We start from the raw sequence: 245,516 nt of genomic DNA, 5'->3' as shown, positions 1-245,516 counted from the left end.
TTTGTACAGAAGGAGAGCTGTGGATTTTGTTCCCCATCACTTACATTGAATGAACATTATGAAGGGATCACTTAATGGCCAATATGAACAGGAGGAATGATTACAGCAAGAAAAACATGTGGCAATGTTCATTTGGTCACCTGACTATTTTTTTTAGGACAGAATTGAAAAACTGTGAACCTATCATTTAACAACATCCTATCAAGGTCTTGGTTGACAGTGAGCTAACCTTTTAAAGGATGCTATATTTAGTTTTAGACTCAAACTATAAACTAAACATTTATACAGAAAGAAATACATACAGAAGATGCAGAGAATACACACTTTAATGGTACAAAATCAGCAGCTGCAAGATGCATTTTGTAGATGCACCAGCTCCTGCTTCTGTAATTGACCGTTCACTAACCCCTCTCCCAAACGGCAAATCTAATCACCAATCATAGCCTAGCAACTGTAACTAAGCACAGCGGGTCTGACACGCTTTGGATTTCTCTACGTTAAAGCATTGTGTATGGGGCCGTAGTCAGAGCGAAACTTGATATTCAGCTGTATGTAAAGCCAACTATTTCAATATCTGATTAACTAACTTAATAAGTACAGTAAATAATCATTTCGGACACAGTATGTGTTGAAATCACATATGTGGGTGGACTCTTCCTTCAATTGTGATTATACAAGGGAGAGTGTGTTTTGTGAATTACATATTTGTATAATTGCTGTCAGTGTGATTGTGCTGTAATTATGGTAAGGTACTGATCCACAATACATTCTGACTACCAACTCAATCATTTATTGCACATTGTCACAAAAACTGTCAACTAACAAAAGCTGGCATGAAATACTTTTTACATCATTTTTTATAAAGGTATTGAAACCTTTTGAACAACACCTAGCTTTAGGTGTGAGCTTTGCAGGGCTCTAAGATAGACTGTGGTATCCACAGTCATTCAAATATCCTTTAAAAATAATCTCTCAGGTTTTTAAGACTAATGTAATGTAACATTTATGTAATGTTATTTAATCTTCCGCTTAAAGGACCAATGTGTAGGATTTAGTGGCGTCAAGTGGTGAGGTTGCAGATTGTCCCTCCCATTCCAAACATGTAGGAGAACCCATGGTTATTTTGCAAAAAACACGAAAGGCCCTCTCTAGAGCCAGTGTTTGGTTTCTGAGCTACTGTAGAAACATGGCGGTGCAACATGGCAGGCTCCATGAAGATGACCTGCTCCCTCTGATATAAAGGGCTCATTCTAAGGTAACAAAACACAATGATTCTTATTTTCAGGTGATTATACACCAATGAAGACATACTTATGAATATTACATATTACATTTCTGCCAATATTTCTGCCAATTGAGCCCCCTAAATCTTATATACTGGTCCTTTAAGATGCAAGTCTGCATGATTTTACAATTTTCTTTAATTTAAAGATTTTTTCAATGGAAAGAGTGTAGCCTGTATATTTTTGTTTTAAAGGGGACATGTTCTTTTTGTGATTTTCTGTTATTTATATACTATTGTAATATCAAATGTCTATTTTAAATATAGTCAAAGGTCCCAAACTTGAGATGTTACAAGTTGTCCACCTGCATATTTTGGATCAGATTTGGGCTTGAACATGTATGAATGTATATTAGAGGTTTATATTTCTGGTAAAGAATGAGAAAAAGAAGTGAAATCAAACTACTACTGTTTGTTTATGTAGCCTCCCAAGCTGGCGGAAGTCAGCTGAAGGGCAGCTCCTAGAAACTAACCAATCAGAACAGAGTGGGCTCATCTGCAAGGAGACAGGAGCTAAAATACAACAATTTACCAGTAGAGCACCAGAATATAAACATAGACCTGGAAATGTGATTGATACATCTCCTTTAAATATGTTCAGAAAGAGATTCATGTTTTTGTGCCTTACTGTATATCAATGCTCCTCACCACTGTTAGGCTGTATTCAGACCGAAAACTGCCCTACATTAAAATAGTGCAAGGGGCTTCAGTAGTGGGGGTGTGTTGTATGAGGTACTGGTGAGACAATGAAACACCATTCAGGAAATCGAGTTGGAGTTAGATTAGTTGCATTTACAGACATATCAGAAGCTAGAACATGGCAAAGCGGTTTATAATACTTACAGATAGGATGGGTGGGCTGTGTTTTTTCATGTACTGCCATTTTTGGTCTAAACATGGACTTAGAATTGCAGGATGATGTTTTTGATGACTGCAAGCATGTATACTGTCACTGTCAGATTTATAAAACAGCAGTCATAATCAGGTGTCAGTGATGATATCTTTTTACAAAGTACATTAGGTTTAATGTATACAGAAATGTCCAAATATATTTTATTTTCGTACTGCTAAGAAGAGGTTATATATTGTATTATTTTATAATTAAAGAATTTTGAGATGAAATTGTGTACTGTATATATATTACAAAATGCATTTAATATAAGCAAATAAACATTACATCTTAAGACCTTTCTCAGGGCACAACCAATGGGAAATGTATTGGAGATTGTTTATTTAAACATAGAGTTTAGCTGTTTTTCTTAGTCACTGTGATTCTGCTCATTCATTGAGTAATTCATGTCTATTTAGATAGATATATCTGAGTAGATACTGTATGTATTTACACCTATAAGCAATAGTCCCATGCACAGCCATACACATTCCAACACCAATAAGTCAGTTTTTGCAACTGACCTCAAATGAAAGAAAATTAATGGGCAGCACAAATTAAGGACACCTGGGCCCCTTTGCCATAATACTGCTAGCATGTATGAAATTCCTACTGTCTGTTTGACAGCAAAACTGTTCACTTATCAGCCAGGGAACATGAAAAGAGACTACAGACTTCCTTTTTCTCTGAAAAGTGTAGTCATGCAAAACCACTGGTCTATCAATAACCAAGGGAGCTGCTTAATCTTAATCTTAATCTTCAAGTTAAACAAAGTGTTTCTTCCTCCGAACTCAGTTACTGTGCAAAAGCATCCACCATGATGTTAAAATCCTGTGCTTTGACAAGGCCATTAGATGTATTTAGCTTATTGTGTACGGTGTATTTATACAGCTCAATATCACAAATCACAAACTTGCCTTAAGGAGGCTTTACTAGGGGTGTGCCCAAATACAAATACGTTATTCGGCAAAGCACAAATAGTGGATTTTTTTTAATGAATATTTGTTTCATAAAAATATTTTTTAAATGATTTGTTTTCAGGAAGAAAAAAAACCCATGTCAAATACCAGCGTGCAGGTCGGTTACATCGCTATCCTCCTCTGCTCCACTGTTACATCTATCAGCAGGTCTCACTGAGGTTCCATAACCTGTTGTTCTCCTTCTCCTTTCCGCAAAGTTAGGTTGTAAATAATAGGCAATAAATTAATAAATAAATAAAGTGCAAAGCAATAATCGCCTTTGAAGTTCTTCCCTAAACATTACATGCTGTGCCGTCTCTGATTTATGGGTGTCTAAATAGGTAGAGGTTTGTCTGCAATGAGGCGATATGTAAAGTTTTATCACAGTAGTCAGCGCAGTCGTCTTTGATCTGGGAGACTCCAGTTCGAGACCCGGTGTGGGGACCTCCTTCATAAGGTAGTTTATTCATGAATACTTATCGTAACACTCAAATTTTCTATAATTAAAAGCGTAATAAAAACAAAAACAAGATTTTTAAGCCTCTTTCCACTTTTATTCAAATACAATTAATTAATTAATTAATTAATTTTCTGCCTCAACAAATACAGATACAAATACAAATACTGGGCCCTCTGCACATCCCTAGGCTTTACAATCTGTACAACATACAGACATACAGATGTTGTACACAACATTTGACTATCTGTAAGGGACCGAGCTGGCAGACAAAGGAGACTCAGGTGGTTTCAAAAAAGAAGGTTTTTATTTTACCCAAAAAATGCAAAAGAAAAAAAAAAGGACAAAATGACAAAATAACAAATGACAAAATATGTAAATAAAGTTCAGGTTCTGGCTCCCTCTCTTCAGCTCTCTGTAACAAGTTGGACAAAGTTGGATCATTATGCTGCATTTCGATTATGTTAGTGGGTACCTGAAACCCTAGGGGCATGTCTTGAGTGGCCTCAGCTGATGGTTGTATAGCAGTGTGTTGGAATTTCTCTTGCCTTCTCCGGCTACGGGGCTTCCGAGACTTCCCGGGTTTTGTCTCTAGCTCGACACCATAGAATGGCAAGGCACTGAGGGCTGGGGAATCCACATCAACATGCTTAGCTTGTGCTCTGGTGAGGGCAACATTACAACTTTGGGTTGGGTTTAACAGATCAAAAAGTACTGGCAGATCACCCAAAATCACTGGGAAAGGCAAGTTGTCCACAACACCAACATTTAATAGATAGGCCTGTCCTTGCACTTCCATGTAAACGTCAGCAGTGGGGTAAGGCTTCTCATCACCATGCACACAGCAGATAGGGATGGCCTCAAGAGTGCAGAACGTAGAACGTAGAAGTTCATGGGCCTAGAGGGATAGCTCAGGGCTTCTGCCCTTTTCTATCCATAGTAGGTGGATCTTGTATCCTTTTGGTCTTGGTCGGCGGAGGAGAGGCAGAAGGATGTGGGGGGACTCATGAGGTTTCAGGACACATGTGGGCCAAGGCACAAACAAAGCAAAACAAAACAAAACAAAACAAAGAAAAAAAAAAAACCAAAAAAAAAAAACCCTTGTGTTTGGTGTGTTTTATCTACATTTATGTATGTGTGTGCATGTGGGTGATATTAAGCAGCAGAGGTGGAATAATATTCTGTGTATCCAGGTTTGGTTAGTCGGTCATGGGGGGTTGGTGGCTGGAGGGTCTTTGGTTAGCTGTAGAATGAATGAGAGGGGGGTGTTAACTGTTAATTTTGCTTCCTTTATGGTTCTTTGGAGTGAAGGGTTGTTTGTCGCTGTCCTCAGGTATTTCAGTGCTATTGTTTGGTGTCTCTGTCTTAAGCTTTGAATTCCTGTTATGGTGTGTATATAGTGATTGCTGAAGTAGGATGGGAGTCTGTGTGCTAATTTGAGTGCTTTGTTTTGGATTGTTTGTAGGCGTTGTAACTGGTTGTCAGAGATGGTGATCCAGGCGGGGACGGAGTATTCGAAGAGTGGTCGGATGTATGATAGGTAGACTTTGATGACTGTAGAGGGTGATGCGCCATGTTTTCCACAGAGGGCTTTGAGATGGTTGAGTCTATTGTTTGCTTTTTGTTCCAGGTTATTGACGTGCTTTGTCCAGGTCATGTTGTTTTGGAATGTGACTCCGAGGAATGTTGCTTCTTTACTGATATTGATTTTCTGGTTGTATAGTGTTAGATTGGCACTGTTGTTGGGCTGCAGGTGTGGGTTTTTTGTGAAGAGGACGCACTGTGTTTTGGCAGGGTTTAGTTTGATTCTCCACATGTTAGACCAGTTTTCTATTTCAGTTATGCATGTGTGGAGTTTTTTGGCTGCTAGGTTTGGGCATTTGGAACTGGACCAGTAGCAGAGGTCGTCTGCAAACTGTGAGACTCTGGCTATGGTGGCTGGGGGGTAGTATATATCAGATATGTATAGTAGAAAGAGAAGTGGACTCAGAACTGCACCCTGTGGAACTCCTGCTTGGGGGGTGAAAGGTGTTGATATGGCAGAGGCAACTTTGACTTTGATTTGGCGGTTGTTAAGAAAGCTGAAGATGATGGATTGGGTGGGTTTTGGGAGTTTGAGATTTGTATCCAGTAGTCTGTATTTGAGTCCGTTGTGCCATACCTTGTCGAAGGCTTTTTCTATATCAAAGAATATTGCCATGGTTATTTCTTTTTTGTTGAAGTTTCTGTGGATGTCTTCTGATAATCGGATGATGTTGTCTGTGGTGGCTCTCCCTTTTCTGAAGCCGGCTTGATGAATTCCTAGGAGGCCCATAGAGTTTATGTGGTTTGTGAGGCGTGACGTGAGTATTCTTTCAAACAGTTTTCCAATGTGGCTGAGAAGGCTTATGGGGCGGTAACTAGTGGCATTGTGCGGGTCTTTTCCTAGTTTGTGGATCATAGTGACAACAGCAACCTTCCAAGGTGAGGAGAAATGACCGGTTATGAGGCAGGTGGAGAAGAGCTGTCCAAGGTGCTGGAGATAAGCGGTCGGTGCTTGTTTTATCAGTATGGTGTCAACATTGTCCTCCCCCGGTGCTTTATTTTTCATCTTTTTCAAGTTCAGTTGTATTTCTTGGATGGTGACTGGCTTTGTGAGGGGATGATGTTCTGTGATGGGATTGGCTGTATTTGTCTCTTTTGTGTTGTGTTTTGTCATTTCTTTGTCAACCAGGTCTTTCCATGTATTGTCAAAGTGTGGGTCATTTGGGCATGAGTGGATGTTTTCAAGATGATTACGGAAGAGTGTGGCTTTTTCTTTGTTGTCACTGATGATTGTGCCTGAGGATTTGATTGGTGGTGTGTTATTGTTTTCTGAATCTCCATTTAGGCTCTTTAGTTTTTGCCAGAAGGTCCGGGGATTTGTGTCCTGATTGAGTTTTCTGTAGAATGTCTTCCAGGTTTTCTGCTTGTGAAGGGTAAGTTGTATTTTGATAGTGTTTTGGAGTCTGTTTATTTCTGTTTTGGTTTGGGGTGATCTGGACCTTATGAATTCTCTTCTCAGCTTTCTCTTGTGTCTTATGAGTTGGAGCAGGTGAAGGGGTAATGTCTGTGTCAGTGTTTTAGCAGGGTTTTGGGGTATCAAGAGTGCAGATAATGTTAGCAGGTACATATCGTCTGTGCACAAGGGTCTGAGTACTGCCAGTATCAGTCAGGGTTCTGAGGTTTTTCCCATTAATCTTGACATTTGTAATTTTCCAGGACTGGTTACACCTAGGTGTAATGTCGATATTTTGGCGTGGAACATAACACATTTGAGTGAGCTTAGATGGATTCTTTGGACACATCGGTTTGGTATGGCCTTCCTGTCCACACAGGTAACATGTGGGTATTTTATTTGGAGATCTTAATGGTACATGCTGATTCTCCCTTGCAGGAGGCTTACCCACACCTGGCGTTGACCTCTAGTGGTATTGAGGGGGTGTAGGCCTGCGGGTGTCCTTCGGGGCCTGCCAGGCACTATTAGTCCATGGCTGGCTCTTTTTCCGGGCAGCGACAAACACATCAGCCAGAGTGGCAGCCTCAGCAGCTGATTTTGGACCACGCTCCTTTACCCAAACCTGAAGCTCAGGAGACAACATTCTCAAGTATTTACCTTGTCATATTCAAGAGAATCATCAACATCCATATGAACATAGGCTCCCCTGGCTTTACCAGTCAGCAATGGAATGAGCCGAAAAACCCAGGCAGATTTTGGCCACTGGCATGCTGCTGCAATTCTCTCAAATGTAATGAGAAAATGTTCAACATTGTCATTTTCTGTTAGTTTCTCTAGTCTTGGCTCATGGGAGACTCGGGACTGGCCTGATGAGATAATGGCAGGATGTATCTGTGCTGATGGAGTTATGGCTCGGGCCTGAGAGTGATTATCATCTGGCTCAGGAGTCTCCAGAGGATCTGGAATTGTTGTCACTGTTCACCTGGTCTTCTGATCCCACACATGTCTCTCCAATCCCTGACCGATTTCCCCTTCTGGACTTTGCTCCACACTGCATGCCTCACAAGATAGAGATAGGAAAAGAAAAAAGAGGAAAAAAACACACCTGTCTCCTAAACTGGCTGATCCCACCACTGCCACCATATGTAAGGGACCGAGCTGGCAGACAAAGGAGACTCAGGTGGTTTCAAAAAAGAGGGTTTTTATTTTACCCAAAAAAATGCAAAAAAAGGTACAAATGACAAAATATGTAAATAAAGTTCAGGGCCCATAAAAGAGGTCAAATAAACAGAACTCAACTAAAGTGAACTTAATCCTACTAACAGACCTTTCAAAATGAACACAAAGGGGAACATATATACTGGCTGATCAGACCATAACACAAGAGGGGTAACTGACAAATGACAAACACTACCAACTAAGCAATAAACAACAGAATTCCCCCCCAAAACAGGTTAACTCAACTAAATCAACTAAATCAAAAATACCCAACTAAACATTCAATAAAGAGAAACAAACAATATGACTAAACTTGAAATGAACAGTTCCTCCCTATGAGGTGGCAGGACTTGGTATGACCCAATTGGCCACTTCCTGTATTTAACCATTCCATGCCTGGCCAGATGTCCTCCAGGAGCAGCACCCCAACACTGGTGACTCAAAAATGAAAATTAGAACAACTTATGACTGTACAAAAGTTAACCAAATGTGCGTGCGACAAATAGAAACTAATGTACTGCCAAACTGTAAAATAAAATGAGTATGATGTATGAAATAAAATCCAGTGTGTTGTTATTTATTTGTATGTAATGTGAAATGTAATTAAAATTAGCTAAATGAGGAAAAAATTAACTACAAATGTAAAAGAAACCGAAGTGTGAGTGCCAGCTGGGATACAAACTTCAATGCAGCTGTGTAGCTGCAAGTCACACTATCCTTAGAGTCAAATTGGATAAACTGATAAAATGGATGTTTTGACGTTCATGCAGTTCACACTCAGTATCTCCTTCTCTTGTTACCCCCCCCCCCCCCCCCCCCCCCCGCCTCATGTCTGCATGTCTGCTCCTGCACCAGAGACCTGAAACCATACAGGCTAGAGTGAAGCTTGATGTGTGTACAATGTGCATCTGGGCTTGAAATAAACATCCACCAACCCCCAAATGCAAGTGAAGAATATTGTAACAGGTATCGTCATCAAGTTATTCAAGGTGAGTGCTTGAGTGCGTGATTAAAAAGATGTGTATATTTTCAAGAAGAGCAAATCCAAACCACCTCTAATATCATTGTATTTTGTATCTCCTCTGAGAGATCTACCTTCTTTTAATTGTCTGACAATGTCATATTCAGCCATCGGGATGTTTCCTCCATGCAGGAATGAATACATTTGCTCACTGGAGATGAGCAAATGATGATTTCTGCATCATAGCTTTATGTGTCTTTATAGTATTTTATTTGATTTGTTAGTTATCTGTATATGTTAAATTTTAAATGAGGGGCTTTTTTCAGTTTGGTGAATGTGTGAGACTTTCTTTTCACAAGTATATGGGGCAATGTAACTGTCAGATATGATTTCTTCTTTTAAAAATTGAACATAGGTCCTATTGGAAGTGGCAACATGAAACATGTTATTCCTTGTTTCCTGGTATTGTTTTCTTGTAGTTTGGTGAAAGCAATAACCTCCTACTATTGTTTATTCTGTTATATTTAATAGAGATGATATATAGAATTAATGATACGCACACTTTGACGTGTCTTTTCATTGCAGCAGGCTTTTTAAATGCACTTATTTGTATGCACAATAACAAAAACACATTTTTTATAGTTTTGTAAAAATGTAATTTGATTTCTACACAAGGACATTCACGGCCCATCTGAAGTTTTTCCATGACATATTTTGGTGAGCCAGCCAGGAGAGGTTGAGGGTCCTGGGATCTGGGCAGGGCATCTGTTGACCAGAAGCACCGGTGGCCACCAATACAGGTAAGCAGAACCCCTTCTGCTAAATCTGCTAAAATTGTTCCTTCTGGCTTCAGACTGTGACTAACACCTCTACTCTAAAGAATCTAACATTATAAATCTGTGTTTTCACATAAATAGTAAAGTTGTTGACAGGGCCAAATCTAGACAAGAGTGTATGTGTTGTCAGTGTCTTGAGGTGTTAGCTAGTGAAGTGCACTGTTGTATTGTATTGTAAATAAAATGTTGAGCTCATTATAAATAATGGTTGTTGTTGCAATTGTGTGCAGGATAAAGGTGATTAAATGCCTATTCATTTATTTGGAGATGTTGATCATATGTATTATCAATGGCTCAGTGAAGGTATTCCAGGTCAAGGTGCCTATACCATAACTGAGGTGATTGAACGCACTGCACAGTTAGTGTGGCAAGGTTGTACTAATTTTCTACATTGCAGGAGAGAGAAGTAGGGAAACAAGACAGGAGAAGTCTAGAGGGTAGAGATTGGTTGCTCTGTAAATGTGTAAGTAGATGCTGTGGCTGTGAAATAAATGTAAATTGGTCATATAATGTAGTAGCAGTGGAGAGTTACACAGAAAGAGGAAGTTAGATATTTTTAACCTGCTGCAGCCTCTGTGAAGTTATGTAGGCGGGTGACTGTAGAAACACAGAGTACTAGAACACATTTTTAGCAAGAAAGAACATATATAGATGATAGAGGAGTGGAGTGTCATCAAGGTGCCCAGTTAATCAATTTAAAGTTATGGCAACTTACTAAGTGAACCAATTCGAGACAGGTTCAGACTGCTTTCCCTAACATTTTATGGGAACAGTTTCTGCAAAGATTGTGGACAGCTGAAACGCTTGAGCCAATATTAGGGCTACTCTGCTGGGACCCAGAAGGAATAGCAACCCCACTACTTAATCCATTTTTTGGGGTGCCAGATAATTTTGCAATAGAAGGTGAGAATAGACTGTTGGTAAATCCCAGATTTATAATTTCCATAGTTACCAGGAAAGTTAGATGGGAGCTAGATAAGTGGGGAGATATTATTAGATATCAGGGTTTTGAAGGAGGCTCGGAGTGATTGCAACTAGAGTTTGATTCTCCAAGAAAATATAAAGCTGCTGTAACTGTTGGCAAAATAACTGTTCTGATTAGGACAACAGCATCAGACGAGGAGCCAGAAGTGAGCAGATCAGAGCCAAGTAGTGCAAGGCACGGATACATGGGAGTGAATTTGGGAAAAAGTTCTGAAGAAGGGCCAACCATACCAGCTAAGTTGATAATTAAAAGACATCAAGAGCAGAAGAAGCTAATATTAAGATACATGAGAAAATGGAATAAAGGTAATAGAGGGTACATTTGACATTGGCTTGCTTTGTTCAAGAGGGAAACACATATAGGCAGTCAATAAAAGAATTAAGGAAGATAGTGAAGGCCGAGACAGTGGAGAAAGCAAAGGAGGGTGAGATGATGGGAGGAGGTGGAGAAGGTGGTGTACCAATAATTGATTACCTGCCATATCCAGGTGACATATACCTTCTCAGGCCAGACCACGCAGGTCAGTATGTTGTAGGAGAAGCAGGAGACAGTGTAGAGGGAGTATTAGATATTCCAGGGGAGATGACAGGGCAGATACAAATAAAAATGACCGACAAAGAAGAACCTTTGTCAAGTGAACAGCAAATGTCGCCAACATTATCACTGTATGAACCAGTAGTCTGCAGGCAACAAGCACCACAAACGATGTATGCAAATTCTGAGGCTGTGCCAGGAGAGCCACAGCGCCCTGCAGCATCCTATGTAGCATTGTTGGAAAAAGCCAAAAGAGTGGAAAGAATGACAGCTGAAGAAAGATGGTGTGAATTAAAGGAGCAAGAAGAGAGAGAGCTGAGAGAGCAATCAGTAAATGGCCAACACACACATCTGACCCTACTCACATCTACACCCAGACTAAAAGGGATGAAAGGAAAAAATAAAAATAAAAAAGGATCTCATGGAGTTTGACAATAGTGGAAGAAGTGAGGACAGTGAAACAAGTAGCAGTAATGAAACTGATGATACAGAAGAAACAAGCACAGAATTTGATGAAAGACTGGTAACAGGTGTGATGAAAATAGAGACCAAGAAAAGAGCCAGAAAGAGACGACAAGAAAACAGAGAAAGAAACAGAAGAAGATTGGCAGAAACACAAAGGATGTTGTTCATCAGTCTAAAAAAAGCAAAGACAATGGCAAGAGCTTGGTCTGCAAGTGAAACAGAAGCCCTGCTTGCTGTTTGGAGCAAGAAGACCGTGTAGGATTACTGGCTGGTGCAGCAAGAAACGAGAACGTTTTCCAAGACATTTCAAGGGAGCTGAAGGAAATGGGCATCCGGCGTACATCTGTGCAGTGCCGAGAGAAAATTAAAAAACTCCAACAGTACAAAAAAGTTGTTAACCACAATAACACCAGCGGGGCAGACAGAAAAACATTCCACTGGTTCGACACAATGGACACGGTACTGGGAGAGAGGCCTGCAACAAGCAGAGGCACCGACACAGACTGGTAAGTTTCAGGATTAATATCAATGAAATGCTGTGTTTCGATAAATGGTTTGATGAAGCTCCAAAAATGATGTTGAATAACAAAGACCTAGCAAAGACCTAGCTGTCCTGGTTTTTTCATGTGGGAGTTAGTTTTTATTTCTTAGATTGTGGTGAAGTGTTTTTGGAGTTCAGGATTGTATTGTTTAGTTTTTATGTTGAATGTTTTGTGCTTCTCCGTGTTTCTTTGTATTTTAACATCTTGGGACCATGTTGTAAATAAATGTTTTCACTTTGATAACATGTTAAATTTTTGCTTTTTGCTTTTTTTCCTGTCTGATAATTAATCAATCAATCAATCAATCAATCAATCAATCAATACATGATTCCTGGTAACTTTACATGACCTAGCTAACTAATGTTAGTTAGGTAATGTACATTAAACTGGTCTAAAGTTCTCTCACTTTTCACACATGCCTTGGCAGAAATGTTGGGTGATTGTTTCGTTTGGAAGTTAATACTGTAAGTTATGTATAGGCAGCATTTACTTGCATTGTTCACTCTCTGCCTCATAAATCAACGCTACAACGTTATATATTGACAATACAGTTTGGCGCACACGACTGATATAACTAGGTAGCAACATATGGTGCTGTGTATTCAGAGCCTGAACCTAATCTATATTTATTGTGTTTTCAGTTGCTGAGTCAAAAGAGGAGCCAGCCTGCAGCAGCAAGAGAGGCACAATAATTATGTCAGCTGAGTGGGAGGTCACCTGTATGGGCTGTCCTGTAGAGTGCTGGGGCGAAGGATATCCTGTTTCCTGTTACTATTGACATCAGTGTGACTGATAAGTGGTGAGTTTCCCACTTGTTTGTGTGTGTGTGTGTGTCTTTCACACATGCACTGCAACCCTGAAGTTATCCAGACATTACCCGGAGGAGTTGTATGTGAGAACACAAATGTCCAAATCAGTTGGAAAGGACTTTACTCTGCCAGCTCCCTAGTACAAAGTCTGTGTAATGTCCGATTGAGCAGGTCATTCTCTGGAGAATTCATGGCGAGCGAGTGGGCATGTTGATAATGTTTCTATCATGTGACTGGCGCGCAGAGAGTGTAGCTGCTTTGTACTCTTTTCTGCTTGCCTGTATATGGCTTTCCACTCTTTCGTTGATATTGCGGATACATCCAAATACATGTAATATTGATTTCAAAGCAAAAATAGTCATCATGATAGATGAGTATTTCCAGTAGCTGAGAATGGGTCTGACACAGACAATCTCCTGTTGTGTGCTACATGTGTGAAAGGGCAACTCCAGACAATGTCTGGACCTGATTCACTGGACATTATTCGGAATTCATAATAGAAAACATCTTATGAGTAGCCTGTCCTCTTTCCAGGTATCCATGGTGATGGAGGTTGTGTGGCTCAGTTCCTATTCGTTTTTACTGGCATCTGGAGGTTGCTTGACATCCTTCTGATCAGATTCTTTAAACATGTTGTCAATCCCTGTTTAAATGTATCATCCTATTTGTACATGCTGTATTTCTGTAATTTTGCTTTCCTGGTCTATTCTGTTCATCCTGAAGGGGGATCCATCCTCTGTTGCTCTTCCTGAGGTTTCTTCCATTTTTTTCCCTTGCTAAAGGGTTTTTAGGGAGTTTTTCCTTATTTGAATCAAGGGTCTAAAGATGGAGGATTTTTTATTGCTGTACAGATTGTAAAGTCCCCTGATGCATATTTGTGATTTGTGGTATTGGGTTAAAAATTGACTTGACTTGAATTTCTGATGCTAGAGAGTTGCTGATAATCTGACAAACTGAACAGGTCAATACCTAAATGTTTTCCATGAATTACTGCATAGTTGCTGTAGCAACCAGTGTTATAATATTTAGTTGATTTGTAAGGGACCAAGTACAATATTAACTACAAATGTTACCATTTGATTTATTGTACCAGAGCCAGAGTAATCATTTGACAATTTAGCAATGTATTCATTTAACAAACAGGAGCCTCCGTAGCGTGTGGAAGAACCATACACAGCCACAACAGCCTGGCACCTCCTCCTCATGCTGGTCACCAGCCTGGCTCCTGTTTGTTAAATGAATAAATTGTTAAATTGCCAATATGTCTTGTTTCTTCAAACTTAAATCATCCAATCCACCAAACACCAAGCACCAAACAAGAGTCAGAATAAGCTGTTTGGCATTGGCAGAGATTTGGCATATTTTTCATGGGCGCAACCCACATACTCAGCTCTGCTGCTCATCCCACAAATGCATGTTCCTTACAAATGTGGCACCATTTAAAAGGGAAATAAACAGGCTTTCCAACGGTATAAGATTTATTGCCAAGAAGCATTGTTACAACAAAAAAATAATCTACCAAACACAAATTTCCTTACTTTTTGTACTAAGTTTATATGTGTTAGATATATATTCGACAGCCACTGCTTTGACTCAAATGGTTGATGACTGGTTTAAGGAAATAGGAGAGAGGAAAATTATAGGAGTAGTTTTGCTTGATTTTTCTGTGGCTTTTGACATCATTGATCATAAATTAATGTTGAAAAAATTAAAACGTTATGGTTTTTCTCAGGCTTCATTATTAGGGATAAATAGTTATTTGAGCAATAGAAAGGAAATGGTGTACTTTAATGGAAGTTATTCAGAGGTTAAACATGTGAAACATGGAGTGCCTCAAGGGAGTTGTCTTGGGCCACTCCTGTACACAATTTTCACCAATGATATTCCTCTAGTATCAAAAAAAGGCATGTGTCTTTATGTATGCTACAGAAGCCCTGAGAGGCAAGTGAGAAAAAAAAAATTCTGGAGAGCCAATTTATAAGACTGATCTAAATTGTTTTCTCTCCTGTATTTATGACTTAAGAACAGGTGAAAGAAAAGTTTTGCCAGGATTGTTTTTGGGTTTTTTTCTTTCTTTCATCTGTGAAAACAGATGGGAAAAAAAGTTTTGGCAGGTGAAGAAATTCTATTTTGTCAGGATCATTTGTCTGTTTGTTGTTGTAATACTCATTTTGGCCACAAGAGGTGACAAGCGCACCACTATCCCATGTTCTTAAGCATTCATATTTTCTTCCAGGTGAGTTTTAATATCACCATGCACTCTAAACACAGGCCACATATATTGTGTGTTGGCAAGCTATGTAACATTACTGTTGTGTCCTTCTTTTGGCTAGAAATGTATTTTAATCAGCGCTAATCTGCCGTTAGTGTTACCGTTAGTGTTGCTGTTTATTGAATATTGCAATTATAGTGCAATGCCTATTCTTAATCAGTCCTTCAGTTGACAGCTGAACCATTGGTACTTAGACAATTAGTTCACAAACCTTTTCATGTCAAGGACCCCCAAATTGATTTGTAACAAGCTGTGGACCCCCATTTGCTAAGATTTTTGTCCCAGGGACCCCTATCTGAGAAGATAAAAGAAAAAAGTTGATTTAATAGGGAATTCCATAACTGTTAGTCACCTCTTTTTTGTGTGTTTCATATTCCAGAGGGAAGTCCAACATTTGACTTGTGGATCTAACAATTCAAACAACAACAATCCAAAAGGTGTAAGCCACTTTGGTGAAGGAGGAGGCCATGTAAGGTTTATAAGCTTTATTTATTTAATGAATAAAATACTTAACAACAACTATGACTCTGAATGATACTGTTTTGTTTCAGAGGGCAGAATGAGACCTACACACTGTTGAGAAGAAATTCAAACCTGATCAACTATGCATAGGTAAGATGTTATAAAATATGACCCAAGCTATCCAAGCATATTGGAGCAGCGAACTAAACTTGTGGTTACCATGCATGCTCATAGTTGATTTTAGAAAAGATTAAGATATCCCAAATACATTATCTATTTACTGCTCCAGAATTAATTGCACCCATGGCAAGTAAAATATCAAGCAAGTATACTTTATAATACCACTCTACCAATCAGTTGAACATAAACTGTCATGGAAATTTTGTCATGGTTGCTCAAGAACCACACAGAGATGTGAAGAAAGCATCAAACATTGTTATTTGTTGAAGCATTTGTAGATATTGTAGATATCCATTACACAATCAGTAACAATTATAAAAGTGTCCAAATTCAAAAACACAAAACAAAAATACAATAATCTTGTATTTTTGGAGAGAAAGCATGTTGTTCAGTCAGCCCTTTCCCTAAAGCCAGCCCTTTCTCTAAAGATTGTGAATACAAACCAGACAACTTTATACCTCTCCAGAAGCAAAGTTAAAAACAGCTAGGTCCCTAAATGGACACTTCCACAAACTTGTACCCTTTCTTACAAACAAGTATGGTCATGACAAACAAGGATGATCTCACAGCGACTTAATGGTCAATCAATAACTTCAAACAAGGGCAGCCTTCAAATTTAGCTTATCTAGGTACCTCATTATGCACACAGTTTCTAAGACAATAGGCTTAAGGCAAAGATATCTCTAGCTAACCCCAGGGGTCAGCAAACAAACCTCAGATAGAAACAAATTCAAGAGTTCAACTAGCCTAGGAGTAGGATTTCTTATACCACAGTGTCACAGTGACATTACATTACATCACACTGAATTGAGAACAAACATTGACCCTTTAGTTTGAAAACATTTGTAACATATATAATATATACAAGAAACACATCAAATGATAACCACTATTTATTTCAATCTCTCACAAAACCATAGTCCATTACTTGATCCATCTTTCAGGCCTTTTCACTTCATCCTCAGCAAGAGTTCGTATGATTTTGAAAACACTGTAGGTGGTCGGTGCTTCACAATCCTAACACCCCATGACTTAACACAGGGATGTTTTCAGTATACAAGAGTTCATTTTATCTGAAATGTCTGTTGTTCAGCGTAATTCTCAAATATTTTGTCATATGAAGATATTTGTCATGAGGGTTTAGCTTCTTTTTTTCATTTGCAGCACATACATCACTTTTTTTTTTTTTGGCTGTTCCCCATGTTGCAGTGTTCCCACTTCCCCTAAATGTCTCTAGTTTCATTTCTGTTTTATTAAAATTAAATGTTGCTGAATTTTATAATTTTTTATAAAATGTATAAAAAGTTTTATAAAATTTTGCTGAATGTTATACTGAAAAGCTTGTGTAATATGATCAATTAATAAACATGTATAATAATACATATTTTGTCTGTTGTTTTTATTAGACTACACATGATTATATATGTTTAGAATCTAATCATTAGATGTTGAAGTGCAAGTGCTTATAATTAGCAGTATTGTATTTATGTTTTTTGTTAACCTGAATGTAGGTTAGATACTGGCAAGTGTGCCAGAGAAATGTAAGACAAACTGGCAGCAAACAATAGAAACCACGAGTGCAACACTCTTTACCACATGTTGCTACAGCTGTTTGTCAGAATGCTACCAGAACTGTGACACAGTGTTTGCTGCAACAATACCAGAGGCTTGCCACAACTGTTTGCCTTTACTTTTGTAAATGAGGCTCTCTGACAACTGATTCAGAAGAAGGTTGTCTTATGTTACCAATAAAGATGCTATTCGATGCTTTCAGACCGAGACACTGAAAATGTGTTTTTTTAGACTGTATCATTGTAAATAATATTCAAATGTACAGTCCTTAGTTAGTATAGTACTTAGTATAATGATGTTAATTCAGTCAGAAAGAGCTTACCAACTCTCAGTATGGTGAGGGGTTGTAGCCTTCTGTTTATTGAAAGAGATGTCAAGTCAGTATCATAGTACATGAAGCTTTCAAATGTAAATACATTCATGGGACCATTGTGATTGGTTGCTGAGAGAGATTAGCACTGGCTAATCTATGCTAGCAGGTGATGAATAAATTGTCACAGTTACTGTGGATGTTTTTGAACCACTAAAATTTACTAAACTGTAGCAAACTACTTTCATCACTTTTTTGTGGACTAGCTGATATCCTTTACAACTTTAGCGGTGCACTTGTGGCCTCTTGTGGCTGAATTGAGCATTACAACAACCAACACTTGAAAAATGATCCTGACAAAAAAAAAAATCATTTGCCAAAACTTTTTTTTTTCACTTGTTTTGAGCCACAAAAAAAATCACCTGCCAAAACTTCTTTCACCTGTTTTCATAGATGGGAAAAAATTAAGTAACTTAGAAAGATTATCCTGGCAAAACCTTTTTTCACCTGTTCTTAAGTCATAAACACAGGAGAGAAAACAATTTAGATCAGACTTAGATATTGGATCTGCAGAAATATTTTTTTCTCACTTGCCTCTCAGGGCTTCCGTACAATGCTGATGCTTCCACAGTATATTTAACAGAAGCAAAAATTAGTGATATAAATACAAATCTAGATTGGGAGTTGAAGTTGGTTGTAGACTGGATCAACAGTAGTAAACTTATTTTGAATGTGTCTAAAACAACCAGTGTTGTAATAGGAACAAGCTATTCTTTATGTTCAAAACCAAAGCTTGATTTCAGTATAAATAACATCTTAATAAAGAAGGTAGAAGACGCCAAACTTTTGGCTGGAGTTTTCATAGAATATAATTTATAATGGGAAAAACACATACAGAGAGTGGTAACTAAAATGGGAAATATTTTGTCTGTTATTAAGTGATGTGTGAAATACCTGACACAACAAACTATCAAGCAAATAGTTCAAGCTTTGGTTTTGTCTCACTTGGATTATTGCTCAACAGTTTGGTCCAATACTTCATTAGATAATATAAGAAAATTGTAATTGGTCCAGAATACAGCGGCACATGGAGCTGTTTCATGTGGGTTGAGAACAAATGTTACTAAAATGCATGGATGTCGCTCTTGGTTTGAAGTGAAAAATAGATTACTGCTTTCATTGATGGTTTTCATTAGGAATGTCATAACAACAAAGACGGGTTTTTTTTGTTTTGTTTTTACAAAAAACTATCATTTAGTACATATACACACAAATATTCAACAAGGAAAGCTGCTGGAGGTTGTTTTACTTTACTCAAATCCAAAACCACATCAGTTCAATGCACAGTAATATAAAGAGCAAAGCAAGAAGGGAATTCACTCCCAAATCATATTAAACCACAAAATAATATATATGTTTTTTTAAAAAGCACTAAAAGAGGAGAAGAAACTTTAGTGATTAATAAGTATTCTTTGGTGTGTAAGGGTTCCCTGGGCATTCTATGTTAAATGATGATATTTATCTGTTAGATCATGATAGATTCAGTCTGTGCCTGTCTATTATCTTTGTGTTCATTATATAAACTGTGTAAATTGTTTTTGTTTTATTCACAGTAGATGTGCATTGTGATGAGTAGCGTAAATTATGTATTTTTGTATTGTCACCATGTAAACAAACAAACAAACATCAACGGGAGGAGACATCTATGAAGGAATGTCTGTAAAACTTCTCTAACCATCCCCAAAGGGTTAGGTGTCTCAGGATCTGCACTTCCTTTCTTTCCTTTGCCTACTACCTAAAGGGTCACACCTACCAGGTGACATGTTAAGGATCGGTGTCTGAACCAAGCAGTCAGAGGTTCCACAAGGTTGAGTCCTCGGCTTCATCCTCATGTCCCTCTACGGAGGGATCCTTGGGGCTGTTATACACTTGGATGGTTTCTTCTACCACTGCTATGCTGATGACACACAGCTATTGTGATTCGCATCACTGCTTGCCTATGTGCTTGGCAGGCATCTCGGACTAGAGTGAATATCAGGGCATCACCTTAAGCTCAAACTGCACAAGACTGAACTTGTGTTTCTTCAGCATAAAAGATGTGCTGAGACCTGTCCATCACCATTGACAATACTGTGGTTACACCAACTCGGACAGCAAGGTTTTCCATTCAGCCTCTCCATTTACTTACTTACTTCATTTACACCTCACATACCTCTCCTGGAACCTACTTCTTTTTCTCTGGGTTCATCTCAGGCTACTGTTTACAGCGCTAGCCCCCCCTATTGTCCTCCTCTGGCATCGACAGCTTCTTGTGCTCCTTGGCTCGGGCTCTGCTCTTGCCAGCAGCAGAGGCCAACCTGCTATCTTGACTGCACACAACATTTTAGAGAAATTCCAATCTGGTTTCCGTCAGAAGCATTCTACTGAAACAGCTCTTCTCAGAGTCTCCAATGACATAATGATGTCTTCTGATGTGGATGAATGCACTGTTTTCATGCTGCTGGATCTTAGCACAGCTTTTGTCTCCTTTATACCAGATGAGACTGATTAAACTATTATTAAACTATCTATTTTGCAGTTTTGTTCAACTGCAATAAAGGACAACTTTTTACAACTACACGCAGATAAGACTGGGGTCCTTATTGCTTCAGATAGCATAGCTTCCAAGGTTGCTCAGTGTATTGGGTCACTTTCTACAGCTGTACAGTAATTTTAGAAATCTCTGTGTTATATTTGATAAGGCAATGCACTTCATCGCTAACCCAATCATGTTTCTCACACACACACACTCAGGTCTGCTGTATCATAACCTGAGCTAGAGATGATTATTCACGCTTCTATATCATCCCGGCTGGATTACTGTAATCCCCTTTTCACCTGCCTCAGCAAGTCGTCCCTGGACCGTCCACAAATGATCCGAAACGCTCCTGTAAGGCTGCTGACCAGGTCCAGCAGAACGATTCACATCACACCCATCATCTTTACGTTGGTTTCCCATCAAGTTTAGGATTTATATTAAGGTTCTTGTTTTCACATACAGATCCCTACATGGTCAGGCATCTGTGTGCATCTCTGACCTGCTCCATCCTTATATTACCAATAGGTCACTTATATCTTCTGACCACGGCTTACTGGTTGTCCCTCGTGCTTGACTAAAAACAAAAGGTGATCGTGCTTTTGAAGTGGTGGCTCCTACACTGTGGAACGCTCTTCCAATAGACATACGATCTGCAGTCTCTGTTGATGCCTTTAAAAAAACAGCTGGACATTTGTTCAAATTTGCCTTTGTCTCACCTCATACTGTCTAGTGTTTGAATTTTGTGTGTTTTTAAGTTATGTGGTTATGTTTTATTGTTTGTTTCTTTTTTGTATCTTATATAGTGCTATTTTTATGGGGGTTTTCTTAAACAATTTTACTCTTGTGAAGCACTTTGCGACCTGCTCTGTGAAAGGTGCTATATTAAATAAACTTTACTTATTTACTTACTTACTTACTTACTATAACCTGGTAGCCCTTGTAATAATCCAATGCCAGGTCAGTATCAATGCAGGAAATATTGTGCCCTTTATATAGAAAAGTGAACAACGGTGTGGAGATTCAGATGGTGGATGGGAGTGTGACACATTGACCTTTTGTGCAGAAGAATGGTGTTAACATCCCATCACAATTCTGCAATTAATGTTGCCTTTTTTAACTGTAACCATGGCCTTTCCCTAACCATAACATAGTGTTTTAGTTGACCAACCATACCAAGTTTATTTGGCATAACCCTAAGTCATTTTAAATACATTGGCATTTAATGTAATCCAGGGTTTTGCAGAATCGTCTGAAATCAACGTTCATTTCTGGTGAGAATTTATTCACTACATTGGCTCCTTGTTGCATCTTACATCCGGTTCAAGATTGGTCCACAAGGCAGTGAAGGGACCTGTTCCATGCAACCTTAAAACCATAGTCAAACCCTACACTCTGGCATGGCAATTGCTTTCCTCTGCCTCTGGGCAATTGGCTGCCCTCGCAGTCCGAGGACGCATGTGGGTCAAGGTTTTGACCCATAATGGTGAAATGTAAGGACAGCAGATCACTGTTCATCTTTCTTCACAGATTGAAAACCCTACTTGTCAATTTACACCCCAGCAGCCCATGCTAGCACTTTCTTATGTCTCTTTTCTAAAAAGGAGAAAACAATCTAAGCATTTGCACTGTAGCACTGAACACCTATTTAGTTGTTTAGGGAAGCTTTTCCTGTTTTTGATGACACATAGCTCTTAATCTCAGGCAGTTTGAATAGACTTACTTGAAGTAGTTTGGACAAGCATCTGCCAAATAAATGTAATGTGATCTAGAAAAAATGCTCTTGGGTTGTGGCCTCTTTATGGAGTTTAGTTTTGGAGGGCTTACTGAACAGAATGATAAATGAATATGAATATCCTTCAAAAAACTCTGGTGACCTTGTAATCATTTCTCAGTGATTTGTTTGGACGTTTTTCAGATGCTTTTAATGAAAATAAAGTAACCAATTAGATAAATCCAGTGTCATGCTGCTAATACTAGTAACAATGATTCAACAATGCCAAATTTATGCACAACAACGTTTGTGGATATTGACCACTTCAGTGTGGTCACCGGTGTCGGTGCAACCACACATACCCAGAAAACTGATTTGTTGTACCACCACACAGACGATATTTTTGTATTATCATTAGTTATCAGTCAATTTTTATTTTATTTATTCATCATTAAAAATGTTTCATGTTTCTTGTTACACCTAAATTATTTTCTTTCTCTAGTTTTACATATTTCTCTTCTCCATATAAAGAGAGGTGTAATTTTAAAAAAAAGAGATACCACAGTGGCTTCTAACAACACTCTCTGATACAGAGACATTGGGAAATTATGTTGTTTGCACAGTCTGTTGCATGGGAAAAATATGAGCTAGGTGAATCATTAAATGGGTAGGACCTAGACAACCGAAATTAACAGCGAGGATGAGAAGTTTCAGAGTAAAATACGTTTGTTTTTTTGAATTACTGACAAGAGACAAAAAGAAATCTTTTTTAATGCATTTAAGTCCAGTTTTTAATTACTTTCTGGAAATAAATTTGATCATAAACCTATATATTGATATCAATATATTTACTATTGGAAAAAAAATCTGCCTACCAGCACCTCTAAAGCTCATAAATTAATTATATCTCATTTGTTTAATCCATCCAAAAAATAAGTGTAAAAAGACAAGTTGTGCTTTTAAGGGGCAAGGAACTTCTTGGGTTCTCTGCTTGTTGTCTGGCAACATCTCAGTGATGAAAGACTCTATTTCAGTTTTAGTAGGCAGGTTTAACAAGCAAGATATAATGCATTAATTAGAGAGCTCTGGATGTGCTGGGCTAGCTTTTTCCCTTGCTTTCAGTCTTTATCCTAAGCTAACTGTCCTCTGGCTCCAGTCTTATATTTACAAATATGAGAACGGTATCAATCTTCCCATTTAACTTCCCATTTAAAGAAATTGAATAGGCATTTTGCCTAAAATGTCTAACTATTCCTTTTATTAATTATTTTAAAAGGGTATATTTATTGTCAGGCACTGTTTAACCCAATAAAGTTAAGCAAACAGACAAGCAGCAGCTCTAATGTACAGCTGAAATGTAGCATAAGATATAGCAGTACGAAGGTGTGTCTATTTAGAGTGTAGCAGGGTTACAGAAGGTCCAAGGTTCAAGGTATAAAATTATATGGACAGTGATGTCAGACTAGGTTTCACAGCATTTCACCAGCTAAATGTCTTAATTTGTTGTTGTTTTGTCTCAATTGTCTGAATGCACAGATGTTCATGACATACAGTCAAATATCAAATTGAAACCACTTCTTATTCAAATTAAATCATAAACCCCCATGGCCAAATAATCCAAAAAAGATTAGCCTAGATGCCTTTTGATGGAGTGGCTGTGAATCTTAAGTCTCTTAAATTTTCTCATGGACATGCATGTCCTCATATAGGGAGTTGAAACAGTGAATCCGTCTAAATTAATTTATTTACTCCAAGAAAGTTGGTGGCTTATTGTACTGAATCTAGTAAATCTGATTGTAGCTTTGCTTGACTTGCTCTGTACACGTCTGTCTGGTGATGTGATCATTAATGGTAAATAAGGCAAATTCTGTTGATTTTCACAGTGATTTTTTTGTAACAGTTTACACGAGGATACATGGATATTTTAGATTTTTTTTTTCATCAGAATACACAGTATTTGTTTATTTAACACTTCATTTACCTCACAGCAAACACTGCGAACACCACCCAACAAGCTATACAACATACTTCCCCTCTAGTTAGTGATAAACTTATAGGAGAGGCAGGAGACGATAGCAACGGCCACATTTTTTACAGTTAGCAGTAGGCATACACTTTGGCCGTGTTCATTTTTTTGAATTTCCATTAATCAACATGTTTCCTGGAAAATACTAGACTGGATTAATTTCTGATTAAAATTACCAGTGGATCCTTCAGATTACACTAGATCTCAGCATAAGGTTTGTACAACTTAATGTTTTTTTAAAAATGCTTAATATAAAAATCTATTCACAGCACAATAAAAATAAATAAAAGTTATAAACAAAATGTTAGTTTATTGCTGCTGATGAATAGAATGGAGTACGTGTAAGGTCAGATGTGTAATGGTTTTAAAGTTTCATAGTTTTTAGTTTAACAGTTATAAAAACTGTTAAACAAACTAAATAAATACAAATGAATAATGACAATGCATTTGCTTTCCTTTGTTTTCCTAGATTTTGATTAATCTTCAAGTAAAATACATAAAAAATACAATACTTACATAATACAGAAGTTATGATTAGTTATTGTTTTTTAGAATTTAGCACTTGATTCAGAGTTAATTGTTAAAGCTTATTTAAAAATAGTTAGTATTTAGATTCAGATCTGGGAACTCATTTGGTACTGATTCACTGAAGCCAGCAATCTGTTCTCAGGAAACTTATCAGTATCTATTCATTAACTGAGATTCATTTAGCCATTCAGTAACAGGCAAGACAAGTTTATAATATTTATAGTATTATATAGTATATAGTATTGTCTAGCACAACAACAAGGCAATTCAAAGTGCTTAACATAAAAGGCATCAAGACTGAATATAAAAGCAACATGAGACGATATAAAAAGACTTTTAAATTTTAATTGAAAAGTATTGATTGGAAATAAAAAATAAGCTAAAATAGAGTAAGACAGATAAAACAGGAGAATAAAAGTTACAGTGCAGTGTAAGATATTAACCCTCAAATTTGAGAGTTACAGCAGACCTGCAGTTTTCTGGGAGTTTGTTCCAGATATGTGGAGCATAAAAACTGAACGCTGCTTCTCCATGTTTAGTTTTGACTCTGGAAACAGAAAGCAGACCTGTCCCAGACGACCCGAGAGGTCTGGATGGTTCATAACGTAGCAGCAGATCAGAGATGAATTTTGGCCTTTAACCATTCAGTGCTTTATAAACCAACTGCAGTAATTTAAAATCAATTCTTTGACAGACAGGAAGCCAGTGTAAAGATCTGAGAACTGGAGTAATATGCTCTACTTTCTTGGTCTTACTGAGGACTCAAGCAGCAGCGTTCTGAATCAGCTGCAGTGCAGACCTGTAAAGACACTGTTACAGTACTTGAGACTACCAAAGATAAATGTATGGAGAAGTTTTTCCAAATCCTGCTGAGACATAAGTCCCGTAATTCTTGATATACTGTTAAGGTGATAGTAGGCTGACTTTGTAATTGTCTTAATGTGGCTGTTGAAATTCAGGTCTGAGTCAGTCCACCAAGATATCTGGCTTGGCTTGTAGTTTTTTTTTTTTGTAGTTTTTAATGTTTTGTAGTTTTTAACGTTACCGATTGAAGCTGACTTTTAATTGTTCTTCCTTGGCTCCAGAAACAATTACTCCAGTTCTATCTTTGTGTAATTGAAGAAATAAAATCAGTTAGTATCTGATTTGTTCCTCACTTGTTTCTTACTTAGAATTGTATTTACCTTGTTGTTAAATGTTACGTATATTCTAAAAGTAATTACCTTTATTGCTTAAATGTCTTCATTTACTCATTATTTTTCTGACTGAGACTTGTTGATATAAAAACTGTTTTTGTTTTGCATTGTCAAGGATGAGAAAGGACAAGACAAAAACTCTCCTGATGTTTGGAGCTCTCGGCCTGTTGGCTTTACATTTGTGGAAAAGTGTATTTACTCACCCTGCAACCAAACACTTGCAATTATATGTGAGTGAGGATGCCAGTCAAAAGAAGCTAAGCACCAAAAACAACTCTTATGTGTCAAGGTGTCAACAAAATATGTCTGCTGTCAACATCTCAGGCTTCAGCTCTCTTCCTGGTAGTATAAAAGACTTTCTCTACTATCGTCACTGTCGCCATTTCCCCATGCTACTGGACATCCCTGACAAATGTGGAGGAGCTGATGAATCTGCAGAAGTCTTCCTTCTGCTGGTCATTAAAAGTTCCCCTGTGAACTACGAGCGCCGAGAGGTGCTGCGCAAAACCTGGGCTAAAGAGAGGTTACACAATGGTGTGTGGATCAGAAGGATCTTCATCTCAGGAACAATGGATACAGGTTTTGAGAAGGAGAGACTGAACACAATCCTTGAACTGGAGCAATGCGAGTACAATGACATCCTTCAATGGGACTTCAATGAATCATTCTTCAACCTCACCTTGAAGCAGATTCTCTTCCTTGAATGGATGGAAAGAAACTGTCCAAATGCTCGCTTTCTGCTAAATGGTGATGATGACGTCTTTGCCAACACAGACAACATGGTTGAGTATCTCCAAAGCCTCAAGGACAATGATGGAAGCAAGCACCTTTTTACTGGCCATCTGATCCAGAATGTGGGGCCCATTAGGGATTCACAGAGCAAGTATTTTATCCCAGTTCAGGTGCAGGAGTCAGACTCATACCCCCCCTACTGTGGTGGTGGGGGCTTCCTCTTATCTGGCTACACAGCTTTGGTCATATACAAAATGTCTCACTCCATTACCATTCTTCCCATTGATGATGTTTACATGGGAATGTGTTTGGCTAAAGCAGGACTTCGTCCTGTTTCCCATGCGGGTGTGAAGACAGCAGGACTGCACATTCCCTCTAAGAAAATAGATCTGTATGACCCTTGCTATTATAGAGACCTTTTATTGATACACAGATTCTTACCAGCTAAGATATATTTTATGTGGCATAGAATATTTGACCCTAATCTGAAATGTAATATTAATTGATGCTGCTCAGTAAAATCGGGTTTAAAGTTTACTTGACTTAATTTTGATGACATGTTGCTTATTTGTGATCACAAAAGTCAGTAGATGTCATCCTCAATCAGAATGTCTAATGTAATATCAGTCCATCTGATTTAAATATTACAGTGACATTTTCAGAGCCACTAGAGGCGCAAATAAAAAGATTGATAATCATCACATATGAACAGCTTTACATTGTTATTTATAGGTTTTATGTGTACTTGTTCATTACTGATATTATTATCCTAACATTATTGAACTCACCTACACACCAACATTCATCTCTTAAAAACACCTAAGTCCAGTTGCCTTGGATTTAAATATTCTAGGTTTCACACTTATTTATAGAGCACTTTGTAAACTCCTTGTGATAATGCCAGTAAATATTTTTTTTTTTAAAACCTGCTGCCACAAACATTGCTTTATTTCAAACATGATGTAAATGCAAATAAAAAAATACAAAAGCATATTCTGTATATTCTTCACTACAGCACAACACTACCACAGTAAAAATGCAGGATATGAAAATATATTTTTTCTTCAATACATTTTTAGTTTAAAAAAAACTTCAGGTTCTGTAATTTATTTTTACCCCTTTAGACACAGCTAGTCATACATTTAATCAAATTTATGCTTTGCAGTGCTGAGTGCAGTGTGTTTTGCATTTCTTAAGTTAACCAGTATTTTATTTGGTCTGGCTGGAGAGAGGAGTAATAGTTAAATATCCTAAACCTGCGGCTGATATGTTGCCCTAAACAATGTACCATATGTACAGTAGAAATGTTAGTCTTGAGCATTAATGCAGTTTTCCCACTTAGCCTGTATTATGAATATTCTTCTATATATGACTGTAAGAATACATGATGAAATGTACCACACTGAGATCTCAGACAGTTAGGAGCTTATCCTTGTTTAATATTACCTCCAGAGTGGGAAACTTTATGGTAGGATAAGGTTCAAAGGAAGTCTTAAAATGTGGTTCGGGAGAGTTCTTGCTTTTATTGCTCTATTGCTGTGAACGGTAAATGCAATAAATATTTAATATGTGCCACATATCCTAATGGGTTACACACGTACTCATAAAACTGGAGTTACATCCAGGTAACTTCTGTTTTTCATCTGCCTTTGGTATATTTTCCTGTCCTCTTTTATGGCCATCCAGGGCTAAAGAGTAGTGGGACTGGGAAAGGGGTTTACAGTGTGTTCATTGAGTAGCATATTATCAGTCGATAAGTCAGTGTGTGACTGCTAAGATATATTGTCTGTACCTGTGTAAACTGAATTTCCATTGTGATAGTGAATGAAATTGTATCATTTTACACTGTTCTTCTGAGGCATGAGTTCCACTGTGACATAACACAGGCTCTTTATCAGCCTTTAAGGTTCTCTCTCTCGTCTTGCATGATAGTTTCAATTTGGTCTCCCAGGGTGGGGAAACATGGCCGCTCCTCAAAGTTGTACGCCCAGCACTGCTTCATCAAACTGTACACCTGGTGTCCCAATGAGAAAAATATTGAGAGTTATTTTCATGGTAGAGATAGAGCACTACAGTGTTGTTATTTGTATGGTACAGTATGACAACTGTAGTGAGCAGTTGAAGACTTGAAGGTCAAAATAAGATGTTAACAATTTTTATATAGCTGAGAAGACTGTCAGGCTATCTGCCTCTGTGATGTATTTTACACTTTGGGCAACCATTTGGCACCAAATTTGCCACATGAAAGCTAGTGTATTTCGATTACTGAACAATACAGAATGAACATACCTTGAGTGGGCAGTTTGGAGGCGAAGGCAACCTCCAGTTATTCTTTAGAATATTTGCCAGATGCATTGAAATGGATGGACCCTGCACATTGTGTCCAATCTCCTGCATGCATAGCTAAAATGGTGAAATAAATGAAACCACAATGGTACTGCAATTCGATTAGAAGATAAAAAGTCTCTTTCACAATTCATAATAATAAAATAATGAAATATTGCCCATACATGTACTGTATGTATAGATAATAAACCATTACTCTTTTTGGGTTGATGTTCATATCGCAGTAGGAGAAGAGCTCGTGAAGAACGACTCCAAAACTCCAGACGTCTGATTTGTGGGAGAATCTGGACTCATTTATGGACTCTGGAGCGTACCTGCAAAAAATGAGCAGGGTAGCCATTAGACCTCCAGGACCTCACATTCTGATCTTCACTTAAATAATGAGAACTTATGAGAGCAAAAATAAACAATAGTCTTCTCAATTTTTTGAGTTATGAGAAACAGCAGGCCTAATATAGCTTCTAAGTTTCAGTAACTTATTTTGCATGAAAGAGAAAAACATGGGCTTAGCTTACGCCACCATGTTCTACAATATACTGACTTTAATGAGAATAAAATTCTGTATCAAAACATACAACATCACTGTACTTTCAGACTTACATTAACAACAACCAGAACACAGTGGATGCAGAAAGAACCATGACACAGAGTTAAAGCCCCGTTGGTGTAGGTTTTTGTTTTTTTTTTTCATTTGGGCAACTCCTAGTGGTACAATTAATATACAGTTGCTCCCTGAAAGTCAAAAGCCAGGGCTTCAGCCTGCTCTGAATGCTCCGTTTGCAAAGATAACGCTACTTCCTCATTTAACTGATGTCAGATTGTTTGTGCATGCCCACAAACGGCTGCCGGTTCTGTAGCCTTTGTTACTAAAATTGTTCCACGGGCTGTTTATGTTGTCCACCCACATATTTCAGATCAAATTTGTGCTCGGACATGTAAGGATGTATTTGAGAAGTTGATATTTTAAGTAGAAGGAGAAAAAGGAGTGAAATACGACTACGCTTGTTTGTTTACGAAGCTGCTGGAAGTCTGTTAAGGGGCAATTTGTGGAAGCTAACCAATCAGAACAGAGTGGGCTCATCGAGAGGGGGGCTTTAAAGAGACAGGAGCTAAAATGGCCTGTTTCAGACAGAGGCTGAACTGAGGGGCTGCATAAAGGGCCAGTATAAGATAAATAAGGAGTTTGAATTGTAAATCATGCAAAGGTATTCCAGCAGAGCCCCAGAATATGAATTTAGACCTGGAGATGTGCTTGATATGTCCCATTTAAAGGTGATTTGAATTTTCAAACATGAGGAGATCTACCAGAAGATTGGGCTCTCTCCAGGCTGTGTGACTCGGTAGTACTCCTTGTCAGAAGGAATAATCTTGGTCAGCCCAAAATCAGCAATTTTCACCAGTGATTCACTGGCCACAAGAATGTTTCTTGCTGCAAGGTCTCGATGCACATAACGTAGGGTCTGCAGGTACGCCATCCCCTAGAAAAATTAAAAACAGCAAAACCGAAGAAAAGAAAATAAGTCTCATCCCTTTATATTTAGCAGTACAAAGGATCTTTGATAGTATCTCAGATAAAAATTAAATTTATTTATGGAGCCACAAGGTAAGACATATAGGCTCATGAGCCTGCTGAACCTTGTACAAGCACATTATACAACAATAAATCACATGATGCTTTTTATAGCTTTAATTGTTTCAGCACTATGATTTTGTCCGATGAACTCCTTACTATTGGTTTGTTTATAATGTTAGTAAAGCAAGAGAGGTGGTTCTGCAGGTTTAATCCAAGAGTATCATGATTGTCACAGCAAATTTAGGTTCTGACGGGATTCCTCCCAAATACAAATATTCAGTCCTGCAGAATTATATTCCTGCAAAAATTCCTGTCACAATTTCTGCTGGACTTTTTTGAGGGACAAATGTGAATTTATTTCGGGAATGTTACAAAGCTACTTGTTGTTGGTTATCAATCTTAATCTCCAAAAGTGACAAGATTTTGTCATCCAATGATTAATTTACAGTACATTCAAACTTCATTTACTGTATCTGATTATTACCTTACAGATCTGTGAAGCAAAAAGTAGCATGCGCCTGGTGTTGATGTGTCGGTTATTCTCCAAGTAGCCAATAAGGCTGCCATAGGGTAGGTACTCCATCACCAAACTCATACTGAGGCGACCTGTGAGCAGGCAAACAGTGTTGAAAGTCAATCCAAAACCCAGCAGACACTTCCTATCTTCTCTGATTCCTTAAGTCAGTCATAAATCACTGTCGATTAACATCTAAAATTCAAAATGTAAACCAGGATCATGCACTGGATACATATACTGTAAAGGTTGGACCGTGCCACATCAACACAAAAATCTAAAAAAAATATCAAAAAGAAAACTGAGTTATGGGTTTTTTGGATTATGGAGTTATTTTACTGAAGTTACTTTGTGACATCATCTGCTGTGTTTGCAGAGAGTTTTTATTACCCATGCTGTAGCACACTCCTCTGTATTTGACAATGTAGTCACAGTGCAAAACACTGAGGGTGTTGACCTCCTTCTGGAAATCCTCCAGAGTCGACTGCTTATTAGGCTGCAATTTCTTCACAGCGACCAGCTCACCAGTGTTATCACCCAACGGGTCATAACGACAAAGTTCAACACTGCCGAAGTTTCCCTGGAAAAATGTTGATTCAGATAAAGTCATCCAGTTATCAGTCATACTCAAGAAAATCACACCCTGCCATATAACTGCAGAGAACACTGTAGAAAAAAATTAAGTCTGCATGCAAAGAGACATATCTTATTACAAACTATCACCACTAATCAAGTGTTGATTTCCTTTGACTACAAGGATGTGTGCCACTGCTACATTTTTTTTGCATGTTTCAAATAGAAAATAAACACTAACTTTAATTGGCTGTAAATCCAATAATAATAATCAAGCACAATAAAAAGCTCATCCAATTTCCACAAAACCTAAGATGATGATTTTTAAAAGTGGACTGATTTGCACAAAGGTTGCTCTGCTATACTTCAGGCTTACTTTTCCCAGTGGGGAGATGTAACGTAGGTGTCTCTCCTCAAATAATGTCTGGTCGTGCTGAGCGGGGCTGAGGGCTCTCCACACTGGGCTCTGTGTGACAGGCTCAGTAGCGAGAATCACATAGTCTGCCATGAAACAAGAAATGTTTGATTGCAATAATGACTGGTTTGTTTGTGTAATTGAATATCTCGATTTACATTTACATGAAGCGTATTATATTCACATTTACATTCAATTCAATTTTCAATTCAATTTTATTTATATAGCGCCAAATCACAACAAAAGTCATCTCAGGGCACTTTTCACATGGGGCAGGTCTAGACCATACTCTTTAATTTACAATAAGCTTATTATAGTTATATTTCAATCAGCTTTCTCAAATCCCAAACAGGTTCTGCAAAATCCTCTGTAGACCTATTTGCAGGTTGTAAATTTAAACACTATCTACTGCAGCTTTGACAGGGAGTAGTATCTCTTGTCTATATTTGTTTTATATTCTACGTTATATTCTAGACATGTTTTATTTTCAGCTGAGTAGTAATACACATCATTACCTGAAGTGATCAGACTGTTGAGTTGACGGATAATACTTCGACAAGAAGGTCTGAAGGCTGCCTGGTAGTCCATACACTGACTGATCAGATCGGCTAGCTCTGTCCACTGGGAAGGAGGCAGCTGCTGGAAGCTCTCATAAAACTGCTGCTTCTACAGAAAAACAGTATCACACCATTAACTGTAAAAGAGCTTTATTCTATTTTAATAAAGCTTTATTTTATTTTCCTGTATTCATCTTTTATGTATTGTGTGGTTTTGATCCAGTTCACAGAAATCTCAGTTTCATTTTTGTTTTTTGTTAAGATTTTTTTAGTCATTGCTCGACTTGAAAAATGTGCCACTTAGTGAAGTGTGACCATGAAGGAGGGTCATTAGGAAGACATGCAGGCCAGGCTGAACTTAAGACGGTTTAGTCTCACTTAATCCAAAACTAATAGTGTTTTCAAAGAGCCCTCATCAACCTCATAAAGTTAAATATTTCTGAGTTTATCAGCAGGAAGTTGCCCTCAAGCAGCTGATAAAGTGTTAAACTGATATAAGTTCATGTGGAGATTAGTTTCCACATTAGTGAAATAGAAGGTGTCACTTCTTTGAGATTTTGAAATGAGACAGACTTCATGAGCAGACTTAAGAGATGTATCTTTGTGGATTATTGAACTGCAATCACATGTTCTATGGACTCTTCCGAACTTAGAGTCACTAGTTAGTTTGATATGAAAGTTATGTTACAATCTGTGCTGATGGATTTATGACAGACTGGCACCAAATATTTTTTCTGTGCGTCATGCCTTTTATGGCTTTATTTGATATTTGTGATTGTATTGTTATAATGTATTTGCTATGTCTCTCTTGAAGAAGTGCGATATATTAGCAGGTAGGTTTCCAGTCAAACATTGACAAACATGTGCTGTAAGGTACATTTAAATTGTGAGAAAAAGATGGTATACTTTCTTCTGTCACCTCAGATGTTCTAAATGTGTGGGAGACAATTTTTTTCAGTGTGTATTTGGCTCCAACAAAGGAAAAGAAGAGGGAGTACCTTGTCCAGGTCCCAGCCTCGCAGTGGAGCGTTCCCACCGTTGAAGATTTCCCACACAGTGGCACCAAAGCTCCACTTATCAGACTCCAGGGTCAGGTTATCTGGAGCCTCGAGCACCTCAGGGGCCACCCAGGGAATTCTGTCCAGGATAACTAAGAGAGCACACACAGAAATCCACATACATGTATTAATAATTACACAAAATTACTGAATCTCACTGTATAAATGTGTTCTTATTTATGTTGTAAAGTCTGTAAATTATATACAGTATATATGGTTAACTAATACAGTAAATATTGTGAATTTATTTCACGACACTGTTCTTCTATTTGTTTCAATGTGGAACAATGTGGACATTTAAATGTGTCACACTGACTTTAGTTTGGAAACACATTTACCTCACCGGTCTATTTACTTTTACTAAGAGCATTACTAAATGGATCCACAGCCACACTACATCATCTATCACATATATATCTACTTTTTCCTCTCCTAACAGTCATATACAGTATATGTATTGTAAATGGACCTGTATGATGGTTTCAGACATGGTTACAGGGAGATTTGCTTTACCATCTTTGCCCAGCATTGCTACATTGATGCCTGGATCACTCAGCTTGATGAAAGGAGAGCTGCCCTGTGATAGGTCACCTTCTCTGGCCAGCAGCAGATTTTTGGTACAGATATTTCCATGAACGATGCCCTTTTCTTCCTGCAAGACAAGTTACATGTCAAGACATTTGATTAGTTATTTGACATTTAATTTATTGTACTGCTGCATTGGTCAACTTTGAAGCATTTTCTAACAAAGTAGGGCCCATGCTTTCATCCTTTGTGAAAGGATTACAGACTTTTTTTTTATTATCATGTACACATGCACATGAGACAGTAAATTTGCTAATTGAATAAAGTTTAACCAGGCAACCCTGCTCTATATTGTGTTTTTGTTGCATCAGCAGAGTTTATCTTACCAGAAAGTTGAGGGCAGACGCAAGCTGTTTGGCTACGTCAAGTTTCCAGCTCACCGACACAGATCTCCCTCTCTTCAAGTAAAGGTCGAGGGCCCCGTACTTGACAAACTCTTGCACCATTATGTCTGTAAGGCACAGCGAGATTTGTTTCTACAGCTGACTCCAAACATGAAGTCAGAAATGCTCACTCCACAGGAAAGGGACTGAGCTGAGGTCAAATGAGGTGAAGACGTGAGGAGAGTTATTTCGCTCAATATGAAGAGAATGATTTTAATGTCTCCATTCATTCCTTAGTACAATTTTTGGGTTTGCAGTTTACAGTTTGCAGATGTAAGGAATTTTACAGGAATATAGCACATAAATACAACTGCGCCAACTTTAACCAAATATAATCTGGTTTTAATCTTCTCTAAACAGCAAAACGCTGCTCATATTCACCACAAATATTTATATTTACACAATTCATTCACAGCACGTTGTCACATCTAGAAAGCATACAGCACATTAGCTTCATCAAGCTGATAAGCACACGATCAATCAGCGAAGTGTAGCAAATAAAGGGATAGTCAAGTAGAAACCTGCAGCTTGGTTTGAACTTACTTTTTGCTCCATAAACACTAACACCATAAACATGGAGGAGGTGTTTATGTGAAATCTGACTCATTAAGCTGGCAGCTTCAAAGAATGACTGAGAAATAGAAAAGACAAACACCATAAATGTTAAAATGAACATGTTAGATCTATGAGTAATTCGCAAAAATATTAATATTTTGATCTAAAGAAACCTACCTCCCAGCAGTTCTTGTGACCCACATCGAGCTCTTTCAGTAGAACTTCGGTTGTGTGTTTCTCCCCATCACGCGTGTCTGTTTTGTAGCCTTTGAAAATTCGAGTGAAGGATCCTTGTCCGAGGCTTTCATCCTTACAGAAAAAATACATACAAAAAATACATTTAAGTTTCCTCCAACATAAATAACAGCCTATATTGAAGTCTTCAAATCAGTTTGACTACATTTTAGTAGGATTACTAGCGGTAATAGTTGCTGTTTTTATAGTAGCCATACTAGTAACTATAGCTGTAGGATAAGGAGTAATAGTGGTAATTACATAAATGCAGTAGTGGTCGTGACTGGAAAAAGTAGTTAAAATAATATTCATAGCAATAATTGGAGGAAAAGTAGTTTTAGTGGTACTAGTCGTATCAGGACTACATACTCACCCATTTTAGGTCATCATATCTGATCATGTGGAACTGGATGTGACTGAATTTGTTCCTTTCAGGTGTTGGTGACCCTTGAGTTTCTACAGAGCTGCTGTTGCGTATGATGATGAGATTTGTAAGCTCTGCAGGAATACCAGAAAATATGTTTATTGTTAAACAATCTACACAGCTTGAAAATACACATACTGCATCTCTGTTCAAGCAAGAAATTCAGATGACGAGTTGATGCGTGATTTCATGGAGTGTCGACAGTGAGTGCATTCACATGTATCCAACTGTATCCTACGCTATTCACTTCAACATGTAGATTATACATGACCTGAATTAAAGATGCACAAACTGATCAGAAACCTGGATCAAGCGCTTATAAGCCAAGAGAGCATGGTATCAATAGTGAATATTGCAACAGTACCCTGATTTCTTTTGGAAAAACACAGCTAGCATATACTTGGGTTTCTCAAAACACAGATAAGGGCTTATCCAGATTGCTATAACCAGCTATTATGTACGTGCAAAAAAAACCCTGAATGGATACTCAAAAAACGATCTTATCTGCGATACTAGTGTGCATGTAAACATACTTTAATCTTTCTTAACATGGGCAGATTTGGATTTTGTGTTAGTTCTGTACATAAGACTTTGAATTACGTCACTCTGCTTGTTTAAATGCATGAAATACCCAACAGTGTGTGTTATTTTGTGATAATGGCTACAAAAGAGACGCAGTAATACAAGTATGTACACTACTGCATATAATACAGTATTGAACATCATCAGGGTTTGAAGACAGCTGACTTTTGTTTTGTACATGCATGAGAAGAAGAAATCATGGTGAAACAAACACCAACATCAATTAACAAAGTTACAGATTCACTACTATATATGTTTAGTAGTGTATATTCACTGATCTCAATATAGCCATGGACATGGAAAAATACCTTTGGGTCGGGGCGGACAGCAATGGGCCAACTTCACAGGTACTTCTGCCAGCAGCAGCTTGTTGTGTTGATAATAGCTGGTGAGCTCTGGCAAGCTGTTAAATGATTTCAGGACACCAGGAAGGCTGTAGTGCTCATTCTTAATAATGAGACAGTCTTTATAGTCAAGTCCGAGTGGAGTCTGTTGAAATATAATATATAATACATCAAATTTTCACAATACTGAATTAGTTGTTGTAACAACATTCTTGAGTAGACTTGAGAGAAAAGATTCCACACACTTAAACCTGGATAATGTTGTAGGTGCAAAACCATGAGCGAATGACTTTTGCACACACTTAAGTATACATATGCTTTCCTCACAAGCGGACTGTTTTTTTTTTTGGCTCCAACACCTCAACTTGTGGGTAAGGTGTTTTTTTTTGTCAGGAAACAGTATTTATAAAAAACAAGTGCATCATCTGCATAAAGCTAAATTTACAGACAGAGGCCTGTAATTTACTCACTACACTTGTGGTTGTGCTTCTAATAACAAGTTCTTTAAATGCATAATAATATATATACATTGTATAGATAATATATAATTTAAGGGCATTCAGAATATCTTTTTCATCACCAGGTTGATGAAGTACATAAAGCGTGCACAGGCACAGCTAGTAAATTGCTTTTTGGAGTAAAATCTCAAACAGGCTTCTTTGATGCCTGTCATGTGGCCTCAGTAGGAAGCTTTACCTGAACACAAACAGTGAGGAAGAAGTTGTCATAGATCTGGGGACTCTGCCGGAGAAGGAAGGTGCCACCTTTAAATCCCGACTTTTTCAGTTTGTTGACTGCAAACTCTGATCTGATCAAACAAGATATGAAAACAATATGTAAGACAGGTGCATGTAAATGGTGCTATTGGATTCAGTATTTATCAAAATGACTCACGTGATTGGGCCATGACAGTGGTATTTGATGCCCTCCAGAATACTTGGCGGGGCAATGTCTTGACAGAAGTAGTGGCTTGAGTCTGTGGTCAGTCTGAAGTAGCCATCAACAAGTGACACAAATGAAAATGCTTCTTTAAGACTCTGGAACTTGGCCTCCTGTGGTGCAAATCAAGGATACATAAATATGTTTGTTTCTTTTGCATTTATGTAATACAGTAAAGTCGCATTTCTTTACATGTTGTTAACAGAAGATACTGGTTGGGGACCATTACATGTAAAATATGTCCTTTACCAAGTATCTGTCATCTTTGCGAGTTATTGTCACCATCCTGCTGTCTTGGGAAACCTGTTCATGGCACCCCCTCATTATACTGATGTCAGTGATTTCTTGGAAATCACAGAAGGTATGCCACTCCTAAAAAAGAAGAATATTAACGGTATTTATAGAGGCTGATTAGTCAATAACATTCCCTAACTCAGGGGCAGCTACAGAGTAACACCACTCCTTATACAGTTACATTTTGCATACGGACACTGTGGAGGGCAAAAGTCCAGTCATCATAAATGCAAGACTTAGAATACTTTAAGATGAACTAATCACAATAAAAACGTAGAACAAAATGATGCAATGCAGTTTACATGGAAAATCAACACAAAGAAACAAAACACAAGAAGTAAGATATCATATACTGTAGTATGACCTAGCAGACCTTCGTCATTAGTCAAGCTGAGACTACCAGGCCTTCAGTGATTGCAAGGAAACACCTCCAAGAAAACCTTATTTTGATGAAAATGGAGGAAACCTTGGGATGCCCAGTTTATAGAAGGTTTTCCCTGGATGGCTGAGATTGCGATGGGTGCCATGGAAAAATACATAATGGACAGTAATTTCAATTTAATGAGCTGCACAAAAGACAAAAAGAAGCATGGCCAGACAGATTTCGTTGAGCTGGAGCTAGAACACAGATCATCTGATAGAACAAGGGTAAAAAGATCTAACCACTTCTCAAGCTTAATTTGATCTTGTTCTTACCAGTGCACCATCAGGCTCACAACTTCCACTGATTTGAATTCCAGTTTCCCCAGTGACCCGCACAAGAGTGACAGATGACTTTGAATGGGAAGAAGAAGCTTTCACTTGGAAGGTTTCGCATCCCACAGAAGGTTCAATGACAGCCAGCTCGATCAGGTACTTGATTTTCAAGCTGCACTCATCCACCGAGCAGTTCCCAAGCTTCTTTAAAAAACACTTGAGGGTGTTTCGGATTCGATAACGATCCAGGCGGTTGCGTTTCTGGATCGCATGTCGATGTGACTTAGGAAGGCATGATTTGTAGCTGAAGAGAGAGAGTAAATGGTAAATGGACTGCACTTATATAGCGCCTTTCTAGCCTTCTGACGACTCAAAGCACTTTTACATTACAAGCCACATTCACCCATTCACACACACATTCATAAGCTGATGGCAGGGGCTGCCATATAAGGTGCCAACCTGCGCATGAGTAGGGACTAATCATTCACACACAAATGGCACAGCGATCAGGAGCAATTTGGGGTTAAGTATCTTGCCCAAGAACACTTTGACATGCAGACTGGAGGAGCTGGGAATCAATCAGCCGATCTTCCAATTAGTGGATGACCCGCTCTATCTCCTGAGCCACAGCCGCCCCTAAAGTATGCCCCAAGTTCTCAGTTGTTTAAACTTTTACTGGTGAGGTGTGGTTTGGAAAAATAGCTACTGTACACAGAAATGTTAAATATAGCATCTCAAATATTGAAATCATGTGTAGGTTTTCAGGCTCAGACACCCAAATTTACTTTGACAGGCAAAAATTAAACATTATCTAATGTAATTACCTGACATTCTTGCAGACCTCTCTTACACTCTGATGGCGCTCTTTAGCCATTCTCCACAAGTCCAGCACTGCAAGGCCGAGGCATTCCTCCTGGGTGCTCAAAGGTGGAGACACCCCTGCCTCACTTGCGATAAAGTCATTTCGCAACTATGTGCCAAAAGAAATCAGTCAGTCTTGAATAGTAGACAATGCATGCAACAGTTTCTGGCATTTTACTGTTTGACACTGTACCATATGCAAAACAAGTGACACATTGAAGCACCACATACATTTTAAGATATCGGGATTAGAACTGGAAAATAATGAGGATATTTACTGTAGAGGGTAAGAACATTAATGGTATGAATCAAGCTACGTTTACACTAAAGGAACTTCAGACCTCTTTTGTCTTTTTGCCCTTAAAGGGATTGTCCTTTGTGTTGTAACGCAGTTCAGTAGATGTTTTGTACACCACACCAGTGTCTCAAATGTAAAGGACAGGTTCACAATTTTCTGTACTAAAACAATATTCGGGTGCCCAAATGAACACTGACATGTGGTTTTTTTGTTTGTTTTTGGGTTTTTTTTGCTGTAATCTTTCCATCTGTTCATACTGGCCATTAGAAGAACCCTTCATAAGCTAATAAAAGGCTTCAGCTGTTCAAATTAGTCAGTTCAAGTCAATATTGTTCAAAGTTACTGTCTTTTTACTGCCAAATTCTCTCTTTTATTGCTATTCTTCCACTAACTCAGACAACTGAAACCTCATATTATCTTCAGATAAATCATTTTTTACAGACGGAGGACTGTGGATTTTGTTCCCTATCATTTACATTGAAAATGTATTATGAAGGGATCACTTAATGGCCAGTATGAATAGAAGGAAAGATTACAGCGAGCAAAACCTGTTTCAATGACTCATGAGCACCTTACTGTTGTTTTAAGATAGACATGGAAAATTATAAACCTATCCTTTAATGTGATAAAAATTTATCAAACCACCCTGTGGATAAATGTAATTTTGTTGATGGATTGAATTTTAGATGTGTGTATATGGATGGCTCTGCTGGAAGTCAGAGATGTTACTTATGCCATACTTTGCCCAATATTTATTAGTTTAAGGCTATCAATCAACCAAAAAAAAGTTTGTCTGTTGTGTTAAATTAAAATGAAATAAACCCAAAAAAATATATATCTCACTGAGTAAATAAATGACATGTTTTGAAATATTTCATGCTTTACCTGAGCAAAGAGATAATCAATGACACAGTAGTCAAGCACTGGACTGATTGTGTCTCTGGTCATACTGTAGCGATACGATGTTCTTGGTCCTTGTGCAAACCAGTTTCCAAAGAAAAACCTGCATACCAAAGAGAAATCCATCATTTATCATAGCATGGCATTATTACAAACCAGTAATACTACCTCTAAGTATATGGGAATTCACTTTTTGAAGCATATTGTGTGACTACCTCTGCACACTGATTTGAACATGATACTTTAGTAAGAAAATTCATATTTAAAGGTCTACAAAAATTCTCATAAATATCCTCCAGCTGTTGATAGCTGTTCTGAACTAAACTTGATGTTGTTGCAGTATTGTAACTGCAAGTAGGAAATGCAATAAGTATTCAGTAGTGACTTAATGTACTGCATATGCCATTGTTTTGTAAGACAACAGGAAGATTAATACACTCATTTATGTCTGTAATGAACAACATTTACTAAGTACATTCTACAAGAATCATAATGTCCTGTTATTAAATTCACTTTTTTAAAAAAAAAAAATTCTAGCAATTATTCTTTCTAATAGGTCAAAATCAGAGTTACCTCTTCCAAAAAATATCGTGATAGTGTAAAGTAGGCTTGTTTCTGGAATAAATGAGTTAAAATTCTTCAATGATTTAATCACCTACCTGACTCTGAAGTGGACTTGTAAGTTTTCTTCTGTGTTGAACATGTGCGACGGAGGGTACCAAAATGAGAGATCCCCAGATGCCAAACCAAAAAGACTTTGGTACACAGGTAAGATTCCTGCAGAAAGAAATCACTAAAATCATCATAGCATGGCTGACCACGCACACTAACACCTAAAAAAAGAAAAAAAACCTTTCCTAGCAACTAGCCTTTGCACACTTATAAGAAAAAATTTAGAAACTTACAAGAAAAACACTGAATATTTGAGTCTAAAACATATAACATGGTACAGTTTATTATGCACTCAGACTTTAGTATAAGCCATGAAAAGCCTTAGACCCTGACAGTGAGATCTTACCACATTTTTTGGCGGCTTGGATGCAGACATTTTCAGCAGAGACTTGGCCAGATGATATGTGTATCGTTATTGCATCCTTTGTGGCAGGGAAGAAGTAGAGGTGTACTTGTAAACTCTGACCAGCGCTAGAACTGGACCTCTGGCTGCCTCCCCGGTCTCTGATCATCAGAGGTGCTGACTCCTCCTCACTGAGATCCATGGATACTTCTGGGGATGAAATCAACAGACTCAACGGCTGTAACAGGAAACTGTAGGGTGACATGAGTTAAGTAGTTCAACATGTGAACAAAAGTAAATTAAGGTAATCATTTGCAATTGCTAAACATCCATGAACTCCATGAACCAAATATTTGGCAAGAGCTGTCAAAGTTGTATTCAAAACTCAACTTCTAGTGGTAATTTAATGGTTGTAAAGTTATGTCACTGGAAAAAATTGAAAGATCTACACATGTGAGATGTAATTGTTTCATTTTGTAGGCTATAGCTTATGAAGAGTTTTGATCTCCAACTTTATAAAACTCAGCTACTGGCTTCACACCGAGTGATTATGTTTTAAAAATATAGTTTGACATTTTGGGAAATATGCTAGTTCACTTTCTTGTTGAGTTAAATGAGAAGATTGGTATAACTGTAATGTCTGTGTAATAAACAAGTTGCATGTTTTTTTTTTAAAGAAAGTAAAATGTATAAATTATTTTTATTTCTTGGGTGTCGCAACTGCTGTGAGTTTGCCAGGCAACTAGCAGACACTCCAGGAGGTCGTCATTTTTAGTCATTTTTATATCCTGGTTTTGGTGTGCATTAAACAAGTGAAGTATGACGTGTTAAAAGAGAGCATTAGAAGTGCTGGCAGGTGGATTTTTTTTTTAACTTTGGAGCTGTTTCCACCTATTTCCCAAGCTTACTGGCTGCAGCTTCCTAGTTGTTAACTGATCTAACTAATCAATCTTCTCATCAAACTTTTGGCAAGAAATCAAATAAGCCGTGGAAGGTTTGATGATACTGATGTGGTTTTTGTTGTACTGTGTTCAACTCAGCTGCACTTACTGAGTTAAAGGGGACGTATCATGCACATTTTCAGGTCTATATTTATATTCTTGGGCTTTACTGAAATATCTTTGCATGATTTACAGTTCAAAAAAGCTCCTTATATATCTTATACTGTCTCTTTATGCAGCTCCTCAGTTAAGCCTCTGTCTGAAACAGGTGGTCTTAGCTCCTGTCTCTTTAAAGGCCCCCTCCCAATAAGCCCATTCTGTTCTGATTGGTTAGCTCCCAGAGGCTGCATCTCGGCAGACATCCAGTGGCTCGGGAGGCTACGTAAACAAACAATAGTTGTAGAATTTCACTTCTTTTTCTTGTTCTTTACTCGAAATGAAAACTTCTCAAATACATCTGCATGTGGTCAAGCCTGAATCCAATCCAAACTATGTGAGTGGACATGCAAACAACATATGGCGTACTAGCATGCCATATGTTTGTGGGCATGCACAAACAATCTGATGTCATCATGAAAAGGAAGCAGAGGTAAAACTGCAAACAAAGTGTTCAGAATCAAAAAAATCACAAAAATTGTATGCATATTCATGATAAGTCCCCTTTAAAGGATCAGTGTGTAGGATTTAGTGGCACCTAGCAATGAGGTTGCAGATTGCAACCAACTGAATACCCCTCCCCTTCCAAGAGTGTAGGAAAACCTACGGGGGCTGCAAAACTCTTGAAAAACGTGAAAGGCCCTCTCTAGAGCCAGTGTTTGGTTTGTCTGTTCTGGGCTACTGTAGAAACATGGTAGTGCAACATGGCGGGCTCCATGGAAGAGGACCCACTCCTTCTGTAGATATAAATTGCTCATTCTAAGGAAACACAGCAATTCTTATTTTCAGGTGACTAGTGCGGTGCCCTGTTCGGAACAGGTACATTTCTCAATACCTAGAGAGCACAGTGCCCGTCCCCTAAACGCCTCTCACGCAGACTATTGGTAGATGCTGAAATTTACTGATGCTCCCTAAATGCCTCAAATGCCGACTATAGGTAGATGCTACAATTTACTGATGTTCCCTAAACGCCTCACAAGCAGGCTATCAGTAGACCCTATAATTTACCCATGTTCCCTAAACACCTCACATGCAGAATATCTGGAGACTATCCCATCCCTAATCCCATCTCTGACCACAGTGTGGGTTGCAATGGCAGAGTGGAGCTGTCCGTATTTCCCCTCATTGAATCCATGTGCAGAAGAAGAAGCAGAAGCAATGTTGTTTATGAGGTATTTTTTATATACTTCTTGAGAACCACTCATCCAAACAACCTCACACATTAACATTGCACTTCCTTGATTACCCAGCAATCCACCTACCAGGTATGACGTAGGTTGGATGAATGGTTCTCGAGATATGCCAAGGACAAACATACAGACAGACAGAGATTCCTTGCTTCACATAGAGAGATTAAACACTAATGAAAACATACTTATGAATATCAAATTTCATTTCTGCTAGTATTTCTGCCATTAGATCCCCCTAAATCTCACACACTGGTCCTTTAAGGGAAAGTGATTCAGATTCATGTTCCCTACCAAAACTTTATGATCAACCCTAGAAAATCCCATTTAGATGGCTGAAACTCACACTGTCACTGTTATACCTATAGTGTACCATATTAAAGTGTGGGTAGTTATCACATGTGAGGAGAACTTCCACCATGACTCTGAATGATGTTTTGAAATGTCAAATGTAGATTTGTGGGGATTCCCATTTTATCACATGAAACTGCTCACCATGTTCTGCTGTGGCTGAATTAAGAACACAGTACGTATGATACATGGTAATAATACATAATATTGTTTCACATTTCCATAATAAGTTTTCAAATAGTTTACTTAGACAACAATATAGATCTAATTACTTTTACTGAAATCATTATTAACATAGACAAAATTGAAATAAGAATTATTTGTATAATCTGTTACAAGTCTTACAAGTCTTTATGAAATAGTTGATGAACACAATTTGAAAACATCAAGTCTTTGTCACAGCCACCAGCAGATGAACAGAAACTGAAACATAGTTATAAACACAGCTAAAACACAAAGCAAGCACTCCACAGCGTATTGTGGGCCTTGTCATTATAAAATGAAACTTTGACATTTCTTAACACTTAATATGTAAAAAACAGCTCTATACTAGGGCTAAAAATCAATATAATGTGTTACCAAAAACATTGTTAAGCCGTTACCTTTACATTTGTACAGCAGAAGTCCTCATCTCGATTATTTGTTCTGGTAAACCGGGGCTTTTTTCTCAACTTCTGTCTTTACTCTGTGTATGTTGGCAGGAAGTGTTTGATAGGATTTCCTGTTTTAGACAAGCAAATGCGACACTATCAACAGTTCCTTTTCATCTCATGTCATCCCACGGACTGAATTGACTCAGTTACAAAGACATTGATGACTTGAATTTTCATTTTACAAAGTACTTAATTTTTCAGAAGAAGTAACTTCTAACTGTCAGGATATATATTGTGCTATACATATACACCTGTACCATAAGGGAAGTTATTAAATGAAGATGTTAATTACAAAACCTATTAAACAATGAACTTGAAATGTGACATAAAAGATGCTACACACCTGTTGACAAACTGCCACAGATTGTCTTATTCATTCCTTCAAACTGATATGAAGCTTGACTCTGCATGATTTTTGTAATTCCTGATCTCCTCCTTGGGTCAATATTTTCCCCTGACTCTGGTCTTTGACAGTCTGTCAAATACTAAAAAAACAGATTTCCATCAACTATTCTGATTTTCAGAGGTAGAATCTTAATATTTTTGTTAATTTAATTGATCCAAATCTTCCACTTGTGCACAAGAGAATCAAACTAGGTAAATTACCATGAAATTTCCTGAGCACATTTGTACTCCCTAGAGGATGAACCCTTTTCATGTTGGGTTCTGTGTTATTCTCCAGTTCCACCCACAGGTCAAAATAATAAACATACACACAGATATTGTATTTCATGATGTAATTTGCAGATCACCTTAACATTTGCATGGCATGTTAATTCTCTGATGTGGATAAACCTTTACTTTAATGACCCCAAGACCTTCCACCCTGGGTAAAACCTTTTAATTTTATCTGCACTACTAGAAAGACGTCCAGTATTTTGTTTGTCCATTCAACACTCCAGGTTTCCCTCAGGTTTCAGTAAGTTGCATACTGGACCATGATTGGCTCCAAACTAGTTGTGTTGTCACAAATCATGCTCATAGGTACGCCTATGTATGTAGGGGGGGTGTTTAAAACAAAGTCTTTATTGGCTTCTAAATGGGGAACTGGGAGAAAGCCATGTATCCCAACCCTTTGTAAGAGGCAGAAGAAAAAACAAGTGAAAGTAGGAGAGGCAGAAGCTGTAAGATGAACTGAACACAGATGAGTCACAAATAGCACAAGCAACAAATGAATTTATTAATCACAATTAATCAGCTGCATGATCTAAATTGTGATACTACAAATCCATTTAAACAGCAATCCCTCAAAAAATCCTAGAGCTCAATCTCCCTAAAACCCCAGTCTTTGAATCATCAACAGTCAGTAAAACTGTCACCAGTGATGTAATGTTACATCAGTGGTAAGATAGTGTTTTTTATAATATGATCATCCGCATAAAAGAAAAATCTGAATGTGGTCATACATGGTTCATATTACATGGAAGTCTTATTCTAGTGAAAACAAATTAATTTCTGTGCAGAAATTGACTCATCTGACATTACAGGAAACGAGAACCAGCTGACAACTGTGGTTTCACTGTTCAGCAGTGAGGTTCTTATCAGTTTCCTGTTATAGCTGTAAGAAAACCACCTGCTCTAAACTGCATTTCAATGGTTGGATTTACATCTTCCTGTCATATTGATACTCTTTTCTCATCCATTTTGCACTACATTTTAGTTTTACTCTTTATTTCTTTTCTTAATTTTTCTTTGAAACTGTTCCTGATATTTTTGAAACATATTTAAGTGACTAGCTGCCCTTGTTTTTTTCACACTTCAAGAGAAGCAACTGCGGTTAGCTTGAATTCATTCTGGTTACAATAGATACAAAAAAAGAAAAAAAGAAAGAAATGTCTGTGTGACCTACTCAGACCTTTTTGTAGAGTAAGACAAGCTCAGTATGATTCAAACTAGGGTGACCAGATGAGAATGGGTGAAATTCGGGACAGATGAGTGGGGGATGGGGCATGGCCACCAATACATTACATTCAGTGTTAATGAACAGTAAAACATGTGAAAGTCAGAACTCAACACTAAAATATATTGTTTTTGTTCATGAAGTCAATAGCAAAAAGAAACACAATGACTGTGCTGTTTGTAATAATGTGTAAATCATTATCCATTATTTCATCAGGATTAGTTTAATTAACATCATAGCTAAAAAAAAACTACAATAACCATAATTCATGTAGGCTATGGACATAAACATGCCCCACTTTGGGCAACACCAAAAGAACGCTCAATATTTAATGTTTTATTAGGCTATAATTAGTCAAAACTTCGATTTAGTCTAATTTTCGGGACAAATAGGACAGGATTGGGATAACTGCTCATAATTGTCTGGTCACCCTAATTCAAACAGTCATTGTTTAGCTAAAATTTGTAAATGACTCAGCTTCTGGCAGTTTTTTAGATCTTAGTTGATCATTTATTTACTACTAATTTGTATTGCCAAATACGTTCTATCAGACAACACAATGGCTGCTTGGATTATGTTCCATAGTGATGTTTTTCACAGTGAGGGAAGTATAATGTTTATGGAGTATAAAGCGCAAATTTAGTAAAAAAAACAAACAAATATTAAACGTACCGATCACACAGGTATTAAAAAGAGGGGCAGGGGAATTATTCAGGGCCGAGGCTTACCAGTGCAGGGGAGGTAGGAGAGGTGTCCAGAAGAGAGTCACCCCGAATCACACTGGTGAAGGGTCAAACCCAGGGATGCTCAGTTAAACACAGCACACAGGAAAAAGGAGGAACCATCACCTACAGTCACCAACCCCACCACCATGGGCACTCAGCTCCTGAAAAATAAAAAGGGATACAAAATGCATAAAGTGCTCAACCAACAAACAAAACCAGAAAAAAAGAAGAGAATAAACTAACAAACAAAACTAAACTAAACTAACTAGAAAAAGATAAACAAGTAAACAAAATAAACTAGAAAAACAAGATTAATAATATGAAACCATTACATAAACCATAAAGTTGGGACAAATGAATGAACCAAACTAAGCAAAACTGAGGATAAGCAAACAACAAAATAAACTATGAAAACAATATTAGTGATATGAAATCCTTATGTGAGTTATAAAGTGAAGACAAATTAATGAACTAAACTAAGCAGAACTGAGAATAAGCAACCGATGACCACGAAAAAGAAAACCCCCTGCTCACTACGCACACACACACTCACACCCACACCATTAAAACGACTCAGCTAAAAAGAGCACTAGTCGCGGTACTGCCGGCCTTCAATGCAGCAGCAGCAGACCCGACCAAACAAATCGAAACAAAGACTATGATTATTAATGCTATTATAGGCAAAGCAGCAGCGTTCTTGCAGTGTGGGCAAGAATGGCCGCAGCAGCTCCCGGGTAGGCTGCTATGCGGCTGGCCAGGGCCCACAGTCCAATCAAGCAGCGTCTGTAAGTTTCACAATTGGATCCCAATGTAACTGACTGAATTCAAGCTGTCATTTATACTGAAAAAAAAAGCAGGGGAAGTCAAAAGTCAAGATTATCTTTAAATAAACACACATCATTTCACATCTCTGGAGCTGTTTATTTGTGGTGGGAACGTGATCTGACCTCAATCTGTTCTCCCATAACTGGGTTCCCTTCGCATACTGGGGTGCAGAAAAGGGAAATCAACAGTTTCCAGAAGCTACTAGCAATGAAGTGCATTGCCTTGTTTATATTTATGCAGACCAATGAGCGGAGTGAATATTCTCACCTGGCTTTTAGTGATGCATTTTGGTTCACTTGATTTTTTTTGGTGTAAAAACAAACCAAACCAAGGCGCAAACGCAAACTAATGATGAGTTTGAAATCAGGGAATATGACTGATTGAGAGGACGCAGCTTTTTTTTTGGAGGATTTAGAAATGTAGGGCACTTTCACACTTAACCTGTTTGGTTAAAAAGAACTGTGGTATGTTTGGTCAATTGAACTTTGATGCAGACTAACAACCGGACCAAGACCACCTGAAATGGTGGGTCTGCTTCCAGGCAGACTCTGGTGTGGTTTGTTTATAGTCTGAAGCGGTTGTTAGCGTGATGATTTGTGAATCTTAAAGTTGTGATTTCACGATTTCAACCATTAAATCCATCTGCAGATTGTGAACTGTTCAAGTTTTAACAGATAAACCCTCTTTATCCCCTTTTCTCCCAAATTATATAACAGACCTGTGTATAGCCTTAGATCCCATGACAGTACTCTTGTAGCTGTTTCATGGTCCATAAAGAAGGCCAAAGGTAAGATTTTACAGTCAAAGACTCTGAGCTTTGAATTGTTCTCCAGTGTTCAGAAACACAAAAACACTCAGTTTAACCTCTTAAATCTCTTCTTTAAAACCACAGAGAGCAAGTCTTTCAAAGACAGTCTAAAGTCTGTTTTCTTTTATTTAATTAGCCAACAAACTAAACAGCCTGAAAATTTATTGTATGATCTTTCAGCTTTAGTTCCAAATATACAGGCCTACTTTTATAAGCTTGTTTTATGGATTTCATTTTATTTCAGTTTTATGATTTACTTTGTTTGACATCTTACTACAACTGCTAACTTCATGTCATGATGGGTGTGGAAAGTGACACGGCAGTTTCTGAACTTGTTTCCAACCGTTTCTCACTTTAACCTCTTCTTCATCTCTCTGTCTGTTGTGTAACTCCTGATCCTGTTTGTCCCACAGATATTAAGTGGTGTTTTTTTTCATATGTGTAACTGTTATCCCATCTCAACCACTGCTCTTTAAGTTTTAACCTCTAGAGTAGGCCAGATTTATTCCAATGATTTCATGTGTCCCTCATCTGGATTATATTTAGATATGATTTAACATTGATGCAGTTTTGGTAGCTGTGTAGAAATCTAATTACATTTTGGGTTGTGGGGAGTGGGGATTTGAAGGTAAGAGGGCATAGCGGAGCTTTCATTCTGCTACTACAGATGGAGACAATGATGGGAGAAGCATAACTATGACATATTGTATGTAACTTGTTGACACATTCATTTCCACTTGATCAGCTTAAGGCCCAAATGCATCTCAAATTACTTTTCACCTTGGAAAGTTGCTTCTGCATCCTGACACACTTGATTCTTTGCTTTTGTTTCATTCAGCAAAGTAAATAATACAGTTCCTTGTGTAACAGTGACTGAACAGACTGTTTAACAGTCTGGGAAATACAGTTATTTGCTTCCTTGCTGAGGGTTACACCTGGGACACACAGTATACCTCTACCTGAGCAGTGCATGCACATCGCTGAACTGCTGCAGCTCGCATCAATAATGCCAATGGCCATCAATAATACAATGTTTTATATCATTTCACTATAAATTTCATTATAAAGTTAATTTATATTTAGTTTAGACGGAAAATGGTTGAGAAGCATGTGCTTAATTGTGATAAGTAAATAATATCTGAGGTGAAAGCGGCTCTCTTTCTGTCTGGTCTGGTTGGGGCTACTTCTGTGTCAGCCACATACACTCCTCACACAGGAGACAATTATATTAATTATTGCGCCAGTTAAACCCCCGCTATCACTGCTCCAAGTGAAGAAAATCCCCCCCAGACAACACCAAGTTCCACCAAACGAGCCAAACACACTCCGACAAACAAACCTCCAAACTAACTATCAGGAGGGAAACTGACAACAAATAAAGAAAATAACAACACCAAATCTCTATCTGGAAGCAGGTAAAACAGCAGGCAGGGGTCCCAGTTTGAACGAATATCACAGAAAGCGAGAAGGAGTCGAGAAAAGAAGCTCCGTGTGTCACCGACTCTCACTGCTGGAGTTCCCTGCCAGAGAGTCTCCCTGCCCCAACATGCAACATGCATGCTGACCTGCAGTGGAGACACTGTATATTTTTTTCATGTCTGTGACATATTCTACAGATATGGACACTGAAACTATAGTGAAAGGTGTAATGTTATTGGTATTATTTAAATATGACTACACAGATCATTTTCACTGTCTATTTTTGCTTTGAACCACACATGTCACATGGAAAAAATAGGCGAGATGCCGAATCTCTAGAAGATGTACCTCATGAGACATGTGGCTGCTCTAACCTGTTAACATGGACGCTGAAATGAAAAGCAAGAAGTTCCACGACACACACACGCTGCTCATGCAGGTAGTGTGTCCCAGTCTCATACCTGTCAGCACAGTATGAACTTACAGCCGTTTAGCTTAGCTTAGTATAAAGATGGGAAGCAGGGGGAATCAGCTAGATTGGTTCTGTCCAAATGTAAAATATTCTATGAACCCAGAAGCTAGAAAACATTTTTGACTCATGCACCAGGTGAATAGTTTTCAACCGAGTGATCGGGCTCCATCTTTGGATCCAGTATCCAGTTCCAATAATGCATCCACTGGTAGGATCTTCTTCAGGACCTTCTTCCTGTGTTTATGTTTTCGCTCCAGCCCTGGACACATCTGACCAATGAGCGGAGTGAATGTTTTCACATGGCTTGCAGCGATGCATTTTGGTTCGCTTGGATTTTTCTCTGTGTGTAAAGAAACCAAACCAAGCACCAAGTTTACCAACTCATCCACTGATTCGGACCACAGCAAATGAACTATAGGTTTGTAATTGCTTTGTAAAGTGCAAAAGGCCACTTTAGTGTGTTTATTTTATTTTTCAAATTGTACAGTATGTACTTCTGGTGTATTGAATGTATTGATTCCTTAATACTGTCCAGAGTCATTTTAGGAGTGACTCAGATGTTTGATAAATGAGGACACAGATCTTTTTTTGAGAAAATGTAATAAATATTTTCGACATAAATAAAACTTGTGACCACTTAAAATGGGCAATGTCTCATTTGCGACCCCTCCTCACAGGTTATGGGCTGCTCAAAACATCAGTTGTGAGCAGTGCAACCAAAGAGTGTTTTTCCTTTGGAGGATTTATATTGACCTACAGAGGTGAGGATACAAAGGATTTCCCAAGAGAAAAAATCTGCAAAAAAAGATGTGTATATATTTTACATTTCCTGCCCTCTTATCTCTTATTATAATCATCTTGTGAACCCGTAGATTTATCTTGAGACCCCTTGGGAGGCTCTGAACCCCACGTTGGAAACCGCGAAAACTTTTTCTACTCTTTCACATCTTAAAGTGACTGACAAAATCCTAAAAAGAAAAAGGACTGAGAATGTTTTAGAACTTTAAGCACTGAGATGTTTGTACTACTTTTTTGAAGTATGACGACTTCAGACTCATATTCAAGTCTGACTTCTGAGTCATATCTTCTGGTAGTCGAACACGCAGACAGACACAAAGTAATCAGACACGTTATTTCTGAATAATTTATCGCCCCGATTTGCCACTCTCTCTCTCTCTCTCTCTCTCTCTCTCTCTCCTCTCTTCTCTATCACTGTCTTTCATAAACACACACACAAAAGCAAGCATGTTATTATGAGGAGGGAAAAATACGTATCTCTCCAGCAGCTTCCTGCGCTCCTCAACATTCCTTTTGGTCACACACTGTATAAACCTCCGACTGCGCATCCTCCCTGAATCTCTCACTATAAACACCTGCGTCGCTTTAATAGGGGGGGAAACCTGTGAGGGAATTTGCACGGCGCACGCGTCTACGCCCGCTCTCGCGCATGTTATAGAAGGTGTATGGAGCCGCAGCAGCTGCTGAGGAATATAACAGAGTGTCAGTTCATTCCCCCGTCACTGTGACTGGGAGCAACTGGAATGATTGGAGAACCAGTGGTGAGTCTTCGCATTTTTTATTCATCTTTCTGAAAATATATGCAGTTATTGACGGAAGCACTTGGCTAAAGTCCAGAGTTGACACTTTGTTAAACCACACAATAATGTTTTAACGGTCTTGCTTGTTGTAAAAGCAATATATACATATTATCAATCCCTAAACCTAATGACCCAGTTAGTATGTAACACCTAAAACTCACTTTACTTAAGTGAATAATACTGTGGCATTAATTAAAACGTTTTTCAAATGATTTGCACTTGGAAAGATGTACTGAAGGTCCGACTTTTTTAAGTTTGTGGTGGGTTTTTTTTTGTTTTGTTTTGGGTTTTTTTGTTTATTTTGTTTTGTTTTGTTTTTTGCAATTAAAAGAAAAACAAAAGAAATCGCCAAAGGCAAGGCAATTTTATTTAGGCCTATATAGCACAATTCATACCCAAAAACTACCCAAAGTGCTTTACAGGCAAAAGGCACAAAAGCACAAAAAACCAATTGATAAAAGCAAGAAGGCAAAACCTCATAGAATAAAAACAATAAAACAAACAAGCAAATAAATTTGATAATAATAATAAAAAAGTGCAAGTTGGTTTGTAATCAGTTGCATGTACTGTGTATAAAATTGTAGATCAGAACACATAAAATACAGAGCTTTACAAAATTTAATTAAAAGTGATGGCAAACATGTAGGTCTTTAGCCTGGATTTGAAAGCAGTCAGCACTGTCTCAAGTCCTAGCTCTTCTGGCAAATTGTTTCACAGTTGAGCAGCACAGAAGCCAAAGGCAGCTTCACCATATTTACTTTTGACTCTGGGAACAACCAGTAATCCAGAACCAGCCAACCTGAGAGGTCTGCAGGGTTCACACCGGGTCAGGAGATCTGATATGTATCTTGGACCTAAACCGTTCAGTGATTCATGGATAAGCAATAGTATTTTGAAGTTGATTCTCTGAGAAGCTGGTAGCCAATGTATTGATTTGAGAACTGGAGTTATATGCTGAGCTTTTCTGGTCCTTGTTACAGCTCTGGTAGCAGCATTCTGGATCAGCTGAATCTGTCTGATCACTGTCTTAGACATAAGTAAGAGGCATCACACTGTACAAGTACTGTAAGTGGAGAAGTTCAAGAAAAAATACATATAGTCATAATTTACTCAATGATTTCCCATGAAACTGCTCTGATTCATATAATGTACCATACATTAGATGGGAAAAGTCCTTATTAAACATACTTTTTGTACTTTTGTACTTTTTTTGGCCTTGGCAGATAAATAGACATTAAGGTAAGGTTAGGACTAGATAACAAAAAATTTGTTTAGGGAAACATAATAGTTATTTTTCATGTTGGGGATAGACAAGCTAACAGAAACTATTGATTGTATTGTTTTATTTGATGTTAGGATAATTACCTGATGTTTGTGAAATATATCAGGTTTATTTTTTGGAAAAAATCTTTTATTTGTTTACTTCTTTTGTTGCATCTATCACACACTCATCAACAGGACATTTTGGGGTCTTTCTTACAAGCAGCTTTTCTGTGATGGAAAGTTAAAGATACCCTATAGAGTTTTTGACCATTAGTATCACTAATAAGCAATGTGTTTATGAACAAGGCCACTTTTTGTATGTATGCACACAAGTACAGCTGATAAACATTCCTTCCAACAGTTTTATGATATTCCACTGCAAAGGCAGAGAAGACACTATTGTTTAGAGCTGTAGTAAATATCCTACTGATACAGATATCCTGCAGGTATAACCTTGAATAGATTAGATAAGCTTGTGTGTTGTGTCTCCACCAGTCATTGTGTGGTCACTAAATGAGACTGGCTTTCACTCTCACAGATCCACCAAACTACAAGACAGACAACATAACAGTGAAATAATGGAAGAACAGTCTACCAGTCAGCCATCCAGATCAGGCTTTGTCCTGGCTGACTACGCAGTCTTTGTTGTCATGCTGTTGGTGTCTATGGCCATCGGACTCTTTCAGGCCCTGAAGAAGAAGCCAAAGGATGTCACTGCCGATGACTTCTTCACTGGTGGTCGGAGTATGCCGGCAGTGCCTGTTGGACTGTCGCTCTGTGCCAGTTTTATGTCAGCAGTCCAGGTTTTGGGGGTTCCTGCCGAGGCTTCCCGCTATGGCTATAAATTCCTCTACATGTGCCTTGGACAAAGCATCAACTCTCTGCTGACAGCTTACCTGTTCATGCCAGTTTTCTTTCAACTTGGCATCACCAGCACCAATCAGGTCGTAATGAGTTTTCATACCCAAGTACCATTATCATGAATTTAACAGAAATATAATGAAAACCATGTCTACTGGCCTGAACAAATATGACTGCAGATATTTCTAATGATCATGACTGAAATTATTCAATTTATCCAAATAGATACGATTCTCATGTAATTTTGAGTTGACAAAATAATGACTTTGTAATCATGACATTTTTGCTCCTGTCTAATTTGAGTGTGTGAAACCCTTTAAGATTGATATTATGATCATTGGCTACACAAATAACTTTGGCATAGACATGTCAAGATCTCAAAATAATATACAAACTGATCACAATACAAATCGTCATGAAGAAAACAATAATGTTGAGATCATGAAATAAATCAAGGTGAGCAACAGTAGACAGAACCACTGCAAAATAAACTCATGGAAACAAATCCCTGCGATGCTACTGAGTTATCAATTTATGGCTAATGTGTCAGCAAACAATTGCCTACTTACACATCCAGCAGACAGAGCAACATGATGCCAGCAGCCTATTGATGTTTCTACTCCAAGTCCAGTACTCACTTCCCTTTTGGCTCTGGTTGGGTCCACCAATTCCTGAGAAAAATATCATTGCCTTCATCTTGGTAGAGCTGCAGAGTTGGATGACAATTCCCAATGGGTTTGGCTCTATGAGTGACCATTTCACACTCTGTGTAAGAACAGGAAATATGGCTTAATGTAAGGTTAAAAAATAACATTTATTCATCCTTTCTGGATTCTGTAAAATGTTTTATTTGATTTGTATGTTCTACAGCTGGGTAAGAAACTCTGAGGGCCCTATATTACGCCCAGCGCCAAGCATGACACAAGTGTCTTTGTTAGTTTAAGACCGACGCAGTTGTCATTTTCCCGTCCAGTGTTTCACTGTTATTTTAAGGGCGCATTATCAAAACAGTAATATGCAGCTACATAGGCGAGTGGACACACTCTAAATGCACTTGTGCCATGTGCTTCAGACCATGTGCTTTAGATCATTAAAATAGGGCCCTGAGTCTGAGACAACCAAAAAATCAGTCTTTGATTTGACTGAATGTTGTTGCTGTTTCTGTTTATTCACAGTTCTTTTTATGACTGATTTCACCAGGCTGCAAACCAAATTTCCCCTTGGGGACAGTAAAGATTAACTGAGGTTAGCAGTAGCAACAACATTGCCCAGAGGACCATTTTTTGCATTGTTTAAAAATATGTATTCTTGAACAGTTATCAAAGGAACAGGGACATTTAATTGGTTTTTGCTGGTAGTGATTGTGCATTTTGGACAACACTATAAAAATCAGACCAGAATAATACAAGAGAAAAGGGTTTAAACAAAATAAACACCAAGGTATTAAAGGATAAAGCTGGCAATTTTCAATATATTTCATATTTTCAACAAATCTCATGTGCAGAGCCAAACCAACAATGAGCTGATCCTACTTACAAGTGTTGTGTGTGTATCCAAAGCCTGAGATATCTTATTCCTCTGTGCTGTAGACCTCTGTTGTTGTCCAACAACTATTAAATACATGTAAATGAGCCACACCATTGTACTGGGTGATATGTTCCTTCACTACAAAGATTATGGTCACATTTGTTTTGTTTGTTTTGAAATGGCTCCTAAAACTTATACCAGTTTTCAATCTCCGGAGAGTGGTTCTTTGTAAGGCAGACGGCACTATGCATGCATAGGAATGTGGTTCTGTTTACAAAGCTTCGCTAGCTTGATGTGCTACATATCACAACCTCTTGACTTTGTAGTACAAACCGAAAACTAAAAATAGGTCCCCAAAGTACAAAGTCAAGAGGTCAAGAGGCCTCTGCCTTGCATGGATCCACTCTCCAGAGACAGAAAAACGTGATCACTGTTATTAGTCTTTGGAGCCATTTCTAAAAAACTAACGTGACTGTAATCTTCGGGGTGAAGGAACATGTCGCCCAGTACAGCGGTGTGGCTCACTGATGTGTTCTTAGTAGGTTTTGGACAACAATGGAGGTCCACAGCACAGGGGAGTAAGATATATCAGGCTTTGGAAACAGACACAATACTTGTAATTAGATCGATTAATTGTTGGTTTGGTTCTCTCACATATTTGTTGACAATATGAAAAATATAGAACAATTCCAGCCATTTATTTTAGGCATTAAAATACCCACAGGGGCCGTAAGAGTTTCTAGCCAATCATAGTGTAGAAACAGGGCCAGGATTTCTCTGACAAAATGTTGAAATGCACCTGTGGGTCATCAAACATGGTGAATATAACAGGTGAGGAAGGATGAGTGATGTGTGCAAAGATACTCTGCTGTGTTATAACTCTAGCCGTCTGACTGTCACAGTATCTGAAGATGAGATTTGGCAGAGGAATGCAGCTGTTGGGGAGTGTCCAGTTTCTTGTGGCAACGGTAAAACAGACACAGACATTTTTGTGTTCTTTGAAGTCAAAGTTGTGTTTAGTGCTCTTATAGATAATGTCACATTTTCACAACTTTTCTTACACATATATTAGCTATAGTGAATTTAAATCCAGACAGAATGTTCTTTAAACATCACCTCTGAAATTACCAGAGTTGAACTTTTGTAACCTAGTCACTGTGTTTTTATGCGTGTTGGCTGATCTCCATGTGTTCCTTTCTCTCAGCTGCTTTACACAGGGATTGTCATCTATGCGCCAGCCTTGATCCTTAACCAAGGTGGGAGAGATTACTTGATGGCTCTCTGTATGTTTAGATTCATTAGATATTTTCATTCATTTGGCATTTTGGTTATGATTGTTTCTTTGATATTTGGTTCATCACTACAACCTAGCAGTCTGTGTCAATCAGAATTACCACAGATTAATAAGTACGTTGTAGCTTGTGATTGGCAGTAAACTTGAAAGGATGTGGCTGGTGATTTTCTATATTTCTCTTATTGTCATCTATATATCACAACCTCTTGACTTTGTGGTACAAGGTAAATTTGTCAACGAACTTTAGAACAAAGTCAAGAGGTTGTGATATGTAGTACAACAACCTAGCAAAGCACTGTAAACTGAACCACATTCCCGCACATGCTCAGTGGCGTTCTAAACAAACCAATGTGCCCATACTCTTTGTGGTGAAGGAACATGTCACCCAGTTCTCATTGACATGTTTTTTTTTAATATATAGCTTTTTGACAACAGCAGAAGTCAATGACACAGAGGAGTAAGATATATCAGGCTTTGGATAAACACACAGTACTTGTAAGCAGATCAGTTCATTGTTGGTTTAGCTCTGCAAATGAGATGTGTTGACAATAAGAAAAATATAGAAAATCACCAGCCAAATTCTTTAAGGTATTGTATAACACAACAAATTTAGATTTCATTGTCATAAAAAAAGTCCTCAAGATTTGTATTATGTCAAACCTCATTTTGTGTTTTTCTTAACAATAGTCATTCAATTTATTTGCATTCTGTAATTGCTTCTCTCTTAAAGTGCAATCTATAAATTGGTGGGCCTCATATTTAAGTTGGTAACAGTAACACCAAGCAGTCTACCAGAGAGCACTGACATGTTTATTATATTTTAACTGTAAAATGTCTCTCTAAGTACATATCTTGGTCACTATTCTTAAACAACCAAATTCAAGGGACCCTTATAAAAAATGAATATTGCCCAATGTATCAAAGAGTTTAAAAATACATATTTAAACTCTTAAATATTGATGTTGGCCTCAGATATCCAGTATCAGTCAGGCCATGCACACTACACAACTACATTTGTTTACAAAAGTGTTGTATACATTAAGTTTATTATTTTTATTGTACTGTATATTAGTATTTATTATTACTGGCGTCCACCCTTCCTACAAAGTATTCATTTGGCATGCATTTGTTTTTTGTCTCCTAGAGTGCAGTAGGGATATAGAGAGTTTTTTCTCCTGCATACTAGGGATTTACAGACAAGCGATGCATGCACTTACTGGATGTGATGCAAAAAAGCCCCTACATGAGTGCATTTCATGTAGTATGGATGACAATGTCATCTGTCTTCCCTTGTCTTCTTTATTAAAACATGGTTCAATGATGCATCAAGGATGCACCAGATGTTCTGAAGATGCTACTCAGCAAAATCCAAATTATTAAATTCTTTAACATATTTATTACTAATTATCCATCAAACCATACAAGATTTGCAGACTAGACTTCTATTAGCTTGCAGGTGTTACTTGATGTTCATACCTAATATTCCAGATGATCTGCTTAGCAAAAAAAAACACACCAATGCAAAGTTTACTTTCACTTAACTTTGACTAGTTTATGAATTTTTGATTATAATGAAAATGTTTAAATAGCACTTTTTAAGAAACAGGACCCCTACTATAGTGCTATATACATTATGTGCAGGTGTTTCATGGTGTTTTTAATTTCAGCTACTGGACTCAATATGTGGGTGTCTCTGTTTTCTACTGGAATCATCTGCACCCTGTACACAACACTGGTAAAGACGTCTTTTTCCATCTCATCAAACCAGCATGCCTCAGGCAGGTGCTCATGAACACACAGGACTGGTGTCTGTCTAGATTTAGATGTGTGTTCAGAATACATGCATTGGAGTCTGGCATTAGTCCCATTTCTTTTTTTACAATAAGATGGATATTTTGAAGTAGACACCTAGCCAATGGAAATGTATCTGTGTAGTTTTGTTTGGTGGTTGATGTTTGATCATCTCAGCTCTACCCAGCCTTCTTTCCCCTTGAACAATATGAATTTTGTTGCGGCCAAGATGTCCAAGAGCAGAAAACCTGAATCCAACCTTTAAAACATCCTCTCAGAAACCTAAACCTACAAACTTGTTTTACCTAAATCTGTGGTTTTGGGATTCTTTCCTAGAATTGTTTTGGATTAGCTTTCTTCTCCTAACCAGGGTCAGATAGGTAACATTATAATACTTTCAACTACTCAGATTACATTTTTGTTTTCAATTTAATATATGAACATATTGAATATAAAATTAGAATGTTAATACTTTCATATTGTGCTAAAAAAAAAAAAAAAACATATGGGAACACATGCTGACAACAAACCGATGAACTTTTTACATTTATAAACTATAATAAAATGAAAATCTACCTAATATAGGGGAATATATGGGCAAATATCCCGAAGCATTCCTTTAATTACAGTAATTCAATGACATTACAAACATAACTCCAGGTGACCTGTACTGTGTTTATATTGGAAGAAACACTTTTCACTTGGCATTCGTCTCCCTGGCCAAATGCACCAAATAAATAACACTCCAAAGAAAAAAAAAAAGACAATATTGTGGTGTGTTTCCCTGACTGTCTGTCTGCCTTTCTCTTCCATCATCTGTCTGTAACAGGGTGGCATGAAAGCTGTGATCTGGACTGATGTGTTCCAGATCATTGTCATGCTGTTGGGCTTTGTGGCCATTTTCATCCAAGGCACAGTCCTGGTTGGTGGTCCTGCACTGGTACTGGAGATCGCCTACAATGGATCACGCATTAATTTTAACGAGTAAAAGCTTTTTTTCCCTTCATTTTAACACAGAAATCTCTGGATAAGAACATTAATTGTGCAAGTGCAGCCATATGATCACACCATACAATCTTATGACGGTACACAGAATTATCACGTACTTATGATGCTTTAGCATCAGGTTGATGCTATATAATGCTATCAATATGCTATCAATAACTATACTTCTACTCCTAGAATTGGTCTCCAAATTCTACATTTAAACTCCAGGTATCAAGACCATTGTAAAGAGCGGAGTGTCACTAATTTGTTCAATGATGTTCTTCAACAGTTTTGACGTGGACCCACGGCAACGCTATACCTTCTGGAGCCTGTCTGTCGGGGGTGCATTGGTTTGGTTGTCCATGTACGGTGTAAACCAAGCTCAAGTCCAGCGATACATCTCCTGCAGATCAGAGAGAGAGGCCCAGTGGTGAGTAAAGACCTGCTCACAGTATATAAAGTACTGCCTTTTATCTACTGTTTCATGTGTTTAGAACAGACGACAATGAAAGAACAGAAGATACTGTTATTTATTTTATTTTACATTTGCATTAACATGAGATACAAGTTTATATACCAACAGAAAAACCAGAGCTCTGCTGAAATCAGCACGGGCCAGTGTTAGTTTCCTGTGGTTGTCTGGCAGGTTTACTCGCACCAGACAATAAATGCTAACACGAACACATCCATACGACACCAGTATTCACCAGTATTCCTTATAATAACAATAAGAGACACATTCTTCTCCTTGACACAGTGTTTGGATAGTAGGTGGAATATTTGAAGTCAATGCTATGGAACCTTGAAGGTATTTACACAGTTATCCAAATTATCAGCATGTTGTTTGTTTTAGGTTGATATTATCGTTTCATGTTTCCTGAAGGTGAGAAGACTTGCCAGGTTACTGCATGAGTAAACTGTCTGCTTTAGATTTGGAGGCATTTCAGACAGAGAGACATGTAATAGTTTTTTTCCTTGTTCCGCTTTTTAGGTGTTATGGGGGTATTTCAGGCAAGGATTATACTCAATAGACCTTGATATTCTTGCTCTGCAGTGACATTTGATACCTTCATTTCTTTACTGCCATTTTCATGAAGGTATTTCCCAGTAAGCATTTTTATGTACTGTAGACTTCTGAGGAAAGACATGGTTGGAGTAAATGTAAATATTTTGAAAGGGTTTAAGTCATCACTCCCTCCATTTTGACTTTGTGGCCACTGAAAATCTCCCTGTTGAAGCTGAAAAGTTTCAGTCGTCAGTCAAGTTTTTAATTTACATTCAAGGAATTTAATTTCTCACAAATGACATTAAAAAGATGCATCAGCCTTTCACCAAATTGCCTGAAAAAGTTGTATTTTTACCATACCAGCTAACTAAATAAATACTGAAAAAGTTGGACGCATTATAAAGATGTTTGCTTTTGTTTGCAGGGCACTGTTTGTGAACCAAGTCGGTTTATGCCTGATTGTGAGCAGTGCAGGAACCTGCGGCATCATCATGTTTGCTTATTACATCAACTGTGATCCACTGAAGTCTGGGAAAATTTCTGCCCCTGATCTGGTACCCGAGATCCGCATGATACTGTGTACTGGGAGTTTGAAAGCTGTTGCTATTACTGATATCATGTATTGACCCTAGAGATAAATTATGTTCTTACTAAACTTCACTCTGTCTTTAAATTTGACATTTTCATGCAAAAAGAATAAAAGTATTTCTCTCATAGGAGGCAAATTTAGTTTTTATCTCATGGTTTTTTCCACTTAGGCAAATTTGTGATTTGTGATATTGGGCTGTATAAATAAAGATTCCAAGAAAAACATCTACATCTTTGATATATGTGTATTTTTTTTGCTAAACACTTCATCCATCAATTTAAGTTATGATGTTGACTGGGCCACATAATGTAGAACTTTAGAACTAATGTTTATTTTAGCTGTTTACCATACCGGTGCTTTGTCGTGTCTATGTTCAAACTACACTGATGAGTATTTTGGAGATTTAAACAGAATAAAAAGTCATATTTTATTGGTTGTTGACTCAAGAGAAACAATTAAACAAATTTATTTTTCCAACCCTTTTCCCTCCTCTCTCGTCTGATGAAGTATATGCCGTACTTTGTGTTGGACATATTCAAACATCACCCTGGCTTTCCGGGTCTTTTCCTTGCTTGTGCGTACAGCGGGACTCTCAGGTATTTGAATCTTGGTTTATTTTCCCCATAACATTTCTTTGCCCATTAAAGCCACTGTTTGTTGGAATTTTCAAATTCAACACTTAGTGGCTCCAAAGGTAGTACCAAAAAAGATACTGTGACAAACAGCCATGCATGCTGCTGTCCTATTGGCTCATGGTGTATGATCTTGGTTAAATACAGCCACTAAAAATAATGTTCTTTTAACTAATACTTTTAGATTAAAGATTGTTTAAAAAGTCAAAGACACACATTTGAGCATTCTGCCTTTCTGAGTGGCTGTTACAGTCACATAATAAATTCAAAAAATGAAAGAAAATATATTGTGTCACCACATGTCTCTTTCACAGCACGGCCTCCACAAGTATCAATGCCATGGCTGCAGTAACGATGGAGGATCTGCTGCGACCTCGTCTGCTCCACATGTCACAGAAGAAGCTGATCCTCATTTCCAAAGGACTGTGTAGGTTGATGCTCACTGAAACTATATATTTGAATAAAGTTTTACTGTCGTATGTATTCATAAAACCACTTTTGTTTTAAAACTACGAAGACAGGCTTACATTGGCACCAATGGTCACTTTTCCGGGTACAAATCATGTTTCATCATCATTTCATCACATGTTGCATATTTTTTGGATCCCAGTTAAATGCTCAAGCTAATATTTTATTGACTGCACAGCTCGTTATACAGTATTTTCTCTTTTTCTTCAAGCCTTCCTGTATGGAGTTGGTTGTATCACTGTGGCTGCTCTCTCCTCCTTCCTGGACTGGGGAGTTCTTCAGGTATAATATCTACATATTACCACACACATGTATGACATTTCATCTATCATGCAACCCCCAGGGCATTGTAAACATGCAACATTACATAAACTTCAAAAGGAAAACAATATGCAGCCTCACAGCTGCAAAGTGGCTTATAAGTAGCTTTAAACAACTGTTTGTCAGTGATAAATTAGGCAAGCATACAAGCCTTGTGTGAATACTATCTTTAGTGTTTTTACTTACAATTTATCTTTATGACTTATCAAAAACTGTACTAGTATGAATCAAAGGTATGTCAATATAATAGCAAATACCACCTCAGTTGTTCTTATAATGCCATTTTAAAAGAGTTTGCAGAGCACGAAATAATGGAGGTTGAAATAGTAGCCACTTTGTCTAATCTTCTCGTCTCTGTGCTAGTGACCAGCGGTTCAGACTGAATTACAGTGTGAGATTTACTTTATAGTCTGTTTTAAATTCTGTTTGGTTGCTTTTCTTGGGTCTCCCTTGTCCTCTCTCCTCAGGGATCGTTCACAGTCATGGGCGTGGTGAGCGGTCCATTACTGGGTGTATTCATTTTGGGGATGTTTGTCCCAGCAACAAACAGGCTGGTGAGTTGCTTGATTTGTGCTGTGTTGTACATTTGAGGTAGTTTGCTGCTGCTCTCAAATTCTTAGACAAAGCCATTTGTCAGGGGAGCGGTCTGTTTGAACAAAAAGCAGGATTTCTAAAAGCTTTTAATTGAATTGCATGAAACTATGTGGAAAGTTTGGTTGTGTTTTTCTCAGACATAGCATCTCGCATGAAATATCACAAAAGGTTTTTTTTATAGGGATGTTGTTCTGGTTATTTCTTTCTCATCTTTTACTAAAAATTAAATCAGACCCCTGCCAGGTCCACTGGTTATTATACTTATGTAGGTATAATATGGTACCACCATTGATTACATTGCCCCTAGAAAAGTCATGAATGTTAGAAACAAAACTTGGACCCAAAAAATCAGGAAAAAGCACCACTGATCAAAGGGCAAATGGAAGGAAGCTGAAGCAGATAAGTCTCTATGTTAGTCACGAAATCCTTTGTTGAATTTTTATTTACTGTTATTATCGACTCCTGGTTCAATGATGTCACTGTCTAAAATCATAAAAATCATTAACTTAACTCCTCCTTGAGACAACTTTCACAGCTGTTACTGTAAATGTTGAGAAAATCAGCAGGAAGGTCACACTAAATACACATGACCCCCCCACATATTTCATACCACTCCTTTAACCATCATCATATTTTTTGGGATATCTTTCCTCAACAGTCTGTATTATCAGCATCAAGACACATTTTATGACTTCCTTTCATTGACATTGTCAGGATTATGTTGGGTGTTGTTCTATGTTTTATAACTTTAACATGATTATATCATAGATATTATCTTTATCCCATATTTTATCTTTATCCGTCTTTCAGGGGGCGTACTCAGGCATATTAGTGGGCTTCTGCGTCTCTCTGTGGCTGGCTGTTGGTTCGACTCTTTATCCGCCCAGCGAGAAGACCATGGGTATCCTGCCCAGCTACACAGGCAAGTGTGAACCCAGCAACATCACCCTGAACAGCAGCCTTGACCAGGAACAACACTCCATCTCCATCCTGCTTCACCCCAATAACCAAGGGTCAGTGAGCTTGCCTGTGCTGACACACAGCTGCCCTTTCTTTCTTCCAGGGATTTAACGCTGGTTTATGGAGGGAGATCAGTACCTATAATCATGATTTGTACTAAAATTAGTGGGAATAAAAATGGGAAAAGATTAATGAATTCCTCAATAAATCTGATTTAGTTTAACATGGTGTTGTGCAGTGGTATGCGGAGGAGCGTGTAATTCAACCTAGTTTTTTGTAATTCCTGGATTAAGAATATTACAAGCTATAACTTGACAGACTGAATGTCAGATCTCCAAGATACCCAACTAAATAGATGTAAAAGCAAAGAAATCTAACCCCCCCCCCCCCCCCAAAAAAAAAAAAAAAAACCTAAAAACCTTTTAATTTACCTGATCTTTTCCAAAACCAGGGGCCTGCTTAACTTCTACTCTATGTCATACCTCTACTTTGGTGCCATGGCAACTAGTTCGGTCATCCTTGTTGGGCTGATAGTGAGCTATGCCACAGGTAAGAAGATAAAGAGACTAAAAACACACTAATCAGCTGACTCACAATGGCACATTGTTCAGGACTTTTGCTTAGATTTAAGTCAATGTTCTACACTGAATTGCCAGTTTTGAGATATTCTACAAAGCAATTAAATGCAATTCTGTGTAATAAATCTTCCCTGTGTGAAGCTTGTAATGTTTTGTTTTTGAGGATACTGCACCACAGAGGTTTGATTCATCTCTATTGTCATTTTGGAGTTAGTGGTGAATTGCATTACATGATACTGAAAGCTGAACAAATTCTGTCATTTCTCTCTACACACAGGACCAACAAAGAGGAATCATATTAAAGAGGGTTTGTTATGGTGGGACCTGAATAAAAAGCAAGTGGAGATTCCATCAGAGCGCAGAGTAAGTCACAAGCTCAGAAGAGTGTCAAATAATTAACCAACATATGTGATCTTACATACTTGTCCCTGCTGTTGTATTTATGGTGACACACTTAATTGATTTTGACATTTTAATTATCTGCTTATTACCTTGTGCTGGATGGCACACCTTATGAAATGAGTTCAAATTTCTCATTAAGTGTGCATGTTCTTGCCATAAATATTCCCCGGAGTCTTCCTGGTGCTCTCTCAGGTGGACTCAAGATTGGGTTTTGTCCCAAAATGTTATACATCCATTTCAAAAACTGTGCAAGAAAATGCCTCCTAACTAAGATCCTAACCCATGATGCAGTTCATCTTCATTTTTAATTGTTAATAGACCATTTTGGAGCACAACTGCTACATGCCTGCATGTATAAACGTGAATGTGTTGTCTGTTTTTGTTCAAAGACTGGAACAGTGTCCAGGATGTTTCCCTGCCTTCTGCATAATGCGTGCAGGGATCAGCTGCAGCCCCCTATGAGCCTGAACAGGAATAACCGGGTAAATAAACTGAATGAATGAATAAATTATTATTACTTCCCTTACTTACTTACTTACTTACTTACTTATTTATTTACTTACTTACTTATACACTAATGCAATTCACAATGCCAAGTCAGAGATATTGGAGCCCTATTCTTGTAATCATCTCTTTGAGCTTGACATGTGCATTTTCTTCAGCTGGCAACTTATTTATGGCATGAATGTAATGTAATGTATCGTAGAAATGACGTGAATGCAGCATTGCATCTACAACAACATTAGAAGGCTTGTGCTGCTCAAACTGAACACTTACACTGACGTTTACACACCGTATAGCATTGCAATCAAGTCTGTCTGTCAGCTCCATAGTGTAAAAGCTTCAATAGGAAAACATCCATTCAAGTACAGTCTATATCTGATACTATGAAATAAGGAATGTTTTGAATATTAATATCCAGGTTTTGAAATTAAATTCATATTCAGTTGTGAAAAGAGTGTTCAGTGTTCAGGGAGTTTTCACCTGAGTATTATGTTATGTTATGTTATGTTATGTTATGTTATGTTATGTTATGTTATGTTATGTTATGTTATGTTATGTTATGTTATGTTATGTTATGTTATGTTATGTTATGTGTGTGTCTGAGTACCTTGGTTCCTCATTTTCAGTTTGTTATTATTGTAAAATCAGAATTGTGGTCTGTTTTCAGGGAGACAAGGTGACAGATAAACCACAGCTCATGCCGTTGCGGGACCTGCACAAAGAGGAAGAAAATAACAAAGAAGAACTAACAAATGTTGGGAATATTAAATCTCCGCTCAAAGTGTAGATGTTGGACAATTAAGGGGCTTTTATTCCAAATAGTAGCAGTAATCATCAATGGTATTTATAGCTCTTTTGTCCCCTCTTCAATTCGACTCTTTATCCTCTTAGTTTTTGTTACTACACCTTTTCTCGGTTAAATCTGCCCCACATTTAGAGTTACATGTAGTTGAAACAAGACTGTTTACAAAACTCTACAAATGCCTTAAAATGTGATTGAATAATGAAGGTCTTTAATTTTGTGCCATGGAAGGTGTAGTACTCAAATACCTTCCTGTGCTATTTTATTTCCTTAAATGTTGAAAGGTTCTTTCATCAAGAAGTTCATTTTGGTATGTTCCACATCTGTAGTAATGCACACCAGTTCTTCAACTAGTGTTGATGGCGGCAGCTTAGGATGAACTGTCTCTTGTTTCCTTGTTCTCTACTCTGTGGGCATGTCTTTTTAATTCCTTTTGTTACTGAAATGAACCTAAAACTTCCTCTTAAAGGGACACTTTTTTTTAAACTTTTTTTTGACATAAAGTTTTATGACTCTTGTAGAAATATTTGCTGATATGACGCCTATCCATCTCCTCAACAGTATGGCTTGCCAGATTAATATGAACTGCAGAAAACATGGCAAAGCTATCAGAAGTATTTCACGCCACAATAAATCTTCCAACAAGATAACTAGCTCATCCAGTCCACCCATATAAGTAGAGACCTGTCACACAAACATAAGCAGCAGATAGCACCATTAATTAACTGTCAACAGTATAACCCAATGCAACATAAATAGCAGAATTGAACGTGAATAAATGCCAGTACATCCTGGAGTGGATGGAGAGGAAGTAGCCCAAAAAGTATCTTCTGTTGTGGATGGTTTATTAATGGTGCTTTGTGGATAAAAATGCTACTGTTCATATTTGTCTTGCAAGCCACCAACTGACTCCAGTTTTAATAGAGGACTTGTAACATTAAAGTGAGACTAGGCTATATGTAACATTTCAAAGCACAAATAACCAAAGCATCGTCTTAAAAATGAAAAGTTGAGTTCATAAGCAATCAAATACCCTTGCTCAATTCAATACACCCAGGAGTTTTGCTGCTACACCCTTACTTGGTAGGGGTCTGGTCTGTTACTTGATCTGGTGTGGCTAATAGATTTGGTAGCTAATGTTAGCTTCTGACTTAATGACTCCTCTATACTGTTCACTACATTTGAACATGTATATTTATATTTGCCATTTGTTGCCACAGTTGCTGCTGTTCAGCAAAAGTTATATCACTTCGCTTAAAGTCCCCCTCCACTCTTGTTCCTTCAGTTGGAGGTTTAAGCTTCACTGTGCAGAATGATGTATATGCAGAGTTTGACACTAAAAGGCTGCTCCAATTGTGGTCCAGTATTCATTGATTCTCGAATTTTAATGAGGGGGAAGGAGCAGATGTCATTTTAAGGATTTTAACGAGTTAATTGAACTTCTTTGTTGAGAAACCATATCAGACACAAATTATTATTCACAGTAGAGTCTTATATACAGTATATACATCTAAAAACATGTCTGGAGGGGAACTTTAAACTACTGTACACGCTTCAGTAATTGTTTTAGCAGTCTTCAACATGAAATACTGTATGAAAAACCTTCTATAAAGGTAACACACTTTACAACACTTCTCTGTATTTTTTAAGTAAGGTGTAAAGTACATGTTTAATGCACAACTTCTATGACAATAATAATTAAAATATATTCCACATTACAAGTTTTTCTGTGACTACATTCATGCTTAAAATCTACTGGAAGATGGCTGCTAATGTCAGTAATGTACTGACCCATAAATCACTTCCTATGGGTGTGTCATGAAACTTAAGTGTCTGCCTCTTCAAAGACTTGTAGGGGCTTCAGGGAAGCTGTTTCAAGGTAGACAGCTCATCAGGATAACTGAAAAGTGTTAGGTCCATACCGTATCAGTAGGGGCGTTTTTCAGTGCTGTGAATTTATAGTAGAGTCCGATTTCTGTTTCGGTGAAAAGTTGCAAATTGCAGCTTCAAGAGTTTGATAAGATCCAATAAATTATTTAAATATGAACTTCCTACACAAAGATGGGAATGTCAATATGGACATACTTATATTTAAGTCTAAATTGGACTCTTAATTAACTATTTGACATACTTTAAGGATTGATTCTGGATAAATTACATTTCAGTGACTTTAATGTTTTTATGGTTCTGTAACACTTTGAATTTCTTTAGCTTCTTTCCTTGTTAAGCAGGTTATAGATTTTAATTATGGAATATTTTGCTAAATGATAAAACCAAAAATGCCATATAGACTAGGAATTATGTTGCAACCCACAATGAACAGTAACTATAAGTCTTCTTATTAAATACTATGTATAGCATTTTTGTCTTCATATTTTATATTATCAATTAGTGTTTAATTTCCTCCTTCACTAAAATGTATTTCTTAATTGAAATGTTGTGCTTTATTTTTGGAAAAGGCATAAAATTGTATATGAGTAGCCCTGCAGTCATTATGATACAATCACTAGAATATCTCAATTAGAGCTGCAACAATTAGTTGATTAATTGATTAGTTGCCAACTGTTAAATTAATCAGCAATTATTTTGATAATTGATTAATTGTTTTGAGTCACTTTTTAAGGAGTCCGAATTCTCTTATTCCAAATGTGAATATTTTCTTGTTTCTTTAGTCCTTTATGATAGTAAACTGAATGTCTTTGGGTTATGGATTATTGTGGAGAAAACAAGACATTTGAGGACATCACATTGGGCTTTGGGAAACAGTGATCAACATTTTTCATTGTTTTGTAATCGATTAATCAAGAAAACAATCAACAGATTAATTGATAGTGAAAATAATAGTTAGTTTCAGCCCTAATTTCATTTGTTTTTTGTCCCTCCTCTCAAATTCTGTGACATATATATCTTACATCAAAAAGTTGGTCACCTATATAGAGAGCATCACTGACTGAGAGATTGCCAGAGAGCTTCTGGTGATCTACATTGCAGTAATAGATCATTATGTATATCAACTATTATCAGTGATACTTCTCATTCTTATTTTTATCATTTATTTCATTTTTCTCAATTTATATTTCTATTAGAACTGCAACTGTTAGTCAATTAATTGATTAGTTGCCAACTATTAAATTAACCACCTACTACTTTGACAATCAATTGATCATTTTGAGTAATTTTTTAAGAAAAAACAAGTAAAAATTCTCTTATTCCAGCTTCTCAAATGTGAATATTTTCTGGTTTGTTTAGTCATCTATGATAGTAAAGTGAAACTGGAGTAAACTGGAGAAGACATTTGAAGACATCATCAACAACTACATGATTGAGAAAATAACCAACAGATTAATCGATAATGAAAATATTCGTTAGTTGCAGCCATAATTCCTACAAAAGTGAAATGTGTGAAAGATGTATTTTATAATTTCCCACTATAACATTTTCATATTCCTTGTTTTATCCAAACAGCCACCAAAATATAGCATTTATAATAAAGAGCAGCATTAAAACATCAGTATAAAAGCTGAACACCACATTTTTGCTTGTTTGCTTGAAAAATAACTAAAACAATTAACTGATTACCAAAGTTGATTTATTTCCTGTCTAATCAATTAAGTAATCAATTAATTGTTTCACCCTTTCATCTATAATACAAGTATTCTGAATCAGGTTATGATGGTGTATGAGGATCTTTGTAAATAGTGACACCTGCTGAAGGTGCATACACATTGACTACCACACATCCATTATGGCTGCCAGACACATGCAACCAATAAGTACAAAAGCAGTTCGTATCTTATGATGTTTTTTAATTGTATGTCTTAATCTTTCACCCATTCTCACTATACAAAAGTAAGCACATCATTTCCAGACACTCCATCTTTCAGAACAAATTGGTAGGTCTAATTGCGAGTCTGTCTTTGACGTTGTGGGACTGTGCTTCCGTGCACATTGGTCCTCAATCCCTCCAACCACCTCCATGTTGCAGCAGCCGCTTTCCTCAGCCCGGTGATTCACCACTCATCTGCGGCCCTGTTTGAGTCCTCGTCGGCTACAGCACAGTCCAGGCGCTGAACACCGGGAAGCGCCAGGTCCCTTTCGTTTAGCTTCTCCAGAAACGAGGAGAGCAGTCGTTTGTTTAAATGGTCCGTCAGGGTCCTCTCCTCTTCGACCAGCTCCTTGGCGACATTTCTATCTGACTCCGCTTCCTCCGCCTCGGTGTCCGCGCTGAGAGGCGCAGGGGCCGACTGGTGGTTCAAGGACAAGCCGTTCAACTGCTCGCTCTCCCCGGACTGCTGCTCCGTCCAGCTCCCGGCGTCCGCCCCGGATTCCGTCTCCATCCGTGATATTAAAGTGGTCTGCAAGGCGGCATTTTCCAGCTCTTTCAGGCGTTTGCTGTGGAGGCCGCAGGCAGGAGGCTCATTTCCAGCCGGGTTGATGTTGTTATGAGGCGGCTCACCACTTTGCTCCATCATGCTCTGCGTCAGGAGTGCAGAGAAATAAAATACTGCTCTGGCGCAGACTGAGAGGTGTCGCCTCCCTGTGGCCGCCGAGAGTACTGCAACTGCGCCATTACAGAAACACTGTGGATCCTTTATTATGTTGTAATAATAATAACACAATAACACTTCCCATTCTCAAACTTGGTGGTGCCTCAGTTGAAGCACAAATTTTTGCACTTAATATGTCTTAAGCAACCTTTTTTCCTAAACGTAAACATATGAATATACATCATGCCGGGACAAAAACACACAACCTAAAAATTCTTTCATATAGAATATTTAGAAAAACTTTATGCATGGTCCAATTTAAACACAGATAGGCTCCATGCGAGTACACCTTTCAGAACTGCAAAGGAAAGCTGCATTTCTGAAAAGACATTTTTGTAATGCTTAGTTAAACTGAGAAAATAAATGATAACAATGGTAATAATCAAAGTTGTTCACCTGCTTCAAACTGATATACATTCATAAATCCCAAACTTTCAACCATTTCTACAATTTTGAAAAAAAAACTACTTTCTTGTGTTTTATTGCTTTGGGAAGTTGCTTTAAGGGGGTACTTCAGCACTACACTTCTTTAGTTATAAGGTTATCAAACATAAGGTTATCAAAAGAGACAGATTAGGTCAAAAGTCAAAACTGATGCAACAGGAGAGAGGCTGAGAAACCTTAACCTTTAGTCTTTACTATAGATCATGCTGCCCAGTACATTTTCATATCTTTCAAACTCCAGACATCCTGTTTGTAACATGCTTTTGTATAATTTTGAGGTACCTGTACTTTACTTGAGTATTTCCATTTACTTTATACTCCCACTCCACCACATTTCAGAGGGAAATATCGTACTTTCTACTCCAGATGAAGATTTGACACAATGCATAATATAACAAGCAACACATTGTTAAAGATTAAACCACTGTGCTCCAACCTTTCAACCTTTCAACCATGACCTTGATGACTAACAATCTTCACAGACATGTTCAAATGATTCTATATTTCACCAAAAATCAAAGATTAGAGAAAAATTCCAAAAACTGAAGGTAAATTTGTGTATCAGAACTTTGTTTTTTCTTCTTTCCTTTCCCATTAATCATCTCACGACCCCTCAGATTTATCTGGTAGCCCAACCCCTAGGTTTGGAACCACTGGACTTAAGTGGCTACCTGTATATAAAGTAGTTCAAACTAGCTCCACCTCCAGCAGTTAAAACAGTAACATGCTGCTTACACACTGATGCTTCAGTTTTAATAATCTAATGATGTCATATATAATAATATATCAGTCAGAAAGATGAAATTAGGTCTTTTACTTTAAAGTCCCCCTCCACTCAAAAACATGTTTTGACATATACACAAAATTGAAGCTTTATTTGTGTGGGAAAACAATATCAGACACAAATTATTATTCAAAGTACAGTATATTGTATACATCTTAATAGCTGTCTAGAGGGGATCTCTTTAAGTGCATTTTGCTGATAACACTTGTGTACTTTTACCCAAGTAGGATTTTTAATGCAAGATTTTTACTTGTAATGGAGTATTTTTAAATTGCTGTATTGGTATTTTTTACTTCAGTAAAGGATCTGAATAATTCTTCCACCACTGTTATTCTCTCAGACTTGTAAGTTTCTCCAAAACCAGAGGATATACAACTATTTGCACAGCCTCACTAGTACTCCTCATGACGAATAAACTGACCTCTACGTGTAAAATTGGTGGAGTGCCCCTTTAAACCTCACAGCAACTTCCAATACCCGCATTTGTATGTCTTTATTTACATACAAAGATGTACAACGGTCATACAAAAAACACTGCAAGCTTTGTACATGCCAGAGGAGTGAATTAAATCAATTTATTGGCATATTATTACACAAGTAAATGGCTAAACTTCTATTCTTTTGACTGCATTGAGCTTCCATAGAACAAGAATTGACCCTAGAGTTTTTCCCAACTGTCACTTGGCCAGCAACCCCTGTGTGGCTGCTAAACGCTCTTGAAGTAGATACAGAATTGCTGCAAATTAAGACAAGAAATAAAAATGCAGATTTGGTGAGTGAGTTCTATTGGCACACACACAAAATGGAAATATTTAAACACACTTCTGATTTATTAGCCACGTATACATTTGAGTTGTACACCATTTTTATGGCTCTAGAATGGATTGAACAATACAGACCAAACAAAGTCCTTGTTTACAGAGGTATCAGAGGAATAGTTATAGGTATAGGTATCAGAAATGAAAAAGTTGACAAACTAGCTAAACAAGCACTAAGGAAAGGAAACATCTGTATCAAACTATCCAAACCAGAGGGAAAGGGCAATGTATGGAGAAAAAAAATATATCAACAGAGAATGGCAACAGCATTGGGATCAGGAGACAGGTGATAGACATTTGCATTCAATTCAATACAAGGCAGTGAAAGATACAGGGAAGGAAACAGGAGAGAAGAGGTCATAATATCAAGACTAAGAATAGTACACAGCAACCTATGCAGCACACTTCATATGATAGGGAGGCATCCATTTGGTCTCTGTGAGCATTGTCAGGCACAAATATTGCAGAACATGTCATTGCCAACTGCAGTAGATATACTTCAGGAAGCGAGGACATGATGGAGAAAATGAAAGGATTAGGGATGAGAGGAGGAGAATTAAAGAACACAGTGGAGTGGAAGTACAAGTAAACAAGGCAGAGGATGCTTAATCAACTTCCTGCGGGAAATAGGACTGATGGAAAACGTTTAATAGTCGGGACACTGTAGGAGCTGACTGACTCCGGAAGATGGCGCTAATGCACCTACATGGATGCCAGCTGCCGTTAAACATCACCGAAGAAGAAGTTGAACGAGAGTTGGTTTCCATAGTGACCGTTAATGGTAGGTTGCGAACGGACAGCTAGCTCGGCAGGTAACCGCTATCACTCCCCGTAAACACGAAATAAACAGAAAATGCTACGTTTGTTAACCAGATAGTTCGGAACGACAATCTTTTTACAGGTTGCGGAGCGTTTTTATCCTTAAACTGTTAACCATAAGCAGCTCTGAGCGTTAAGTTAGCTTTTTGTTAGCCTTCTCAAAGCTAGGCTATGTGTAATGCAATTTAAACTGGCGATACTGTAACGCACTTGTTTCTTTCTGGTCAAATATGCGATAATGTTATCCAGTTAACCCCACCATACGTCGATCTAGTTTTCACGAACTAAACTGATGATGAACCCCATTCCTGTTTTTTACACCATGATGATAGATAGACAGTGTTTGGCTATTATACAACTTACTGTGATTTGCTTTATTTACTCGCACATTATTCTCAGTTGTTTCATATAATACATCTTGTACTTTTGCTGGCAGGGGAGGAATCAGCGCTCAGTGCTCACTAGTCACAATGTCCTTCAGAGACTTACGAAGTAAGTGAATATCACAATTTTCTGTATTGAAGTAGCAGTTTTGTGTCTATACACATGCTGATTCTTGAAGTTACATGTCATTTGGCAGATTTCACAGAAATGATGAGGGCTTTGGGCTATGTTCGCTTGATATCTATGGAGAACTTCAGAACACCAAACTTCACTCTCGTGGCAGAAATCCTCATATGGCTTGTAAAGAGGTATGCTGTTTTAACAAAGGCTGTAACTACCACCCATTGTCACTATCACTTTTATCAATTATTGATTTGACTAATGGCTAGATTGTTATGATCAGCAAATGTTTGGTATTTTTAGCTAATAACTGTCCTAAACATTACACCAGCTGTCAAATTATAATCATTAGGTTTTATCACAGTATATTAACCAATTAATCAACTGTCTCAGCACTAGTTTTCTCCATGATAGTCAAAACTATCGATAGTTATAGAGGGCAAAATCTAAGGCTCCAGCATGTTTCAAGTATGTAATGTAGATTAGTGCATTTCCAAAAGGAAAGGGGTGTTTTGATGAGTGATTGTTCAGAAAAAATCAAAAGTTTAGAAATTCTTTGTGCAACCTTTTTTTTGCATCATACATGATAATAAACTGAACATTTTGGATTTTGGACTGTTGATTGGACAAAGCATTCAAAGACATCACCTTGGGGTCCAATAAATAATAATAATAATGTTTCACTATTTTCTGACATTTTTTAGATAAAAGGATTAATCCATTAATTGAGAAAATAATCATCAGATGTGACTGGTTGGAATTTTTAAATCACCAACTGATCCACCACGAGCTAACCACTAAATGGTCTTTGTTTTTCATAAAGCACACCTTTTGCACACTTTTTTAGCATTACATTGCAATATGTTGAATTTCTCATCAAGGTGAAACAGTCATTTTTTTATTTGAGCTTGATAAATGTATTAATCTGGGGCGCAGTTCATAGCGTGTCATCTACTTCTGTTCTTTGTTTTCTGCCTGGCTCCTTCATTAGATGGGATATCTGTGTTTTTACTTTGATTAGCCAAAAGTATGTATAAATATCAAATCTTTTTCTCCCTGTCCCTCTCTTTCTCCATTATAGATATGAACCTCAGATGGATATTCCCACTGATGTGGATACAGAGTCAGACAGAATATTCTTCATCAAGGCCGTGGCTCAGTTCATGGTGACATCTTGTCTTACGTTTATACAGAATGTATAGTTTATTTTCAGCTACTGGGGGCCTGCTGGTCATCAGTCTGTCTGTCATTGTCTCTCCTGGTTGCAGGCGACTAAAGCTCACATCAAAGTGAACACCAAGCGTCTCTACCAGGCTGATGGCTATGCAGTGAAAGAGATGCTAAAGATCACCTCAGTGTTATACAACGCTATGAAGACCAAGCAGATGGCCCTGGAGGACCGAGTCGAGGAGGACAACAACAAATTCAAGTTTGACCTCGGCTCACGGGTGAGATGGGATTTTTGTGTTTTTATTGTATAGTGACAGTGGAGATGCAGACAAGAAATAAATTGGGACAGAGAGAGGGGTATGGCCTGCAAGAAAGGTCACTAGCAAAGTCAGTGTAATACATCAGGTTTTTCACTATTAAGTTTCAAAGCTCTTATTAGATTTCTGCTTTATATTCCCTTCCTGTTCCCCTCATTTCTGAAAATGTATCTTATATCAAATTTTAGGTGGAATAAGAAGCTCTTTTTTCTTTTGAGACAGCATTACAACAGTGCAGACATTTCTGTCCTTACATATAATGTATGCATCTTTCATGTGGATGAAATCAGGAACTGTGTCAGAAGTGTGTGTGTGTGTTGTGAATTAAGTCTCACTCTGTCTTCACTTAAGATTTCAGATCTTAAAGTAGCTCGGCAGCTGGCATCTGAGGTCACGTCAAAAGGAGCATCTCTATATGATTTACTGGGAAAGGAGGTGGACCTAAGGGTGAGTTAACATCTGAGAAATAACACCATAAGTCAACACTAATGAAGTTATTCTCTCATCTGTATTTTCATACCTCTTTTCTCAAGACAAATTAGGGCATACAAGTAATGTTAGCAGTCAAGGAACTTTCTTTAGCTTTTCTCCCATAAGTGCCGGTGAGGCTGGTAGCAAAAGGTGGCTTTGCTTTTCTGCAGTGAACCATGATAACAGTAACAGCCATACAATTATAATGCAATCTCTTTGAAGACATCAATGATAGTGGTGCAGGTGATGCAGGAGATTACTCTGCTGTCTTGTCGTCCATAGGAAATGAGAACTGCTGCCATTGCTAGACCTTTGGAAATCAATGAGACTGAAAAGGCCCTGAGAGCTGCCATCAAGGAGGTTTTGGTATGTCTTGAGATACATACTATAAATATAAAAATACTATAAACAAGTTCCTTTCTATCCATGAAATGTCATTGACTCTGCCACCATGCCTTTGTGTACCTCATCAAGGAAAGTGTGGAGAAGACCAAGGACATGCTGAGTAACGTCGTTTCTGATGAGACCAGTCTGGATGCCAAGATAGAAAAGAAGAAGCAGGAACTGGAGAGGAATCGGAAGAGGCTCCAGACACTGCAGAGTGTGAGGTCAGTTTACAACCTTACAGGGAGAAGACAATGACATGAGGAAAAATTATTCCCATATGCCTCAGCAAAAAAAAACAAAACAAAGCATAATAGGAGAGCTATACAGTGCAGTTTGAATTATACACATTCTTTGCCTGAAATTTTATCATTCAAGCAGAGAGATGGCTTATCTTTTAGCCATTTCAAAATGTTCTTTATTTGACTCACAGCAAGTCATTCAGTGCACACCATCTTGTTCCTCTCTCATTCTCTCAGGCCAGCATTCATGGATGAATATGAGAAGATTGAGGAAGATCTGCAGAAGCAATATGACACCTATGTGGAGAAGTTCAAGAACCTTTGCTTCCTGGAGTCTCAGCTGGAAGAATACCATAGACTGGAGCAAGAGAGGTTTGAGGTGGGTGAATGTGATAAGTAGAATAGCAGATCTCTTTTTTTTAAATTACTTCCTATGGGACTGCATGTATATAACTAATATTGTTATTTACTTTTACTTACGCTTTTGTAGTTTCCACTCTACAAAGTCAATATATGGAAAGTAGCCAGTTTTGCTGTGAATGGAAGAATGGACTTCATTCACTATTCCTCGAGTATCACTTGCTGACCTACTGAGAGAAAAGTTTATCCTTCTCTCATGTTTGGAAGTTAACTAAACCATAGTTATACCACTACATTAACTTATCTTTTAAAAAACTAGAGCTGCACACGGTGGCATTAAGACTGAAAGTACTTGGATTTTGCCTTTTAACAGATGTATGAAAGCACATGCAAGTGTATGCTTGTCTTCCCTGAATGGGCCTCTGCATGTTCTCTAAATGTGTTAGTCCTTTTGTTTCCACTGCAGGAGGCTGAAAACACACTGAGGATGATGCAGCACAAACTGAGGGAAGAGGAGAGGGATCTGATGAGGAGTTCCTGTGAGACAACCCCTAACACTGAAAGCAAAGCAATAATCACATCATCTCAACCCTTTTTTATGGTTTAACATGTTGTAAAATATATTTGCTGCAGTGAAAGATGAGGACTCTGATATGGACGTTCCTGAGGACGAAGGTTCAGACAGTGACATGGAGGAGTGTCGGCCTTCTAAGCCACGGCCCACCCGAAATGGCATCATGGCAGGTACATGGACAACTGATTTATTAAGTCCTTCATGTTATGATCTATTATTAGTTACTTGAAAAGGGGTTCAGTTCATAGTTCATATAATTTTACACTTTCTATGGATGTAAATGGTTCCATATCTTCAGTCCATATGTTGGCAGTCAGTGAGAGATTGTCCCCAAGTGGCTTTTGTCACACAAATTTCTTCGCCTGTAGAAACAGATGGATGCTTTTCAAAATCATTGTTCTTGTGATGAAGCCTTCTTACTGTACACTGAACAAGTCTGGCCTGGCCGTAAAGTTTTCCCATCTTGGTTTTGACTTCAATAACATAATTAAAGCTGAAAGCTTGTGGTCAGAGTGTGGACAATAATATTAAATGATTATGTGAAGCTCTGTGGCCGGTCTTTGGCATGAGTCTTACACAGAACTTGTATATGGATTTAGTAATACATACGAGCCAAATCCCTGCCAATGAATATTTGAATAATGTCCAAACCAAATACAACAGAAATTTCACAGGAAAAGCTGCTGTGTTGAAACACAGTTTTGCTTGATACACAACATCAGATGAAGGTATTTCCCAACTGAAAAAAAGTTAATGTCAGGAGTAAAAAAAAGAATAAAAATACACATACTAAATGCATAAAATAACATCATCTAACTACTATATCTCCTTTTCCTTTGTTTCACCTCAGGAAGAGGAGCAAGATTCATCGGGAACATGCAGGGTGGTGACAGTGATGAGGTTAGTACTGTCATAGCAACATCAATACAAGACTCCTTCCTTTTTCCTCTTAAATTAAGCCAGATGTAGCAAGTTACTCCTGAGTGGTGCTCTCTGTGCCATCTCTCTACAGAATCTTCATGTGTAATTTTCAGCCATGTGTCCTGTGAACCATCTCTGATCAGTTTCTCACCCTTTCGGGTTTCCAACTTGTACACTCTTTTGTATCTTACTCGTCTCTTTCACTTACTTGTATTTTAAAAGCCCTCCTTAGATGTTTCCAGAAGGCCAGTTCCTCATGCCAAAAAACGACAGGAAGGACAGGTTTGTGCAGGACCAGGATCCACTGTAGTTCACTCCTTGTTCCTCTGTGTGTTAAAAGGAAAAATCCATCCTTACTCTCTTTGACACTGTAGGGTTTGTCCACACAGCCCGTAACGCCTGTGTCCACTCAAGTTAAATCGAGTTCACAGATCTCATGGTTGAACAGACCATCCCCACAGAGCTTGCAGATCAATTGTTTGTCATGTTTTCTATTTTTTTTTGTAAGCTATGCTTTTATATCACAAAAATATGCAAACAACACACAAAGTAAATGGCATCATAGGATCACAGAAGCTCATAAACTGTATACACCTACCAGTTTCTTTTGTGTTGCAAAGAGTTAGTGAAAAAGCATCTTTTGCTGGAGTACAATCTATCTAAAACCTACTTTCATACTGTATTCAATGCATTCCGCCATCAGGAAGCTGCTGATCAGCACATAGATATACACATGTGGTCCCAACACTAATAGCTTAGTGACACATGTTGACATTAATTTTTGAAACCATTTACCCTCAACATGCCTTATCTTCTTGTTCTCCAGGTAATTATTTCAATACATTTCCCAGAATGTCTTTGTAGACTCCATATCAGGGACTGGGAACGTAATGCTTTCAATTAAAGGTGGGCTGATGGGTCAATGAATAGCTTTAGAGTGTGATCATTTAGTTGACGGTTATCTGTCATGACAGCAAGGCCCCTTTCTCAGAATGCAACTACTCTGGTGGCTGCTTGGCATTCTGCTCTACTTCTTTTCTTCTACTGTTTGCACATATTTCCCACAGTGTTGAAGGGTTTAGAAAGGATTTTTCCTTTAAATTAGGTACATGGTTTAAGTGGTCCCTGTAGTTGTGTGATTCCAGATGGATATGTTCTACTAGCTCAGGAATCCACTGTTAACTCTGGACTGGAGTCGACGAGGGGGTTCTGTGATTGAAGTTATCTTGATGAAGTGTTAAGCTGAAATGGAAATGTGTCTGTCGTTGCTGTAGCTCTTCACAGTGTGTTTAATTATTACCTAGAAAAGTACATTTTATGATTGATCGTTTGATGGGACTCTGAATCTAACTATGAGCTTTTTGTAATTGTTGTTATTATGTGTCCCCTGCTTGTCTGCTGTTTCAGACGGAAGACAGTGAGATTGATGTGGATGAAGATGATGATGATGAAGAAGATGAGGAAGGCGATGAGGAGGAGAGCAAGGATTTGGAGGACGACAGTCTGGAGGGCCCGGTGTCCAGGGGTACTCGCCCCACCAGGGGAGGCATTAGACCCCCTCTGCTGGAGGAGAGCGACAATGACTTCTGAATAAAGAACACACACACTCAGTCGTGTGCGCTTCTCCAATCTAACTCAGATTAGACCATCTCAATCCTCATTACAAATATGTATTATATGTATTATAATATGTAACTATTACATCATGTTGTTATTGCAACACACAATATCAATATAGTCCTTATTTTTGAATATTTATGTAAAAATGTCTATTCTAATAAAATATTAAAAATGTATTAGCTCCTCTGTGTCCCTTGACTCAAGTATAACAGCAGCATAAAATTTGATTGCCGTGTCTATGAGTGGGATCCACCCAATTATACACCAGTATGAGTGAAAATGCCTTTTATAGGAAATGAATCATTTAAAATTAGGATGGGTTACAATAAAGCAGGTGAATTGTAAAAGGCTTACCATTGGCCTTAATAATTCCTAAATATGTTACATGTTCCTTGAAGTCTCCCTACATTAAAAAATGTGATTGGGTTATTATTACTTCAGTTGGACGTTTGAGCTTCAGTGTGCAGTGAGTTTGACACTTTATACGTTAATCTGCTGAAGGGGGAAAGTTTCTCTGTGCTTAGCGAAAATCTCAGTTTAAGATGTGTGTCCCCAAGCGTGATTAGGGGCATCACAACTAGTTTAGAAGCCAATCATGGACCAGTGTGCAATACACAGAATGGACTTTTTTTTAGTGGAGTAGGAGACATCTTGTGTCCGGCAAAATACTGACATATTCATATAATCTAGATGTTATTATGAGACTTTTCTTTTTTGTGGAAAATCCATACCAGAAACAATATTCAAAGCAGAGTATTTTTATGTCTTAAAACATGTCTGGAGGGAATCTTTAAGAATATAAAACATTTATTGACATTTAGACTCAAATGTAACATCTTTACACCAAGTAGTAATTACCTAACGGCTGTAGTAGATTTGAGGGTACAGTATGTTCTTCTAAAATACAGACCAGAAGAACAGAGGTGCTAAAATAGTCGGAATTCATGAGCCATGCGACCATAATGAGACCTTACGTCATCAGAGCGCGCGCTGGTTTCAGAGAGGAGGTGTCAGATGCCTCTTCGAAACAACAGTAAATTGTCGTCTAGTTACGACCTGTTTTTCCTCTCATACTGGTATGAAACCGTGTTTATACTTGAACATTCGTCCGTTTTGGTTATTACTCTCTTAACTACGTGTCGGCGAAGTTAAAGAGAGCACGACCAGCTTGTTTATAAGAAGCTAGCCTTGTTTATGCGGAGCTAGCTGTAACGTCAGCTAACTAACGTTAGCCACACTGACGAGCAAAACTGCAGCCGTCTGTATAATTGTAGAGAAATAACTCTGAACGTACTTAAATTATTCTTCTCTTAGTAAACATGCCTGTTTTGTTCACCTGTGTTTGTTTACTAAGCCACAATTTTAATTGACGCTTAATTATATGTACAGTGTTTAACAAGATGCATTGGCTTGCGTCACTGTATTCACACATGTTAATGCTACGAAATTTTGGCTCTAAAAAATTAATAATTTAATTGATTTTTAGGCGTACAAGGGTTGTTGTTAGTTATATATAAACAATACATGCTGTACACTATTTTTGTCTTTAATATACTCTCACCGGCCACTTCATTAGGTAAACCTGTGCAATCTAATGCAATCCAATACAACAGCTCTGCCATAAATTCTACATTTACAAAGTTTATACATTTTCAGCTTTTGTTGACGTTGTCAGAAAGATGATAATTCTACTTTATGCTTATCATTGAGGTCGTTGTGGGTGGTGGTGGTGTACTGGTGTGCATTAATAATATTTTGTCCACTCCATTAACATACATTAGGGGGGTAAAATAATAGAAACATGTTGCAATATAATGCAGTCCAGTACCTAATGAAGTCACTGAACTGAGCAGAATGTTAAACGTAAACATGAACAAATATGGAGATGTCATCATTCTATCTAAAGTAATATTTAGGGTAAGACTAATAATAATAATCATACGGTTTTGACTCAGTCAAATCAAATGATATTCAAATGAGGTTTTATTAGTTTTAGCATCAGCTTTGACAAACTTCTTGTCAGTCTTTGTAATCTGATTGGTCTCTTGTCTGCACTGGTCTCTCTCTCAGCTGAGGAGCAGCTGCTGGGATGCCAAAGAAGTTCCAGGGCGAGAACTCCAAGGCGGCCACAGCCAGAGCACGCAAGGCTGAGGCCAAAGCAGTGGCAGACGCCCGCAGGAAGAAGGAGGAGGACGATGCTCTGTGGCAGGAAACTGACAAACATGTCCTCAAAAAAGAGCAGAGAAAGGTGAGCTCTCTCTCCAGTTTGGTGCCATCTTCAAGTCTATCTTAAAACAATATTCAGGTGCCCAAATGAACAATTATTTTTGGGGCTTTTTGCTGTAATCATTCCTCCTGTTCACACTGACCATCAGAAGATCCCTTCATAATGCACTTACGATGATGTGGCTAAAATCCACAGTCCTCCTCTGTGCCAAAATATTTTTAAAAGTTTATCTGATGCTAATATGAAGCTTTCAAATCAGTCAAATCAAGTAGATATATTTCAACATTACAGTCTTTCTTAGAAAGTTCCTCTTTTTGTTACTGTGCTTCCACCGCAGTTCAACTTGGAAACAGAAAGAAGGAATTTGATGTTAAAATACTGTAAATTTGGCAGATATCCACTTGATATGACTAACTCAAACTGCCGAAGCCTCATATGAGCTTCAGATCAACTTTCAAATGCATCATTGCACAAAATGACTGTGTGGACATACTGTGGATTTTGTCCATCACTTACATTGAAAGCACATTTGAAGGTGATCTTTTAACAGCCAGGATGAACAGGAGGAATGATTACAGCGAGGAAAACCTCTTTCACCGTTCATATGGACACTTGACTGTTGTTTTAAGACAGACTTGGAAAATTTGTGAACCTACCCTTTAAGGTTCAAGAGTTTGCTGTTTTGATTATGTGTGTACAGACTATTTACTTATCTTAAATAACAAACAAGAAGATACTGACAGAAGTGTCACATTTGAGAAGGAAAAAAAAAACAGGATTACAACACTCAGTATTCGACTTGAACAGGAACCCTGTCTGCCTCTTTTTTTGTCTCTCACACACATATCCACAGATTTAAAGTCTAATAGATGGGATTCAGTTTTAATTAGCCCCAGCCAAACTTTGGGCCATTGTATTAGCAAGCAGTTACAAAACAGAATAGTAAAAAAGGAGCAAATGAGCTGTGCTGAATTTAATCTGCATTCACACAATAACAAGATCAGAATGTTTGAAGTAAACTTAAATATAACTGTTTATATAGTGTGCAAAATAACACCTGTGTGAACCAGCTGTCATGGTCTTAGACATTGTCTGAGTTTGGGCTTGACCTAACTCCACATCTTATCAATTACATGCAGAAGTTTAATAACCACAGTGGGCAGTCTTATTGGGACTCAACAGGAGATTTGCTTAAGTATCTCTTTTTTTACCTTGTAGTATTAGGTACAGAATACTTGCACATGTTTTGTTGCATGATTTTTAGTCCTCAGTGATGTCAGGTGAGAATCAGTGAAATTTGTTGAATAGTGAAGCGATTGTAGGCGTCATTATGCATGTAGTGGCCAAACTACTTTAACAACTACTCTTTTTTTTTTAGGTACAAAAGATCTGCAAGTTTGATTAAACTATTTTCTGCTTTTGCAGGATGACAAGGAGAAGAGGAGGTTAGACCTTCTGGAGAGGAAAAAGGAAAACCAGCGACTTCTAGATGAGGAGAACGCCAGGCTGAAAGGCAAATCCCAGAAGGAGGCTCAATCAGGAGGAAAAGTTACTCGTGCCCAAATTGAGGAGACACTCCAGCAGGAGCAGCAGCAGCAGCAGCAGCAGCAGCAGCAGCTCAAGCCGAAAGGTAAAGTGTGCTGGTTAAAATAAATATGAAACTGTTTTGTGGATCAAACTAGTAAATATCTTTTAACTATAATACCACCTTTGTCATGTTTGGAATTATCTTCCCACAGAAAAGAGTCATCTGGATACTCCACTGGAAGAAAATGTGAACAGAATTATCCCTGAAGAAGGAACTGAGGAAGCCAGAACAATAGAAGATGCCATTGCTGTGCTCAGGTACCGATAGTTCATTGTGTGCGACATCTTTCCATCTATGTATTTCTATGGCTCCATTTGTTTTTACATCTCAGAATAATGTATATCTCCACAGAAAAAAATGTCTTAAACTCGATGTCGCAGGCCTGTAAAACAGCAAAGATGACTTGTGAACGTTAACATTTCATTATTGCATATTCCATCTTCCTTTCTCCCAGCACGGGGCCTGAGGAACTGGATCGCCACCCGGAGCGGAGGATGAAAGCAGCGTTTGCTTCCTATGAGGAGGCCAACATGCCTCGCCTAAAAAAGGAGAACCCCAACATGAGATTGTCTCAGCTGAAGCAACAGCTGAAGAAGGAGTGGATGAAAGCACCAGAGAATCCCCTGAACCAACGCTTTGCCACCTTCAACTCAAAGTGACACTTTGAGTGCACTTCCCACCCATAACTCCATTTGAAAACTGTCTGCCTATACACATTGGAGACTTACATTGGAAAATTCAATTATTTCATCTAAAATTGAGTGTTGCTGATGAAAGCTTCACCACAGCTCGCACAGAAACAATATCTCGTGCCAGAGGACTCAGCTTCATTGTTCTATTCACTAGCAAGGAGAAAATCATTTTCCCCTATCAAGGTCACAACTGATCATCATGTCTGTGCACATGGCCTTTGATGAGGCATTTCAGCATCTAATAAATTTAATTACATCTTTTTTCTAGCACTTCTGGGGAGGTGGGAAACCAGATGTTTTGAGAGTAACTTATTAAAGTTCACCGCTCGATCATCAACATGTCTTGTCGCTTTTAAATGCAAAAGTGTTCTTCACTGTAGTTAAGAGAAACATAAAGTCACACGCTGAAAAAGTTTTGCCAACTGCTGCTGTTTACCTAAAATTCAAGGAGGTAGTTGACTCTAGTTTTGTATCCAGAAATGCTCAAAAGCCACCAGCAAAATGATGGTCAATTTAAAATAGCTGTGGCTGGTAATGTGTTGTGCGAAAGTGTTTTTGGCAAGACTGACTAACCAGTGTCTTTGAAAGTTTCTTGGTTGTTTGCTTAAAGGGCAAAATACAGTGGCCTTGAGCATTAAAGCCACTGTCGCCAGTGGATGAAGAGTCTTGGCCTGTATGAACGGTTTGTTTTCTATCAAGACATCCTCACTGTGCTTTAGGCATAGAAAAACTATGTTTACTAGTTATAATAAACAGTTTCTCATATAATCAAAAGGATTACAGGAGGGCCAGTTAGGTACAGGGATATATTATTGTGTCTGTGAGCCGGACAACAAGGACCCACAATGCTCTGGAGTAGAGTCTGTTAAATGCAGAAAATGATAAGTGATTGCAATGTATGGTAACTCCTGCAGGAAAAAGAACTAATTAATCTGCGTTTACAAGCTGACAGGTGCACTCAAATATTTAATTGGTACAGAAAAAATTTCAGCATGAAGCCACCAGGTTTACATAACAAACATCAGTCTGTAGAGTCTTTCCTACTTCAACAAAATGATCAGGATGTTTTTGTTCTTTTTTAAACAACCCAAGGCCTCACACAGTGACTGAATTTGGCCTCCCTTATCTTCACCAGACCCTGCAGCCTTTAGTCAGCTGACTTCAACGTCCTTTTCACAAATTTAGAGCGCTGGTGAAATGAAAGTACATGGTGACTTCTGAAAACAGAGCACTTTGGGTCTGAGCCTAACACTCAGATTGTGGGCTCATGCTGCAGTATATGAATGTTTTAGTCACTAATCTGTTTATAAAATAAGTTATAGTAAGTGCAGAAGTGGGTCATGGAGAAATATGGTCATTTAACATCTCAGTTGGAAGACAAACAACTTCAAGGACACCAATTGATAGCATCAACTGAATCAACTTTTAGGGAAATGCTTTGTTCTTTGCATCCAAACATTTCCAGATTTTTTTTTTATATATAGTTTTTGAAAACACAACCATGGCGGTAGTTGTTACTTCTCAGTGAGTTTGGTATCATTAATATAGCCAGCGACAGTTGTCCTGTGCTGCTGTTGTTCACAAAGGTTTTCTCCAGCGCAGCAACATTCATATAGTGAGCTGCTGAGGCAGCAGAGCTGCAGGCTTTGTAGGTTCGCCTGATGCCAGGTGGAGAGATGGCGAGCAAAGATAAAACTGAGCTAAAGCAGAATAAGTATAACATAGAGATAAAGTACTTAAAGGACTAAAATATAGTTTAGTTTATGTAGTTAGCTAATCAAAAGGTATTTGAAAAATACAATTTAGCCATGCAACATACCTGAAAATTCTAGCCAAGCAGAATTGGCCAGAATTTATAATAATAATCCATAAAAGCAATTCAGTTTCTGGAAATAGTTTGTATTCTTTAAATGATATGTATGTATAAGTGCTGTACTTCACACTGAAAGAAATAAGTTCTGTTTCATGTTTTTGTTTTTTACAGCAACAAAACACTACATTGTAGAAGGTACTTAGTTGAGAAAAGGAAATGACTTCCACTGACTGTTCTAGAGTTTGAACATCCAAAGTAATGGACTTCTCATTTTTCTTCGTGAACAGTTATATTTCTCAATATATCTCTTAATGCAACTATTGCAAAATTGCTCCTGCGGTCACATTTGTTAGATCTAGGACACATCACGGCCTTGTTTACCCTGGTTGATGCATTCAGAACCAGATTTAAAAATGGACACCTTTGTCCAACCAGGCTCTTGTGGGGGAGCAGATAAGAGACTCTGCAAAGGCCTTTGAACCGTGGAGCTTCAATGACAAGTTCAACTGACCTTTTATTTTCCACTTTGCATTGAAAGCGACCAGTTCCTTTTCTTTTCCTTAGCAACCAATCAGTCTACTCCCAATTTATAGGGACTTCTTTGAGCTTGTACGTGTGATGTTCCCCTTTACAGTCGGGTCTGATGTTACAGGGTTTTGTATCCTAACCTGTCGCTGTACCCTCCCACTCCCCGTCCATTTGCATGGCAACCCTTTAGCAGGCCAGCTGCTGCTGCCCTTTTCTTTCTTCGTTTTGAATTCTAATCATTACTTTCAAAGGATAGGGTCTCCAAAGCTCCTTTATCAAGTGTATGTACTGGGAGGAGGCAATCGGCTGTCCAGCACCCACTCACTCTGCTCTTCTTAACACTTCTGTTCTTCAAACCGAGAGCACTTCCTATTAGTCACCTGCTTCGTCACATTTGGAGAAAAATAACGTTTGGAAGAAGAAGGTAAGGATCACCTGCGGTAGTTGCTCAATTTGTTCATATTTTTTAAATTATTTATTAAAGCAAATATAATAATTGAGGTGTTAAATTGCAGTGGAGGGATTAATTCCAAAGTAGAACAACCACTTTTTGAGAGAGCTAGATACACACTCTCAAAAAATTACTGGCACCAATGGAAGATGGTTCCCAAATTGTAAAGCACATTGAGATCAACTATTTAAGCTGCCATTCACTCGTCTGTTAATATTTACGTTAACTTTTATTTATGGTTGGCTTAAAATTTACAATATGCAATATAGTAAGCAGTATCAGTCACATTTAAGGCTCTGCAGGATTATGTATGTTATTAAAATCAGCACTTTTCTGAAAGTTTTATGATTTGTTTCAGTGGTTAAGTGACGATCACTGACGATGTCGTTATTCCTTTTTGTCCCCAGGATCATGCAGTTATTATCTGGGGATATATGTACAATTTTGGAATATTTAATTTGATTAATTTAGTGAGTATATCAAAACATACAGGGTCAAATCTAAAACTATTATTTTACGAATTAATTTGAACATCATTCAATACATTTTTAAAAGCTACCAGCCTTCAGTGTAGGTTTTTTTTTAAATGAGAAAGTGTTAGACTGGACAAAGTTACATCCACTTTTTAAAATCTAGTAGATTGTAATGTAAAACTTTAATTTTGGCTTATAAATATCTGCTCATGATTTTTTTTCCACCACAATAGTTTGATAATGAGTGAGACTGATCTGTATAGTTTTCTCAGCCTTTCTGATTTCCATGTCCGCTAGACAAATATGAGGGGGGGGGGGTCACATCTGCTTTTGACAGAATGTTTCACATTCACAACCTGCTGAGCACACAACCTGGAATAAACAAATTGTTGCTTTTATTTAAGTAATATTTTGCAGTGGATAAATACTCGTAGGCTCAGGACTGTAGATTATTAGACAATGTTAATGTTAACAGTTTAAGGCATAGTGTTTAATTAACCCATTTTTCACAACTTTTTACAATTAGCAAAGGACATAAATGCATTTTCTGTTGTGTTTTACATTTGTCTACTCTGCCAGAGTCATTTAGGGACCCCTCTATAGCGCAGGCTTTGTACCACATGCTCATTTTTGATCTACGTTTGTGGCAAAGCATGGAAAAACAACATGAATTGATGGCTAATGTGTACACATTATTCAACCATGATATCTTGGATCCAAATATATTTCAGGACATTTGTTATATGTCATCATCCTCTTCTTTCTCATCTTTCCTCTTGCCTGCATGTTATCTTATTTCAGCTCCGCAGTGATGCCATGAGGTTGATTTTGGTTAAACCCACCAACGCAACACGACGTCTTGACTCAACAGGTGAAGTCTTCCGTGACGGGGACCATGAGCATTGCACCTCAGGAGGTCCATCACCCCCCACAAAAACCCCTGAGGGGATGTGCGATCGATACTCGGGGACCTCCTTGGAAGTGTCTTCGTCCCCACAGGAGACAAGTCTGTGCTGTCTTTCGTCTGCCCCCCATGAAAGATCCAATGGAATCAGTCCTCCCAGAGTTTCAGCCCAGATGTCACCTCTGAAAACTCGAAATTTAACCTTATCACAGCTAAGTGATCAGGACTGGCTGCTGCTTTGTGGCCAGGTTAGCAGGGTAGGGGATGATTCACTATCAGCAGAGAGACCAGGCACCAGTGTGGGACATCCAAACCACAGTGACAGATGTGGTTGTTCCTGTCCTGATGCACATTCAGAGGGTTCTAGTATTCAACCACAATCAAAACACAGTGCAGTCCAAGACGGCCTCTCCAGAGTTTCAAACAAGAGAGGCCTTTCATCTTCACCACACTCCAAGATTTTCTCTCAAAGCACCCACTTTTCGACCTCTTGCCAGGTTTTACCACACCAAACAAACCAAAGGGATCTTTTGAAACCTGCAACAAAACATCCACAGGATAATTTCATGCCTCACTGCAGTGACCAAGAAGGTCAAAAAGAGCAACAGCTTTGCAATCATTTTAAACTCAAAGACAGCAGCCAAGCAACCTGCCCAAATCTGTTCAATATTCCTCTGAACTCCATCGAGTGCACTGAGACAAATCAGAAACTTCCCCAACAGCCACAGCTTGCTGCCAGCACAGACCACAACTGGAGAGAGCTTTTTGGTAAAGAACCAGTGTTAGTTCAGCAATGTCAAAAGCAAGACTCTCACTGCTCTGTAAGTGGTGAGGAAACCCGGAAGTCATCTGGAGATCCCGCCATCATCCTAAAGTGCCGTCATCTCCCTTACAACCCTCTGACCAGTGCTCCACGGGTGAAGAGGTCATCTACACCAGCCAGCAACAAAAGCGTCCAGTCCTTCTCCGCCAGTCAGTACAGTTCACTTGACAACCAGGAGTTAGTGGAAGCGAGAGCAAGACAGCGACAAAGTCAGGTACATGGTTTTTTTTTTACATGCTGTAGCCTCTTGATCCCTTGTTGAGGTCATGTCTCAAAACTCCACGCAATTCGCTTTTATGGTTACTCAGGCAAACTTTGTCTGCATCATGAACTTTAGTATCCAGAAAAATCCCCATAGACATCTTACCTGTTTGAAAGACGGCCAAGGAACAAGAAACCAGAAGATCTGAGACAGACAGAATGCTTTTCGTAGAGAATTTTTGCATTGTTGTTAGGTTTTGAAAAGGATTTCCTACCAAAATCTCACATCAGAAGTTAATTTCAGCAACTAAGTTGAATACACTGCTTGAAAGTTTGGGTGCTCCTCTGTCTTACCTCATGCAAACTCATTACACATTATTTTATTATACTATATATCACTTTCAAAAATTACGTCTAGTTCTTTCAGCATGCAGCATGTTCTCTGATAAATTACCTTACTTTCATTTGCAGACAAACACTCAACACCTCAGCGGATCGAAACTCTCTCTCCCTAAACACCTTCCACCTTCCGACACCACACAAAGTGGTGACATAGTCAATGGGGATATTGTGCGACCGCTGACCAGCCATGACACTGTGAGATCCAGTCTTGCAGATCTTCACTCAGGCCAGCAGCCCCTTCAGCTTCTTCACAGTGCCATCCTCGAGGATGCCTTCTCCAAAGTCATCAGAGAAGATTCCAGTAAGGCCAACAGTGAGAACCTGACCAGGGAGGAAGGTAGCGTACCACAGAAGAAGACCAAGGACATCAGCTACAGACTGGGTCAGCGAAGAGCTCTCTTTGGGAAGCGCAAACAGCTGAGCGACTATGCCTTGGTCTGCGGGATGTTTGGCATTATTGTCATGGTGATTGAGACAGAGCTGTCAAGGGGATTTTACAGCAAGGTAGTCCTCTTTAGACTTACTTTATTCATGAAATACACTTATACCCATAGTTTTCTGTATGTTTTGATCACTCAATGTGTCCTTGCAACAAGCTGCACTCACCATATTCATGTTTTTGTCTCCATTTATTTACAGGACTCTATATATTCATATGTACTGAAAGGCCTGATAAGCCTTTCTACTGCTATTCTTCTTGGACTCATTGTGATGTACCATGCGAGGGAAATCCAGGTATGTGGATGAATTAACAGCACTCCATACCTATGGTCCTTTTTCCCTTAATGTTGTGCAAGGCAACTCAGTACCAGGTAAAAGTCACCAAATTTTCTAAAATATTGTTTCAAACATTTTACACTGGCAAGGACAACAATAAGCAGTCTGTTGGATCAGTTGGATAAGATTCATGAAATAAGAGGAAAAGCAAACATCTATGCTAAACTCATTTGACCAGTATTTGTTGAGTTAAAGACATTTTACTGCCATCCAAAAAATCTGAAACTTCCCCCAAACAAATACATTTAACATTCACATTCTTCTTTTTCTCTTCTCTTCTCCAGCTCTTCATGGTGGACAACGGAGCAGATGATTGGAGGATAGCCATGACCTTTGAGCGCATTCTCTTTGTTGTGTTTGAGCTCCTCGTCTGCGCCATCCATCCGATCCCAGGCCAGTATGTGTTCAGCTGGACTGCTCGATTAGCCTTCAGCTACACAGCGTCAGTAGCGGATGCTGATGTCGATATCATCCTCTCTGTGCCGATGTTCCTGCGCCTCTACCTGATTGGCCGGGTCATGCTTCTCCACAGTAAGCTCTTCACAGATGCGTCCTCCCGCAGCATTGGGGCGCTCAACAAGATCAACTTTGACACCCGCTTTGTCATGAAGACTCTGATGACCATCTGTCCTGGCACTGTCCTGCTGGTCTTCAGCGTGTCCTGTTGGATCATCGCAGCGTGGACTGTGCGTGTATGTGAGAGGTATCAGCAAAAAACGTCTGACCTTGTTACTCTTGCTTTTCTTTAGTAACCAAGTACTTGCATTTGTTCTGTGTCAGCAGTGGGTATGTGTAGTTTCCAGTTTAAATAGTTTTGAAATGATCAAAATAAATGAATCAAATCAGTGGTAGTTCACTTGTAAAACCTCCTCCTTGGTATGACTGAGCACACAGTTTCTCTCCAGCTTTTGAAGTGCTCTTACAGCCAGGCGTCATGTCTCAACAGGTATTACGATGCCCAGGAGGTGACTAGTACCTTCCTTGGAGCAATGTGGCTGATCTCTATCACTTTCCTGTCCATCGGCTATGGCGACATGGTCCCTCACACCTACTGTGGAAAAGGAGTTTGCCTGTTAACTGGAATCATGGTGAGATTGGTACAGATACAGTAGAATCAGGCATCTAGTGGAAGGTAAACCCACTAGAAGCTAAGCAGCCTATACCAACCATTTATCTATCTAATTACCAAAACCTACAGTATAGCAACATTTTTGGTGCTTAAATTTATAGTATACCTTGGAATAATTTCATATTTGTAAATCTTAGTTCAATTAGTAACTTACACAAACTAAGATTAAATTGAAAACTAATACAAACATAACACTTATGTGAAACTAATAATGTTCATGTTGTTAGTTTCATTTATATTGTGGTTGGTATATTTTTTACAGTTGGATGTGCTGATTCTGCATTCATGTAACCTAATTAACCAAAGAAAGCCTGCTTTAAGATTTCTGACCATATAGATGTGATGCTTTTTACCACAGTGTGCTATAGTCACATTAATCAGTGCTCTTCTCTTCAGGGAGCGGGCTGCACAGCCTTAGTGGTTGCTGTTGTTGCAAGGAAGTCAGAACTCACCAGAGCTGAGAAGCACGTCCATAACTTCATGATGGATACTCAGCTCTACAAAAAGGTCTCTTTATACTCCAACATGCACATTTATTTTTTACCTTATTGTAAATTTAATTTAAAAATATGAAGTATTTGCCTTTTTGACCATATTGGGTCAGTATGGTTTGTCTCAGGACACAAACATTACTAGACTACTGATTCACATGAAACTCCTCAGATAAAAAACACAGCAGCCAATGTGTTGAGGGAGACGTGGCTTATCTACAAAAACACCAAGCTGGTCAAGAAGATTGATCATGCCAGAGTTCGCCACCATCAGCGTAAATTCCTGCAAGCCATCCACCAGTAGGTATAAATATGTCATCATCAAGGGGGGCAAGGTTAAGACCAACAGAAAAATTCACTCACCATCACAGTTTTAGTAACATATTGACACATTTTGCTGACACTGCAGGTCTTGCACTTTACTTCCTTTTGCTAAATGTTCAGTGTTGTTACAGTAAAATGTGTGACAGGGTGTTTATTTATGTACTTGTACAAGTTATGACTTCAGCTGTTAAAAGGATAAAGGGCACTATAAATTTATACTACTTGGCATGAAAGTGACTCTGGTTCTGATTTTTGACTTTAGACTGCGAAGAGTCAAAATGGAGCAAAGGAAACTAACTGACCAGGCCAACACAGTTGCTGATCTTGCAAAGGTTTGTATATGCAGTGCCTTTCCAAGTTTAATAAAAATGTAAAGCTGCTCTACTTAATATTTAGATATAAACAACGGTTCAAATGACTACACAATGTGATGAATCCACAAAGAATAATCAGCAACTCTACTGGCTTTTGAACATAGTGAAGCATATAGCAGCTAAAGAGCCAGATATTTCCATCAGGAGTTGGTTGAAACCAAATCACAGCTAAAGAGAAAGTGAATATTGCACTCAGATTTGTCAGGTTGGCAAAATTAAAGGTGCAGTGAGTAGAATTTAGTGGCACACACTTGGCAGAAATGGAATTGTGTTTCCATTAACTTATATCTACAAAGGGAACAGGTCCTCTGCCACGGAGCCCGCCATGTTTCTACAATAGCCCAGAACGGACAAACCAAACACTGGCTCTAGAGAGGGCCTTTCACATTTTTCACAAGTTTCGCTGACACCGTAGGTTCTCCTACATGCATAGAAGGGGAGGGTGAGGGGTATTCAGCTGGTTGCAATCTACAACCTCACCACTAGATGCCACTAAATCCTGCACACTGGTCCTTTAAATATCCAAATAAATTCTCATAGTGCTCCAATAAGCAACTGTTACCTAACCATCCATTATCACTTATTAATCTCTATTCAAATTAATGAAGGAAGAGTCTTTTTTTTGTATTTTTTAGATTAAATCCCCAATTTATTTTTACTTCCTGGAAAACAGTATATTTGCAGTTCATTAAACAAATCACTACCTCAGCTAACAAGCTCCTTGGAGGTCTATATAAGGTATCTATAGGCTGAAAAGAGGACCCAGTTTAGGCTGCCCAAACGAGACCCATATCCACTGTGAAATAGTGGACATGTGTAGCACAAGATGTTAATAAATCATTTAATTTCCCACACCTTTACTACAAGTCCAATAATAGCTAAGTTCAAATACACCAATTTACACCGCTCAAGTTTGTATGTTTTCTTTCTTTCTTTTTTGTACAAGTCTTTCCTTTGGTTTAGATTGTAAAAAGTGAATTATAAACCTTTTTTGCCTTGGATGAATTTTGTAATCTGTATCTCAAAATATGTAATAATATACAAGGAGAGGTTCCCCACGCCACTCAGTGTGACGTCTATTCAAACTGACCACAGGGTGGTATAAAGTCAGATGTGTGAACTGTGCTCCCTGTTGCTCTGCAGACTCAGAACATGATGTATGATCTGGTGTCGGAGCTGCAGCATCGAAGCGAGGAGCTGGACAGGAGGATCGTGGCTCTGGAGGAGAAACTGGACTCCATCCTCCTTAGTGTGCAGTCACTGCCCGTTGCGCTTTCTCAAGCAATAACAAAGCTACAAAAAGATTTCCTGGATGACTTAGCCTGTCGTGTCCACTTCCTGTCATCCTCCCTCAGCTCTGAGTGCTGTTCAGTCCCTGCAAGGCAGATCTGTCCAGGCTCCACCACATCAGAGACACCATACAGCTGAAAGGCCTCACTCAGGGCTTTCCGTCTTCCTCTGCAAGTTTTGTTCATGTTGGGAAAGACTTTCTCAACATGCACTCTTTTTTTGTAATGCTTAACTATACGTTCATACAGTTACACACAATCACCCCTGGGAGTTACAGCTACAGTCTCATAATGAGCAGCTCCAATGGAGGGGGAAGTGCCACGGTCAGGAGAGTGTAGAGGAAGGGGAGACCATTATTCCTTCATTTCCTCTTCTCAAAGTTTCCCAGTTAGTGCAGGAACCAGGTTTTTCACCTCTAAATAGATAAACATTAGTCAGTTGAGCCTCTATTCGTCTTGCCCCACAAAACTCCATGTGGGATGATGATTGTAAAGCTTTAGGTTCATATAAAATTTTAACTGTCAATTGTTAAAGTCATTCTTATACATTGTATCAAGTTCATTCCTTCGCAGTTCAATAAATGATTATTATTATTCCACATTTTTCTTGGGACGCTCTGGTGCTCCCTCAGTGACCATCACATGTTTTGGCGTACCAATAAACTGTTTTGCAGTTTTCTTTTCTGAATATCTAGAGTTGCAAGACTGTGTTTTGAAATTATGGACAGAGGCTTTGATGGAAGTCTCAGGTTTAGAGAATTGGGCTTTGGGTTCATATGTTGAACTGGCTCCCAGGAGTGAATTTGTGAAACGGTAGATATGAAAAGCAGAACAGCATTATAAAGCAGCAAAACAGCTTTAAAAGGAAAAGTTGAAACAGCTGTAATTCACTTACATTTGTGAGACAAAATATCTGTGGTTTGTGAAAGATGCTGCAGAAAAAAAGATTCCTCTCATTTTCAGTCTTTACCAGTTTTCACCTAAAATAACCTTTTTTTTTTTTTTTAAAAAAAGAGGGAGATCAGTTTAAATGTTTTTTTCTGTTCACATTCATCACAGTTGTTTTTTCATGTTCCAATAGGACAATAAATTAGGTCCGCACTAACAGCTCAGAAAAGGCTTCCAATAGAGAAAAGTGATAAGGCATAGAGAGGAGGTTTTCTAATGTTTATGATTGCTTTCAAAGCAGTAATGATCTGGTGAGCGCTAAGACTTAAGAACTGTTAATTGCTTGTGAGACTATAGTCTCAGATGGTATGACAAATCTGCAAATCTGAATTTGGCTTTAGGATTGGTCCAAATGTCAGATTAAAACCCAGAGGGGGAGAAACATAACAGTCAGGGCACCTAGACTTAGTAATAGTCTGAAGATATAACAATTAGTTAACACTGCAACTTGTTTTCTTGTTCATTTCTAACATCTTTTTTTGTTTGTATTCTGCCTATAAGAGATATGATTTCTGTATGGTGTTTTGTTGCTTCTTTTAACTTTTCCTGCATAGGCTTGTCTACATATGTGCACAAATATTTTTAAAATTTTCCATAAGTTCAATAGAAATAAAGTTTACTTATAATTAATAACTTAGGTACATTATTTATAGTTCTGAAACCTTTCTTTGTGTCTCACCGGCCTCAGCCTCCACAACATTAATATTTTAGTCGATGTGTATGAAGCAGTTGGGTTTTAGACATAGTGACATGTTTCCACAGGTGACGTAAATATTGCAATATTTAAAAACTTTAGATTTTTGTAGCAGCGTCACAGTATTTTATTTTAGAATTATTTTGATACAGATAATAGCTTATTTATTACATGACTTGTAATAAATACTTTTTTCACTCAACGAAAAATACATGTACATCTCTGTCCTAGGTTTCCTCATGTTTCTTTTGCCTTTTGGAGTAAATTGATGCCATGCTCTTGGAAAATGGCATTATACAAAATAAAGGCAAATTGTATCACAGAGGTTTTAGGTTTTAGCAAAATAATTATAAATGTTTGTCGGGTAAAAAAAATCTGTGACCACCTAGTGATGGACAGCTGGACTTCTATAATCCATATGACTGCAAATTCATGTTTTTGACATATTATTGTGGTCATTCAATTGATAGTTGTCATTAGAGAATGACAGGAAACATTTGAAAACCAGACTTGACCTGGGGATACTGTGGTCACACGGATTAGTCAGTAGGCCACAAAGACACCCCAACCACAAGTTTAATATACTGTATAGTCATTGAACAAATGGAAGCTGATATGGCAGAAGCAGGTGACAGATGTAGCGTGTTGCACTGTGCATATATCGCAGTTTTGCAGATAGATCATCCTCTTATTCTCCGTGCTCTAGTTTGATCATGGTTGGCCTCATTCCCCGTCAGCTCCCGCCACAGAGGGGGAAGTAATTGCACATCATTAATTAAACAGCATTACTGAGGAAATTCGGGGTGTTCACACCAAAGTTGAACATATATATATTATTTGAGGAGGGAAACGCGCTATGAAACGCAAATATCAAGGCCGTTAGACTTCAACCACGACAACCAGCACAACCCACCTCTCAGGGTTGTTTACCAGAACACCCATCTGTCTAGGTTAGCGGTTTAGGGTACCACGTATTCTCGCGATAACTGCTGGGTAGCGAGCTGCACCCACGAGAATGTCGTTTCGCGCGCTGAGGCTAAGCTCCAGTCCCCCTAAAGATTGACAGCTCTGCTATCAAATGAGGTCGAAGTACTGAGAGGAAAGCAGCCAATAGTGAAGCAGAACTTTGAGAGCAGGCGGAATATCAAAGTCTTGAAGAATAACTCATTGATCAATATCCAACAAGGCATAGAGTTGGTCGTGCGAGCCCTGTGGAGAAGTTATTAGGGGAAAACGTGCGCGCTATTCTTTAAACGTCAATTTCTTGTTTTCACTCGGACGAATTAACAGGTAAAGCACTTTTTTCCTCACGTTCCTATAACTTTTAAACTTGTGCTCATTGATATTTATATGCATTAGCTAGCTTACTAAGGTTAGCTAACTTGACAAAGTCGTACCTCGTTTCTGATGGGCTCACTACACCGAGTTACCTAGCCAGCCAAACGTGAGATTCCTTAAAAAATGTCAGTCTCCTGGGCAGTATTCGTGCTATTGATGGGACTCTGATTCCTGGTTGCCAGTTGGAAGCTCTGTAACAATGAGTTGTAACACGATTTTGATGTTAAAGCGTTCAAATGTGTGGGTGATGAACTTGACTTGATACCTCGAGCTGTTGTCTTGTGTTGTTTATCTGTCGTGTTGCTACACAATTTCACAATACACGGTCACATTTAAACCAGCGTTGCCACTTCACCGCTTCTCATGAAGAAAAACAAACACGCTAACATGAACAGAATGCTTGTTTTCCTGCTTTTTTTCGTATTTGCTTGCAATAGCTGATGGTTTTGTCTACATTTCGAAAAAAATATGAATGAAGTCGGTGAAATAACGCATCGTAGGTGGAAGGAAGTAGTGCGTTTGTAATGTTATTACTTATATTTCGTTCATTGGTTTGATGTATTTCGATACAGCAGAGTGAACAAGACCTCAGCTGAGAGCGCAAAAGTAAAAGCAAAGCAGCCGCCGAAGGTCTCCGCTTTCTACTGCATATGAACAAAGCATCGTCTATATAGACCATGGAGCGCTTTAGTATCAAAATAATCAATTATAAACCGCATATAAGGTAGTATTTCGGTGTGTTTTATTGTCAAGAGAGCGATGGCACATTGTTTGCTAGCGCTCCCTCGCGTCCGGATGTGCCTGCTTTTAAAAGAACTGGGAGTGGCCTGCAGCTCAGTTTCCCGCACTGTATTTAAATCAGCTTGTTCCCTCCCTTTCTGATACTCTGTAGAAGTGACAGCACCACAATACACTGTCCAGGAGTGACAGGCATATTTCTGCTGCTCAGAAACCGTCAATTCATTCTTTTTAATAACGCCAATTTGCTTTTAACCAAAGGGGAAAAGGCATCAGCTGTTAATAATGTATTTGGCAGGAACTTTTCATTTCGCCGTGTCCACGAAGCTCTTTCAAAAGCACTAATTCAGGGTGTTCAAATGCGGGCGCGATGTGGAAAATTGCATCTATAAGTGCACACCTATTAATACATGCAACTATCAGAGAAAATCAAAAGCTACATTTGGCTGCAGAACAAACTTTCAGCCAAGAAGAAATCTACACTACTGTGCTGCTACTACTGGAAAGCACTGAAATGAAAAAAATGAAGGCTGACTACAGACCAAATTTTATTATGCAACACCAAAAAGGTGCACCCTACAATACTATTTCTCAGGCCTGATGGATATACTGTACTTATTTTATGTATGACACAAATGTTATTTTCCCAGTGGACGTGGATTCAAATACATACAAATGAATAGCAGACGCATCTTGTTGATTATTCAGGTTGTTGATACTGTAAATAAAACTATTTTGCATCTGATTATTTTGGTTTTTAGACTATAGTCACTGAGTGTTACAGAAGTCATAATGGAGATGTGCATTTTAGCAGTCTAAGTTAATGTCAATCACTTTGACATAAATTTAGTTCCTTAGTAAACTAGGCTAAACCATTAGTCATATTTTTAGTTTTGCAGTCATAAAAGGAAAATGTTTATGGCCAAATGATCCATTAAACAAGATTAATTACCTTTTCATTTTCTTATCCAGTAAATCAGTTACATGATTATTGCAGCTGTAATGTTTGGACTGTTGACACAGGGCAGCTGCAATGTGGATTCAAGTGCGCACAATGGATGGGAAGGAAACCCACCGGGTGGATTCCCTGTCCAAACTCACCAAGGTGGATGAGCTACGTCTCAAAATTATGGCGATCTTCAACGTGGAGCCTGAGAGGCAGAGGCTGTTTTACCGTGGCAAGCAGGTGAGATGGCATGATTACAGTTTTGTCCTGAGTTGATGCTCCTCACAGTGGAATCTTTGAGAAGCTTTCAGACTTAAACACAAAGAAATTATATTTTAAAAAGGCAACCTTTTAACGTAGTTACTAAGGGCCATTTTGTTTTGTTCTGGAGTTGTGTTTTAATCGTTAGTAATTTCAGTCTCAGGTAACATTAAATCTTCAGAGTGGGAAGGAAATGGGTGATGGTTGTAGCTCATTCATGATTGCTGCTAACATTTACTCATAAACAAATAATAAAATGCATAAGATACAAAACATGAATTAAATTAAAAGCATGCACTGAACAGGAATTTAAACTTCTATTCTGAAAAAAAAAAAAATCTATATGACTGAAGAGACAAAATATGAAAGTGGTGCTTTACTCCTTTGTGACCATGTTATATATTTCTTTATTTTATATCAGATGGAGGACGGACATACCATATTCGACTATAACGTGGGCCTAAACGACATAGTGCAGCTGCTTGTTAGGCAGAAGTTGCCTGCTGGTGATGTTGCCAAAAGCAAGGACAAAGAAGCTGAACTCTCCGATTCTGATTCTGGCTGTGGCTCAACCCAGAGTGAGTCTGACAAGAGCTCAACTCATGGCGAGGTCGAGGGTCAGACTGCCGGCACCTCTGCCCAAATAAACACCCAAGAGCTCATTGACCCAGGGTTTGGATTTTTTAAGGTATGTTTTAAAGCTGGTAATTGGGATTTAATTATTTGTTTAGTGGTTACAGTTTGTTGGGAAGGAGGACATCAAACATTTCCGTTAGAGATGGGTGGTGGACAGTTGTAATGTACGATCTGTATCTAGAGTACTTTCTTTACTATTCCTCATACACGCTACATGGTTCCTCATAATCCGATACTGTCAGCATTTTAAAACATTTCTTGTTCTCTTGGAAATGTTTTGATTCTCACACAGATATATTGTATACAAGTTAAAGTGCGTCTTTGGCCACACATCTTTCCAAACGTGACCCGAGCCCAACCAGAACCGGATAGGCATTCTGTTTTTATGTTTTGTCCTGAGCCCGACCCTAAGTTAATGTAAGCTGAAGCACTGAGTTTGTTACCCTGTCACGCAATTGTTGTTACCATGGTTATAGCCTATGTTTTGTGTTTGTGCGTTGTCATGTAAATAAACAGGAAGTAGCCCGACACAGACAGTAGATCCATCCTTTTTATTTATTTTTACACTATATGTATACTAAGTCAAGTACACTAGCCCAGCTGACGTGACTGAACCCGAATATCATTTCTAAATTTTTGTCTGAACCCTGCCTGATCCGTCAGGCTCAAGTCAGGTATCCACCGTCTAATAGAAGTTACGCATGCATACATTTCAGTTAAACCATACGTGCAAGTTATATTTCTGTATGAGCACAATAATATTTGGGAGACAGAACTTGGAGTCTGGTAGCTAAGCTAGCTAGTAGTTGTGCAGACCTGGTCTCAAAGGATTTTATTGTCCACTTTCACTCCCTACCAACAGGTTTGCAATGGTGATTCATAAGATGTGAATGTATAAACATAGGCAGTGTGGATAAAGTAGGGGTGTAGTGGCTTGAAGCATTGTAGTGCTCAGTTTCTTTACCCACCTTTCAAAATGTGAAGATGTGCAATTTTACCCTGTGTATATAATGATGGATGCCTGACAAGACTTGAAGTATTTAGATCAGACATTTTGCAATAAGTGCAAATTCATTTTTGGAATATTAAATGAATATTTATGGAATTTTGGCTGTATATATGTAGGAGTAGTTGTGGTTTCTCACATCCAGTGACTAATTAGGCTGACAAAATGTCAAGGGTTTTTTTTTAATTTTTTTTTATGTCTGACGATCTTGCTAATGTTTTCTCTTCTGTATGTATGAAGATCAATGAGTTGGTGGATGCAAGAGACTTGAACATGGGGGCGTGGTTTGAAGGCCAGATCGTGAATGTTACCAAGACGACAAAGACTCCTAAAGAGGAGGCAGCTGAGGCAGAACCAGCAGAGGAGGAGATACTGTACCACGTGAAATATGAAGAGTAAGACTCCTTTTTATTTTATTTTTTGCTCAAACGGAGACTTTTAATATTCATCATTCAACATTATTTTTTATCATTAAACATCATTTAACATGAACACTGGGCTTCCATAGGAATGCTCATCCAACATTTTGCACATTTTACTAAATACTGATAACCAATCGATGGCCTGCAATTTACGGCTTTGATTTGGTTGTTGGAAGTTGTGGAAACGAATTGGTTTAAACAGAGAAAAGTTTGAAGACTGGAAGCACACAACTGATAAAATTACTTGTACAAATCATATATGATTAATATAATACATTGTTAGGTTGAGAAAGGCTCCTGTTATCTTCACGCTCAAAGCTGCTGGAGCCTCTAGAAGTGCTGATGTAACAGTTTCCAGGAAGTAGACTTGTGTTTTTTAAAGTGAGGATATAAATGCCTGACTAACCTGCTCCGGAGGTTATTCCGGTTACGATGATGACTGAACAGTCGGGGTCAAGCCCAAAGATTGTTCTTGCATGGAAAGGTCAGGACATTGTAAAATGATTCAGTTTTCTCTCACACAAATATTATGTAAGATATGTCTGGAGAGGAGCATAGCAGATTAGTAGTCCTTGCACTAGTCTAGACCACAAGTCCCTATCACAGGTCAGGCAACTTAACTCGGAGCTGTTGTGAAGTAAGCTGCTGTTAACCTACAACTAATGCAAACCATCTCTTCCTGCAGCAGCTTCACATGAACGGCCTGATGGAAGGATCTTCATGGCATGGCACAATTAAAAATTTAAGAGACTTGAACGGCTTTTAGAAAAAGAAACGAGGCATTGGCTTGTCTGTAAAATTTTCACCATGGGATGGTGAAAAGTGACATTCAACTAAACTTTGCATGGGTTTGTAGCGCTAACATCTGAAGTATTTCTGTGACATCTCTGGCTTTGCCCTCCCTGGAAGGCACTCTTGTATTAGTGAGTCTGTTAGAGGAACATTAATCTGAGTGCTGGTGTTCAAACCTGTTGCACCAGCAGCTGGTCCTCAACATTCAAACATACTTGGCTTCACTCTCCTGGGCAGCATCGTTGGTGTGTGGATCGTCTCTGAACTGCATACTGATATGGTGTAACATTTACTATCACAGCTACCCAGAGAATGGAGTGATTCAGCTGCTGGTCAAGGATGTTCGTCCAAGGGCCCGTACTGTGTACCAGTGGCACCAGCTGGAGCCTGGTATGGTTGTCATGGTCAACTACAACCCAGATGACACCAAGGAGCGTGGCTACTGGTACGATGCTGAGATCCAGAGGAAAAGGGAGAGTCGCACCGCGCGTGAGATTTATGCCAAGATTATCCTTGGGTAAGGCGATTTGTTGTATGTAAAGTTTACATAACACGTACCCCAGTCAAATATCTGAGAAAATGTCTGCACAACCAGCTGTGGTGACATATAAGCTTCACCTTAAGGTCCTATTTTTGTCTATATCTCAAAGTTTGTCGGGTTTTTGGATACCACATTGACAGGTGGGGAAAAGTTAATTTCCTGTTGTGGTATCCAAGCACACGGCAGAATATGTACTGCACTGGTAACATTTTATATGTGGGTTTGGATTTCATTTACACCTAGAGGAAAAAGGTACAACTATCTTTTTTTGATGATGGGAATAAAGCGTATATAGTCTTAATATTTCTGCATGTCATTTTGCAGTTTTCTATTATCTCTGCTAACATCATGTTTATTAATTATCAATTAATATAAGAGACTGTGTGATTATGTTGCTACTGTGCAGGACACTTTTCACAGTTTGTTTCTTTGTTTGTAGTGATGCTGGTGACTCCCTTAATGACTGCCGGATCATGTTCCTGACTGAAATCTACAAAATCGAGGAGCCTGGTTCTCTAAGTGACGCCCCAGCTGGAACTGAGAGTCCACTAAAAAGTAAGATTGTTAAGAAAAAATATATTTTTCATTAATGAAGTTGTTTTATTTGTCAAAAGATTCAGACCAAGTGGTGGACAATCATCAAACTGCATTCTGGCGTGGCATGTATTTTAATTCTGAATCTTGTCGATTTGTATGCTTGATCTTAATCATTAAATCTGAAGCCTGATATACCCTACCCAGCTGAAAAATGCCGTATGGCAAAATTGAATATTTAACAGAATATAATGAAATGTCTGTATTCTCCAGGATCAAATGGACCTGAGTGCAAGCACTGCAAGGACAATCCCGATAAAAACTGTCGCTGGTGTAACTGCCACATCTGCGGCATCAAGCAGGATCCTGACAAACAGCTGCTGTGCGACGAATGTGACATGGCCTATCACACATACTGCCTGAACCCCCCACTCACCTCCATCCCTGAGGATGAAGACTGGTCAGTAAAATCAGATGCAGAATCCAGTCATTCAATGCAGTCTGATGTCCTGGGATTTGTTTGAATATGAAGTTAATGAATTATTACCAGCTAAGTGTTAAATGATTAAAGAGTAATCTTGTGATGTTGTATTGTTCAGTTAGAGAGGTTGAAGCAGGTTATGTCAGAACTGTTTGGCTGAATAAAAACACTGAACATGACTTTTTAAATTCAGAAGTCAACACTCAACCACCCAAATTCACACTTTTTGTGACATGGGCTTACCTTTTTGAAAGATCCTTGCCGTTCACTCTACATATCTTGCTGCTACAGGTATTGCCCAGGTTGCCGTAACGACGCCAGTGAGGTTGTGCTGGCTGGACAGAAGCTGAAAGACAGCAAGAAGAAAGCTAAGATGGCTTCTGCCAGCTCATCCAGCCAGAGGGACTGGGGCAAGGTGAGTGCTGACAGCGCTGCTAGACAGGAATCTTAAACAGGTGTGCAAAGGTTTTTTTTGTGGTATTTAAAATGCACAAATGGGACATTAAGCCGTATCATTGTATATCACAATTTTGAAAATACTTCATTATATTTTTGCTTTTATATCATTAGTATTGTTGAAATCACTTATTCATATTTTGTACAGATCATTTTGTGGAAGATAATTACACTTTTTTCACATTTACACTAGTTACGTCATATGCGATTTGAGGAGTAAACCTACAGCTTACATTTTCATTTGTTCAGTAGACCACTAGATACAATATTATACCTGATGTTAACTCCACAAAAGTCTTCAGACACAAACAATTTGTGACTCCTACCTCTCCAGGGAATGGCCTGTGTTGGTCGAACCAAGCAGTGCACCATCGTCCCGTCCAACCACTACGGCCCCATCCCCGGCATCCCTGTTGGCTCCCTGTGGAAGTTCAGAGTGCAGGTCAGTCCATGTAACTGTATTTTATTTTTTTTTTAATGCACAATTTTGTAGATATTTCTTCAAGAAAATTAGTTCAACTCTCCAAAGTTCTTGCCTTCAGTTTAAGGTTCACTTGGATCTTAGTGTTTTTAGAGTGCGTTAAATCACTGGGTGACTGACAAACCGTAAAACATATGCAACTATGACTTTGGAAAGGCGCTTTTTATAGATTTCTGAGAAGTCTGACTTTGAGAGATTTTGTTACATCCCCAACAAAGTTGTTTTTTGTTCTTTTTTTCCAGCGTCTTGCCAGAATGTTTCAATTCTTTGTGTTTTTTGTTCTTTTTTTTTTTTTTTTTTTTAGGTCAGTGAGTCTGGCGTTCACAGGCCACATGTAGCTGGGATTCATGGCAGGAGCAATGATGGTGCATACTCTCTGGTCTTGGCAGGAGGCTATGAAGATGATGTGGTACTTTTTTTTTTTTTTTTTCCTTTACAAAAGTAGTTTTATAAAAGCTGAAAAGGATCATTTTTAATGAGGTAAAAGTCACTGTTTACTTCCATTTTTCAGGGGAAACTGAACCTCTGAACCAGTAATGATGTAAACATTTTTCTGAGTAAAGGAGCTCAAAGTATTTTAGGTATCACATTTGTCAAAAGGTGGTGTTTTGGTTTGAAACCCAATTGTTTCTGTTTGTGTAACCAAACCTTTGTAGTTTTAATGTGATACTCTTTGCGTGTTAATGCATTTTCCATTGTAGGATGATGGAAATGAGTTTACTTACACTGGCTCTGGAGGGCGAGATCTGTCTGGAAACAAGAGGACTGCTGAACAATCATGTGACCAGACACTTACCCACATGAACCGGTATGACACTTGGGGATTAAACCTATTATAACTGCCTTCAATCAACGTCATCTCTAGCAGTTTTTGTTTCATTTATTTTGCATATCTGAATAGTTTGCTCTGGTTCCTAACAGGGCGCTGGCTCTCAACTGCAATGTCCCTGTCAATGACAAAAATGGAGCAGAGTCCAAGAACTGGAAGGAAGGCAAACCAGTTAGGGTTGTGCGCAACTGTAAGGGTCGCAAGCACAGTAAATACTCCCCTGAAGAAGGAAACAGATATGATGGGATATATAAGGTAAGAGGGACATGGGGCAAGATTAATGATCTTTTAACTTGGAGCATAATTTTAGGACATTTTCAAACCATGTGGTATTTAGTCTGTTTGAATCCAGACTCTGGTTCGTTTCCCCCCTTGTTACGATTTGTTTGGGCAGATCTGAACACAGCAATTGTACTCTGGTCTGGACCAAAATAACTGAACAGTGATCCTTTGAGGTCGTGGTCTCAGTCCAGTAACAGATGAATTCAGTTGGTTTATGATCCGACCTCTATTTGATCCAACTATAAGATTTATTCTGCAATTTGAGCTAAACTGCTTCTGTAGCCAGAGGAGCTTTGCCTACTTGGACATGGATGAGAGAAATCAAGCGTTGCTAGCAACTAGCGGGAGAATAAATTGTCTGACTTGGACTAGTGCAATGAAGGATGTTGCATTCTTGAAATTTGGGTAGATAGGACCTTCTTCCTGTGTTTGTTTTCATCGCCGCTCCGGACACATCTGACCAATGAGAAGAGAGAGCGGTCTCACGTGGCTTTTAGTGATACATTTTGGTTTGCTTGAATTTATTTCTGTATAAAAAGAAACCAAACCAAGGGGAAAATAACAAGTTTACCAACTGATTCAGACCAGAGTCAATAAACGATAGGTTTGAAAACTTACTTTATGTATCCTTGACTTCCTTCCAGGTGGTGAAGTACTGGCCAGCCAAAGGTAAATCTGGCTTCTTGGTTTGGCGGTATCTGCTGAAGCGGGATGATGATGAGCCAGCACCATGGACCAGAGATGGCAAGGAACGCATCAAGAAGCTTGGTCTTGTTATGCAGGTAGAGACGACCATTCAGACTATATAAAGCACATTATACCAAAAGGAGTGCAATATACCAGTACATTGGCCTTTGGGGTTGTTAGGATGTGATCAGCTCACAATTTGATGAGTTTCACAGTTGAATACTCACAATACTTGTGATATAATTTTGACTAAAAATGAGAACTCTCGCTCCTACTGCTGCTATATTTGGCAAGCGAGACAGTGCGCGGGAGTTTTCACTTTGATTCAAGTTGTGCTTTCCTCTGACGCATATGTCACACATTCTGGTGTGCAGACTCTTTTTCCATTTGAACACAATTTTGACTATGAAAGAAAATAAACTGAGCATAGAATTCCCTTTTTATTCCGTAGCCAAAAATGTGCAAAAACAACTAGTTTTACCGTTTACTTATTCATAATTTCCTCTAGATTTTGGTGTAAAATGCAAAGACTGTCAATGAACAAAACTATGCCTTCTATAAGCAGATCTGGAACGTCACATATTACATTGAAGAATTAAAATACTTAGATAAGAATGATAACAAGAATTAACAAATAACCAACAACTAACTTGGTTGGACCGACATTCTGAGATTGTTGGCATGCTCTGTCAAAATTACACCAAACTGTAATTAAATGGACTCAATCTTGTTGTTGTTGTTGTTGTTGTAGTATCCTGCAGGCTATCAGAAAGAGAAAGAGAACAAAAATGAAGTGGAAGAGGAGGCAGCAACGCCCAGCAAAGCAAAGAGGAAGAGAAAATCTCAGGGCAGCGGTAAGTTCACTTTGTGTATGTGGGTGTGGTTTATTTTTGTTTTGTTTTGTTTTACATTTTCCTAGTATTTTGTATGGGTTGAAAGACTGCTGCAAATACATGTGTTAGGCTTGTTGTGGGGACAGTATCACTGCCGGCATACAGAAAATGATATTCTATGATACTGATGATGATTTCAGGGGGCAGATGACAGTCAGCGAGCAAATCTGCAGCAGTGGGTGTCAAGCCACTGACGTATTATTGTTGCTAAAAACAGCTGTATGGAAACGTCTTCCTGGTCAACTGAAATAAGACAGTTTTTAGGAAGTGTTATGTATCAGGGAAAATCACATAACAGAGGTTGATCTACGGAACTGTTATGTTATTTCAAAATCATTAGTTGCTTTCAGCTGCTCAATACAGGAAGTGCACCTCCCATGTTTTCAGTACATCTGTGAGATTTGTAAGCAGGTGTAGTTGGGCTAACAGAAAGTTATGTTTTTGAGGACTCTCAGAAAGCCAGACATCAAACTGTCTTCATGCAGCTGTGGTAACCTGCCTTCAAAACAGAATGTATGAAAAACAGAACACAATTGTGTGCCTAATTCAGATTCACCAAAAACTCATAATTGCAGAGATTATGTGAATTGTTGGACATAAAAACGGGGTCATAGTTTCAGAAACCCAGTTTTATAATATTAGAAATATCATAAACTAGGCTTAGGTGGTATCTTTTTTTCTTTTTTCTTTTCATACTTCCTGATATTTCACGGGTGTAAACCGTATATGACAGTATTTGTGTGTTTTTAAAAGAAAAACGACAAAACAAATCGTAAAAGCTGAGCTGCTGGTGATAGAAGTCATTGTAGCATATATGACATTGTCTGGCCTACAAGGCTGTGTGTCTGATATGCAATTAGCCTACTTAGACAAGTCTCGCTGGGTTTAAATATTTATGGCCCATAGAATAATGAATAGATAGGAAATAAGCATCTTTCTTCCGTTCATTCTTGCTGGAGGACCTGATGGCTCTTGTTGCCATGGCAGATAAGATACATCAGTGGGTTGAACAGAGATGATGTGCAGGTGGTGGTGGCAGACTGGCAGTTGAATAAAATGATGTGGCTAATAAACTGCTTTTGTAGTTGGAAGATGTCATCTCGAGATAAGGTTATGTGGTAATATTTTCACAATTCCATACCACTTGCGGTCGCCATCTTTGTCAGCTCAGCCGCCTGTTCCAACAGTAGAGACTGACCTCTGGTGGCACGTGCTGTGCGCTACAATACATCAACTCAATACAGCATCTCTGTATCAGTTTAATAGAAAGAGGAGGATTTCCCGTAAAACCTTGATACCGCCCAAGCCTTTTGTAAACTTCTTGCGTGGTACCATCAGCAGCCAAAGAAAATCACAATGTAATGATAGCATGCCAATCTTGAAATGTTAAAAAAATCAAACGTTTGCTGGTTACAGCAAACAAAGAACTAACTGATCATCAGAATTAGGCCTGGGCAATAAAAAGATAGCGATATGTGCCAGCAATAGACACTTGATCATCAATAGCAATAAGAAAATTGTTCAATAGTTTCACTGGTTTGCATTAAATGCAAACCACCATGAAAGCACATAACGAATATGCAAAGTTTGGTCACATGAACAAACCCCAAGCATGCTCCCTTTCTTGCTCATAGACAGCCTGTCATATTGATAATGGAGCGCTACGTGTGATATGCAAACAGCTAATCATTTAACAGTTGACATGTGACACAACAATAGAAACGGCGTGGAGTGAGAAAATGAGTGCGGACAATGAGAAAATGATTGATTTTTAAAACAAAAAACAGTGGATAAATTCAACCTTTTTCTCCTGGCTTTTATTTAAAAATAGGTCATTAAATTATCAATAATTATCTGTTGTCTGAAATGAAGCATTTTATTGTAATACATTTTTCAGCTCTATCACCCAGCCCTAATCAGAATTCCTAGTCAATACATTGTCAGTCAACCAATCAATGAATCAAGTCCTTGTATCTTTTATCTTCAACAGTGCTGTAACTAATGATTCATTTTATTGCCAATTTTAATCTGCTGATTGTTTTCTTGATCACTCATTTGGGCTATAAAATGTCAGAAGATGGTGGAAAAATACCCATCACAAGTGTATTAACAAGCCCAATGTCTTGTCATCAAATCGCTCTTTTTTTTTTTCCTGACAAACGTTCAGAAACCTAAAGACATTCAATTTAGAGTTTCAGATCCAGTTTATAATATATATATATATATATGTAGTCCCACCTCATGTTGATGTGTCGTAGGCTTTTTTGTGTGTGTGTAGACATCATAACATAATCCACTAAGCTTGTACGACATTAGTAGTGAATTTAAAACTTGTTTCCTTTCTGTCAGAATCCACCAAGACCTCACCAGCCAAGACTCCTAAGAAAGTCAAGGTAGAGGTGTACAAGCTCACCCAGGAGCAGAAAGCACTCATCAAGGGTGATAAGCCAAACAAGAAGCTGTGGGACGAAGCCATGGAGTCACTGTCACTTGGACCGGTGAGAATGATTGTTTGATCAAGTCAGCAGTGTTTCCTTAAGCTTAGTCTTATGTTTGAGGAAACTGTTGACGTGTTTCTTGTATGCGGGTGGAAGCGATGAAGCTTGACATTTCTAATCCTTTTCAACACATCAAAAGACAAGTTGGAGGGTTTGAGGCAATAATTTGTGAAGTAACTAAATTATCAATAGATTGGTATGCTGGGTTTTTTTTATTGAGGATTTACTAAAAGAAAATATGCATCAAATTGGTGTGATTTCAAATGAAAAAGCCAAATATGTCAAGCCCATTGTACCACGGAAATGAAGAAATAACACACATTGTCTGCATGGTATTGTCTAAGCAGTAACTTGAAACAAAACAATGTTCTACTGACAAGTCTGCTTAATGGATGTGTGAGTTTATTAAAGGTAATTAATATTATTGAAAGATTGGGTGGTTTGAAACTAAAGACTGAGTGGAGCGTTGTCAGTGATGGATGTAGCTGCTATTTGAAGCGACAGTCTTAACCAGTTGTCTCCAGATTAAGTATTTTGAGGAATAACAGATGAGCTTGTAGGTGTACATTTTTGTAAACGCATCATAAATAAAGGGCTTATAAAAGTGTCTGTCAGTACAAAAACAAAACGGCCATGGAGCATTGCTTATAAAGCTCTTGCTGACAATCAAGTGATAAAACATTGTACTGCCCTTTCACTCATTTCATGTTTTTTGTTTTTGCAGAAATTCTTGAACAAAGTTGAAGAAGTTTTCCTCTGCATTTGCTGCCAAGAAGTGGTCTTTCAGCCCATCACCACAGAGTGCCAACACAATGTCTGCAGGGTAAGAAACTATTACTCTAAATTTAGGACACCATGGAAAGTTGAGTGTGTACAAAAGGAAAGCGGTATGATAAAATGATAAATTCAATGCATACACTGCACTTAAACAGATGTGCTTTCAGTCTGTAAATACATTTATATCTTGAAAATGCAGAGAACTCAAAGCTGCTGTTTGTTTTTTTGATCCAGGAATGCCTTCAGCGATCCTTCAAAGCAGAGGTGTACTCCTGCCCGGCCTGCAGACACGACCTGGGCAAAAACTACTCCATGGCTGTCAACAAATCCCTGCAGGACATTCTAAATCAGTTTTTCCCAGGGTACAGCAATGGGCGATGATCATTGGTTCTGCCTACTCTGGAGGAAACATGATGTAAACTGTAAGGGGAATTTTCAATAGAGGCAATAAAGAATCAGTTTCTCTTAATATATTTTTTATGATTATAAAACTACAATTTTTGTGAACTTCAGTGCTACCATTTTTCACCTTGGATCTGCCATGATGTGTAGTTAATGATAAATTGAAAATTCCTTCCTAACTGCCTGTACCATTACTCCGTTAATACCTTCAAACGTGATTTTTACTCCCAGCGTTTCATTTTGTTCCATTAACTAATGCTAATATTATCCATGACATAAAATTTGTTGTTACCTAACTAAATCCCTCCATGTTAAAAGCTAGCACTCCTTAAGAGAACGTTCAGTCAAAAGTGGTTAAGCTGTTTGCCCAATTTGTTTGAAGAGGCAATTATACTGTACAAAACTATTAGAATCTGGATCTTATCTGGTCTACTGTTAGTTTGGCTGTGGTTGATCATCATCTTGGTGCAGTTTTTTTTAAATCTGATCATACAGTTACTCTTTTAAATAGAGTTGGCATTCACAGCTGACCTGTACTCTCCGTTAGCATCTCCTGTAGCTGTTACCAGTCTATACTCAGTATTTTTTACTTACCTACATTTTTAATCTACCACTTGATCTGTTTGTCTCAATGTTTTAAAAACACAGTGCAGCTTGATTTGCTGTTCAGAAATCAATTGACAAACCAGACAAAAATAGACAAGCTATCAAGATATAAGGTGCCTTGTTTGACACTTTCTGTTTGTTTGTCCTGGTATGATCAGATGATTGAAATTGCACCAATGTGACAAAGTGAACAAAGCCCTTTTTTTAAAGAAACGAGGCTTTGAATCTAAAGTTGCTCCGTAAAATGTAGATGTGACCAAACATACAAACACAACTGAACCAGTTCCATAAGGTTTTGTTTTTTCTCCACTTCCGCTGTCTTGAGATGAAGTGTCTAGTCGGAGAACGGTGTCATCAAACTCGAGGTGGATTTTCTAACATATATTGGTTCTTAAGACTTTTTTTTTTTTTTTTTTTTTTTTTTTTTTTTTTTAATATTTGTGTATGACGTTTCATGAAAGTTTCAAAGTTCCCATGAATTTGATAGTCTTGAAAGCCAAACATACTAGATTTTTAAGATCTATTTTATTCTGTGGCGTAAATTTGGATTTCCCCTGTTTTTGAAAACGTTAACTTCGATAGTCCAAAGAAACAAAAGTGCTTAACCAAGAGTGTAATGTAGAACTCCCCTCTATCTAGCTCTTTAGAAGATGTCCCTGACACGCAAACCTATTTGAGTCTAGAAACTTTATTTGTATTTTTTTTTTTTTGCTAAAATTTAAAAATTGTACTTTTTCATCTTTTTATAATCTATTACTGCCATCTGGGGGGGTTGTCCAGTCAGATTTTTGTCTCATGTGGTCACCTGTAATACCTGACCTCATTTGAAAAACCAGCGATTGCTTGCATTAAGGAAGTGTTGCAATGTTTAGGAAATATCACACACTGCTCTTGAAATTGGATATTGAATCAACTAAATTATCTGAATTTGTTAATTACTACTTTTGTTGTCGCCTTTTTGAAATTTTCTGTAGAATTTCAACAGCAGTGTGTGACAGTGTCCTTCACATGACAACACTTGAATTTGATCAAGAGGCAAAGATTTGCATAGACTGGGAAATGTATATTTTCTGAAATTGTATAATTTTTAGTCCATTTTAGTTTTGATACGTAGTTTTAGAATTGCTTGCACATGTTTAGTGCAAAAATGTGTTAATACATTTTCAGTGTTATTCAATAAAAGAGTGAAAAATTGGTTTTCTGTTTTATTTGGTTTATTTTGTAACATTAACTGGCAGCGATGCATATTTATTTTACTCTAATGTCTTAACCACTAGTGTTGCATAGAAGAACTGATTGCTTTTAGTGCTGTCAAGAATTTAGATGTCAGAGTTTTAAAGGACAGGTTCGCAGTTTTTCAAGTCCGTCTTAAAACAACAGTCAGGTGCCCCAATGAACACTGAAAGGTTTTTCTTGCTGTAATAATTTATTCTGTTTATACTGGCTATTAAAAGATCCCCTTCATATGAGCTTTCGATGTAATAGATGGGGGGCCACAGTGTGTTCTCACAGTCATTATGTGCAAACGTGCATTTAAAAGTTTATCTGAAGCTTATATGATGCTTCAGGAATCTGAGTTAGTCACATCAAGTGGACATCTGCCACATTTACAGTCTTTTTAGCATCAAATTCCCTCTTTGTGTTTCCTCGCTTCATATTAGCTCCAGATAAACTATTAAATACATTTTTGCACAGGAGGACTGTGGATTTTGGCCCCCTTCACTTACACTATAAATGCATTATGAAGGGATTTTGTAATGGCCACTGTGAACAGGAGGAATGATTATAGCAAGAAAAACGTGTCAGTGTTCATTTGGGCACCTGACTGTCTTAAGACAGACTTGAAAAATTCTGGACTCGTCCTTTAAGTAATCAACTGATTGCTTTTAGTTCTGTCTAAAATATAGATGTCAAGAGTGCAGAGCTGATTTCTTTCAAAGGCAGAAAGAGAAAGTGGATTAGGGGACTTTTAGTGCTGTAACATGTTCAGGCTTTTGATTAAATTCTTGAACTCGTGCGATGAAGATACAGGAAAAAATACGTTTATTTGCACTGAGGGCAGTTTATTTTTCTCACGGTCAACAGAGCGCAACAGCCTTTAGCAAACCCAGCGGCGATATTTTTTTCCTAGGATGGCAAAGTCATGAACCGCCCTACTCTGCCTCTGATCAACCCTGATATTCTTACCCTAACCACTCTCACCTCTCATGCCTATACCTAACCAACCCAACCAACGAAGGCAACGACTACTAGCCAGTCAGAGGCAGAGTAGGTCATGACTTCGCCATCCTAGGAAAAATATTGGCAACCCGGCGATGTCTACGTGCGTGGCGTGCACATCTTTAAGTGGGAGTGTCAAAGACCTCTGTAGTAGTGAGCGTCTGTTTTTATTGGCTGAATTATCTGTCAATAACCTACTAAACCAACGATGTCGTCGGCTTTGTGACAAGAGAATTTATCAATTACGTCATCAACCAATCTCTAAGCGTAGCTACACATGTGGGCGGGACCTTTAATAGCCTCAGCTAGCTAATGCTAGAAGAAAATCGATCCAGGGAATTTTTACAAAACGAAACCAGATCGATTGATTTAAACAGGGAGAGGACGATTAAACTGCTGCAGGAGGTAATATTTCCCAAACGGGATTCTCTTTTTATTCAATTGCAAAGACCGTATTCTCGTTTAATCGTGATGTGTGATGTCTGTCGTCGCGGTGTTTTGTTTTTTCTAAATGCAGATATGGAAGTAGCTAGCCAGAAGCTAGCCAGTATTAGCTCATAATACATTAACGCTAGGACACGGCGAAGTGTTGCTCGGTTTTAATAGAATAGTTGGTTTTGCATGTGTGGACAGTTACAGCTTATGTAGACTGCACGGAATGTGTTCGTGAATTCCACATTTGAATCATTTTGAAGCGCTTCAGCTACAGCTTCTTGCTCGCTGTCATCTTGGATTTAAAGCTAGCAGTTCATGTTAGTTGTGCAGAGGCATCGTCGCCTTTAGCAACAGCAGCCTGTAGAAACGGCTCCTTGTTTTGACTCTCACCAAGCCAGATATATGAATCAACTACCAGGAGGGACAAATGCAGTTAGTTAAAGAGTCTTAGCATCTTTACCACTAGCTACAGTATTGAAACTAGGCCCAGATGGAGTTAAAGGGTCGGTGTAGGCCCCTTTTTGTTGTGGTTAGACAGCTGGGGGTCATGTGGCCTTCTGTCTACTGGATAGGTCAGCCCCCGAACAGAGAGGGTCCCTGCTTATTAGTTATATGTTAAGATGAGAACCACGTTTGTCAAAAAAGTGACTATTGCAAAAAGTGAAAGTAAATTTTAAGTTGTTCTCATTCACTGACTAGGAAACAGCATTGGGTTTGAGATGAATGTTGTGCATGTATATTAAATTCATCAAAACTTTAATTCCTCTGTTTAAATTCATATGCATGAAACCTGGCTATGTAATTATACACTCAGGGCATGTTTCCTGCACTACAGGTTATTTGCACTTGATGCAAATAACTTGTTGGATTGGTACCTGCATTTACTTTGCCTTGAAGTAGGAGGAACCTTGAGTGCAAATAAGAAACCTCAATATCAACAGCTAGTTCTGTTTTTGATATGCATTGCAGATGTGTGAAGTTGTGCATAGAAAGCTGCATGCAGGGACATTTTGAGATGTGGTGATGTGTTTCTTTTTGATGTCTAATTCATTTTAATCTTAACTGAATTTAATTTGTCACAGTGAAAATGCAGATGGAAAATGGTTTCATCCTCTCTGTCATGTCCTAAAGTTGATATTTGTTTTAATCACTATTCATTATTATATCCATCTGTATACTGGAGTGTGATAAAACAAAAGTGGCTTATTTATTGCAGTTAGGGACAATGTCCATACTCTGCCATTGAGACAATGTTGATTGACTATGTTTGGGTGTTTGACAGTGGCAGTATAATCTAAGTTCAAATTTTAAATAACTTCAAGCCACCTTTTTGTTTCAGGATGGGAAAAAAAAGAGAAAGTAATTCAGTTTTCAATGCACCATGATTTTCTCTTGAATGATTCAGCATCAACACTAGACCCCTACTGATACTGAATTTTTGGGGTCGATACTGATAATATCGAGTAAAAAAAAAAAATCATATATGTGTGTGTGTGTGTATATGTATGTGTATATGTGTATATATATATATATATATATATATATATATATATATACACATACACGAGTGTGTGTATAATTAAACTTAAATTAAGAAAAAGGATCAAACATACATAAAATGCTGCCTATATAACTTTAAAAATATCAGCGCATATCAGACAACATGTACACCAATACGAATATGTATCGATATATCTGGAATAGGCCAATACCGGTCAATCGATATATTGTTGGGCTCTAATCAACATGCAAAACTCAATCCAAATCAGAAGACTGCCCAAGCAGTTGCTGCGCAGCGAAACAGCAGACTACTCACCTTTGTCTGGCCAGCTGCTTTATACTGTTGTGAAGTTGTAATTTGTGGGAGCAGATTGAGGCAAGGCTAGAGGTAAAAAGCTTGACTTAATGTGATGAACATGACGTTAATCAGCGTGACCTGGTTTTAAATAACTAATCCTGCATGCTCTGCCCAAAATACACAAGTCAATTCTCCCTGCTGACAAAAAACTTTGCTCCTTGCACCTTGAAGAAAGTTAAAACTGAGTATATGCTCTGATTCTGCTAATCATATAAGGAGTTTGGATAGATTAAGGCATAATGCATTATTTTATGTAGAGCCGGGTGATGTGGTTGAAATCATTAACCAGATATTAATGAGGATACTTTCTTACATCGGTTTATATTACAATGTGAAACATTAATGCAAAAGCACACATAACATTATCTAATTGATGTTCAAATATACAAGAGCATACAACAAATTATACAAGATGTGATGTGTACAGCCGAGTGCAACGCTATTAATGCACTGCATTTCAAATCACATCAAACATTTCCACCCAGAATTGATTTTGAAGCCAAAGAGAGAATATTTGAGTTGAATATTGAGTTTTTTTCTGACAGATCCCTTATTTTTTCTTAGTATTTTAAAGTACAACTCTTTGCCATTTTCATCTATAGTTACTTTTTCAAGAACATTTGAACTTTACTCAACTTAACCTGCATTCTCACTGGTCTAAATTCAGTTCCATATTTCTTTATCTACAAAAAGTCAGTGCTCTTGTGGTAGTACTTGCTGGTTGCCTTGCAACTATCAAGTGGAGTATGCTGTACTTAGTGTCACGTATTGGTTAAACACCCAGGGCTGCTACAACTTGTGTACAGATTTCATACACGCAGTAAGCCAAAACTGGTTGCCAGTAGTATCAATATTAGGACTAGGGGTGGAAAGGTCTCTTAAACAAAGGTAAGAAGTAGCATTCCTGACTAATCTAAAAAGAGTGAGATAAAAGAGAAAGAGTCGGTGAATAACTGAGAAAGTGGCAATTCTGGTGAGTGAGAGATACAAAAAGTAGTTAATTTTTCAAGTGCGGTAAAGTACTAATGCAAAAATAAATAACATAAAATAGTTGAAAAATTGTTGCTACTTTGTAGACATTTCAGTCCCCCTTTCTACCTCTGGGTATCTCCTTTGCAGCATCCATTAAAACAACACTACATACACACATGTTGTTGCGTTGTGTGTTAAAATTGTGTCACAAACAATGTAATTTTTTAAGAAAAGTGGCTGATGGTATGCAGCGGATCACAAAACTCACGGTTTGGATTGTATCATGATTTTCAGTCACGGGGAAAAAAAACTAAAAACTTTTCTTTCCATTTATTCTGTAACACACTTAAAGCAAGGAACTTTTGCCCATGGTCTTAAATGAAAACATTCAAGGTGTCCAATGTTTAAATAAAATCTTAAAATATATAAAATATTCATTACTCAGTTGTTAAAGTGCAGTATGAGGCATGATACCTTCTTCCTTTAAACATGGTAGAGAATGAAACAACAGCCTATGTCTACATCATCAAAAGTTGATGATAACTTACAAACATGAACACACATCTTGTCCTGTAGCTTAGCTTTTTGAACAAGCCACTAAACAAACATTCACAGGGGAAAAGTGCACCGCTAACGTAAGTTAGCAGTAGCTAATTAGCTGCTCAACTGCAGCACATTAAATAGTGTATACCTGCAGATGTCACCTAGGACTCGTTAGATGCTGGTTTGGACGTTGCTCTTCAAAATCCCTGTTAGCGAAATGCTGTCTGTCCTTGACTTGTACTTTCAGCAGTTTGTTTACTTTGTCTCCAATAGACATTAAATTTTGCAGTTAATCCGCGGTTCACATGTGTGCTGAACCGTTGGGACGCAATCTGTTCAGATCACAGATCAACTACATTCCATTACAACACTATATGCCATCCTTGTTCTAGCGGCCTATGCTGATTCTGAGTGGTATGTCAAACTCTGTTTTCAGCACCACTGTCCACAGGCAGGTACTGTGTAAAACTGGTAGCGAATGCCATGACATTATACAGGAAGATAACCACTGTCACTGAGGTGAGGAACACTATTTTCTGGTGGTTAAGCTAGCAGAGCTAACTTTATGGCTAGTGCAGGACCCCTGACCGACTCTTTTGACCAGCATTCCGGACTTGTCCTGAAATGAATGTAAACTGTCCCATAATCAAACCGACCCACTTCCAAATGGGTTGCAGTGATGTCTCACTGATCACGGAAAACGTGTGACAACCCCTCTTCTCCCAGCTTCTCCCCCTCAAACAAGCGTGTGTTGCACAGCGAGACTCAACTCATGTCTGTGCTGGGGACCAAAGAGAAAGATGTTTTTAAAAGCCTCTGTGTGTTTAGCTCTCAGTACTTTTGTAGCCTCTAACTGAATCTCTGTGGTTTGAGGTTTAGTTTCTCTCCTGTTTTTCTGTTTGTACTTTTAGATATCTGCATCATTTTACCGTTTCCTGATCGCGTTCATCCACATCTGAGTCGCATTAAGTTACTGCTGATGAAAACACATTTCCTGCTGATGCTGCTGCTTCATATCAAAAGCTATCCACTGACAACGTAACAGAAGGCTTTTATTGTGAAGAACTTTATAGGAAGTGAAATGTGGTTATCCACCGTTTTACAGCCACGACTTTGACCGCTAGTCACAGCCGTCATGTATACAGCCCGCTGCTTTTCGACTCAAGACAAGCATGTCATCAGTTAAAGACACAACTTCAAGCAGGTAGCCCTGTTGTAATGGAGATGCAAATCTCTGCCGTGCTGGGCTAACATGCCGAGTCAAACCGAGTCAAGCCAAGCCAGCACATGTGTATGGACAAGGCCTAATAGTCCTGTGCAGGAGGTCCATGAACAGAGATTTGCAGGAGGCAGTTGAGCATCTCGTTGGACAAGCAAGACCTCCAGTCTGACCTGATCCTCTTCATGCTGGAGAAGTCACGCTCACAGCAAGAGGAACTCATGGGGAGGATGAGGCTGATCTCTGCTACCACCTGCATGTGCTGGAGCTGGCCGTTGCTTTCAGTGGCACCCTGAATCAGTTGCTGCCACAGCACCTGGGAATTGAAGTTCCTGTAGTGATGGGCAACAAGTATTTTGAGGTCAAGCCATTCTTGCCTAGCTGTCTCCATGGATTCAAAGTCCTCACATAGAGACAAAAGAGATCCCCATCGCCTTACTGATCTCCTGAAGCTCCCATGAGACCTTTGCAGAACAGGTGTAATGTTTGTGGATGGCACATAACGTTTGCTTGATGTCTTGCAGCTGAGGAACCTGTTTGACACAGCCTAGAGAAGCTAGCTCTAGACGATGAGTCACCAGATTGGGACGTGGGATTTCCACATACGCTGGAGTCTAGCGGTCACTCCGTTGTTCACACCCAGCATAATGGGAGCGCCATCACACCCAGAGCCAACCAGATGCTTTTTCAGGTCCTCCTCTCCCACCCCAACCTTCACCAGTTCAGCCAAAATGGCATCCAAAATGCCCTGGCTATTGGCAATTTGGGCAACAATCTGGGTGAGCTGGTTCACTGGTTTGCCATGCTGGAGGTAGGGACAGTAGATTAGCTCCTAGTCCTTCACTGATCGGTTGGCTGAAGAGTCAGACGCAATAGAAAGAACCTGGCTGATTGCGACTTTTCCTGAAGGTCCTCAGTGAGGCACGAATCAATGGCTGTGATGAATTGAACATGCGACATGCCTGGTCATTGCTATATGTTGTGCCGAGGTCCAGGCTGTCTGTGTGATGGGAAGCCACCAGCTTGGGGAACGTGGTGAAGATGGCCACGTCTTTGTCAATGAAGTTGGCTAGCCATCACCATCCTTTCTTTTATTGCCACATCCATTCTGTCAAACACTTACACTAGTGCTCCTCTTTTTGAGTGAGCCCCTGCTTGTAGGGCATCCTCAGCTAATTTGTGTGCAGTCGTGGCTGCATGCTCTTTGATGCTCCTCACTCTTACTTTCTCTCCAGTTACCCCGTGGAACAGGCTGTTCCCCATGGCCTGGACAGCTCTTGCATGTTTTGCAGTACGTTAGTTGTGCAGTTTGATCATATTCAATGAATGAATAGTGCTTTTTACATTCAGGAAGGAATTTTCTTCTGCTCTTTACTTCATAGCCAGAGCTTCCTTGTTTCTGTAGAGAAGTATACAGTAAATTGATTTGATTTGGTCAAAAGGCTCCCAGGTGGAAAGATTTTACAAGAATCATGACATATTATTATTGCTAATCCTATAAGAAAAAGGTCACACTAAAAGCATTAAACACATGAAAAAAGTAACTGGTTACATTGCAGATTCAGATTTTTCTCACAAAATATAACAAATAAAATATGATGCACTATTGTTCATTAAACTATCCAGCATTATACAGTGAGCAACTGTTTATATGGATCAAAAAGCTTGGGACAGAATGTATAGTAGTGAGAATGAGTAGTCCTCTTACAGTGTTCATTTTTTGGCCTTTTCATACATGAAAACATATGGAAAAAACATTTTAAACTACTGTAATTCTGTTTTCTTTTTACCTTACTCCCGAAATACACATATAATGTGTATTTAGCGGCTGCGGCCCCATGAACAGGCGTTGCAGCGCACCTCCGCAGGGTTGTGCAGAGGTGTGGGGTGTGGTTGTGGACATATTTATTTGTAACTGCTGTGAAACAATCAGAAAATAACGTTTTATTCCTCCCATTCACTGGCTTTCTCACTACCACTGCTCGCTCTCCTACACTTTCTAGCTCGCTCACCACTGCTTCTCTCTCCAGCTGCCAGCTGGTGACTTGAGGCTGGTGCTGTGTGCACGTTGAAATCATGATGGGGAAAAAGAAAAGGAAAAAGTAATTTTCTCTCAATCAAAAACGTAGCCTCCTTGAAACTTATGACAAACTGCCAAAAACGAGCCAACGAGATGCAGCAGCGAAACATGCATTTGAAACAGCTGTTAAATAAAATTCAGTAAATAGCATACTGTATAAAATTGTTAGAATTAAAAGCTCCACCTTGAACACAAGATTAGTAAATTTGTGTACACTGTGCCGATAATACCTCTCTTTCACTCTTTACTTTTTAGTAAAACTTTGAATGCAGGACTTTCACAGTATTTTTACTGTGTGATATTAATAGTTTTACTAAAGAAAGAAGATTTGAAACATTCCCAGTTTGAAAGGGTGAAAATAAAGCAAGACAGAGTTTGCCTGAGGCCCCCAAATCACAAAATCCATGCCTGTTGATGTATGAGTGTTTTCTTTAAGAATTTACTTTAAATATTAGAGATGCTGCTTTCAGTAATTGTAAATGTTTCTATGGTGAATTGTGCCTTTGCGATATAGTTTTAGGTTTATGTACTATCTATGCTGCCTGCCGCGGCCCCGTTTCTGCCCCTTATAACCCATTTAGTGTGGAAAGATTGTAGCATGCTGAGTGCACCAATTTCTCCAGCAATCTCTCTTTTATAGTTGTAAAAATAATTATTAGTGTGTCTGCTGCTGAGCAGCAGTGGGCTGCAGCTCTGCGCTACTATGTTCACATTTTAGAGAATGTAATTAATATTTTCCTCATTAATGATGTATTATTTCACCACCCACGACCCATCCGCCATTAATCAGAATGTTATTTTTTATTACCTGACCCAACCGATCTGCAGATTAACCATGGTGCCTGCAGATATAACTGCAATCCATGCATTGCTTTTGTCCACATACAAGCTATGTTTAAGTGTTTAAGGCTTGGATTACAACAAAAAAGACCACAGTAATATATTGAAATTGTCTAATTGTATGCTTTAGGTAATATACTAATATAATCAGATACATATATACTTATAAGCATGGGGCTTGACAAAGAAAGTGGTGGGGGGGCAGTGAGAAATATAACTTTTCTTTCCATTTATTCTGTAAAACACTTCAGGCAAGGAACTTTTGCCCATTGTCGTAAATGAAAACAACATCCAGGTTGTCCAGTGTTTAAATAAAATCTTTAATTTAACAATTTAGTACTGAATATTTTGGGCCACCAGGCCAACGAGAGGCCCCACCGGGCCAAAAAAATATTTTCTTTAATGCCAAAAATAACGCCAAATATTCATTTGTTGGGAAAACAATAATCATTTGCGTTTGTATGCGGCACTGTTCTGAAACGTGAGTCAACCTCTGTCGTTGTCTGGGAAACTCTTGATGAGATGTGAGCGCCTTGTCTCTTAAAAGTTTTTTCGGTGTGTACCACCGGGCCTGAAAAAAAATTCTAATAGAAACACTGCACCTTCTTCCTTTAAACATGGTAGTGAATGAAAAAATAGCCTGAGGCCAGGGCATCAAGACTTGATGATAACTTACAAACATGAACACATGTCCTGTCCTGTAGCTTAGCTTGTTGAACGAGCCACCAAACAAACATTCACTGGGGAAAAGTGCACCGCTAACATCAGTTAGCAGCTAGATAGCTGATTAGCTGCTCATCTGCATGTGTCACTTTGGACTCGTTAGATGCTGGTTTGGTCATTGCTCTTCAAAATCCCTGTTAGTGACATGCTGTCTGTCCATGACTTGTACTTACAGCAGTTTTTTTACTGTCTTCAAAGAGACATTAAATTTTTCAATTAATCCACGGTTCACATGCACGTTGAACGGTGGCGATCTGTACGGATCAAAGATCAACTACGTTCCGTTACACCACTAATACAGATCCCTGCAAAAATCACACCATAATCATTTTAATTTTTTTTTTAATGAAATTAAGAATAATGATGTAAAAATGATCATTCCCTCTAATATTGCAAATCTTATTGCAATTCCAATGTCAGTCAAAATAATAGCAATTAGATATTATTTCAAAATTGTTCAGCCCTAGCATAGACTTGGACAAAGTTTGACCATTAACTTAAGCTATATGCTTGAGTTATTGGGAAGTTTTATTTAGCAAAGGAAAAGGAGTGACTTAGGCTGCATTCAGACTGACTTGAACGTTGTGTGAAAAAACACAGCCTGCCCATTCTTTTGAATGGGGGGGGGGGTGTGTGTTGATGTGATCGTTGAAAATAATTACTGCTATGATGATTTTACAGAGAATCCTGACTCATAGTGTTAAAAATTGTTGGGCAGTATTTTGGCACCTGATAAGACATATTTCATGTCTCGCTGGTACTTGAAGCAACACACTGCCACCCACAAAGCTCCCTGTGTTGTTTTAATGCTGTTTGGTTTGAATCACCACTAACAACTACTAATGATTTTTCTGTACCAGTACTTAGTCTGTGTTAATTCAAGCTTGTTAGCTTGGTCAGCATTTAAAAAGCCACCTATGTTTTGTGGTCATGTTAGAAAAAAGTCGGATTATTTCATTTTAATAAAGCTCTCTGCTCTCAAAAACATTCTAGATGCGTCACCTTTTCTGAGCACATATGTTGTCCGCCCAGAAAATGGTAAAAAAATTGTTGTTCTCCCTTCCAGGTTTACCTGCAAACCTTAAAGACTCCCCAATGGCTACCGACATGCCCATGGACACGGTGCCGGCTCCTCACTCTGCCCCAGCCTCACCTCCAGACCCCACCCCAGCCTCGAATCCTGTTTTGAGCTCGAGTGCAGCCCAAGACCAGATTCCGACCCAGGAGCCAGCGATAGCTGAGACCCCTGACACAGCAGTGACCCTGGAGCAGGATGCCGTTCCAGATCTCACCCAGGCTCAGCCTACAGACCCAGATGTGTCACAAGGCCTTATTCCAGGTTCTGAGCTGCCCCCGGCTTCCCTGCTGCCTCCACTGCCGCCAGCCAGCGCTAAGAACCCCAGCTGCAAGATAATGACCTTCCGGCCCACCATGGAGGAGTTCAAAGACTTTGCCAAATATATTGTCTACATGGAAAGTCAAGGAGCTCACCGTGCTGGCCTGGCTAAGGTGAGGACAACACATACATATATACACACTATCACCTACTTGGTTCAGTCCTTTCCACCTCTGTAAATTTAAGGTCTCATGGTTACATGTTCATTCCCATTAGCAGCTATGTCTATTCCTACCTAACCTTGCATAGCCAAGCCTCTCTAAAATGATTATTAATGTCTAAAACTATCACAAATATTGACATTTGCCCATTCTAAGTTTCTAAAGCACAAAGTGGGGTCTTAAAATTCCGTATTTGATTTCATTAACAGTCAGAAAACCCACAATATTATAAGTATTCTATTTATAATGATGATAATTAAAATCAAGATAATACGGACATTTCAATTGATTGATTAATCAATAGTATCTGATTATCTGAGTGTCAAACTGCATATAGTTGAATTAAATAGAATTTGAATGTTCTGCCAGATTTGTACCAGTTGTATCAGCCCTAAATAAAATACAGGACTTGTATGAGCTTTTAATACTATATCCTTGCAGAGTGTAAAGTATTTAGTTGCATGTGGCTGCAGGTTATTGTAAAATTCTCATTTCTGCTTAATTGACGTAAATGTTAACAATTTGTCTCTTCACTAGGTGATTCCCCCAGAAGGCTGGAAACCCCGTAAGTCCTATGACACCATTGAGGACATGGTGATTCCAGCGCCCATCATGCAGGTGGTGACCGGTCAGTCGGGTCTGTTCACCCAGTACAACATCCAGAAGAAGTCCATGACTGTGAGCGAATACCGCAAGCTTGCCAACAGCAAAAAGTAAGTTTATGTTCGCAGACATTGTCAGTCATGTGTTAACTCATTGTGAAATTGAAAATAATATAACTCTTTTTCCCTGCATAAATGTGATTTGCATTTTTATCACGTATCCACACACTTCAGAGAGTGGTTTAAGCCTACATCTATAACAGTTTCATTTGTGTTTATGATTTGCATGAAACTCCTCCCACAAGAACAAAACAGGAATTGAAACAGAGTTATGTCTACATTTGGAAATCCTATTTTACACAACGGGAACTTATGTTGATATAAATAATTCTTCATTTGAAGATGATGAGATTCCTTCTGATTTATGTCAGTTACAATCACAATATGTGAACTTGTATTTTCATTCTTTTTTATTGATCAGTGTTAAGTCTTAATTTACTGATTTGAAGTTAGAAAACAATGAAACATGAAAAAGGGGGACTGAATACTTTCTGTAAGGACCCTGTGTCTTTTCTGCTCTCTAGTGGTTAGAAAAGTGAAGTTCAATGAGGACAATGATAAAACCATCTATATTTATTTTTGCAGGGTTTTGTTTAGGAATGGGTATGTAAAATACTACCAATAATAAAATAACTGCTCCCTTATTAAAAATTTCTTTTAGTGTTAAAATGTTGGTATGTACTGTAACACAACAGCATAGAGCACCTATTGTAAACATTTATTTATCTCTTATGCACATCTCATGGGTCCTGTTTTCTGTTTGTACACCTAGCTATCAAGCTACATGCTAATTGAAAACTAGACATACAGTTGAACTGCTCATAAAGCTGGATGCTTGCCAACATAAAGGTTTGAATAAAGTCTTCTTGTTCCAGGGCTGTCTCCCTGCTCACTGCTTACAATATAACTGGTTCTGTTGTGTTTTTAGGTACTGCACACCCCGCCACAAAGACTTTGATGACCTAGAGAGGAAGTACTGGAAGAACTTGACATTTGTGTCACCCATTTATGGTGCTGATGTCAGTGGATCTATTTATGATGAGGTGAGGGGTTAACTGTACATTTCCAAGAAGTGTGTGTATTAGAGCTTAGTGGTTAAAGCTGAATTGCCAGTCCTGCTTATTTTGTCAGATATTTTTTTCTGGGCTATTAATCACAATGTTTACTCAGTAATTTCTGGACAGAAAAATGCACAGTACTTTTGGCATTGTATTTCAGCATTTTCAATAACAACAGACATGTACATCCACTAAACTCATGGCTGGATAATTGTTAATTGTAACATTTTACAATAGGAGATTGTGCTCTTACTATAAAAAAAGCTACTTTAAAGATTCTTATTGTGTTTTTTTTGTCTTAATACTAGTATCAAAAATAGGTTTCTGCACCAATACATGTAATATCAATACCCTGATCATTGAATAAGTGATGATGGTGACTGGGTAAATTATCAGAGCGCTGTCAGATATATCTTTTTGACTACAGCACCATCTGGTGGTGTAGAATTTTAAGACCACTTTGAAATCTGCAGTTTCTATATTTAATAATCATAAAATTACATGTTATCCCTGATCAGGATATTCAAGAGTGGAACATTGGCCATCTCAACACGCTGCTGGATATGGTGGAGCAGGAGTGTGGCATCGTCATAGAAGGTGTCAACACTCCCTACCTGTACTTTGGCATGTGGAAGACCACATTTGCCTGGCACACTGAAGACATGGACCTCTACAGCATCAACTACCTGCACTTTGGACAGCCCAAATCTTGGTCAGTCACAGTTTTGTTTTTTTTTGTTTTTTTTTATTTGAACCCTTTAATTGGTTTTAAAACTTGTGCTTGGTGCACAGTTGAAGTGCGTAGCTGTTGTATGTGTGTGTGTGTGTGTTAAGTATATGCTCCTAGTGAAATAACAAGGATGGAAGCTATAGGTGGCAGCAGTAGACTTCTTCTTTCAGATAATGCTGCACAAGTTTCATATATACGAAGCCACTTCTATGCTGTGCATTGTGTATGTGCTCTTATCAGGCTTGTTAGGACTGTTTCTGATCACTGATTGGATTGGATTACTGATTATGATTAACTGATATAATAATGATTAACAAGTGGTTCCTGTTTTTAAACCTTTTGACAGAAATCCCTTGTATAAGAGGCCCTTACCTTATATCCAAGTGATAAAGTTAAGAAGATGAATTCCATCATACTACTAGTTAATCACTTCAAATGTGACTTCATGCCCCTTGTACCATTACAATCAGCAGCTGCATACTTCTTACTTTCTACATTTTTGATGGGTGATCCTACACTGCATGCCTCTTTGAGTAATCACAAAGCCGTGTGAAAGAAACAGGAGACAAGATTGCAGTTGCCCTTGATGTTAATTCATATGTGTGTAAAGACAGTCCAACCAGTTTTGTGAGTTTTGCAATCAGACAACTGGATCAGGAGCTGTGTGGCAAGCCCACCTGATTTCATCTGAAGTCCTACAGTGCTTAACAGCACCATCTGAAGTCCACATGGAGCTTGACAGGAACATAATCTGCCTGTATGGTGGAGATAGGGCAACCATGATGAGTCGGGCAAAGAAAACAGTTTGAGTAAGGGTTATTTATTTGAAATTTTACCAAAATGTAATTTAGAGAATCACAGGCAGGGTAATTTTATAACAAATACCAGCACATTTGTTACAGTGTTGGGCATGTTTTAAATGATCTTCCTTCATAAATGCTACCTTGGTTGGATGTTTTTGTAGAGATACATGTATGAAGAAACAGACATGCTGTTTCTCTCACTAAAACTTGCACACGGGGGACAGCGGCACTAGTCCAAATGGAAACTTCTGTCCCTGTAGTGAATGTTCTTCCTGTGTCATTTTTCCAGCTGTTTCAGCTGCTCTGCAGCATACATCAGGGGTCTCTGTGAACTAGTATAGGACTCCAATGTACTCATTTCAGACCAGGGCTAGAGGGTATCCATCACAACCTAATGCCAACTATATCGTTCATGGTTCTTCAGTCCCTTTTAGGCCTGCTTTTGATTGACCTGTAGACTGTAACTCTGTTTATTTGTGAAGGCTACTTTGAGTGCAACTTGTTATGCTCGTAAAACCGGGGCTTCTTGTTGTGTTTTGACCTTATAGATATTAGGACTAACACTTCATGAATAATGCTAGAATTCAGTTTTGGTCATCTTCTCTTCTTCAACCATTTCCTGCTGTTTTGTTTTTGAGAATTGTTTGGAAATGTTTTCCTCTTTTGTTCTCTTCTCGAATCACTATAATTTGTCTGCAAATAACCCAAGACGTGCAATTTCTGCAGGATATTTCTGAAGAATGTTGAAAAGAAAAACAGTAGATCATGACCTGAATTTAACAGGTGTTGTGGAAAACACAGAAAGTTTGCTGAAACCATTTGTAGCAGGTGTAATGTACAGTAAATATTGATAGTGATTTGAGTTATTTTGCCTGCTTGCTTTCTGTTCAGCGTGCATCATTGTTACATTTCCTTCTGTCTTTCTGCCTCTCGCCCCTATAGATACCTGGTACCTGAGGGGAAAAATACTTTTACTTTTCTGCCCCTTGATTTTCTCTTGTTCGTGTGTGTGTGTGTTTTCCCTTTTTCCCTTGCACGTTGTTTTCCATCCGTGGCACTGCAGGTGGTGAGCAGAGCCAACCCAGCCATGAAGCACTCAGAAATACCGTATTACCTGTGTGTGTGTGTGTGTGTGTCGAAATTTTTCTTCTCCATTTGCTCTCTCACCTGTTTTTCTTTTTGTCACAGTATGTTTTCCCTCCACCTTTCCCCTTCTCCTGTCTGCCTCCTGGAGTGGTGTACTGTGTGTGTATGTGTATGTGTGTGTGTGTGTGTGTTACCAGTCCCCCCTCTCTGTGATGTGATCTCATTAAAATCAGCTATCTGTCTCGTTTCCACACCTCTCACTGAGAGCGGGTATGTATCATTACAACTCACTGTCAGTGTGTGTGTGTGTGTGTGTGTGTGTGTGTGTGTGTGTGTGTGTGTGTGTGTGTGGATGAAAATGACATTCATCAAGCTGTGATTTTCAGTCTGGCATTCAGTGGGCTGAGCCCAGTGTTTGCGGTGCCATGCTTATAAATCACAGTACAGGTTTATGCCTGCAGTATTGTTAGTGTGGATGCCCAAAGTCTGAATCAGACCCCAGTCCTGGCAAATGTTAAACTGATGCAGTTTTATAGAGGTTGGACATCAGTTTTGCTCAAGGACACTTAGACAGAACATAGTTTTTGCAACAGCAAGGTGCTGGAAGCAAGCGTTGAGAGTATAATTAAGAAAAATCAAGGATTCAAGATTCTTCACTCTTTGTCAGTTTATTTTGTGGGGGGTTTCTTGACAAAGAGCTGAGTAAATTAAATGTGAGAAATTGTACCTTTTGTCTTCTTAGCAGGACATCCTGTAGAGCGAATTTAATATTAATCTGCATCAGTTGTCACATGGAAAATGACATGCTATTGATATTTGATGTGAATTTGATATGATTGAGCTTTGAGGCATGTTTATAGGAAATATGACTGTGGTAGTCCACAATGAGCAGCTTTTAAAAGACGCCTCCGTCTGTATGAGTGTACACAGAAAACAATACTGTCAGCAGTTGATTTTTCTACATTCAGAAGTACATATTAGTTTTATTCTGTTATTAATTCTGTTATAAATGTACAGATCTGTACACTTCCCCTGTGGCTTATTAAAGATGATATCTGCCTATGCTGCATATGAAGTGTACCAATTTGTTTTCTTCCTTTTTATACTTCCACTTGTTTTGACCTCACCATCATCCCTGTCATTTTGATAAGACTAATTTACTCCCATTCACTTCCTTTTTCCATACGTGGTTTTTCCTCTCCTTTCCTCACTTTTTTTCCTCATTGTCTCGCTTGTTTTTGTTCTGTCTGTCACACTCTCTCTCTTTCTCTCTTTATTGAAATTGAATCATTTTAACTTTTACACTTGTGTGTGTGATGGGGTAATTACAGGCTGTTAAAACACACACGTTTTCTTCTTCTCTCATAGTGCAGCCGTTTGTGAAATTAACTCGATTCCCCCTGCAACTCTGCTTCCATCAAAGTCGGACCCCACTACGACCACCGCTACTGACACACATGCACACACACATACACACTGACTTACGTTCATTCCCCTGGAGACTTATCCCAATCCTTACCCTAACCTCAACATAACCCTGTACTTACCTTAACTTAAAACCAAGTCTTCACTCTAAAATTAATGGTTTACGTTAAGGGGACTTGCTTTTTGTCCCCGTAAAGGAGGCGAGTCCCACAACATGACTGTGTTGGCAGATTTACGTCTCCACAACATAAGGAATACCTGGTATACACACACAAACACACACACACACACACACATACACACAGCGTTTGGCAGATGTGTAAAGGATCGCAGCTTAAGCAGTCTGTCACTTTCTCCCTGTCTTTATCACTCCATCATTCTCTTTCTCTTTATTTTCATTGCTGAAACCTTCTCAATCACCCCTCTGCCTCAGCACACACCAGCATATCTGCTGTCAGATGAAAGATTAGCCTCGGAGCTTGTGAGAGGAAGGTAGGGAAGGGCTGACGAAAGGGAATTGAAAGGGATATTTTGAAGTGCAGCCCGGCTGCAACTTCCCAGGAAGGGAGGAGTTTTTTATGAATCCATCAGTCCTCTTCCTCTGTAGTCCAATGGTTTTGAACCATCCTTGTTTGACAGTTTTTTTTTTCCCCCCCAGAGAAGAGAAATGGAGAGCTCAAGATCTGCATATTGCGTTAGTGGGGTTGTAACTGCAGTTATAATGTTGGGTGGGGTGGTCTGAGCTTAAGCTTGGTGTTTGCAGTAACTGAAAGTGCCTTTACAGGTCTCATAGTTGTTTATGATAATAACTTATACATTTAAAAGTAGTGTGTGTATAATATATATTTATACACATTCATAATGTGTAGGTACACCTGCACAACATTCACAACAAATTGCACTTCAAGTATTTCTTGTGACCGCCTTGATTTGGGTGTAGCCACCCTAAGAGAGTAAACAGGAGAGACTTGTCTTTGTCACAATAATTAGCCTCTCTCTGAGTAGACGTGGCCTTAAACTAGAGAACACAATATCAGAAGAATGCACATATGCGTAACGTGTCTGTAAAGGTGAAAAACACACTAATAACCACACACACACACACACACACACACACTAACTCTTCTCATGCTGTCACAACACCTGAATTCCACCTGCCAAGAACACTGTCCCGCTGTAAATAAAAAGATAAATATTCTTCCTTTAGAGAGGTGAAAAAGTTCAAGCCTTCATTTGCTACGTGTTGTTTTATTTGTGCGTTTCTCTCCCTCTGCTGCTGGAGGGATAGACGTGTTGCTGCCATGGCAACTGCGGCCTTAGTAGGGGAGGGAACGGGAGGGGACATGCTGATTGGCTGATTTGTTTAGTTTGATGGAGGGATCATGTGAGGGATATTCTCTGAAATAAGTGTACATTTACACAGAAAACTCTGCTATGTGATGCTCCCCAAAGGAAAAAAAAAAAACTCCAACATTTTAGGAAAGGTGCTTATTTGTCTGTCTTACGGAGAGTTACAGGAAAAGATCAATAACAATTTAATCTCTGTGCATTCAATAAAGAGGTAGATTAATGGTGTGTTTAACATAACTAAAGGCTGAGACTGTTACTATTTAAAAACACATTATAAAACACCCACATAGTGGCTGTGGGTTTTGGTTTAATTTGGTTAATTAATTTTCTTTTGTAGGACATAATTGTTCAGTAGAGCAATGATGTACTGATCTATCTACAACTCGACAAGCTCAATAAAATCAATAAACAGCTTTTTTGAGATATTTTTAGCCAATGCAGAAGCAGAAAGCTTCTAAATAGTAGCTGACAGAAAACCAATGAGGCAGGAGAGCTGGCATAGTGTCGTTGCTGGTCTTTGATAGGTTGCTAAGGTACAGGTAGTGTCAAAAAACGAATAAGGCACAGTGATGCATACGGAGGCGAAGCCAGAGTGCTATGTCATGCTGGATGCATAATTGAAACACTAATAGTCAGAAGTTATTTCCTCCCTTGTTGTTTTTCTTATAACGTCTATAACTCTGATCTCATAACCAGGTTCATTACTATTGTGTTACTCGTCATTCTTTATCTTAAGGAGCAAAACATACAAATAAATTGTAGGTAACATGTTTGGAATGATTATAAAAAAAGGATCTTAAACCACTGCACAGATACAGAGGGAAGTTAACGGCATATTTAGTCACTAAAATAAGTCAGTTATAACTCTGAGATGATAACCTGAATTTCAGTGCATGAGTTCATTATTGAATGTCTCTTGTTTGCTCTCAAATGGCGTTGAGGACTTTGGTCAGGAGTCTTTGATGTTGGATCGTTGTGTAAATCCTGCCTAGAGTAATAGAACATTGAAAGATGCTGCACCTCTCTGAAGCTCTAAGCTTCCATCTACAGGTGGCAGTGTGGCACCGTGTCTTGACTGAAATTGACTTTGTCTTATACTTTTCTTTTTGTTTATTATTTTTTTTTATCTCTCCCTCTCTCTCTCAGTATTATGTTCTCGCTCATTCATTTTCTGTCTCTCTGTAAGTATTGTTGCCTCTCACCATCTCTCCATACTTCTTTCTTATTTTCTTGCTATTCTTTCTTCTTCCAAACATCCATGTGGCTGTTTTAGGCTTGAGAAAGAAACAACAAATGTAGGTTTTTTTTACCTCTACCATAGTTCATTGCCTGAAGTCTCCGAAGGGTTAAGCAACCCACAGGAATGAATTGCTGTAATAAAGAGGGTTGTAATAACTTCACAAATGAACGGGTCAGATTTGAGCTCTGCTGGTTGCCTCCCACTCTGTTTTGTAAATAAACTCGCTTTCTAAATGTAGCATCTGACATTTGGTGTGAATGTACATACTTCACAGTGCATGCCTCATGTATTAACAGTACAAAAATACTGTGACGTCTTGGCAATGTCTGCACCTTGCTCCACCTGTAAGGCAACACAGAACCACAGGGCCACAGGGCTGCTGTATTCACACAGCAATAAAATTGAAGCAAAGCGGGAGGAGGAAAAACACTATAAAATATGATCAGACAATGCAGAGATACCTGAGCTTTAGAAAAACAAATCAGTAACAAAGACAAACTAGATCTAAACAATCTAACAGACCAACATGATGGCAAACATGAAGCCTACATCCACCAGACACTGACAAGAATAGTGATCTGAATGCATCATGTGTGCCTGTGTAAGAGAGAAGAGGAGGCAGGGATGGTTAGGTGTATGTCATGGGTAATTTAATTTCTTAAACATGGAACACTGAGGGCTGTAAAATAACCCAGTGCTCCCCGAACAGTCATTTCTGCTGGTCCTGCCCTTCACCGGTCATTTCCATCACGCTCCCTGTTTCCCCTTCTTCTGCCCTTCAAATTACAACTTGTTTAAGGTTTTCTTAAGGTATGTTCAGACTGAACATGCAACAGTGTTTTACCTCCTGGAATTTGCATGGATTTGACCACTAGAGGAATTTTTGTTGTCCATGTTTATTCACCCCAAACATGCTGAAATCCTACTATTAGTGCTAAAATATAGTTAAATGACTTCACACCTGGAACGCCCTGGCTTCTGTTCATTGAACAGTGGTCTGTATGTTGCAGCTTTGTTGGGCAGTTGACTGGAAATCACTTTAAATGCAGCTCACTGTGTCTTAGATTCTACACACGCAATCATATTTTGGAAATTTATGATTTTTTTTCCTGATGAAATTGATCAACCGATTTCTGGATTGCAAGAACTTGTAATAAGTTAACAGTTAAATCCATTAAGTCAGAAAAATGGAAATTTTGTCTTTGCATCGACTAATTATGCATTTGTGCTGCATTTGAAATTGGCTTTAAGTTCACTCTGAACACACCTTCATGGGAAGAGCAGAGTAAACATTGGAAGTGTTTCTTAGTGAGGCATTAGAAAAAAAAAACTGGTTTGGTTTCATGATATTTTGAATGCCAAGAAGGCAGCCATGTCATGCCGCATTCTGATAGGCCTACAGCCTCCATTTTCACGTACTCTATTAGTGAAATCAATTAGATCAAAAGGGTAGATTTGACTGGATGAAACCTCCAGATTCCTGCTAGATTATCACCAATGAAAGACACTGAGATGAAATGTAAAAATCTGAGAGAATTTTGAGAGAATATTTTATACACATGTGAGAAGTTCTAAAGAAATAAGACCAAAAAATGGAGTTTGAGACAAAAATATTGGAGCAAGTGGGAAATACAGAAAATTGAACTGAATAGGTTAGAGGATAAGATGCAGTATACCTTGTAGTTGATGTTGCTGCAGATGACTTTTGTCTTCCTGCTAATGAGACAGACTGTCTTTAGAACAGACCAATCTAAATCACTAAACTGATCACATGTTTCTCCTTTGTCTGCAGGTATGCGGTCCCACCTGAGCATGGCAAGAGACTGGAGAGGCTGGCACAAGGTGAGACCCTCGTGATGCTGTCAAGTAACATCCGTTTGTTTCTGTTAATTTTATTTTATGTCAGTAATGCAGATCAAGTGAAGGAGCAAGTGCTTCAGACTCTTCAACCCACACCATAAAATCATTCACATGTACAGAATAGAGACTAGCACATATCCAAAGCACAGTTACTGCTCTCCTTTGCACAGGAGAATAGAAAGCAAAGTAGCACCTCTCAGCTACACCCAGCCTCATTCCTCTTAAGCACAGCATGCACAACACTGTTAAGAGGCCTTTCCCACTCACAGTAAACAACCTTGTATAGCAGACGCAGTGGTCCTCACGGTAAACAATGTGGCGCACGCTGTGGGGCACACATTGAGAAATCTTTCTCATGTATTTGGTGGGTGAGAAATTTTGAAATCCCACTTACACACCATGTACGAAAACATAGATTTCTTTGTCACCTGGCTGTGCTTAAATGGAGCTTGAGAAGGAAGAGCAGCTTGAAGCATTTAGTGTGTGCAGTCACTCGCACTTAAAAGATCAGGAGGGCTGTAGATGCTGAATTTGTAGGAGAAGCTGGAAGCCAGCAGAAGCAACTGTTCTGCGGAAAGAGTTGGAGGAAACCTACAGTGCAAAGCCCACACAAACGAGTCCAATCACAGTAATGTTAAGTAGATACGTTCTCTTAACACATGCCACAAGACCATTGCAGATTTTGACAAAATAAAACACACTGGAACCAGTTTAAAGACTGGCTCAGACAACACCTCTCATATACTTGACTACACTTTAGCCATTCTGCCTTTAGTCATCTCTCCATTTTTTTCCCCCTCACCACTCATGTCGTCTTCCTTCTCCAATCCCTGTTTTGATCAATGAGGATTACCTTGTGTATTGCATGTCGCTCAAAGTGATGTGGACGATGCGGGGATGATGAGAGAGTGTCGCCCAATCCAAACTGCATTATATAGACGTGCTGTTTGTCCTTGTCGTTGTGAAGAGCCGTACAACAAATCAATAATCTCTAGTGCACTTGCTGTCCTCCTTTCATACTGGAGTGGCTGGCATATGTAAGGCGCAATGTGACATGACACGCAGAGAAATGCAATACTGTTAAGCTTCTTGCATAGTTAATATTAACTATCCAGTTAATATCAGTGGCAAACTTCCAGCAGTGAGCACATGTAAACTTTTATAAGATGTAGCCATTTCTAATTTACAGGGTGATTTATAATAACATGCTGTTGACACGCAGTTACCTTTCATGTTGTTAGTTACACCTACGTTCTAGATCTAAATCCCGATCATCAACGGCGAGAGAGGCCCATTTCTCTTCAACCTAGCCCTCTAATCAGTGGCTGATTTACACTTCAGTTGAAATCCTGTGGAAAACGCTACATATAAATAATCAGTGTAAAAAGGAACCATTACCTTGAATAGAATAGACCATAATTTCACAGTGGATATTAATAACATTGATAATGGCTGCTTTCTACTCAGTAGCTTTAGTTCCACAGCCCTGGTGTTTTTCATGATGACTTACAGGCATACATCAATTGAATGGAGCCTTAATTAGCGTTATTACTTCCACCTGTGCTGATAATGACAACTCCACATGTCTGCTGTGAGAAACTGAAGTTACATTAAGTCTTTGCTGATAAAGAATCACTTTTGTCGTTAAAGGGACATAAATATCAAAGTGCTTCACACTGACTACGAGTAGATTTTAACTTTGAGTGCCCTTTTTATCCTTTTTTGCATTGTTGCAATTAAACAAGTTAATGAGAGTGGTGAATCTTCCCCAGTTGATTGCCCAATTTCAGTAGTCAAATCTCCCAGTTACACTATTTAGGCATTTCATGTTATGATTTTAAGTTTATCAACCAATACTTCTGAATGTGGACCTCCAGTAATCACATAATCAGATAAAGTCTGCATTCGATTCATTAAGGCTGACATATTCTTCATGACACAGACTGCCGTTGCTGCTAGTCATGTATCTATTGTCGTTGTTGTTGCTGTTGTTGTTCTGCTTCTCTACGTCCACCCCCGCCCCCCCTCCTCCCCCTTTCTTTCTCTCTCAGCCCAACCGGTCAAAGCAGATGGCCGCCCACCTAGAGCCAGGTTCTGCTTGAGGTTTCTTCCCGTTAAAGGGGAGTTTCTCCTCACTGCTGTAGCCAAGTGCTTGCTCATGGGGGAATTGTTGGGTCTCTGTAAATTAAAGAGTATGGTCTAGACCTGCTCAATGTGAAAAGTGCCCTGAGATGCCTTTTGTTATGATTTGGCGCTATATAAATAAAATTGAATTGAATTGAACCAAAGTAGCTTGAGCCAGTGAAGCTAACTTAAACTCAACAGCTGAGGTGCATTGCAGTAATAATAAAAAATGCATTGAAATTGATTTGAAGATTAAATTTGTTGGTTTGTGTAACATCCACTTTATTTGATGTTTTTCCTGAAAATGTTAGCTAAAAGGCTTAAGCTAAATAGATTTGATAAGGGATTCAAAAGGATTTGTATTTAAGGGGCAAATTCAATACTGGATTCAGATCAGATAAAATGCTGTTGAGCTTCAATCATTATGTACATACAGTAGACGTTTCTTATCACTTTTCATGCTGGCATTGAGCTTTCAGTCAGTCAGATTGCAGCCTTCCTCTCTCTTCTTATCTAAGCAGCTGGCAGTGGGAGGAAAGCAATGCCAACGTTATTTAACAAGCACCCACTGACCTATCAAAGCCATCGTCAGCACAGGCAGCTAACTGTTTATGAGGTCCTAAACAGACCGTTATGAGTATAGTAGGAATGCCTGATGGGGCTGAGACAACGGCCTTGTTACTTGAAAACTCCTCTCCAAACATTTGGCTCGACAGCAGCCGCCGTTCTTATCGCTCCTCATCTCCACATTATTTCCGTCATGGCTTCAGACTTTTTTTGGGTGGATGGGGCGGGATGGGAGGGTGTGTAGGGTTGGAGGCAGGAACTTAATTTTCAAACTCAAAAGGACAGAATGAAGCCTTCAAGTTAATATTACCCCGCGGAGAGCTCAGAGAGCCAGCTGCATTTTAATGGGGATTAATACCCAGGCTCTGTCGGCACATTATTCACCTTTATCAGCTCCAACAAGCAGGCAGGCGATGAGAGAATAGAGGCCCTCTCTCCCTCTCTTGCTTTGTAGGGTGGAACAGAGGCTGAAACAATGCAGTGAAAATGAAGGATGAAATGGGCGCCGATTATACTGTCAGTCACATTAAAGTTTAACTGGGTGGAGGCTTGGATGGACCCCCCTTTGAGGCACTGGCGGGTATAGACACTAAAGAGTTAGAGAGTGAGTGATGGAGGAGAAATTCTTGCTTTTGATTATGCAGAGGCCGTCTGAGTCTCTCTGGCACCAAGAGCAAAAGTGAACCTTTGTTTTAGAGAGAGAGAGAGAGAGAAAACCCCAAATGTCAGAGGGGTATATTATGATCTCAGAGCAGTCTGTGTTTTTAGGAAAGTGGGGTAATGCTGTAGTACCACAAAATGTAACATTGCCAAGTTTCAGCAGCTATGCAAGCGCGCTTTTGCTTATGAACATAGTAGCTTTGATCCCACGTTTGCACAATACACGACTCGAGTGGTTAAGTAAATGTGTTTATTGGTGACCTTAGGGACAAAGACAATTAAAGCACTTTTAATTTCAGACCTCCTTTTAATTGTGACACAGTAAATGAAAGAACACACAATTGTTTCCCCGCTGCAAAGCAGGTCTTCTTCAGGCAAAGGTTTTCTCTTCACTCACGCTGAACGTGATAATGATTTTTTTTTTTGGAAGTGACAGCACCCGGCTCCGGTTTTGTGCTGAAGTGTTTCTTTGTGCCATAACACGATCCAGCAGATTTCCCCTGAAATCTAACCGGGGGGCACACAATCAGTAAATTTACATGCTGTACGGAAATGTGATTATTCCACACTTTTAGGCAGTAATATCATTTATGTCGGTGTCAACAGAAAGCCTGGTTTCCTTTTCCAGGTTGTGGAATTAAGAATAATCTGGTAAACACAGCAACGTTTATGTTTGGGGAAACCTTTTTGTTGGCAATTCGTACCAATACTCAGCATCCTCTAAATACCTACCTGTCGACTGAGACTTTCCTCCAATAGTGCCAATAAAAGTATCTCAATGCATATCACTAAACAGGTTTATAATTTCTTACATATACACTGAAAATTATTCCAATACATGTTTCAAAATGAATGTAGAGTGGAAATGTGATGACTGATCATACTGAATGTGAATTGAGGTTTTAGAGTAACTAGACTGTTTACACAACATATGTATTGATTTCCTGTCATGAAGTGTTTGCTCACATTAATTTGGCTTTTTGTGCTTTATGCATTTTTAGTTTTGTTGATTTTTTTTTTACACAAGTAATCTGTTTTTTTTGTGTTCATGTACATGTAAAAATGTATTGAATGTAACCTGTAGTATCAAGGCTGACATGGTTTTTCTGGCTGCAATTTCACAATATGACCGTCATTGTGTTATTAATTTTGAATCAAGCTCAGTTTTTGACAGTTTATTACCACATGTATGGCTGCCTGATGTTTTAATGTTAGTGTAGTTTTTCATGGTTTCATCAGATAATTTGAGTAGCTCTGGATTTTCAGTGAATCGCCCTAAACGCCCTTTTCTCAACGTCTCTGCAGGCTTCTTCCCTGGCAGTTCTCAAGGCTGTGACGCCTTCCTTCGCCACAAGATGACGCTGATCTCTCCATCCATCCTGAAGAAATATGGCATCCCCTTTGATAGGGTGAGGAGCAACTGACATTTTATCGATTCCCATTGGGAAAAAATTGGATACAAAATAGTGGAAATGCTATTAAAAGTGTTCATTCACAGTGTTCGTCATATTAATCGTGTTTTCAAGTCAAGTTTTCTATATTATTACTCCAGCCAGATGTCAATCATGATGCTTGCATTAACGTGGAGCCGCTTGCCTACTTTAAAATGGGTCACTCGTCATCCAAAGTTCACTTAGCACTTAACACCTCTGTCGACTGCTAGCCTGAGTGCCCTGCTCAACATCTCAAAGAAGAAAACACATTTTTTTCTCACCCTGGTCACATGACACTTGTGCAGTACTTACTATGTTTTTCAATTGACTAACATGACTAATAACACTAATTTTCATGTTATTCAGTATAGCATCATTTACAGGACACAAGCCATGATCATTTTCATCATTTTAACAAGAACAGCATTAACGACCACCAAACAATACTGAAATGGAAAATAAGGAAGAAGATCAACATTATATTCAATGGTTGAGCTTGTTTACAGAATATATTCTTATGAAAAAAATGTCTTTACATCATAAACCTATCATCTTTTTCATTTAAAGAACTGTAAATGTTCTCCACCTGATTCTGATACTCTCCACACATGCACCTATTAACTATTAACATTGACACACACACTTTTGGTCACATAGTTACAATGATGATGAAGACATTACTAGCTGTAGTAATGATACTGTATGAGTAATGCTCTTGTGTCGTGACTGTCATAGGTAATTAACTGCCATTTTTCACCTTTCTGGTTTTGTTCTATAAGTACTCAGGAGGCAATATAAATCCTCACAGGTTGAAGGAAAAGAAAGTTCTCCACTGTCAGCAGAGGGTTTCCCCTCTACCCCGTTTAACTCTTCACTCCCCCCCTCAGGACGTCATTATCACAGCGAACATGTTACTTGTTACACACCTACAGTACAGCTCTCGATTCATGTTTAAAAATAAAAACGTCTTCTTGCATTCCTGCAAGAGCAAAAAGGGCTGTTTGATATCTGAACCACTGCCTTTTAGTTGAGGAAGTTTATCTCCCGTTCTCAGCCTCTACTCCTGTTTCTTGCCTCATGCCTGTCACCTTGCCTGTCTTGATGTGTCTCTTGATTGCCTGGATCCAGGCTTCAGAGAAGTTGAGATCCACAGCCAGCCACAGATATACGGTTTAAGTTTTGGGGCAACACATGGGAACAAAAAAAAAAAAAGAAAAAAGAATGTGCTTAACTTGTCCTCACATTTAAAAAAAATCTCAGAGTAACACTGAGCTCATGGGAAGACAGTCAACATCGCTGGCAGCAGCAGTCATGAATTACTTTTGCTCATAAGTCAGAAAAGTTTGGAGAAAAGTTTAAGTGTGGAGTTAAAGTCCATGTTTATTCCTTTATATTAATTTCACTTGTACACTGTAAACTCATTAATAATAGTAGAATTATAGTAGAAGAATTAGATGAGAACATTTATTTGTGTAAATGTGTACTGATACATTATTTGTAATTTATACAAATGCACACATTAGGTTTTTTTTACATTCTTCAATCAGTGAATCCTTTTTCTGTTTTTTCTCTTTCCTATAATCAGATAACTCAGAATGAAGGGGAGTTTATGATCACCTTTCCCTATGGCTACCATGCTGGCTTCAACCATGGCTTCAACTGTGCAGAATCCACAAACTTCGCCACCTTGCGCTGGGTTGACTATGGCAAAATGGCTACCCAGGTAAGACGGTACAGACGTCTGTCTGACTTACGAAGCGAACGCACACTGCAGTCAAACCGAGTCTACTGCCAGAACTCCATGCATGCTGTGTGTGGATGCACTTCTGCCTCTATTATTTCAGACAGTGCAGTCTCAATTAACCTTCTCCTCAACCTCTCTAGCTGTGCATTAAGTTACAGCTATTTAATTTCCTTTTTTTAGTAATTTGGAGGTTCAGCATTAGTCACCAAATGTCATCCAGTGCATAGAAAAAACTCTGGTGAACAATTAAACTGGTAAATCAGAAAAATAACGAAACACATCAAGGATATACATAGATTTACATATTGTACGTGTACATTTTTTGGCACGTTTTGTGGAAAATTTCAACACACTGATTTTATATTTAGTCCTGTAGCAATTAGATGAAGTAAATGTAATAGAGCTAAACTTGTGACCACAGGGTTCAAATCTGTGCAGTAAAATCTGGACAGAAGCCTAAAAAATGTTCAATTTCTGGGTTGTAAATTCTTATGTAATGACCTGGAACAGAATGGAGATGCTGGAAGTCTTCACTAAGGATTAATAAATTCTTGGCTTTGTGCATCTAAATTGCATTACTAATTGTAATGTAGGCACACCTGAGGCAATGTGGGCTCGGTGCAGTTATGTAAATACCAGTTTAGACATGGTGTTTCAGGATGATTTAGATTGGGGCATAAACTTGAACATTTAAATATTATGATTATTATTATAATATATTTAAATATATTTTATCTTTATAAAAATCTCTATTTAAAAATAATCAGTGTCCTTGAAACAAGCTGTGAAAGAAAACATATGCAAACCTTCACTTAAAACTGCACCAGTACCATCATCATCATCACCACACACACATTATCCTACTCTTTGGGGGCCATAGTAGACGCTCTCCACTTGAAGAGGTTTGATCCGACGTGTGATTCACCAGCAGTGAGGTAACTTCACAGCGTTCCTGCTGTGGCTGTTTGCTCCTGTGAAGGGATGAAGTAATAGATCATATCGAAATATAACAGCAGCGTCTGGTTCTCTGCTACACACCATCTGTTACCGACACTAACCATACCCTCGCATCCATCCATTGACGCAAACTGCCTCTTTGCCTGTGGGCTGTTGAGCATGAAATTGACAGGGCATGGGTTGGTTGTGGACGGGAGCCCAACTACAATGTCCTCTGGAAGAAACTCCCCCCTTGTCTCTTTTCTATACATTCCACTTAATTTTCCTGTTCAATTCTTCCTCCCTCTCCCTTCTTTGTGTGTGTGTGTGTGTGGGTCCCTTTTCCGTTCTTTCTCTCTACTTGGCTGCCTGTCAGATTTATGAGGTGACAGTTTGCAGAAGTACGTCTCTCCCTCTCTCCCATTTTCAGCCTTCCCGCTTTACCCATGTGGCCACTCGTAATTTAAGAACCAGTAGCCCGGGCTCTAGCAGTCTTCCCTCCACCCAACCCAATGCTCAAGGGAGCGTCTCCACTACACTTGTCCCAGTCCGATAAAGAAGAGTGCTCCACTCTTCTAATTCGAGTTGACAAAATCGACAGTGCAGCACCACACACACAGAGAATCAGAGGAATGTGAAAGAGAACAGCTGGGCCAATGAGACAGGCACACTCTCTCTTTCTCTCTCTTTCTGCCTGTCTACATTTCTTCCTTCCTCTCTCTCTTTGTCTCTCGCACCAACATTTTCATTTCTTTTTGGGGTGTTGGACGAGCATAGTGGCTACAGAGATCGTCTCATAACCAGTGCAGCATTGATTCAGTCCCAACAGCAGTCATACTGATCCCATTCAGGCTCAGTCTGAGTAAGAAGGGAGGCTTAACACTCCTTCGATGCGTGTGGTTATCACAAATGGCACATGACTTGTGAGATTTTTTTTCCCTCCCTGACTTTATCTAAGTTTTCTCATCCACCCTAACGGTTCGGTAAATGGCTTGTTAATTTTTGGTAGTGACCAAAACTTTTTCTCTTGGCTTGTTGTGGCCTTCCTGCATGTGCCGGGTCAGCTTTATAGCTAGATTTAGTGGCTTCTTCTGGCTTTAGTGTTACGTCTAAACAGTGACTACATAAAGATCTAGATAGTGTTTTCTTCCTATAAAAAAGTGTCATATGTTGTCTGGAATTAATTTACTGAACAGATGTCTTTAGTAATCTCTTTAGTAGTGTGTACGACGGTTACTAGGAAACATCTGTAGCGCTGTCCAATAATAAGCAACCACCTATGTAACCAGGAAGTTAATGTAGCATCAGAAGCTGTAAGATAACTTTGAAAAACATCAGTGTTAGGTGCAAAAAGATAAGATAAACTTAACTACCAATTCTTTGTGAGTATTTACAGTTGACAGTGAGAGGGTAATAGCCCATTATGCTAAGCTAACTGTCGTGATTTGGTCATTTAGTTTAATATTAATGGCTTGAAGCTTTGTAATTTGAGGTTTAGGGTGTTTTTTTTTCTGTGAATGTGATGTGTAGTCTCAGGTCTGATATGTTGACTCTTCCATTTACTCCTCAATCTAAATGGGTCAGATATGAAAAAAGTTAGCTTTGTCAGTTGGTTCATTCAGCTAGCTTACACAACACTTCCACCTGGCAGTTAGGTGTAAATATTAAGTCAAAACTAACCTTTACATAAAAACTAGTTTGTGTGGTGCAACTGGTTTTTAATTTAGTGATGCGTAAATCTCCATTTGGTTTAACACTCACGTTGCAACTAGGCTAAGTTTGAACAAACAGTTCAAGTCCTGATAACATACATTGGATTACCTGTTTCCAAAACATGTGAAGTAAGAAAGTTAAGTTTTTAGATAAAATACAACTTTGAGTTCACTTAAGCCCTGAAGTATTGAGCTCATATTTAAAGTGTTAACATTGCTGCACTGCATTTTCAGGTCGGTGATTTTATTTCCGCTCCACTCCAATTTCATTTGAGCAATTTGTGTCATATATATATATATATATATATATACAGCAGTTTTATATAGCTCACCTACGCCAGCCACTTCCTTGGCAACAATGAAGTCTCTTTTTCTCTTGATCGATCTCTTAACTGCCTCCCTCTTTCTGTCTTTGGCTCAAGCAGTCATCTGTTAACTCGTTTGGCCGTCTCTCCTCCCTCTCCCGCCCTCCCTCTACCGTTCTGTCAGCACCAAAACGGACAGTGAACGATGAGGCTCGGTATCAAATTTGTCACCGTTTGGGGGCTGCCAGCGCACGACAGAGAGAAGGGGAGAGCGAGCCTGGGCATGTCTCAGTCCTCTTAAATACAAGCTCCTCAATTGCTGACCCATCTGTCTGACTTGCTAAGTGAACACACACCTGCAGTCAAACCGAGCCTACTGCCAGCACTCCTGGCATTTTGTGCGCGGATGCACTTCTGCCTTTATTATTTCAAACATTGCAGTCTTAATTAACCTCAACCTTTCTAGCTCTGCATTAGGTTATGGCTATGTAATTTTCTCTTTTAGTCATTTGGAGGTTTGGTATCTCGCTCAAATAGATATGCATATTGATTCTAAGTGGCTGCAACAAGCATCACTAATATATCCCTCGACATAACATCACATTCCCAATAGATGTCAGGGACTTTAGCACATTGTTGATCTAAAACAAAACATAAAACCTAGACACTGATCCTGTATTGATCTAGTCACAAAGTGTCCTCTGGTGGTTATAAAAACACTGTGTTCAGAAGAAACAGGAAAATTCCTTAGTATAAAATAGGAGAAAGCTGTTGCTCTGGTAGTCACACTGAGGTACATACTTCACATGTACATTTTCAGGCAAGTTTGGTGGAAAACAGCAAAGCACTGAGCCCACTGAAGCTCTGAAGATGGAAAAAAAAAAATCCCTCTACATTATTTATGAAAATATTTATGTCTGTCGCACCTTCAAGTTGCTGAACGTTAACAGTTTCCTCTGTTCTGGGTCTGTAGTATTCTCAATGAAAGCCTCTCTCCGTTCGTTTGGTGCTCAGTCACACTTTGCGGCTGTTCCCCCAGGCTTCCAGGGTGATTTTTCTGTCTGGGAGAGGAGCAGAAATCATCCTTCGAGTTCCCAGACTAAATCACATCACTTTTTCATCTTGAAAGTGAATTACATATGACTCACTCTGTCTGTTTTTATGTTTGTTTGCAGACTTGTCTTGTTTTGGTGAGCCCAGACATGCTGTGATTGGACATACTGAATTCTTATTAGACTTGCAACCTACAGTGTGTCCATCATATAACAAACAATATAACATAAAGGGTATTCTTTCAGTTGTGTGGTGGGCTTACTGCGTTATTACACAGATAAGAGTATGATTGCTCTTCTTGCAGTTATCATATAAAAACTCAGGACAGAAAAAAATTATGAATGTTTAATATTTTACCTTTATTATTGACCAGACTGTTGGTTACTCGCTACACAAACCTATAACAGTGAAAAAAACAGTACTAAGTATTTGTCCAGTGAGGCTGAAAGGACAGTTATTCACATTTGGAGCTGCCATCTTGAAGTTTCACAGTAAATAAGTCACACATGCAACAAAGACATTCATTTTTACATTTACAAAGACTTTCATTATTACATTAGAAACCTGTGATTTTTATCCTAATGCTGTCATTGTAGGAAAGGTGAAATGTGTGATCATCAAAAGGACACTGTTTAAGGGCTCATAAAACATGTATTAGGTCAAAGGCTTCCTGTGCTACATTGAACCCAAGTGCATTACAGATCTAACTCTGAGCAATTTTAATTAACAATTTATAAATTAAAATTGTTTAAAGTAGATTTCATTGCATCTTGATGTTGGTGAAAGATTAGGGAAACTCAGTATTATCCTGGACGTATCACCAATGTCCAGTCATACAAAAAAATATCATGTCATGAAATTTGCCTGTTATCATTGTAATTTTGTAATTATACTTCCTGCAATAGCCCATTAAGGAAGTTGCAGCCATATTGTAGTCTTTGTTCAGGACGAGAGTAGACGGGAGACTTCTGACCAAACAGTTAGTGGGTACTGTTTCCTCACAGTTGAAATATCGCTGACATTTACAAAAGAAACTTGGTGCAACATAAAAATAAACCAGACAGATGCAGCAAATACAAAACGCATTCCATTTCTTATTCAGCATATTAGACAGCTGTTGTTTATGGGAGGCCGAAGAAAAATGGTAAAAAAATGAGAGCAATTTAGTCGTTATTTAAACTTGGTCAGCAGTTTTCTACTGCGTGCATCTCAGCGAAAGAACTTTGTTAATCTTTATGGAACAGAAACACACAAGCAAATAAGGCTTCAGATAAGTTTTCTTATCTAACGTCACTGTAGGTTTCAGTGTTTCCTCTTGGATTTTTTCCAGCAACGGTGCTGTTGTGCGCACAAAGAGCCCACAACGCCAGGACCTGTATTTGCGCGCACTGGCAGTGGAATAACTTAAAACTAACTTAGATCTGTTCCATATAGGTTTATCCATGTCCACTGAGTCATGTGCGTGTGATAATTTACAGGAGCTTCTGACACCACAAAGGCTCTGGAGGTCCAGATAAGTGTCATTGTAATAAATAATAATCAAAAATGAAATGTCTCAATGCAGTTGAGGGGTTCTCTCCAAGAAACTTTGATGTTATTTGGCTAAAAACTATGCATTTTTACACAATTTTGGACCAAAAAAAACAACAACCACAAGTTGTAGTTTTTCACAGTACTGTCAGCGTGCTGTGGTTGTGTAAAATATACCAGCAGTGGATGGGAGACTGCAGGCAACACAGTTGAAAATATCGCTTTTCTAAACGTTAATGCTTGTTGAGCAGGTGGTTTAATAAATTACTCTTATTGGCTTCTTACTGGCAAAGGTTTTATTGCACTTACAGTATTGAGTGTAGAAGTTGTCAGTTCTTTCACTTCACCTGCCTCCACCGTGGTCTCTCTGCTCTGCTGTCCACTGTGTGTGTGTGTGTGTGCATGTGCGTGTGTGTGTGTGTGTGTGGAGGACAGAGAGGAGAGGCCATACATGATACCAGTTCCCATTCTCTCCCCACAAGCTCCATTTAGCTGCTTGAAGCAGAGAAAAGTGTGCATGGTTTGTGTTTGTCATGATTATTATGTACAATGTGAAATTTCAGCAGTGGCGTTCATCATTTAGCAGCGGCGCTGTGCTGTTGTGAAAGCATATAAAGGAAATACTGCAGATTTTAACAGCATGAGCAGCTGGATGATATACAGTCCTGCTCTGCAGTATATTCTACATCTAATTGCCTCTCCAATCATTGCTCATTGTTTGGATCATCTTAGTGGTTATTTCTTCCATCATCAGCAACAGTGTGAGTAAGGCGATGTAAAGAATTTTGGATTGTTAAAAATGTTCCAGATGCTGTGAGTCAGGTCAGCCAGGTCAGACTCAAACCTTGTTTGGTTATTAGTACTTGGCATCACCACTGAGTCCACTGATCCATAGTGTGTCCCCAGGCTCTAGGTTTTCATTGGCTCCAACAATTTAGCTTCATTAGGAGCCCAAGTATACTTCAGGGCTCATTGACTGCCTGCCTCAGGGTGAGCTTTTGTTTTCCCAGGTCTTATCCATCTCAAAGTGTGTTTCCCTAATAAAGCTTTTATGACAATAAAGTGTAACTCGCGCCGGCCCTTGAGGATGGGAGCAATCGCTATAACCTCTTAATGGTTTCATAAAAATCAAATGAGCTACTGTATCCTTTTTACAAATGAAAATAACAAATTTTGTCAGGTACAATAAATGTAAGAGCAATATTTATCTCATGTTTGTAGTTTCCCCCCGGCATGTTGCTGTTTTTCTCTAAAGATTTCATGATGGTAACAATCAGCTGCACCCATGTTCACTTGCCCCCCTCTGCCCTCCCACTTCCCACTCCAACACCGTCCGCCACACACTATATTTTAATGTTTCCGTCTGTCAAGTGGTGTCTAGATGAGATGTAGGCTGGATATTGTTTTTGCTGGGGAGGTCGAGCTGCTGTGTTTCCCATAATTGAACATAAGGCTCTCAGTACGGCTCAGGAAATAATAGGGCCAGAACGTAATACAGCAAGCCAGACACAAAAGAAAATATTTTCATCTCCCTCTTCTTCCCCTATCATCGTTTGTTTCATCTGCCTACTTTTTGTTTCCTTCATTTGCAACCTCCTTTCTCTGATGCGGTTCTTTCTCCTGTATCTGACATCACCTCTTCACTTATATACAGCTTTTGGGTTTCATTTAAGAACTCTATCACTTTACTGCTCCCCTCTCCTTTCAGCTGAATCATTAATGGACCTGTAATGCCGTTATGAAGGTTTGTGAAGTCATCTTGAAGTTTGAGTGTTTATAAGATTTGGCTGTCTACAAAGTACATTTACATAAGTCTAACTAACTAAAACTTTCAGGGAGTCTCGCTACGAAATTTGAGCGTACATTTGCTCAGTGCACAACCCCACAGAACTAACTGTTGGCCACTCTACTGTATACTCACAGCCTGTCTGGTGTGTGTGTGTGTGTGTGTGTGTAATGGGTTTCCAGTTGGGTCTCAGAGATGGAGATTAGAGTGATGTAACATCCCAACATTTTCAGCCCAGTAGCTGTCTTTCTATTTGAGTCGTTCTTGTCAGCTTTGCGCTGTAGAAGTGACCTAAATGGTGAGCTGTTAACTAAGAGCTTCACTTAAAAGCAAAAAAAAAACCAACAACAGTCGATACTTTTGGTGAGTATGACTTGTCTTTATGGTTACTGCTGTCGACTGCAGAATCTACTTGATTGTGTTTATCTGATCATAAACACAGTGTTCTTTCTACTCGACTCTGTAGCAACATGTACAACATCAATCAAGACTCATTCTCATTAGTAAATATGGTTGTCAATCCAAAACACTGGTTGCGTGAATGTAGCTGTAGTTAATGTCTCTCCCTCCATTGTGAGGATCTAAGTAGGGCAAAGTCAAGTCATGTCTAGGGTATCATAATTAATGCAATATAATAGACTTATGAAATGATAGCACGTAATAGTAAGGGGAATAAAGACGTGTTCTTAATTATTATTCATTATATATTCATGATAAAACATTAGAAACTTGACATTGTACAAAAACATTACATTTTTGTTCAAGAATCATCTCTCTGTGAAGTGTGATTTCTGCTGTTTGCTACTCTCCCCCCACTGGTCTTTACTGTCCTCTTCCATGCTGTCTTCTGGCATTATTCATCAGTTTGCCACCGTTGTGGCAGAAAGAGGTGGATAAAAGAGGAATCAGTTGGTCGAGACACAGGTGTCGGATGGGGAATCTCTTTATTCACAGCGGCCCTACTAACAACGTAGTCAGAGATATCTTCCAACGTTACAGAACGTGACATGCCTTTTTATACTGAAGGCAGGCTGTGTGTGTGTGTGTGTGTTGGGTGTATGGGTTTCATCCTGTTTACCAGACTCTTTGGCTATTCCAAATTCTAAAGAAGGGGGGGACATTTGTCAATTTCACTTATCTTGAACTTTGGCCAAATGTGATTTGGCGTCTCTGCACTACGTGTGTGTGTGTGTGTGTGTGTGTGTGTGTGTGTGTGTGGTGCACTTCGCCCCTTTCCCAACATTCCAGATGTTTCCTGTTTGTTTGGTGGGGTTACATGTTCGGCATCGGCACAGGTCATGGTGACCTGTCTCTCTTTCTCCTACACCAAAGATTACCTCTTCTTTCCATCACTCACTGCAGAGTTTTCAGTCAAAAATCTGCAAAGTGGAACTAAAAATATCATCTATAACAGCTGCTCCATTCATATGTTGGCTTACACCAGTATTCTACCACTGTGGCAGATTAAGTTCTGAAATACCCCGAATTTTTGTTAGTTTGTTTACAGCGGACAATAGAGTTTGCTTCATGCTCTACCTGCAGTTATCTCTTACCCTGACATACAGTACGCTTTTCTTTTCTGCTTGTTTTCATGCAGTGTACCTGCCGTAAGGACATGGTGAAGATCTCCATGGATGTGTTTGTGCGCTGCCTGCAACCGGATCGCTATGACTTGTGGAAGCAGGGCAAAGACACCACAGTGTTGGACCACCTTAAATCCACTGAGCTCAGCAGCCCTGAACTTGAGTCCTGGAGGCAGCATCGTGTCACCTTCCGAGCCAACCTCCTGCGGAGGTGAGACCACATTATTGTCTTTAATTCAGAGGTTTTTCATACACAGGATACACATGGTACACGGGTAGTAATAAACAAAAATATGTACATCAGTTATTTTAATTCATTTAAAATGTTTTTGTAAAGTTAATTTGTATATATTCACCATTTTGTATACAATAATTCTAAAATTGGCATCTATATGTGTGACATACTCAGCCAAAAGCATAAAATGTGTGTGTGTGTTATGGTGGAGGCTATCTTCCCTTGATCAAACAGATGTGCCAGTGAATGTGCAAAAACAGCATCATGTCAATAAGAGACAGTACCTAGGGAAGTTAATTAGAAGGCTAGTCAGTAATATAATATTTTGGTTCTCTGTGAGGTGATTCAAGCCTGCTAGGCCCGTTTTATCTCGAGAAATGTGGAAGATATTGATGACATTATTATCTCCAAGCTAAGTGCAACTGATACATTTTAGAGAAGTCTTGAGACACCATTGTTTCTAAAATGAATCATACTTGGATCATTACCAAAGCGTCAAGGTCACTATTGAACTCAGCAACAATGGCAGAGTAGTTTTGAATATGGTTAAAAAAAAGCAAGGTGGAGTCTAGAAAATAAGCTCCACATTAGGAGGGGTTATGAGAGGTATATAATATGATGTTTTACGATTTTGCATTCGGTTTTTGATCCCAGGATGAAGGCTTCGGTTTGCTTTGTATTACTCTTTATGCACAGTAAACCTATTCACATTGAACTCTACCAGCTTCAAGTGTATTTTTTGAGTCTTTCTCTTATAAGTTTTGAGTTTGATGCTAAGTTGTGGGTGACCTGAAGATTTATTTGCCCGTCTGAAGATTTCCCACGACAGCATTCTCAAAGGGATATTACTGTATGTGAAGTTTTTGCTCACCCATCTTTCTGCACTACCACAGGGCCATGCAGAAGATGAAGCAGGTCCGTCGTCTAAAGCTGGAAGAGGTGAAGGTGCTGGCAGAGGAGGGCATCCAGCTGGATGCTGCCGAGTACCAGCGTCAGGTTGAAGAGCGTGAGGCCCAGCGGAGGCAGGAGAGGGAGGAGCGTCTAGCCAAAGAGGCTATGATGACCCTGGAGGCCATGGAGCGTGAGGAGCAGGAGGCCGCCGAAGCTGCTGCTAAAGCGGCAGAGACTTCAACTGTGGAGGGTGAGGAGTTAAAAGCAGTAAGAGACTGCAGTCTGTTTAACAAGAGTGTAAGAGTTTTTTCCAAGCATAGGTCAAAGCATAGAGCACGGCACTAGATTAAAACGGACATGATCAAAACCCACACATTCGCCTCCTTTTGAATTAGTACTTCTCCGGATTCATGGAATTTTTGCAGCCGTGACATGAAGTATGGATAAATCATTTAATTTAAAATCATTTTAAGATGGAACCTTCCAAGTTCAAGCTCAGTCCCCACCCAGTCTGTCACCTTTCACCCTCCTCAAGGTTTTTGATGAACCATCAAAACTCTTCTGAATTTTTTTCTTCTCTATTTCTCTTTGGCAGCAAAAGAATCCGAGACCAAACCACAGAACTTGACAGAGGATATTGAGAAAAAGAAGCAGAAAAAGCAGAAAAAGACGTCAAACATTCAGAACCCCGCCACCGGGTTTCAGGAAGCTTTTGAGCAGTTTGCTACATCTGGCCCCAAGAATTCAAAGACCACCATGGCCAGCCATCCGGAGACGGGGAACCCTCTAACCCAAAGAGCGAGTGACATCTCAGCAGACAACAAGCTGGATGTGAGTGCCACCCAAGAGTGATAATTTGTGACTGAACTGCCTAAAGTCCATTATATTTGTCCTTTTGATTTGTGAGTGTGTCTAAACAGGTAGTAAACATTTGTTTTGCTGGTATTTTACTGCACAAGCTCCAAATTTAAATTTTTCTGCCACAGTTGGTGCTAAAAGTTTAATGCACAAATTGAAAGTGAAAACTTGAAGCTTTTTTAATGACTTCTTCCCCCATGTAAGTTTAATGAGATTTTATTTATTTACTTTTTATGATTGCAAGGTTAAAAACACGTAACATTTTTTGAAAAAGACAATGTGAAATAACAACCCTGTGTGTTGTCAGGCATGCTACTCCAAGATGAAGATGCCAACAGAGGTAAAAAAGAGCCGCCGTCACCCCCTCAGCAAGCCACCTACGCGTTCCCCTCTGTCCATCGTTAAGCAAGACCCAACAATTGACAAAGGTATGTGGCTTTGTGTCTGTGACTGCAGATTTATTTAATCTCAAATATATATCATTGTAATAATATCCCCAATTTAAACTCAGTATAGTTTTCCCACTGTTGAAGGGGAGTCACCTTTCTTTTAATCAGTTTCTAACCCACCTACAAAAATATGATAAAATGTCAGTTTAGAACTACAATGTCAGGTGATCATTCCTCCTTGACATGACTACAAATCAAGCGTAACAATTGCCATGAAAACAGTCGCATTTAAAGACAGTCAGCTATCAGCATCTTCATTACCAAAACATTATCTAACAGAAATCCCTATCAGTTGAACTATGGCCCTGACCATTACACATCCACACATCCATCCATCCATCACTTTTTCTTTTTCTCTGTCCCCCTCATTATTCATCCTGCCCGTTGTCCTCTCCGTCATGGTACTTAAAATGAAGAAGACACCATTTTTGTTCTGATTATCGATCTGGAGATAGAAAAACAAACAGGACTAAAGCTCCCTGTGGGGATAATGAAATCAAGACTACGAGGCCTGTTTTCCCTCCCCTCCCTTCTGTCTTTTTCTTTTAATTTCCTGACTGACACTTATTGATCCAGGGATCATGACTTCCAATTACCTGCTTTCAAAGTCACTTCAAGTCGGCAGCAGGGGACCCGACTCAAGGCCTGTCCTTCAGAAGGGTGGATGGGGGACAAGGAGAAAGAGAGGGGGCCAGTGTTGGGAGAGAAGGGAGAGTTAAATGGCAAGCTTGTGAAAAAGACCTTCCTGCTTTCTGTCCAGGTCTAACAAATGGTCTGGATCAGTAGCTTCAGGGGCTTCACTGCTAAATTGATTCTAGAGCCAGAACAGCAAGTTATTGATGCCCTCTGCTATTTGTGTTCATCGGCCAATTATATCAGAAGTGTTGTTGTTATTGTCTGAAACAGAATGTTTTATTTGTTTTCTTGCTGTGGGCCTACTTATCAAAAAGATTCCTGCGCCTTTGCAAAATGCTTTATATGCATTTTGGAGAGAAATAAAATCATTATCAATAAGGAATCTTTCAGTATCTGTCACTTACTTCGGAAGGTGAATGTCCTCTTCTGCAGCAGCGCCTCTATAATATATTTTATTTTTTACCCACAGAGCTGTCCTCCTCCATGCCATTGGACAGTGACATGAAGAAGCAGGAGCACCTGTGGCAAAATCGCTCACCCAACTTCTTGGCAGAGAAGGCCTTCAATGCTGCCGTAGCAGCGCTCCAACCACACTGTGCTATCTGTTCACTCTTCTGTCCGTACACAAAGGTACAGCCAGACACTGCAGGAGAAGCACATACTGTATGAAGTAGTAACGGTATTAGTTGTAGCAGCTCAGCAAAATCAGTGGTTATAGGAGTGCAGAAGGTTAGTAGTATTAGTAATGTTGGTCACTTAGTATTCTGAGCAGCGGGAGTTCAGGTGTAACTAGTAATTGCAACTGCATAGCAAAAAAATAGTGTAGTTAATTTAAACTGTGTCAAAAATGCAAAGAGAGGAAGGATTTTAAACCATTTCTCTATGTGACTGCCAGTGACATGAATTGTACCATAACAGTATTTGGCGGTTGAGCATGAAAGTCTTCTAGAAAGCGGAAACAGTATTTTGATGAAAATGTATCATCTCAAGATCTACTAATTAGCTTTTACATAGCTCAGTTACTATTAAATGACGTACTTGTTATCACAATTCCATATACTTCTTATATACAAATTCAAATTTACCAAGGGAATATTGTGAGATGCAACATCTGGAGTTTTCTTAAAGATTGTACTAATTCTGAGTTATGGCTCAAATCATGGCATTATTTATTTATTTTAACTAGTTAGAAATCAACATAAATTTAATCCAATCTATCATCTTTTTTCCACGGTGACCTTTTTCAGCCACACAAAGACGTCTTCATCACGAATGACACCCAGCGCGCCTCTCTTCCTCGTCATGGCAGTCTAACTCGTCCTCTGGTCCCAGAGATGTGCTTCAGCGTTGGGGCAGGAAATACTGAGCCTCCGCCCACCAACTGTCACATCGGAGAGGATGGAACCAGTCTTCTGCTACGCTGTTCCTCTTGCCACATGCAGGTTCATGCCAGTAAGTAAGGTCCATATTTACCTTGATATCTAAATATAAGATGTTCCACCTTTTTGTTTGTTTGTTTGTTTTTTTAAGATGAGCAGTAAAAAAATAAATCCTGGTACAGCACATCACAGGGATAAAGTAGCAATGGCAGTTGTTGAGTAGCAGGTGTGCAAAGTGTTTGTATTCTGATAATGAAAAGTCAACACTCTGCAGCTGCAGGAAGCTTTCCAGCAAAGAGAATTAGATAACAGCTTTTACTGTAAAGCTGCCCCAGGAAGTGTGAGTGCAGCCACTGAGAGCAGCTTAGCTTAGATTACCTATTGGTAGTTGGTTGTCATTTATTTATATATTTATGTTATTTATTTATATTTTTAAAGGAAGGCTTCACCAATTTTCAAGTTGATTCCCATCTAGCTGCAAAAGTCTACCAGGTGACGGGAAAAGTGTCACCCGGCAGACTTTGTAGATCTGCCTTACACTAAAAACTACGTTTCCTCCTGTTCTGTAGTGATGCCTTCAAGGCACTGTGTTGTGCTAGCAGTAGGGAAAAGCAGACACTAAAATATCATACTACTAAATACTTTAAAATATCAATATGTTTGGAAGAAAACTAGTTGTAGTAGAAAAGTAGGCCATATATCTTGCTGTGGAATCAGACACAACAGAGTGTGAAGGAGGAAGTGACCACTGGAGCGATGTTACAGCCACAGCCTAACACACAAACTTCACAGTGCTGAGTTTCTCCGTGATTCCGCCGACAACGAACCAGAGAAAAGCTGAATCTAACACAAAAAACAACTAACTTTACAATATAATGTCGGAACAGAGATACGGCGCTACTATTACAACTTATGAGTCCGCTGTGGAATCAGACAAAACAGAGTATAGAAGAAAAAGTGACCACTGGAGTGATGGTACGGCTGACAGAGAGGCGCTGTAGCCGGAGTGGCTTAGCAGCATCGTCTGGTGAGGATCATCAGAAAGAATGGAGACAGACTGAAAAACTCAGTGCTTCACAGTGCTTAGGTCAACTTGACTTTGTTTCTCACAGAATATTATATCAGACTTTTAACCTGGTCCTGGTTCCTCGTCGTCCTAAACCATAAAGAAGAAACAGTGTTGCAGTTTTTCACCCCTTCATCCACGATTGTTTCCCAAACCAAGCTGAAATAGAGACTGCAGACACAGAGATTCTTTGACCGTCCACCAGCACCAGCTGCTCTGACAGCAACTCTGGTCTGGTGTGCAGCTCTCAGTCAGATTGCAATGATCCGCATAACGAACTCCAGCACGTCGTTTGTTTTATGATCCTTGCACACCAGTACAATATATCCAAACTGATGAGGAAAAATTTTTTTTAAATGATTATAAGCCTCAGTAAAGAGATAAAACACTCAATAACTATGTCTCTAACTGGCCGCTCTGCTGGGAAACCAACCTGCCTTCCATAAACACACCATCAGTAGTGGATCGGACGGGATCGCGCACAGTGCATTCTGGTTGTTGTAGGATTCCCCCCTTGAGAGCGAAAGGGGAATTTACAGTCTTTTTCTCAGTTTTCTCTACTCCAAGGGCACCAATTTCAAAGATAATTGCTCATTTCTACTACATAGGTGACCTAGGTTTAAGAAATAATCATATTTACAGCGGTGAAATTTCCCTTTGATTCATTAGGCAGATCATTTTTACAAACATGAACAAAATCTCCAGCAAACCTGCAATAAAATTAAAGATATTACAGTGTAGTTAACAGCAATCACACACAAAGATGGGCATCCTTATGTGATGTGAAATATTTGTATATCTGAGCAAAAAAGCTCAAACTTGTGTGGATTTCAAATATTTTCTGTCATTGAGAACACACACACAGTAATGTGCAGACCAGTGTGAGCTTCAATGCACGTCCATTAACAGTCTGAAGTACAACATGCTTTATTCACCCCATCCCACTAATCATTTTCGGCTATCAGACACCACCCTGAAGGCAACATACTCAAAAACAATTGGTGAAGTGAAAGAAATATGTAATGCTGGTGGTTAGTATTGAAATGGTTTATTTAAAAAACAAACAAAACAGGAACATGTTTTTTTTTTTGCTTCCTGTTTAGTGTTGTAGAAAAGTTGCATTTGATTCTGTTCAGCAGTTGGAGACTAGTAGCTGTGGGCTTACTGCTGTTTGATTTATAACACCCAAAATCTTCCACTACTATTCTCTTTTCACAACTTTTTTTTTAAACCCTGGACTCCTGAGACCACTGTTGGGAAAATAGGAAGCACAGAAGATGAGATTCCAATACAGCAGTGCAACAAACTGTCTGCTCAATTCCCCTGTTGCCTCACTCAGCGAGGCTTGCCAATTTAACTCTTCTTGACTTGGGTTAAACTAGCTGAGATGCTTCTCAAGAAACACACGGGCCTCTCTGAAGGCAGCACACCATACACTTCCCCAGCTCTTGTTTACCCTGCTTTCTGCACTTCAGTATTTTTCACAAAGAAAGTAGACTTTTAAGGGCATATGGCCTCTGTCAAAGCAAAGCATGAAAGGACAAGCAGCTTGTTAACATTGTGTGAGCGAGTTAGCTCTGGGGATCTCTATGTGCTTGGTTATACTTCTCATTGCCGAATGGTATGATCAGTTGTCTAGACTAAACCAAAAAGTGTGTGTGTGTATTTTAAAAAACATTTATTTATTAGCAAGGGAGTGTGTGTATTTCAAAAAAAGAGTAGCATGTGTAATAAATTGAGTCATTTTTATAATAAGAGTGGTGTTTGCTTTTTACAAGCGTCTGTATGTGTGGATGTTTTGTGTCAGGCATCACATATAGCCAGATAAATTACACACACACACACACACACGCAAACACACTAACCCTCCTGGGCTCTTATTATCCCTCAAGCTGGAGTACCTTCAAAAAGGCCAGTTCATTAGGCATCCAGGGATGAGCTGGGCTCAGCTGGGGAAGCAGCACTTCTATTGATAAGAGGTCATGAAGCAGAAACAACTCCTGTCAGAAACACCAGCTCTGCGCTCCATCCCTGTGATCCTCATTGTTTCGGAAGTGGACGTCCAACTAAAAATCATTCAGACCTGTCAAGGTGTTATGTAAACGCACAGGCCTTTCAGTTTAGAAGCTTAAATTGTCGACAATGAAGTGTGAAGAAACTGGTTAAAAAGCAGGTTTTGGTGTCAAGTGCTTTACAGAAGAAACCAAAAATGAGACAAAATCATAACGATTAGAAAAATGGGGAAAGTGTTTAGTAAATTGCCACAGAGGCTATCCTTACTGAATACCAGCATCCTCATCTGGAACTAGAAGTGTCCTGTAAAGGTGATATATATGGGATGGAGCTGTGAGGTCATTAAACTCTCCTCTCTTACAGGTTGTTATGGTGTAAAGCCAGACTCTGTCGGTGAGTCATGGACATGCTCCAGGTGTGCAGCAGGTGCCTGGACAGTGGTGAGTAGCAGCACTACTAAATGCTAAAAAAAAAAAAAAAATGTTGTGGTGTGTGTGTGTGGATGGTGGGAATTTCCCCCCATCTGGTCTATATATCCCTGCCTTTACTGATTTATTTTATCCCCGGTGGGGACAAAAATTTATCCCCCTCGTAGTGATTTATGCTGCCATATAATTTGGAGTACATATATACAGTCTCTTTTTTTTTTTTTTTAGATATTTTATATGTGCTGTAAAATCTGTAGATCATGTCCAGCAGCTATTACGATACCAAACCAACTTAATGTCTTGAAAAAAAAAACTGGATTAGCTCATGTATGGGAACTCAGAGGATCTGGGACATTGTGTTTTGCTTCTCACTGACTGCTTAAACTTCATTTTCATTTGCTTTTTGTCTTCCAGGAGTGTTGTCTCTGTAACTTGAGGGGTGGAGCCTTGAAAACTACCACAGACAACCGGTACGTGGCACATTCTTGGGTTTTGTCATGTATTTTTTCGCTAACAATATCACAAATGCCAAAACCTGGGGAGTATTAAAATGTCCTGCCATAATAAAACAAAACAAAACAAACAACAACAGTATGTTTAAATTGACAACATTAAGCTACTTAAGCTTATTATCGCTTATGCAGGAATGGAAATAAACCACATTATAGGTTTCCTTTCAAAATATAAGTCACTGACACATTTTCTGCCAAGTACTGTCTAGTTTTGGAGACACTGTAGTCCTGTAAATATTGACTTATTTAGTTTCCATCATGGATTGATGCAATTTTGAAAGAAAAATTTGGTTGACAATTATTGATTGTAATAATAATTATTATTATCTATTAGTTCTACATTTGTTGATCTACAAAAGCTTAAAGATTTCGTGGTGTTGCTCTCTGTAACCAGGTGGGTCCATGTCATCTGTGCCATCGCTGTGGCTGAAGCTCGCTTTGTCAACGCCATCGAGAGGGAGCCGGTGGATGTCAGTGCTGTTCCAGAAACACGCAAGAATCTGGTAAGTTTAGGCACACACAGCAAGAAAAGCTTCATACATCACTTTCATGGTATAATGTGATGTCAAACAGGCAGATTAAAAAAAAAACAAAAAAATCTTAACTTACTTAATAATGGCTTTTCTCTTTGAAGAAAATTACCATCTTCTCTGTACTCATTGCTCACTGCAGTTGTTATGAATTTCACTCTTCATCCTTGATCTCCTTTTCTTACTCTACAGTCTTTTCCTACATTAAACCAAATTACTGTCTTTCTTGCTCACTGCGCCTGTATCCATCACTCTCTCCGTTACCCTCCCTCCTTCCCTGGTGGATGGATAGATCGTGTTTTTGCGAGCTGTGGAGGACATGGGGTAAAACAGATGTGCTGAGGGGGAATGGCTGAATAATCAGCTGTCATTTCTCACTGCGCCAAATGAACTGCATCGATCCCGTGGGCAGGAGGCAATTTCCCCATTGCTGCCGCGTCTTTGAACACAACTCCCTCCCTCCATTTTCTCTCTCCATCTCTCCTTCCCTAGATCTGCCCCCCCACCATTCACCCAATCCCACTTCAAGGCAGCAGCACTGCTTGCCGGCGCATTATCACAAATCTACAAATAATGTCACCTCTCTCCCTCCCCTTCTCTCTGAATAATCTATCAAAGACAAGCTGGGTGACATTTGCATCCGAGTGCTGTCAAAGCAGGTTTCCTCCATCTCTTCTTAAAAGGCCATGAGAAGAAGCTCTGTGGTCTAATGATTCGGATGACTGGGCTAATCAAATGTGAACATGCACCCTTGGAAACAGTTTATATTGCACTGTGTTCAGCAATCTGCGTTTCCCCCCCCATCTTTGAACATTTGGAGAGATTTCACAATAGCTGCTTTGTGCCTTTATGATTTCAGAATTTCTCAGGCACAGTTATGCTGTGCAAATCCTGAAAAGATGTACCATTCCCGGAAGTAGTGTTGAATTTTGCGCTTAGGGTTACTCCGATTTCTGTTCTTGTTGGAAAACAGCCTCAAGCTAGGCAAGGCAAGCTGCTTTAGTAAATCATCATACAATCTGTAAAATCTGTTGTTTTCTACCTTCCATTGCAAGTCCAATCAATGTGCAGAGCCTGGTATTTGTATTTGTATCTGTATTTGTTGAGGCAGCAAAATTATTTGTATTTGTAATCGAGTAAAAGTGGAAATAGGCGTAAAAATCCTGTTTTTGTTACACTTTTAATTTTAAGATATTTAAGTGTTAAGTGAGTCTCCCACATCATAGATGACTGTGCTGACTACTTTTGTGCCACTGCATAGACAGACCTGGAGCTATTTATACACCCATAACACAGAGACATCACAGCGTTTAAGGTGTAGGGAAGAACTTCAAAGGCGATTATTGCTTTGTACGTTTCATTTATTGCCTATTTTTTACAACCTAACTTTAGGGAAAGGGGAACAACAGGTTATGGAGAGTCCCTGGAGAGCACTTTGCACATGTCCATAGCTCAGTTTTATCTATGGCAAACACTCATGTAGGAGGTTGATGCGACTCCCCTCGTTGAGAGCTGCTGACTGAAGTAACAGTGCAGCAGAGGAGAGAGACTGAGATGGTGATGTAACTGACCTGCATGCTGTTATTTGACATGTTTTTTTCTTCCCGAAAACAAATAATTTTTACAATAGTTGTTCGAAATAAATATTCAGAAAAACCCCCTATTTGTGTTTTTCCAAATACAGTATTCAGACTTGGTTCCACCCCTGGTCCATTCTGCTGTTAAATACAGAAACAAACCAAAACAATAATTTTATCAGTTTTGTTACTAGCTACTGTTCTATCTCAGGAGTAGTTGTCGTCGAGATGGCCAATAAATCTTCAGATCACCCACAACTTTGCATTAAACTCGAAACTTTTAAGAGAAAGACTCAAAAAATACACTTGAAGTTGGTAGAGTTGAATGTGAATAGGTTTACTGTGCATAAAGAGTAATACAAAGCAAACCGATGCCTTTATCCCAGGATAAAGAGAAACCTAATGTAAAATCATAAAACATCATATTATATACTTTTCACAACCCCTCCTACTGTGGAGCTTATTTTCTAGACTCCACCTTGTTTTTAACCATATTCAAAACTATTCTCTCATTGTTGCTGAGTTCATTAGTGACCTTGACGCTTTGGTGATAATCCAAGTATGATTCATCTTAGAAACAATGGTGTCTCAGACTTCTCTAAAATGTATCAGTTGCACTTAGCTTGGAGATAATAATGTCATCAACATCTTCCACATTTCTCGAGATAAAAATGGGCGTAACAGCCTTGAATCATCGTACACAGAAAATCAAAATGTTAAATTACCAAGTAGCCTTCTTTTTAACTTCCCTGGGAACTGTCTCTTATTGACATAAATGTTAAACATTGGTTTGATCATGGAAAGGCAGTTTCCACCACATAGTGTACTTTAGAGGTTAGTGTCCATCAGCGTGCATTGATGTTTGTCACAGTGGGAGCTTTTTCCAGTCCTACTGTTAGGCGACACCAGAGTCAGAAATTTTTCAAATGTTGCACACAGTGGCTTCAATCAGGTTAAAAGATACGTTCAAAATTTTTCAAGTCAGTCATAAAACAATAGTGAGATGACCTTGTTTAACATTGAAACAGGTTTTGCTCGCTGTTATCATTCCTCCCGTTCATACTGACCGTTAGAATATCCCGTCAGCTGTTCAGCTACAGTTGAAGGATAGTAACTAAAAGAATGAATTTGGCACTAAAAAGACAGTAACCTTGAAAGATACTGACTTGATTTGATTCATTTGGACAGCTGAAGCTTCATATTGGCTTCAAATAAACTTTTGAATACATTTTTGTGGATTTTGTCCTCCAGCAATTACATTGAAAGTGCATTATGAAAGGATATCTGAATGGCCAGTATGAAAAGGAGGAATGATTACAGCAAGAAAAACACGTCAATGTTCATAGGGCACCTGACTATTGTGTTAGGACAGACTTGAAAATTGAAACTGTCCTTTTTAAAGGATAAAAGAAGTCAGGACTTGGGTGATTTCTGTGAAAATGTGACTGTTTTTGAAATGCATGTAAAATGTAAATATAAGAAGAGCAAGGTGGAATGAGGTATAAACAAGAATACATGTAATGTTTCATCCCTGCAGCTCTGGTGTCACTGCGTGCCTGTGACTTGAGCAGAAATAGCAGCTGGTGAATTATCACACAGCAGAGCTTTGTTGAGAGCAGTTGTACATTTCTCTGCTCCAGTACAAAAATGAAGTATTGGCACTTTAATAAAGAATTTTTATTTCTTATTGATCGTCGATGCGCTGCGCTACAGCTGCACGCTGTGTGATTTGTCAAAACGAGGAGACACAGACAAGAGGGATGAACGAGGAAGGATGAGAATGAGAGAGAGAGAGAGAGAGAGAGAGAGAGAGAGAGGGATTGGAAAAACAGACTGTGTGGGATGATAATCACAAAAAAAACATACAGAAAGATACTAGTCACATAACGTGAGGATAACGGGTTGAGTCTGTTTAAGCGTGATGTCATGTGTAAAACATGTAGTTCTATTTGTCTCTAATCAAATGTATTACTTGGCAGGTGATTTTTCAAAAAAAAAAAAAAATTTCATCAGGATTTTGAAGTGAGATAATGTTTCTGAAACACGCCAGGGGCTGCCCCTGATGTCTTGAGAAGATAACTCAATATGACAGGCCAAATTCCCTTACATGCCATTATTCTCTTTCCTTATTGCATCTCGGCTTTTCATCTGTCTCTCTTTTGTTCTCTACCATTTTAACCCGAATCCATGGACAAATGAGGGCTCGGGTAGGCACGTGTGAAGACGAAGCGAGGCAGACATGAAGGGTTGAAGGATTTGAAGTGATTTGAAAAGATGAATGAAGGTTGTATGTGTGTGTGTGTGTGTGTGTGTGTGTGTGTAGGGTGGTACCTGGCAAAGTGGCTCAGCAGTGAGCAGACCAAAGATGTGGTTGAGTGGCGGTAATTTCACACTTAGGATGTGGGGATGGAATGAAGGGATTTGAAGGGGAAAGTGCTCCAAGGGGAGAATAGCCAATTCCTTGAAGGATTGTGCAAGAGTAGGGGATGAACAAGTGATGCAAGACGCCAAAAAGGATGCAACAGGAAAGAAAAAAAGATGTCGTAGCAGCGGTTCAGGCTGCTGTTATTAACAAATATGAAGTTGCTCTTTAAGAAAGCCTTGACATTTTCTGTGAGTCGGGGGAAAAAGAGCTACCTTTGACTGCTGACACTGATGACTGCACAAGCGTGTTATGCGCAAAGCTGAAAACATCTATTCTATTTTTAATGAGTCGAAACCTGTTAGAGCGCCAAACAGAATCAAAGATCTGAGAGGAGAAAATGGTTACACTGCTGATTCCTCCACAGTCTCTTGTTTCTTGAGATGCCCTACAATTCCTGCAATGTGTCTATGTGCCAGACCAGAACAGTGAAATGAGTTTTGTGGAAAACTTGTAGTCTGTGTTTCAACCTTCTTGGAGACACAGTTTTTCCATGATTGTGAAACAATGTGATGTTCATTCGGTTCAGACAACTATTAAGCGTCACCCCTTTTGGACACCGTTTTTCTAAGCTTCTTGTGATTCTTATAAAGATTATCAACATCAACAGCCTCAGTGGAAACTTTGACAGTGTTGGGACTTTTGCTACATGAATAAAATCCTGACTGGCAACAGCAAGTTCACTGAAACTGTAGCCTGAGATCTGTACTTTTGGAGGAGGATCTGTGATTGTGAAACAAGTGTTTGCACAGCTAAACTTTTAGGTTCACTAGCATTGAAAGAAACCAATTGTTACTTTACTTTGCAACAACCTGAACCACAGGACCATAACAACATTCTTGTGGTCCTTTAATGTCCATGAAAGAGAATTCAAGAAATAAATTTGTCTCCAGTCTGAATTACCAACTAAAGTCTTTATTTTTTTGTCTTCATTGCAGAAGTGTGTGTTCTGCCACGGCAAGAACGCCAATCAGAACCGTGGCGCCTGCATCCAGTGCTCATACGAGAACTGCGCCACCTCTTTCCATGTCACCTGCGCCCAAATTGCTGGAGTCGTCATGACGCCAGCCGACTGGCCCTATGTGGTATCCGTCACCTGCCACAGGCATAAAAGGGTCACTCCAAAGGTAAGTGCAGATCAAAGCAAAGCTACTTACATATAATTGTTTTGAAAAAGTCAAAATTGTCTCACTGTTTCTTTTTGTGATGTTAAAAAGTGACTCCATAATCTGTTGGTATTTTTGTGGGGGCAGCAGGAGCCTTGAACTTTGAGACATACATTATAAACTAGCAGAGTCGCTAGTTTCACTTGACACATCTTGAACACTTTACTCCTACTTGAATCAGATTTAATAGTTTTTCAGCATCAGTTTGTAGAAACTCAGATGTTCCCTTCATAGAGAAGATGATTTTAATATATTTTCCAGCCCCTCCCTACATTAATAGCTATGTTTTATAATTGAATTCAAGCTTTAGCCCCTCTTTTTGTTTTGGTTTTAGGTATTTAGCTTTTGATCGTATCTTTCCTCTATTTTTCTCAAGAGACAGGACTCAGACTGGATGAACACACAAGCTGTAGCGAGGTTTGATCCTGTTTGAATCTATCTTAACCTCAAGCTCTCTGTCTGGGTTTTTTCTCCCCTCAGCCTCGGACAGCACCCAAAGGCACTCAGGGTCCGAACCTGGGTCAGAGGGTGATTGGTCGCAACAGTGACGGCTGGTACTACCACTGCACCATCATTGGCATAGCAACGCAGACGTTCTACGAGGTCAACTTTGAAGACGGCTCATACTGTGACAATCTGCACCCAGAAAACATATTAGTGAGTGCTCCTAACAGGCTAGTTAGACTCCTGCCTTTGCGCAATTTACAGAGATAACTTCAACAGATGTTTTCTTTTTTTTTAAAACCAGCGAGAAATATCCTAGCAACGGTTTTATGCTTTGTAGCTTGAGCATCTTGTTAAATGGAAAATATAATGACTGAATTTAAATTCAAATAACCTTTAATTAGTCATTGCCATAAGTTAGAAACAAACATAGGTTTAATAATATTAAATCCCCAAAGGATTAAATCCACTTCTGAGAGAGAGGTTGAATCAAACAAAAAAATTAAGAATTAAATCAACTCATATTGTAAAACAGCAAAACATTGAGGGAACTTGATATGAACCTTTTGCTGCCTATTAAAATACTTCAGTTTGAATTGCAGATAAGTGGAAAGTCTTACGTCCAACTGCATTTAATAATAGAGACATTATGGAAATCCTATAATTTCATAGCAGGGAAAAAAACATCCTGTCTGTTAACTGCCTTGTGTCAGTTGCAAATATTCAGTAATGTATGCAAATCAGGTCCATTATAAAATAACACATGTAGACCTCTTAAATGTCATTTTTCTGACTTGTATTCTTGCCTCCTTCATCTCCTCCCCGTCTCCTCCTTCTTCAGAGTCATGACTGCTTGCGGAGCGGCCCTCCTGAGGTGGGGGAGTTGATTGTGGTCAGCACACCCGAAGGTCAGATCCTGAACGCTTCCTTTGTCAAACAGCACACCCACAAGTTCTACCAGGTGAGAAAAACAAAAAAACAAAAACATAACATAACTGCTAGAAATTACTATCACAGTATTACTGCTCAACCTGCTTAGGTGTCTATAATCAAGACGCCCCCCAGTCAACATGTGGTTTAGATATCTGAATCTGGAACTGTCTGGATAAATCTCTGTTGAGTAAAATAATAGAAAACAATCCCATAGCAACTGCTGTTAAAATTTTTATTTTAATATATGATGCACCGATCCACCTGTTTGGTATCTGCCCATATACTGACTTTATCAAGCTGATGGCTGATAAGATTTCAGCGAAATGTGACTGATCTTTATTGAATACAGTTTCTTCTTCAGTGTTGTTTAAAAAAAAAATTGCTAGATTCTGCTGTTACATTATTCTCAAACTCAATTTTCCACGCAGTGAGGTAGCAAATTTTAAATTTAGGTGAGCAGTCATATCAGATTGGCATTCAGTATTGGCATTTACTCTGAGTCGGTATTAAGAGAGAGAAAAAGTTGTATTGGTGCATCAAGATAGCTTTTAGCAATGTTTCTAATTCCCAACTGTAATGTGTGTAACTATGAATCATTCTAAGCTGCATCAAACAGTAAAAAGCATGTTTTACCAAGGTGTGGTGCAGAAAACACTGTTGGGCCAGTGCTCTGTAAGAAACTATATCATTTAGATTTTATTCATTCCTCTGATGCTCCTCTAGAGAGAATTTATAGGACACTTTGTTTAATGGCTTTGCCACTTGCTGGTTTGGTTCTCCTGATCTGGTATTTATCAACATGGGAAAAGCTTGGCTGCCCTTGTAGATTATAGAGGAGCAGTTTGATACAGTGTGGCATTAAAACATGAAGTGGAAAGATTTAGCATCACTAGTGCATGCTGGGGAAAGTGCTTGCTAAGTGAAAAATGCAGAATTGAAGAAGATTCTGAAACTGGTGTCAGAGGAGGCCATCTTGAAAGTCACTTACACAGATATACACAAGTCTGCATTAGCGGACAAGGTTAAGTGAGGGTGTTCATCTTAGATAGTGACATAACGCTGATTTTGTGAGCAGATCTGTCTGGGTGTTCTTCCACACATGGCACAAACAGAGCAAGGATAGAGTTTAAGGACACTGCAGGTCACTTACAGTCTCTGTGTTAAAACATCAGATTAACGCCTGAAATATAATGTGTAAAATATTGAACCAGCTTTCCAGATTGTTACTGGTGAGCTCTGAAAGACGTTCTCAAAGACAGTTAGTGGGGGGTTTTTGTGTGTGTGTGTGTGTTTCCTCAGATGGCATATCTGTAAATGCACCACAATTCTATTTCTTGTGTCTGTATTCACAAGGAGTTTCTCAGTGTTACTCGTTGGCTGCATTACCGAGAGTCCTGTTAGAGGCCAAGAACACTGTTAAGATGATTTAAAAACAAGCCTCCAGCTGGTCGTTGTGTCAGGGAGCGACAACACTGACCTTGTCCCTTTTTTCTCAAAATGATTTAAAATCTACATTTACATTTAAAACACTTAGCTGATGCTCTCATCCAGTCAGTAAGCAGCTTTGGGGTTCAGTGTCATGGTCAAGGACGTTTTGACAGGAGCACAAGGTTGTCATAGCTTCCTCTTTATATATTCTTTAGCAATTGTCATCGGATAGGTCCAATGTATTTGGATTTTATGTTTTCACCCTCCTCCATCCATGTGTGCCAAACTATGTTCTCTACTTACAGGAGATACAAACTACATTGTATACTTTATATACATTTACCTTCAACCACTGTCTGCTTAATTAGAGTGTTGCAGATGTTGGGAGATTAATCCAAATTTGAATTATATCTGCTCAGGTTGAGTTTCAGGACCAGAGTCAGCTGATGCTAAAACACTCAGAGATCCATCAGCTGGACCAGGAACTTCCCAAGAGGGTCCGAGCCCGTCTCGTGAGTATTTTACTGAAATTCTGCTGACATGTATGCCAAAGTGCTTCAGACTGTTTGGTTTGGCAGATATTTGGCTTAATTGGTACAATAGATTGGATTGATAGCAGATGAAAGCAATATGAAGTGCAGCCTAACAATAACTTGTATTGTTAAATAAAAGGACACAAAGGAAGTTACAGAAAACGGAAATAAAACTATTTATTCAAGCAAGCAGCCAACGCTTTGCAGCCCACAGAGGATGAACGCCTGTGTATGTGTGTGTGTGTGGGCGCCAAAACGTGGGTCGTTAGTTTGAATAGATATCTGTTTTATCTGCTAACAGTTTGTTGGTATTCTTCTGAAACTTACATCCAGCTTTGACATGCAAAAAGCTTTGACTCAGGGCCATGTCCAGTGAGGCTTTCCATGAATATTTCAGTCAGAAGAAGAACAGTGGGTAGACTTTTGATATCCCAATCAATTTCAAAGACACTTTGCATGCACAACAGTTTTCACAGACCATGTCCAAGTGGTAAATCTGCCCACGCTTGACGATTAAACAGGACAGATCACAAACTCCAATCTTGCAGGAACTCATGAAATCTGACACGAATGTGTAATATGCGCATTAATCAACCAAGCATCAATACATGCTGCAAAACAACTGAAAACAAAGACGGGGAAAATCTTTGTATGCAGAGATGCAGCAGGTGTTGGACTGAATATGCATTCTCCTTAAACTAACTCTTAATATTGCACTAATGCCTCACCTCACTGTTATCTGAGCTCTTGTTGGCCGTTGACAAGGAATGAATCTATAATCACACCTCCATCCAGCAGCTCTGTTGTAACACAGAACCATGTTTGATTTTTGGCAAGAGCTGACCGAATTAATATCTTACATTTTACATTAATATTTTAATAATACTTGACTGTTCAATGGGTTTCTGAAGGAATATTTGTTTTCAGAAAACAAGAATATTAACATTCTATATTATCTTATTTTGCAAGATGGGTTTACTTTAGAAACAAGAACTGGAAAGTTGGGCTGAAACTAACAATTAGTTTCATTATTGATTTTTGTTTTGTTTTTATTACTAATCAAGTAATCATTTAGTCCATAAATGTCAGTAAAAAAAATCAAAATTTTGCAAGGTCTGTCTGACACAGCATCCCCCAAAATATTTAATTTAGAATGATATAAAACACATAAGCACCAAATCCTACAACTTCTCAAACTGAGAAGCTGTTTTCAGAGTAGCTGGATATTTGACATTTTGTCTTATTATCAAAATTGTTGGCAATTAATTGTCTGTCATCAATTAATAGACACATCAGCACTACAAGATAATATTAAATATACCAATGTGACAAATATGTTTACCTCATATTACCAGATAATCTTTCTTGACAATTTGCCCTCATCAAAGCCGCCATGACAAACAAAATTATTGTACTATATGTGTTATAACTGATAATCACGTCCTCAGTTTAAGTGTGAACCTGTCTGTTTTCAGGCTATACCTGTTCCCCAGGAAGAGCTTTCCTCAGCGGATGAAGCCCAAGCAGCCAAACGCCGCCGCCTTCCCTCCGGCTCTGCTCCGCCTGCTGATACCCCCATGGAGACGACAGACCAACCCGCCTGCCCCATAACTACGCCCCCAGTAGCAGAACCAGCAGCAGAACCTCAAAGTATTAGTACACTGCCGACCTCACAACCTCTGTCCCAGCTCAGCGCTGCCCCCGCCCCAGCCAGCGGTGTTCAGATGGACGCTGAGACCCCAATGGACACGAGCGCCGCCCTCTCCGACACTCTAACGGAGTCAAACCTGGCCTCGGACCCCTCGCTGACTCTGCAGTCAACCCCTTTTCAGTCGACTTTGAACTCTGACCCCCTCCTGTCCGCCCCGTCCCCTCAGCCGCCTCCGCAGCACATGTCCGACAGCTACACGCCAAGCAGCGGCTACGTTTCCTACATGGAGACCCTCCTCCACTCACATTTCCCTCAGTACGACGGCCCCGGACACCTGTATTAAAAAATCAACTCCACTATGTTATTACTCTGCCAACGGAGGCTGAGCCAATAGGAAGTAAGCTAATGGAGGTGGATTCTACTGAGTGCTGTATTAATGGACAAAAACATTTCCCACACCGGCTCTGAGAGCTCAGGGCGGGAGCAGGAAAAGACACGGACACACACAGGCACTCTTTTAATGCATGTTACTTTTCTATTTTTGAGTTAATGTATTTGCAGTGGTGCTTTAGCCTGCTCTGAAGCAGCAGCTAAAGAGGACAAGGCTTTTTTATTTAATAATATTATTATTTGTGTTTTGTTTTTTTTTTGTTTGTTTGTTTTTTGTTTTTGTTTTTTTTTCTTTTTAGGTCTTTTGCTTTTACAGATTTTGATCAGCTGCTGTGCTTCTCTCCTCCATCTTGATATAAAACACGTCTCTGGGTGGTATCAACTCCATACCTCGTTGCATTAATTCTACAACAGCACACTCCCATTTTTTTGTACAGGAAGCTAATTACTAAGAAAGCCTCTCAGCAGTGAGGCCCTGGTGGACTTCACTACTACTTCTTTTTTTTTTTTTTTTTTTTTTTTTTTTTTGGAATCAAATAACCAGCAACAAAATATCTATTTTTCAATCCAGCTTTGAAACTGTTTGGTGGAACTAAACTGGTCAATAGGAACATTTTCAACTTGGTGTTTTATTGTCGGATTGCAAGAGGAAAAAGGGGTAATGGGGTAAAAATAATGTATTGTAGGGGGGAACTCAGTATTTAAATGTCTTAGTCAGATATTGAAAGAATTAATTGTAATAGAAGAATCATATTGAATGCAAACATTAGTAGATTTGTCTGCAGGATGCATTGAATTTTTGTGAAGATGTGACACAGTAGTTAACAGATGAGACCTTTATGTATTGACGTCATTCAAATGGTCATTTGGCGGCTCCACTTTTCACTTTAAAACTGTCTCAGGGTTCCTACATCTGGAAAATAAATTTAGTTGTAACATGCCGGTCTTCGCACTGTTAAGGAAATTTAAAACAGCCCTGAAAATTGTTTAAAAAAAAAAAAAAAAAATCACTCAGCCCTAATTGGCATGTGAATATCCGTTGCGTATATTGTCATATTTGCTCCCGTTAACAGTAATCTCCACAATTCTGTAGAGTGATATTTGAACACTGTCACAGTCTGCCTGTTAGCACATGAACTGGCCAGAACTATGAAATCAATTTAAAGAATGAAAATCTTGAAAATGTCTCATATTTGGAAATGTAGGAACCCTTAAGTCTTGAAATATTTTGTACCATACTTGGTTAAAATAGTATGTATAAATCAATATTGTATATTATTAACGTTGTCCGTTTTTTTTCTATTAACGTACTTTCCTTCGGGATTAATAAAGTTCTTATCTTATCTTCTTATCTTTCTAGTTCATTTTCTGAATTGATTTCACAAACTTGGCCGATCTAAACTATTACTTTTATTTTTTTACAGATTTAAAACAGGAATATTACTCAGTTTGTACTGATAACTACATGTTTTGTTTTGTTTTTTCTGCATATGGCCATTTTGTGCTACAGTGGTGCTACAGAGACATTAAACTACTGATGGACTGAATTTCCTCAACACTGTCAACTTGTACATACCGCAGGCCTTGTGTATTGTGAATCAAACTTATAAATGTCTTTTCATTTCCCTTTCTCCCTCCCCTCCCCCCATGTCATCACAACTGATATGTTGGAACACTTCTATGTCCCTTTGTCCAAATGATATTCATCAAAAGAATCTTATTTCATAGGGATTAAAGTGGGTTGCTAGTCGCCAGCTCTTCTGTGTCCTGTGTGTTCAGTAACTTGAAAAGTTCTTCTGTGGTCATATCCCTGAAACATTAAGGGAAAAACATGAGAAACTACCAACACCATCTGCTGATTTATGACATGCCAGCATCTATGAGTAGGCAATACAGATACAAAATTTTATCACTATCATACATTTTTAGGAAACAGTTGTTAAAACTGTGTACAGATAAAATAACCTAACTGTCTCTTTTTGCAGTAAACACCATACCTGACAATTTTTGCAACAATCCTGTAAACCTACTCATCTGCAATCTGCCTAACACAACCACTTGGCATAAATGGTGTGACTATCACCTCAGTATTTACATAATCACCAGAGCCTCTCAGTATCTCAGAAAACTTGAGGTCTTACTTTTAGTCCAATTTCTGTTCTCTCATTGGGTTACTACAACACATTCTGCTTTAAACATGTTGTCAGCATATGTGCATGAACAGAAGTAGGACCCTTATGAAGGGTAATAACTGTTCGCCTTCCATGGATTAGAGAAAGAAGAGGAGAAGGCAATGAATAGTAAATAATGCACTCCTTATATGGGGCCACTTGTTAACTTGTAGTGAGCAGGAGTTAAACATTCAACATGTTATAATTAAGAAATGTGTTTATTTTTTACACTTGGAGTCTGTAAAAATCTTCACATAATCTTGTAGTTTGAGCTAGTTGGCAATTGAAATCTGAACTGAGGTTACTAATCTGGAAAAAAAACCCCATCAGTTTTTCATTTGTAATGCTTTTTCAAATTAATCAGGATGTTAAATTTTCTGGTGTATCGCCAGACCTTTAAGATGCACCTAACCAATTACACAAGTGTCACATAAGGGCCAGTGTTTCCATATCTGCACATGGATGTTGTATCATGAAAAATAATAGATGCGTCATTTCAAGATTTAGCTTATTTTCATTTTCTTGTGTATTTGCATACAAAAAAAACAGTTCCTCCCAGCCCAGCAGTGCAACAACAACAGAAAGGATAAAGATACACGATATATCTAAAAATTTCCTTTAAAAAATGATAAAAACATATAAATCCCAAGAAAAAACAAAACAAATTAAAGCTGCAAGCAGTGATGATCCAAGGTCTTGAGGCTATTCTGAGTAAATTTGAGGTGGATCCAATCACCGTGCTACCCACAGGGCATCAAAGCGTAAAACATGTAACTTCCTGTTGCCAGTAGGTGGCACACTATGACTTAGATCCAATATTGACACATGGATGTGTTCAGGGCGGGAAATGGCAAAATCGGCATCAAAATCGCAACTTTGATCCAAAATTGCCAACTTCCTGTTGGACTTAGGATATGTCTCCAAGAGACTTTTTGGTGCGTCTGGTCATGATACATATGCATACCGAATTTCGTTCTTCTACGACAATCTGTGCTGAGGGCAACTTTCTTAAGACCCATAAAATATTAAATTTTTCACCACTTCTGATGTATGTGCAAAGTTTAACAACTTTTCGTGCACGTTTAGCCCCTCAAAAATGTGTTTGTTTCTGAATAATAATAATAATAATAGAGAAAAATAATTCCTTCAGATCCAATACGGTCTTCGCACTGTTCGGTGCTCGGGCCCTAAAAAGAACAAGCAGTAAGCAGTGCAGTGCATTACAGTGCATTTAGAGATAAAAGTATATGTCATGATGATGCAAATTTGTGGACACTAGTGTCTGTGTACTGTTTTATTAAATCCCACCTGAAATATTTAAATCCAGTTGACTTCATATTTGTGATTTGGACATAAAATATACCAGAACAGTTTTTAAATGACTCCAACCATCACTAATTCTAACTTAAACATAACCATTTTCAAAATTCTTTAACTTTGGCCAATCACAGCAACTGGTGGGATCCATCATTTTGCATGAAGAAAATATTGTCAGAAGTAGCATGACATTTACTTTACAAAGATGAAATGATTTCCCCCTTAAGGACACAGGGGAAATTTTGCTTTATTCAATTTAGTGGTGAATTTTAATTAAGGCCACCAGGGTTGCCACAGCTCTATGGCGTGTAATCGCATTTTCAAGACATGATCCTCCGCCTCCTCCTCAGACGAAGAGATGGTAAGTGTATTTGCAATAATTGGCAGTGCAAACACCAGCACTGCTGTTTATTCCTCACTGCAGTGCCTTGTTGGCAGGAATTCTGGCTTTGCACATTAAGCACACAGCAGGCAAGTATGTCTTTGTGCTTGCTTGCTGGGCTCGTCTCACAAGTTATTTTTAGACGTTATAATTAGCGGTAACCACCATCCAGACCAACTGAAACCCCCTCTAAATAGATTCTATAGTTTATATTTTTGCAAACTGAAGAAATTACTCTGAGGAAAGTTTACTATTAATAGATCATTATTAGCATTAGATCAGCTGTTGTGCTCTCTTGTATTTTTGGTGTGGGATTATGCATGTTATGCTTTTTTGCCACCAGAATTACTTGTGTGCATTAAAGCTATAATATAACTATTCTGTATTAAAATGTCTAAAAACATCTAGACCTATGTTATATATATATATATATAACTTTTTAGATCTTAGTTGTTTTTAACTATATCTTTTACCAGATGAAGGTTTTTAGTTATAATTTAAGTTATCAGAGAAACAAGCTGAGCAAATGTTAGCAGCAGCTCAGCTAGCAGCCCCTCTCGGAAGTCCTGTGCCCGCTGAACAGCGTTAGAGAAACAGCTTTCTTCAGTGTTTTTACCAGTTTTTAATCATAAGGTCCATTTGTTCTAGAGAGGAGGAGACCTCTGCGGATAATTTGGCTCCCAGTAAAAACATCCTGAACGATGAACACTGGAGTAATCCTAACCTGAAGAAGCTGGTTGTTTAACAATGAAGACAACAAATCCCATGATCCCATGCTACTTCACACCATCATCACACTCTGTCTTTTGTTATTGTTTTGATTGAAAGACCCCTAGCGGCTGAAATTACATATTGTGCATTTAAGAGGGTTTTGCACCAATACAACACATGAGAAAGTTGGAGGTAAGAGGATTTTTTAAATTACAAATCTTGAAAAAATCATGGAAATGCTTAAAATATGGTGAAAAATTGACTCACCGTGGACAGTTTAAAAAAAAAAAAAAAGATAAAAATCAACGCAGCAAAACCAGAGATACATGGAGTCTTTTTTTTTTTTTTTTTTTTTTTTTTTTACTGCTATGCATTCTTCTTCTTTGCCAAAACTTGCCACCAAAATTACCCACAATGCAACTGGACTCCATTTATTCGACCTTACAGATACAGGTGTGTTAACTCCACACCCCCAGATTTTTACATCACTTCAGTTCCATCACTTGATGCAATTTATCAGACTTTGTGCTAGGGATGGGCAATATGGACAGAATCAAATATCACAATATTTTTGATGAAATACCTCAATATCGTTATTGCAATAATATTGTAAGTACGACTATTTGTGCTTTAGCAAAATATTTACACAATGAGATTTCTGATAAATAATCATCAATAATGTGGCTATAATGACTAAGCAAGTAAAGGCAAATAATAGAATAATTAGAACCGTCAGGTAAGTTCAGAATATTACATGACTTTACTGTAATGCAGCCTTTAAAACCAGGAAAAGACAACACTTATGCCATATCACGATATTATGATATCGCAAATCTAAGATTATATCTAGTCTCATATCACGATATCAATATATTGCAGTTTTCCCCTATAATTGTCCAGGCCTAGTGGGCTGTCAGGCCAACAAGAACCCCCACCAAATATTTTTTTCATTGCCAATAATATTGCCAAATATCCATTCATTTGGAAATCAATAGCGTTTGGGAGCCTCTGTGCAGCACTGTTCTGAAACATGAGTTAACCTCTGTGGCGTTGCCTAGGAAACTCCTGGTAGTGGCTTTTGCCCCCCGCCAGGCCAAAGCAGTCAACCTAAGGGAAACACTGTTTCGACATATTGCCAAGCCCTACCTCGTCCAGCTCCCTCTGGAGCCCCAAAAGGCTTTATACAACTTTTTTCACATATGCAATGGTACTCTCCAAGACCTGGAGATGCTGCATGCATCAGAGAGGCTGTCGGAGGCCTCCACAGTCCATTTAACCAGGAAACAATCCTGCTGCCCCGATGGCGAAAATCCACCCTCAAATATTCTAACAACACAATACAATGCACTTTTTTATGTACCTATTTTCTCTCCACATGCCCTCCACCTACTATGGGTTAATTAATGTCACAGAGGTAGACCTATCAGCAGTTACTTTGTAATTTGTTGTGTCCTTTTCCATTTCCCAATACAATGTTTGTAGAATCTAACCTCCATGACTTCTCTACAATGAGAAATCCATTAAAGAGGAGGTAGATTATCAAACATGGTGCAAAATGGTGACTCTAGAACAACACCTTCGCTCTTGGACTCTGAGAGACTGACTTACAGTTGAACCTTGTAGCTTTTTAAAAAGAACAAAAATTACATCACTGTCTTCATTTGCCAAAAGGATAAAAATACACCACAAACCAACGCAATGAGATCACCAAGAGCTGTTTTAACAGTATCAGTGTTTTCTTCCTTTATGTCCTGATACACTAACAGGATTCTCTTTGACTCCACGGTGTTAAGAGCTTTTGAAGAAGCTCGGTGAGGAGAGGATGTTGAGAGAGAGAAGGTCATTGAAAGAACAAGAAATCTGTGTCCTATGGACAAATCGTTAATGTGGACACACACGCACACGCACACTTTCACAACTAGCTCTGCATATGCCAGGCCTACATTGCCCTCGCTGGATTAGGTTGGCCATTAACATTCTGAAGTGCCCGCTGTGTCTTTGCAGAGGAACTGGGGATGTGCCAGCTTGGCCATTACTTTAACAACTCCAGACTTTGATTTCTTTATTCAGTTGAACCCGGCCAGGGGTAAAGCTAAGGAGAAACACAAGGAAGAGGACTCAGAAGGACAAAAGTTTATGCTGACCCCATTGTAGTTCAGTGTAAAAGAAACAGGAAACTTTCCGTATTTTAACAGACAAAATATTTGATCTTTTAGGTGCCATGTTCTCGTCCACCAGTACAGGTGTCTAATTGCTGGTAATACTACCTCTGCCTTGGTAGGTTCATGTGCTTGTCATTCAACCAGCAACTCCTACTTGTTTTTCAGGCCACTTCGTGAAGGCAGTGGAGGATAGCATTAGCCTGCTGCGTGTTGCACCCTGAAGCTCATTGATTGCAGGTGATGAACACCGTCTGGTGAGACCATGTGTCTCAGAGGTAGCACATACTGTACTATATCTGTTTACACTTTCCCAAAGCCAATGGTAGACTAGGCAGTGACAAAGAGTGTATAGGGAACTGAGATTTGTCAGAGAAAAGGAAAGAAGGAAAAGGTAGAGTCTCCTAATGTGACAGCAGACCGACAAAGCTTACCTGCGGTTTTGTTATGTTAAATAATAGTCAAATGTTAGGTTAAACTGTTTCATTTGATCTGATGTGACTGGACGACCTAGTTCCTAACAATATAACCGAGTGTATTATTTGTCTCTTTGCAGCTGTAGAGACAATACACCTGTAAGTTCAAAGGTCATGACAGCCAGTGTGAGTTCGTCCCCATCAAATGTCCTTGAGGACGACACTAAAACCTCTAACGTGCTTGATGACTATCAGACTGCTGAATGGCTCACATGGAAATGGAAATCAGCGAATGCAGTGGGATCTAATTGCAGCTGGAAGTGGCAATTACGTTGACAATCTGGTTGATATGACAGGTTCCATTATAGCCTTAAGCTTTTATTACATTTCTGCAGAGTAAATCGCATCACTGAAGCAGTATTATCATAATGACTTAGCGGAGCTCAATCTGTCAACACTCCCTCGTTTGAATGGGAATGGACTGAGTAGTTGTTGGAGGTGCCTGATCTTTATGAACTCTTCTAGACAAAGAGGACTTAAGTGACGTAACTGTTGGATGCATTGTCTCTTTACCATCAATGGATGGCAGTGTAAAGCAGTTGAACAATCAACTGAATTCAAATGGTTAATTTCTCTTCTGTTTGTGTCCAGTGTCCATCTCCGCACTGTTGTTCACACCAGTGGTTTTCATGCTAGTATATTCATCAAGGTTGAGAAAGACAAGGGCATATTCATTTCAGCTTCAAAAGTGCTCAAGCCACTACAGATAAAGTGTTCACCAATAAAACCAGTGTGTTTGACACCCTAAACTGGATATTTGAATGAGAAAGGGACATGTTATCTGTACATGTGATTTGTAAGTAATTTTCCACTGACAGTTTGAAGTCGGGTTTCTGACCACTTGGTGAATATAAGGCCAGTACTCATGCTCCTTTAGAGCCAGCACCTGGGGGAAAGGTTTATCTCTTTAGCTGCTAAATACTCCAATATGTTCTCCAGCTAGATGCCAATTTTTTGTTTTTGTTTGATGCTGGGCAAGTGGTGTAAGGTCGATTTTTAGAGCTTTTTCGCTGAACACTGACCAAAAGTAGTAACATTGTGGGCAGTGAAACCGAAACAATAAGCTGAAAGATGCTCAAATGCTTTGTAAAGTTTAGGGGAACTCTAGTCAAATGATACTTCTCTGTGAGTGTGTCACTATAAGTGACCCCTTTCTCATTGCATGTAGTCTTCTTACCACTGTAATACTATTAATACTGCTGTTAATATAAAAAATATTGAAGTGCTGGTTTAAATATTACCTAACCTGCCTCTTAACAAGCTGAGTTGAAGGGAGGTCTGAAATACACCTGGCTCTTGCAGTGAGAATCATCTGTGAGTTATTGTATGAAGTTCATATGAGGATGTCAGCTGGATCATAATGCTCATCAGAATGAAAACCAACAATTTACTCATTACATTATAGTTTTTACATCCTGCAACTTCTAACCTTTCTATTACCTTAAGGGTAAAAAAATTACCCTTTTATGACTTTAATGCAACATATCAACATGAAATTTGATTACTTTTCCTGAACTGATCTTGCCATTAGGAAAGGTGAAAATTTTTTTCAAAAGCTGTACACCTTCAGGGTGCAAAGATTGTCTTCATAGTCTTTTTTGACCATGCATTTATGAAAGCATTTATAGATAAAATGAAGTATTAAATCATCTAAGGAAGAGAAAATGTGTGTGCTTCTTGTGCATGGATAGCATCGCCCCAGTCCCACACCTCACGTAGTCTCAAACAGAATTTCAGACAAATAATTTCTCATAGATGAGCATTGTTTCTCACAGGAAAGTCCATGACGGTGGACATAATGTTATAAAGGCGCTGCAGTCAGTACCCCAATTTCTCTCTCCTTTAAAAAAATACTTTTTTTCTTTTGGCATTTTTGCCTTTGATAGTTGAAAGTGCAGAGAGAGACAAGAAGTTATTCCTCAACTTTTTGAGTGGAAGGTTAAGTTACAATTCCATTAAGAGGCTTCACTGGACAGGTGTGGCAAAGGTTGGTCATTTTTGACCCCAAGGATAAGGGGAGTACAGAGTATAAAGACTTCAAGAGGATTAGGTTTACTTTACTTTTTCATTTTGGCAGCATGGGCATGTCTCAGATTCAACAGTGTTAGTGTTTCTGTATAGAATCCAGTTTTGACTTTTTGGAAAGTTTTTTCTCTTAGGTTCATTTCAGGTTTGACATTTTGGGAAATACACTTAGTCACTCTCTTGCCAAGAGTTAAATGAGGGCATATTTTCAAACCTGTATTTACCTCATTACCACCTCAGTGGTGGTAATGAGGTAGGTGCTTTTTCACTTTCCAGATTTATCCCACTTCTCTAACCTTCTCTAACCATAACCACACACACATTGATACCACTCTTGTTTGTACACTAAATATGAAGCTAAAGCAGGAGCTGGTTAGCTTAGCTTGATGCAAAGCTAAAAAAAAGCCCTACATGAGATGAGATTTAGTACCTCTAAATCTCACCAACTAACATGTCATATCTCGTTTGTCTAAACCATACAAAACAATTTACAGTTTTACCACTTTAAGCTAAGCTAACAGTCTCCTGTAACCTGAAGAGGGCCACAATAAAGTTGTTCTTAAAACTACAAGTGTTGCTGGAGTTTTGACTTCTTGTAGCCTCATATTCACAGACAGACATGAGAGTGGTATTGATCGTCTCATCTAACTCTCAGCCAGAAAGTGATTAAGTGTTTAAATTATTCCTTTAAAAAAGTACAGCTGTCTGATCAATTATCAGTCACTTTGTCACTGCCTTTGTCACTTTTCAAATGAGAAACTGTTTCTCTTGGGTGTCTGGATTTGGTGATGCATTTTTTTTGCTTTGCTGTTGTTTTTCTGTCTCACAAGTCTTCATTTGTTTTCTCTTGCTCCAGACACAATTAGCTGAAAAGGAGAGAGGCTTGTTGGAGAGCAAGAGGGAAAAAAAAACAATGTTAGTAAGTGCCGGGCCTTATTAATGAAGTGAATCTTCATCCAGTCACACACGACAAATAAATGGCCGCCCCCTTGAAGCTCTTAATCGGCCCATTAGTCTTTGAGCGACCGCAGCCTCTGTTTTTTTTTCTCTCTCTGGCTCATTCCCTTAAGACCAGACCAGATACATCCATCACCTTGTATCTGCATGCCGACCACACGCTCTGACAGAGCTGAGTGCACAGCTGGAGATGCTACATCATATTTACTCCTTTACTTGTGCAATAAACACTGTTCTCCACATCTCGAGCCGATCTCCTTTCTCTCTATTTCCATAATTTAAATAGTCACATTCTTTTCTCAAGTTGCATGAAAACTCATCTGTTCAAGAAGCTCTGTTACATCTCCACTTGTACCTCCTCTGCTTGCACCACTCAAAAATATACTGGTGTTGTTTGTTGTAATATCTCTTTTTCTTGTGATTTATTTTTTTTTACCGTACATGATCATTTTAGGGAATATTTTGTTCCATGTATTGTCAGGCTGCAGTGACTTTTATTTGCTGATCTATGAATCCAATCTCACTCTGTGACTCACTGCAGAAGAGTGTCTAAATGATTGAAATGAAAGATGAATGCGCAAAGTAATGACAGGGTTTCTCTTCTAAGTCAGCCTAATTAATCACCAGAAGGCATCCTGTGTGGTTTAAAGAGCTGCACAAACACACAGTCAGACTTTTGGAGAGCTGGCATGCTTATCTGTATGTGACCTGCGTTTATTTTCCCTCCATTTTTAGCACCCTCTGCTAATTCAGCCGCTTAAAATCTCATTTCAGACACAATTAGCCTTTAGCCCATCCAAGTGCCGTCGCCTGTGGTGTTTTTTTCCTTTCATCCTTTGTGAACATTTTCTCTTTCACTCCTTGATAAAGATCATTATTGAGGTTACTGAAAAGCAGTTCTGATCATTTACAGGAGAAAACATATTAAAGGGCCTTTTAGCGGGCCCATTAGGAGCCTGTTAAAACCTCGCTTGTTGCCACGCCAGGGTTATCAATGCTACTGGGAGCCTTTGATTCATTCCTTTGCCAGAAGTTTTTAAATTACATTTGAAGGGAGACCTTTAGGAAGAAAGCTTGCTATGCCAGAGCCTGGCCCCGCTGCTGTTATTTATTTATTTTGGGGAAACTCTTAACTGCAGAGCTTGCAAAATGAGGACGCTCATCATTTTTACTTTGCAGGCAAGTCACAACATCATTTTACTGTGTCTGCTCTGCAGCTGCTTCTAAATGGGTTTATTTTTCAACTGCACATTTGGGTAATTTTTGTTTGGCTAAGTGCACAAAGTGTGTGTGGTTTTTTTAAAGCCAGATTTGTCTGTGAAGTTTCTGAGAGGAAAGTCATTCAGCTACCTGATTATGTTTATTATCCACTTTTCTGGAAATCCTCAACAATGCAGGGTTTTGAAGTGGGGTTGACATTGTGGTCTGGTGATTACAGGTCCTCCTGAAATCAGAGATCACTATTCAAAAGAGGTACATTCCTCTGAGGCTTTTCGACTTTTGAATGACTAATAAACCTTTAGAACTTAAGGGTACATGTTTTTGTATTATAGCTTATTGTTTGCATTTTCAATGTGTTTCTGTGTATTTTATGTTTATTTATATAATGGTTTTATTATGCACTGTATTGAATGTTATCTTGTTCATCATGCTTTCACTACGTTTTGTTGTATGGCACTAAACTCAAATTCTCCGTGCAGCCAGTGCTGAAGGTTCCCTAAACAAGAATGGCCTGCTTTAGGGTTAGGGTTTGCCTGACAACAGGGGAAAAACAACTCTGTCTAGAAATTACGTTCATATACTACTAAATTGAAACAGCAAATATGTTTTGCTAGAATGTAATTCTCTCAACACAATGAGAAAATGTTAACTTATTTCGCAATTTGCAAAAATGTCAACACTCTGGAGGCAGGGTTGGAAAAAACAAACAGCAAATATTTAACTACATCTGTAACTGAAGGCTTCCCAATTACTACACACTTTTTAAAAATCCCTGAAATCCTAACATCCCTAAAGCAACAGTTTAATCCAAAAATGAAATGAAATGTTCTCACCAGATCCACTGAAACTCAGGTTTGTACAGCTGTTAATAGAAGGTTTTTCACTCTGAATTCATTCTCGGCTATCTGTTTAACAACCGAGAAGAGCAGTTTAGGCATTAGTTGCTGTAGTGCATGTGGAACTCGTGTTCAGCTTCTCTGCTCTTGGCCTTTTTTCCATTTAAAAAAATCTGCTTTCAAGTCCTTTCAACCAATGCATAAATTCTGACCACAGAAGTCATTAAAAGCATCTTTTGTGTCAAATTAAACCTACAAAGTTAGTGTATGGTTGGAACATAGCTAGGATTTAGTTGAAGTCTCTTAAATTTAAAGGTTTAAAACATAACTCTTTAAAAATGAAGATGTCTCAACCTCAAAACCAGATCACCACCAAAATCCAATCAGTTAAGGCCTTCTATCCATGAATTTCCACTGAAATCTGATCTGAGGTTTGGAGATATATTGCTGTCAGACAGGCAAACTAAATGGCAGGTCTGTTGGGGGACTGAAGCAAAATCTTTGAGGAAGCAATGAAACTCACTCAACTAAAAGGTAAAAGCCTCAGTTCATCATTCATGAGTGCTCAGGAGATTGAACTCTGCTGCGCAGTTGCCTCACCTCCACCTGCCTAATGACTGTCATTTCCTGTTGCGATTGGAAGTGTGTGGTGTTGAGCGACACAAGAGTATCTCGGTTCATGCAGGGAGGAGGCCGGGAGGCGCCTGATTGCAAAGCTGACGGTAATTAAGCACCGAGAGCTTGGCTGCCTGAAGGCATCAAGAAGCCACCACAGAAGAAGACGGAGAGAGGGGAGGAGAGTGTGGAGGAGAAGGTGGAGGGCTGTGAAAGAGAGAGGAGATAAAGAAAAAACTGAAGGAGAGATACAGTTCAGTTAGAGACAAAAGAGCCAGCAATAAAAATGACAACATTAAGATCAGGGAGTAAAAATCACTGTAATGGTGGCACTGTGTATTTCAGGCAGTAGTGATGTGATGCACAAATGTTGCATCCAGAGCTGTACACATTTTTGAAGTCCGAAATGCCCCAGCATAACCACACACCCACAAAAGTTTTAGTAGCTACCAAATATTGAGAAAAGAAAGACTGCACACAAATATTTAAAAATAAAGCTTGTTTTAGGCTTTCTCGCAACTCGCAATGTGTTGTGTATCCACTGCATACATACCCTGGAAAATCCTAGTTTGCCTAAAAATCAGTGATAAAGTTGCAAGATGTTTAGTTAAAAAATACCATACTCAGCCTGTAATTATAGCATGCAGGTTGTTAAAATCCCCATATTCCCAGAAAAAAAACTGAGGACAGGATGGCGTTCTCAGTGGTAGCTGTAGCCCCGGTTGCTTTTCCTTCCTCTGAAATAGGTTTGAAGATGTGCTGTAATTGCTTTGGGTTAAATTTTTACTTTTCAGTTTTCTTCAAGTTTCACAGCTCAATCAACACCAACTCAGTCATGGTGGTGAAGCCAGATGTGACAGAGAAAACAGTATTTGTGTCCAGAAGAGATGCAATTTTGTATATGACTGTTTGCATGGAAATGTGCCCGTGTTTTGTGTATGTGCTTTTGCCCATGAGTGTGATTGTGCACGTCTCTCTTTTTGATGTGTTCAAATGTTCTTTGCATGTTGTTGTGTGTATACTGTAGTGTTTCTGCATATTACATTTGTGTTGTGTATATGCCAACGTAATATTGATATTTATGTTTCTGTGTGTAGTTAGTACACTGTTGAAAAGCCAACTTATGAATTGTTATTCTGACCTGTTTTTTTTTAAATTGCCGGGACAACAATTTGGGCAAGATGCTGAGCTGACACATACAGACACACAAAAACAAATTTACTCATTGTTTCTCAGGAACAGTACTGTCAATATAAGTAATTTTGTTGAAAAAACTCATTTGTGTGAGTTGTGTTCCTCAGTGGAACCCTTTGGTATAAATAAAGAACTAAATTGCAATGCTTCTTCTAATTTGTCACACTTGAAAGATGTTACTACTTGCACTTGTTGTTCTTTTATTTTTGTAATTTTAAGAGAGGTTTGTGTTCCTTCGTTTTGTTTCTGACATAGTGTTAGCCCTTTGGCATAAATGCAGAATTGGACTTGTCATGTTTCCTCTAATTTATCACATTTGTACTTGTACTTTTATCTTTGTAACTGGCTTATGTTCTTCTGTTTCTGACATGGTGTTAGGGATGTGGCACTTGGACTATGGCAACTCCCACCCTTTGATTCATTATCCAATATATTTGAAACTCTGTTCAACCAATTATCCAATGACAATCGTACACCTGGCCTAGGTTGACTATATATGTTTGCCTCATGTGTTTGTCCACTTTGACTCTGATGAAGACACTAGTGTTGAAACGTTTGTCTGTTTTAAAGGCTGTGAATCAATCAGTGCGCTCCAGTCCCCTTTTTTCAGTCAACTGTAAGTAGACCTATCCATGGTAGAAGTGAAATTCAGAAGCCAGTTGAGAGGTCAGTGGTCCCTTGACACTTCAATACTGGGCGCCTCCAACGTGTCTGTAGAAGTGTCTGAAGATGTGAGTCAATAGGCGCACATCAAAAATCCCTCTCAGTACGTTTGGGGCTTTAATCAGTCAAATTGCCTGGTAAAGTCTTATGGCTTATCTGGTAGAGTGCATACTATGCACCAAGGCAGACCCTTGCCACAGCTGCCTGGGTTTGATTCTGGCCCGAGCCCTTTGCTACATGTCATCCCCTCTCTCTCTACTGTCTTTCTCTCCACATCAATATCTAATTAAAAAAGCAGACATGCCCAAGAAAATAACCTTAAAAAAAAAGTCTTTGGTTGGAAGGAAAGTCTGCATACACTCTGCTCTCCATGGCACCAGTTTGATACCCCTGATCTAATGGTTAGAAACCATCAACTGAGCTGTGTGGTTCTTGGTACCGTGTGATGTAAGCACAGCTGTGTTTATGTGCTTACATCACATAGTACAAAGGTCAGCATGGCGCAATTGATGGTTTTTAACCTTTTTGTTGGCTGGGTTACGTCAATAATGAAGGAGAACATGTCACAGAAAAATGACAAAATTAATCAAAAATAGACAAATGCCATAAAAATCCACATATATGCCTGTTTTTACTGTAGAATAGAGACCAGGAGGAAAAGTGTGCCGAAGGAGTCAAAACTGGAATAATAACAGTTACTGAAGATGACATTACCACTGTCCACTCAAACCCAACCACAGTCAGCATTACCCTGGCTGTCGAGGAACAGATCGTTCTGGATGATGCAGGTGACCTCCTCACTGTATTTGCTCTCCTTTTTGGCCTCATCTATGCTCTCAACCATTACTATCCTAAAGAACTGAAATACATGTTTGAGTGATTCTGAAGGTCTTCACATCAGCATCAAGTGTCTCAGCCGGGTTGCAGGGAAGAAGTGGACCTTGGACATTGGTTTAGTTTAGCTGGCTTTTCATTGGAAACCAAAATATATCAGATGTCAGTGGTACATTTGGATTCATAACTGATAATGATTTGGGACATCAACAATCAGATTATTGGCTGACTTATTCAATTAGTCATTACAACCTTGGCTGTTGTGCAAGTAATCCACATTCAGCAGGAATTTCAAAATTATCTTGGGAATTTCAAAATTGCTTTTTTCTGTATTGTATCCAAGGTGTTGAAAATTATATAGAGAAAAACTTAAATGATTCACAGCCGTAGTCTAAAGTTTGAGGGCTTTGTTAAGTTTATTTCATGTTATTAAGTTACAAAGCTTCCTGGTAGTTTAAAGGGATAGTTTTTTGGAGTGGGGTTGTATGAGGTAGTTATCCATAGTGTATTACTGGGAATGTGGAAGCTCTACAGTTGAGAAAATGTAGGGCCAAAGGAAAAGGCTGTCTGACGGCAAGGTAAAGTGACAAAAATATTCTAAATATAGTGTACACTTAAACTGATATTGATTTCTCTAGGAGGGCCTTTTTTTAGGGGGCTAAAATAAGTTTTGCTGTTGGGCCCGTCCACAGCAGTACATTGCTTAGCTTCCATTCAAGTAACTCGGAGCGTGCCGACCCAAATCTATTGCAGGTAATACACTGACTATGGATAACAACCTCATACAACCCCACTTCAAAAAAAAAAAAATCCATACTATCACCTTAAGACATAGGGCAATTCTGAAGTTAGATGAAGTTCTGTAATTTCTTTTCTCACTTGATTGTGTCAAATATAGAAGCTTGGGCAGCAGTCCGTGGTGATGGATGTTTGGAGCAAAGGGCAGACTTTTTCATCAGTGGTGCAATGCAAAAAAAAAAATTTACCATTGAATGTAATTGCATGGTAAGGTGCGATTAAGGTGGACGGAGGGTGTAAAAACCCAACTTTTATATGAGGGTCCAGTGTTGGAGTCCAGATAATGCAAGACTATCCTAGTTTTTTGGATTTCATTTATTTGGTTTCATTATTTTTATTTAAACTGTTGATACCTTAGCCAGACCTTAACTAAAAATCCATAGCTGTAACAATACGTTAGCGCCTTCAGAGTCTAGGCTGGTGACGGACTTGGCTTTTGCTGCCAGCAGTGCATTTGACAATTTGGGATGAGAACATGTTGCTTGTGGAGTTCATGGTGTCCGACTGAACATGTTAGTAAACCTCTGTGACTCAGTAATGTATAACCTTTGAAATAAAATTTGGATATCTGAATGTAGTTGTCGAAGACATTGGTAAATTCGGGTGCTGGTTTGTCGTCTTCACGTTTTGTTCCTCATGAGCAGGATATTTAAAATCATATAGTGCAAGGAGAAAGAGGCACTTGAACAAAGATTGATGAAGCTCTTTCTTTTAAACAGATTTATTTATTTATTTATTTATTGATGGAGTCAGTCACAGAAAATGTTTTCAGTGTTGTTAAAAAAGTTATGTTGGAAGATGATTGTTCTTGTCTCTGCTACTGAGAAGGGTCCAGCAACTGGAGCATGAGGGGGCGGACTGTGAGGTCTCTACCCCTTACCTTTGCCCTAAACTCAACCCATGAAGTAGGCCTTGTTGTGGCAGAAAGAGGTGGATGAACGAGTAATCAGATGGTCGAGACACAGGTGTCAGATGGGGAATCTCTTTATTCACAGCGGCCCTACTAACAATGTAGTCAGAGATATCTTCCCCTGTTACAGAACGTGACATGCCTTTTTATACCGAAGACAGGCTGTGTGTGTGTGTGTGTGTGTGTATGTGTTCGTGTTGCGTGATAGGTTTATCTTGTTTACCAGACTCTTTGGCTATCCCAAATCCTGAAGAAGAATGGAACATTTCTCAATTTCACTTATCTTGGACTTTGACCACATGTGAGTGGGCATCTCTGCACTATGTGTGTGTACGTGGCATTTCGCCCCTTTCCCAGTATTCCAGATGTCTCCTGTTTTCATTTGGTGTTAGATCAGTGATTTTAGAAAATTTTCACACCACCCTACCCGCACCAAAGTGGAGGGAAAACTCTAATGTGACCACTTGCCACTTGCAACTCAGCAACTCAGCCTGCTCCTGTGATTCATTACATAAAATAGCTAATAATTAGCTTTAATAAATGCCTAATTTTATAAGGCAATCTCTTGTCCAAGCCAATTTTCAGGGGTTTTCATTTTGAAATATGTTTATTTAAACCATTGGTTGCTTCAAAACTAGCTGCCAGTATTATACTGTAAAGCTCATATTCTACAGCACAGTTTGGTTTTAGTTATCCCTACTTATAAACATGAACTCTTGTTTATGTAGTTAAATTAATCAAACTTAAAAATCTAAGGCAACCAGCTGTAAAGTATCTTTGGGTTTACTCAACTTATGGGCATTGAAGTTGTACTAGCTATAAATCTTGAATTTAAATAAAGGTCAGCTCAACAACAAATATGCAGTTCAGTGAAACTGTAATTGTAATCTGAGTGAACAAACAACTTTAGGTTGGCTAAACTAAAGAATATAAGTAAAGTAAACTTAGTATGTTACTACATCACAATAGTAATGTTGAGTTTTTTTTTTTTTCAAATTTACATAAACAGTTTGAATAGAAAAGAAATGTAACAGTTAAAAATAAGTAGACGCAACTAACAAGCCCTGAAGCTGAGTAAACTCAAAAAGGCTGTGCAGCCGGTTGCCTTATTTTCCAAATTTTCTCAGTTTCAGGTTTTTTACAGTGTACTATGCAGACCCTTATGTGTTCATGTATATATGTTAATGCCATTGTGTGCATGTGTTTGAGTTTGTGTGTACATGCCTGCATGGTTGTGTGTCTCAGTGTGAATGTGAGAGAGAGAAAGAGATTTCTCTCCTTATAATTAAAAAAAAACGACGATGGAGGAGGAAAGGGAACACTTTAATGCCGTTAATTATCCTCCTCTCCTCGCACGCTGCACCTGCTCCGCCATTGCAGATTTCATTTGAATAAAAGTGAATTAAATCAGCATCAGAGAAAATGGTTTGTGTGTGTGGTGTGTTGGAGCGGGTTGCTCCGAGGGTCAACATTAACAACTGGGGAATTAATACAAGAGAAGATATTTGTTCACGTCGACAGGAGATCGACAAGCATTCATTTGATAAATTGCCAACTGAGTCAGCAAGAGAGAAAAACCTCTCCTCCACATCCTCACACGGAGAATGCTGGCCAACAGAGGGTGCCAGAGCGCCAAGCATGCATCCTGGAAAAAAATACTTTGTTAAATCATTTTATCTGAATAAATAAATTAAGTTGGACAGCATGTAAAATGCATTAGCCATCAGAACATCTTTTAATTAGTGTTTCTGATCTGGTTAGTGTTAATTGCAGTCTCTCATTTTCTTTTAATCACTTTTTATCACTTGAATCACTCATTTGACTTTGAGGGCTTCAGTGTGACTGGTCACCGTCCGACAAGGAGATCTGAACCCTGGTTGAACATGAACCTCCCTTGCTCAAGGATGGCTGAGCTAAAAAAAAAAAAAAAGAAAAGGAAAAGAAAAGAAAAAAGGGGACTTGCTACCAGCTGCCAACTTACAGCTGTGTCTGGCCTCCCTGTGGAGAGTGAACAAGGAAAAACAAAAAGACAGACAGCTTGCCTACAGGGTGTAGGTAACTTACAGTGAGTGAGTGAACAGGGTTTCAGTGCCCCCCTGAAAGGGCTCTTAATCTGGTGATGACTCAGCAGCTCAAGGGAGCAGTTGGTTGTTTAAACTTTAAAGGATAAGGCAGGGGATTTTCTATATTTTTCTTACTGTCAACAAATCTCATGTGCAGAGCCAAACCAACAATAAATTCATCCTACCTTACAAGTATCGTGTGTGTATCCACAGCCTGATCTTTTCTATTCTTCTGTGCCATAGACCTCTGCTGTCTTAAAACAACAACAATTAAAAACTTGTAAATGAGCCACACCGTTGCACTGGGTGACATGTTCCTTCACAAAGATTATGGTCATATTAGTGTTTTTTTTTTTAGAAAACAGTAATAACAGCGATCACATTTTCAGTCTCCAGAGAGTAGTTCTGTGTACAGCAGACGCCACTGTGCATACGTGGGAATACGTTCTGTTTACAGAGCTTCACTAGCTTGTTGTGCTACATATCACAACCTCTTGACTTTGTTCTGAAGTCCTTTGAGAAATTTACAATGTAGTACATTATTTACAATATGATAAAAGCATGCTGACACCTGAACCACTCAAGACTCAAAACATCTCCCAGTGGCGCATACAGGGGAAGTTGAGAAAGGTACTTGACATCCTGAAGATAACCAGTCGTGCTAATTTTGATTTGATTCCCAGCACAATGATCAACTCAACTGAGCAAAAGTACTCTGATTCTCTGTACAATAAAGGGCTACTTGGACATGAATAAAAAAATTCATGCATAGAAACCCATCGCTCAGGAAATTAACTACTTCTTTGTGCACCAGTATTGTGGCAATGGGGGAAAATAACTTCCCAAACAACTTGCCTCTTTGAGTCCATATGTATGAGTTACTGTAACTTCACTACAATAACACCATACATTTATATGAAGATTGAAGTAATATGATTGTATTTGTAATTCTAACGCAGAAACTATTAATTCAAAGACCCAAATTAAGTTTTTGTGCACATAAAAAAATCCTGTCGTGTTCCATACCTATCTGCCTTGTTTTATGTTAGTGTTAAATGTTTTACAAAAACAGGTTTTGCATTAAATGGGAGTCATCTTATAATCAGAGTAAGCCAGTACAGGCCAATCTGTTGTTCATTTAATCCTCCCCCACAAGTACTTGAACAAGCAATGTGGATATATTTTTACTGTCCTGTCTTTCCCGCCAGCATACAAGTTATATCATAATGTACGTACTGCAGGAAAAGTTCCATTACAAAACTTAAATATATCCCATTGCAACCGCCTTTATTTGATTCATTATTAGCTCTGAAATACTGAGGATTTTATGTTTGAAAAGTTTTAACATACTACCAAAAAAAGGAAATTCCTATCTGTAAAAATGAACCATAATTTCTTAGTTTTGTTGTTCATCATGTAGTTAGTTAGAGCAGGTGTCTCATTTCAGAAAATAAATTACTCATCTTCTTTTACACACACACACACACACACACACACACACCTATCAGGCTTACGCTATGTTTGATGTATTAACAGTGTAAAATGAAACCAAGTCTATCATGTTGAAAGTGCAATCTCATTCAAATGGCAGATCTCATTTTCCAAAACACAACATCCGATCCATGCACGAATCGATTTATGATTTGACTCCAGCTGTTATCAAAGCCGCTGTGAACATCAATCTGTGCAGAGTACTACATCTGCGGCGGTGATGCAACAGATGATGAGCCAGTGGCACGGAAGCTGAAAATGGAGACATCAACCTTCACCATATCTGAATGGCTCTCCTTAAACATCTCGCTGCCACCCCTCGCTGCGTTCACACTTCCTCATCAGCCCTCCCTCCCTCTCTCATCCTGCGTCAATCCCGGGATCGTTATCACATCCTGACACCCCAACCTCCGCTAATTGAAAGTAACAAAACACTTACTCTTCTCTGTCTGCAAACTCACTTCACACTTTGAATGTGTGGGGATACTTGTGTGTTCTTCTAACACCCCAAACAAAACAATAAGCACTTTATTTTTTCCCTCAGAGGAAACCTAAACTTCCATCATGAAGAACATTTGAGGGGTTTATGTATAGTAAGCGAGACTGGACTTCATTACTCTTTTATAAGTGGGGGAACTTCAACTTCAAGGAACTCTGTGTTGTCATTTTTCAGTGGAAATGGAGGCCTGCCACACATCATCTTCACTTTTTGAGTTGGAGTCCTATTAGTTTTCAGATGACAGCCACTTGTCCACCTTGGATTCACACTTTTAAAAGTAGACAGCCATTAGCCAACGCACACAACAGCAGCTCAAACAAGAACCCGAAGATAACACCAATACAAACAAAACTGAAACTTTAAGCAGAAAAATGTGAACAGCTACAATATCCGATCATACTGTATCTATTGTATCATGAGAACTTTTATGCAATATAAAGTCAACATAAAATCACCAATACAGTGCAATTACCCACACACCTCCAAGCCCACTTCCCAAAACAAAACAAAAAAGGGGGAGATCCAGCTCTTGCGCTTACAGAGTTCAGGTTATGGTGGATGACTGTTAGGGATGACAAGTAGTAGAGAGTGAAAATCCTTATAAGAGGAAAAAAAAGAATTCCTTTACACAATTGAATCATTAACAGTTACGGACAAAAGGGTAAGAATCAAAGTAGTGCAGATATACATGCACACAACCAAACACTGCATACATACTGTATATACACACACACACACACACACACGCAATAAATACAATAAATAAATATGAGATTAAATAAATAAATTTAGAATGTTTAACTACCTCCCAAAAAAACAACGAAAGGCCCCCAAATTTGATAGTATACAGCAAGTTTATCTTTTACAACATGCCTTATTCTTTCAATGTGCAGATTAATTTCTCCAATTAATAACTGTGGGAACAACTTCTTTAGTCCAGTTCAAAAGAAGCTGTTTCTTTGCTGTAAGTTGTTGTGATTTATTCAATGTCGACGTTGATTCTGATGTCCCCAGGATTATTAGAAGAGGGTCTATGTCAATATGTCTTTTAAATAATTTAGATAAAATATCGAAAACATTAGTCCAATAACTACATAATTGACATAAACTGACAAAACTACGTGCAAGATCTGCCCGTTCTAATTTACACTTATCACAGCTGGGTGATGTATCAGGAAATATTTTATGTAGTTTTTGTTTTGGAATAATACAGTCAGTGTACACGTTTAAAATGAATCAGGTGATGTCTAGAGTTAATTTAATCTAAGTTAATCCTCTTGATACTTGATTGCCAGTTTTCTTCTGATATTTCAACTCCTGACTCTTTTTGCCATTTGTTTTTTAATGCAGACGTAGAAGGCGACACAAAACATTGTGATCATGTATGGAATTGAATCAGTGTCTTGCTGCAGTTTGTATAAGGATTCAGACACCTTTCTAAAATAGTAGCTGAGACTTTTTCAAAATTAGAATTGAAAGAGTGTTGAGAGTGTTTATGATTCCTGAACTGTAAAAATCTGAAAGTGACTATATGGAAGCCTGGATTTCTGTTGTAGCTGATCAAATGAAGCAAACATTCCATATAAATATATATCTCCAATTGTATATATTCCTGTGTTTTCCCATTGACAGAATGCTTTATCCATTTGAGATGGTAAAAAGGATGGATTTCTGTCACGACTCAGAACCTCAGAACCCAAAAGCACGATAACAGAGACAGGAGCAGAGACAAAAATACTTTAATCAGTCCAAAAAAACGAGCAGGGTCACAAACCAGGCAGATAACGCCAAGGGACTAAGGCAATAGTCAAGACTGGGAAACAGGCAGGATCTAAGGTAACAGGCAAGCAAACAGGTAGGTAATGCTGGAAATGCTGGAAGGCTAGGTAAACACGCTAGACAATCTGGCAAGGGGCATGTGAATATGGACCAGTATATATAGGGAATGACTGATGAGCCACATGGGATCCAGGTGAGGAGATGGGTGGGGAAACTCAGGTGAGGGGAATGAGGTGATTGCAGGGCAGATGGGTGTGGCAGGATCTGCAATGACAGGAGAGTAAGAGATCAGGCAGGTGAACAACATGAATAGTCACTAAGATGGTGAACCCGTGACAGATTTCCATAATAGGAAGTAAGAGTGACAATGCTGGTAGAGAACGATATTTCTTAATGTCTCCAAATTCTGACAATGCTATGTATAATGACACTCTTACTATATATTGACTTATCTATTTGTATAGGAGAGAAAATAATGAAACCAAGTTTATAAGAGGGTAGACAGGGGAAGATGTTAGATTATTAAGCCACCATTTTATAATTTTCATATGACCAGCCCAATAATATAAGCAAAAATCAGGGAGGGCCAACCATCCTGTTTAGATTTGCAGAGGTGGGCTTTTTTTTAAAATTCTGTGGCCTTTATAGTTTCATAAAAATGGAAGATGATAGAATTGAGATGATTGAAAAAAGATTTTGGCATAAATATTGGTAGACTTTGGAAAAGATATAATAGTTGAGGAAGAAAAATCATTTTAATGGCGTTAATTGTACTGATTAGTGAGATGGGAAGAATTTTCCAGAATTTTATATTTTTCTGCAATTTGGTAATCAATTCAGGAAAGTTAGCTCTAATGAGAGTAAAGAATTCTTTTGTATTTTTTATAGTAAGATATGTAAATGACACATTATTTAGAACAGAACACTCTTTTAACCTAACAGGCATTAGTTTACTTTTGGACCAAAAGTATTAATCTTGTTAAGAATCAATAGGATACTGGTACTGGGTTTGGTAATGTATAACAATATGTCATCTACATATAATGATATTTTATTATGTTAGCTGTCATAAAACCATGGATCAGTGTGTCAGAACAAATTGATTCTCCAAGGGGTTCTATGGTTAAAGCAAATGAGAGTGGGGATAAGCATTGTCCTTGTCTCGTGGCATCATCCAGATTGAATTGGGAGGAAAGTGTTTTATTTGTGATAATCTTGGCTACAGGTTATTGATGTAATAATTTCATCCATCTAGTGTAATTTTCTCAAAGATTAAATATCCCAATTCAATCTCTAATTCTGACCTTAAGTAACATCATCCCCAATCTGCTTCAAGAGGCACGTAATCAATAAATCATTACCATATTAATTCAGAATATGGATTTCAATATTGATTTGAAAAATTATTTATTACAGTCTAAAATGTTTTACAACCAAATATACCGTTGTTCAGCACAGTTGTTACCTCAGAGGTCACATATAGATTTACATTTACATACAACATCTTTTTGTTGAAATGCCTCACCAAGGTTGTTCAATTAGACATCTATTGAAAGTGTTTTCTTCAATGCAGAAGGTCACAACGGTGTTAATGAGATTATCTCTAATTTGAAATTACAGTCTTTATTGCCCAATCACTAGTGAGAAAAACAAATATTTTGCAGGAAAAGTTACTTTGTTCCTGCTTAACAATGGAAATATTATTTTAAATAAATACAACTTAATTTTACCACATCTGACCAATGCCAATACAACACTAGACTTTTAGTATTGATACATAATTTGATAGATCAGCTTTACTTTGGGGGAATAGAAACATGTTTAATTGTCTAAAATGGCTATTTTTAAATAAAACAAAATAAGCCTTTTCACATGCACATCTTTAATTTAGTCTTAATACAGTCTAAATAAAATGCAATATAGAATTTGCCAAATTCTGATTTCAATAAAAGGACATACGTTAAATAATATCAAGTCAGATAACATATTGTGACACAAAACAGTTTTCAAATCTGTACATATTTTGGCAGATTTTGACCTTTCCATCATTGACTATAGCTGTGCCTGCAATGGTTGGATCTGAGTGTCTGAGTCTAAACTCTTTCATTTTACCATTTTCCCCTCATCCTTTATTTGCAGTAGTTTTAATGTTTGAGAGCATGAACTACTCTAATTGAAGCACTCTGTGTAAATAAAAAGGTTGAATGGATGAAAGATATTTGTCTGCCCTGTCAACCCAAAGTGCCAAAGTGAAACAGTTTATCCAAAGGTGCATTATGTAAGAAAGAAAGTTTAACAGGACGTCGAGTCTAAGGATTAAATCTTAACAACGATGCAGCAGCCTCATCGGCTTCTCTGTGAATAAGGGCTCTTATCTTTGCCCCTCCAAACACATTGATGTGAAGAAGAAGAAAAAGAAGAAGACATCCTCTTTTCTTCAGTTTCACAGTTAATGCCAGTGAATTAAACTCTTGCCTATGGGATCTATATTCAGCTTTGGCCTTGTAAGATGGTGTTCGTCACATACTTCACTCATACTTCAACTCTTTTTACTCTTTACAGTGTCTCAATGTTCATTTCTTCCAAAATAAGCATCAGTTGCCTGAAAACTTTGCCCACCATTCCTTCATCATTAAAGCTAAATTCATTACTTCGGCAAAAAGGCCACAGCCTGTTTTCCCTCCCTGTCCTTCCTGCAGTGGCTGCTGCTCCTGCGTGTCACCACACAGTTACTTTACAAATGGAGCCGGGCATTCGCGTAATTAAAACCTAGATGCTAGGACATAATTCTTAATTAAGCACTAATGTGATAAAGTGTGATAGCAGGACAGAACTCTCCTTTAAGGGAAGGGAGGCCTTTGTAATGAGGTGATTAATGGACTTAAGAGGGGAAGAAGATGTAATTGGATGGTTGTCCCTCCCAGCTGTAGAACAGGACACTGGCAGTCGTCAAGTGATGCTGTCTGTCTGCAAGAATGGCTTCTTTGATCACAAATGCCACAAAATCTCAAATAAAGTTTTTCTTTTCTCGCTCTCTCCACACTGTCCTAGACATACATTTTTAATGTTGGGAGAGATGACTAGACTGAAATGAATTCAGTCATTTTGTTGTCTGTTCAATCAGAGGACACAATTTGCAACACAGCAGGGTCAAGATGGTCCCAAACAATAAAGCTTTAAAACTCAAACTTAAAGGTGCAGTGTATAGAATTTAGTGGCATCTAGCAGAGTGGACTTGGCAGAAATGGAATATAATATTCATAAGTATGTTTTAATTCGTTTATAATCACCTGAAATTAGGAATTGTTGTGTTTTCGCTTAGAATGAGCCTTTTCTATCTTCATAAGGAGCGGGTCCTTTTCCATGGAGGCTGCTGTGTTGCACTGCCATGTTTCTACAGTAGCCCAGAATGGACAAACACTGGCTCTAGGGAGGGCCTTGTTTTTCCCAACCACTGTACGTTGTCCTACACGTTTGGAAGGGGAAGGGGAGGGGTATTCAGTTGGTTGTAATGTGCAATCTCACCGCTAGATGCCACTAAATCCTACACACTGGTCCTTTAAAAAGTCAACTCATACATACAAAGAAATGCTCTGAAGAGAGTCTGCAAATTGTGAAAAGATTCTTTTTAAAGAGTAAGTTAATACTGGGTGTCTGATAGGTGTTCAGGGTGTGTGTTTTGTTGCACTTGTAACCACACCGAACGTCACAGACAGACTTTGGGATACTCCTCTACATCCCTGCAGCAAGGTGAGAACAATTAGAGTTCAGGCAAGTTCATGTTGCCCATTTGTTTGTAATTTCTGAGACTGTCAAACTGACAGTCATGCCTGCTTTCTGCATCAGTTAGACAGGTGCGCTTTTTGGAAATGAGAGCTCTCTATATTCGTGTCAATATTCGTGTCAATACTTTTCTCATTGTTCCCACAGGTCACCATTATGCAGCCTGTGATTTGCAATGAGGGTTTCCTCTTACCTCAATTTTGACATGTTTCACAAGTCAAAACAGATGGTGTACTTGTCATGCATAAGCATGTGAGAGTCCTGAACAACAATCTGTTGGGAGACATGATCTGTGATTTGTGTGTAAGCAGTGCTTGCAAATTATTTAGTGAAACAGGACCCAGCCTCTCACCTCACCTTTGAAGATAGAAGCTCTGTGAAGTTGTACAAGTTTGCTTTTCAGATGCAGCGGGTGATTAATCTTCTGACCTTGTTCTTTTTGACTCTATTTTTATTCATTTCAAAGACTCAGTTTAATGAGTCTTGTCACCTGAGGCAGAAGTATATTAATACCCTTCCATCCAAGTTTTCACCACAGAACTTTCCACTCATTTTGTTCTATCTTGAGGCTGAGTGTCCTAACCAGTGTCCTGAAAGCCTCCGCAGGTGTTGAGGAGCAGATGGCAAAGACAGCTGATCTGCAATAAAATTACATTTTAACATTCAGAATAGAAAGTGAAGCTGTGAATTGTGATGGCAGACTGTGGCTTTAGATTTTTTCCTCAGAAGAATAAAGAAGTTTTATTGATTCATGAAGGGACCTTGGATATACAATCTTTATCACTCTTGTCATAAGGGTTGTAAATGATGTTGAGTTTGCAGTGCCTGAAACAGGATTTCTCTCTGTCTTTTTTAACTGCAGACAACAGCTGCTACTTTGTAAACTGAATATATTGCTTGTCAAGCTTGGTTAAAAAAATGTTGGAATTGTGTTGCTACATGTTAGGGTTAACCAAACCTATAATGCGTGTATGAATACAAAACAACAAGACAAACAACAGAAAACTGCTGGTAATAAGTGGGAAGATTTGCACAGGACAAAGCGCAGTGATCATGAAACACAGACCCCTTTAAAACCTGTCTACAGGTTAACTCTATCAAACAACTATCACACCTGGACCTAGAACTAGAACACAAAGATTGAACCATGGATCAGTGCCAAAATGCTTGATAAGTTAATTAATATAAAACAATTTTGATCATTTTAGCAAAAAAAAAAAAAAAAAAAAAAAAAAAAAGCTAACTTTCATTGGCTCCAGCCTCTCAAATGTGAGAAGTAGCTTTTTATATAACTGTGAATTGAGTATTGTTGAATTTTGGACCAATTTTACACTGTCCTCTGGCTTTACAAAATTGTGATGCAATATCCCAACACTTGATAGAAACAGGATGACTGAAAGGCCAACCTGTGAAAATTACACAAATGTGACAGATGGTGTTAAAATTTGGATCACAGTTTAAATTTGACTTGTGGACTTTTCATAACACTTCATGTAGTTTTTTCTGAAATTAGAAAAAACAAGTAAACTGCAGCTTTGTGAGATCTTCTAATGTCTTAATCTCATTCATCAATGCCTCAAATGAGGTTCAGGTGGTCAGGAAGTTTACTCCTACTTTGTCTTGCAAACCAGTGATGTTCAAAAATGTTTGTGTGGTTCAGTCACTGGATTTAATGTTGTCACTAGTAAGATGGTTTCACAGCTTCATGTTTTCCTACAGTGCAAAAACAACATAACCATTACAGCCACAGTAGCCCTGCTTACCGTTTGAAACAGTTTAAAAATGCTACTCTGTCTTCTTTCCCTCTCTGCTCTAATGAAAATGTTATTTAACATCCCGCTGGAATGGAATTTGCAGCTTTCATGGAAAAGCCACCCCCAAACCTTCCAAATCCTGCCTTATGAAAGAACAAAGCAGCTTAATGTTTCTATCGTTTCTCACTGAATATTTTGCTCCTTGTAACTAAGAGTAATGCTTAGAAACACTAGTGGTGATAAGCTGCAGGATTTGCTGAATTTTGCTCGCCACTGCATTTGCTTTGATAGTGTTGTATAGAGAAAAAAATCTTACCCTTATTGTCAACCAACAGAGGTGAATGTGAAGGAGAAAGTCAGTCTATCTGGCTGGCACCAAATATTTTGGTTTCCTCCAGCTTTTTATTTAGTTAGGATATAGTTAGTGTGAGTTCAATGAGGAATATAATTTTTTATAATTTTTATAATTTCTTTTTCCTGACCCCTCCGTATGTATTTTCCAATGTCAAACACAGTCAAAACTTAAATCCTTTCATTCACATATTTCATACATATCTTATCACATTTCTCTGTATTCAAGGAACAAGTTGTTTGGTGCTTAGAGACCTAGAGAGTAGAGATGTATTTTCTATCAAAGGAAGAGACTCAATGACAACTGTTCATGGTGAGGTCTGTGGATTATGAAGAGTAAGTGAGACAGGTTGCTGCTGAGTTATTCAAATGTCACTTTTATAAATTTTGATGCTTTAAGTAGCACAAAGTTACAGAGCCCCCCTGATGACATTGGTGGGAAAAATATTATTATACTAACTTGTGGCCACGTGTTAGTAATGCGTGGCCATGCGGCCACAAGATCAATAACTCGTGGCCATGAGTTAATAAGGCGTGTGAATGAGATAATTAAGTTGTGGCCACAAGTTAATAAGGCGTGGGAAAGAGATATTAAGTCATGGTTACAACTTTGATTGCATGGCCACGACTTTCAATATGAGATCAATCAGCATGAGGAAACTGTGAGGTGGCTGTCCATTTTGTTGTTGCAATGAATAAAGGTAATCATACTTTGATATATCTATAAACATACATTTCTGGGCTGTGATTATACTGTGAAATCTATGGTTGCAACACCTTAATGTGATTTTATAAGGAAATGCACCATTGTTCTTAAGTTTTAGCCTACTCCTCCTCCACATCGATTTTCTTGTCGTTTTAGGCAAACCAAATCAACTCTATAATTTGTGTCCTGTGATTGAGTAGTGGGTTTTTAGAAGCAGCACAAAGGCAGGAAATGTAGACTTTTCTCTGCTAAATCTATCTGCATGATGTCTTCCTTCTTGTGCTAGTAGCCTAGGCTATGAGGTGCTTAAACTAGCTTGATAGCTACAGTTTTTATAATAACAGATCCTACAGTAACAGGGGCAATTGGAGTCAGTTGAAACTAACAGCCAACCAGCTAATTAGATTCCTCTTGGATTATTTAGTGATTCCTTCATGTTTGTGCAAAATGATTTTTCTAGTAAATTAACTGTTGAAATAAAAATTAACTTGAAAAAACAAACTGGGTATCTGTTAAATCTACTAACACTAGTTTCTGAAAACCTGCTAGCATCAAGCTGTTAAGTGTGAATTTTCAACTGCGGCTGTGAATAAATTCTAAACTGTATTACATTGTGCAGATCTACACCCTATAAGCTATGTGGACAACTATTTTTCTTGTATTTTGGTTTAATAACATTTATACTTTTACAGGTACTTAATACATAATGCAGTGACAGAAGGCCCTTTGTTTTTCCTGCAAGACCGTGGAATAGAAGAAGAAATTTTAAACAAACTAAAAAATGACAAGGTATTCTTAAAAAATATTAATGTATATCATTTACACAATGAAGAATCGACTTCAGCATACACTCTGAAATAGTAAATTTTCATACCTTATGCCATATCCTATACAATGGATATGATACAGTAGATTGCCTCATATTTAGACTCATCAACACCAACAATCCTCCCAAAATGGAGAGCTTACCTAATTAATAACAGCTTTCATTATGTTACTTACGTGGTGTAAATAATTTCTGTTTGAGGATTTTATTGCACACATACACACATACACACATACACACACAACCCCACACACTCATACATACATATTTTCCTCCCTGAATAGAAAGCAGTGTTTGTTTCTCAATTAGGTAAAAATGTGTAAATTGGCAAAAATATTTCACTCAGTTTGTCACCTATAATAATTAACATATGATCCTTTCAACATGTTGTTACTTTTGTTTCTATTTTTCATTTTGATTTGTTGGTATATTACACTGATGTCTGAAGAAGATCTATCAAAGTACATCCCACAATACAAGACAGACTGGCAGCTGTAGCCTTCTCCCACAACAGTCATTGTGGAGATTCAGTATCATCTAGACGAGGTCAACTACTAGAAAGAATGAGGGGAAAATTCTGTACTGCAGATAGAGAGCAATTAAAAGACTGCAGACTGTGGATAAATTAAAAGGAAATAAAAATGCAAAGAAAAAGACAAAGAGATCGAGATTGGATGGATGAATTTCAGCAAAGAAGACAATAGTTTCAAATAGTGCGAACTGTAAAAGGGGATGGGACCCGGCATGTCTGTGTGAACAGGCAGACAAAACTCAGAGACATCCAAGAAATGGCTGAGTCCATTTTTTTCCCTCATGGTGTCTGCAAGTCTCTGAAACTGACAGACCATATTTGCAGGATCCGTGACCTTGCACAAAATGTGATTGACCCAGTTGAGTTTTACAGCCGAGGATCTGTATGAAAAAAACAAAGTAAAAATACTCAGATTGTACCTCTGCACCAAGAGTAATGTTCAAGACATGAACAGCTTTACTGGTACTCCTAAAGTGACAACCTCAGAGGTCATAGGAAACATTTCACAGGATGTCAAACAAGGTCAGGCATCAGAAACAGAAGTCATAATTGATGTATCAAGAACTATCAAATGTGGAGGTGGTAAGTGACAACAAAGATGAAGAAGGAAGAGGAATATATATGGGAGAAATAAAACAAGACCAAGGAACCCTAGAAATGACAACAGACATTATTAGGATTGAGCAACAAGAAGATCAAGGTACAGGTGTAACAGATGATTTGCCTGAAGTCCATGATGCAGAAATGCAGCGTAACACCTACACCGATGGTGAAGTAACCTACCTACATGTCATTGAGTGATTTTGTTGAACTGGATGATACTTTGCCTTGGGAGGAATCAAAGCCAAAGGTCATTACTGTGGTGCGTAGGGGTAACTGCCTTGCTGACTTCATAGCAGCCTTAACTGACCCAGAATTCTGTAGCAAATGCACATTTGGGTACCAATGTAAAGACACCCTTCCTTAGGCATAAATACCAAGTTGAGGAAGGGCAAGCAATAGGATCCTTGTGACAAGTTGGACAACTGTCAGGTATTTTCCACTGCTACTCCCACTTCAGTTCTTGGAAGAAACCCTGTATGGAACAAATTACAGCAGTGTGACAGAGAGCTTATTGCAGTATATGTCTCAAAAGAATAGAGGGAAATTCTTGAGCTTGCACTGAATTCATTTGAATCTGTTGAGAAAGATGACCTACTGGATGTGTTAGATGCACATGACTGCCACTGAAGACAACATTGCTGGACTAGTGTCGCAGTTAGGCCACACACACCAATGTTTGTCATTGAGTGCTAGAAGCCCATCTTGAAAACCTTGGCAGGTACTTTGTATCCATAGAAATTTGTTGAGATAATGGAAGAACGATCCCCAACTCCAAAGTGTGTTAAAGAACTTCTGCAATTCCCAGAAGAGATGACAGCCCCTCAAAACACTGTGGCAAGACAATTTATGGAGGTACATTGGTGAATCTGATGACACCATGTTGAAGGGTTTCCTCCGGTTCTGCACAAGGGCAGATATCCTGTTTGGACACCACATCACAGTTCAGTTCATAGTGTCTTCCACATTCTAGTGTCAACCTCAGGCACATACTTGTGGGTGTTATCTGATGTTACCTGTCAAATATCAAAACTTCCCAAGACCTTTGTACCTTCGGACCTTCTTATTCTAATAAGCTCAGTCTGAGTAATGGACATCATCTAAATCTTTCAAGCAACCTAAGGCAGACTCAAGAGCACATACACACAATTGCTATTTTTGTTGATGGTCAACCAGTATCAGAAATCTAAGGTTGAGTGAATTGTGATCTGCTAGTTTATGGGGACCCACACTACAGACCAATGCCTTATTCTTTCCAGTGTTCTGAATTTCCATTATTATGAGGGGCTACACAAACAGAAACAGAATTTTGGTCACATTTTTACATGCAGCCCAAATCCTAGCAAAAGAATTACTACATTTTATTGTGGGCTCATTCGATGCTTTACATCTGTGAAACCACTGACAATATATGGGGAATGCTGTGCCACTAAGGTGACATGTACCTAGATTTAACAGCAGTGTTATATGTTTATTAATGAGTTTTGATATACTAAAAATGGACATCAAGATATTGAATAAATACATAATGTTGTATAGAAATGATTCACCACAAGAGCATTTGAAAGTTATGAGAATATGAGAAACTGAGAGGTTACACAGTGAACAGCAAAAAGATAAATTGAGGCCTGATGCTCGTGTCTTTTCTGTGGAAAGAACCTTTACCTGTCATGAATTTAAATACTGTATTGACACTGTATGATTGATTAATGAGATGCACATTGCTTCAGTATGACAAAAATGCCAACAGTAAGCAAGCATTAGCACAACTAACTCAAGCACAATAAACTCAAGTGCAATAGGTTAAGTAGGCCTATTTGTGGAACAAGTTAAATGAACTTCAGTGACTCACACAACTGGACCAAGGTAATGAATTCAGTTGTCATGTATGCAGATTGCTCGGGCAAGTCAGTTAAAGATGAGGGAGGGAAGAGCCCCCTGAATCATCAAATAAAACTCTTGAGCTTGTGGTTTGTTTGTAAGGAAAGGCCTGACTCTAACATGATCATATTGCAGAAGTCAAATATGTCTTTGTCGGGAGGGATGGTTGAAAGGAACATGCCTGTTTGCAGGCACTGAGGTTGCTGTGTGGAATGACAAAGTCCTCAGAACCCCACAGCTGTGGCACATATCACGTCAGGGATGCCACTGGGCACACTGTAGTTCTTTGTGGGTGGTCCACACTGCCTTTATCTTATCCAGGTCTTCCTGAAAAAAGAAAGATTGAGAGACTAATCAAATAGATATTAATGAGTTTCAGTTTTAATGAGATTATGTTTTTATTGACTAGTGATTGCAAACGTTTCCACCACAATGTGGCCTTACTCAGTGCATACAATGTGTGTCAAACTAAAGCCCCTAATAGAGGCTACCATACCATGTGATATGGTGAAATGTTAGAATCGCCTGACAACAACCATGATGAATATTCTTCAAGAAGGTTGTTTGATTCAAAAATAATAACATGATAATGTAATAACATGACCAAGGCTGTCATTTTCCCCAACCCATTATTATCATTCGGCTATAATCAAATCATTCCAATCAAATACATATTCAGAGGCCTACATAATCTTCCTCACTCCAAAACTCACATCAAATATTGAGTCAGGACACAGGAAACGTGTCAGTTGTATTTCTTAATTCAGTTTTTTTTTAAGGGTCTGTCTGTGCTTGGATAAGTGACTAGATTTTTTTAAATAGCAGTGACAGTACCTTCCCTCAAGATGAAGCTGCAAAGATAATTAAGACATGGAGATGCAGATGTTCAACTGATGTCATGAACATGTTTATTAGCCATAGGAGTTAATACCATGTTTTAAACACAGATGCAAACAAATTGATGGAAGATACTGCCATAAAGCATTTTTAAAAATGGTCACTAAAAAAAATCTTCCCAGAAGCTCTTTGTGAAAACCGCTATAGAGAGGGGATAGTGCACATACGATAGTAGCGGAGGGTTTCTTCAACCTCACCTGAATAATGCTCCAAAAACTCAGCTGCACCAGAGATTTGTCCAGATAGTCATCAACAAACAGTCCTTTGTCTTTCATTTCACTTAAGAATTGTATCCAGTACTCCATCCCTTCTTTGTGCAGGATTTGGTTCACTCTCATCACTCATTAGTGTTGTTTTCGGATGCAGCAGGCAGCTGTTTTCAGAGAAAAAGCTCTAAAAACCGACTGTAAACTACCTACTCAGTACCAACACAGTTAACGACTAGCTTGTGAACGTAGTGGAGTGTTTAGCAGCTAGAGCCAGATATTTCCCTCAGGAATTGAAAGAGATCAAAAAAAGACCTAAAGTAGAGTGAATATTGGACTTACATTCACCAGCTGGTCAGAAATATGACTCCAAATGAACGATAATGTTGCTCCATAACTACTGGATGTGTAAATAAGCAACTGTTTGCTAACAAGTTCAACATATCAACTTAAGAGGTGATAATATGTCAGTGTTGTGTTTACAACTTGTTTCCGCTGCCCCCAAGTGGCCAAAAAATGAATGAATGTTTAACTATGTGGTTGGCTGTATACTGCTGGGATTGAGTGAGGAAATATGTTTTGTAATTTTGGTCAACTGACATCACCTGGAGTCTAGACTCTTCTTCCATCCTCACTGGCCTGTATTCTATCAAGATGCTGTTACAATGTAGTCTAATGAGCAAAGCTTTCTCTGTACTTTACGTTCCCTCCTAGTATTGCCTCTTACCACAACTTGAACTCTTACTGAATTTAATTTGAAATCACCAATACATGTATTGGCATGTTTACTTTCCCAACGGCAAGCAATTTTGTAGATTTGTACATGGACTAAACCACTGACGAATTACACAGCTGCTTAATGTGATTGGAAGTCCTGAGGTAATATTTGCCCTTCACGAGCAGGACTGTAGATAAATACAGACATCTAGACCAATGTGTGAACAAATGGCCAGATATCCAGACCAGTCAGAAAACTTGGCTTCCTTGTCTGCCAAGCTTTAGCTGTGCCTTGGCCCAGTAAGCAGAGGTTGCCTGTTGACTTCACCCTCTGCTTGGTACTGCACGACTCAACCTGGCAACCTCAACACCTAATCAGGCCGAGACGCTGCCAGTCTCTACCAGCTGTCTCAACTGGAGAGCAGTGACAAACAGCTTGACAAGGAGTGGTGGCAGGAAGCCCCAGTATACAGAGAGGCTGCTCCAAAACCAGACAGACACATTCGCCAATGCTGTATCTCAATCCTCGTCAAAGAGTACTTGAGCAGCTTTCCACGACCTTATTCAGAGTTTGACCTCTGAAACCTCTGGTAAAATGTTCATGTGAGTACTTGTCTAAGAGGAATGTTCAAAGAATCTATCTAAAAATATGTGGTAGGTTGTCATTTGGTGACAGCCTATAGCTGTTACAGAAAGATCATGAATCTTTACCAAAGTTAGACAATTTTATTTCATATAAATTAAGTTTTTTGTTCAGTATTACACTGTTGAGACCCAGCAGCGTTCACAAAGACTAAATAACATGTACCTGAACACACACCTCCTTCACAAAACAATTCTGCAGAGAGACACCTTCAAATTGGCTTATTTACGATTCAAAATAAATGATAGTTAAAGGTGAAATTCACTGGGGATTTTTGTTTTTTTGTATTCAGAGAGCTTAGCTTTCCCCATCTAGTTTCTCTTTTTGTAAAAATGTCTTTGTGTTCATGTAGCAATGCATCATATCAGCTTAGACTGGTAAAGTTTTAACTTGTTGCTCTCAGGCAGAACATAATGTTCCATGACCTCACGTCAAACAAGTGGATACTTGCTACTGTATCTGTGTAATTGGTGGAGACACTCCAAATTTACATAAAGATGAGTTCTGCACCTCTTCTGGCTCCTCACCACTTGACTTTGAATTTTTCTTCATGTCCCCATAAACCTCTACAAAATGTCTGCACCTGCTCTCATTCAATTAACACCTGTAAATAGTGCTGCTGAATGGACTTCACACTACCATATAAACACAAATAATCAGAAAAAGGAATGGATGAGTCAATATGTGCTTGTGTGTGTGTGTGTGTGTGTGTGTGTGTGTGTGTGTGTGTGTGTTTGTGTGAGTGTGTATGCTGCAGCCTCTCAAAGTTAAAGGGTCATCAACACTACTGCATATAAATCCCTTAAATGGAAAGTCTAAATGCTATTATCCTCCATCTGCTCCTTCAGTCTCTGCCCTTCTCTTTACATATACAGTACACTGTAAATACTGGTTTGTTTGGAAAATGTTCCTCTTTCTGTTATTCTGCCCTTTTCTGTTTTTAGTTTTCTGTGTTTCTACGGCTTTTTTTCCCGTCCCTTCTGTGCTCGACCCCCCTCTGTCTCTCTTTTTTTCCTTATGCGTTATGGACGGTAAAATGTAATCACATGCTGTGGCAAAAAGCAGGAAGGACAGGAACCTACATGTATGTGGACAGGGTTGTAAGCAAAAGCTACTGGAGCTATATGTTTTTAATCACACACTTTATTGCTTATCAGTATCTCTGCATCTCTCCTACTCTGCTGATTGTTTTCTTCCACAATCATTTACATAAACAACGATATAATCAATCAATACTTCTTGAACAACAGGTCAGCCTCTATCTTGCAAACAGCAAGGACTCACTATTTTTGCTACAGCAAAACAGGCATCTTGAATGTGACAGTCTCATGCACTCGAATGGAAGTGAATGAGAGTCGGAGTGACTGTTTCAGGTGTGGCTGCGCCTGTTCCATGTCAGCCTGCCTTTTTCTACCTCTCTTCAGTCCTTTTTTCTTGCTATGTTTGTCAAACACACCCCCTCTGTTTCTTACTGAATTTATCTCTCTCCGTCTCTTTTACAGAAATCCACACACTCACTGCTGCTCCTCATCTAACTGGTCAACTCCCTGTGCATGTGTTGACACTAGGGGGCAGTAAAACTCCACATGATTGCCTTAATGTGTCCACACCCTCTCTGTGAACAGCTTATTTCTACTTAGAAATTTTCAGTTTAGAACAAAACAACTGCATGTAATATTTTCCACATTTCAATCTGTCACTGTTTCCATAAAAAGGTAAGTATGCGCTGCATGATTTTAGAGGGTTCACGACTAATTGTATTATAAATCACATAGCCGTAAGCTGTTTTCGTTGCAGACACCACACCATTCCTTATTTAAACAGAGCGTTGTCAGGTGAGTTTGCCTCAGTGTCACTGAGTCTGTGTGGGTGTTGTAAATGTAATGATTATTGATAGTGAAATTATGTTTAAAAACAATAATCTTAGTGAGTTCAATACACTTACAAGCACTAGTTATCTGACCAGCAAGTTTTACTGGTTAGGTTTTCAGCAGCCAAAATAATTTAATATTTTAATTGAATGAGTTGTTTCCTGGGTTGCAGACTATCAAATTTAAATGGTGATTTCAAATAATTATTAACATTCTGTTTAATTTTTTTCAACCTTTTGACCAAGTGTTGAACTGTGAAATTCCAAATGTTGTAATATTTCATAGATATCTTTGCATCATGGTGCCTATATGCAGTAGTAATTTTTTTTTTTGTCTTTTATTCATTTTCTAATAGTCAGTTAGATTCAGGTTTGTTTAAAAAATAGCAAAAAGAATATGTGATTAGTTTCATGACAATATTACTTGCTCCAAAATATGTGCAAGACTCACTCCAAAAGCTAAGAAGAGATAATTTTGACATCAATCAAGTGAAATATGTTCAATTTAAATTAACTCGTTCAAAGACAGTTCATTCAGTGAAAGACTTTAACTGAAATATTCAGATTAACAAAAAATAAAGCAACATGTAAACCACAGGTTCATAACGCTTTTTCCCCCACACACACACACACACACACACACACACACACACACACACACACACACACACACACACACACACACAGGTATAAATAGAGGACAGTTGGTTCTTGAATTTTGTGCTTGTGTCTGTGTGTGTGTGTGTGTGCTTGTGTCTGTGTGTGTGTGTGTGTGAGCAGCCTTCTCTTTGGCTACGGCATGGATCTCATTTCATGAGGCGGAATTAAAGCCGGCTGAGACCTAATCCAGGCGTAATACCCCCCCTCTACTCTCCGCCCCATTTTATGAAGCAGGGAAAGAGGGTGGAGGAGGGTGACAAATTAGAAAAGGAGGAGGTGATTTTAGGGGAAGAGAGGTGAGTAAAGACAAGGGGTGTGGAGGTGTTACATCTGGTTCATATAGTATGATCCTACTAGTCGTGGTTTTCCTTTGTACAAATAAGGACAATATACAGAGGAGGAAATGACCGAATGTCTTTATAATCTATTCAACAATAGTCATAAACACATAAACATACCTGTGCATACTTCTGCACTGATGTTTTTGTGGCAGCATTTGGGAGAGATTGGTCAGCTTACTTGTCCAGTGATGAGAATACAGAAAATGAAAGCATCCATGTTCCTCAAGATATGTTGAATATGTTGCTCCATGCAAACACGCTCAGCGCTCATGCTCAGTAATAGCACATGACTAACACTCTAAAAATTATGCTAATGTTCTAACATTAACATAATAACATACCCACAGTTGGCATGTCAATAATAATGGATTTTTAAAACGCTGGCATTTGGCATTTTAGTGTTTTAGCATGTTAGAATACATATCTTTAGCATGGTAAGCAGATAACAGATTACATGTTAGCAGGCTGCAGTTAGCATGTTAACATGCTGTGTTAGTATTAATCTTAAAATACAGCTGGCATTTGGTCAGAGGTTAAAAGTAATGTAATAAACTGAACTGAATAGATGTACAAGAGAAACTGTGAACTGTTGGTGGTACATAAAAAGTCAGGGGATCAAAGTCAGTATAGGATTCTTTGTCTTTAGCCTCTAAATACAATAAAATAAAAAAAAAAGTGACTGACTTATCTCTGGACCAAAGTATTGGACTAACACAGCATGGTTTAAAATGACAAAACAGTGCTTTTGAACTAGTAGTAGACTACTTTTTGATTGATGGGATTAAAGACTATTTATTCCTGAAAGAAGATTTCTATCTAGATGGTGGTACCCTGGTGGTCTACAGGGGTTGAGGGTCTGTCCATGAACTGGACCTTTTGTTTCACGTCAATCTCCATCTCTCTCTCTCTTTCTCTCCTCATTTTCTGTAATCTCTCTGCTGTCACCGATCTAATTAAAGCATAAAATCCCCCCAATAATAAAATAAATAATTCAAACAAACCTTGATAAAGCTGTCGAAACTGGATACGTGTATGCTGCTTCTTTCTGTCTGCCTGGTGGAGCGATGGAACAGATACACTTCCATTTTAAACAATGCTGCTATAACATCACTTTAAATGCTCAGCTGTGATCCTCAGCATACTTTTAGGTGGTGCACAACAGCAAATGACACTTTAGAGTTTTGTTGTCTCATGTATTTGTGGCTGGTGAGTTGACCAACACATCGATTTCCCAAAAACTGAATGTATGTTCCTTTATGATATAAAGAGAAGACAGAGAGAGACCGTGTGTGTGTGCGGTCGTGGGGTTTAGACGGCAGGAAGGTGTTTTGTGAAGGTCACTGATGTTGTGGTCCTCTGTTATTTAGGCTTTCAGGGATGAGATCCAATCAGATTGTTCCAAAGCCGTTTTCCCCAAATCCTCATTGCATTATGTCGCAGCATAAGCCCTGTTGAATCAGCGGCTATTGGACTAGCAGTAATCAGCTTAGCTTAGCCCCACTGTAAATATGCAAATAGTATTTGATGATTAATTGACCCCAGTTGGCAGTGCAGCCAAGCAGAGGGAGGAAAGGAGAGAGAGAGTATGTGGCAGAGAAAGAGACAGACAGTATAGAGGAAGCAGAATATGTGAGGTATGAAGAAGAGCATGTCAGAGAAAGTCATGAGAGTTAATTGGTTGAATGTATGTTTGTGTAATTTCTGTTTCTATTTCAGCAATTTGTTAGTTTCTTTATTTTAAACCTTTAAAATGTCTGTATGGTTTTGTCATTGCCAATGCTTTTGTATTATTCATTTATTGCTTATATACAGTTTGTCTCGAATTCCTCTACGCCGTAACTGTTTGTGGAAAAAATTGAAAAAACATATATGTATAACATATAATTTTGTCACCAAAAGCCTTCCGCTGGTTTCTGATCAGACTTAATTTAAAATGTTTACAGCAATTTCATTGACAAATGTTAATAAACCTTTACCCGTATCATAGAACGTTGATAACTAAAGGGGAATTTTTAGTTGTATGTTAAAGGATAAATTCACAATTTCTCAAGTCTGTTTTAAAACAAGAGTCAGGCGCCCGTATGAAGAGGTTTTTGCTCACTCTAGTCGTTCCTTCTGCTAATACTGGCCAGTAAAAAATCCCTTTCAAATGTGCTTAAAATGTAAGCGATGGGGGCCCTTATTTTGTTCAAAATTGTACTTAAAAGTTTTTCAAATGGTAATTTTATACCTCAGCAGTCCGAGTTAGTTAAATTAAGTGGATATCTTTCAAAGTTATTTTCTTTTTAGTATGCAATTCCCTCTTCGTTTTCCCTAGACAGTGTTTCCCTGTTGAGCTGCAGTGTAAGGATAATAACAAAAACTGGGAATTTGGCACTAAGAAGACTGTAACATTGAAAGATACCTACTTGATTTGACTAATTTGGCTGACTGAAGCTTCATATTTGATTCAGATAAACTTTTAAATGCATCTTTGCACAGAAGGAAGGCTGTGGATTTTGTCCTCCACTTACACTGAAAGTGCATTATGAAAGCATCTCTTAAGGGTCAGTATGAACAGGAGGAATTGTCACAGCAAGAAAAAAACATGTTTCAATGTTCATTTGGGCACCTCACTGTTGTTTTAAGACAGACATGAAAAATTGTGAACCTATCCTTTAAGGGGCTGCAATGTGGCCATAGTGACCTGTCCTAACCTGTGCTATAGGCTACACCAACTGATGTGTACCTACTCAAAAATGTAACTATGGCGGCGACAGAGATACCACATGGAGACCACATGAACTGTGATTGGAAAGCATGGGCTGCTTGTGTTTTTGAAGCAGTTTTTATTAGTTGAGATAGCTGATAATAAACATTAAAGTTTTTGAAAGGCTCAATTATCTTCTCCTTTTTCATTAAACACATGTAACACAAAACCATGACGATTGCACAGCAGTAGTCTCCAATACAGTAATGAGACGAGGGTAACCTTCCCACTGTGACTCTATATTTAATGAGAGAATGCCAACACAGCAGAAGAATATAATTAAAGCACAATATGGCTTGATTATATACAATACATCCGCGGGGTGTTGTGGTGGTGCCATCAACGCTAAATGAATCAAATAAATCAAAACCTATACCCTACAGTGGGACTGTTTTGCATCAAGCATAAATCCAGCTGTTGTTCAGTGCTTTTTATCCTGTATTTAAAATGTTAAATGGTGGGACGATTCTTTACATTTATCATTTAAAATTGGATCATGGATTGGGATGAAGAGTGTCTTATGTTGGTCAGAGTTTGCGCTTGACCGTGCATGTTCAAGAGAACGGGTGGGGTAGAGGGTAAGTAAGTGCAAAAGATTTTTTTTTTTAAAAATGATGGAAATAGAAGGAGAGAGAGGATTTGAGGAAGGGAGGTCAAGTTCCCAATACTGCAACTATATGCACACATTCACACACAGTCACGCACACACAAACCAACAAACAGTGCCCCCACCCCTACGGCTCAAATGTCAACAAGGAAAATTGGAAATGAGTAATTCTTTCAGAGTGTGAAATAGATTGCTTCTCATATACGTACGTCCCTGAATATGACAAATTGATTCTCGGGGAGAGGCGAGCGGCAAATCCAACAGACAAATTTTTATTGTATATATATTTTTTTTGAATTATGATTATGATTATTTATTTATTTCGTTTTTTGCCAAACACGGCTCTCTATTGTAATTGAAGTCCCATTGCCCGCAGGGGGAGTGTTCCTTCTCCAACCCTCTAATTTGTTCTTTTAGCAGCCTTGATTTTCATTCCGTCAATAAATCAGAAAGTCGGAGAGAGAGAGAGGAAGAAAAAAGACTGTGTGTGTGTAAGAGAGAGCGTGAGAGAGTGTGTGCGAGTGAGGGAGAAAGATGAGGGAGTGATTATTCAATATTAACATGCGGGAGCCATCTAAGATGTTTCCTTCGATTACAGTATTCATAATGTACCCCGCTGTCATTCCCAGTATGTGAGTACGTGTGTGTGTGTGTGTGTGTGTGTGTGTGTGTGTGTAATGTGTATGTGTCTATATATGTGTCTGTATATGTGTGTGTGTGTGTGTGTGTGTGTGTGTGGAGGCTGCCTCAGCAGAGAATGAGGGAAAGCAAATCGATTAGACGTCTGTACAACCCTCTGAAATTGTCTGGTTTCTGTTTGTGTGTGCGTTTGATTGTCCAATTTTCCATCCTCTCATTTTCCATTGTGTTTCCATACATCCAATTCCCCCAGCTCCCCCCTGAACACATGATCAATTCTTTTCTGTTATTCCTCTGCTGCTGGCTTTCTTTCTCCTTCCTGTTTCTCACTGTCTGCCTACACCTCTCTCTGTGTCTCTGGAGGATCAGCGTTTTATGAAGTTGGAAGCTTGTTGCTCTGTGGATGGTTAAAATTGGTTGGCAAAAATAACTTCAAATTGTTGGTTCTCTGGCTTCTGCTATTACCTGCTCTACACACACACACACGCACAAACACAGACACACAGCACTTACAAAGTGTTTGGACCAAAATTCCAACTGTATGGTCCTCTAATGCATAGAGTACTATACCTATATTTGTTACATCCCTGCTCTTTCAACCTTTAAGTACTTGTTACCACTGGTTATTTTTTCAGAGTTGTGATGAAAATGGCCATTGAGGCTTCAGAAAGCCAAATGCATGTGCTTTTGTTAGGGGCCAAACAACAAGGCTTAGCTTGGCTCTATTTGTTTCTGTCTCTTGCCCTCTTTTCTTTTCTTTTTTTCTGCAGTGGGAGCGTGGAGGTCCATCCCACACATACCAGTACACCATCTGGGGGCAATGCCACTAACAATCTCTGTAGCTCCACCATCTATTCTAAGATTTTCAGTGTTCATGTATGAATATAAAGGGAGCATATATTCATACAAGAGGGAGCATCAGCTTCAAAAAGGCAAGGTGGCTCCTATTGAAAGGAAATAACTTCTACATTTTTCTTCTCCCCAATTATACTGAGTAATTTAGTCTGATCCCATATTTTAGATTTCAAATGAATATGTGATTCAAACACATTACTAACAGCAATAAATAACAACTACAAACCTGTCTAAATCAGGATATTAAAAGAAAGGATATTAGGGGTGTGAAGAATTAAGTCATTAAGTGGAGTTCGATAAAGCCTTAACTGAGCTTTTGAGAGAGAACACTTCATAATCTAAAACAATTAAGAAGAGGAGAAAAAGAAAACATTAACATGGTAAATAAGATACAATGTAGAAACATGGAAGACAACATAATTTACATGGAATCACTGATCAAAATGACTGGATTCAGCCTGACAGTTAAAACATTTAGACTGGCTCTTTAAATTTAATTGGGGGACAAGTGTCTTGAGATCATTTTGTGAAAATTTGTGAATTGCAGAATGAATCTTGCTGTCATGGGTTAGAGAAGAGAAATCCAACTCTTACATTAACAATCAATTTCCATCAATTTCAACTGTAGGTTCTTCAGACATAGAGACCGCTTCATCCAATGATGACAATATAGAGAAAAAACAAAATTAGCTTTAGATACTGTATCAGTGGAAATCTCCAAAATGACATCCTGGTTAATTAAAGAAAATGAGAATAATAACTTGTAAAAATAAGGCAAATCAAACATGGAGAAACACGTCAAATGCAAACAGATTTGGTCATTTAGAACTGTCCAGGATACAGATTCATCTTAACATTATCAAATTTTTAATTAATTTATATTTAATATTGTAATAATGATTTCTTAATTAATGAGCTGACTTACCACACCACAGTGATTTGTCTAAGATATCTTTATTTGTCGATCCTGGCAGTTAATTCTCTGGTGCATCTGCATGATAAACCAGACATGCTTCAAAGCCTCCGTTTCTGACTGAACACAGTTAATGAAAGCTCAGGAGTGACAACACAATCAGCAGCATAAGACAAAGGACAACAACAGAGAAGAAGTTTAGGAACACACGGTCCAACTGTGTTTGCTACGGCAGGTGCAGTGAAGAGAAAATATGGGAGGCATGTTGTATTATTATTGGCGTCTGGTAATCTGAAAGTGCAAAAACCAGTTGGTAGAATTTACTGTGGCTAACCAGAGCAGAAATCTAGTAAAACATAAGATAAAACTGACTGAGTGCTGGTTTCTCTCAGTCACATCTTCTGGTGAAACTACAAAATTCATGTCATTTACATAATTTAGTTTGCTTTGCTTTCCCAGGATCAGTGAAAATCTGTCAGCACGTTTGTCAAACTGTGTATTTACCTTTAATTTAAATGAAGCCTATACTGCATGAATATAAACTTGTACAACATTGTGTTGAAGATAATTTTGCTCCTTGTGTCAGAATATTGTATGTTTTTAGGTGATTTAAAGGACCAGTGTGTAATATTTAGGGGGATCTATTGGCAGAAATGGAATATAATATTTATAAGTATGTTTTCATTAGTGTATAATCAGAAACTAAGAATCGTGTTTTTGTCACCTTAGAATGAGCCCTTTATATCTATATAGGGAGCGGGTCCTCTTCCATGGAACTCGCTATGCCGCACCGCCATGTTTCTACAATATCTTGACACCCTACTCCCTCTATAATCCTTCTTGCCAGGGTTCCAGATAGTGACAGGGTCGTATTTGGAGCTAAAACATTTTCTTTCTGCTCATTAACCTTCGACAGGGTTTCCATTCCGCCCGGCTGATTCTCTCTCCTCTGCCACCTCTGTCTTCACCTCCATCTCTTTCCCCTGTCGTTCCTCGCCTCCCTATTTGTCGAGGCACTCACCCGGATGAAACGGGGACCCTTTTAAAATGTCTGGTGATGCTTCACGGTACCTCTCCTCGGCATTTGGGATCGACTTATCTGGACAATTTGTCCCACAAGTTGCCAAGACACTAATGAGATCATTCACAGCAAAGTTTTGGGGGTTGAAGTTACAGCCAGAAAAAGGACTTCTAGCAATTATTTGGGCCCTAATCAATCTACTAGTGATTCCATCTGCCCAGAAACCAAGAACAACAGGTGACATTTACAATATACATTATTATTATTATTATTAACAATTCAATTAAAATAAACACAGGTGCAGATGGGTCATCAAACTAAAGTATCACATTTAGTATTTACTGTGTCTATTTTCTATACTTGGGAATTTTATGTTTTTATACTTAAATAACTTAATCAACACTGTTCTAATTTAAACTCAGCATCACATCATGGAGTAATGTTGTCTGCCACTGTTGAACTAGACTTAACCTTCCTGCTCAGCTGCTGCCTGCTGCTGTCATTCTCAAACTGAGTGTCACAGGTGTAGGGGAAAATCTACTCATTGCCACAAATACAGACATTTCCAACAACAGGAACAGCATTTTGTTCAAACCCCCCCACCCCACCCCCAGAAAAGATGGCCAGCAACACATCAGTGAGATTTCCACACTTCTAACTGACCAGGCCATCTAAATGACATCCTGCAAACAACCCTCATCTCCTGAATGGTCACTGAACCAGCAACTGACCCTGCCACCTTTTGATCCTTTCACACACTAGTGTGAGCTGATAGCACAACTTGGATAAACATCACCACCAACAACAAGGAGAACCAACATGTCATGCCCCAGTGACATACAGACACTCACCGATATGCACTCATCTCGAATGATGATGAGGCGGTGTATCTGGAGGAGGTGGCAGGCCTGTCACAGTGGTGCCAGGCCCGCCACCTCCCCCTGAACGTCAGTAAAATGAAAGAGCTGATTGTGGACTCTGCCAGGAAATGACAGAGGTCTTACACTGCAAAACAGCGGGACTCCAGTTGAAAGGGTGAGCAGCTTTAAGTACCTCGGTATGCATATTACCAAGGACTTAACATGGACTACACATATTGACACTTTGAGAGCAAAGGCAAGACAGCGCCTGTATCAACTCAGACAGCTGTGGAAATTCAAGGTCTTACAGAAAGTCCCGCTATCCTTCTACTCTGCTGCAGTGCAGAGCATCCTGACAGAGAGCCTAACTGCCTGGTGTGGGAACAGCTCCTCTCGGGACAGAATGGCCCTGCAGAGGATTGTGTGATCGGCTGAATGCACTATGGGTACCGCGTTCCCCTCCCTGCAGAACCTATACAACAGGAGGTGTGTAAGCAGAGCTAAGGGGGATAGTAAAGGACCCCCACTACCCCAGCAATGGGCTGTTTGTGTGGCTGCGATGAGCCAAATGCCTGCGCAGCCACAAATCACACACTGAGAGACTGAGGAAGAGTTTCTTCCCACAGGCTATCAGAGCAGAGAACAATGAACAATGAACAATAAACTCTTGAAGGACAATATACCCAAAGACATTCACTTATGTATATTACATTATACTTTGCACTATTGCCATTTAAATACTGTTGTTTCTTTATCAATAGTTAATTTAGTTTTAGTATTTAGTTTATATAGTTTAGTTTTAATTTTATTGTTGGCTTTCCCATTCATAGATATACTGTAGGTACAGTATAGAGTTTTTTATTTTGTGCTTAGCTTCATTTCTTGTACTTGCATTATGCACTGCCTGGGGGTTTAACACAACAGCATTTCAGGATACGTACTTGCATGCATATATGACAAATAAAATCTCTTGAAAACCAGAACACCCACACACACCCTCACAAATGGCATGGACCCCTGTAGTTTGCAGTCAGATCAAGGAGAACAAAGGACTTGAAAATGTAGATTTGTCAAAGGGCGATTAATATTGTATGTTAGTATGTGTGTGTATATCACAATCTGTGTTGTTATGTGCTTTAATTATACTTTTATTCTACTGCCTTCAAGCCAGGAAATGTATCACTAACACAGTCCCATCATCTTTGATAACACTAAGGTAATGCTTAGTACCAATCCGCTTGTTTCACTCTAAAAACACTAAAGCTACTATCCAAAATGCAAAATTAGAAATTACAATTTTTTTTTTTTATAAGACTAGCAATTCTGATTAAAAGAGTAACAACATTCAGAAGCGAACCTGCCTGTCTACAGACAGGAGGGGATTTACTCTGACCCCCAGCAATCTGAAATCCCTGTGATTGGCCAGGATGCATCTTCTGGGAGGGCAGACCAAAACTTTAAAATAGTCTGTTATCTGAGAAACCATGCTTTTTGCCCCCTTCTTGCTTTTGTCTTCTTGCTTTTTGCCATGCTAGTGGAATGCTTGCTATTTGCAAGTCTGAAGATTATTATATAATCTGCTGTTTATTTTCTGGATATATGAATTTGCTATTTTGTCTATTAAATGTCAGAAAACATTGAAAAATTCATTCACAGCTCCTCACAGCCAAGGTGACATCACATGACACCAACTAAATATTTTTAATTTACCGTGATATAAATCTGAGAAAAGCAGAAAATCCTCACAATTTTAAAACTTAAACAATTACTTAAATGATTAATTGATTATCAAAACAGTTAAAATACAGTAATTATAAATAAGTAGTAAGTATAGTAATTCATTTTCTGTCAATATGAGTTGATTGACAGAAAATTAGTTGAATTAATTAATTCAGCTCTAGCCACATTTCACACATTTTTGACCATTTGCAAAGTTTCAAAAGGCCAGAGAGACTGTAGGATATTAGGAATTTTGGACAAGCGGACAAGTTTGTCTGAAATATAAATAATTTAATACTCACCACTTCAACATTAACGCAGAGTGAATGGAGAAGAGAACGGCTGTACATTTTGTGATTAGTTATCTTAAGAGCCATAGTTGCTATTATGGTTTTATTAAGTTATTAATTGTGGAATGCTAATGCTGTACTATGCTAAAATAATGCTTAAATGACATTTTAACCCATAAGAACCCATGGTGACATAGGTGTCACCAACCCTTTCACTGTTCTGGAAAATTCCTTATACAGCTTTATCCTTGATTTTAACTCATGAAGCCCCTAAGTGACATCTACTGAACATCCTGGTGCAGTCATGTGACAATGTGTGAATCTGTGTACCCATGACATCCCTTCCAAAATGGCGGTGCGGTGTGCCTGGTCAGCAAATGTGACAGAACTAGCTAATTTTAAAAAGCTTGTTTTTTGTTACTAAAGGTAGGTTTCAACCCATTTAACAATTCTGATGCTTTAATAAGATGTCCTGTATTACATTTAACCTGTTCTGACCACATTTCTTGAACAAATTGATATAAAACAAGTTAGGGAAATATTGTTATGATATATATGTTACATTACAGATCTTTGACACTGAAGGTAGAATTAAAAAAAAAAGTTCAGAAATGTGTTCCTTGTGGTCCATTTGGTCAGTTTTATATTCCCCATAATTTTCCTTTAAGGAGAAATGGGTCTGGGTTCTTATGGATTAGCTTAAATATATCATTTATTTGTAGCTATGGTCCTGACTTTTATGTTTTCCTTTCTAGCATTTGCCTAAATCTAATTTGTTCTTTTTAAAAATTTGTGCTTTGAATTGTGCAGATTGTTCAGTGATGTAAAACACAAGTGAAATTCAAGAAACAAGCAAAAACTACGATCATCCTTCGAAATGAACATTTTTCTTTTTACAGTGTTGCAGAAATGAAAACGGATCAAATGTTCCTCGACTTGCGAGGATATTCTAGCAGGCAGACATTTGGATTTTATGAGTGAAACATAAGGGCACACACACTCACGCACATATTCAGAGGCAGTTGAGGACATTGAACCCGCGGGAAGAGAAACACAGAGACACATAACAAGCAAACACCATTAATGGCTTTCCCCACTGCTGTGGCATGATGTCAGCATCATCCTCATTTTACCTGGTACTAAATGTGTCCATGTCACCACAGGTTTTCTCGTTTGCGCCTGCTCCAGGCGACAGCAGCAGAGAATGGCTTTTTTTACACTAAGAGCATAGTTTGTGCTCCACTGGTTTACAATAGGAGCTGAAGATAATCTGATAGAGGTGCCACACTGGGCCAAGTTCAGGCCAAGAACTACACTGTGAAAAAACTGTTTATATTCACGCAGAAGATTTAAGTAACTTGGGTCACTAAATCCCATGAAGGCGGGGTACAAGACTGAGAAACATTCCACTTTCTCCTATCAACCCCTGTCAGTCTCCAACAGCTCCAGTGAAACCTCTAAATGCTGGAACATGCTTCTCCATCTGCACATAACATGTCACGCACAGACGTTCTTCAGAGATGTTCATGATATGTGAACACATTTTGGGTATAATTCATCTTATGTATAGTCTCGACATTGTACATGTTTTACTCATTCAAAATTTGTATGGGCTACTGTCTAATTTTTAAAGATATTATGTATTTTTTCATGTGCATAGTAGAATGTATTGGGATAATTGGTGTTTATTCCTTCATGTTTAGAAAGAGTGCAAAGTGTTGGAAAAGGGGAGCATATCGACAGCCTGCAAGATGTGGTATCGATGTGATCACTCTCACTTAGTGAGGGGAGCTGGTGAAGTGTGACTGTGAATAATCAGCCTCGGCACTACATCACCCACCACATTTTCCACCGGCAGGACATTTACACACCCTCTGGGATGATTGTAAGCAAAACAGGAAACTGTAATGTTTTATCTGCTGGCAACAGAGGCTGGTTGACACAGGTCAAGCTTAAAATCATGGCAGGGAAAATTGGAAAATAGGTTTGTATTTGGTTCGCTTGTGATCATAAAATATACTGTAGGTTTTGAATACAAAGGGAGGGGGAGCATGCATCCTTATAGGAATCAATATGCTTCACCCTAAGCTATGGCAAAGTCCCTGCATGCAATATTTTTACTATAAAAATTTGCAAACTTGATAAAAAGATATTAATAATTGGTTCATACTTAGGGAACTTTGAATTCTTCCTACACTCTTTTGGACATGAACTCCAAACTTTTTTTCTTGACGTTTCCACACTTTATGAAAAAGTATTTAACTAGTTTGAATTTGGACTCACTTAGTGCAACACATTGCCATAACCAACTGATAATTTGTTTTTTTCCTTGCTGTGTATGTGTGTCAGTATATGTGCTTTCTAAGCCAGGAGAGGTGGGTTGCTTTTGCCACATGAGTGTTTTCATGTGACGGCTGAATTTGTTATGTGTATTGTGGGAAGGATTCCACCTTTTTTTTCACTGCCTGGTTGAGTCACATTTCTTGGAAGTGCCCTGATTGATAGATGCCAAGAAGCGTTGCTCAACTGCTCTCATCTATTCACTCGCTCACGCACACAAATGCTGGCTTCTCCAGCAGATATACTCAGAGATCATCGGAGAAATGTTTGTTTCCTTATAGTGCATTTTTTATTTCCACCAGGAGCTGATTTGTTTTCCATGTTTCCTCATTGTTTCCTTTTATACAGGTTTGGGAAAATACATGTTTTCAAATTACATTTCTAACAACCTTCACTGAATAATATGATGTGACATTTTTGATATATTTGTCTCCTGTAGTTTGAAAAAACACGATTTGGTATCCCATTTTGTGCTGTTGATAATGTGGAGTTGAGAAGCAATTCAAATTTGTGATATAAGCAGCATAGTGATGTAAGTGTAAGCCTAAATAATCATGAAATAATAGATTCATGCCTATCATGTTGATTTTATTTATTATGTTTTATGTAATTCTGACTATTTTTAGTCTCTGTGGTTGGTGTGGAAACCGTTATACAACTCATCATTGATTTTTACCTTTACTTGTTAGTTTTCACATCACATTTAATGAGAAGATTGAAAGACTCAATAAACTGTTAAATCTTGTGTTAACTCAAACATTATTTCTGTTGGCTAAATAGAGGGAAAACTGCTGGAGTCAATTCATATTTCAAGTGTCTCTCCTGTTGTGAGAAGGGAGCTGTAATGCCGTGGAAAGAGAGAGCTCATCAGTTTGTACTTGTGATACTGAGTTGTAATTCTCTTCTCAGCGGGAATCCCTCGTTACTCTTTGGATAATTTTTTCCCTCATAAGTGTTTGCATTATTCTGATACCTGCTTTCACTGTACTCAGTTTCAAATATTAAGTAAGGTTTGCATGGCAATGGCAAACGCAAATGATTGTGAATGTTTTCATAAATATATGGTGGTGCATTGGTGAAGGACTTACATCCTTACATTTAGGGTATAATTATTATTTGTCTGTGTGAGTTAAGGATGCAGGAATGATTTTTTTATCTAACGCCTTGCTTCACATCTGCACAGTTCAACCCACAGTAAGTCCTTTGTTTAGAGTGTTAAGTGCTTTTTGAAAATTAATTGTCAAGCTGTTGTCAGTCCTCCGCCCAACTCAAATGTCAAATTAGACATACCTGTATGTCCTTTTTTGAAATGCTCCATACCCTTACTGGCGGTGGGAATGCTCCATCTACCCATTTGATTTTGATATTTTACATGACAGCATATGAGATCTGCACACTGTTTAAAACTCCAAGGAGGCAAGAAATTCTCTTCAAAACATTATTAAAGCTCACCACATTGTGCAGAAAAATTGACAAAAGTACAAAAATAGCTATTCACATTTTATTTTGATATTTTAGAAAACTGATTAAACAGGCTTGTGTCACCAATATATTGCAAGAGCACTGAAATAAGAGGCTACATTCATGCTAGTGGCTCTGTGAGGCTGTATAGACACAGCAGTGCTTTGAGCTAAATGCCCACAATGACAATGCTAACATGCTGATGTTAGCAGGTATAATGTTGACCATGTTCACATTCTTAGTTTGGTGTGTTAGCATGCTAACATTTGGTAATTAGCACTCCACACATGGTGCAGCTGAAAATGGGAATGACATTAATTTTGCAGGAAGTAGTAAACATGATATGATAGCGCTAAATGAAAAGTCATCAAAGTTATTACAATTTATCCTGTGGAGAACATTAATAGCTGTACAAAATTTCATGGCAATCCATCTTATAGTTATCGAGATATTTCACTCAGAAATGTCAACCTCATAGTGGCACTAGGGGAAAAGTCAGGGGATCACTAAAGTCATTAGAATATGTTGTATGGTAACCATGAATGTCTGCACAAAACTACTGGTAGTGCTAGATGAAGAGTCTGAATCACCAAAAACCACTGGGATTCATCATCTGACCACCATGAATGTCCGTACCAAATTTCTTGGCAATCTATCCAATAGTTGTTGGGCCTTACTACAAACCAGAAATGTCAACTGAATGGTGGCACTTGAGAAAAAGTCAGGGGATCACCAATCCTTTGTGGACCATGAGCCATGAATGTCTCCACAAAATTTCATGGCAATTCATCCTGTAGTTGTTGATATATTTCAGTCTGGCCCAGAGTAGTAGACTGATCGTCAGACTGTCATTGCCATCCATAGAGCCAGATTACTCACATGGTTGAAACCATATCATCAAAGTTTCCCTCTATGTGGCCTCAGTTTCTTGTTTAGGCATCAAATAACTTTCTGTACAGTAAGTAGGATAACACGCAGGATTCCTCTCGTGGTTTTAATCTTATATTCCCTGTATTAGTGTCATCTCTCTACTATTTTTCTCCCTCAACTCAATTCCCCCTTTGACTGCTAAGCCTCGGTCACATTTCCACTGGGTATAATGGGATGGGATAATAGCAACATGCGTTTCCCCTAGTTTTGGATGAAATGGGGGAAACACTCCATAACGTTCCCCTGATGTTGTAGACATTATAATAAGTGCTACCTCATGTGATTCATTTGTCTGCTTAAAAGGCTATGGCTCTCTGGCAGACACAAATTATGCCAGCAATAAAGTTGTACTGCTCTGCATGTGGAAGGAAATGAAGGGCAGCAGTCTGGGAGTTAGGGGAGCAGAGGGAACACATAAACTTCTCAGAGGACTGATTTCTCCTTTTTTTCTCCTTTTCTCTATCCCCCACTGCTCAGAGAAGTAGCCTGTCAGCAGAAAGCAAGCCGGGGGATTGCTTTGTGGCAGTGCAAGGTGATGCGAATAAAAAGAGGGGGGCATCTTGTCAGAAATAGCTTCCTGCTCTTTCATTTTGGTGACAGATAGCAGCTAGACGGGGAATGAATGGGAATTTTATCCTTAGACCACTGGATTGGTAGATATCGGCACATATACTTGTACTTAATATAGTAATACACATGTACTCACACGTGCGCCTGCCAGTATGCTTACACAAGTGTGAATACACACAGGCACATTGTAGACACAAACACACTTACACACTTACGCCTCACTGTAACTGGAAGATGATTGATTTTACCCCCCAGTCATTTCAAAAGGATTTCAGGAGTAGTTTTTTTGCAAACTCACTCACAGCCAAGCCAGAAGAAAACAGGCAAGAAACGTCATTAAAGCTGGTTTTGATGGAGGCCATGGCCTTTCATTATTCAGAGCTCAGCCGCTGGCCTGAAGAATGCTGTCCATGTCCGTCGACACGGTGCCATGTCCTATGCGATATTTCTATTAATATCTTTGCGATAATACAGCACAGAAATAAAGTTGAATTATTTCCAGAATATGTAGACTGTCCACTGTCAATCCATGCATCTCGCGAGATTGTATGTGACTCACAGCCAGAGATAATAGGCTGAGAAGACAGCTTGCCTGGATGTCACAGTACGTGATTCTTGGACTTGTGTGTCTGTCTTTTGAAACTAACCAATTGACACGGCTAGGTTGACACACACGTCACCGCCTCTCACCCTACATCCATGCCTCTCATCCATAGACTATGAAAGCTGTCACTGTGTTTCTCACCGATTTAGTGTGTTGTTTGTTTGCAAAGAGAAGATGGCAAAGCGGTATACTGTTGAAGAAGCTCTTGGATCTGGGGAAGCAGGGAGCCAGAGGGATTTGATTTACACGATGAAGAGCAATATGCAGATAAAAGAGATCCATTTGAAAATGCTTTTGGGTCAAATTATCTATTAACACAGTTCTCTAGGTCAAAATGATGCCTACAGAAAAGCTGAAATTGTTCTGAAAGTTTTGATATGAAACACCTGGGTATTATTTTATAGGCAAGTACCTTTAAAAGACAAATTTGAGAAGATATTTAAAAATCGAAACCCCAATTAGATGCCAGAGGGTTAACTCACAAGCTCCTCTTTAAAACTGTCCAGGGCATTTGTTGCCATCAAGGATTTTCTCGGACAATCCACAGCTGACCAGTCAGTCCATCACAAACCATCACTGACCATCAAGCAAAATTAAACTTACATCATTTATTTTGAGCACTTACAGAGCCTGTGGAGGAACATGAATGTCACTGCACGTGATCTGATCTAACCATGGTTTATGCTATTGAGAATGTGCATCTACCAGTGTTAAAGAATATTCTTAGTGTCTTTAGTTATTTTATAACTTGCATTGACATTTAAAAATGCATGGTTTTATAACAGGAACTCATGCCCCAGTATGTACAGTACATACTGTATTTAATTTATTTTCATTTATAGCAGCACATTGTCTGCATGACATGTAGCTGGATTCTCACTAATTATTAAATTGTTATTAATAAATATTAAATAGCAACATTAAAATGTGCTGAAAATGAAATGGCAGAAAAATAAAAACAAATATGGTCTAATAAAAAAACACACAAACACACACACTCTCTCACACACACACACACACGCGCACGCACGCACGCACGCACACACACACACACACACACACACATCCAAAGTGCCTCCTCATAGCAGTTATGCTGAACCAAATGTTTACGACCAACATTACCCCTCTCTTGTTTGCAAAATTTATAAAAGCTCACAATTTGCAGTGGTTGTAAAAGACCATTTTCTCCACTGATGAGGTTTTGTTTGTGAGCGTAGTCATTGAAATAGATTTCCACACTGTCTCTGTTTCGGTAGTTCAGTTTGTTGACTGTTCTGCCACCTCAGCAAGTGTTTGAAAACATTTTTTCAAAGTGGAAATGCACTAAACAAGAGGTCCTGTATTTGGGTTTGATGTCAGAAATTATCAACAAATTATTTGTATTATGCTATAGAACTTGTAAGTAATGCATGAAATTGCCTTATTCTGCTTTATTTGCTTTATTGAGAGATAAGGCTTTTTAGGGTTTTTAGACTTTTTAGCTTTAAACTAGGGATGCACGATATTGGATTTTTTGCCGATAGCCGATATGCCTCGGTGCTCTGGTTGGATCCACATGGAGAGCCGGGGCTAATGTTAGCTGAGAGGCTAGCGGAGCGTTAGCCGCAGCATGACTGGAGGGAAGCACAGCCAGCTAGCCTCCAGCTAGCCTCCCAGCTAACGTTAACCCTGGCTCTCCATTTGGATCCAACCGGAGCACTGAGCCCCAGTTTGTTATTCACGTTAAAGTGGGAAGAAGCAGCTGGTCTGATGGGGAGCTGAGTGAAGTGGAGCCTGCTGAGGAAGCACCTGGACCGTCAGGGTGACACAGTCAGTCGAGGGAAGTACAGTCAGGTGATGTTGGAGAAGGCAACATATCGGCCTCTCATAATTTGCAGAATTCGCAGATGCCGATATTTCATTTTAGAGTGTTTATTGGCCGATACCGATTACGTGCCGATAATATCGTGCATCCCTACTTTAAACTTTATGTTTTTATGAGAAAAGAAAGTTAGTGGTGGGTTGATGTAGTCTTGATGGAGGTGTTGTTCCTTTAAGAAGATAAGATCAACAGTAAAGTACATTCTGAAAGCCAGAGATCTCTATTGATGGATTTTTCCCTAAAATGTTCTCCCAACTTGAAACGGCCAGTACCACCTTCAGTCTGTTGCTGCTAACTTCACTGTAAACCTGGGGGAGGATATAGACAGTTATATGGTTCCTCTGATATACATGTTACCAGTCAATTCTTGTAACCTGCCAGCCAGGAGCTTCACTGGGAAGGTTTAACATATGCAGAGGTTTATGCTATCTCACCAGACTCTATTGCCTCCATGCAGGTGATCAAACCAACCAGTAGGAGTCCCCAGCACAGCAACAAGTAAGTAAGAAAGTAAGTAAAGATAAACACAAGAATTGTGCGAAGAAGAACTCTCAAAGAGTTTGTGTTTGCACAACTTCCTGCAGCTCAATCCATACTTTAAAACTGTAGATAGTCAATTACAACTAACCAACTGTATAGTTGTAGTGTCCCTCCATTCGGCTAGTTCAGCTAGCCCACAGGAAACTGTTTTAAAGGGAACCTATTATGCTTTTCCTTATTTTCAGTCATATACAGTATATAACGTTACAGTGTCGAACACTCATATTAAACATAGTCAAAGTGTCGAATTATGAAGTAAATGTATGTAGAAGTAATCCCTGTGAGCAAAAAGCACTGGCTTTGGACTGCTCTGAACACTTGGTTTCCAATGTTTTTTTCTACTTTCAGCCCGAGCCAACATGACAAATTTCTTTATATGGACATCTGTTCCATACACAGTGCGCGAATTCACTGCTCTACTCTGCTAACATTATGGCATTTTTCCATTGTTTTGGGGGTAGACACGCCAAACCATGACTTAAGTCAAGCTAGCATGCTGTGAGTGTTTTTCTATTACACATCACCACAAAGTAAAATAAGTAGTTTACTGTGGAGGTGTGCTGTTTGTCTGCAACTCTTCATCAAACATCTCACTGTATTCATTGTACTATTCCTCCCTGCATTATTTTTCTAACTGATCCACTGAACAAATAACTCCAAATATCGCCATTTGTTGTGGTGTCGCCTGGTTTTTAGCACCGCTAACAAAGCTCTGCTAATTCTGTGAGGAACATGATTCATTTCCTGTAAATTCATCACAATAAAAATCTCCCATTATTTAGTTATTTAAAAGCTTTTAATATGAAGCAGTAAAGCAGGAAATGCTGGGTTTTCATCAGCAGTAACTTAACCAACTAAGACTGCCTGTTAAGAGACAGAGGCTGAACTGAGGGGCTGCATAAAGGGACAGTATAAGATAAATAAGAAGCTTTCTGAACTGTGAATCGTGCAAAGCTACCCTAGTGGAGTCCCAGAATAAAAATATAGAGCTGGAAATTAGCATAATAGGTCCCCTTTAATGTGAAAGGCTGTTTTTCATGGCTGCCCTCAGTTTGTGTCAGCAATACTAAGCTCTGCCCATGGTTTTGCACCCAGGCTGTGATTGCAGTTGATTGTTTTTCATTTTAGCTTGGATGATGCATCTCCATCTCAAAAAAGCTCCCTTGCAACTCTTCATGAAAATGAATGATGGTGCTTTGCATTTAGTATTGGTGGGTCTATGCTGCTCAACACTGAAATGTAATACACCTCTTCAATTTGTTTTTGTGTTTTGATTTGCTTTTAATGTGGCATGGAATAAACAATTCAGTCAGTTAGTCCAGAAGCTAAATAATCCATTTAATTATGACGCAGAAAATACATACATACATACATAAATACATATATATATATACATATACATGATCCCTCACTGGCTTCCCACCCATAAACATTAAAGTGGCTGTAATCAATATTTTTATAGTAGCTTTGTATCAAATGACAATGTTTAAAGTGAGGTGTCCCTTGTAGAGATGAACCCAGAGAATTATCACCTGAATCCGCACCTCCTCTTGAGCTGTATGGCGAGTTTCAGCACAATGTTTAGCTGTCTGGCCCATAACTTTACTGCTTTGGTTCACTCTCAGTACTCTCATAGTGCTGTTTTGGCTGCATCTAGCAGATTTCCAGTGAAAAGCCCTAAAAACCCATATAACTGACAATATGGACTGGCCCAGCAATCACCTGGAAGCACACATCCCAACTGTTCCTTTCGCATTTCATTTTTTATATTGTATTCACGGTTTATGTTTCTTTAGGAGGTTAACAACAAAATCTCTTGTCCAATGTTATTTATCTTCTTGCTTTTTCTGTTATCAGTGTTCATGCTTTTTTACTCTGGAAACCACACGGTCACAACTCTGATAATTAGAGAGCTTCATAAATACATTTTTGTCAAAGCCTGAGTCAGACTAAATATCAGAATATATATGCAAGTGGTCAATTACACTTTCACAGGATATTCCCTTTTATCTTCTTAAGTCTTCATAAATAGTGGATACTGAGTTGCTTGACATACAGATCTGTTACATCACTCTGACATGCAGCCAAGGCCCTAGGAAACGTCTCAGAAATGCATTACACAATAAATTCCACGCAGTACATTGGAGGAAATATCCACCTGTACAAATAATTTAATCTTGTTTTGAATCATAACACAAAGTAGAAAAAGGTTTCCAGTGGGAGACGTTAGCTGGTTAGCTGTCTCCAGGCTAAAAACATTAGCTCGCCAAGCGGAGGGCTTGAGGGACCGAGTGGACAACAATGGAGTCTGCTGCTGAGATCTCTGGCATTAAGTCTGAACTTTCATCCTTTGAAAGCCTCCTCAATTACCTTTTCCAGTGACAGACTAAGCTCCAAGAGTGGCTAGCTGCTTTGGAGCCACCCCGCCCAGTTTTGGCTCATGGGGATGCCTTGTCTTGGGCTTGAACAGTAAAAGGAAAGAGGAGGAGGGTTTCTCTTCCTCTCTTTGACCCAAATAGGGATGAGGATGCTTTGCCACTCTCCAAATTTTTAAACTGCTAGCCGAATTCAAGGTCAAGAAATGCTCGGCTCAAAGTCCCAAATCTCCGACCTACTTGCTTATATCTCCGGAGGGCAAGAACCCATGATTTCAAGCCCCTGCCACCAAACCATCTGCCCACAATGCAGGCCATGTCTTCGCTGCTGCCTCTGCTGTTCATCACATGAAACCTGTACTTGGTGTGGATGCGCCTGTGGTCAGCAACACGGATGGTGTCACTGTCAATACAGCCCCTGACTTAATCTCTCCAGTCTACAGTGATGGCTGTGTAAATGGAGAGCCTGAGGTCTTCATGGTTGGTGATTCCACAATTAGATTTGTTGAAGTCCTGAATAGAGTCAGCTACTGTCTATCTGGTGCGAAAATCTTGGACATCTTGGAAAATCTTGTCCCTGCTCTCATTGACCGCCACCTGACTGCCCTCACTATTATTGTGCACGTCAGCACGATGACACTAGGCTCAAACAGTCTGTTAAACTACAGCAGGATTTTGAGACACTGGCAGAAACGATTTAGAGCCTTGCAAAAGTATGCATTTTTTCTGGTCCCATTCCTACACTGAGGAAGTCCTGTGAGAAATTTAGCCACATTTTCAGCATTCATCATTGGCTCGTCAATTTCTGTGTTGCTACTGGTCTTGGTTTTATCAACCACTTTGACTGTTTCTGGACTAGGGAGGATCTCTAAGATTGTTAAACACAAACATCACTTACAGTTTGCAAGTATCCTGACCAGTAAAGAGGATAGTACACAATAGTTACACACACCCTCCTCCAGATATCAGATAATCAATCCCCTATCCCACCCTTTTTAAAACTCTGGCTTTCACTATACTGGTTCTCACCAGTATGAGACCCTCTGTTCTGTTATCTCCAGCCAATTACAGCTGCTCCTCAACCTATGAGTCTCACCATGCCTGTTAATTTAGCCCTCATAAATGCAAGATATTTGGCATACAAGAACATTGTTTTAAATTGTTTTACAACCTATAATTTGGATTTTCTATTTTTAACAGAGACCTGGCTTAGATCTGGTGACATCTCTTCTTTTGCTGAGCTTTGTCCCCCCAATTATATGTTTTTTAATTCCCCCAGACTCACTAGTTGTGGAAGTGGCCTTGCTGTGGCTCTTAAAAAGCATTTGAGCTGTAGCCTCATCTCAGTGGAGAAACCTCCTAGCTTTAAAGTGCTAATGTTCTAAATCAATTGTGATAACCCTGTCTGCTGTATTGTTATCATTCCCCTAAACCCAATTGTAGTGTCTCATCTAATTTCTCTGATTGCATTTCCTCTGTTGTTCTTAGCTATGACAAAATCTTACTGGTTGGGGATTTTAATATTCATGTGGATGACCCCACTAATAGTTTTACTTGTGTGAATCTTTTAACCTAAAACAGCATGTATCACATCTCACACATGAACAAGGCCACACTCTTGATTTAGTTTTTACTGTGGCTTTATCTGGTAACTCCTTCACCTTGAAAGATTTCGTCTCTGATCACAAAACTGTCTTGTTCGATATTGCCCTTCAAATAGCTGCTCCTTCTCTGAAATGTACAGTTCACTCTCGCATCTCTAATGAGAGATCTGCTGATAATTTTTCCTCTGTTTTCTCTGCTCAGTGTAGCAGCTTAACTCAGTTTCATGATGTAAGTGACTTGGTTGATCAGTTTAATGTTTTATGTTCATCAGTTATGGATTACATTGCTCCTAGGGCAAGGTCAAGGCACCAGTCAAATCCATCACTTTGGGTAAGTGAGGATACTCAGCAACTAAAAAGAGATTTTAGAAGTGCAGAATGAAGGTGGAAGAAAATTAACCTCCTTCATATGAGAGAGTTCTTATAATTTATTATTCAAAAATGTATTATGTATTTCACAAACCTCATAGCTGCAAAAAAGTATAACTCTAGAATTCTGTTTAGCACCATTGATTGATTTGTAAACCCTGCTCCTTCAGCTGTTTCAGCCTCCTGAAGATTGTGATAAGTTCTTAGCTCATTTTGTTAAGAAGGTTAAGGGTATCAAAGCCTCTTTAATGCTCCCTACCTCATGTACAACTTCTCCAGTCACCTCCCCCGCATTGTTGAGTGAATTTACCCCTATTTCCCTGAATAATCTGCTTGATATTGTGTCACAGATACACTTATCTTTCTGTGACCTTGACACTCTACCCCCAGATTGTTCAAAGAGGTATTAGAAGTCATTGTTCTCTCTATTGTAAATTAGTCTCTGTCCTCCGGTTTGTTCCCAGACTATTTCAAACAAGCCTGTATTTAGCCCCTTTTAAAGAAACCTGGCCTTGATCCAACACTCCCTCATAATTACAGACCAATCTCTAAATTACCCTTTGTCTCAAAAATCATTGAAAAGGCTGTTGCTAAACACCAACTGGAAATAGTGGAAGCTAATGACATTCTCAACCCATTTCAATTTGGTTTTTGCCAGCTGCATAGTACTGAAACTGCTCTGCTGAAAGTCACTAATGATATGCTGATGAATGCAGATTCTAGTCATCACTCCATTCTAGTATTGTTAGACTTGTCTGCTGCCTTTCACACTATTGATCATACCATCTTGCTGGATAGACTAACGCATTGAGTCTGCATAGATAGAACTTCCCTCGGATGGTTTTCGTCATATCTTACAGAGAGATCTTTCAGTGTGGCTATTGATAATTTTGTCTCATCGCCGGCTAATATGTTGTGTAGTGTCCCACAAGGTTCAATCCTTGTGTTCAACCCTTGTATATGTTCCCCCTTGGTCATATTATTTGTCAGTTTAAGACTGTTGCCTACCACTGTTTGGCGGATGGCAACAAGCTTTATGTATCATTTAAATCTGATGAGCTTAAAAATCTGGATACTCTACATTTTTGCCTTACTGCTATCAAAGATTATATGTCACTGAATTTTTTTACAGAACAGCTGAATACCGATAAAACAGAAATCTTGTTCACTGGCGCAGTCCAAGTTTCAAAGAGTATTAGTCCATACCTCAGGCACTTAGCAGGTAATATAAAACCATTTGTAAGAAACTTGGTGTGTGTTTGATCAAAATCTCAGTTTTGACCATCACATTAGGAAATTGGTTCACTCTTGTTTTTTATATCTCAGAAATATTACCAAAATCAGTTCAGCACTGCCTAAGAACATCATACATGAAGTCATCCATGCTTTTTTTGGATGACTGTAACTCCATATTTCCTTATTCAAGCGAGTCTGCAATTGCTCAACTGGTTCAGTATGTGGCAGCCAGGCTTTTGACAAACACTAAATGAAGAGAACATACTACCATCATTCTGGCCAACTTACACTGGCTTCATGTATGCTTCAGAATTCAGTTCAAGATCCACCTGATCCACCACATTCGAAGCCCTCCATGGCATCGCACCCTCTTAATAACCCAATACTCTGCACAACGATTACTCAGATCTTCTGACCAATTGCTCTTAAGTGTCCCATGGTCCAGGTTCAAAACAAGGGGGGACTGTGCTTTTACTGTTTTAGCTCCAACACTATGGAATCGCCTCTCCCTCACTGTCAGGTCAGCTTTTAATCTTTGTATAAAAACCAATGTATAGGCTGATGTTTTTTTTTTTTTTTTGTAGGTTTGTTGCCCTGCAATTCCTGTTGGTTTTATTTGTCTTTTAATCTTGTTTTGTTTGTTATTTTGCTTTTAGTTTTGAGTGTCTGTTTCTGTTTTATAAATTGTAATTTTTACTTGCTGTTTTCACACTGTGTACTATTATGCATTTTAATTATCTTATTATCTTATTATTCACACTTTGTAACTGCTGTTTTGAAAAGCGCTAAGTAAATAAAGTTTACTCACTTACTTACGTATCACTGTTTAAGGATAAATTAATTCACCCATAGCAAGTTGTTCATAGAAATATGGTAAATTACTTTATTATTAAGACTATGTCAATTCATTAGTATGAAGTAAAAGTATTAAAGTGTTGAAGTATGAATCGCATTCACATTCAGTTTGAAGATGAAAGAAAAAAAAGATTTAAGAGGCAATGTTTGATTAAATCACTAATGGCCAGAAAGATGTGTTTTAGTTGTTCTACTCACATGGGCCCCACTGAATTATAGTAATGTGATAGTTTAATGATCATTGTGGGGAAACTAATTTATACTCCCCATCCCCAATCCCCTTTCAGGGAGGTCAAAGGTTTGTGGCAGCTATAAACCTGCATTCATGATCTGGGTGGGATTAATTACATATTGTGATGTGTCTATTCATATCAGTCATTTGGAATTAAACTTTTCAGCAAATGCAGCTTCAGCAGTACCATGTAGTTTGCAGATGGAGGCAACAATTGTACATTATAATGCAAATAACAATATTAAGAGTGTATATTTTTAATTGATATGAGATGGTGTTAAATTAATTTAGTTGTCTCATCTACATAATTGAATTCAGAAGTAAAAACTTGCTGATGCTGTTGCATTGACATGATGGACAAAACCAGCCTCTTGTGTTATTGTGTTATCTTTCACTGGAAGAGCAGAATAAAATGTCAGTTCTACTATTTTCTACCTTCAACTTACAGTAGTAAACAATCTGATTTGAGCTCATGGAAGCCACTTACTTGCTGGTCTAAATACTTTTGGTCTATTGTCTTCTCCAAGAAAAATCCTCTGTTGCACATAAAGTGGTATATCTATGACGATTTTTGTGATTTTTCAAGGAAGAAGACAGGTCACAGTGACACCCACACTGACTGAAATATTATTCCTGGGCAGTGCAGTGCAGAAACACCAAAGCGATAATGTTAATAAAGATAAAGAATGTTCTTCCTTTTGCAGATTTGGTCATAAACCAAAATATGGGACAAATTGAAATCGTGATAGGATTATGGTACTATATTAAAGTCAGGGGATCATCATCATCCTGTGGGAAACATGGATATCTATGCCAAATTCATAGCAATCTATCCATATAGTTGTCAGATATTTTACTTTGAACCAATAGTTTAAACCCGCTGGTGGCTCTAGATGAAAAGTCAAGGTGCCACTAAAGTCATTAGAATACATAATCAAGGAATCATGAATATTTGTCAAGATGTTTAACTCTGGAAGAAAGTAGTGGACCAACTGACCGACATTGCCATATGCTGCTAGTGTGGCTGAAAGAATTCTTATTCATCAAAGAAACTATTTATCTTCATAGCTTGCTGTTTTATCATATTTTCCTGTACAAATTGTAATTTACACTTTTAAATAGCTTTCAGTTACACAGATATTGATATTATGATCAAAACCTTCACATTTTAAACTAGGAAGTAGTGTTCAAAACTGGCATCACAGTATGCTTATAGGAACAAACAACAGAGGCTGCATCTAGTATTTTTCTACATATATTAGTGGCGTGGACCAGGATTGCCTATTCCTATTAGTTCCATTCATTACCCACTGGAGGGAGGCCTAATGTATCTTCTCCCCCGCTGCCGTCATAAGCCTCAGATTGGTTCTGGGTGGTTGGTGGACTGCAGCCTGCTGCAGAGCAAACATATTGAGCTTCTCTAAAACTTTACTTGGGGTCATTTCATCAAAGAAGGGGCCTCCTGATTAACTTTCTCTCAGCCTCATTGCTTTGAGTGCCCAACAGATAGTTTTCATGGCGGCTCTACTGTCCCCTGATTCTGTACATTAATATTACTCTGCTTGATGAGACGTTCAATGAAAAGTTCCAGTCGTAAACAGTCATCATGGATGACTTTTCTATTAGTGACTTAACCTAAAAGCATCACAAAATACAGAGAAAGTTTAAAAGTTGATACAGTTAGTATAACAAAAGTATGCAAAAGTGCAATATATATGTTTAGACTGATTTTACTGATGATCTAAACAGAGAGTTTAGATGGGACTATGCTGAGCGTCTGGCCTGTTGGCTCTGTGTTTTTGTATTTAAAGCCAAAAGAAGAGGCTGTGGATGAACTTTGCCTCAGACCAAAACAGATTCTTCTTGATCTGGTGTTTGACAAAAAATAAGTTAAAGTAATGAATTTTCTAGAGGTCTGTATTGAAAACACAACTTCCAACACATTTGTGTACTTCCCTGTGAAGTCAGTGAAGCATTGGTCAGGTCAAGTGTTCATGACATTGTCTTACTTCTTCTTTCTTATATACAGTACGAGTCAAAAGTTTGGACACGCCTTTCAACCCATTCACCTGAATGAGAAAGTGTCCAAACTTTTGACTGGTACTGTACGTACAAGGAAAGATATATCACTTGCTTTTTATTGGATGAAAATAGCTGAAACTTAAACAGAGTTTCTTCTAAGTACCAATGCCTCCATTGTTACCTGATAGTCACCTATTGTACTTAAATTATATCCTTGGTTTTGTGATGATTTTGTGACTGATGATTTCAGCTGTTTATATAACATTGTGCGTACTTTTGTTTTGAAGTTTCTGTGTGAGAGGTGTAGCATCCTTTAGAGACCGGTCATCTATGTCTCTTATTTGCATGGGAGAAGTGACAAATATTGAACGTTCTTTCACAGATATTTTATCCATGACCTGATCTCTCTTATTCTTGAAATGAAATGTGTAAGCTAAGATGAAATGTGGAGGAGCTTGTCTGATTAAATGATACATATTCAACAGTTACCAAAGTTTTTTTGTTTGTAGAATTTTCTTTTTTGTTATAAAAGAAACAGAATATGTTTATTCTGACAATTTATTATTGGCTTCACTTTGGAAAACCTCCAGTGAATCTTGAGTTATACATTTACAGTTTATCAGTTCACTTGAAGGACTGATTTCCTTAATGTTGACATTCATATTGGGATGACATGCGTGTTATTTGTCATTTCCCTAACACTTGTCAATATTCTGGATGTGAATTACTCCCAATCTTTACAAAATGCCAATTCGTTTTTCAATGAATAATTCAGCAACATTATATGGCTTTAAAATTCAGAATTTCTCATTTTGCTCCCAAAAACATAATTCATACTCACAAATGGCAAACGCACAATTTCAGCCATCTGACAGTATAGATCTTCTTGTAACAACATAATATACATCCAGGAACACTTAAACCCCCTGGGCAGCGGGTGTAGCAGGGGTGAGTTACCTTTCTGCAGGGTATCACTATGCTCTTGACAGCAAATGGTGTCAGCTTTAATTGGAACAAGCACAAAGTAATGGAGCATGTCAGATGGCTTCCACTGTGCCTGAGAGGAGGTATGGCTTCTAGGTTTCTCCATGGTTGGAATGTCAGAGAGGGAGGTGGGGGTGCAAAAATACGATGCAGGCAGTCAGAAAAAAAAACAAACACAAGATTTTATTAAAAAATATTTCACTCTATAATTACAAATCAAAGATGATACGAAAAACATACATTCTTCTACAGATAAATGACAAATTCAACACCCACAGCAGTGTCAGGCTTATATACTTTTTCTCCATGATTCAGCATATGGATAGGTAAAAATACATTTCACTTTTTTAAGCCATGGGACAACAGGTATCAGCATTTTAAGACATTCTGGTCATTTTACAATTTTGAAAGACCAGTCTGATCGATTTAAAGGCTGCCAGATACAGTAATGGAACTAAATGCATTTGCAGAGGCATATTGTACTGTTGCACTTAGTGTTCTTGTTCTAGATAACAGTGCCTAAATACCTAAAAAAATGTATGAGCGTTACAAGATGCAATACCATACAGAAACTAGAAATACACACAGAGAAAAAGGACTAAAATAAGTTAAGCTTAAGGCGTTGAAAGTTGATATAAAAGGGAAAAAAGCTCAATGTTATTGATGCAAAAATCAATCTAGAAGGAAAAAGGAAAATTGGAAGCTACTGTAAAGTAAAAAAAAAAACTGAGGTAACCTAATAAAGAGAGGAGGTATGTGAAGACAAATATTTATAATAAACCTTTCTTCAAACTGCAGTATCAAATTAATTTATTGAAATATTGACTGAAAAAAGATGCGAGAATAGTAAACAGTCTCAAGGTACAGGCACTGTGTCAACTCAAAACAGCTGCGCTCCAGGTGCCACTCTGGTGTAAATAAATGAATCCATGTACTTGTTTCTTTCTTTCTTCTTCTTCTTCTTCTTCTTTTTTTACAGTAACACTGAACTTTGGATTGTTTCCTTGTAATGGATTGATTATCAATAGACAGACAGGTTTAAGCAGGACAACCAAATAGTCAGAGTACATAATTGTCTCCCATTTGTTGAAACATTTAATGTCTTTATTGGCCCTCAGTAACATCAGTGGTATTGTTGGCTGGACCGCCCACGGACCAGCTAACCCCGAATGTCTGTCACTGACTGACTGACTCACTGAGTGATGAAGTTACACCATTGGTCGGCTGGCCGAATGTTGGACTTTCCCCATTGGCCGTTGTTCTTTCAAAATGAACAGGCAGAAACAGTTTCAATTATGTGTAGGGCGTTTATGGTGGAGCTGGAGTGCAGCTCACTCTCAGCAGGACTGAGACTGTCTGACTGAAGGGCTCCAACACTTACAGGAGCACCAACCCACAGATACAAAGAGACATGACAGATCCATTTTACCAGCCTGCACAGTGGCTAGCATCTAGTTATCACGGCTAGCATTGTTAGCATAGCCGTGCTGTGCTGTGTGTAGCCCATAGGCTGTATAAAAATAAGGTGTAGCTGCAATGTTTCCGGTTTAACAGCACTGTGCTAGCCAGGTGACAGGTGTGTTTATGGTGTTTGTGCGCTCTGAAAGATGTCAAGGTGTGGATATAAAGTCATAAAACTGACGGACTGTTAGCCTAGCATGCTAATCCTACATAAACATATGGATGACACCATATGTTTACAGACATCTGCAGATAGAAACAGATGAAAGATCAAGGGGAGTTAACAGATAATTAGAATAGTTATAATTAAAATAAAATATAAGTTATATAATATAATAAAATAAGTTCTCTTTCAAATCAAACATCCCAGGATATGAGTAGAAATTATTGTTCTTGCAACTGCATTTATACCCCTTTTTTTGACTCAAACGTTGCTAACTCATGTGATATGCTACGTCAGTACACTTTAACAACAAATATTATTAGGATCACTACAAAATTTTTTTAGATGAACATTTGATAGCCAGGAATTCACATTATAGACACTAACACTGACTATCCACAAATTGGCCATAATTTCGCACATTGACCATACACGGTTCAGCTACCTATACAAAGTTTTGACCTAGTCTTATTTTTTATCTTGGTTCTGTCTGTTAGGGATGAAATCAAACAGTGTACGGCTCAGGTACTAAGTTCACAATGTTCTCAACAAAATCTAGTGACTTCCAATGATTGGAAAACAAAAACAGCTGAAATTCTAAATATTCCTGGTACCAGATTTAAGGCACAAATGCAACGTGCAGTGAGTTGTTCACTCTGTCAACTCTCTCTTACTGTACATACCGTCTCCTTCTTCTCAGCTGTTTTATTCGTGTTGCTGGTTTCTTCCTTAATTGAAAAACCAAAATGCTACCACAAACAGAGACTGGAAACTCACAATGTCCTTGTTTTGTCATGAGTTCATCTGTCTTGATGGACAGAGCTGTGTTTGTCATCTGTTTGAATGGCTGTGTAACAATGTTATTCCAAGGTCATATACATTTGTGGATACAAAAAGTCTCAAGTCTCTTCATCTTATTCATACCACTATATCAAATACGTTAACATTCTCCTCACATGGAACATGCATAAATGATCTTAAGTAATGTGAGCTCAACTTAAGGTTAGAAATAATAGATCAAAGCAAGGAATTCAACTGCATTGATTTTGATTCATGTGCGACTTCTGATGGTAATAACTGATGAGATGGATGCTGTGCTGTTGCATCAGAGGGGTAGTGATGAAAATAGCTGGCAAACGGAGGAACGAGCAAAAAGGATTCCACTCGATGACTAAATCATGACACAGAGGACACAGACGGCTTGCAAGGGCTTGGGATCGGACTTTATAACTAATCTCTCTTACATGTTTATACATCTTTTAACAATCATTCTGGCTAGGCAGATGGGATTGTACACTGTGATTGGACCGTCAGGTACATAGAACCCTGTGAAGCTGTTTGAGCAGAGATTCACAGGTGGCCACTGGGTGTCGCTCTTCAGTCTTGGCTGTGACATTTACAGCACCAAGACCCCTCCAAAACACGCAGGGATTACACATTACTGTATATACAGCATCTTCATTATAGAGCTGTTACTTACAAGGACAACTCTGTGGCATTGTTGAAAGCAAACTAACAACTTGTACTGTTTGTTGTAAAGCACCAGCAGTCTGCACACAGCTATGACGTACAATTGAAATACTGTACTGCTACAATTCTACTTGAGAGGCTATTGTGGGAGTCCCAGTTATTTTTTACCAAGTTGAAATAACACTGCAGTTTCGCTTAATCCAAGAAAAAAATGATGGGAATAATTTGTCTTTTCAGCTTCCTGAATTTACAGGGATGGTGGTGCACCAGTACATCGACTGTAAGAGACAACACTTCTTACACTGTGCTAATTTTGCTCTATGATAACACCTGCTAAAGCATTAATGTAGGATTTTTAAAGATAAATGCAATAAGGTGGAACTTTGCTAGAATTTTAGTGGAAGCAGTGATGTGCCACTTGCTCCGTTCCATCGTTTTTCTCTTCTGCTCCTTGTTCTCTTGGCAGGAACAGGCGTTTAGCCTCTGTGCCTCCTGTTTGCTGCTGAGCTAGTGGCAGCTCGCTCTGCAGCACTGCTGTGGGAATAACTCTGGTCCTGGGTGGACCCTAACACCCTGGAGACCTATGACTGCAGGGCACATGCAACCAGTTTAGATTGAGAGGGACAGGAGGATGCTGTATATACAGTAGATATACTGTATATTTTCTGTAGCTCCTACAGACAAATATTACAGACAGAACAATAAATGGAACTTTTCTGTTCTGCTAACAGCTCGTTGCTTGTAGAGGTGTGGATGTTTCGGAGGGGGAAGTGTGAGTTTGGGGTAAGAAAGGGGAGAGAAGGGGAAAAAAATAGAGGGAAGTGGGAGTTTTCTCTTGCATCATGCTGTGTTGTGTCGTGATGAGTGTCTCAGGCATGGTTTTCAGCTCAGATACAGGGTGATAACAGCAGAAGAGGAGGCTGTAAATCAAAAAGATCCTGATCATAAAGAACCTCTGCTGCTCACATTGTGATGTGAAGCATTTTAAGTCTAATGTGAGATTACTCTATAATGTTTAGCAGTGCAAGATGCTCCATTAAACATGCAAGCATTAAAAGAGACACTGACTTAAGGTTGAAGGTGTGTGGCCCAACTGGTACACAAAAGGAAACCACTTGAAATGTAATTTTCTTGTCAGGGAATTGGAGCAGAGTTACGTCCTGTCTTTTGAAAGTAGATGCATACGCATTCATTTAGGTTCATCAAGGTTGTCGGCTAACGGTGTTGATGACTTTAATGTGGGCACTTGAGGCGACACAGAAGTTTGCTTGGCTGCCTTGAAGCTTAGCCACAGACTGGCTTTTCTCTCTGTGTCTGAGTAGCTCTTTATGAGTAGGTGCTCAGATGAGTCAGTGTGTGTGTCCATGTTTTATCCCTTCCTTAACCAGGCAAGGCACAAGATGTAGTGATACAATAAGGAGGAAGGTCTCTCTATTTCTACACACAACGTGAAACTACAATATTGTGCATTGAACACACTTACCAATACCAACTTACCAATACATTTCAGCTGCACTCAGTCTGAGACTCAGACAGATCATTTGGTCAATGGCTCAATCATTTAAGATTTAATTGTGTTTTTTATTATCATGTCCAGATATGATTTTTTTAAAATTACTTTACTTAATCAATAGTCAGTTAACAGGCTTTTTGGCAGCTAGAGAGCTATGGAAACCCAAAGTGTTCAGTATTAGTTATGCTATTGACTATACTTTTCTTCAGACTTTAAGAAACAGTCAACCACATACTGTAATTTGCTCTGTGCTGTTTTCTTTGGTTGACAAAGATGTTGTGATGTAAAGTGGCATTTTAAAAGAAAAAACAAATAAAATCTTATTGTAAAAAGAAGGAAGATGAAATAAGCTTTTATAATAGCAAACTTCAACATTTATTCAAAAATGTGTTGGATTATTTCACAATTTTACAGTTATATATTGTTTGTATTTTCATATGCCTATTCAGTTCTGTTTTCTAGAATAGAGGCAGTGAACAGGCAGGGAGTACAGGGTACAGAAAGAACTGGCTTCACTGCAACATTACTTAAGCAACATTGACAATCTGATAAATGAGAGTGGGAAATGGGCTGGTACATACAGACAGGTGACAAATTAAAGAAAAAACTAACATAAAGTGGTCTTAGTAAGGTGTTGGGCCACAACATGCTGCCAGAACAGCTTCAATGCGCCTTGGCATTGACTCTACAAGTCTTTGAACTATACTGGAGGGATGAATTCTTCCAAAAGATATTCACTCATTTGGTGTTTTGATGATGGTGGTGGAGAGCGCTGTCTAACGCATTGGTCCAAAACCCCCAACTCCCATAGGTGTTCAATTGGGTTGAGATCTGGTGACTACAAAGGCCATAGCATATGATTTGTATCATTTTCATACTTATCAAACAATTCAGTGACCCCTTGTGCAGTGTGAATTGGGCACTGTCATCCTGGAACAGACCACTCCCATCAGGATAGAAATGTTTCATCATAGATAAAGGTGATCACTCAGAACTACTTTGTAGTGCTTTGCAGTGACCCTTCCCTCTAAGGGGATAAGTGGACCCAAACCATGCCAGCAAAATACCCCCCACAGCATAACAGACCACCAAATCCCCTCACTGTAGGGGTCAAGCATTCAGGCCTGTACCGGTTTTTCTTTTGATTTGTCACCCATCTGTATAAGCTGTATACTTTGATGAGACACAGGTGGCTTGATGAGGGAATAAGCAACAGGTGTACAGGGAGGTGCAGGGTCAGGTGACTGGCAAAGGGTGGGAAACTCTGAAGACATCTGGTGGACAGGTGGGGAATGAAAAGGTCTGGAAAGTTCCATGAAAAAGCAGGGGCAAGGGAAACAAAGAGGTTGTGAGGCAGATGTGCAAGAAAGAGAGACATGACAGATGTTACTGTGACAAGAATTTGATGTACGAGGGAAATATAGCATACCGTGCTAGTGCTTCATTCATACATGGAAACATATAGGAATCTGCTATAGACACTTGCAACATTTGACTTTTACTGTAGGAGTAATGGTCTGAAATATGTAATCCCCTTATCCACAGAAATAAAAGAACCACACTACCAATCAACAAAATGGACCCAGAATTGCAAGTCTCCTGTAGTTGCGTGTCCAAATGTTTTAGGCTGCATTTTAATTCTAATTGTGTGGGTAGCACACATGTGCAGATACTTGAAGACACTGAGCAGCTTCCACTCAAGCTGTTGGAAATTAAGAGCCTTACAAAGGCACTGTGCTGCAGGTGGGCAAAGCACTTTCATCCCTGCAGGAAAGGCAAGGATTTGAACTGGAAACCCTCTGGTCACAAGTCTGTGGTCTCTATGGCTACCACAGTGCACACAAACAACACCACTAAATGTGTGTGCGTGTACCCGTGTATGTAGTACATGTGTTTGAACAGGCATGGACATGTCCTTCTGCTCGTGTGTCAGACTGGTGCTCATATCACCATGTGCTCTATGCGATTTAAGTGGGAGCTGTCAGGAGTGAGTGTGCACTGTACTGATGTTGCAAGATCCTTCTCTCTCTTTTCTTCCCGCTTCTTCTGGTTCCTTCTCCACTTTTCTTCTTCATTTCATCTGCTTGTTTGTGACTGTTTCCCTCTCTTCTTCCTCCTGTCTGCTCACTCCCCTATTAACTTATTTGTCTCTCCTAAGTATGCCATCTTCTCCAATCTCTCTCCAATCAGAGTTGGGCAAGTGACTTGAATAAAAATGAAAAATTATAAACACTCCCCATTTACTGTAACTCCTGGTAACATAACAAACAAGCTGTGTCAAAGTAATGTCAAAGTAACAGGGCATAAGTGGGATTAGTCACTGTAATTAAATATCTGATGGCCCCAGGGCCTCTGCCAGGACTTATGTGTGTTGTGTTTTTCAGTCTTGCTGGTTCCTGGTCGGTTGGAGTTGGAGGTCATAAAGGAATTGGAGGCAGCTGGCCTCTGTCTCAAGGTTGCATAAAACCCACCCCATTCTGGTAGTTTGGTGACACCCTTTTCCCCTGGCACCACATTGTGTTATGTTGGAGTTCTTTTTATTTTTGTATAGTTTATTTGGCATTATCTTAGTTAACCTGGCAGCATGTTTTCCCTGCCAGTTTCATTTGCTAAATTAATCTTGGTTAAATAAAAGTCCTTTCTTTAAGTTAATCCCTCACGTATGCTTCCCTTATTTGCTATGGTCTCAGAGCCGGGCCATTAGAAATACACTTCTAATTACTGAAAAGAGGAATCATATCTTTGTAATATTCAGTAATGCTTTACTACCCAGTAAAGCATCACTGAATATTACAGTCACTGTGTTGCTTCTGTTTCTCTCCTTCTCCTCTCGCACTCTCTCTCTCTCTGTCTTCACCTCTCCTCCTCTCTCTACCTTCTTCTCACAGACAACACTCATTAGCAGCAGCCTCTTTCTTCTCCCTGTTTACAGCCAATGGGCCATTAGTCGGTTATGTGCAGGGCAATAAATCGCATCAGGCAGGAACCCAAGTGCCCTGACTTCCTCTCCATGTCGGCCAATCAGGACAATTTGCTATGGTTTGTTGAGCAGTGTGGATTCAGGAACAGTAGACATAATGCTAAATCCCGTAAGGGTAAATGCAGTGGTACCATAGCCTCATGTATGCAGTATTGAAGGATTTGTTTTAGTAGTACATCTACTTTATTACCTCTGTGGTAAAACTAGTTCATTTTGTGTGCTAAATACAAATGTTTTATCAGTCTGAATCCCAAATATTGCAACAGAGAAAAGAATCTTGATTACCTGAGACGCCTTACAATCCATATTTCCAAAATGCAATTCACGCATTGACATTTCTCTGCCTGAAATGCAACATAGTACAAAATACAAATTGTCCTCTAAATAGCAGAGAGCAAGTGAAAGGTTAGATCTTTTCCCTAATGTCTGTGGTATCCTCCTGGCTAGTTGACTTTCCTAGCATATTCACTAAATACCATGCAAACTACACACTGCCAGTGATTGCAATAGAAGCAATAAAACCTTAGTTCAGGGTCACAAACTCATATTACACTTTCAGGGTTACTGTGACAAACTGTAACTTTTAGCGGTGTTGGTGGTGACGTGTTCTCCTCTTGGGTCTTACCATAGCGACAAAAACTCACTGCATTGTGCTGAAACCTTTCACCACTGCTCTCAAACCTGTATAGTGGACACTTTGTTTGACTTCCATGCTGGGTGATATAAAGATTATAACCTCCTGGCACTCGCTGGTTTCCATGAGCGTGCTGTGTGCAGCTTACTGACATCACCTTACAATATATTTTAGTACAGAAGTAAAAAACTTTTCAAAAATGTTTT

General features: G+C 38.7%; 8 protein-coding genes and 1 long non-coding RNA gene across 17 annotated transcripts; 8 read left to right on the top strand and 1 right to left on the bottom strand.

Moving 5' to 3' along the window:
- Positions 1-8,175: 8,175 nt before the first annotated feature.
- On the top strand, positions 8,176-15,815 carry LOC121901054. Of its 2 annotated transcripts, XR_006097168.1 has the most exons (6): positions 8,176-8,216; positions 8,638-8,771; positions 9,419-9,543; positions 12,747-12,904; positions 15,566-15,655; positions 15,738-15,815. It is a non-coding gene; the product is annotated as an uncharacterized LOC121901054 (long non-coding RNA). The 2 variants fall into 2 exon arrangements; XR_006097169.1 differs by lacking the exons at positions 8,176-8,216; positions 8,638-8,771; positions 9,419-9,543 and adding an exon at positions 11,664-12,069.
- Positions 15,816-26,051: 10,236 nt separating this feature from the next.
- On the top strand, positions 26,052-26,987 carry LOC121900559 (N-acetyllactosaminide beta-1,3-N-acetylglucosaminyltransferase 3-like). Its single transcript, XM_042416980.1, has 2 exons — positions 26,052-26,709; positions 26,803-26,987. The coding sequence occupies exons 1-2, from the start codon at positions 26,052-26,054 to the stop codon at positions 26,985-26,987; spliced, it is 843 nt and encodes a 280-aa protein (XP_042272914.1).
- A 424-nt stretch (positions 26,988-27,411) lies between these two features.
- On the bottom strand, positions 27,412-47,761 carry jak3 (Janus kinase 3 (a protein tyrosine kinase, leukocyte)). 3 transcript variants are annotated; one of them, XM_042417547.1, is made up of 26 exons: positions 47,544-47,761; positions 45,259-45,400; positions 44,865-44,983; positions 41,631-41,878; positions 41,272-41,389; positions 40,598-40,715; positions 39,378-39,523; positions 38,554-38,857; positions 37,813-37,935; positions 37,519-37,676; positions 37,321-37,432; positions 36,589-36,769; positions 35,648-35,772; positions 35,218-35,349; positions 35,029-35,116; positions 34,429-34,553; positions 34,031-34,169; positions 33,458-33,609; positions 32,418-32,568; positions 31,864-31,988; positions 31,305-31,494; positions 30,885-31,006; positions 30,133-30,305; positions 29,024-29,141; positions 28,771-28,884; positions 27,412-28,495 (listed from the first exon to the last, which is right to left on the bottom strand). In XM_042417547.1, exons 4-26 carry the CDS (start codon positions 41,827-41,829, stop codon positions 28,376-28,378), a joined length of 3,333 nt encoding a protein of 1,110 aa, XP_042273481.1. In that variant the 5' UTR covers positions 41,830-41,878; positions 44,865-44,983; positions 45,259-45,400; positions 47,544-47,761; the 3' UTR covers positions 27,412-28,375. The 3 variants fall into 3 exon arrangements, with proteins under 3 accessions (XP_042273481.1, XP_042273480.1, XP_042273482.1); XM_042417546.1 differs by having other exon boundaries at positions 41,631-41,837; XM_042417548.1 differs by lacking the exon at positions 45,259-45,400 and having other exon boundaries at positions 41,631-41,837.
- Positions 47,762-47,873: 112 nt separating this feature from the next.
- Positions 47,874-68,545, top strand: slc5a5 (solute carrier family 5 member 5). The gene is made up of 17 exons (XM_042417901.1): positions 47,874-52,623; positions 54,464-54,869; positions 57,216-57,281; positions 57,518-57,569; positions 59,275-59,342; positions 60,228-60,382; positions 60,675-60,815; positions 61,816-61,945; positions 62,488-62,576; positions 62,927-63,039; positions 63,292-63,362; positions 63,869-63,955; positions 64,806-65,008; positions 65,407-65,504; positions 65,811-65,896; positions 66,325-66,417; positions 67,107-68,545. Exons 2-17 carry the CDS (start codon positions 54,504-54,506, stop codon positions 67,224-67,226), a joined length of 1,938 nt encoding a protein of 645 aa, XP_042273835.1. The 5' UTR covers positions 47,874-52,623; positions 54,464-54,503; the 3' UTR covers positions 67,227-68,545.
- A 5,331-nt stretch (positions 68,546-73,876) lies between these two features.
- cluap1 (clusterin associated protein 1) lies at positions 73,877-81,363 on the top strand. Its single transcript, XM_042415814.1, has 13 exons — positions 73,877-74,646; positions 75,090-75,145; positions 75,234-75,345; positions 76,239-76,323; positions 76,426-76,605; positions 76,996-77,091; positions 77,398-77,481; positions 77,590-77,723; positions 77,979-78,120; positions 78,568-78,640; positions 78,735-78,845; positions 79,526-79,575; positions 81,004-81,363. The coding sequence occupies exons 2-13, from the start codon at positions 75,124-75,126 to the stop codon at positions 81,184-81,186; spliced, it is 1,272 nt and encodes a 423-aa protein (XP_042271748.1). The 5' UTR covers positions 73,877-74,646; positions 75,090-75,123; the 3' UTR covers positions 81,187-81,363.
- Positions 81,364-82,193: 830 nt separating this feature from the next.
- ccdc124 (coiled-coil domain containing 124) lies at positions 82,194-86,060 on the top strand. Its single transcript, XM_042415815.1, has 5 exons — positions 82,194-82,292; positions 83,287-83,464; positions 84,869-85,073; positions 85,183-85,288; positions 85,486-86,060. The coding sequence occupies exons 2-5, from the start codon at positions 83,306-83,308 to the stop codon at positions 85,688-85,690; spliced, it is 675 nt and encodes a 224-aa protein (XP_042271749.1). The 5' UTR covers positions 82,194-82,292; positions 83,287-83,305; the 3' UTR covers positions 85,691-86,060.
- A 105-nt stretch (positions 86,061-86,165) lies between these two features.
- On the top strand, positions 86,166-96,604 carry kcnn1b (potassium intermediate/small conductance calcium-activated channel, subfamily N, member 1b). Of its 4 annotated transcripts, XM_042415810.1 has the most exons (10): positions 86,166-88,488; positions 89,790-90,929; positions 91,388-91,822; positions 91,958-92,053; positions 92,380-92,798; positions 93,042-93,183; positions 93,621-93,731; positions 93,888-94,015; positions 94,302-94,371; positions 95,557-96,604. In XM_042415810.1, exons 2-10 carry the CDS (start codon positions 89,805-89,807, stop codon positions 95,839-95,841), a joined length of 2,811 nt encoding a protein of 936 aa, XP_042271744.1. In that variant the 5' UTR covers positions 86,166-88,488; positions 89,790-89,804; the 3' UTR covers positions 95,842-96,604. The 4 variants fall into 4 exon arrangements, with proteins under 4 accessions (XP_042271744.1, XP_042271743.1, XP_042271745.1 ...); XM_042415809.1 differs by lacking the exon at positions 86,166-88,488 and having other exon boundaries at positions 89,528-90,929; XM_042415811.1 differs by lacking the exons at positions 86,166-88,488; positions 95,557-96,604 and having other exon boundaries at positions 89,528-90,929; positions 93,888-94,019.
- A 1,893-nt stretch (positions 96,605-98,497) lies between these two features.
- On the top strand, positions 98,498-114,145 carry uhrf1 (ubiquitin-like with PHD and ring finger domains 1). The gene is made up of 17 exons (XM_042415813.1): positions 98,498-98,634; positions 100,444-100,606; positions 101,049-101,315; positions 102,510-102,664; positions 103,785-104,000; positions 104,464-104,579; positions 104,832-105,018; positions 105,331-105,454; positions 105,830-105,937; positions 106,281-106,385; positions 106,678-106,784; positions 106,898-107,060; positions 107,732-107,869; positions 108,526-108,628; positions 111,017-111,165; positions 111,890-111,988; positions 112,177-114,145. The coding sequence occupies exons 2-17, from the start codon at positions 100,454-100,456 to the stop codon at positions 112,321-112,323; spliced, it is 2,337 nt and encodes a 778-aa protein (XP_042271747.1). The 5' UTR covers positions 98,498-98,634; positions 100,444-100,453; the 3' UTR covers positions 112,324-114,145.
- Positions 114,146-115,441: 1,296 nt separating this feature from the next.
- Positions 115,442-172,339, top strand: kdm4b (lysine (K)-specific demethylase 4B). Of its 3 annotated transcripts, XM_042416155.1 has the most exons (22): positions 115,444-115,575; positions 124,907-125,349; positions 125,935-126,110; positions 126,988-127,102; positions 127,636-127,829; positions 135,544-135,593; positions 140,268-140,371; positions 141,981-142,118; positions 151,059-151,255; positions 152,173-152,420; positions 152,766-153,001; positions 153,336-153,456; positions 154,583-154,743; positions 155,361-155,565; positions 158,935-159,011; positions 159,414-159,469; positions 159,906-160,014; positions 164,979-165,167; positions 165,687-165,863; positions 166,492-166,611; positions 168,431-168,523; positions 170,020-172,339. In XM_042416155.1, the coding sequence occupies exons 2-22, from the start codon at positions 124,936-124,938 to the stop codon at positions 170,536-170,538; spliced, it is 3,699 nt and encodes a 1,232-aa protein (XP_042272089.1). In that variant the 5' UTR covers positions 115,444-115,575; positions 124,907-124,935; the 3' UTR covers positions 170,539-172,339. The 3 variants fall into 3 exon arrangements, with proteins under 3 accessions (XP_042272091.1, XP_042272090.1, XP_042272089.1); XM_042416157.1 differs by lacking the exons at positions 135,544-135,593; positions 140,268-140,371; positions 141,981-142,118; ... (12 more) ...; positions 168,431-168,523; positions 170,020-172,339 and adding an exon at positions 129,593-129,780 and having other exon boundaries at positions 115,442-115,575; XM_042416156.1 differs by lacking the exons at positions 135,544-135,593; positions 140,268-140,371; positions 141,981-142,118; ... (12 more) ...; positions 168,431-168,523; positions 170,020-172,339 and adding an exon at positions 129,714-129,762 and having other exon boundaries at positions 115,442-115,575.
- The last annotated feature ends 73,177 nt before the right edge of the window (positions 172,340-245,516 follow it).

This window comes from Thunnus maccoyii, chromosome 7, assembly GCF_910596095.1.
Source record: "Thunnus maccoyii chromosome 7, fThuMac1.1, whole genome shotgun sequence".
Taxonomy (NCBI): Eukaryota; Metazoa; Chordata; class Actinopteri; order Scombriformes; family Scombridae; genus Thunnus; species Thunnus maccoyii.
Note: the sequence above shows the minus strand (reverse complement) of the source record. Positions and strands in the feature narration are given on the sequence as shown.

Excerpts from the sequence above, each read along its gene's own strand:
- LOC121900559 (XM_042416980.1), top strand. The coding sequence starts at position 26,052 with ATGTCTGCTGTCAACATCTCAGGCTTCAGCTCTCTTCCTGGTAGTATA. Across the intron at positions 26,710-26,802 it reads TGGGGGCTTCCTCTTATCTG|GACTTCGTCCTGTTTCCCAT; the intron begins GCTACACAGCTT and ends TGGCTAAAGCAG.
- jak3 (XM_042417547.1), bottom strand. The coding sequence starts at position 41,829 with ATGGATCTCAGTGAGGAGGAGTCAGCACCTCTGATGATCAGAGACCGG. Across the intron at positions 38,858-39,377 it reads GAGGTCTGCAAGAATGTCAG|CTACAAATCATGCCTTCCTA; the intron begins GTAATTACATTA and ends CTCTCTCTTCAG. Across the intron at positions 31,007-31,304 it reads AGGAGTGTGCTACAGCATGG|GTCGCCTCAGTATGAGTTTG; the intron begins GTAATAAAAACT and ends GCCTGCTCACAG.
- slc5a5 (XM_042417901.1), top strand. The coding sequence starts at position 54,504 with ATGGAAGAACAGTCTACCAGTCAGCCATCCAGATCAGGCTTTGTCCTG. Across the intron at positions 63,040-63,291 it reads CCTCATTTCCAAAGGACTGT|CCTTCCTGTATGGAGTTGGT; the intron begins GTAGGTTGATGC and ends TTTTTCTTCAAG. Across the intron at positions 65,505-65,810 it reads GATAGTGAGCTATGCCACAG|GACCAACAAAGAGGAATCAT; the intron begins GTAAGAAGATAA and ends CTCTACACACAG.
- cluap1 (XM_042415814.1), top strand. The coding sequence starts at position 75,124 with ATGTCCTTCAGAGACTTACGAA. Across the intron at positions 75,146-75,233 it reads GTCCTTCAGAGACTTACGAA|ATTTCACAGAAATGATGAGG; the intron begins GTAAGTGAATAT and ends GTCATTTGGCAG. Across the intron at positions 77,724-77,978 it reads CAGACACTGCAGAGTGTGAG|GCCAGCATTCATGGATGAAT; the intron begins GTCAGTTTACAA and ends TCATTCTCTCAG.
- ccdc124 (XM_042415815.1), top strand. The coding sequence starts at position 83,306 with ATGCCAAAGAAGTTCCAGGGCGAGAACTCCAAGGCGGCCACAGCCAGA. Across the intron at positions 83,465-84,868 it reads TCAAAAAAGAGCAGAGAAAG|GATGACAAGGAGAAGAGGAG; the intron begins GTGAGCTCTCTC and ends CTGCTTTTGCAG. Across the intron at positions 85,074-85,182 it reads GCAGCAGCTCAAGCCGAAAG|AAAAGAGTCATCTGGATACT; the intron begins GTAAAGTGTGCT and ends ATCTTCCCACAG.
- kcnn1b (XM_042415809.1), top strand. The coding sequence starts at position 89,670 with ATGTGTACACATTATTCAACCATGATATCTTGGATCCAAATATATTTC. Across the intron at positions 93,184-93,620 it reads GCCTGTTAACTGGAATCATG|GGAGCGGGCTGCACAGCCTT; the intron begins GTGAGATTGGTA and ends TCTTCTCTTCAG. Across the intron at positions 93,732-93,887 it reads ATACTCAGCTCTACAAAAAG|ATAAAAAACACAGCAGCCAA; the intron begins GTCTCTTTATAC and ends GAAACTCCTCAG.
- uhrf1 (XM_042415813.1), top strand. The coding sequence starts at position 100,454 with ATGTGGATTCAAGTGCGCACAATGGATGGGAAGGAAACCCACCGGGTG. Across the intron at positions 101,316-102,509 it reads CAGGGTTTGGATTTTTTAAG|ATCAATGAGTTGGTGGATGC; the intron begins GTATGTTTTAAA and ends GTATGTATGAAG. Across the intron at positions 107,870-108,525 it reads AGCTTGGTCTTGTTATGCAG|TATCCTGCAGGCTATCAGAA; the intron begins GTAGAGACGACC and ends TTGTTGTTGTAG.
- kdm4b (XM_042416155.1), top strand. The coding sequence starts at position 124,936 with ATGGCTACCGACATGCCCATGGACACGGTGCCGGCTCCTCACTCTGCC. Across the intron at positions 140,372-141,980 it reads ATGGCATCCCCTTTGATAGG|ATAACTCAGAATGAAGGGGA; the intron begins GTGAGGAGCAAC and ends TCCTATAATCAG. Across the intron at positions 168,524-170,019 it reads AGAGGGTCCGAGCCCGTCTC|GCTATACCTGTTCCCCAGGA; the intron begins GTGAGTATTTTA and ends GTCTGTTTTCAG.